The 228,372-nt window shown below is 38.7% G+C and overlaps 4 protein-coding genes and 1 long non-coding RNA gene across 7 annotated transcripts; 1 reads left to right on the top strand and 4 right to left on the bottom strand.

Moving 5' to 3' along the window:
* Nucleotides 1-13,755: 13,755 nt before the first annotated feature.
* nbr1b (NBR1 autophagy cargo receptor b) lies at nt 13,756-24,879 on the top strand. 2 transcript variants are annotated; one of them, XM_052550833.1, is made up of 21 exons: nt 13,756-13,994; nt 14,977-15,039; nt 15,195-15,213; nt 15,308-15,330; nt 15,560-15,748; nt 16,115-16,192; nt 17,586-17,782; nt 17,979-18,104; nt 18,185-18,388; nt 18,837-18,996; nt 19,095-19,364; nt 20,113-20,241; nt 20,332-20,407; nt 20,560-20,670; nt 20,776-20,946; nt 21,331-21,528; nt 21,672-22,080; nt 22,495-22,577; nt 22,712-22,781; nt 22,874-22,970; nt 23,374-24,879. In XM_052550833.1, exons 1-21 carry the CDS (start codon nt 13,893-13,895, stop codon nt 23,545-23,547), a joined length of 2,949 nt encoding a protein of 982 aa, XP_052406793.1. In that variant the 5' UTR covers nt 13,756-13,892; the 3' UTR covers nt 23,548-24,879. The 2 variants fall into 2 exon arrangements, with proteins under 2 accessions (XP_052406793.1, XP_052406792.1); XM_052550832.1 differs by having other exon boundaries at nt 15,560-15,790.
* A 257-nt stretch (nt 24,880-25,136) lies between these two features.
* On the bottom strand, nt 25,137-30,227 carry LOC127952414 (caspase-6). The gene is made up of 8 exons (XM_052550834.1): nt 30,065-30,227; nt 29,785-29,823; nt 29,379-29,418; nt 29,146-29,295; nt 28,855-28,931; nt 27,046-27,221; nt 26,789-26,936; nt 25,137-26,638 (listed from the first exon to the last, which is right to left on the bottom strand). The coding sequence occupies exons 1-8, from the start codon at nt 30,093-30,095 to the stop codon at nt 26,403-26,405; spliced, it is 897 nt and encodes a 298-aa protein (XP_052406794.1). The 5' UTR covers nt 30,096-30,227; the 3' UTR covers nt 25,137-26,402.
* Nucleotides 30,228-38,839: 8,612 nt separating this feature from the next.
* On the bottom strand, nt 38,840-43,759 carry LOC127951869 (scavenger receptor cysteine-rich type 1 protein M130). 2 transcript variants are annotated; one of them, XM_052549954.1, is made up of 5 exons: nt 43,615-43,759; nt 43,286-43,315; nt 42,090-42,398; nt 39,935-40,060; nt 38,840-39,817 (listed from the first exon to the last, which is right to left on the bottom strand). In XM_052549954.1, exons 1-5 carry the CDS (start codon nt 43,643-43,645, stop codon nt 39,552-39,554), a joined length of 762 nt encoding a protein of 253 aa, XP_052405914.1. In that variant the 5' UTR covers nt 43,646-43,759; the 3' UTR covers nt 38,840-39,551. The 2 variants fall into 2 exon arrangements, with proteins under 2 accessions (XP_052405914.1, XP_052405915.1); XM_052549955.1 differs by having other exon boundaries at nt 42,090-42,395; nt 43,615-43,758.
* An 8,545-nt stretch (nt 43,760-52,304) lies between these two features.
* LOC127951868 (uncharacterized) lies at nt 52,305-227,388 on the bottom strand. Its single transcript, XM_052549953.1, has 12 exons — nt 227,342-227,388; nt 225,968-225,991; nt 225,521-225,820; nt 191,512-191,526; nt 190,887-191,198; nt 190,485-190,769; nt 184,320-184,640; nt 153,936-154,256; nt 142,562-142,882; nt 53,575-53,895; nt 53,360-53,497; nt 52,305-53,236 (listed from the first exon to the last, which is right to left on the bottom strand). The coding sequence occupies exons 1-12, from the start codon at nt 227,373-227,375 to the stop codon at nt 52,968-52,970; spliced, it is 2,661 nt and encodes an 886-aa protein (XP_052405913.1). The 5' UTR covers nt 227,376-227,388; the 3' UTR covers nt 52,305-52,967.
* Nucleotides 64,192-77,607, bottom strand: LOC127951870 (uncharacterized). Its single transcript, XR_008152755.1, has 2 exons — nt 74,404-77,607; nt 64,192-69,500 (listed from the first exon to the last, which is right to left on the bottom strand). It is a non-coding gene; the product is annotated as an uncharacterized LOC127951870 (long non-coding RNA).
* Nucleotides 227,389-228,372: the final 984 nt, after the last annotated feature.

Genomic DNA, 228,372 nt, shown 5'->3' with positions numbered 1-228,372 from the left:
CACAGACAACATTCTTTAAACAAAAGTTAAAACAAAAAATTCTGATAGCATTTGTACCTTTATATTTCCTTGTATATTTCCAAGATATTTTCATTATCTTTAAGTTCCCATTGTAATAGGATATTACAAAAATAGCTAATGCAAGGATCTAACCCCAATGGGTGTGTGTGTGTGGGGGGTGGATACTGGCCAAGAAATCAGATAACAAATAAGAGGGTTCCCTGAGACATTTACTTAAATTACATATTTGCAAAGTCATGCTTACATAAATGTCTACTGAACAAGATTTTCTCCCTTGTTAATTCTTCACTCTGTTGTATGATCCTATTCTTCCAATTTCTGACATACTCCATGAGCTATATATATATTTGTCTATTTCAATTTCAAATAATACCAGAGAAGTGGTATATTACATGTGGAGTGTTTGCGAATTCAGATAAAGTGCAAAGATATTAATGTAGCTATGTTGTAAAAGAATACACTATTTATATTTACAATTATACACTAACCAATTTACAAACCGATTCCAAAAAAGTTGGGACACTGTATAAATTGTGAAATTAGTAAAAAAGGAATAGAATAATTTACAAATCTCATAAACTTTAATTTTATTCACAAAAGAATATAGATAACATATCAAATGTTGAAAGTGAGACATTTTGAAATGTCATGCCAAATATTGGCTCATTTTGGATTTCATGAGAGCTACACATTCCAAAAAAGTTGGGACAGGTAGCAATAAGAGGCTGGAAAAGTTAAATGTACATATAAGGGACAGCTGGACCAATTTGCAACTTATTAGGTAAATTGGCAACATGATTGGGTAAAAAAAAAAGAGCTTCTCAGAGTGTTTGTGTCTCTCAGAAGTCAAGATGGGCAGAGGATCACCAATTCCCCCAATGCTGCTGCGAAAAATAGTGGAGCAATATCAGAAAGGATTTTCTCAGAGAAAAATTGCAAAGAGTTTGAAGTTATCATCATCAGCAGTGCATAATATCATCCAAAGATTCAGAGAATCTGGAACAATCTCTGTGCGTAAGATTAAAGGTCGGAAAACCATACTGGATTCCCGTGATCTTTAGGCCCTTAGATGGCAGTGCATCACATACAGCAGGGGTGGGGAAAGTTGATCCTGTGTCCCTGCAGAGTTTAGCTCCAACCCTGAAAGATAAAACCTACCTGTATCCTGAAGACCTTGATTAGCTTGTTCAGGTGTGTTTGATTAGGATTGGAGCTAAACTCTGGAGGGACAAAGGCCCTCCAGGATCAACGTTCCCCACTCCTGACATACAGGAATGCTACTGTAATGGAAATCACAACATGGGCTCAGAATACTTCCAGAAAACATGGTCGGTGAACATAATCCACCGTGCAAGTCGCTGTTGTCAGCTAAAACTCTATAGGTCAAAAAATAAATGGCATATCTAAACATGATCCAGAAGCACAGGTGTTTTCTCTGGGCCAAGGCTCATTTAAAATGAACTGTGGCAGAGTGAAAAACTGTTCTGTGGTCAAACAAATCAAAATTTGAAGTTCTTTTTGAAAACTGAGACGCCATGTCATCTGGACGAAAGAGGACAAGGACAACCCAAGTTGTTATCAGCGCTCAGTTCAGAAGCCTCCATCTCTGATGGTATGGGGTTGCATGAGTCCGTGTGGCTTGGGCAGCTTAGACATCTGGAAAGGTACCATCAATACTGAAAGGTATAGCCAAGTTCTAGAACAACATATGCTCCAATCCAGACGTCGTCTCTTTCAGGGAAGACCTTGGATTTTTCAACATGACAATCCCAGACCACATACTGCATCAATTACAACATACTGTCTGCGTAGAAGAAGGATCCGGGTAGTGAAATGGCCTTGAACATAAATGGTTTTATGTTGAAACATCTCTTTTGTGAAATCTATTTTGCAATGGGCTATGGTTTCCCCATCACAGGGGGAGGACAAAAGAGTAGGGAATTTTTTATGTAAAAATGTTTTATTCCTTGGCTCTGTCCTGATCTAGGATAAAGTATAGTTAAAGACAAATAGGAAGTAAAATAGCTAAGCAAAAACACCTAAATTAAATTCACATAATAAATGTATTAATCTAAAAACACAATACTGTGCCGAAGGTGCCCTATCTGTCGGTCACTACGAGTTATGTCGACCAACAAATGAGGTCTCACTTGGGAGGCCAATCATCTCTGATTTTAAGAGAAAACGCCAATGAAATTGGCAAGTGGATTAACACACCTGAGCCACTCCCCGTGCCAACGGGTATAAATAGGGCGACAGGTGCGTCCACTCATTAGATTTTTGCTTCGGAGCCGAGTAGTTGATGAAGAAATCGCTACAAAGCCATCATCTTTGTTTTGTTTTGAAGCTGTTCCTGGTCGGTGTGACGGCGCGTTACAGCGGTGTCCCTGCGAGACGGCGGTTCCCCTGGGCGATTCGGCTAAAAGAGACAGTTTCTAAAAGAGCAAATCACGGACGATTCGGGTCTTTTTCAAGATGCCGTTTCGTCCGTGTCCTTCTGGATGCGGTCGTTTCCTGTCTTCGATTGACGGTCACGAGCGTTGTCTGCAGTGTCTGGGCGTCCAACACGCTGAGGCTGCGCTCGTGGATGATTCATGCGTCTACTGTGGGCGTATGAACATGGCAGCGCTGCGATCGCGTCTCTCACTCCTCAAGGGGAGTGCAGCAGACCCCTCTGTCGCCACCCGTCCCGGTCTCTCTGGCTTGAGCAGAGGGCCGCCGGCTGGCGCTCTGGGAGATCTGAGGATCACAGTGAGAGCTTCTCCGCCGGGCCACGCCCCACGGACCTCTCACTCCTCACGCAGCGACTGTCCCGTGCAGCTGCCGATTGATTCTGCTGGGCCGTCTCACAGCGGTCCCAGCGTGTCTTTCGGTGCGCCGCCCGAAGACCACATGTCGATTGCTGCATCGGGGATGGGTTATCGACCTCTGAGGATGAAGGTTCGGCGGGGCTGCCCCCCTCGTGTGTTGTCGCTGCTGCCGAATCGGACTTGGAGTTGTCGGCCATGCTTGCCCGGGCAGTCGTGAGTATCGGACTGGAGGTGACTACACCGCCCAGTCCCAACCCTCACGGCTGGATGATTGGTTTCTCGGCGCGGGACGCGGCTCACAACCTCGTTCTGCTCCGGTGCCTTTCTTCCCGGAGGTGTATGAAGAGGTGACGAAGTCGTGGACGGCCCCTTTCACGGCCAGAAGCCGCTCGTCTCCCTCTTCCATCCTCACCACCCTCGATGGCGGGGCAGCCAGGGGGTACGTGGAGGTTCCCAAGGTGGAGAGAGCGGTTGCGGTGCACTTGTGCCCACAAAACGCCGCCACTTGGAGGAATCGCCCGCGTCTCCCGTCCAAGGCCTGTAAGCTGACGGCCGCACTCGCTGGCAAGGCTTACAGTGCTGCGGGCCAAGCTGCCTCTGCCCTGCATGCCATGGCTATCCTGCAGGTACACCAAGCCAAGGCACTCAAAGCAATGCACGAGGGTGGTACCGACCCGGGGTTAATGCAGGAGCTGCGCACGGCGACTGACTTCGCCTTACGGGCGACGAAGGTCACGGCGCGGTCCCTCGGGAAGGCGATGTCCACGCTGGTGGTCCAGGAGCGGCATCTCTGGCTGAACCTGGCTGAGATGAGGGACATGGACAAAGCTCGCTTTTATCGATGCTCCCATCTCCCAGGCAGGCCTGTTCGGCGACACTGTCGAGGACTTTGCCCAGCAGTTCTCGGCGGTACAGAAGCAGACTGAGGCCATCCAGCACATCTTGCCCTGACGTGTCTCTCCGGTTGCCACCGTTCCCTCGCGGGTAGCGCCTCAGCCTGCTCGTTGCCGTGGGTGCCGCCCTGCGTTCTCTACACCAGCTCCGCCCCGTGCTGAGAGTTCTTCGAGGCCGGCGCGTCGAGCCCCGCGCAGGAGAGCGGCGCCCCCCGTGTCACTCCCGGCTGCGAAGTCCTCGAGGAAGTCGACTAAGCGGCCCTGACACGGGCAACTCGGAGATGCAGAGAACTGCTCTTCAGGAGATGGCGAAGACAGCGCCACTCCTTCCCCCGGAGGAGGGCCGGGTGGAGAATCTTCAGTTTCGGTTTTGTTCTGTTCCGCCAAGAGGTCACGGTTCGGAGACGCAATGCCTCTCCACGCGTCTCTGGCCAGTTCCTCTGGGAACACGGGGAGTGTGGTTGCGATGACCCAGGACGCAGTGCCTTCTGGGCCTTCCGGCACAACTCCCCATCGCTGCACCACTGCGGGTATGTCGACTGTCCCTTTGGTGCCACTTGTACAGTATCTGGGAGCGTGGCTTGCGCTGCCCAACCCATCATGCTGGCTCATCCGGACGGTCCGACTCCTTCCCTTCGGGCTCTCCCTGTCCCCCCGTGTCTTCACGAAGGTCGCGGAGGGCGCCCTTGCCCCACTCTGGGAAGTGGGCATCAGGATCCTCAACTATCTCGACGACTGGCTCATTATGGCCCGGTCCCGAGAAGAGTTGTGCGATCACAGGGACTTCGTGCTTCGGCACCACAGTCAGTTGGGGCTTCAGGTCAACCGGGAGAAGAGCAAGCTCTCCCCTGTGCAGAGAATCTCTTATCTCGGTATGGAGTTAGACTCGGTGAGTATGACGGCACGTCTCACCAGCGAGCGTGCCCAGTCAGTGCTGAACTGCCTGAGTTCCTTCAGAGGCAGGAAAGTGGCACCACTGAAACACTTTCAGAGGCTCCTGGGGCATATGGCATCCGCAGCCGCAGTCACGCCGCTCGGGTTGCTTCATATGAGACCACTTCAGCACTGGTTACACTCCCGAGTCCCGAGATGGGCATGGCGCCGCGGTACACATCGTGTCACCATCACACTGATGTGTCGCCGCCTATTCAGTCCCTGGTCGGACCTTGTTTTTCTACGGGCCGGCGTGCCCTTAGAACAAGTGTCCCAGCACGTTGTTGTCACAACAGATGCCTCCAACTCGGGCTGGGGTGCGACATGCAACGGGCAGGCAGCTTCAGGGTCCTGGACAGGACCTCGACTGCTTTGGCACATCAACTGCCTGGAGTTGCTGGCAGTGCATCTAGCTTTGCGATGGTTTCGTCCGCTAGTGCTGGACAAGCACGTGTTGGTCCGCACGGACAACACTGCGGCTGTTTCGTACATCAACCGACAGGGCGGTCTACGATCACGTCGCATGTCTCAACTCGCCCGCCATCTCCTCCTCTGGAGTCAGACATGGCTCAAGTCGCTGCGCGCTGTCCACATCCCGGGGGAGCTCAATCGTGCAGCCGACGCGCTCTCACGACAGCTCACTTTCCCCGGGGAATGGCGACTCCATCCCCAGACGGTCCAGCTGATCTGGAGTCGATTCGGGGAAGCTCAGGTAGACCTGTTTGCTTCCCACGACTCCTCCCACTGCCAGCTGTACTATTCCCTGTCCCAGGCCCCCCTGGGCACAGATGCACTGGCACACAGCTGGCCTCGGGCCTTACGCAACAGGTCTTGTTGGTTGCGCCTTACTGGCCCACCCGGACCTGGTTTTCGGAACTCATGCTCCTCGTGACAGCCCCTCCCTGGCGCATCCCCCCATTTGGCACCCGCGTCCGGATCTCTGGAACCTCCATGTGTGGCTTCTACACGGGACGTGGCAGACCTAAGTGATCTGCCCCCAGCGGTGGTAGACATTATCACTCAGGCTAGAGCCCCTTCTACGAGGCAGGCCTATGCTCTGAAGTGGAGTCTGTTCATGAATTGGTGTTCTTCTCACCGAGAGGACCCCCGGAGATGCCCGGTCAGAGTTGTGCTTTCTTTCCTGCAAGAAAGGCTGGAGCGTGGGCTGTCACCCTCCACCCTGAAGGTGTATGTGGCTGCCATTGCAGCCCATCACGATGCAGTGGACGGCCGGTCCCTGGGGAGGCATGACCTGATCGTTAGGTTCCTGAGGGGTGCCAGAAGGTTACATCCTCCTAGGACACCCCTGATTCCCTCCTGGGACCTCTCTATTGTCCTGGCGGGACTTCAGAGGGGTCCCTTTGAGCCGCTGGATTCAGTCGAGCTGAAGTTCCTGTCTCTCAAGACAGCGCTCCTGATCGCGCTCACTTCCATCAAGAGGGTCGGGGACCTCCAAGCATTTTCGGTAAGTGAAGAGTGCCTTGTGTTCGGGCCGGCCTACTCTCATGTTGTCCTGAGACCCCGGCCTGGATACGTGCCCAAGGTTCCCACCACTCCCTTCCGAGACCAGGTGGTGAACCTGCAAGTGCTGCCCCTGGAGGAGGCAGATCCAGCCTTGTCGTTGCTGTGTCCCGTAAGAGCGCTTCGCATATACGTGGACCGCACCCAGAGCTTCAGAAGCTCTGAGCAGCTCCTGGTCTGCTTTGGAGGTCAGCAGAAGGGGAAGGCTGTCTCTAAGCAGAGGTTGGCCCACTGGATAGTGGATGCCATCGCCTTGGCTTACCATTCCCAAGGCGAGCTGTGCCCCCTGGGGGTGAGGGCCCACTCCACACGGAGTGTGGCCTCCTTCCATGCTCACTGGCAGACATCTTTCGAGCTGCGGGCTGGGCGACACCTAACACCTTTGCAAGGTTTTACAACCTCCGTGTAGAGCCAGTTTCTTCCCGTGTGTTGGGTAACAGGTAATTGGCGGGAAGGGCTGGCTGGGTGTCTCGCTTGCTGCGCCATTCCCCCTAACATGGGGATGTGAGCGCCTTCTTCTCCCAGTAGAGTTCCCCGGTTGGCGTACCCTGGTCGAGCATCCTCCAGCACCCTCGGCGTCAGACTTGGCGGAGCAGTCTGTCGCCAGGCCCAGTACTGGCGTTAGCATGCCCGGAGCCGGTCAGCCCCTGTACTGGGCTAGGTGTCCATATGGCTGGGTTCCCTACAGGTAATCCCATATGTGTATTCTTCCACGGTAAGGTTTCCCTCTTGGCAAACCTGTGTCTTCCCTTGACAGATCGCTCTGTCAGTCTCTTCTGGCAGCCGTTCCATCCCTACTCCAAGGTAGGACCTGCCTCAGAGACCCCTTCCATATGTAGTTCTGCCCTCTGGGTCAGTCCATATAGGTATATCCACATGTCTCCTCCCTACGGGTAGGATGTGGTCTCCGTAGCGACCCTTTCCTAAGGCTCGCTTCCCCATTGTCTTGCTAGCTGAAAGAACAAATAGGGAAGATTTGAAGCAATCTTTCACTGAAGGTTGAAATCCCTTCCATTTACTTTATGTGGGCGGAACAGCAGCATGGCCTTCTCCAGCAGCAATGTACTCACCCTTTGGCCCCTTCGGTACCAAGGTCAGTGAATTTGCGCTGGGGCTTTGGGAAGGTTACGACCTTAAGCGTAGCTTTTGTGGCACGCCAAGGCTTGTCAACAATTGCAGCGCCTCAGGGTTGTGACGAGGTTCAGGTTATGGCGTTTTCCATAGGACCCCATTTGTCGGTCGACATAACTCGTAGTGACCGACAGATAGGGAACGTCTCGGTTACGTACGTAACCCTCGTTCCCTGATGGAGGGAACGGAGACGTTATGTTCCCATGCCACAACCTTGAACCATTCGCTGTTGCCGGGACACGTTCTCGGCTCCTCAGCGTAAAACCTAATGAGTGGACGCACCTGTCGCCCTATTTATACCCGTTGGCACGGGGAGTGGCTCAGGTGTGTTAATCCACTTGCCAATTTCATTGGCGTTTTCTCTTAAAATCAGAGATGATTGGCCTCCCAAGTGAGACCCCATTTGTCGGTCGACATAACGTCTCCCTTCCCTCCATCAGGGAACGAGGGTTACGTACGTAACCGAGACATTCCTGTGGCTCAGTGGTAGAGCATTGCATTTTTTGATTCCCAGGGAACACATGTTAGTTAAAAAATGTTAGCCTGAATGCACTGTAAGTCACTTTGGATAAAAGAGTCTTCTAAATGCATAAATTCAAAGGAAAAATCAAGCCAAAAAGCCAATGGAATTGGTTCCCCCTGTTGGTCATAACATTTTACTGCCATGGATTTTACTTAGAAAAAATTGATTGCTTTTCCCTCAGTAAACTTTAACATAAACACAAATGAAAAATGTAACCTGATTGCAATTAATAAATGCAATCATCTTTGCAGATCTACACATAAGTTAGAGAAATAAAAAATAAGCATTTTGGGAGTTTGAAACATTAATATAAACATTATGGAAATACTTAAAGGGACACTAAGTAGGAATTACTCCCATCTAGTGGTGAAATTGTATTTTGCATTCAAACTAATTTTGCTCTCCAGCGCCTTGCTTTTTCAAATGCGAAATATTGTAATTAGTAGTTATGTCTTCTTTATTCGTTATATTTTCTGAATAATGTGCATTGTTAGATATCAAAAAAATATTGTAATATAGATTGTAACACTGACTTACCTGTCGAGAAGAAAACTGGCCACTTCAGCATCTCTTTTGAAATCTTTATCCAGCATTAGCTCTTTCCACCTAGAAAAAGCTTCCCCGACATTAACTCTTGTTTTCTGTAATTTACGGTCACGTTTCCTTTTACGTTCTATTTTTGACTGTTTTGGCGACAATGTTTTCTTCTCCTGTGGCGCGGCATATGTATGGTCCATAATAAGAATGCAATCCAGACTTTTAAACTTGCCGGTGCAGTTTCAAGCGCCTCTCACTGCTCTGCACCTGCGTTTCTGGCTCTGACCGAAAACGCGTTGGCTTAGTACTCTTTGTCCCTCTCTGCTATTATAGTTTTGCAAGATGGCGGAACTACATGGAAGCCTCCGTCGACCTACCCGTCCCATGTATATAAAGATAATAAATTCTTCATTTACGAGGATTAGTTTAAACATTGGCATAGGTATTTGTACACCATTGAGGGCATATTTATGAATAAAAATATAGATTTTAGATAATAAAATACCTAAAAAGTTACTTATTGTCCCTTTAATATGTACCTCTCTGATTTTATTAGAAATGCTTAATTTTTCAGGAAGTACAGTAACTTCAGTTGACAAGTAAAATGATGTACATGTATATACAACCTGGTACTGAATAATGTAACATTGAATTTATATATCTACTTAAAAAATTTTAATCACGAAAGACAAATTACATCCGATGAAAGTTTGTTATATTAACATGTACATTTAGTCATTAAGTAGACGCTTTTATAGCCACTTACAAGTGAGGACAATGGATGCAATCAAAATCAACAAGACAGCAATGATATGAACATGCTATAACAAGTCTCAGTTAGCTTAAAACACACTTTTTAAATTATACAATAAATAAAAAAGAAAACAGACAGAATAGAAAAATAACAGAGCAAGTGAGTGTTTTTTTGCTTTTGTTCATTGTGTAATAAATAAAAAGAAAAAAAAAACAGAATACAAAAAGTTTAGAGAAGAAATAGAATAGAGAGTGCTAGAGTTAGAGGGTCATAGGTCTTCTGCCTCAATTAGCTATAGATTAAGAGTTGTTCTTTTATATCTGTTTAATCATTTATGTTGTTAAAATAACATTCTGTTCCATAAAAGCATTGTCTTACGTTACGTTATGTTCCCATGCCACAACCTTGAACCATTCGCTGTTGCCGGGACACGTTCTCTTCAGAGGGGTCCCTTTGAGCCGCTGGATTCAGTCGAGCTGAAGTTCCTGTCTCTCAAGACAGCGCTCCTGATCGCGCTCACTTCCATCAAGAGGGTCGGGGACCTCCAAGCATTTTCGGTAAGTGAAGAGTGCCTTGTGTTCGGGCCGGCCTACTCTCATGTTGTCCTGAGACCCCGGCCTGGATACGTGCCCAAGGTTCCCACCACTCCCTTCCGAGACCAGGTGGTGAACCTGCAAGTGCTGCCCCTGGAGGAGGCAGATCCAGCCTTGTCGTTGCTGTGTCCCGTAAGAGCGCTTCGCATATACGTGGACCGCACCCAGAGCTTCAGAAGCTCTGAGCAGCTCCTGGTCTGCTTTGGAGGTCAGCAGAAGGGGAAGGCTGTCTCTAAGCAGAGGTTGGCCCACTGGATAGTGGATGCCATCGCCTTGGCTTACCATTCCCAAGGCGAGCTGTGCCCCCTGGGGGTGAGGGCCCACTCCACACGGAGTGTGGCCTCCTTCCATGCTCACTGGCAGACATCTTTCGAGCTGCGGGCTGGGCGACACCTAACACCTTTGCAAGGTTTTACAACCTCCGTGTAGAGCCAGTTTCTTCCCGTGTGTTGGGTAACAGGTAATTGGCGGGAAGGGCTGGCTGGGTGTCTCGCTTGCTGCGCCATTCCCCCTAACATGGGGATGTGAGCGCCTTCTTCTCCCAGTAGAGTTCCCCGGTTGGCGTACCCTGGTCGAGCATCCTCCAGCACCCTCGGCGTCAGACTTGGCGGAGCAGTCTGTCGCCAGGCCCAGTACTGGCGTTAGCATGCCCGGAGCCGGTCAGCCCCTGTACTGGGCTAGGTGTCCATATGGCTGGGTTCCCTACAGGTAATCCCATATGTGTATTCTTCCACGGTAAGGTTTCCCTCTTGGCAAACCTGTGTCTTCCCTTGACAGATCGCTCTGTCAGTCTCTTCTGGCAGCCGTTCCATCCCTACTCCAAGGTAGGACCTGCCTCAGAGACCCCTTCCATATGTAGTTCTGCCCTCTGGGTCAGTCCATATAGGTATATCCACATGTCTCCTCCCTACGGGTAGGATGTGGTCTCCGTAGCGACCCTTTCCTAAGGCTCGCTTCCCCATTGTCTTGCTAGCTGAAAGAACAAATAGGGAAGATTTGAAGCAATCTTTCACTGAAGGTTGAAATCCCTTCCATTTACTTTATGTGGGCGGAACAGCAGCATGGCCTTCTCCAGCAGCAATGTACTCACCCTTTGGCCCCTTCGGTACCAAGGTCAGTGAATTTGCGCTGGGGCTTTGGGAAGGTTACGACCTTAAGCGTAGCTTTTGTGGCACGCCAAGGCTTGTCAACAATTGCAGCGCCTCAGGGTTGTGACGAGGTTCAGGTTATGGCGTTTTCCATAGGACCCCATTTGTCGGTCGACATAACTCGTAGTGACCGACAGATAGGGAACGTCTCGGTTACGTACGTAACCCTCGTTCCCTGATGGAGGGAACGGAGACGTTATGTTCCCATGCCACAACCTTGAACCATTCGCTGTTGCCGGGACACGTTCTCGGCTCCTCAGCGTAAAACCTAATGAGTGGACGCACCTGTCGCCCTATTTATACCCGTTGGCACGGGGAGTGGCTCAGGTGTGTTAATCCACTTGCCAATTTCATTGGCGTTTTCTCTTAAAATCAGAGATGATTGGCCTCCCAAGTGAGACCCCATTTGTCGGTCGACATAACGTCTCCCTTCCCTCCATCAGGGAACGAGGGTTACGTACGTAACCGAGACATTCCTGTGGCTCAGTGGTAGAGCATTGCATTTTTTGATTCCCAGGGAACACATGTTAGTTAAAAAATGTTAGCCTGAATGCACTGTAAGTCACTTTGGATAAAAGAGTCTTCTAAATGCATAAATTCAAAGGAAAAATCAAGCCAAAAAGCCAATGGAATTGGTTCCCCCTGTTGGTCATAACATTTTACTGCCATGGATTTTACTTAGAAAAAATTGATTGCTTTTCCCTCAGTAAACTTTAACATAAACACAAATGAAAAATGTAACCTGATTGCAATTAATAAATGCAATCATCTTTGCAGATCTACACATAAGTTAGAGAAATAAAAAATAAGCATTTTGGGAGTTTGAAACATTAATATAAACATTATGGAAATACTTAAAGGGACACTAAGTAGGAATTACTCCCATCTAGTGGTGAAATTGTATTTTGCATTCAAACTAATTTTGCTCTCCAGCGCCTTGCTTTTTCAAATGCGAAATATTGTAATTAGTAGTTATGTCTTCTTTATTCGTTATATTTTCTGAATAATGTGCATTGTTAGATATCAAAAAAATATTGTAATATAGATTGTAACACTGACTTACCTGTCGAGAAGAAAACTGGCCACTTCAGCATCTCTTTTGAAATCTTTATCCAGCATTAGCTCTTTCCACCTAGAAAAAGCTTCCCCGACATTAACTCTTGTTTTCTGTAATTTACGGTCACGTTTCCTTTTACGTTCTATTTTTGACTGTTTTGGCGACAATGTTTTCTTCTCCTGTGGCGCGGCATATGTATGGTCCATAATAAGAATGCAATCCAGACTTTTAAACTTGCCGGTGCAGTTTCAAGCGCCTCTCACTGCTCTGCACCTGCGTTTCTGGCTCTGACCGAAAACGCGTTGGCTTAGTACTCTTTGTCCCTCTCTGCTATTATAGTTTTGCAAGATGGCGGAACTACATGGAAGCCTCCGTCGACCTACCCGTCCCATGTATATAAAGATAATAAATTCTTCATTTACGAGGATTAGTTTAAACATTGGCATAGGTATTTGTACACCATTGAGGGCATATTTATGAATAAAAATATAGATTTTAGATAATAAAATACCTAAAAAGTTACTTATTGTCCCTTTAATATGTACCTCTCTGATTTTATTAGAAATGCTTAATTTTTCAGGAAGTACAGTAACTTCAGTTGACAAGTAAAATGATGTACATGTATATACAACCTGGTACTGAATAATGTAACATTGAATTTATATATCTACTTAAAAAATTTTAATCACGAAAGACAAATTACATCCGATGAAAGTTTGTTATATTAACATGTACATTTAGTCATTAAGTAGACGCTTTTATAGCCACTTACAAGTGAGGACAATGGATGCAATCAAAATCAACAAGACAGCAATGATATGAACATGCTATAACAAGTCTCAGTTAGCTTAAAACACACTTTTTAAATTATACAATAAATAAAAAAGAAAACAGACAGAATAGAAAAATAACAGAGCAAGTGAGTGTTTTTTTGCTTTTGTTCATTGTGTAATAAATAAAAAGAAAAAAAAAACAGAATACAAAAAGTTTAGAGAAGAAATAGAATAGAGAGTGCTAGAGTTAGAGGGTCATAGGTCTTCTGCCTCAATTAGCTATAGATTAAGAGTTGTTCTTTTATATCTGTTTAATCATTTATGTTGTTAAAATAACATTCTGTTCCATAAAAGCATTGTCTGCTGGTTTATTTAGCTACTTTTCAGTACACCAGATTAAGAATTTCACTTAGTACTGTAAGACTTTGAATGTTATTGTGCAGATTAACATCTGACCACTCTTGCTGGTTTGTAAAAGTAAGCAACACAGCTACAACAAATAAATTGATAATGGCTGTGTAAGATTTATAGTGTGCAAATAATCAAGCATTACCATTACCAAAACCATTACCTCTGTAATGCAAATCAAATTTATTAAGAAACATTATAGTATTTTACGTAACAGAACGTTGCTATGCAACAAAAACAAAAATCTACAATGGGTGTTGCGCAGTGATGTTTCACGTCATAGCTGTTATTACATATCGACGACTGGTAAACTTTTGACCAATCAGAAGCCAGGACCGGCTTTTTAATTATTTTTTATAATCAACTAACTACCTACAGCTTCGGGAAAGTAAAGGTAGTTCGTTTTAAATATACAGTTCATTTGCTGGATAGATATAGGCTATTTATCCCTTCACCACACACTAACCAACTTTATTCTTTATTATCATTATTTCTGGATCAAACTTATTAACAGTATTTTGTAAATAGTGTCCCAAGTAAATATTTACGTTAACATTCACAGGTTTCCCTTTGAACCGAGTACAAATGAAGCAGCTCTGTCCATTAGATTGTTTCGCTTTGAATGACGTCAGGCATTTTCCTGTCAGCTGACGTAGAGGGGTGTGTGTTTACGTCGCTGATGTAAACAGAGAGGACCATTTTGATCAGAGAAATCTAGAAGCCAGGGCACAGTAACTCATCAAAGCTGTTCAGTTTTCACCTATGCAACGCCTTAAATAGTACTCTCGCCATGGACTTCTTTATCAATGTGAAGGTGAATTTCCGAGGGAACGCGAAGAGTTTCTTGCTGTCTGGCTCGGAGACGAAGAGCTGGGAGTCTATGGAGGCCACGGTAAGCAAAAGATGGTGAGGTGAGGTCAGTCTGACCACTCACCTTGATGAAGTCATCCGATGTCTGCCTCATGCGATTAGAGTAACGTTAATATTACTAGACATCTCTTGTGACGAACACTACTCAGTGTGCCGCTTCGGCGAGCGGAATGGCCTAAAGGCGTAATCATTTAGAAAGAATGGGCCAAGCGACCATTTTACCGAGAGCCTACGAATTTAAATAGCAGCCGTATTAAACGTTACATCTAAGAAAGTGTGTTATATCTGACGGGCGCAGATGTCCGTCGATTAGACCATAATCACAAAGAGGTTTGGCACACTGTGAGGAGAGTGAACACCTGTCACGGCTGTAGATCCTAGTGCTAAGCTCTTCATGTTGACTCACTCAAAACATACCAATCTCGCTTACTAACTGTACACTGCATGATAGATGAGTAGATACCCGAGTGCTGTTCATGTATGTAACGTTAGCTAACTAGGTTTTGGAACACTGACTGCAAATCTGTTTCAAGCTAATGTACGTTAATTTGCTGGTCTGCTTCAAAGCGTCGTGTAATCGTGTCTGTTTGGAATAACGTACAGTCAGCAGTTCTTCATAGTCATAGGCCAGACAGGGTCTAAATATCACCCCAAATGGGTTTATTTTGTAAAACGACTCTAGTACAAAGCTACTTACCACATAAGCATATTAATAAAATGGTAATCTGAGGTGAAAGTTGCTCATTTAACGTTACCTTACTTGGTAGAGACCGCTGAAAAACAGGTTGCCCGGATGAGAGGTCGGTTTCGGTTGTTATGGTTGTTATAGTAACTGTAGTAAACAGTCATTATTCAAAATTTAGAATCATGTATTTTATTTTTATTTTTATACATTTCATAAAACAGGTTTTTCGTCACAGAGTTACTAAGCTTGTCAAAATCCCTTTTTAGGTTTTCTATTGTTTTTGGTATTGTGTTGACTTTTGCTATCTTTTGTTCTTCAGGTGAAGAGGTCTTTTGGCCTGTGTAATTTACAACTGACATATTTCGATGAGGAAAATGAAGAGGTGAGGATGAAGAATTAAATATTTGTGACGTTTCTTGCATCGCACTGTTAGTAACATGCTTTTTTCCCAATGAAAACATGAGACCTACATAATACAACATTATTATTATTATTAGTAGTAGTTAATAATTCCAGTAATAATTGTGTTTGTTTCAGGTATCAATCAACAGCCAATGTAAGTAAAATGTCTTAATCTGTGTATAATAAAAACACAATATATTTACATCCATCCAGAATATGTTATAACATTGATTTGATTTTTTTTTCAGTGGAATATGAAGAAGCCCTGAAGGTATTATTATTATTATTATTATTTTTGCTTGCTTACTGTTTACTGCATTTAACTCACTTAGAGCAAAAGTAAAATGTTGTTGTAAACAAAGGGGTCCAAAGGGTTGAGAACCAATAATTTGGAGTGCTCAGCCTGTTATTGTGACTGTATTAAACCCATTGTTTTGCAATCAAATGTCCAAAAGGACATGCACTACATTGATGTACTGTGCTGTTGATTGTAATTGTAGAGTGCTGCACGACAGGGGAACAGACTACAAATGAATGTGTATGAGACGAGGGGCAGTAGAGCCACAGTGCCAGGACCGGGCCCACCACCAGGATCAGGGGTGGGCTTGGGACAGCTAAAACCTGGTACTGCTGGAGAACCCAAGAAGGGATTCAGGCCTCCTCAGCACTGCCCTACTTTGGCACAAGTGGTGAGTCGCAAAGTTCAGGCTGCAGTCCCAGAGGAAGGATTGGTAAGATCTTATAACCCAACGATTTTGCACAGAAGTAGCCACAGTTGTTCACTAACGTTGTATCAATTTCTAGCCTGCAATTTATTTGGAATGATGCATTATAATATTTTGAATAATCTTAATGATAAAACCTTAATGTTCTGATTCTTAAACCAAATAATGTAACCTAATTTTGATTACATTTTTATTGTAGTTTGCATGAAATGTGATGTACATTTGATAAAGGTTTCCAGATTGATGATTATTACAATTTCCACCATTGTAAGTTAATGACTGGTATGTCACATTTTTGACACATTTTCATATCCTACTTTTCTATTAAAGGTAATTGTAAATGAAGTCAAAGGTGGGAAGGCAGAAGATAAGACCCCTCCTGCTTGGTTTACTTCATACATGGAAAAGGTATGAGAAAAAAGACATTAAAATCAATATGAAATGAAAATCCACCCTATCTTTATTAAAAGCATGTTATTGAACATATTTCGGACAAACCATTATTAATGTTTCACTCTAATGTATATCATTCTGGAAAAGGAAAGATCAAAGAAAAAAAAAATTCTGTCATCATTTACTCACCCTCAAGTTGTTCCAAACCTGTATGTGTTTTTTTTTCTTCTGTTGAACATAAAAGAAGATATTTTAAAGAACTGGGTAACCAAACAGTTGCTTGTCCTCACTCACTTCCATAGTATGGAAAATAAATACTATGGAAGTCACTGGGGACCAGAAATTCATAGATGTTTGAAACAACATGACGGTGAGTAAATAATGACAGAATTTTCTTTTTTGGGTAAACTAAGCCTAAAAGGTGTCATCGGACGCCCATTTTCCACAAGTTGATATGATTCTTTAGGGTCTTAATGAAAAGTCTATAACATACTTTGGTTAACATTTCTCAATGGTAGTGTAAAACAACACCCTTTTTACCCTGTCAAAGTTAACCAGTTCTCCCTTAAAATGCTAATGAGCTCTGCTCACCTCCCCCTCTCTTCTGTGGGGTTTGTGCCATTCTCATGAAACATGTACTTTAGCCATGGAACTTGTTAACTAGCATGTTATTATTAAAGGATATTTGCAAAGATTCATAAAATAACCTTATACTAACTTCTTCTGTATGTGAGGCTGGATCATGAATCATTAATGCAAACTTGCTCAAACAAGACCAAGTCCTATCTAAATGAATGGGGGCAGGGCCGTCCTTGGGGGGGTGCAGCTGGTGCAGACACACCGGGCCCCGTGCTTGATGGGCTAGACCAGCCAATGCATATGTATTTCGGTTGGTCCAGTCTCACGTTTCTATGGGAACTGGAGCCTCTAATGGCTGCTAAAGTGATGCAATGACTTAACCAATCAACTGGCTCTTTCATTAAGAAGGCAGGACTATCCCGCCATGTTGCACAATGCAGTGTCTCCCATTCATAACTATAGGAGTGAACTGCTTTTGTATTTTTTATACTGCTCACTCAGGGCAGGTCTAACGTAAAACGCTAGAGTCAATCAAAAATTGTGGGAGGGGCCTGGGTCTGTATAACATCACGCAGACAGGCATCTGAGATTGGCACGATTTGAGAAAGGGGAAATTATTTAATGAGATTTCCAAAAAAAAAAAAACACTGAATGGATCTTTATCTATATAAGGTGGTTGTGTACACACACTTATAAAAGTGCATGTCACAACCGATGACCTCTTTAAGTTTCATTCTGATATTTTTAGCAGTGGAGATAAACCCTAATATTGCTAAGAAAACACGTTTGTCTCTATTTCTCTCTCTTCCAAATATGAAAACTGCCACAGTTTAAGGACCAGGTGGTTAGGGAGGCAGTAGAGAAGATTTGTAGGGAGTTCTCTGGACAATGCTGTATCCATAAACCAGTGGGAGCAGAGGCTCAGGTTCCCGAGGTCACCTCATCCACTCTCCCTGGGGCCCCAAATCCAGCTCCAGCCTGCAGCAGCTGTCGGGGCCAGACCGCGGGCGGCGGATACCAATGCAGGTTAGGGCGATCTCTGTGAGGTGGATGTCTGTATCTGGATCTTATGATAAAATAATTGCTCCTTTGGTACATTTCAAATGGAAACGCATGTTATGATCGTATGAGAAATATAATGTATAACAGGATGCTCAAAAGAGGTGCCTTTAATAATGTTTCCATTTTTGTATTTCATTGTGTGTGGTTTCTTTCTGCACAGTGTGTGTACTTCCTGCACGCTGTGTGAGCCTTGCAGCTTCTCACATGATCCGAGCCACAACCTTGTGAGGGCCAGAACTCCCCTGTCTATTCCTGAGCACGGCTCCCCAGCACCAGACCACAGCAGGTAGGCTTTTGTCCTCTGCTTTGGCATGTCTTGGTGTTGAAGTTCAGAATAGTTAGACATATTTTGCTCTCCGTCTGAAGGTTCTACAGAAGGGGTGACCGTAGCTTTCGTAAGGCCGAGAAGCAGCGTCTTAAAGCGGAGAAGCGCCAGCTCAAGGCGGAGGTGAAGGAGATCAGGAAGCAGCTGAGGATGGAGAGGAGAGGGCTACAGTGGAGCACTGCTGGAGAAGGGAACTCTTCACCCGTCCTGCTCCAGCCACGCGCTGCACAGGCAAACAGCCCAGAGTAAGAGCCCCTTACACCCCTTTTCCTCCTGAAGAAGAGAATATTAAAGGGATAGTCCACCCAAAATTGAAATTTCTCTCATTTACTCAACCTCATGATGTTCCAAACTCATATGAGGTTATTTTTTAGAATTATTTTTCCACAAACAAAGAACTGATGCCTTCTAGGCAGCTTTTCCCATCATGTTATTCTTACAATTGAATTTCAACGTCATAATATGTTTTCTGGTGTTTGAGAACAGTAGTATTTATTTGATTACTCCATTTTTACTGGCTGAGCCATGTTAACGTGTAATATAGAAGGTCATAATCATGTTAATGTAGCAATTTAGCTAGCTGACACCAGAAAATTTTTCTTTTTTATTTATAGCCTAATATACTGAATACAACACTTTAAATGTAGTTAAGGATAATAAGATGCCATTTAATTTATACTGTCTTGGTTGCAGTCGTCCTAAACGTCCATGCCCACTGGCTGTGCCAGCTATGACAGCTCTACTCCTGGATGAAAACCTGCCTGATGGATCTCGTCTGCGTCCTGGGACCAAGTTCATCAAATACTGGAAGATGAAGAACAGTGGCAGAGTGTGCTGGGACTCTGACACCAAGGTGCACTTTGACTCTTAAACAGACATACACAAATCTGTATATACACACACACACACAATAAGAAATCTGAACCTGATTGTGTCCCATTTTTGCTTCAGTTAAAGTTCATGTGGGGGAACTTGGCAGTGGGCTCCGGTGAAAGATGGCGGGAGGTTGCAGTGCCCACACTACAGCCAGGTCAGGTTGGTGTCATCAGTGTGGCACTTTGTGCTCCGACGTTAGAGGGCACTTATACATCACATTGGCGCCTGGCACACAGAGGAGAGCAGTTTGGACCGCGTGTTTGGTGCAGCATCGTCGTGGATCCACATGCTCCGACAGCCATCTGTGCTGATGGGTTACTGGTGTCTCCCTGTGTCACCCCACAGGTAAGACAACCGGATCATACACCGAAACAAAAGAAATTCAAAATTCAGAAAAATCGTTCGTGAAAGTGCTGTCCTAATTAGGTGGCCTGTCGATGAGCGCACAGAACATTGCGGAAGAGGTAGACTGTTATGCCACACACTGTACCTCAAAGGATGAGAAAGTCTGAACAGACACTGTCTGTATTTTAAGTGATTGTTTAAAAACTAAAGCAACGTCACTTCCCCTTCCAGCAGACCTTGGGGGTACTAATAAAACAACAGTTAGACAGACAGAGTGCAAAGTTCTGGAGGAACACACAAACTGCAATAAAACACATTCATTATTACAAAACTAAAAACAGGCACAATTTATTTTTAGTTTATTATTTGTAGCTTTTGATGGGTACATTATACCACAACTTACACAATTTTTTGCAAGCTTTACAGCCCATTTGCATTAAACATGGAAAAAAAAATTCTGGTTAACATTTTTAAATGATACCAGTTAGTGCATTAACTTTCACAGCCCTGAAATTACTAAAACTAAAATAAAACGTAAACGTAAACTTGAAAACTATATATATATAATGCAGATTGAACTCATTTGAAAAGACAAATTCTAAATGTAAAGGGAAAAAAAGAATTATGAGGCCAACATATAATATATTTTAGGGTTTTGGCCAGTATAGATTTTACAGACTATTGTTAGTTTTGTTAAGTCATTGTATTTTTTATCTGTGGCCATTTTCACTCTGTGTGGCACTTTCAGGAGAAGTCTTCGCGCACTCTTGAGAGGGAAGGGAAATGCCGGGCCTCAAGGGAACAGCTACCTTTGTCAGTAAACCAGGACTGTGATCAGGAATTCTACATTCCTTCTGTGGACTTACTCACAGCTCAGGTATGGCCAAATCCATCATGTTTGTCATGTTTCATGAAGAAAGTTTGACTCCATTGTCAATTCCACACTCTCTGTTTTGTATTCACTCAGGACTTACTGTCTTTTGAACTGCTGGACATCAACATTGTACAAGAGTTGGAGAGCGTGCCCAACAACACTCCTGCAGGTCATTTCAAATCAAGATTCTAAACATCAGAATAAACTACTTTTATGGACTATGCATGTTCATTTTAAACCGTAACATTTTGATATAAATTGTAAAGATTTCAGCCTTTACTAATATTGTCTCTTTCCTCATCTCTATATGTATTTATGAAGATGTTACTCCATGCATATCGCCTCTGCCCCATGATGGACCTCTTCAGGAGAAACCAACACTGGGACTCATCCAAGAGGAAACAGAAGCCCAAGGGGTCAGCAGAATCCTGGGTAAAAATTAAAGCACAACTTTTCTGCACTTTTTGTCTTCGTATTGCTGTCAGTGTTTGTGTAGCTTTTTATATTTGTGAACCTTTTTTGATGTCGTACTCACAGACGTGGCCCAGGGCACAGAGTTAGAGGGGATCCCAGCACAAGAGAAAGGGGAGGAGAGCATCATTGGGCTTCAGTCTTTGTTTAGTCCGTCTGTTATCCGCTCTCTCACTCTTGAAGTGACCCGTGAAGTAGCTGAGCATGGGGTGCTTTGTGGAAGATGCCCAGCTAAAGGTTTGTGATGGCAGTGGTGCGAAGAAGCACCTTTCTGCTCTTCCTGTAAATTACAGTCATTTTTATAATAGGTGTAGCCAGATTGTGAATAAATTTGATTTTAGTGTTGACTTGATATAAAGTGGACCAGGAAGATTTAGAAAAATTAATCCTTTAATTAATCAAGGATGTATTAAATTGATCAAAAGTTACAATAAAGTAATTTTTAATGTTACAAAGGATTTCTCTTACAAATAAATTCTGTTATTATAATCATTCTATTACTTTCTATCAAAATTCTGTTTTTAACCTTAACATCTGTACAACAGTTATACACATTGTTAGCAGTTTTTGTGTAGAATGTAGGTAAAGAGTGTTTCTAACATCTATTTTTCCCATTTTAAGTGGTGCGTCCGGCCCCTCAAGGTTCAATGTCACTCTGTGAGAGGAAATCAGAAAAGGTTTCAGAAACAGGGCTAATATCTGCTCCAGCCCCGCTGAAAGTAGAAACGGCCCAAATCTCCAGCCCTGCTTCAGCACAGACCGAGAGCTCTGATGTAGCTGCTCCTCTGCTGATGCTTCCAGCTGAGCTCATCAGCACAGGTAACAGGGCTTTGACAATATTTAATTCTGACCAGTGTCATTTCGTACATTGCACATTTTGTAATTGTCTAAAGGTGATTCAAACAGCTTCTAACCAAGGACAGTACATTTCTAGCCATTAAAGTGATTGTTCTTATGTTTAGATGAGGGTCACGAGTCTGACATCGAGCCGATCCTGGTGGAACCTGCAGGTGGAGATCCGGTAGAAGAGGGAGAGGAGGAAGTGGAGAAGAAAGAGCAAGTGAAGGACACAGAAGCAGCTAAGGAAACCCGCAGCAGAACCTCATCTGCGTCATCCGAAGACTACATCATCATCCTCCCTGATTGCTTTGACACCAGCCGTCCACTAGGAGAGTCCATGTACAGCTCAGCCCTGTCGCAGCCTGGAGAAGAGCTTGCAGAGGGGGACAAACTAGAATCAGTGGACATGGCGGAGCTCCAGAGCCCCATTGCTGCGGATGCTAATGACATGCTCTGTGCCTCCCAGACTCTGGATGCTGTGCCGCTCACCCCTGTGATTGTAGTGGCACCACGACCCTCGGCCAAATCCTGGTAAGTTTATACAGAGGACATATCAGCAGTAATAGATTGGGCTCAGAGGTCAGTTAAAAGCCAAACTTTTGCCAACAGAAACAGCAAAACGTAGTTTTACAGGGTCGAAATCATTGGCTGAAACAGTGATGTATAATTAACATGTCTGCAGAGAAACAATTTGACAGTGCTAAAAAGGTGCTAAGGTAGCAAAACATTTCTTGGTCACTGATAAGTTTGTGACATCGGTCATCTGAGAATGTTCTTGATCCATTTGGAGCATGCAGACTTACAGTAGATTGACCGCTCACAATATCCTGGCTTAAGTCTCTGTACGCACACATTCCTACACCACATTACAACCTAGATTTCTGTAACGGCATCCTCATAACTTGATGTTTCTGACATGTTAAATTGAGCAATCTCTTTATTCAGCACAGAGATACAAGAGCAAGTGGAAGATGCAGCAGAGGAGCAGGAGAAGAGTAACCCTGCAGAGTCAGGAGATAAGGAGAAGGGTGAGTGAAATTAAAATAATAAACCATCACAGGTTGTGAATTAGTGCATACAAAGTGGACAGTATGATAAAAGACACAAACAGCTCAGTTTGAAAGGTGACCGGTTTTTATTATTATTATTTTAATGTATATAGATTCTGAGCCAAATCAACCTGACCCTGAGAACCCAACAGCATCTGCCAAGTCTGAAACAGAAGATCTTAGGTGAGTTACACTGCACACAAGCACTCGTTCTGCCTCATGGAAGTGCACCGAGGACATTCACTCTATTATGTTTGTTTGTTGTCTTTCCTCAGGGCTAATAGCATCACCGGTGGATTGGTGAAGGGTGCCCTGTCCGTGGCAGCGTCTGCCTACAAAGCTCTTTTCACTGGGCAGACTGGGTCTGAGAAGGTGAGTTTGGGAGCTGTTCACACAGGTTGCAGAATGGATAAAACACTTTGAAATAAGCTTCCTTTAAACTTTCAAACTTCTTTTATATTTACAAAGTATATTTTGAATGAATTTTTTTTGTCCTATATTAAAAAAGGAAGATCCTATTATATAGTTCATTACTTTCATTATAATTGAAAAAATGAATTGTTTTATTTGATGTAATTTTAATACATTAAGTTTATAAAAAAAAATCATGCTTCACAAGACTGAATTTGATTTAATTATGATCAAAATGTATTTTGCCACTCTGTGACAAAATAGCCTTATAAAAATAACTCTAGACAGTAAAGGGCATGTATGAGTGCCTAGTGTATGGTGCAACATAGATCAGTAGTAGTAAGAAATATTTTGTGTTGTGCAGCTCCCAGAAGATGCAGCTTCTCATGACGCCATGATGGCCGTGCTGGTAGAGATGGGCTTTGGTGACCGAGCACTAAATCAGCGTCTGCTACAGAAACACAACCGCAATCTGCTGGATGTGGTAAACGAACTGGTGCAGATGACTGATAACAACTGGTACACGACGCGCTACTGAGATGCTGGTTTCCCTTACATGTGATTTTCTTTTTTAATTCTGTTTCTGTTTCTCTGTGCAATCAGCAGCCCATTCCATGATACAGACTCTTTCGTTTCATTTGGGTTGTAAAGATGGTGTGTGTGAATCTGTCTGCTCCAATGTGTAAGAGATAATCATTAGACAAGCAGTTCATCACCTTTCTAGTTGTGCTTGTTAAAGTTTGTTGTTAGTGGGCATTAATGTTTTCACAGAGATGATCATGGGTAGCTATTGAACACTAAAAGGTACAGTAATTATAAAAAAACCCTTGAATTTAAAGAATTAATATGAAAATATGAAAAGTTCTGCAATCTGACTTTTTTTAATATTTAGAGTGTTTTGTGTTCCCAGGTTAAGAATAGATTTTGGGAAAGTGCAATAGATCTGGTTTTGTGTGGACTCTTAATCATCAGCCGAGACCAAATAGACTGATAACTTTTGTCATCTTTACATGGACTCGAGATGACAAATTAATCAATTCCATACAAGAGAGGTCAATATGAAGTTTTGTGTGTGATTTTTTTTTTTTTTTTTAACTGTTATTGCTTATAGTACATCTGGGAATTATTATTATTATTATTATTATTATTATTATATTGAAGACCAATGATTTGTTTCTAAAAAGTCCACGAAATAGGACACATGCTGCACTTTGTGAATGTGTTGCCATTTAAATATCTGAAAAAATGTCATGGCTTGAAGCAGCAATGCATTTGAATAGTTAAATGGACTGATATGTAGAATATTTGAATTCATGCTTTAAACGGTTAAAGTGGCAAGGCAATCATGACAGATTTAACTCCAGTTAAATGGTAAGACACATCAAAGTGAGAGACAAAATAAAATAAAATCATGCAAATGATAGCGTATATATTTTGATAATTAAATTGCTCTTGTATTTAGTGTAATGAAGAATGCATCTCAGCACTTTTCTTCAATGAGAGATTTTGAAACTACCTGCTGTGTAGAAAACATTCCCTGTAAATCATTTAACGTCTCCTGATTTGCTTTTATCCATGAAGCTCTTGCAAGTGGCATATCCATCATTTAACTGACCAATCACACACTTGTTTTTCCAGAGATAGGGCTTAAATATGTTTTAGCACACATTCCTTAGGAAAGCCGTAAGTTGCTCTTGTTGCTTGCAGCGATCAGTAGCGGTTCTGGGTGAAACTGTTTGGATCATGTGATTGTAAAGCATAATCTGTGGAGACATGCGCCTTGCTTTGTGTTTGATGCCTGAATGAGGTATTCAGTGTCTCTGCATCTAATGTACACATCTGTCTGTAATAAATATGCTAATAAGTCTTCCTTTTGCTCTCAGTCTTTGATAACAATGCACCGCAAAATACAAAGTATAGGGTTCTTTAAACAAGACTATTACACATTACTTTCACGTTACACTTAACCTACATGTTAGAAACATACAAAACCTGGAAGTTCAGCACGCTGTACACTAAAAGTGCTTTTCTAGCAAACATTTTCTAAAAAAGGGGTAATCTTTTTTTACAGACATTGACAAATGAAGTTATTTACACATTTGTTGAAAACTAAACACTACACAGTGATTTAGTGTATATTAGTGTATCTCTTTATTTTTAGTAGAAGTGCATGGTTGTGATACAAAAAAAAAAATTTTTTTAGTGTATTAAAACACTCACCACAATAACATTATGATTTCTTTGCAAAGCATTCTTAATACAAATAATCAATTTAGTTGAAGCACCCTCTAAGATTTTATATAATTTATATATATATATTCTTTTTTTTTTTAATCAACTCGTTTTAACAGCTTAGGGAAACCTGCACTATAACCCTAGCTTTGGTATATAGCAAATATAGAGCAAGCCTTCACTGCAGAGGAATGTTATTTGAATATAGAGGCAAGCCTACTCAATTCTGACAACTGCACATGCAACAAAGGTTAATGTTGCGCAACACAAAGTTTCCCAATAATCCATGTTCAAACAGAACAGAAAGCAGTCACATTACGAGGGAAATTAATACCTCATTCTAAAATAAACACCTACATTATCAAAGAGATGAATATAATGAGGCTTGCAACAACATTAAAATGGTCATACTATAAATTTCACTCCCAAAATAACGGATCGGAGTAAAGAATGTATAAAAACATTCAGTTCTTATCATGTAGTTTTAACTATGTGATAAACACCAAAACGCCAAAAGTCAAGTTGTGAAAAATATTTGATGTCAGAAACATGTTAAAAGTGTAGTGTATCTCTGTGGCCGGATCTCTAAAAGTCACGCTTTTCAACAGTTAAGACACAACATGTACGATAAAATATTTAAACCAAAACCATAATTCCCCTTTAGCTCCATGTAGTTTCTATGCAAAGCTGGTAGATAAGTATCTTTTTTAAAACCGTTTAACTGGAGTTTCTTGTATGGTTCCTCCCAGTTTCAAACTAAAGTAAGTTCTCAACAGACCCTGACATGTCTCAGAGATGAAGAGATCATGCTTTAGTGCTACGAATGACAGACCATGATCATGAATGTAGTATGCAGGATAGAATTTTTTTTCTTTAGTCCAGTTTTATAAGTAGTTTTCATTGCACTAAAAACTCTTCATCTTGGCCTGCAGGTAATTCAAAGTATTTTTTCTATTTCTAGTGTAAACAGTGAAACCTAATTATCTATCATCATTAATGGGTTTATAGAAATAAAAAAAATTGCACTTTGTAACCCTGAGCTCGTCAAACCTGCATGATTTCCATTTTGAAAATGATTTATATGTAGGAGCACAGCCTAAAGTCAAATAAAATAAAATAATCCCATGCATTTTTACCAACAAAAAGTCCCTAACACTAATATTATTTCTTTGGCCTGAAAAACAGCTTCTTCGTAAGCATGGACGCAAAACAAGGCACTTGTTTTTTGCCTAACGCAGAGCGATCCTTGCAGTTCTCTACACTGCGAATGGAAACCTTCCTGTTAACAAGTGTCAGGATGTCGGTGAACTCCAGTTTAGATCCATAACACCTCAGGATTTCACACAGATCCTGGATGTACCACGAGCCTCTCACCGTCTCACGATGAGAGTAATATCCTTTACAAGAAGAAAACAATCTCAGTGACTGCTTAAAGTGACATAATTAAAATCAAGGATGTAAATAGCATTTAATCCAGTATTTAAAGTACACCGTCAACAAATATTGGTAAAAATAAAATAGCAGACAAACTAAAGTAAAGCACTGACCTTCAGCAACAGAATAGCACATAAGGAAATCTGCTCCTGCTGGAAGGGTGCAGAGCGCCCCCACATCCACAACCACTTCATTGACCGGCTCACTGTCCACCACATCCATTGGAGTCACAGGCTCATCATGTTTGTCACCGCGACAAGCCTTGAGTTCAAATAAATTCATGCATTTGCAAGAGGTGTGAAATGTGTATTCATATTGCATTAATGTAAATACACTGCAAAGGATATTTTGTGGAAGAAGGACAAATTACCTGCAAGATGAAGATCTTGGGTTTCCCTACAAGGCTACGGCATTCATTCCCCTTGAACAAATCAGTGACTTCTTGAATTTGGATCTGCCCATCATTGGCATAGATGTGACCATTTTCCCCATGACTTAAGAAGACACAGACAAAACAGTCTGCATCTACATGGCTAGCAGCAGCAGCTGAAATCAAAGGAACACTCTGGATTAAACAGAACCTACACTTGATTCAGAGCATGATGTGCCATGCTGTTTTGACTTTTCCCTCAAGTTATAATTTACACTAATGATTAAGTTGATTCTAGCACACCAATCAGTGCTATAGCAATCATTTAGAAACAGTGTGATTCATTTCACACTTTTTAATATTTATTCCAGTGCTGGCTTCAGTTGTAAGTATATTAATATAAATATTTTTTTTAATTGAGAGTGGAATTCAATTATTATTATTATTATTCTTTTTTTGTGGTAATCAAGAGTAGAGCTTTTAAAAAACTTTTTAAGCTACAGTAGTCAACATCTAAAGTAGATCAAAAAAGTTCATCCTCAAGTCCATTACACGAGCACTGCCATATCAGCAAACATCCATATCACATTTCGTTTTTAGTAGTATTAAGTTTCAAAGCATTTTAAATTGTTTCTTCTTATTGTTTACATTCATAATGGTAGAGACAAGGCATACAAAACAAAGATGGAAAAAAACTAAGTTTACACAGTTTCAATGACTATTTCAAAGAACAGGTTTTCTCTAAACTCACTGGGGGGTTATTGTCCTGCAGAATAAAAACTCAACTGCAACTCTGAAAACCTTGATTAGCTTGTCGTTTGTAAACTATTGCTAGGGTTTAACAAGATTACATCTTTAATATGAATGCATACATTTTATGCATAGAAGTTGCATATTTTTGTTTTGGTTAAATTGTAAATATTTACTTTATTTTTATTATTAATTGGTGCTAAATTATGAATGCATACATTTTATGCATAGAAGTTGCATATTTTTGTTTTGGTTCAATTGTAAATATTTACTTTATTTTTTATTATTAATTGGTGCTAAAATTAAATGTCTTGATTTGGTCTACACTAGAAGTGTTCCATTAAAGCAGGACGGGCTTAAAACACGGTTTGAAAAATTGATGCATGGTGTACTTGCTTATTATATACATTTTGTAAATTTTGAACACACACACAAAAAGTTACAGACCACAGCTTTGATTGTTTTTTTTTCTTACTGGGCGTGGTTTATTTCTGCAAATGGCAATAGGAGCACTGGGAGCAGCAAGAGGAGCTAGATTTTTTCACAGATTATCTGTCTCATATTCTACTGTCAGGACACAATGACAGGTTTAACAAATATGTAAAAAATATATTTTTACAAAAGTTGCAGCTTTAACTCTGCTAAACTATAATTACTGAAACATACAAAAACTAAATAGCAATGTGTTTACAAAATAAAAACTAAACCAAAACCATTAATGAATCTAACTAAAACTAAACTGAAATTATAGGAAATTTTGAAACAATATTAAAATAAAAACGAATTAAAATATTTTAAACTGTAAAATCCTTGGTCATAACCATCAGAATAATAATACAAATGCAATGAATCTAGAATATAAAAAAGTGTGCCATTTTTTTAATAAAATAACTTTTCCATGATATAATTTTTTTTGAGATGCACCTGTATATGTTTGACCAAATTGTATTTCTAAATTTAAACCATGCCAAAGATGTTGTTGATAAGCTGATGTGTTTAACCTGGATCATTTTAGTCGGGCTCCCATTTCTCAAAACAAGAGAAAATATTGAGGTTTACCTCCTCTGATAATGGTTAAAACTTCTTCCCGTTTGTAATCATTAAAAGTCTTCACTTCAAACCCCAGATCCTGAAATCTGACAACAGATACGAAAGAAAATTGACATATTAGTTATTGTTTTGTTAATTTAATAAATAATAATAATAATAATAATAACAACTGTTATCAACCAACACAGTGACAGTCACACAGATCTCAGTGACAGCGGTCATGTGATACTGTTACTGTCTGGTGTCCATATAACAATTTGAGCACTATCATTATGTCTTTTTGATTACGTTGCCAAATACCTTCTAGCAAGATTCTGCTTGTCTGCTTCTGTACCAGAGCGGCTGTTCAACCTGAGCTGCCAGTAAAAATTTTCATGGTTGAAGATCAGAGCCATTCCTCGCTTCTTGTGATCCATCTTATACTCCTCATTGGGATCCAGACGGACCAGACTGACAAACAAGATATAAAACATCCTAAATATGCTTGAACTCCAAACTGTACAATTTCGACATGGTTACAATGAGGTTTTCACCTTTGATTAATGCTATCGGTTTCAGTTTCGTCTTCTCTGACTGAAAGAAAAGGCATAATCAACACACATCACTTAAATTTGACTTGCAAAGCAATAATATGAAATATGTAAATGTTCAGCTGCTTTATTAAAGCCACATGGATTCAAACCACAGATAGATATTGGAGTGATTGTGGTTTAAAAAAGAAGAAGTGGTGTAATAAAATGAAGACCTAAAGTTTACTGAAAACACACCAAGGTCAAGCATGTTTGTTGAGCACCTGGTCAGGCTGAATTTCAAAGGCTTCACTACTGGTTTGTCAAGCATTGCAGAGTTTACATAGGCAAATTAATTTTTTTACACCACGTTTTCTCTTAATTTTTCTACTCAGGTCACAAACGAGTTATAAACGGGATTCAATTCTACCTGTCTGTCCCGCTAAAGCGCTGTCCTTCTCCACAGACCCTAAGGAGAGAGAAAATAAAACATATTCGTGACTTAAACACCATATGAATTGATTTATTGAGCTAGAGGACTCATATTTGATGTGTATGATCGCGATTACTTTTGACTCATGTTTAGACAGACACCACCTACTACTTCAGGTGCAGGAATAAGGAAATGAAGCCTGCAGCGTTTCGTGAACATTAACTGTGTCCAAACATTTAGTTACTTTTCTTACAGGATGACTTGATAAACAGCTTACCGGATTCATCGCTTTTGACCTGACTTGCCATCGCCGCTTCAGCGGAGAGAATCGGTGCGATCCCGAGGAAGGGTTTAACTACAAAGCAAGAACAGAAACAAGCACAAAACTGACTAGGCAACAAACGCAACAGTTAACGTATGTAATGGGACTGAAACGTTAACCAATCACAGGCCACTACAACCTTAACCAATCACAATTCGGTATGTCAACCAATCAGAGGCGGCCTGTCGCTGTCGAACCTTTGGTCGAACTGGTCGGACTCGGTGAAGCTGGTTTCAACTTCCGCGTTGATTTCTTCTTTTTTTTTCCTTCTATCTTTCTTTCCGTCTTTCTTTGTAACAACTACATTTCTGCATAACATGAGACGTGGACAAACAAAAAACTTCATTCGCTATTATATTATATTATATTATATTATATTATATTATATTATATTATATTATATTATATTATATTATATTATATTATATTATATTATATATGCTAATTATGTTTGATGCCTTACTATTTAGGTCTGTAAGCCTTTTCTCTATGGAGTTAAGAAAGGAAGTTTATTAAAATAAACGAATAAACAGGGTAATTCAAGAAACTCGATTTTTAAAATAATTTTCTAGTTAAAAAATATAAATATTAAAATAAGATTATATTATTTAAAACATTCTAATAGCATTTAAAGGTTTTTGAGAGATTCAAATTAGGATTTAATGGGGTAAAAAAGAGAAAACTAGTTATCACATAATTGCTGAACGTTGCTAATAGTGTGTACGCAATGTATGCAATGAAAGTTAAGTATTTTTGCACTCTTAAGATGATTTTCAAGTTTATCTGCCATTTAACTTTGCTGTTTCTTCCTATTTTAAACTAAAGTAAGTTCCCAACAGCCCAGTAGGCACTAAAGCACGTCACACATAGGAAGAAGAGATCATGCTTTAGCTGTTAATAACAAATAATGATCATCAATGTAGTGTGCAGGATTGATATACATTACTATAAAATATTTTTTTTTAATGAATTAAATTTTTTTTTTTTTTCATAGGTCCCCTTTAATTTATCTTTTAATTACACCACAGAGAGCTTTTCTTGCACTAATAAATGTGATGTATTCACCTGGCCTGTAGGTAATTCAAAATATTTTTGCATTGCTACTGCCTGATACATTGCCGTAAATTAAAAAGTAAACTGAATATCATCAGAGTTAAAAATTAAACTAAAACTGAAATAACTTGGACTTTGTAACCTTGAGCTTGTCAAACCTTCAGGCTAAAACATGCAAACTTAAATGATTTCCGTTTCTGAAATTAAATATATAGGAGTTTAAAATAAATAAAATAATAAAATAAAACAATCCCTGATTTTTGCACCTTCAATAGGGCCCTAGCACTACTGTTCCTTCTTGAAAATATATATTATGCATATTTTTTATATAAACAGTAAAACAGCTACAGTTTATGTAAAATAATGCATTTGAACAACAGTGACTAAAGTGTTAATAGTTTATTGACTCTAAGTAAAATCATTTCTCTGGCCACAAAAATTATTTTACTACTAATACATTGCTCAGCATGTAGCGAAACCGGAACTTTAAAGTGACCACGTCCTGTGAGCAGCAAACTCAGACAATCAAATGTGAATACATATGGATGTTTGTTAAACTACACTACAGGGGAACTTGAAACATCTGACTAAACACAAACATACACACATTAAACATAGATGCCAAAGCAAGGAAGGCATGGATAGAGAGAGAGAGAGAGAGAGAGAATGCTCACAAAGAATCAACGAAGTTGCAAGCATTCAAATGTGAGGGGAGTGTTAACGGAACCGCAAGTTAAGAGAAGCCTACTTTTTGGGTGTGGAAGAGGTTTTATCTGGTTTCCCGGTAACACCCCTTTTGGTTGGATTGACCAGTAACAAGGCATATAGTTTCAGCAGGAAAGTGTTTCTTTGTCCCAGTGACACCTCAATTGCATGGCGTGATTAACTGGTTAACTGGTAACCCAAACTATGGTACAAATAGTATGATGCATTTTAGGATCACATAGTGTACATATTTGATTGAGGAATAAAAAGCAGATCATTTTGATACCAAGGATGAAGATCTTAAAGCAGGGATACATTCATATGTAAGGATGGGTGGAGGGAGACTTGCTCTTTTTACCTGGCGGATAAAGTGTAGGTGCTGTTGTGCCTTCTTGGACAGTGACATGGTGTTGGTGGTCCAGGTGAGATCCTGTGTTGAACACCCTCAGGAATTTAGTGCTGCTGACTCTCTCCACAGTCAAGCTGACGATGGTCAGTGGGGGGTGGTATACAGCATCTCTCCTGAAGTCCATCACAACCTCTTTTGTCTTCTCCTCAGTGAGGCACAGATTGTTAGTTGCCACACCATTCAGCCAGCTTTGCCACTTCCTCTCTGTAGTGCGTTTCATCAGTGTCACTGATGAGACCTACCACAATTTTGTCATCTGCAAACGTGATGATGTGGTTGGAGCTGAACTTGGGAGTGCAGTTGTGGGTCAGCAGTGTGAAGAGCAGTGGACTGAGAACACAGTCTTGTGGAGTGACACGGACTTACTGGGGTCTTCCAGTTAGAAAGTCCAGGATCCTTTTAGAGAGGAAATTGTTAAGGCACAGCAGGTTTAGTTTTATTAATGAGCTGTTGTGGTGTTATTGTGTTGAATGCTGAGCTGAAGTCTGTGAACAGGATTCTGACTCAAGTCAAGTCAAGTCACATTTATATATATAGCGCTTTAAACAAAAAAGATTGTGTCAAAGTAACTGAACAACATTAATTAGGAAAACAGTGTGTCAATAATGCAAAATGAAAGCTAAAGGAAGTTCATCACTGAAATCAGTGATGCCATCATCTCAGTTCAGTTTAAATAGTGTTTGTGCATTCATTTCCAATCAAGTTGACGATATCTCTGTGAATGAAGTGTCCCCAACTAAGCAAGCCAGAGGCGACAGCGGCAAGGAACCGAAACTCCATCGGTGACAGAATGGAGAAAAAAACCTTGGGAGAAACCAGGCTCAGTTGGGGGCCAGTTCTCCTCTGACCAGACGAAACCAGTAGTTCAATTCCAGGCTGCAGCAAAGTCAGATTGTGCAGAAGAATCATCTGTTTCCTGTGGTCTTGTCCTTGTGGTCGTCTGAGACTTTTCTATTTTACTCGCTGTATTTATAAATAATATTAAAATTTTTCTGAAAGACTTCAATGAAAGCCAGGTAACTATATTCATTACACTGATTCACAAAACACACATTCATTCTCAAATGTGTGCCTACACTGAAAACAGTTAATATTTCTTATTTTAACAAAGAATTACAGTACATGAATATTGAAAGTTATTATTTTTTTAATTAAAAAATCCCATGTTGGGTTTGCATATTTTGTGAGGACATTACACAGACGTAATGATTTTTATACTGTACAGACTGTATTTTCTATCCCCTTACCTTAAACCTACCCATCACAAAAAAATATTATGTATCATTTAAAAGCTGTATCATTTATAAAAGCGTGTTTTCTCATGGGGACCAAAATAATTTTGAATATTGCCATTTTTGTGGGAACCTGCAGCGCACACACACACACACACACACACAAATTGGGGTGGGAATCAACATACACTTGTAGTCCTAATATGCAATGCATATAGCAAAATTAAAAATAGTAACTTTATTAAAATATATTCTATATAAACAGATATATTCTATTAAACAGCTTGTACCTATAATTGTTGATCAGATAGGCACACCGTGAGAAAAAAGTATGTAAAATAAAAATCAGAAGATAATTTTCTGCCAGGGCTTTATCAGTCTTTATTTATCTTCCATACTCTTAAAATTAAGGTTGCTCAAAGGTTTTCCCCACTCAGTCAAAGACTCTTAAGAGAAGTGGTTGCTGTGGCTCAGTGGTAAAGCGTTGTGTTAGCAGTGCAAGAGGTTGTGGGTTCAATTCTCAGGGGACACACATACTAGTCAAAAAAAAGAAAAAGAAATGTGCAGCCTGAATGCCCTGAATGTCACTTTGGGTAAAAGTGTCTGCTAAATGTAAGAATCATTTCTTAATTTTTTTATAATCTGAAGACACGTAGACTTTCTCCACAAAGAAGCTTTGTGAAACTGAAAGGTTCTCTAGATGTTAAAGGATCTTCATGGAACCATTTAGATAAAAAGGTCCTAATGTGGAATCATGAATCACCTTTATATTTAAGAGCATAATCCTAAAACACAAAAGGCAATGTGCAATTTAAAATCAAGCAGTTAAATCATCTGTGAAAAATCCAGAAATTATGGAAATTTAGAAGTGAGGTTTGAGTAATCTTGTTATTCTAGACAATGATTCAGTTTTGCGTCATGATTACATAATGTTGTTAAGCAACTTTAAGCAAAATAGTGACCTGCCTTTAGCAACTTCCAACCAAAATTACTGCGTGAATGACCAAAACCCCACACGAAGCCTGCAATCTGCGCAGCTGACAACTGTCCCATTTACACAACATGGCTTGCTGAAAATACAGTTGTGAGTCTTGAAAATGTAAGGGTGTGAGTTTGTTTAGAGAATGTGATAATGTGAGAATATGATAAGACCATGATTTATTTTTGTAAGGGTTGTGATGTCCACATGTTTTTTTTTTATTGTTGTTGAAAACATTATGGTGACTGTGTCATTTATAACAAAAAGGTGGCCAAAAAGTGAATTTTTGAATTAAATGTTTGGCCAATAGCCTAAACAAGGATTTGATTGTCCTGTACAGCAATTACCCTTTGGCTCGCTTTGCAGGTATTTGTAATAACATGTTATGTACATAAATTATTTATTTTGTATTAGCCTACATTATGTATTTTTAACAGTGTTATTAACCATTCGTTATTGCATCATTTTTATATAATGCATTTTAAGTTTTTAGTTTTTATAACAACAACAGTGTATTAATACTTTGTAAATTATAACTTTAATACAGTGTATTAATACTTCGTAAATTTTTATTTGAAGTAACAAAACCATGGTTAATTTGCAGTTACAAAAGAAAGATGATTTTTGGTGTTATTCTTGTTAAAACCATGGCTAATTTTCATAAGGGAACCTGGGAAGTCATTAGATTTACAGTTTATTTTAGTAAATATAAAAAATGTAGTTGACACCTAGATGAACAATTGCAGTTGTTTTTTGACTGTAAGTCATTCTCCTCAAATGCTATTGACTTTATAAAAGTGTATAACAATATTGCATGCAACTTTAGAGACAGTCCAAATGTCAAGCCAAGTTTATGCCTGTTTTTTTTTTTTACTTTCTTCCATTTTCTTTTCTTTGCGCCGGATTGCTCATGTCTTTAAACAGGGCATAGATGCCCATCCATCAATTATGAACATTCAGCAGCAAAGATGAAGTGCTCATCAGAATACGTTATAGCTTACATAATAAGGGACAAAAACTGCAGTTCTGAGTGGAGTGGCCAAAGATGTGGCCAAGCTTAGGTCAGTGACCAATCAATAGTATCCCTGGCCAATGGCCACCCCCCTGGCTCCGCCCCTGCCCAGAGTGTGTTGTGCACATAGACAGTAAAAGAAATGGACACAGAGACCCCATTGGAACTCAATTGAGACAAGTGAAGCCCATTTTTAGCGTTTTTTAGCACTTCCGTTTCTGACGCGCAGACTCAAACGAAGCTTGACGACGTCAGCAACCTGTCTGACAGATGTAAATCTTCTAGTGGCTGTGCGTGCAAACTGCCATCATTAATCTTGCAGAGACGGCGAGCTTGAGCAGGGAGTTCTTTGTCGTGAATGAGCAGGAGTAAGTATTCTGATTAATTATTTTGTATAGTATTTTAAAATGTTACGCCAGTACGCCATATTAAGTTTATTGCCTGCGAGCTTCTCCTCCTGTCTGTACGGTAATGCGACAGAGAGTCGAGTGGTTATGAGCAATCCTTAGCCTATTTTTTACAAAAACTGTTTATACGGGGCCATAATGTAACATAGAAGGTAATGGAGCCCTTTATACATTGTCGTGTAGCTTTAGAAATAAATAATGGACAAACGGAGTCTTTAAACGCCTCAGATGTAAAGTTATTTGCTGTCAAAGTGACGCCAAAATGAATGGGAGTCAATGGGATGCTAACGCAAGTGAAGTTCTGCTACAAGATGGCGGCACCGGCCGACTTCAACTTCTGGTCGACTTCCTTGCCGCCTGGTTGTGCTCTGGTGAATGTGATTTCACCAAGTACAACATGTTCCTGGATCAACATTCTAATCAACCAATCAGAATCGAGGGATACATTTTCAAGATATTTCAGATTTAGGCTTAAAATCAGTGATAGATGCTTCTTCACCCTTGTTATTCACCTATCATTTCCCTCTGATTTTAGGAATAAATTATGAGTAGGGTGAGGTTTAGGTGCAGGGATTGGGTTAGGTTTATATTTTTAGACGGTAATGTTGATCCAGGAACATGTCTTACTTGGCAAAATTGCGGTGACCGTTGTGAACTTTAGTAGACTCAGATAGTTGCAGGGAAAGGCTATGGTCTGTGGCCCGATGTTGCATAGTTCTTTGACGTAGTTCTTCACATTCCTTTTTTTTTTTTAAAGCTGTGTGAGCCCCATTAAATCATTTTAGTCATCATTTAGACCATTTTCAGAGCAGTCAAGATCAAATCAAGGCAACACAAACATCCCTGAAGGATAATTAGACTTCAGTTCAGTTTTAGAAAGAACAAATGGTGGAAAACTAAAACCTGAAAGCTGGACCTAAACATGAGAGAGAACATACTTATTAAATAGTGTAATAAAGATATTGTACCACCACTAACTTACACAGTTCATGAACATTTATAATACTGTATTGAGAATGAAATATTATTGTAGTATTAATATTGTGACATATTGTGTCACCTTTTTTATTATAGCAAATCACAAGAGAAATATTAAGGGAATAGTTTAAGACAGTTATGTACATTTGTCAAAATATGTTTGAAGTAGTTTAGACTCTCGTTGTCTGTCTCAGAGAACATGTGGCATTAATGCAGCATTAGAAAGCTCCGTCAGTTTTTTACTTTCACTTAATAATGGACGGACGTTCACTCTCATAACTCTTGTGCACAGTTTGCATGTTGCTTACTTGAGTTGCTTGACCCTTCCCATAATATCAAATGTTTATAGGCCACATGATATGCACTTTAATCTTTGATAGGTCTTTAATCTTAAGTGACACCAAAAAACAGGAACATCTTTAGGAAATCCTTGGGGGGATGTGCTGGAGCTAAGCAAGTTTCTGTCTAAAGCCCTGTCAAGCCCCGCCCTAGCACTGCCACTGCTGCACTGCACAGTTATTATGAGTATGTGCCCATTCATTTCACTAAACTAAGGTTGTGTCCTTTTACAGGGCCATTTACACCACTAATTATTGTTTGAATATGTGAATAAAACAAGTTCTATTTATTTATTTTAATTTACTGTGGATGAACATTCATGCTGCCCTTACCCATTAAACAGTCTGTATGAAGAAGCACCTTTTATGATATATTAAGGCCAAAACTGCTAAGTGCTAAATACCAGTAAAATGTGGGTTTTTCAAAGAGCATCTGACCTTCACTGCTGTCATGTGGGGGACACGAATGGTTTGTTTGACATCAAACCCCTGCTGCCATGCTGTATTTCTTCACTAACAGCAAATGTGGTAAGCCAATATTTCAAGCAAAATTTTAGAGTTTATGTTTCATTTGCTTCTATAAACGAAAGAGAGACGAAAGGACTTAATATGCAAAATATCAAATGATCTCTGAAAAGAAGTTAAACAGACTGTTCACATGTGATAGGAATAACTAAAGAGAATTAAGAAACCACATCAGATATGGTGTACTCTAAAATGAAGTTAAAGAGAAGCATTCAGTGGGATTTCCTAATAATGTTCCTGGTTTAGCCGGATGCATTTTTAAACACATTTGAAGAATATTTTTTTATCTTTTTTTTTTTTTTTTTTGCCAAACACTAAACACACTTCTCTACATTAGACCCAGAAATCTAACATTATAAAAAGTTAACAGGTGAATTTATGTCTTCAACAAAAAAAGAAAGTCAGTGGTTCAGGAAGAGGAATAGGGAGAAACATCTTTGCTCAGAGGGCTGTTTTGAGTATCTGGTTCATCGTGGTGGTAACATCACAATATATGCTATAATCACGCAGAATGGGGTCCTCCACTGGCATGCCAGAATAGGTCCTTTTCAAGGGAGGACCTTGACTGTGATATGGATGAAGTGGCCATGCCCAGCTATATGAAGAGATGATGCTAAGGTGTTGTTTATTCATCTCCACAAAAGTGTATGTACTACTGTATTTTGTATTTGGAATACATTGTGATTTTCAGATTTTGATTTTTCAGATGCAGCCTAATTGCATTGATGTACTGAAAGATTTTACAGTGTGGTGAGAAATAAATATTTTCATGAATGTGCAGTACTTGCCTCATGAGTTGTGTTTTGGTCAATATGTGTATGTACTTTAACAATAAAAAAAAAAAAAAAAACCTTAAAAATAGAAATGTAAAAAAGTGTTTAAGATTGTGCCCGAGTCTAAGTGATTCAAACAGAATCCAGCTGTGTGCCATATGGTACCAAAACTGGGTTTTGTTAAATTATGGTAAAGTTTACATTACATTCAGTTTCATTTTGCAAAAGATCTGAAATGTTCTGATACTTGTGTGTGGGGGTGTGTCAATTGTTTTTAGCGTTTTGACAAAATGAGTCTTGTTAAAATTGTGTCTAGGCAGTCGTAAAAAACTGTAAACTGTTGTTTAAACATTTTAATTTAAATGTAATTTTTTTTGTTGTCCAGTGAGCAGTCATAATAAAAGGCGGACATCACACAGTAACAGTGAGCGGGTGTCTAACATTAACAACAATGAGAGGAAGACACACAGCAGAGGGGTTGTATCACACTGTGAACGGATACAGCTACTGCTTCCTCTCTTCGACGTTCCTTGTTTGCTTCTTTATAGAACACACCTTGAAAAACTGTCAAAAACACTTCATCGCTACTAATAAATGTTCATACTTGCTGCTAAAGCTCTGTTAACAACTGCTAATTTGCTAGTGCCACCATTTTTCAGTGAAGTAGACAAATACTGATACTTTGCTACAGGAAAAGGGAATCCACACTCACAATACTAGCTCACATTACTCACATTCTAGAGAAATCATAATTATATTATTTACTATTAGTGCTTAATAATGACCAAAGCATCTTTGTTCTCTTCATATACAAAGAATTATTCATACTTGGACACTGATTATTGGATATAATGAATACTTCACTGCTGACTTTGTTCCTTGTCTGGAAATTCTGGCTCCGCTTTTATGTGGCACTTTTGTTTGTTAATGGACTGTTTTGTGGGATTTAGTGCTGTTATCCATTCAGAAGGTCCTAAGTCCTTTATTCTGCGAAAAATTGAAAATCTGTAATATTTTCCATCAAAAAACGTTCAAAGATCTTCATAGTTATTCCCCGGTGTACTTCTGTGTTCTGTAACATCGACATTGACATAGTCTTGTTCTGAATCGTCTGTTTCCACATTGACGTAGTCTGGATCAGAATCTTCCTTATCTACATTAACATAATCCTGATCAGACTCAGCATCAGAGTTTGCATCTTTACGATCACCATCATCCATGTCTACAACCTCGTAGTCACCCTCAGCGTTCTCTTCATTCTGGTTATTTTGGAGCACATCCTGCATATTAATTGCATCTTGGGATACAAAGCACATTGAAAAAAAAAGTTTTATTATTGTGGTAAGATGTTTCAGGATTGATATTTGCAGGCATCCAAAGTAAAGGTAAAGTACATTATTGAAATAATTCTCACCTTTTGAACTGGAGAATCGGATTTTCTTTTGTTTTTGTCTCTTCCTCACCAGGAAAATGATTATAAGTATACACAATATGAACAGTACAGCTGCTACCACAGCAGCAATGATAATAACTGAAGAACCTGAATGAGAGATTTGAATGCATTAGCAAAAGTACACCCTATCTTCAAAATGGCCAAATTATTCCATATTTTTCAGCTAATTGTTTTAACTTATTATACAGCTCGCTTATGAATCAAGGTGCGGTCACATTTATTGTTGCTTTGCAAAGTTTTTGCACAATCCGTGCTGTCAGGATTTTCACATGAGGGAATATTTCCCTATAGGGTTGGGTCGACAGACGAAGCCACCATCCATCGCCGATGGCTGATAGACATCACAATGTTATGCTTGCATCGTGATGATCCCCCCGCACTTTTTTGAATGCACGATTGTTTTTTTGTTTCACTATTACTTTGGAGATTGACGATCGCGCGCGTACTCTGTTTATAATATGGAGCAGCAGTAGCCTACTTACCACACAGTTTACAAGATTATATGTGGTACTGAGGATCTGCAAATCATTCCCTATCGTTCTCAGTCATGTCTAATTACACAGTGTCTACACCGGACACGAAAGTTGTCATGTGGCACTGAGCCACATCAGCTAAAGTTTGTCTGAATTTGTGTCAGCACATCATAAATAGAATGCGGCAGGTGGTGTCATGCCGCACTGCATCCAGTGTAGACAGCTTCACTGATTATACTGAGTTTTATTGAATGATCTATACATAATAAATCTCTAATATAGATCAGTGGTTCTATAGTATTTTGTCACGTCGCACCGCTCGCATCCAGTTTAGACACGGTGTTAGGAATTGTTAGTTATTTTCCCTTCACCCTTCGGGTACACCTCCACCCATCACCCGCCGATGACATCATCCATCGCGATGTTTCACTGTAGACATCGTCTGATGCCACTTTTGAAGACATTGCCCAACCCCAGTTCCCTATGTACAATAAAGGTTTGCTCATAGAAATGTAATTTTGCTGACTTGAGCAGGAGAAAGCTGTTTAGTTTGAAAGAGATTTCTGTGTGAGCTGTGCTTCATTCATCACTATTGCTGACAATGAACAATGGACAATTGCCCAGAAAAATCTCACTGAAATTTCATAAATATGACTGCACATCACCTTACTGGCGTACTGTAACCTGCTAAAAGAATCACTACCCCCCCCCCCCCCCCCCACACACACACTTAATACATAGACTAACAGTCTGTCAAACCCAATGCTGTTAAACTACACTGTAAAACATGGTCATAATTTTAACAGTAAAATGCTACAGTAAAAGCTGTTAATAGTAAGTTTCTGTACTATGTACCCTGAATAAATGTGATAACATTTAATGTAATTTTAGTGTAAAATAAGGTTAAAAATACAGTCTTGGAAGTGAAAAACAACAAGTTATTTTATAACTTACAGTAAAAACATAAATTGTCATGCCCAGAATTCTCTTTACATTATATGTTTCTTTTTACTTTTTTCTTATCAGTTGTGCATTATGGTTTTATTTTACATCTAATGTTGATAAATTAATGTTTTCTGCATTATTTTAGTATCATGTTCGTTACAACAATGGTTCCCAACCATGTTCCTGTGGAGGCCCTCAACACTGCATGTTTTCCAATGTCTCCTTAATCAAACACACTTGATTCAGATCATCAGCTCATTAGTACAGACTCCAAGACCTGAAATGGGTGTTTCAGACAAATGAGAGATGCAAAATGTGCAGTGTTGGGGGGCCTCCAGGGACATGGTTGGGAACCACAGTGTTACCATGATGGTGTTTAGTGTTTGTGTTTACATTAATTTAGTGGTCATCAGTTGATTACAATGGTATAAAACAGATATTAGTATTTTATAATGTTGTTATTATTTTATTATCATTATATTAGTTATGTACAATTAAAATAGTCTTTTTTTTTTTTTTTTTTTTTTTTTACTGTGAATTTAAGTTGAGTCTATAAAACCTAAAATGTTGCTACCATATTTTTAATGATAAGGTCTTGCAACCACTTTTTTTTTTACTGTAAATGTCACAGATTACAGTGTACACAAACACTCTTGAAAATGAACATTTTAATTTAGGGAAAAACTAAATCCTCTTACCTGAACATATGACTCCAGCAAAATTACTCGGAGGACAAGGATTTTCTTTCTTTTGTTGAGTGCACTGTGTGAAGGATGACTCAGTTCCCTTACAGCTGATATTAATCGAGAAGAGACTACTCCCTACCCCAAAAAGAGCCTGGACATCTGCAATAACGGCTCTTCCACATTCTAACTGTCTACACAGCACAGCAGCAACATTAATGTCCCAGGAGCCACCACACACATCCAACTGTTGTGTGCCATAAATCTGAACTCTTCCCGAGCAGGCATCTAAACCACCGACCAGTTTGATGTTTTGATCTCCTGCTAAACAGAGAAAATTAAGCAAATATTCAACTCACATATTTTCAAATAAAACAACCTGCTGTCTGCTTTAAAGGGATAGTTAACCTTAATATTAACTTTCTTTTACACTAACATTTACACACCCTCATTTCAATGCAAACCTGTACAACTTATTTTCTTCTGTAGAACAATAGAATTGAAACAACAGTTTGTTCCATTTGAATAAATAGCTGAATTCACAAAAAAAATCTTTCACAAGTTTGTATATAATCTTCACGCTCTTAAGGTTAAATGTATTTGGCTTGCTGTCCACAGTGAAGGGGTTCAAGGAAGCAGCCTCAACTCGAGCTGAGATATACGCCCTAGTGGGACTAATGCTTGGGAGATGAGTATGGGTAAAGTTTGGGATGTTAAGGAATGCCAAAACAACTGCTGTAGCAAAGCGTGCAGCTGCTTACATTCCCCGGAAATTATTTGAAATACTAGATTAGTTCTCTCCTCCCGAAATGACGTTTAGGAAATTCTCTTGGACGATTTACTCAGGAATCTGACTGACGCGGTTTTCAAGTTCTGACTCAGTAATCTTGGCAATTAACAGCTTATTCAGTTTATAATGAATTAAATTTCAGTTCGATCCTCACAGAAAGATACTGAATGGTTTCTGAAGACCTGGAATACATGTATGGACAGCTTATGTACTTAAAAGCTTAAAATGTCAACTTTCATTGTAATTGCATGGAAAAAAAAGCCTAGCACAGTCTTGACCATTTCTCCTTTTTCTCATTTCTCTTTTTGTATTCCAAAAAAGAAAAAAAAAAGTCATTCAGATTTGCTCAAACTTGTGTTAACTATCCCTTTATCAACAATATAGAGATCAAAGCTTTTGTGACATTGAGAGGATCACTCACCAGTAACCACGTAAAGATTCAAAACCATGACTGTAAAGGAGAAAACATACGTTCTTTCATTAGAAAACAATTTATCACAAAGATTTTATGTAGATGATTAAAGTTTTTTTGCTAGTGATAACACAATTATGACAAATTTGTTTGCAACAAAAATCTGCTTTTTATGCAGGACAACAATGCTACCCCCCCTCCCCCCAACTAATAGTTCACTTATTTGTAAAAAGCCAAATTAGGAACCTTCTAATTTATATGCATGATTATTTAATAATTAAATGAATATAATTTTATATAATGATCAATTAAATGATATTGATATAAAAGCTGTTTACCAAGTGTAAACTCAAGCAGTGGTCTCAGCATTTCTGTTCTTTCATTGATCGTTGTACGTGATGACTTTCTCTGTAGCTCTTCACATGTTCTCTGCGTCAGAGAGACACTAACTTGGTGCGAACAGAACTAAGACAGTTCCGCATTTCACTGATCCTTCCCCTCTCACTAAACACTTCAGCTTCTCAGAGAGTTAATTAGGAGAAATGACTCAATATTTTTGTTCATGTAGAAACTAACCAACCACTGAGGACTTTAAAATACCCGCTACCCTCTATAATAAATATTGTCTGTAATACATATTTACCACTTGTTTTTAAGCATTTTGCCAACTGATGTGCACTGTAACATGCTAGTCATTTTTTTTGCACTACACTTTACAAATTCATTGTCAGCTTATTGTAAAATCAAGTAAATAAGTTGCTTTTTTTAAATGAGACTTTTAAAATTTCTTTGAGAGCTTGTGCTCTAAATGTGCTGCATGCTGCACATCCTTACTTTGTTCACACATTTGAAGGTTTCTGAAACTTGTGGTTAAATGTGCGTATTTAAAGACAGACCACACTGGCCAGTAACAGACTATTAGTACAGCCTACTTCCACCCTTTTTTCTTAGCAGAGCTGTCAGTCCAAGGCAGTTTACATTTTTAAGTTTGTGACTCAGAGCAGAAACCATTAAGCCACACCACCTTACATGGAGGTGCCAACTTTATTGAAGGACTTTTAAAAACCTTGTGTGCTGCATTGAAAACCTGTCCAAAAAGGGCAGATGATTTAATGCTATACTCACCACTACCTCACACACATCCTCTCATTTTAGTCTCACTTTAAACCAGAGGTGTCAAACTCAGTTCATTGAGAGCTACTAAGGCCCTGCAGAGTATAGTTCCAACCCTTCTCCAACACATGCAACAGTTTCCAAAAAAGCTTGAAGGACTTAATTAGCTGGATCAGGTGCATTAAGGGTTGAATTTGAATTTTGAGTTTGAAACCACTGCTTTAACCTCATCTAAAGGGCGTTTCACACACTGAGTGAGATACGAAAAAGCGAGGCGAATCACCGACAAATGGTGCTATCACACCATACACTGTATAAAGACAGTATTATACCGACCGCAGCCTTCTGCTATTTCACGCCTGCACGCTAGGTGGCGCCGATCATGAAAATCTCCTCAGGTATGTATCTAGTATATGGATATAACATATACACCAAATGCATGTGCATGTGTAAATATATTAGCAATGCATGATTTTTTTCCTTCAAACAAGGGGTAGCTCTGGCCTAATGGCTAAAGAGTGGGACTTGTAACCTGAAGGTTGCAGGTTTGAGTCTCGGTGCTGGCAGGAGTTGTAGGTGGTCAGGAGAGTTAATGAACAGTGCTCTCTTCCACCCTCAATAACCATGGCTGAAGTGTCCTTGAGCAAGGCACTGAACCCCCAGTTGCTTCCGCCACTGCCCCGGGTGTGTGTTCACTTCTCACTGCTGTTTGTGTCCACCTGGATGGTTAAATGCAGAGCTCCAATTCCAAGTATGGGTTACCATACTTGGCAAATGCCACGACTTTCACTTTCACTTTCAAGCTTACAAAAAATAACTGCGGTGCATTGAAGTAAAACTGTAGTATAACTGCAGGACAATGAAGTATAACTGTAGATTTTAAGTATATAACTGCAGTTTTTTTTTTTTTTTATTCAACAGCAGTAAAACTGCGGTCCAATGAAGTGCAACTTTAAGTGTGCAAGATAATGAAATACTTGTCCCATGTAACTGCAGTTCAGTGATATCCTGAAATGCATGTGAAGATTTCAGATGCAAAAACTTCTGAGTCTGTCTGATTAATTATTTTTATTAAATTTTTTTAATGATCTTTTTTTTTTTAAAAGCCCCCACGATAAGGTTTAATATTTTAACTTTAATGGCAATGAGGACCTTTTAGTCTTCATGTAGAGTACTGCAGTTATGTTGTATTTTGCAACATGTAGCAAGTGCTGTGGTTACAGTATTGGCAAGTTATATACATACATACATATACAGATCTTCCTTCACATCAACGAGTCTTGTGAGGAGCATGTGTCTCCTCTTGTCCCAAACTCTTCTTGGGTAGTTTGATTGGCCCGTACGCTTACGTTTATGGGAGCTGTCCTTGTCGACAGAACTAGAGGCAAACGGTAAGCAGTAATTATGTTCCATAAATAAGTAACACAATCCAACATAAAACATGCAAGAAGAAGTAAATAAGGAACTGCTTGAAGCAAGCTAGTGGTTTGCTGGACGCTAGACACTACTTCCGACACTGTTGTCACGTGGTTTCTACATCAGCAAAGGCGGTAACAAAGGGGAACTAACGTCATTGACAGGTGACTGCACTGCCCCATGTCACAGTTTAGAATGGGAATTTTCTCATCATTTACAAGCATAAGCGGAGTTTACTCACTTTTGTGTGTGGCGGGGAACCTACCAGCAGATGCGGTGTAACAGTCGATTCTGTTCCCCTCGGAATGAATGTGGCATAAATTTCGTCATCAAATTTTTTTTTAAATCTCGTCAACGTCTCATCTTAGTCACAGAAAACAATTGTTTGTTAACAAATATTTGTCGTCGTCTTCTTCGTTAACAAAATTAACAATGGAGTTCAGACGGCCGATCTGGAATCTTCCCTATATGTTGTCATAAGGGGAAAGGTTACTTCCCCTTTCTCTGCTTTGTACGGTAGTTCTAAACGGCCATGCATTATAATTTTTTTTTCATTTTTGTTTTCTCGTTATAACGACTTAATTTTCTCATTATCTCGACATAACGAAAGTCATTTTCTCGTTATAACGACTTATTTTTCTCGTTATCTCGACATAACGAAGTTCGTTTTCTCGTTATAACGACTTATTTTTCTCGTTATCTCGACATAACGAAAGTTTGTTTTCTCGTTATAACGACATGACAGTTTTACTGTTGCTAAAGTAAAGAAACTCAACTTTGACAGGTGTCTGATGGACAACCATGCAGGCGCTCTTACTGTAGCCTATATTTCAGCAAATTTAGCTTCGCCTAGGTAATAAGGTCTACAATACTGTATATAAATAAAGGCTGATCAATCACTGTTGATTTTTCCAGAGACAGTACAACGAACGTTTAGTTTTTGTAATTAACATGTTTAAATGGCAACACCGCGAAATTAGAGCTGCTTGGATTAAACTCACTTTTCATTTTCCCTTTATTTGAAATAAAATTATATATAATTTGTAATTTGTAGTAGTCATTATATGATGTGGCAGATATCATGTGTGTTACAAGCTTCTGTTTGAAAAGAGCGTCCATGTGTAGGACTACGTGTAGTGTGTGTGTGTGTGTGTGTGTGTGTGTGTGTGTGTGTGTGTGTGTGTGTGTAGAAAAAAACGATTACAACATTAAAGAACAAAACTGAATTAAATTAGCCTATGGATTTTACATATACATCAAATTTCTCAAGAAGCACATCAGCCTACATCGTTAAATCCTGTCCTACTGTAGATAAACAGAATACAGTGATGTCAACCTTGGTTTTGATAAGCAGTTATTTTATGACACAGAACGCGTTGGTGAAACTCATGCATCTAGCAGGAACTTAATACACAAAATATTCATATTGATACAAGCATTTGACATTTATGAATTAATTAAATGTCAGTAATGAAGACTGCACAAATTATAGCGATCACGAGGAAGGTCCGCGTACAGTAGTGGATAGTGTACAACACCTCATCAGTTATATTCAGGTCTATAGTGCCACCTGCTGGCACAGTTTTGTAACTTCTTAGAGAAAATTAATTCGTTATAACGAGAAAACGAACTTCGTTATGTCGAGAAAACGAGAAAATGAAGTCGTTATAACGAGAAAACGAACTTCGTCATGTCGAGATAACGAGAAAATTAAGTCGTTATAACGAGAAAACAAGAAGAAAAAATATTATAATGCATGGCCGCTATAGAACTTCCGTAGCTTTGCCTGCCCAAACAATTACATATAATTCAGTCGCAATGTCAGCACAGGCAACAGACTTTTACAATATGGATTCGACAGCACCCCCACAAACAGTGAGTAACAGTGTTCATTAATGCCTGATCTGTGATTAGAGATTTCTGATGTGTAGCTAATTATTCAAGTTCACACAGACTTTCTTTCTAAATCGTTAAATACTGTTTATGCATCAGAATCAAGCCAATGACTAAACGATCAAATTCACGTTGTTTCTCTTAGTAGCATGAAACTAATTTGTTCTTTAAACTGTGATTTAACTACAGAGAGCGGTCAAAGAACGCTCCCTTTATTTTTTTCGGAGCTGTCACACATCGCGAGTATCTGCACACTTGCCAAAGCTGCCGTAATAATGAATGAGGATGTTATCTTGCACAACGAAGCTCACTGTATTCATGTGGTGTGTTTGCTGTAAGTTGTGGTGAAAACATTTTGTGAGAGAAAACGAGTTGCAATAGTGACGAGATCACTGCATTCACGTGATAAACAGACTCTGTCTACTCAATGCTCATCACTGCAGCCTTTCATGTGATGGGACAAGATCGAAAAAATAATTATATAATCAACACTTCCACGATTCGTTAATCTCGACAGCTGTAATAGTAAAAATAAAAATAAAATAATAATAATTTGAGAGGGGTTCCACATGTAATACGCATTTCGAATGCAAAGATGTCAGCCAATCACAACAGTTGTCGTTTACTCTGAGACTCACAGCAGACACGCCCCTTCAAACAGAGCATTCAAGTCAGAGGGCTAAAATCGGGACATAAAAATGCCTTTTATTTCTAAATTTTAACAATACAAGTACACATCAGGAAACATAAAAAAAGCATTTAAAAAGGAAAATAATCCATGTCATGGGGACCTTTAAGAGAACAGACGGTTTCTCGGAAGAGAAGTTCATCAGTCGAGGTGGAGCGTTGACTTTGTCGAGTCATCCAGTTTAGCGGTGAGTATAAGGTCTAATGTCCTCATATATATCCTCATTAGTCATCATTTTAGAGAGATGTAAAAAGACTTCAGGGATATCTTATTCAGCCCGCTGAGATGAGAGGAAACACCGCTTCCGTGCTGATGTGTCGTGTTGCGCACGCGGGTCAACTTAAGTCTGATAGAAAGACAAAACAACTGGTTTAATGCTGTTTTTACTACACTTCTATAATAGTTAAACGAATTAAAATTATATAATAAAATCTAAACTAATAAAACATCAACATGTTCAATCCAACTAGTGACAACCCTGTTTATAGATTCATTTAATCAAGCTATGGCTCAGCAATTTGGTATACGGAGATCAGTAGAAATTAGTCATGGCATTGTCCAGCTCAGTTTACTTCTCTTTCAATAGCAGCAGTACATCATTTATAATAATGATATAAACTGTTGCACTGAGTATACTGTTTATTTGTTTGTTTATTTCTAGGAGAGCGTCAACCCTTAATTTACATGAGGGGAAAATAACTAGTGTTCAGCCTACAGTTTACCCCTCTGCAACAGAGGAAGCATTATAGAAAAGAGAAGAAGACAGTAAAAACCACTCAACAGATATTGGTTAGACTTTATTTCTGGAAATGCAGTAAAGGTCACTCACATTCTAGTTAGCCAGAAATGTATTATTGCTTGCTTATGTGTGAACACATAATATTCAGCAGTATTATTGATCTGACTCCACTGACACTATTGGAAGAGGACTGAACTGAGCCAGCTATGACACCACTGTTTTACTAGATGAGTGAACACTGATTTCTACTGAACCATGATACTTTTTACTGTTTAGAGCTGCTTCACAGCAGAAGTGAATTCTGTTTGCATCATTATCAACATTTTTTTTTTATCAATGTAAAGTTAGTAAAAATGTACCTAACAATATACTGGATATACACAAAAATAAATGTTATTTTCTTTTTCACAGCACTGTTTACCAGCATTCATGTTCAGCAGTGTGACATTAAAGTGTGGAAATGAGTTTTTTTTTCTTCCTTTTTTTAAAGTGTTGTGATTGCTATTTGCAGGAAAATTCACTGGTAACAACAACAACAAAGAAGAAAGACCAAAAATATAATTCTACAGAAGATGATGGCTGTGGTGAAACAAGTGCTCAAATAATGGTAACTTTATTTATTTGATCTTTTAATAACTACTATCTTTATAGTTTTGAATACATAATAACTGCTATTGTATTTCAGGAACTAAGACCTGTGGGAGATCTTCAGACATGAAGAGATTGAGAAGTTAAACAAAATCAAAGAAGATTTTCAATATTAGTGCCAATTCGGTATGAAAACAGATAGAGTGAAAGCTGAGTGGAAAGGTAAGGTATAAATTGTACTCCACAAGAATTAAAAGGATAGTTCACCCTAAAATTAAAATTCTGTCATTAATTACTCACCCTCATGTCATTCCAAACCCATTATACCTTTGTTAATCTTCAAAACACAAATTAAGATATTTTTGATGAAATTGAGAATTTTCGAACCCCTCTATGGGCATCAATGCAATTTACGCATTTAAGTTCCAGAACAGTAGGAAAGACATTGTGAACGTAATCCATGTAACTCTGGTGGTTCAACCTCAGTTTTGTCTTCTGTTGCATGAACACAACACTCATGCGTTGTGATGCTCTCGTGAATGCACATTACAGATCAATATTTTTGTAAATAAGTGGTAAAGTAGTGTTTTCTTTTTTTTGGACGCAAACACTCATGTTGCTTCATGAAATTAATTCAAAACAACTGGAGTCACATTAATTACTTTTACAATGTCCTTCCTATCATTCTGGAACTTAAATGAGTAAGTTGCATTGCTGTCTATGCAGGGTCAGAAAGCTCTCTGATTTCATCAAAAATATCTTGTGTACCAAAGAGGAATTAAGGTCTTATGGGTGCGAAACCACACAAAGGCAACTAGTTAATGACAGAATAGTCATTTTTGGTTAAGCTATCTCTTTAAGGACAGTTTTAACTTAAAGTGATAGTTCACCCAAAAATCTAAATGATGTCATTAATAACTCACCCTCATGTTGTTCCAAACACGTAAGACCTCGATTTATCTTGGGAACACAGTCCCTCCATTGAAACTGTGTGTATGGTCTACTGTCACTGTCCAGAAAGGTTTGAAAAACATCAGAGTAGTCCATGTGACATCAGAGGGTCAGTTAGAATTTGTTGAAGCATTGAAAATACATTTTGGTCCAAAAATAGCAAAAACTATGACTTCATTCAGCATTGTCTTCTCTTCCGTGTCTGTTGTGAGAGAGAGTTCAAAACAAAGCAGTTTGTCTTACCCGGTTCACGAACGAATCATTCGATGTAACCAGATCTTTTTGAACCAGTTCACCAAATCGAAATGAATCGTTTGAAATGGTTCGCGTCTTCAATATGCATTAATCCACAAATGACTTAAGCGGTTCACTTTTTAATGTGGCTGAGACTCCCTCTTAGTTAAAACAAACCAATATCCCGAAGTATTTTATGTACTCAAACAGTACACTGACTGAACTGCTGTGAAGAGAGAACTGAAGATGAACACTGAGCCGAGCCAAATAATGACTCTTTCAATATTCGAGTTATAGAGCACAATATAAGCAAGCATGGCTTCATTTCAGAAGAAGGCTTTCTTTTGGTCTATTTGGACCCAAGAAATAGAAGAAAAATGAGTAGAAATTAGTTTCATCTTCACTATCCCAGTCTCGCGTGAGAACTCATGTCTTGCACACGTGATATCACATTGTTTTCTTGTCACATCTCGCGTGTGTTTGGTTGTGAAATGTAGTTTGCATGCCAGACAGTGTTGTCGGAGATTCTTCCTATTGTAAAGTCATGCAGTGTGAAACCTCCTGTCACAGATCCATCATGTAGTGTGAACACAGCAGCCACTGAATGCTGGCCAAGATAGTTATGCAGTGTGAAAAGAACAGTGACCCGACTACTTTGAAAATCGTGCAGTCTGAACTTTACTTAAGGCACACCTGTGCAGTAATCATGCTGTCTAATCATTATATTGATATGCCACACCTGTGACCAAGCCTGCACTGAGGAAAGCTACACAGAAGGCTTCTATCCAACAGTCAACATGGCATATTTATTTTTTCTCATAGAGTAATCAAATATAACTTAATAATCAGAATCAGAATTAGAAAAAGCTGAAGTGTGTTTACAGGAGCTTCCAGTGCAAGGAAAAGGTACAGACATACATGAAACATAACACTAATAATAAAGAGAATATACAATAAATAAAAAAATATACATGGCAATAAAAATATAGAGGAAAAAAAAGATTTATGACTGCAAATTTGCTATTTATAGATGAACAGTTTTGAGAAGTCATGTAGAGATGTGCAGTCCTGAGATGTTACGTGTTGTTCAGGTGGAATATGGCCCGAGGGAAAAAACTGTTCTTGTGCCTGGCTGTTTTGCTGGTCAGTGCTCTGTAGCAACAACCAGAGGGCAACAGTTCAAAGATAGAGTGGGCTCAGTGTGAGGGGTCCTGAGTGTTTTATTTTTACATTTTTCAAGGTTAAGCAGGGAGCACCAGTAATCCTCTCAGCAGTCCTGACTGTCCATTGTTGTCTCTTGATGTCTGATTTGGTAGCTGAACCAAACCAGACAGTTAAAGATAAACACAGGACAGACTCAGTGATGGCCGAGTAGAACTGGGTGGCAGGTACTTAGCTGGTGAAGGAAATACAACCTCTGCTATGATTTTTTTTTTCTTTTGCAAAAGAGACGATGTGATTGTTTCACTTCAGGTGCTGAGTGATGGTGGTGCCCAGTAACCTGAATTACTCCACTGCTGTTACAATGCTGTTTATGATGGACAGTGGGGGAATTGCAGGGGGATTTCTCCTAAAGTCCACTATCATCTCCACTGTTTTGGCTCTGATTCCACCACACAGCCATTTGCTCAACCATATGCAGACTTAGCACAGTCCTGGATGGGGCCAATGACTGTAGTGACATCTGCAAACATCAGGAGCTTTACAGAGGGGTCCTTTAAAGTGCAGACATTTGTGTACAGGGACAATAGCAGTGGGGAGAGAACACATCCCTGAGGGGCACCAGTGCTGATAGTCAGGGTCCTAGATGTGAGTTTTCCCAGCCTCACTTACTAGCTGTTGCCTGTCTTTAAAGGAGCTGGTAGTCCACTGACAGATTTGGGAGGCCCCACAGAACTGGATCAGTTTGTCCGAAAGAAGATCAAACATGATGGTATTAAAGGCCGAGCTGAAGTCCACCAATAAGATCATTGCGTAATTCCCAGGTCTGTCAAGGTGTTGCAAGATGTATCAAGGGTGCAGTGATGTTCTTCAAGTTGGCCAAGATAATTCATTCAAATGACGTGGTATTAGTCAAAACAACTTTCATAAATGTTATCATCAGATTTGACCACACTTTTATTTTCAATAACATTCATATTGACATAGTCCTCTTCAGAATGATCAGAGTCCACATTGACATAGTCCTCTTCAGAATGATCAGAGTCCACATTAATATAGTCCTGTTCAGATTCATTATGATCCATGTTTTCACCAAGCTCTACATTTTCATAATCAGCCTCATCATCTTCTTCATTTTTGTTATCATGGGAGGCACCTGCATATGTATTACCTGCACCTACAGACATTGCACAGAGAGGGAGAATAACAGGACAATTATGAGGAGAAAAGTGAGGATGAAAAAGTAAAAAAAAAATAGAAGACATCATATGACTTCTTTTATAAAACTCAAGTATGTTACCTTTTGTGAAAGAGCACTTTAAATTAGTTTCCTTGTTCTTGTTCTTTTGTCTTCTCTTCAGCAGGAGGATGATTATAAGGACAGACAATAAGAGCAGCACAGCTGACACTGCAGCACCAATGACAGGAAGCAGAGAGGCTGAAAGAGACACATGTTTGAGTTAAACTTCCATTACCAGCAGTTCAACATGTTTTTAGACTCTTATACATCATTACCTGTGATAGTGATGAGCAGCAGTTCAGAGTCAGATGAACGGAAGGAGTGTGAGGAGACACTGACTTCATAAACACAACTGTAGTTTCCCTCATGTGAATAATCTGCTTCAGGAAAGAAGAAGGAGGAAGAGTGATTGACAGCTGACTCAGTCCTGGTGATGTTTGATCCTCTGAACAGGTGAAAAGATCCTCCAGGAAACTGAGAGTCAGTGTTACAGATGATAGTGAAACTGTGACCCCTGGTGATCACTGGCCCCTGAGGCCCCTCATCAAACCATCCATCAGGATCACTGTGAGAAATACTGGGCTGCTGCAAGTTCACTAGAAAATGAGAAGAATACATTTATACTGTTTATTTTATTTAAAAAAATAAAAATGGCTTCAATAACTGCATCTTGTTGGGATCAAAATTTAATCCACAGCCATTTTTCAAAATGTTTCAAATGCAAAAAAGTCATAATTTACAAAATTAGATCACTTATATGTTATTATTGCATGTAATCTAAGATGCAGACAATGAGACAAGACTGAACACACTCTCCCCTACAGTGATAAAAAGTGTTACTTAAAGGTGACTTGAGCAACCATTTTAGTATATATCTTCTAAAGGGACGATACAATATAAATGAAACTTGTATATATTTTAGAGTAATCAATGTGCTGCTTGTATAGCAGTATAGATTTACTATACTCTGAAAATAACTTAACATACAGCCATTATTGTCAATATAGCTGGCAAAAAAGTAAGTACACCGTAAGTAACAACAAAGCCACGTGTCCTATTCATCATGTTCATGTTTTTTTTTCTGCTTGACGGGACCATACAAATTTGTGTATCTTGTATTACAGCAGTTAAGATTTGGTGCTTTGAGTACACTTCTCTCAAACAGACCACTGGATGCTCAACATGGCACCTTATGGCAAAGAACTCTCCAAGGATTTGAGAACTAGAATTGTTGCTCTCCACAAAGATGACCTAAAATATAAGAAGATTAGTAACAGCCTGAAACGGAGTTGCAGTACAGATGTTAGGGTCATACAGAGTTTTTCCAAGATGGGTTCCACGTGGAACAATGGTAGTTTAAAGCAGTCAAGTCCTCATGCTGTGCATCAGGTGCAGAAGCTGGTTTCATAAAAACAGACGCATGTTGAGTTCTGCCAGCATGTCTTTAGAGGTTGCAGAAGTGGAAGGTCAGCTTGTCGGTGCTCTGACCTTAGGCCACACACTGCAACAAGTCAGTTTGCATGGCCGTCATCCCAGAAGGAACCCTCTTCTGAAGCTGGCTCACAAGAAAGCCCACAAACAGTTTGCTGAAGACAACCTTTCCATGAACATGAATAACTAGAACAATGTCCTGTGACCTGATGAGACTAAGATAAACATTTTTTGGCACAGATGGTGTCCAGCATGTGTGGTGACACCTTGGTGAGGAGTACCAAGCATGCTGGTGATATCATCATGCTCTAGGTCTGCATGAGTGCAGTTGGTGCTGGGGAGTGGCGCTTCATTGAGGGAAACATGGATTCTTGCTTGTACTGTAACAATCTTAAGCAGAACATGATGCCCTCCTTTCAGAAACAACAAGATAACGACCACAACCACAACGACCTGAACCCTATTGAGAAGGAGGTGGAATAGCACCATGTTTCTAACATCCAGCAGCTCAGTGATATCATTATGGAGGACTGGAAGAGGATCCCAGTAACAACCTGTGTTACTCTGGTGAATTCAGTGCCCAGGAGGATTAAGGCAGTGCTAGATAACAATGGTGCTCACACAACTTTGGACACCGATTTGAGATGTTCACTTAGTGTGTACTCACTTTTGTTGCAAGCTATATTGACAATAATGACTGTATTTTAAGTTATTTCCAGAGGATAGTAAATCTATACTGCAATACAAGCAGCACATTGATTACTCTAAAATATATCCACGTTTGATTTCTATAGTATTGTCCCTTGAGAAGATATATACTAAAATGGTTGCTGAAATGTGAGGGGTGTACTCACTTTTTTGAGAAACTGCATATTATAATAATTATCACTAGGGGTAATACACTAAAGAGAGATGTTGTTTTGTTGTTCTGATTCACATGGTACTATTTTCATTACAAGAAAGTGCTAAATTATCAAAACATGTTTGACTAAGGATCTGTAAATTTGGTTGATCCCTGATACAGTCGCTAGCAGCAACTTGTGTATATACACACACTGGCAATGAAAGATTCAAGTTTATAAGTACCTATAATAGTGATGAGCAGCAGTTCAGAGGGAGATGAACGGAAGGAGCGTGAAGAGACACTGACTTCATAAACACAACTGTAGTTTCCCTCGTGGGAAAAATCTGCATCAGGAAATAAGAAGGAGGCAGAGTGGCTGACAGCTGACCCAGTCCTGATGATGCTTGACCCTATGTACAGGTGAAAAGATCCTCCAGGAAACTGAGATTGAGCTGAACAGATGATAATGAAACTGTGACCCCTGATGATCACTGGCCCCTGAGGCCCCACATGAAACAATCCATCAGGATCACTGAAGAAAATTTTGGGCTGCTGCAAGTTCACTAGAAAACAAGAAGAATACATTTATATGATTATAGAAACTCAAACTATAAGGTAAAACTACTTTAAACAAATAAAACGGCTTCCGAAACCCATCCTCGAAGGATATACAGTCATTTTATAAAATGGCTCAAATAATAAAAAAGCATGGTCACACTTTATTTTAGGGTCCAATTCTCACTATTAACTAAACATTAACTATGACTTTTGCCTCAATTAACTCCTTATTTGCTGCTTATTAATAGTTTATAAGGTAGTTGTTAAGTTTAGAGTATTGGGTGGGATTATAGATGTCATGCATTATATGTACTTTATAAGCACTAATAAACAGCCAATATGTTAATAATAGACATGCTAATAAGCAACTACTTATTAGTGTGAATTGGACCCTATACTAAAGTGTTATCAAAAGCATCATTACAGACTGAGTTCACTTATACATAGTGTTGGGTTCGAGTCCACCTAAGTCCAGTACAAGTCGAGGCTGAGTCTTCAACCAATCGAGTCTGAGATGAGTCCAAAAATAGGCAGAGTCGGACTCAAGTCCATGTCCCAAACAGCCAAGTTAGAGTCCAACAAAACTCTGTTATTTATGTATGGTTTAAGAATATCATATACAACTGAGATGGTTTGAGAGTGAGTAAACCACATTTTGTTGATTGAACTATCCCTCTAACGTTGTTTTAACCTTTAAAACTAGAAAAACGCAATGTCCATTTAAATGTAACAAATGCAAACCTCTATTGCATCTTTTCATTTTGATTTTTGATTAATGGGGTCATATGATGTTGCTAAAAAGAACAATATTTTGTGTATTTGGTATAATACAATGTGTTCATGCGGTTTAAGATTCAAAATACACATTCATTTCCACACATTTTACATTGTTGCTCCTCTATGCCCCACCTTCTAAAATTTTTTTGTACCTCTAGCGTATGACTAAAATATTATGCCCTTTACCATCCTTTGATGCTGTGTCCTGGTGCATCGAGACAAACCCAGTAAAACCCATCATAAACAAGGCATTTGTTGCATCCAGTGGCGACATAATACTGATTAGAATGACTGAAACTGTCCTTTTACGTGTTGCATATCGTGCTAAGTAAACAAAACATTTCTGCATTTGTGATCGGAGAAACAACAAACCACAAGCTCTACTCTACACTGCTCAAAACTTGTGTATGAATCGTCACTGACAAATTCTTTAAATATGAAAACGTACATACAGGCTGTGAGTCAGAAGCACCAGACTGTTCTTGCAAAGTTGTTATTGCCCCACTTTATAGTGACAGACACCGGCATTGTAGGTTACTCTCACAGGAAACAGTCCTCGTCATCCATAAATCTTCCCACATCGTGACGTAGACATGATGGGGCGTGTTAGAACGAGCCATTTTAGGAAGGTGTAGATGGGTCTTTAATTTTATAAAGAATTTAGAGACTTTAGTCTTGCAACTTTGCAGATCTTCTTTATGCACCAAGAGCTTTTAACACTCCTGAGAGAAAGGAAAAATTTTAATGGCATCATGACCCCTTTAATAATTTATGTCCTGCTTTGCTAAGCAAATTTAAAGTCACATAACAGAAGTTATGGCTGAATTGATTTATATATTGTGACATATTTCAGAGTCAAACAGGTTTTAGAATGTGAAAAAATTAAAGGGCGGGTCTTGACTTTATTCATTGTTACAGTAAATGTATAAATTCAAAAGTGGGGGTAATGAGGTATCTTGCTGAATGAGATATTAAGAGCAGAAAATGTGCCTTTTATCTCAATAATAACAAGCTTTATATCATTTATATGATTTTTTTTTAATTAAATATGAGTTTTGAATGATCAAAATTAGTTTGTGTATGCTTATTCTATTCATCAGTGTTTGAACCATTAAATAAGAAAAAAAATGCAATTTAATTTCTTGGTTAAAAATAAAATAAAAAACGAATGGACGCCAGGTGTACACAGACCCCTTAGACAGGGCATTTACTTGGATGAAAATTTGTCTGTGAGGGATAAACCTATAGTCTGTATATTGGCACACACTGTGTAGAAAAGCCCTACATATACTTTGCATAAGTCACAGGGAACGTACACCTGTTTTTTTTTTATGCATTTATAGTTTCATTAATTACAATAAATGACATCATATAAGGACTAATTGATGACAGGCCATTGAATTATTTGAAATAATGCACACCCAGGGTGATTTTGGACCCATAAAAACTATTGCCACAAAAATGTTAGAAAAAAGATTTAGTGGCAGAAAGTGCCACTAACACAAAAGCAAAAAATAATAAACTAAGGGAACAAAACATTCTCAAGCTTACTGAAGGCAAGTAAATACTCCAAGTATTACTTGCAAGCCAAATGCTAAATAAATATATAACTCCAAAATACAAATTAAATAAAAAAATGTTTTCAGATAGTAGCCAAGTAAAGACTTCTAGAAATTAGTAAAAGTAAAAAGTAATTAATGTAAAAATTATCTTCGCTGTATACATTAAATATAGATGATTCTTAATAAAGTTATTACCGTAAGTGACTCAGTCGAGCAGTGAGTGATTTTCTCCTTTTCTTTTGTTTGATTAACTTTTATGACACAGTTGGCGGCTGCAGGTTTATGCTGTTGCTTTAAGATCTGATGCATAGATCAAATATTTTACCACATCTGTATTTCTCCCAACCGTTCAAGTTCACTTAAGACAAAACCAACTACATTTACACGAACAGTCTCCAAGACAGGCATTTTGACATAAGTAAGTTTTCATGTAAGTGAGTAGCAATAACAGAACTTAAGTGAAAGAAGTCAGCATTCGCACACTGACTGAGAGGCGCGTGCTTTCGGTGTGAGCATAGAAACCCGTCGACTTTCAAGTACTGGACAAGACCTAAAAACATATTTGTGATAATGCATTGAGTCAGTCACGTTTCCATCAACTGTCCCTGGATTCGGTAGGACTGTGACAGATTTCCAAGTCCAAAAGCCTCAAGTATGAGTCAAGTTCTAGTAAAAATGCATCGGAGCCCGTGACAAGTCCAAGTCCTTTAAAAACTACTTGAAACCGGACTCAAGTCCAAGTAGGTACTCCAACTCTACTTACTAATGCATGCAATCTACTGTATGAGACTAAGTTGACTGCACTCACCCACAGTGATGATAATAATGTTGCTCAAAGGTGATTTGATGTTGTTTTGGTAGGAGTAACGACAGCTGTAGTTGCCCTGATGTGAGACGTCTACATTAACAAGGTTGAAAGTCACACTAGATTCATGTGTCTGGGAGGATATAGATGGTCCGTTTCTGAAGAGCTGGAATTCAGCTTTAGCCTTGCATCTTGGTTTAGGTGTTGTGCAACTGAACTGGAGATTTTCTCCAGGAGAAACAGCTGCATGTGTGGAGGTCAGGGAAAGAGTCGGCATCCGCAGCTCACCTGCAAAATAAATATGTGTTTATTTTAAACTATTTACCCAAAAATAATGTGTGAATATGTTAAAGATTTGGCTTACCTGAACAAACAACACCAGCATCTTCACCATGATTACAGTTATGTGTTCCTAGTCCTCCGTGTGAACATTGTGTGAGGTTTCCTTCACTTCCTGAACATCCAACGTCATCCAGCCAGATCAATCCACTGCCTTGACCAAAGGCAGCTTCAGGAGGAGCACTGATGGCTGATCCACACTGTGTCTGTCTGCACACCACAGCAGCATCATTCATGTCCCAGTCATCATCACACACGGTTCCCCACTGGCCATTATACAGGATCTCCACTCTCCCACAGCATGAATCAGACCCACCGACCAACCTTATGTCTGGTAGTTGGAATTAAAAATAAAAGTACAATGTGATAAAAAATTTAGTTTTGGCATGTTGTAAGTATTTCATATGTGTTTGACATTGTTGGGAGCAAACCACCAAACATGCATTGCCTCTTTTATTTCACAAGTTTTCTTAAAGTTTATGTTGTTTTAATTGCTGTAGTATCCTATTGCTTTTTTAATTGCAAGCAAGTAGCACAATGTTGCATAAAATACCAAGGTGAACAACAAAAATGTAATTAAAAAAAATATGTATGTACTTTTACCTAAGCAGATGACCCCTGCATCTTCACTATGACTACAGTTATGTGCTCCAAAAGAAGGATAATGTGAATAATTATAATAATAATGAATAATGTGTGAATATGTTAAAGATTTGGCTTACCAGAACAAACAACACCTGCATCTTCACTATGACCACAGTCATGTGTTCCAAAAGAACGATGTGAACACTGTGTGAGCGATGATTCACTTCCTGAACATCCCACATCATCCAACCAGATCTGACCACTACCCTGGCCAAAATGAGCACTGCCATGTGCACTAACAGCTCTTCCACATCCCAGCTGTCTGCACACCACAGCAGCATCATTCATGTCCCAGGCATCATCACACACTGTTCCCCACTGGCCGTTATACAGGATCTCAACTCTTCCAGAGCAGTCATTATTACCATTCACCAGTCTGATACTAACATCTCCTAAAAAAATAAATATCTCCATTATGATACAACTCACATCTTACAACATGCTAAACTTGCAGATTAACCAACACAGTGACTGGTTATATCATGATGCAGCTAGAATACAATCTGTTGTAAAAATGAGTGACTAACAGTCTGTTACTCACCAGTTACTGAAGTCAGAGTACTGGCTGTTGAGATGAAAAAAAAAATATATATATATATATATAGTGTCATTTAAACATATTGTACACATACAGTTATATATGAATTAGCAAATAAAAAACATCCTATTATTTAGTCAGCATTGTCTCAAACCAATCTCTTGTTTTTAAGGGGACATATGATGTGATTTCAGTTTTTTTCTTTCTCGCTGGAGTGTTACAAGTTCTTGGTTCATTAAGAAGATTTGTAAAGTTGCAAAGACTAAAGTCTCAAATCAAAAAGGTTTATTCTTTATAAAAGTTAAGAGTTAACCATTTCTACCTAAAACGGCTCATTCTAACACGCCCACACATCTCTACGTCACAATAAGGAAAGGTTTGCATAACTCCCCAAATGTTCATGCAAAGAAAGGCAGCGTGAGACGTTTCTTCTCACTGTTGCTGCCACCGCTGCCATGTCATGGAGATGCTGTGTGTTTCATTGTGAAAGCAAAACTAATTTGGCCTTCCAAAAGAGGACATTACTAGAAATCAGTGGTTAAGTATTTACAACACTGTTCTGGAACAGTTCAACCCAAATATTAAGATATGTGCAAAGCATTTTATGGAGGATGAAGACTGTTTCCTGAACCAGTAGACTAAAATGTATCTGTGGCACAAAAGCTGTTTCTATAAAGTGGGCCAATTCCAGCTTTGTCAAAGTCAACCTCAGGCAGGTTATGCCTAATTTTTATCAACATGTATCCTGTCCAGAGGACTGTATACACTGGATCATTGCTACAATCAGTTTAAAAGTGCCTACAAAGCTCGCTATCTACCGACTTTCGGGAAATTGGACCATGTCGTCATTTTCCTCACACCGGAATATAAACAAAGGCTCGTTCAAGAACCCCCGGTGCAGAGGGTGGTGACGCGATGGTCCGCCCACTCAGAAGCCATGCTTTGATTTCTGTCTGTGTTTTGCGATCCTGCACTGATCAGCTCGCTGGCTTGTTTACATCTATTTTTAATGAGTCTCTAGCAACATCGGTTGTTCCCACCTCCTTCAAAAAATCTGTCATCATCCCTGTGCATAAGAGCAATAAACCCTCTTGTCTGAATGACTATTGTCAAGTTGCCCTCACATCAATAGTCATGAAGGTCTTCGAGGGACTGGTTAAAAACGTCATCTGCTTCTCCATCCCGGATACTTTGGACCCTCTTCAGTTTAACTATCGCCCAAATAGATTCACTGATGATGCCATCTCTCACATCCTGCACTCTTCTCTCACACACATTGACAGCAATAACAGGGACTATGTAAGGCTGCTATTTATCTACTATAGCTCACTTTCAATACTATAGTCCCCATAAAGCTAGCTTCCAAACTCATGGAGCTTGGCCTGAATTCTTCACTATGCAACTGGATTCTTGATTTCCTTACCGGCAGACCTTAAGTGGTGAAACTAGGCCAGTACATCTCCAACTCCATCACCCTGAACGTAGGAGCCCCAGAGGGCTGTGTCCTGAGTCCCCTGCTCTACTCTCTCTACACACATGACTGCGTGTCTTCGCACAGTTCCACATCTATAATCAAATTTGCTGATGATACTGTGGTTCTGGGCCTCTTTTACAACAATAATGAAACTGCATACTTGGATGAGATAGAGAAATGAACATCATTGTGCCAGGACAATTGTCTCTTTCTGAATGTGAGCAAAACTAAAGAACTGATTGTGGACTTCAGGAAGAGACAGCAGCAGCCCTATACCCCTCTTATCATCAGCGGGACCCCTGTGGAGAGGGTGAGCAGCTTCAAGTACCTTGGTGTAAACATCTCAGAGGACCTGACTTGGGCCCCGTCCACACGGAGACGCATTTCTGTGAATGCACACACATTTTTTATCAGATAGGCGTTTCGTCCATACGGATCCGGCATTTTCGCAAGGTGAAACCGCTATTTTTTGAAACCGGGTCCCAAAGTGGATAAATTTGAAAATGGCGTCTTTGCGTTTTCGTCTGGACAGCTAATCCGTATATTTTCTGAAACGATGACGTCATCAGCCCACGTCTCCCCCCTAGTCAGACAGCTCTACGTCACGTAACAGCAACAAAAACATGAACAAACACTGAACGTATGTCTTTTTATTAACTAACATTAACACTGATTAATAAATGTATTGTTCCATGTTCGTTTGTGTACCACGCGCAAGGTTTATGAGCATAGTCCAAGTCTTCTTCTCTGTTTTTAGTGTATCTCTGTGGCAGAATTACAGCGCCACATACTGGTCTGGCATGTATAGTACATCATTTTGCGGTTTCGTGTGGACGCGGATATTTCTTGAGACGAGGAAAAAAAAAGATTGGATTGGGGTAAGCTCCGTTTACGTGTGGACGGGGCCTTGGACTACTCACATTCAAACTCAGGTTAATAAAGCCAGACAAAGACTGTACTGAGGAAATTCAGAGTCTCACCAGCAATCCTGAAAACTTTCTATTCAGGGGCTATAGAAAGTGTATTGACTCATTGTATCTCAGTATGGTATGGGAACAGCTCCAGTCAAGACTGCAAATCCCGGCAGAGAGTTGTGCGCTTAGCTGAGTGCATCTCAGGGTCTGCTCTCCCCTCTCTGCAGGACATCTACCTCAAACGCTGCAAAAGCAGAGCTGTTAAAATCATCAAGGACTCCATCCACCCCAGTAACCATCTTTTCACTTTGCTGCCATCTGGTAAGCGCTTCCGCAGCCTGATGGCAAAAACTGAGAGACCAGGCCATCAGGCTCCTAAACTCAAAACCAGCCTATTAACATATTCATGTCTCCACTTAATATTCACCTTATCAGTAAGATATTCATCATTCACTAGCTCATATAGACAAACGGACAGTGTCAACCTGTTTGCACATTTGCCTCTTGTATATTCCTGTGTATCTTAATATTTAAGACTACAGTATAATGCACATATTCACATTGCCTCTTGTACATCCCTGTGTATCTTAATGTGTAAGACTATAGTTTACTTTCATGCACATTATTTGCCATTCTATATTTAATTCTACAGTATACATCTTTTCTATATTTTATTCTTATATTTTTATGGTTTACTTTTATTTCAAACTTTTATAGCTATATTTATGTATTTCTTCATCTGTCGGTGGAGCAGACCTGACTCACATTTCACTGTTGGTTAAAAATGCTCTATATAATCGTGTATGTGACAAATAAAAATCTTGAATCTTGAGTACTCCCTAAGAACAGGTAGTTTTTAGCATGTCTAATTAATATTCATGAGCCTCTCTTCTGATTGGCAGATCAGATACAGCTACGCAATGAGCTTAAAATATCATCTTGTAGTGATGTTGGGAGCCAGAATCAACGTAATACAGCCTCAAATTAGAAATTTTATTGCATGTCTGCTGCCACTGCCAGACAAACGAACTGATGACAGCTATGGTTGAATGTGATTAAACAAGCGGACTGCACAGAAACGATCATCAAAAATGCTTGTGTTTGCAGAAAGGTTCAATAAAGTATTGTCTTTTGTTGTTATGGACGAATCTACAGATTTCTTGCCATATGTTTCTTGCATCTCATTATGTCATTTACGAAAAAATGTCTGTGCATGTGTTTAAAACATCAAACTGACGATTTATATATAATAATTTGTAATTATGTAAACATTGTTGTGATTTATTGTGACTGGCACATTAATATAGCTATAAAAATAGTTGCCTGCTGTAATGTAAATGTTTATACGTCTTCAACATGACTTTCTAGATAGACGAGATGAGTTTGTATTTACTGTACAAGTAAGATGTGATTCTCCTCATAGTAACAATCCTGTCAGATCGTCCATCCTTTGAGTGAGAGTGTAACATTACAGGTCAGCGGATCTGGTTTCGTGGTTAATGTTCATCTTTCCGACATGTTTCAGTGCTGTTGTTGCTCAATGCACAGCAATGGCACAGACAAAATGCTGTCTGGGGGTTTGACAGAAGGAGAGTGGGACGGTGGGTGGTGCTCGGGGTTAGTGATTGAAAGAGGGGACTGTGTGTGTAGTTCTGACGTCAACTTTTTATGGAAGTCACAATGGTTCATGAAAAATCACAGCTACTTTAAGCAGGCTGTGTGCATTTTACTGTGGACTGACTGTTTTGAAATTCATATGGTAGTTAAATAGCCCCTATACCTCAGTTATCATGAAAAAAGCCAGGAAATCCAACTTTGACAATATGGGACCTTTACGTTTTCCCTATATTTGACAAAAACATTGCTCCCTAGAAACCATGTCAGTTTTGGTTGAAATTATTTTAAGTTTTAGCATAATAAATACACTGAATTAATACCAACATATGAAATTAAATGAAGGACAGAAAAACTATGAATGTTTGACAATATATAACATATAACAGCTAACTGTTTTTTGATGCCTGCTAAAGGACTGTAAACATTAGACTTTATGTAAACACACACACACACACACACACACACACACACAGGCAGTTTCTCCAGAATTATTTCATTATGACAGACAGAGCAATGCATCATGTAGATCATTTGTAGTGTGTTCAAGGGGATTAAAACGTAACTTAGAATATATATTTCAGACCTAATGTAAGTGGAGTAATAGAAATTAGCTAAATACTGTATAGTAATAGTAAATGTGTAAAGTTGCATAAACTCATTAAAACTTATAGTGTAATATCCATATAAATCATTATTAATGGTTTCTACGGCTAGGACCTGCAGTTCCTAAAAGGATTTAAGTTTATTACTAAACTAAAAAGAGTTAAAGTTAGCAGGTGCATAAGATAGCACTATGTCCAACAATACTTTTACACTTATATGAACAATTACCTTTCAGGTATTAGGGAAAACGATGATAGGCAAGATTTTTACTGTCACACTGATAGATTCTGCATGGCTTATGGTAACCCTCCTTCACAACACAATCAAATAAATCTCACTCCCTGATATTTTGTGATGTCATGATCTATTAAAACATTTATTTCAGATTATTATACACAATCCCTTATGAAAATTAGCAATGGTATTAACTATAGATTTTTTTGGCATTTTTTATTACCAATTGTAGCCTATAACCACAGTTTTACTACAAATAGCCTACCTTGGTTAAACTATGGTTAGTGTAGCAAAACACAATGCTTTTTTTACCATGGTTTAACTATAGTAAAATATAACTATGTTTTTTTGGTATTTTATATACATGTTTATATACATATTTTCATGTTTTCATTTCATTTTACAGCATGTATTTGTTAAAATGATTAGGCAGCCGCAGCACACACCACAAAGAACAACGCTGCACGTTGTTTCAAGGCACTTCAGTGGAGCTTAATTTTACTTGTTTTTTCAATGTTAAAAATATTTTTAATATATCAATAAGAAAGTATGACAGGCTTTTACTCAAGTATTTCCATGATGTGCAGTGCTGAAAATGTATTACATTATTATTATTTTTTTAAACATGCCCTATTCATTTATACAAGGAATTATAGGCTTATTATTAAAATTATTAACACTGCAGTCATAAATTAAAATTAAGAGCAGCTTTATTTCATGCACCAGTTTTCAAAAATAACCCATTTAATGCGAAAATACATTTCTTCTCATGTTTTTCCACTATACGGGCCACTAGAGAATTATTAAAGGGGGTAATATGATGTTTTTTAAAGATCATTATTTAATGTATTTGGTGTAACAGAATATGTTGACTTGCTTTAATGTTAAAAAAACTAAATTAAAAATTATTTTTCAAATACCGTACATAATTGTAGGTCCTCTGAGCACGGCCTCTCTCAAATGTGTCATTTTCTACAAAGTCCCTCAAATTTAACAGGGACTTCAATATGCTTCAATCTTTGTTAATGTTTTTTCAAAGATTCGTTTTCGTGGATTCTGAATGCATTGCCACAGATTTCGCTTTTGCTTTGCAGTTTTTCGTTTGATGCTTTGATTCTAACCTCTCGTGGGGGCGGGGGTTAACAGTGATCTACTCTGATTGGATATTGATATTGGACTCCATTTGTCCATTGATTATTTCTAAAGAAACACGAAAATGTATAAATGGCTCGATTACCTTGTATCTTACCTGTACGTTATGGCCCCGTACAAGTGTTTTTTGTAAAAAATAGGCTAACGATTGCGTCATAACCAGCGACTCTCTTGGTGCGTTCAAGTCCTCCTGGGAAGTTCGTACGCACGAGGTGGGAAGTCGTGCTTATGACTGCATGTGCGTTCAAGTCACTTTGGTGGGAGCAAGATGGTGGAGTACTTTCTCTTAAAGGGGGGGTGAAATGCTATTTCATGCATTATTTAATGTATTTGGTGTAACAGAATATGTTGACTTGCTTTAATGTTAAAAAAACTAAATTAAAAATTATTTTTCAAATACCGTACATAATTGTAGGTCCTCTGAGCACGGCCTCTCTCAAATGTGTCATTTTCTACAAAGTCCCTCAAATTTAACAGGGACTTCAATATGCTTCAATCTTTGTTAATGTTTTTTCAAAGATTCGTTTTCGTGGATTCTGAATGCATTGCCACAGATTTCGCTTTCGCTTTGCAGTTTTTCGTTTGATGCTTTGATTCTAACCTCTCGTGGGGGCGGGGGTTAACAGTGATCTACTCTGATTGGATATTGATATTGGACTCCATTTGTCCATTGATTATTTCTAAAGAAACACGAAAATGTATAAATGGCTCGATTACCTAGTATCTTACCTGTACGTTATGGCCCCGTACAAGCGTTTTTTGTAAAAAATAGGCTAACGATTGCGTCATAACCAGCGACTCTCTTGGTGCGTTCAAGTCCTCCTGGGAAGTTCGTACGCACGAGGTGGGAAGTCGTGCTTATGACTGCATGTGCGTTCAAGTCACTTTGGTGGGAGCAAGATGGTGGAGTACTTTCTCTTAAAGGGGGGGTGAAATGCTATTTCTGAGTCAAATACTGAGTTTTTTACACTGTTAAAGAGTTGGATTCCCATGGTAAACATGGACAAAGTTTCAAAAATTAAGTTGTACGTTTGACGGAGTATTTCTGTTCCAAAAATACTCCTTCCGGTTTGTCACAAGTTTCGGAAAGTTTTTTTCGAGTATGGCTCTGTGTGACGTTAGATGGAGCGGAATTTCCTTATATGGGTCCTGAGGGCACTTCTCCCGGAAGAGTGCGTGCTCCCATATAGCAGAGCAGAGAGAGGCTGTGCACTGTCTATGGCTGTGCACAGACAATCACTGATCAGAGCGAGAGCGTCGCGAAATGTCACAAAAGGAGGAGTGTTTTTGGTTGCCAGGGCAAGAAAACCTGCACAGATTACCAAAGAAAAAACAGCATTAAGGGACCAGTGGATGGAGTTTATTTTTACAGAGCATCAACGGAGTTGTGCAAGTGTTTGTTCCCTGCATTTCGAAGATGCTTGTTTTACAAACAAGGGCCAGTTTGACGACAGATTTCTTAAGGATAATGCAATCCCAACGAAAAAGGCTCACGATCGTGTGTTGGAACCGCAGGCGGTGAGTAAAACTGCTTAAAATATCTCTGCCTCCTTGTTAGTGTGTCCGCCTCCCATCGGAGACCCGGGTTCGAGCCCCGCTCGGAGTGAGTCGTTGCTGCTGCTGCTCTCGTTCAGTTTCAGCCTCGGGATCTGATTCTGGATCATAAATAAACGGCTGAATCTGACTGTTAGCCATGGTTTGTTTTGAATGATGTTTTTTCCCTCACGGTAATGTCACAGCTTCCAAACGCTCTCAACGCAAAAGCCTACTGGCGCTCGTGATTCTTTAGCTCCGCCCACACGTCACGCCTCGTGTTTTTCCGGGAAAAATCGGTACAGACTATCTTTCTCTTATGAATATAATAAAACTAAAGACTTTTTGGAGTTATGAAAGATGCATTACTACTCTATAGGTACTCAAGATAAACAGGATATTGAGTGAAAACGAGCATTTCACCCCCCCCCTTAATTAAAAACAAAAAAATACAGCAATGTTCTTAAACTCTTGTTGTAGAAAATGAAGAACAAAGAAATGTGTATTAGGTATACTTCGTTTTTTAATGTTTTAAATTATTTTATGAAGCCGCTGCCAACTTTATTGTTACAATTTGCATTGTTATATTATAATGCCATCATATTATGGGTCGTCGATTAACTTACTGCGCTGTAAATAGAAAAGCCTGACAATATCACAATTAAAATACCTTTAAGTATTGTATATTCTGCCATGTTAATCAATGACACGCCCCCAACTCATACAGATCGGGGCTTAAAGAAAATCCCCAGCTCCCCACTGGTATTTACGATATTGTAAATTGTATTTACATTATATTGTATTTACGAACTCGTAAATACAATCTATACGAGATTACTTGAACGCACCATCTGTTGAACAGTAGAGAAATTACCATATGGACAGGAGGAGAAGCTCGCAGGCTATCTTTTACTTTCTATGAGGCTATCGGAGGGACGTGGAGGCATAAAGTCAAGGGAGATAATTAATCACAATACTTACCAAAATTTGCTCCTGTTCATGGTCGCCTTCTCTGCAAGATTCGGTGGGTGATTCAGATTCACATGACATCTACTTCATCAAGCTCAGTTTGAGTCTGCGCAGTACGCCCGACCCCCAGGAAATGCATGCTTCTAATTGACTTCATTTTTCTCCGTTGAATCCAACAGGGTCGCAGTGTTCATTTCTTTTACTGTCTATGGGAGGTACAGTCGTCACTCAGTGGCGTGTGCCGTGCATAATGAAAGCTATCGCAGTGATTAAATCTGGTCTCTACCGCAAAAATTATTTTTCACAGACAATATGAAAGAAATTAATTTTAAGCTCATTCACAGGTTCTAAAGAAGTTTATACAAAGATTTAAATCTGACATTGATCACATGTTCTTTTTGTTCGAGTTCTGAAGAAACTGTACACTTATTTTAGTCATGTCACTACACTCAGAAACACGCCATAGTATGGCATGCGGCCTGGTCCAAAAATAAGGCTACTGACTTGTCACGGGAATTCACCGTATAATTGCCAGTAGCCACTGAGTTTACCACTGATGGGCCAGCGGTGCATCAGTATACACACTCACCTCACGCAGCAAATGACTCACTTTTTTATATTAATTTTTTCTGAAAAATCCTGTCATACGTGCACAAACTGACAGTCACCACTTATAAGCTATTACTAAATATTGTAGAAAGTCTCCGGCTCCGTGAGGGAAGTTCGCTGCGTGAGTCATTCGCTGAGGAAAATGAGTCGTTAGTCGTTCACTGAGGAAAGTTAGTCGTTCGTTGAGGAAAGTGAGCACCGGCGGCGCCAGGGGGGGTCTTGGGGGGTCTCAAGACAGTGGCGGCTCCAGACAATTTTGATTGGGGGGGCAATGGGGGGGTCCTGGTCTTTTCAAGGGGGGTCTCATGAAAACCAACAAAAAATACAGTGGACATGGCTAATAACTGCATATTTCTGCTACTAAACAACAAAAACACCTTTGCAATGTAAACAAATGACAGGCTACATTTGTTATTCATATCCTTCACACTGCACTTTCATGTCAGGTATATTATGCATTTTTATTGACATTGATATTTTTACATTTATTTCCAGATAGATATTATTGAGTTTACAGGCTAAAGTGGTCTTGCTGTTGTAAACACTGTTGCTTTTGTAGAAAAAATATTTGCATCACATTTAAAATATAATTTTATTTTAATTCATTTCTGAATTTTTTTATTTTTATAATGATAATTCAGAGAATGAGAAAATCTGAATAAGCCTTACCAGTGTTGTGATAATTATTTTTACGTGTTAAAAATAAATAAGTACTGTAATATAATAAAAGTTTATTCAAATAACATAAAAAAGACCAGACCCCTCGATGCCTGTGAAACTTTTCTCCCTCAAACAGCACTCTAGTGTTACTTCTACACTACAGGCTACACACAGCAATATAAACAACGTCTGCATGTTCTCACATCACATCGTTCTTGTAAAATAATAATAAGTAAATAAACATCAAAATCACTTCGCTGAGAATGAAACACCACTTACCAGCTGCCACGATGTTGAAAATATCCTCTAGCAATTAAAAAATGCGCGTGCAGCATGAGCAATCTTCCCGGTTGGATGAGGTCGTAGTCAGGTGAACTGTCATCATGTTGGTCATTTTATTTACGGCTAAATTATTATTAATAAATTGTACTAATATTATGATTGGGCGTGGGCAGGCATTCACAAAAGTTTATGTTATTACAAAAAAAAATTTAGGAAATTTTGCTTTGACAAAAGGGCACTTAAGGGGCAAAGGAGCAGGTGCTCAAGTGTACCGGTTCTTTCGGACAATTCGATCAAATAAACCAGCTGAAAAAAAAATGGTTCACCGGTTCTTTTGTGCTCGATGTAATGCCGTCATTGGCGATGATTGCCCTTCATTCAAGCCTTTGGTTTACCCGCGCTTATAACATTAGCAAAGAATCAGTTCAGAATCAATCACCAAAAGAATCAGTTCGGTTCAGATGCGCTCTGTGTCAGTCTGCTTCGCGCTGAATCACGCATGCGCAGTTATCATCAGCTCATCGGTTCTCGAATCGGACGCGTCCGACAGAAACGGTTCTCGGTTCAGTGTATGAATAAATGTCGAAATAATTATTATTTATTATTGTTCTGCGTAGTTTGAAGAGAAACATTTTTGGATCTTTATCCCGAATATATATATTTTTTTAATCAGGAAGAGGCTGGGGGGTCAAATGGGGGGTCAAGGCATTTTTTGGCAGGGTCTTGAGACACCGGCGGCGCCAGGGGGGGTCTTGGGGGGTCTCAAAGGCTTGAATGAAGGGCAATCATCGCCAATGACGGCATTACATCGAGCACAAAAGAACCGGTGAACCATTTTTTTTTCAGCTGGTTTATTTGATCGAATTGTCCGAAAGAACCGGTACACTTGAGCACCTGCTCCTTTGCCCCTTAAGTGCCCTTTTGTCAAAGCAAAATTTCCTAAATTTTTTTTTGTAATAACATAAACTTTTGTGAATGCCTGCCCACGCCCAATCATAATATTAGTACAATTTATTAATAATAATTTAGCCGTAAATAAAATGACCAACATGATGACAGTTCACCTGACTACGACCTCATCCAACCGGGAAGATTGCTCATGCTGCACGCGCATTTTTTAATTGCTAGAGGATATTTTCAACATCGTGGCAGCTGGTAAGTGGTGTTTCATTCTCAGCGAAGTGATTTTGATGTTTATTTACTTATTATTATTTTACAAGAACGATGTGATGTGAGAACATGCAGACGTTGTTTATATTGCTGTGTGTAGCCTGTAGTGTAGAAGTAACACTAGAGTGCTGTTTGAGGGAGAAAAGTTTCACAGGCATCGAGGGGTCTGGTCTTTTTTATGTTATTTGAATAAACTTTTATTATATTACAGTACTTATTTATTTTTAACACGTAAAAATAATTATCACAACACTGGTAAGGCTTATTCAGATTTTCTCATTCTCTGAATTATCATTATAAAAATAAAAAAATTCAGAAATGAATTAAAATAAAATTATATTTTAAATGTGATGCAAATATTTTTTCTACAAAAGCAACAGTGTTTACAACAGCAAGACCACTTTAGCCTGTAAACTCAATAATATCTATCTGGAAATAAATGTAAAAATATCAATGTCAATAAAAATGCATAATATACCTGACATGAAAGTGCAGTGTGAAGGATATGAATAACAAATGTAGCCTGTCATTTGTTTACATTGCAAAGGTGTTTTTGTTGTTTAGTAGCAGAAATATGCAGTTATTAGCCATGTCCACTGTATTTTTTGTTGGTTTTCATGAGACCCCCCTTGAAAAGACCAGGACCCCCCCATTGCCCCCCCAATCAAAATTGTCTGGAGCCGCCACTGAAAGTGAGTCGTTTGCTGCGTGAGTCGTTCGCTGCGTGAGGAAAGTGATTCGTTCACTGAGGAAAGTGAGTCGTTCACTGCGTGAGTGAGTCATTCGCTGAGGAAAGTGAGTCGTTCGCTGCGTGAGGAAAGTGATTCGTTCGCTGAGGAAAGTGAGTCGTTTGCTGCGTGAAGCTTCTCAGTACATATGAAAAAACATTATGTTTGGGTATTATGACTCTAACTCCACAAACGAAAATATCAGTTTTGTTATTAATTACATTTTTTTCCTAAACAAAGTTCACATTCACAAATGTAAATTCATCTGTAAACCTGTCTTCTCTGTTTTTCTAAAAGAAATGGAAAACTATTTGAATGTAATCTCAGTATCTACTAATAAGAAAGCTATAAAGACATTTGTTATGCCCTTAATCATGTGTAATTTTGTTTAGATTTTGGCCTTCTTTTCTTTAGTTCTATTTTATTCTTTATTCCTTTTTTCTGGCTGATATTATGTGATGTATGTTTATACTTTTGTATGTTTTTGTTCTATACATTAAGATAAAAAAGAAAAAGAAAAAAAGCTTTTGCGGTGATTTGTATGCAACACTTTCCTTGTATTACTAAATATGTAAATAATATTTGACCTTCGATCATCTCAGTCTGTAAAGATGAGCTCTCAGGAGACCAGTGGCTCCTGAAGAGTATAGTGACTTTGGGGTGGCACAAAAAACATAATTTTGCAAACAAACAAGTTTACCAAAATCCTGAGCATCATAATCTTACTCAGTCTCAAGTTATTTAATAAGGACAAGAAATTATTTACTGAAGTGAATTTTATTTCAAGTGCAAACTATGAAAATTCAGCAAACTTACAAGCTGTAAAATATGATGAGAGCGCAACGGTTATTCACATCCATCTAACGTTAGCGTGTTTACATGGAAAAGTAATGTTACTGTATATAAAATCAACTTAGAAGCTAGTTATTATATTGGTATGTTGAATCACATTAAATGTTTCATGATTAAAACATACATTTATATATTCAGAGATAAATAAACACAGTTTTGAGCATCTTAGTCAGCTAATATGAAGCTAGCTAAGTTAACTGCTCCCTACGTTACCTGTTTGTTACACAGGACAATGATAAAACTTCAGACACAAATAGTTTAACGGAACTAAGATAATAATTGATTTAACCCTCTGGAGTCTATTAACGCGTATTCTTGTTATAAATCATTTTCTCCTGATGACCCCGAAAAGAACTTAAATTACACTTTCAGTTTTGATCGTACAGATAAGAGCAATACATCAATCGAATCTGTAAAGGGTCTACTTTTTTTGTATACAGACATAATAAGAACAAAACTTTGTGCACTTACAAAATAAACATAAACAAGGTGTGCTGTCTGCAGCCTTTGTCTGCGCTGATTTTCATTTATAAACACGTCATTAAAAGAACTGTAACTCAGTGAATACTCAACGAAGAGACGTGAGAGCTATGTCTACTTTTAAACTAAACAAATGTGTTGGCGAAAACAAATATTCTTTGCTAAAGTAATCCATATGAAAACAACGCAATGTTCGTTTTTCACGTCTCCCTTCATTATATCTAATGTGACTCTGCTCCAGCGCTGAATGCTCTATTCAGATTCTAATGTTTCACTGAAGCATGCGGCTTGAATACGCCCACACAGAAGAAAAAGCAGCGTAACTCACCTGAAAAGATGTGTTTTTGTGCTCAAACACAAGTTGAACCAGGCACAAAAGTGAAGCTTCACTCCTCGTCTCTCTCAGTCCTCGATTTTTTACAAATGCTGGAAAGAAACGTGCACTATGGTAACTCTTGCGATAGCGCATTTGCCTGTAAGTGACAAGTGATTCAACAGTCCGAATGTAATCGTTTTGCCATGATTGATCGAGGTCATTTTGATCAAAATCTAAGAAACTATTATTATTTATCTATAATAGATCGCAATTATGATCGGGGTGGCCAGTGGGGTGGCCGTGATTATTTCCATGGTGGCCATGGCCACCCCTGGCTACCCCTTAGCTCCGCCCCTGCAGGAGACACGGAGCGGCATCGTCTTCCTCTTCAGCTTGTCCTTCAAGGCAGCTTGAAGTAAGCTTGTGTTACTGAAGTAACCAATACCATTGATACAAGTTTTTCATGTTACAGTGTGCTACAGTTTGTTGCTGTTATTTCTGTCATTCAGTAACACAAGCTTACTTAAAGCTGCCTTGAAGGACAAGAGCTCATCTTTACAGACTGAGATGATCGAAGAACAAATATTATTTACATATTTAGTAATGAAAATCACCGCAAGATCTTTCCAATATGCACACCACTCTCTGGCGCCACTGAGTGACGTTTGTAGTTCCCGATCAGAGAGCACATGTCCATCAAAAGGTCAGTATCCAATCAGAGTAGATCACTGTTAACCCCGCCCCCACGAGAGGTTTGTGTCAAAACACCAATCAAAAAACTGCAAAGCAAAGGCGAAATCTGTGGCAATGCATTCAGAATCCACGATTAGCGAAATCGAATCTTTGAAAAACATTAACAAAGAATTAAGCATATTTAAAGAGCCTGTTAAATTTGTGCAAATGTGTTGCATTGTTGCATCATAGTGTTATTTAATGATATTCACATAGCCTAACCATACAAAATAAGTGAATATTACAAAAGGCAAGCAATTGCGTAATTTAAGTAATGAAAAAATGTAAAATAATGTTTAGAAACCCAAGGCAACCAATTGCATTCAGTTAAAATCTTTATTATAGTTATTCCTTAAATGTTCTTTACTGAAACTTATTCAACCTCATACAAGGAGAAAAAGATTGCAGAAAGACTAAAAACTTAAAAATATGACAACTAGCATCTGGTTATGGTTGCTATTAAAATATTTGTGTCATTATCTAACTGCAATTATAGTATAACTGTCTATTATCTAATGATAAACATCAACTATAATGCGCTTCAGAAAATACCACTACTGGCCAGATTATGAGAGGTCAACTAATGCATTAAAATGTCAAAAAATTCAGTAAATTCTTCAATTTACCAGTGAGTGTGCTTTAGAAGCAATGAATGGGCTTCAATGCTGGAACTATTGGTTGTTTGAAACTATTGGGTCCTCCATGACACGCTTTACTTCCACATTCCTCAGTTCATATGGAAGCCTATGAAAGTGTTGCAACTCTATTTCTCAACGGCTCTGGTGCTGATAACAGTCATTGCCTTGGCTACACATGTGTTTACATACAGTGTTCACATACTAGTAGCCAGACAACAAAGAAAAGTGTTGGAGAAAGTGTTGGAGAAAAGTTGGAACTGAAGTATTCAGGAAGGGAGCAGGGTTTAGCACTGCTGCTAGAATTTACATTAAACAGCTCTTAATTGCTGTAAAATAAATAAATAAAAGAAATATCTTGTTACAAATGACAAAATGAAAAAAAGAAAAGAAAAAAAACTCAAATGAATTCTGCAACAGAAGTGAAACTGTATGGAAATGCAGTTAAGTGTGAAATGCTGAATTTGTGGTATTGCTTCTTCTGAGAATAGTTTTTTTTTTTTTTTTTTAAGAACATGCTAGTGCGGATAAAGCTGTGAGATAGTTTTGAGGAAGTGTCATTTTGTTGAAGCAAAGATGAAACCGCTCATCTACAGAGTGCAAGAAGACGTTAAGCTGTTTGTTTAAACTTAAAATAAATGTAGGTACTGTGGCACTTTTAGCTATAAACTGGTGTGCAGTCATGATAGAAGGCAGGTGACAGTCTACAATAATAGTGAAAACTGCTTAGTGGGTTAATTTATCATAATAATTAAATAGCTTTATAGTCCAGCGTACTTCTGTGATCTGTAGTATCAAGATTGACACTGTTCTGAATTGTCTGTTTCCACACTGTCATCATCCGGTTTAGAATCAAACTGATCTACATAGTTTATATCTTTATGACCACCATCATCCATATTTACAAGCTCATAGTCATCATCAGCGTTCTCTTCATTTTGGCTATTATGGAGCACTTCTTGCATAATTTCTTCATATTGGGATTCAAAGTACATTAAATTTTTGTTAATAAGATGTTTCAGCATGACTAACCAAAATGCAGGGAACCAAAATATTTTTACATTATATAAATCATTCTCACATTATAAACAGGTGTATATTTGGATTTCCCTTTATTTTCTCATCTTCAATAAGAGAATTAAATACTGTAGATAATGTTATTTATTTCACTATGCCTTTATCAGTCTCAGCTGTCTGTAACACGTGCTAGTTGTTTTTATTTAATTAACCTTAAAAAGTAATCTTAAGTAATCTTAACAAGCTTACACACAGACTTGACACACAGGAAAGAATTAAGATGTATAATGACTACTGATTTGTTGATTGTGTGAGGAATTATATAAATATTTTATTGTTAGAACTATTTATATCATTATAGTTGAACAGATCATTTTCATAAAGAAAATAAAATTGAAAAGAACAATTGCTTAGAGCAGTCAACTTGTTGGTGAATTACTTTTCAAAATCAGCCAAAAATACAGATACATCAATTTGTACTTCATCAGTATCAGTATTTATGAGGAGAACTAATACCAAAACTAACATTGCTAATAACAGAAAAGATAAGTTATTTTCTGGTATTAGCAAATACTTTTAAGTTCAGTTTCAGAAAAAAAGGAAAAGCTCAAGATTGCACAATCAATCATTCGGTTCATAATCTTTAACTAAACTGTTTTAAGGACGAAATATTAATATGATATCAACATTGAGATATGCGATTCTATAGGAAGACTATTCTTATTATATTGTAATCTTTAATTTCCATCTATCATGAACAATAAAAAGTGCAATAATTAAAAATTTAATTTACCCAATATCAAAGTGAGAAGAGAAGGTCTTGGCATCCTGATGGTTGCGTTGTTTTAAAATGAGGTTACTTCCTCATTTTTGAGAAAAGCTGATGATGCTTTGCTTAACTGAAACCTAAACTATGTGTATGTTGGGAACTGATCTGTCCATCAGTCTATTCTTTGCCCTAAACATAATCTTGATCAGTTACATCCTCATGATCACCATAATCCATATCTATAAGTTCATAGTCATCCTCAATGTACATTTTGCATATTAAAGTATGTTTTCTTTTTTTTTAATTGCTTTAACTAGCCTCTTTTTCACTTTACACACAAGTTCAAGAATTGCAAACAGAAAATGCAATAGGCCTCACATCACATACATCATCATATATGCACAGTTATTCAAAACCTAAAGCTCTTCTTTCATGCGCTCCTATGTACATTTCTGTAAAAGATTGAAGGAAATTGTCAGAGAGATGATGGATAATTTACAGTAAACTCAAAAGCAAGATTGAAACCAAACAATTTTTTTTTTTCTGTAAGCATTTGTGGTTGTGAGTACAGTATTCCAAAGTACGAAAGAAAAGAAATACATCGATCATGTGTAGTTGGACAGAAACCAAACATAATTTTGAAAAAGGTGATTATTCAAACGGAATGGTGTGTGTGTATGTGTGTGTGTGAGTGTGTTTGTTGGTGGGCAAGATCTAGGCTATGTTTTCTCTTGCCAGACACCATGGAAAGAACCAAGGACCTCCTTGTATGGTGTAGTTGATCACATGATCAATGACAGTATCTTTAATCTCATCAGAGGCCACTCTTCTTGTTCTCCTACCCATCTGACTCCTCCTCTTCCTCTCTTTGCTCCCCTTCCAAATCATTCTCTTGCTCCTCTTTGAACTCCTCCTCTTCTTGTCCTCTAGCTCTTTTTGAAAACTCAAAGGCTGAAAATGTGTTTTTGCAGATTTGGTGTGAGGTTCTGGGGTTTGAGTGTCAGCTTTCAGCAATTGTATGAGAAGTGCAGATTTTGTGTGTAAGCAGTTTAATACTGTAACTACAAAGTACAAAGTAGCTACACTGAAAAATTAAGGTTCTACAATGAAAATTTGCAAGGACCTAAAATACAATTAAAGTACATTAAGTAAATCCTTCTCACATTAGGAGTACATTTGATTTTCTTTATTTTTTTGTCCTCTTCAGTAAGAAAATTTTGGGTTGCACTTTATTTTACAGTACGTGTACTATAATGTACTTATAGTTTACTTACAGTGTATTTATCTAAGAAAGTTCTGGTAATACAAGGTAACTACATGGGGTAGGGTTGGTTTAGGGTTAGTACCTAGTTATTACATAGTTATTGTAATTACTATAATAAGTACATAGTATGTACATGAGGAATAGGACTGTAAAATAAAGTGCTACCAAATTTTGTAATGCTCTAAATTACAACCCGTACAGCATAAGTAAACAGAATTTACAGCTCAACTTTTTTTGTAATTGAAGGGGTCAAAAGATGCTTTTTTAAGGATCATTATTTTCTGTATTTGGTGTAACAGAATATGTTGACATGTTTAATGTACAAAAAACATAATTTTTTCAAATACTTTACATTATTGTAGGTCTGGTTTGTCCCGCTTCTCACAAATGCGTCATTTTCTACAAAGAGCTTGAGGGCCCTGCATAACGACTGGCCAGAAAACCTCGGCAGCCAACCTCAATGGGGAGGCAGCTGGTCTTCCATCCCCTGTTATGGCATTCACCTGGCAACTCCTCGTACTTGGCCCTCTTCCCTTCAAACGCCTCTTCCATCCGGTCTTCCCAGGGCACAATTAATTCCAGTAAATCTTCCTGCCTCAACCTAAGCTCTGCCCATGGAAAAACGTCACAATGTTTAGTAACAGAAAAAAGGTCTATGTGTAGGCTTTTAAAAGTACACAGTGTATGTCTTTTTTCTAAATCACTTGCAAATATAAGATTTTTTTTAGGTCATACATACCATGTAATATTAGGTATCCCTTAGTTTCAAAATACTTACAGTATAATTTTACAGGTTATTACCACTTTATTCCCCAAACTTAGAATATTATTCCCTTATTCAGTACCTACATGGAGGTACACTATACACAGAATAGGTACACTATAATTAAAAAAAAGTTATGCTGTAAATTCTGTTTACATAAACTGTACTTTGTAGGTTGTAATCTAAAGTGTTATTTATAGATTGTTCTTGTAATTCATTATTCTCTCTCAGTCTCAACACAGGTAAGAAGTAATGGCTCAGTGTTATTTTATGTTCATAGGGTTTCAGTGGTGCTTCTATTTTGACATAGAATTGCTTTTATGCTGTTCTTTCTAAATCAAAAAAGAAAGGTTGATGACTTTTTAGAAATTTGGTCAGTGTGCGACTTCTAAAAGAACTGAAACAAATATTTGTTACCCATGCCCGGTTCAGGCAATTACAAGGATGCAGAGCATCAGGTTCATAGTGTTGGCAGTATTATGGTGTGCAGATAAGATATGTGAAAGATGTACTGTAGTCACATTTACTAAAAAAAAAAAAAAAAAAAACACCCAGTGACTTATGTGCTAAACAACATTCCAGTGGTGGTGACAACGCCCTTCAGTGTCAGAGAGGAAGAAGAAGGTGTTGTTGAGTAGGAGGAAGCCATGTGGCCATGCTCTGAGAATGTTATTAAGATTACCAATATTCAAACAAACAAAGAAACTTCAGCTTTGTAACTCACCACTGAAAAAATAAAGGTCACAAATAAAAACCCAGCATGATCAGAAACATACAAAACAGAAGTCTTTATTAGGGGTGCTCCGATCACCATTGGCAGATCGTTAATGCGCATCTCATCAGTAAAGCCGGATCTCTAATCAGCGGTTAATTCCATCAAGTGCGTGATTTCAAATAGAGCAGCTGTTAATACACAGAGCCGTTGTTAACTGAGAAGATGCGCCAAAAACACTGAAAATGAAGTGGATTTGCGCATCTTCTCTATTAACAACGGCTCTGTGTAGTAACAGCTGCTCTATGTGAAATCACGCACCTGATGGAATTAACCGCTGATTAGAGAACCGGCTTTTCTGACGAGATGCGCATAACGATCAGCCGATCGGAGCACCCCTAGTCTTTATAAAACATTACTCTTATCATCCAGAGACCTGACACAATATGAAAATTTTGTGCATTTGACTCTATGACTGTTACTGGGTTTGTTGCAGGGTAATGGCTCAAAAGCAATGAACATTTAAGCAGTGATTCATTGCAGAAATCAACAGTACTGAGTGACTGGAAAAGGCTTGTGATTTTCACAAGTAGATAGAAGTGAATAGACTCGAGCTCTCTGCAGTCATATGCATACTGTAGTTTTAGTATAATGGTTCACACTGCACCCTCGGAGGAACATGTTAAAGAGGAATTAATTTCGTTCTTACCGCACTATTCAAAGGTTCGTGGACACGGGTTTAGCAGACCTAATTAAAGGGATAGTTCACCAACAAAAAATAAATTATGTCATTAATAACTCACCCTCATGTCTACCAAACCAGTAAGACCTCAGTTCATCTTCGGGACACAGTTTAAGATATTTTAGATTTAGTCTGAGAGCTCTCAGTCCCTCAATTGAAACTGTGTACGGTCTACTGTCAATGTCCAGAAAGGTAAGAAAAACATCATCAAAGTAGTCGATGTGACATCAGAGGGTCAGTTAGAATTTGTTGAAGCATCAAAAATACATTTTGGTCCAAAAATAGCAAAAACTACGACTTTATTCAGCATTGTCTTTTCTTCCGTGTCTGTTGTGAGAGAGTTCAAAACAAAGCATTTTGTGATATCCGGTTTATTCCATTCCCACAACTGAAGAAGTTTGCAGCAATTTGTCGGGGAAGTCTATTTTCACCATTCTTGATGAGAAAGCCGGTTACTGGCAAATCAAATTAGATGAACCATCCTCAAAGCTCTTTTACTCTTTTGTACTTTTAACACACCCTGTGGAAGATATAGAATCTGGAGATTAACGTTTGGCATCAAGTTTGCAAGTGAGGTGTTTCAACAGAAAAACTGAGAGACCCTTGGCGACATACAGGGAGTCCACGTCATTGCAGATGACATGATAATAGCAGCCACGTCACAACAGGAACATGATGACATCCTCGCTAAAGTGATGGAGAGAGCAAAAGCAGGCAACGTGAGATTCAATGGTGATAAGACCCAGTTAAGATAAGTACTGTGAAATACATGGGGCACATCATTTCACCTGAAGGCCTGCGACCAGACGATATAGACATGCCTCCTCCAGAGGATAAACAAAGTCTTCAACGTCCACTGGGTATGACTAAGTACTTAGCGCAGTACATCCCAAATGAAGCTTCAATCACAGCACCCCTGAGACAGTTGCTGAGGAAGGATGCTGTATGGCAATGGAACCCACACAATGATGCTGCTTTAGAGAGACTCAAGTCAGCTCTCACACAGGCACCTGTCTTGAGGTTTTACGACCACAAGAAGCCACTAATGATACAGGCAGATTCGTCAAAAAACGTCTTAAGAGAGTGTCTCTTGCAAGAAGGCCACCCTGTGTGTTATGCATCACGGGTATTCACTGACACTGAGAAAAGATATGCTCAAATTGAGAAAGAGTTGCTCACCATACTCTTTTCAGCAAGGAAGTTTCATCAGTACATATACGACAAGCCAGTGATGGTACAATCAGATCATAAGCCCCTGGAAAACATCATGAAGAAACAACTGTGCAAAGCCCCTGCAAGTTCGCAACGAATGCTACTACAACTGCAGAAATAGGATCTGAACATAGCATACACACCAGGGAAGCACATGTATATAGCTTATACGCTATCACATGCGACTGCGAGCTAAGAAGTTGTTGAGGCTGGAGATCTCTATGATGAGAAAGTTGAGCATGGCTTGGAAGCCACTGATGAACTGAGTCCACAAACTTTGCAGCAACTGAAAGAGGCCACTGCAGCGGACCAAGTCCTGCAGGATCTGTGTGAAAAGGTTAAGTCAGGCTGGCCACAGAAACGACGCAGTGTAAACATCAATTTACATAATTACTGGCCTCTGCGACAAGATCAGCATACAGAATAACATTGTGATGGTAGGAGACAAGATAGTTATACCTCATACATTCAAAAAAGTAATCCTAGAGAAGCTGCACATAGCTCATCAAGGTGTCCAGAGAACAAAAGCCAAAGCAAGAAAATCCCTCTACTGGCCTGGGATGGCACGGGACATCGAATTGATGGTGGAGAAATGTGCGCCGTGCCAACATCTCCAGCCAAAACAGCAAATAGAGACACTCATCATGCACGATGTTCCAGAGCTACCATGGATGAAAGTTGGTGTGGACATTTTTGAATTGAGAGGCCAGTCTTACAGTATCTATTGCTGGTGGACTATTTGTCAAAATATCCTGAGGTCCTCAACCTGTCAAACAAGTCAGCCCACACAGTAATACTGAAAATGAAATCTGTTTTTTCCAGACACGGTATCCCAAAAGAAATAGAGAGTGACCATGTTCCATTTGCAAGTTACGAAATGAAGTAATTTGCAGCATCATGGGATTTCAAGCTCACACATTTCAGCCCAGGATACCCTCAATCAAATGGACTTGCAGAAAGGGCAATAAAGACTGTCAAACATGCACGAAAGAAAGCATTACAAACAGGCACAGACCCACATCCAGTGCTGCTGTTGCTAAGAAAGAAGGTCAGACAGTCATTCAGCAACACTGAATTCCTGCAGAGTGAAACCGACCGAGGAAGAGGGCAGTCCTCCACCTTATATACCTCTGCTGCTTCAAGGTTACAGAGTCTCAGCAGCTGTAAATTTCCACACATAACAAGGAACACTCTCTATGGGCTGTTTCTCACACATTTAGGACTTTGGTGACCCACTCAGGTCATTCTCAGGCATTGTCCCCCCACTATATGGCCCAATGACCCTCTCAGATCATTCTCAGACATCTGTTTCCCCCCCAGGTGTGATCCTTCTGAACCACACAGCAATTCTAAGGAAACACATGCATTCATAGGCATACAGAAGTAATGTTAATTGAATGTAAAAATCATATCTTTTTTGATTTGGATAAAGGTGATGTGGTGGATTTGAGTGAGACACTGTGTAGATGAAATGGATTTGTGTGTTTGACGTGTGATGGATTGATTGCTCTGGCCTGAGAGGCGCATGTGAGTTGATGTAGAAGTAAGACAGTAAAGAGAACACTGGTTCAGGGCATAAGGTCTCATAGTATGATTATTGGACATACGCCAAAGACATAAAACTTCCTGACAAACATATAGAACAAACACAAAACTACAACAGGCTACAGTACACTTGAATTATGGTTGCATTTTATTTTACAGTACGTGTGCTTACATGTACTTATAGTGTACTTACAGTGTATTTATCTAAGAAAGTTCTGGTAATACAAGGTAACTACATGGGGTAGGGTTAGGTTTAGGGGTAGGTTCAGTGTTAGTACCTATTTATTACATAGTTATTGTAATTACTATAATATGTACATAGTATGTACATGGGGGACAGGACTGTAAAATAAAGTGCTACCTGAATTATTATTCATTTTTTCTTATAGAATAATTCAATATGGAGAATTTAATCTTTTACCTGCACTGCCGGTTTACTGCAAGCTTCCTAATTCATCCAACCGAGAGCAGAAAGTACATTACCCAATTCCCCATTCACCCTCAAGTTATACAAGAGAATAGCGCATGTGTTGCTTTTCCCACTGTTAAGTGTCAACAATTCAACGTGGCCGGAGAATGTGTCTGAATCTCGCTAACTGACACCTCACAAGGTCTGAATGATAACACTGCAGGTCAGACTCAAGCTAATGAAGTAATGCAGCTCTTTCAGGTAGGGTGACCAGACGTCCCGAAAAATTCGGGACAGCCCCGAAATCTAAACTGTTGTCCCGACTCCCGAATCTGGCCCTAATTGTCCCGAAAATTATACTAAAGCAAAATCTTGAGTATTTATTGTCTGATAAACATTAAAAACTGTCTGCGGAGGTTGAGTCGTCCTGCAGCCCCCGCTGGCTGCTCATTGGCTGCAGCATCTTTTTTCTAAGTTCTAAAAAAATACCGTAGGCGGCTAGGCACAAATGTAGATATTCATTTATCTAATTAATCTATAACCTATGCACAAAGACAATACGATCTTTTTGTCCCCTTTTTGTTTTAAAGCTTGATGAAGAGAGCGCAAGTTGCTGCAGCTGCGAGGAGGACAGTGATGCACGCGTACAGGAGTGATTGACAGTTCGCGGCACTGTGTACAAAAAATACTCCGCTACACAATTATTTCGTTATTTTCGTTTAAGCTTATTAACGTTAAGTGTTACAGAAAGGTCTGATTTACGCACTGTTACAACAGTCATTGTTTTTTTTTTTTTTTTTTTTTTACAATGACATTTGAGTTCATGATTTTAATGTTGCACCCCATCCCGTCACCCAAGACCACTGCGCTATAATTCAGAGCTTTTTTTTCTTTCTGATTAATAAGAAAAACAGACGAAGTTTTGGTTTAAACGGAAATGTTTAGCCGCTTTTCCGACGTCGGCAGATCCGTTCTCGTTGCGTAACCGTTATATGCCGTGCCAAACCCATCCCAGGCGGGAATATGGTTTCGTTTTGTTTCGTCTGAGAATGTCTTCCAGTAGTAAGCAAAGGTATCAGGATGAAGTCAACCGTTCATTTAATTTTCCAAATTCCCAGTTAGTTTAGTATACAACGGTTCAAATTACTGAGCCGCAGGAGGATCTGCGCCCTGGCCAGTTGACAATTTTCTGTACACACACGTGCTCGCATGCACGCATTGGAAGGGCATCGCGTTAGCAGCACAAAATTGTGGGTTCGATTACAGGGAACACATGTTAGGTAAAATATGTTAGCCTGAATGCACTGTAAGTCACTTTGGATAAAAGAGTTTCATAAATGTAAATGTAATGAATTAACAGTACATCGTTAATCCTGCGGTGCAGAGATATAAAATACTTTTCTAGATATTGGAATATACATGTTCTTATGGAGATTTCTCTGCGTATTTTTTTCCTTAACAGAGGGGTTACCAGGATGTCATGTTTGGGGGGGCATTTGGCTTGTTTGGGGGGGCAACATAGACAATTGAAAATATTGGCACAAAATTAAGCTATATTACACACAATCTTTTTTAATGCATATCTTTTTCTAAGCCAGGAACCCAGAGATAGGCACAGGGCCCCTATTAGACTATAGGGCTTGTTTAATTTAGGATTTATAGCTGGATCGATCTGCACTGACCGCTACAGTATTCTTGTCAGAGAACTCAGAGTCTTGTCTCAATGATAGCCTTTTAATGATTGCTCTGGCATCAATATAGATGGACATGTACAAGGTTTTTTGTCCGTTACTCATATAATGTCCTTTTAATGCGAGCAATCCAGAGAACTTCCCGATCAGATCGGCTGATGCAACTCTCTGGCATTATGCTTATTCTCAGTCTATTAATCAGCGTAGGATCCGCAACTGTGCCAGTTGTGCACTATACCATTACGGGCAGCGCCAATTCTGTATGCATCTTTGTCACTACGCAAAACATGGAGAATTCGGAACAGGGCTATCACATAAAAGTTAAACCAGGTCAACAGATATGACAGATTCATATATATAACAGATCACGGTGTTTGCCTGATAATGAGTGACAGGTGTTTGCTTGTGAGAAGACGTGTTACACAAGTAGGTTACCAAGAAGGACAAGAGAGTTCTTTAAATGAATCTTCACATTTGTATAGACAGGAGGTTAATTAATTTGTTTCTTCTTTTAAGCTAGTCCAGAAGTAGATGCTACTTTTAGGGCTGAAATGCTTCGTGAATTACTCTTAGTAAAACACATTAGCAGTCATTATTTGTAGGAGTTTCTCTTAAATTCGCCTGTTAGGAGCTACTTGTAGCCTCTTATAAGTTTCTTTGTGAATGCGGCCCCAGGTAAAAATTTTTTTTTGATATGCTCATTTGAACAGTATGAGAACATTATTTGAATGTTATTCTGTGGTTGTAAGTGGCTTTGGATAAAAGTGTCTGCTAAATGAATAAATGTAAATACGTAGGCCTAGGAATATATTCGGCTACAGGGTGTCAGGAGATTTAGAGAGTTGAAATAAAAGCTATTTTTGTAAAACTATAACAATTTCAAGAATTATATGATTAGCAGAGGCAACATAACTTTTTTTAAATATAGTTTTATTTTTTTATTTATTATTAGTGGTGCTTGCCATAGGCAAATATTTTTATTATTTTATGGGGGGTTGGAGTCTGTATGGGTTTGGTCTCCCTCAGGGGTGGGTGATATAATAAAAATCGAACAATTTTTTAAGAAATACCATGATTTTATCATGATATTTGTCATGTTGGTTTTTCTATTTTGCAAGCTGTTTGAGCATCACAGCCAAACTAATTTCCCTATTTAAAGCCTTTTAAGGTAACAAAATATGAAAGAGTGTGGCCGATATTTAGGCCAAAGTGCATGGATTAAAATCTTTGTCATTATTTTATCTTTGTTATTAAAAAATCAGAACAAAGATAAACATTACAAATACAGATATTATACAAATAAAGTACTTAATTTTCAGGTACAAGGGGTGTATTTAGCAGGAGCATTAAAAAATTTTAATGAACAAATATAAAAATAAAAACTATATACACTGATTCCTATTAAAGCAACTGAATTAAAGTTTTTCAGTCACGAGTATAGAGTATTGATTTTTCTCTGTGTGTTTGTTGTTTCATTAACATATAATTCACCCAAAAATGTAAATAGTGAAGAAAAAAATCTGAATGAGTTTCCTTCTTCTACTAAACATAAACTCTATTTTGACGAAGGTGGAAAATCAAACAGTTGCTGGTTCACAGTGACTTCCACAGTAATTTCCCCCTACTATAAAAGTCAATGTGGACCAGCAACTGTTTGGTTATCCTAATTTTTCAAAATATCTTCTTTTGCTTTCAGCACAAGAAAGAAGTTAATATAGGTTTTGGACAACATGTGAGTGTATAAACAATGACAGAAATAAAATTTTAGGGTGATCTATCCCTTTAATACACACGGCAGCATGAAGCCTACTGTCCCTTTAAGACCTGCGCGCCTCTAATATTCAGATATGCATCTGTTTCTTTCAGTGGTTTACTTTCATTTTAAACATATGAGTCTATACATAAACCTTGTGTGTTTTGACAGTATTAGCACAAAACATAACTTAGTAATCAGGCACAGTTCGAAGGGCTTTTTCGTTTTCGGGCCGCGCGTTGTGCTCAGAAAACACACGTCAGAAAAGGACACGAATTAAACGTTTAAATAACCAGTAAGGATTTAAACAGATGCAAAAAAATGTGAATGAGTTAACTGTGATGTTAATATATGTTGCAGTATATTAATCCCGCTGGGCCAGAACTGCAGCTGATAGAATGTGCGCAGCACACAATGCAACGATATTTCTTCGAAAGCAGATTGTGGAGACATTTTTATCACCCACAACCAAAACTATCAACATCCTACCCTCGGCAGAAATCGAGGACAAAATCAGGCTGTTCAGCTGTCAATGCACTTCGATCCCATACGCTGTTTTGGGTTGGCAAATCTAATTTTTTGCCACACTTCTGGACACGCCACTGCTTTAAAGCTCTGCCAGGTAAACATTTCAATTAGCGTTCTGTTAACATGATGCACTTTTTCTGAGCGCGTACCCCCGAAGCGCGCGCAATGTCAAACAGCGCCAAATTGGATTTTTGTTGGATCAGACCCATCTGCAAGCTATGAAAAAAATATGCACAAAACAATCCACTTTAAAGTTTTAATTTATCATCAGAGGGACAGATCATTTCTCAGGGGAGGCAGGGCTTATCCTAGGGGAAGCATTGCCTCCCCCAGCCTCCCCCTAGACACGCCCCTGTTCCTTAATGTTTTTTTTATTTTTTTTTATTTTTTTTATTGGCTATATTGTAGTTGGTATGCATAAAGTATGGTATTTTTACACCTACATTTCATTACAAAGTGACCTGCCCCAGATTATAAACGATTTTATTTTTGGCACAAAAACACTAATAGGTAGGCCTATGGCATATGGTATGGTCTCCTTGTCATGATTCTGACCTCGTGTCCTTGATTTTTCCTAGTCTTGAGGCAGGATCATGGCAGACCCGTGTTTTGTGTACAAGCACATGGCCTTGCCTTTGGGCCATGTGCTTGTGTTGTCTCGTTCCCTTGCCCCGCCCCCCTTGTTATCCTAGTCTTGTCGTGATTGTCCTATCTGTGTCACCTGTCGTGTCTTAATTGTTCCCCCTATTTAGATCTCCTAGTGTGCTCTGTCTTGCGTCGGTTCATTGTGATTGTACCTCATATGTGATTGTTCCACTGAGATTGTTCCACATTTGTGATTGTGCTGTACCTCTGAAGTCCTTGTATTACCGTGAGTGTTTGTTTGTAGTTAGTGTTAAGAGTTTGTTTGTCATGTCATTCCTGTCCTGTTAAGTTGTTTAGTTTCTGGCCTAGCCGTTGTTTTCCCCCTCGTGGGGTTTGTTTTCCCCTTTTGTATTTAATAAACCCTGTGTGTTGTGATCCCTGTCTGCACTTGAGTTCCTCCCTTGCCAACCCTGACAGAATGAACCGGCCTAAAAGGAACTCAGCAGGCAGGAGGGCCTCCGAGCTCCAACACCTGTTGGAGTTCCGCCAGCAATGCTGGATGTCATCCCCCACCGACAGGAAGGGGGTCACCCTCCCATACTCGCCCGAGGGGGAGTGGATCCTCCAAAATTATGCCCGGCTGTGGGAGAGCCTCTCCCAGGAGGAGCCACAGAGGTCCCCTCCACCTACCCAGCTGCCAACGATTCCAGAGGGTCGTGTCCTGGCTGTGGCAACCCTGGGGGATCTGGCAAGTCCCTCCCAGAATCCTGAGGCACCTCCCACTACCTTCAGTCTCCCCAACAAGCGAGGGAGACTGTTTTCGTGGGAGTCAGCATCGGAATCGTCGGCGTCAGAAACCCTGCCTGAGACCGAACTTCCCCAACCCGTCTCTGTCCCAGCTGTGACCTCTGCACCGCGGCCTAGGAGGAAGAGGAGGAAGAAGGGGTCTCCCGGTTCTCCGACTCTGTCTCCTCCTGCAGCGGAGAGCGTGCCCGAGCCAGCAGCGGAGAGCGTGCCTGAGCCAGCAGCGGAGAGCGCTGGCGTGCCTGAGCCAGCAGCGGTGACCCTTGAACCCGAACCGGCAAATAAGAGAACTGTTTTCAAGTCTGCAGTCGTGAGGGCGGAGGAGAGAGCCGCGGCCGACTCTGCAGCAGAAACTTTAATACAGTCTGTCTCATCTCGTAAGGAGATGCCGGTTATCATAGCTGCTAAAGCCTTGTCTGATTATTTGTCACGTCTTGTCCAAATCCTAGAAGTCCCCGCCAGTCCTGTCTTGTCCCCAGACCCTGTCCCCAGAAATCCCGAGTGTCCAGCCGTTGTCTCCCCGTGTCCTGTTATCCCCCCGTGCCCAGCTGTTGTCGTCTCCCCGTGCCCAGCTGTTGTCGTCTCCCCGTGCCCAGCTGTTGTCGTCTCCCCGTGCCCAGCTGTTGTCGTCTCCCCGCGCCCAGCTGTTGTCGTCTCCCCGCGCCCAGCTGTTGTCGTCTCCCCGCGTCCTGTTGTTCCCCCGTGTCCAGTAGATGTTGTCACCCCGCGTCCAGCTGTTGTCACCCCGCGTCCCGTAAGTGTTTCCCCGCCTCCTGTGTCTGCTCCTGTCATGTCCTCTGTCAGTTGTCCCGAGACCCCTCACCACCCAGACCTGCCCGGACCCCTCGTCGTCAGCCTTCGTCCCGTTCTCCTAAGACTCCTGCCCCACCCACCCACCCTGGTCTGTCCCCCATGAACTTTGTAGTCCCGCCTCCTCCCCTTCCCTGTTTGTTTTTTTTGATTTGTCACCCTAACCCTGCCATTGTGTATTCATGTTTGCCGTTGTTATTATTTGTCATGTCTTGTTGGTTTGTGTCGGTGTCCCAGTCTGTCATGTCCCGTGTTTGATGTTCCCTTGAGGAGCGTCTGGAAGCCCCTCCTTAAGGGAGGGGTTCTGTCATGATTCTGACCTCGTGTCCTTGATTTTATTTTATTTTTTTTCCTAGTCTTGAGGCAGGATCATGGCAGACCCGTGTTTTGTGTACAAGCACATGGCCTTGCCTTTGGGCCATGAGCTTGTGTTGTCTCGTTCCCTTGCCCCGCCCCCCTTGTTATCCTAGTCTTGTCGTGATTGTCCTATCTGTGTCACCTGTCGTGTCTTAATTGTTCCCCCTATTTAGATCTCCTAGTGTGCTCTGTCTTGCGTCGGTTCATTGTGATTGTACCTCATATGTGATTGTTCCACTGAGATTGTTCCACATTTGTGATTGTGCTGTACCTCTGAAGTCCTTGTATTACCGTGAGTGTTTGTTTGTAGTTAGTGTTAAGAGTTTGTCATGTCAATCCTGTTAAGTTGTTTAGTTTCTGGCCTAGCCGTTGTTTTCCCCCTCGTGGGTTGTTTTCCCCTTTTGTATTTAATAAACCCTGTGTGTTGTGATCCCTGTCTGCACTTGAGTTCCTCCCTTACCAAACCCTGACACTCCTATGGGTATAATATCTACATTCTTTCTTCTGGCGTGGTTAGAAAACATCTTAGGGATTTCAGAAAAGTTTGATAGATATCGAAAAATAAATTGCAAAAGTTAAAATGGCGAACAATGTCCCCGAATTCACCCTATGTTATCATAGCCAAATACCTTAAATGTAACTTAATCAATTAAATAATTGTTTTATATTTTAGTGGTTCTATTTAGTTAATATTTTGAGATTTTTTTTTTTTGGAACTAGATAAATTATGAAATAATTATGATCCATAATCATTTAAATTACATTTTCTAATATGCTTAGTATTTAAATTGCAAATATTGTAGTAGCCTATTTAGGGTTAAAATAGTTTTTTTTCCCCCCGTTGCAAACAGGCAAATTACACTGAAAAATAAAAAGCTAACAGTTCAGGGGGATTGCTGAATGACAATTAAAAATTAATACAATTTATGAATGCACATAGAAAAGAGAAAGTAGGGAATTGTTTTTTTTTTTTTCATTATTTTCTTTTATTTTTATGTTATCTATTTAGTCTTTTTTTCTGACCATCAAGTGTCTGTCACTCTCAATGCCAATGGGCAGGAAAACATGGTACATTCTAACCATATTTAAAACTAGATAAAGTGCCTACAATTCATACAACTATTTCCACACAGTGATAGGCACACACTGCGGAGGGGCCACGCATTAACACCACATGCTGTGATGCGTCCAATCGTGTGTCCACGATATCCAGAGATATTGTAAAAAGCATTAAAAAAATTGGCGATATTAAGAGGATTAAGCATTGCCAATTAATGTAGGCATGCTACATTAGGCCTGTGGACTTGTTCGGCATCACTGGGAATACCCACAAAAATGTCAAAACCGTTCATGCTATGGGGGAAAACAAACCATTACAATTAACGTGCGGAGACCTTGTTAGGTGCCTGCTCTTTACTTCTTGTGATGATTTCGTGTAATGATCTGTCATTAGTCCCGTCCCCCTGCACGGTTTATGGTAACCCTCCTTCACATCACAATAAAATAACTTTATACGATAGTTCATCAGCAACAGAATACACTCATCTTCAGTTGCCATTGTGATCTGAATATCACGCGACACGACTCTACTAATATAACCCGACTCTACTACCCCTTGTTGCGTGAGCGGTCTACTCTCCTCTCAGTGTGATTTATAAGTTTGCACATGTCAGCTATACAGGTGTTAATACTGAATGTTTAACATTATATTCATTGCATAGCTATCCTACGTAAACAATCTTAATCTCTGATAACTCAATTCTGCTGTCTGTTGTTCTAGTATCGGTATCGGTGCATCCCTATTTAAAATGATACTAATTAATTCAAGTCCCCAAAAATGAAGGGGTCGTCCACATAGACAAAGGCACAAGAAAACAGGATAATGCAGAGACTATTAATAGGGAACTGGTTCAACACTGCAGCAGGAATTGCTCTTCAATTTAGTGAAGAACAGAGTAAGGATCTATCTTGGCAATTGGCACGCTTGAAAAAAGACTGAAATCTGACAAATTTCAGTGTTGAATACTCTCTTCAGCAGAAAAAATGTAAATGCTAGACTCACCTTTGATAAGGAGCATGTTGTGTGGAGAGATGAGAAATGGTCCAAAGCTCACTTTAGTGGTGAGAGCATGGTTAATTTATTTGGGTCAGATGGGAAACATTATGTTCAACATCAAACTGAGGATAGACTGAAACCTGAGTGCGTAAAGAAGTCAGTGAAAGGTGGAGGAGGAAGTTTCATGGCTTGGGGGGGGGGGGGGGGGGGGTCATGTAGTTATATAAAAGGCCCAACTCTGCAGCAGGAGTTGGGCCTTTTATATAACTACATGGATGAAAATGTTTATCAGAACCTCCTGTGGCAGGGTGATGGAGTTAGAGGTGATCTGGCCTAATTTCACCACTTGAGGTCTGTCAGTGAGGAAGTCTTGAATCCAGCTGCAGAGTGAAGAATTCAGGCCGAGGTCCTTGAGTTTAGAAGCTAGCTTTATGGGGACTATAGTATTGAAAGCTGAGCCATAGTTAATAAATAGTAGCCTTACATAGTTCCCGTTATTGCTGTCAGTGTGTGTGAGAGAAGAGTGTAGGATGTGAGAGATGGATTCTTCAGTGGCTCATTGCGGCGATAAGCCCCTAAGGGTCCAAAGTATCCGGGATGGATGAGCAGATGTAGTTTTTAACCAGTCCCTCAAAGACATTCATGGCTATTGATGTGAGGGCAACTGGACGATAGTCATTCAGACAAGAGGGTTTAATGTTCTTAGGCACAGTAATTATGACAGATTTTTTTCAAAGGAGGTGGGAACCACCGAGGTAGCAAGAAACTGGAATAGTTTGTAAACAAACCACCGAGCTGATCAGCGCAGGACCTCAGAACACGCCCAGAAATCTCATCAGGTCCGGCTGCTTTCCTGATGTTCACTAACTTTAGAGCCCTCTTAACCTCATTCTCCGACTGTCACGTTTATGAACTTTCTGTTTCCTTTTTTGGTCACCTTCCTCCTAGTTTTGGTTAATTGATTCTTCCCACCTGTTTCCAGTTCCCTCATCTCCTCCTGATTGTTTAAATACCCGTTCTGTTGAGTTCTCCCTCGTCCGTGATTGTTTGTATGTTTGAATGTAGATGTTTCTAACCTAACCTAAATGTGTAAATGCTGAATGTAATCTAGTCTATTGTCTTTATTCTCCTTCGTTGTCAGTAAACTCCTCATTTATTCCAGATCCTCCTCTTGCACTTTATTTTACGTTTAGCACTACCTTAGTTTGTAACACCGACATGGTCATTACATGATTATTGCTGCTATAACTGCTGCTTCAAGACATGCTGATCGGCAGACACGCGCTGCTTAGATTGGTTTCAGAGCAGCCATAGAAAGAGTTTAGGCCATAAAATACATAAAGAACATTGGTTTCTGGGACTTTTGAGAACTGCAGCTTGTAGCCTAGGATTTTTATTCTGTGAAAATCATCTTGTTTACTCACTTACAGAAAGCAATATGTTGATTTAAATTTAAATTAAAGACACTTTTAAAAGTGATATGCGAGTAGGGGTCAACTATCATGAATATCATTGTGAAGGAAGAATGTGAGGACAAAATAAATGTACAATTTTATGTTTGTAGTTTATTTAGAATATATTTAATTATCCAACAACATAATTTAATATTCCTTGGGAGTTCAGTTAAACAGTTTACTAGGAACAATCAAAACTGATTTTTAAACTGAATATTTTGCATCATTCAGGCAGTTGGAGGCCCCTCTGATAGCGTTAACCTCCACCAAATTAAATTTCAGTTGGCCAGCAGCTGCTCAGGCAGTGTTCAGTGAATTAAAACACAGATTAAGCTCAGTCCCTATCCTGGTGACTCCGGATCCTTCCTGGCAGTTCATGGTGGAGGTGGATGCATCAGAGGTTGGTGTTGGTGCCATGCTGTTCCAGGTATTCCCTTTTGGGACAATTAGGCCATTGCCTGTTTCTCGTTAATAAAATAATATTTATATAATATAATGAGAGTGAGGAAGCTGTGCGTCGCTCATTGTCAACCCACGAGCCTTGCAACTCGGAGGAAGGAGAATTTGCTGTTCGGCCAGTGGCGGAACAGAACAAAACAGAAACTGAAGATTCTCCACCCGGCCCTCCTCCGGGGGAAGGAGTGGCGCTGTCTTCGCCATCTCCTGAAGAGCAGTTCTCCGCATCTCCGAGTTGCCCGTGTCAGGGCCGCTTGGTCGACTTCTTCGAGGACTTCGCAGCCGGGAGTGACACGGGGGGCGCCGCTCTCCTGCGCGGGGCTCGACGCGCCGGCCTTGAAGAACTCTCAGCACGGGGCGGAGCTGGCGTAGAGGACGCAGGGGGGCGCCCACGGCGACGAGCAGGCTGAGGCGCTACCCGCGACGGAACGGTGGCAGCCGGAGAGACACGTCGGGGCAGGATGTGCTGGATGGCCTCAGTCTGCTTCTGTACCGCCGAGAACTGCTGGGCAAAGTCCTCAACAGTGTCGCCGAACAGGCCTGCCTGGGAGATGGGGGCGTCGAGAAAGCGCGCTTTGTCCATGTCCCTCATCTCAGCCAGGTTCAGCCAGAGATGCCGCTCCTGGACCACCAGCGTGGACATCGCCTTCCCGAGGGACCGCGCCGTGAACTTCGTTGCCCGTAAGGCGAAGCTCAGTCACTGTGCGCAGCTCCTGCATCAACCCCGGGTCGGTACCACCCTCGTGCATGGCTTTGAGTGCCTTGGCTTGGTGTACCTGCAGGATAGCCATGGCATGCAGGGCAGAGGCAGCTTGGCCCGCAGCACTGTAAGCCTTGTCAGCGAGTGCGGCCGTCAGCTTACAGGCCTTGGACGGGAGACGCGGACGATTCCTCCAAGTGGCGGCGGTTTGTGGGCACAAGTGCACCGCAACCGCCCTCTCCACCTGGGGAACCTCTACGTACCCCCTGGCTGCCCCGCCATCGAGGGTGGTGAGGATGGAAGAGGGAGAAGAGCGGCTTCTGGCCGTGAAAGGGGCCATCCACGACTTCGTCACCTCTTCATGCACCTCCGGGAAGAAAGGCACCGGAGCAGAACGAGGTTGTGAGCCGCGTCCCGCGCCGAGAAACCAATCATCCAGCCGTGAGGGCTCGGGACTGGGCGGTGTAGTCACCTCCAGTCCGATACTCACGGCTGCCCGGGCAAGTATGGCCGACAAATCCAAGTCCGATTCGGCAGCAGCGACAACACCCGAGGGGGGCAGCCCCGCCGAACCTTCATCCTCAGAGGTCGATAACCCATCCCCCGATGCAGCAATCGACATCTGGTCTTCGGGCGGCGCACCGAAAGACACGCTGGGACCGCTGTGAGACGGCCCAGCAGAATCAATCGGCAGCTGCACGGGACAGTCGCTGCGTGAGGAGTGAGAGGTCCGTGGGGCGTGGCCCGGCGGAGAAGCTCTCACTGTGATCCTCAATTCTCCCAGAGCGCCAGCCGGCGGCCCTCTGCTCGAGCCAGAGAGACCGGGTGGCGACAGAGGGGTCTGCTGCACTCCCCTTGAGGAGTGAGAGACGCGATCGCAGCGCTGCCATGTTCATACGCCCACAGTAGACGCATGAATCATCCACGAGCGCAGCCTCAGCGTGTTGGACGCCCAGACACTGCAGACAACGCTCGTGACCGTCAACCGAAGACAGGAAACGACCGCATCCAGAAGGACACGGACGAAACGGCATCTTGAAAAAGACGTGAATCGTCCGTGATTTGCTCTTTTACAACTGTCTCTTTTAGCCGAAGCGCCCAGGGGAATCGCCGACTCGCAGGGACACCGCTGTAATGCGCCGTCACACCGACCAGGAACAGTTTTAAAACAAAACAAAGATGATGGCTTTGTAGCGATTTCTTCATCCACTACTCGGCTCCGAAGCAAAAATCTAATGAGTGGATGCACCTGTCGCCCTATTTATACCCGTTGGCACGGGGAGTGGCTCAGGTGTGTTAATCCACTTGCCAATTTCATTGGCGTTTTCTCTTAAAATCAGAGATGATTGGCCTCCCAAGTGAGACCCCATTTGTCGGTCGACATAACTCGTAGTGACCGACAGATAGGGAACGAGCAGTTTCGTTCCGCTTGAATTATGTTTGCCATTTGATGTTGGCCACTGTTGTGGTCGCGTCGGCGTCTCTTTTACATTATGAGCGTGCTTGCCACGCGCAACGGGCCTACATTTGAAATAACGAAATTGTAATTGTTAGCATATGATTTTTTTTAAAACTTTAAAAAATATTTTTTATATAAAATTATTAGTTGAACATTTTATGCATCTTTATTCCCCTCAAAGCATATCCGCTCCCGCGCCCCCCCTGTGAACTCTGGCGCCCCCCTGAGGGGGGAATATTTTTTATTTATTATAACTGGTTATAATAAATAATGAATATTAAGATTAGATTTTAGAATTAACTGTAGTAGAATTGATATTACAATTATTTGATCTGTCCATCCACCGAGCTGACACTATAATAATTTATCATTTCTAGGAATGGTTATTTTGATTTGATTTGATTAGATTTTTTATCTTTATTTTTATATAGGAAAAGATTAAAGACAATCGGGCCTGACTCAGTATAAAACTGATTTTCAGCAGGTTCCTGCTCTGCAGAACATAAATACCACATACCCAACAAAACTCCGAGACAAGACAGCAACAAACCAAGAAAGTGAGCATCAGGGGGAGGCCATAGTCTCAGTGGTCACAGACATACCGGTCCATTAGATGGCGAGCAAATGTTATTTTAAATAGTCTTATTGATGTTATAGTTCTGATGTACTGTAGAATCTCATTCCAGGCTTTAGTGAGCACATAAAAAAAAGATATCTGTCCATAACAGTTCCTGAAAGCCGGTAAAGGCAGAAGTCCATTTGTAACATATCTTGTAGTCCGCTCGAACCTTGAGCTGAGTTTTGGTACCAACGCAGTCAGAGCTGCTGGAGTGCGTCCATTTAAGATTTGATAATACAAGTTTATCCCATGGCTTATTTTATAGCTCTGAAATGTCAAGGCATTACACAAAGAGAGTGCAGTACAGTGGTGAGTCCAGCCTGGAAGCCTGTTATGGATCTTATAGGCTCTATTATAGAGTCTTGTTACTGGTTCAAGAATTTCATTTGTTGCGAGTGACCAAACAGGTAAACAATATGACAGAGTGGACATAATGATAGCATTAAGATATGTTTTAGAGACAGAAAGCAACAAATATGGTCTAATTTTACTATAAACAAATAACTTTTGGTTTAACTTTCTGGTTAAGGTTTGGACATGCTCAAGATAAGTGAGATGTGAGTCAAGAGAGACTCACAGATACTTATACGTGGACACAATTGAGAGCTTTTGATTAGAAAAGGTGATGGGATTGGACATAGATAACGGTCTCCTAGATGAATAAAAATACATACATTCTGTTTTCTTAATGTTAAGTGTTAAGTGGTTATCTTGCAGCCAGTTATGTAAATGCTGCAGATCTATATTAAGTTCATAATTAATTGTGTCAATGTTTGAACCAGAAAGAAAGATAACAGTGTCATCAGCAACTAGAAAATTAAGCACATAAGGAAGATCATTAAAGTACATAAGGAAAAGTAAAGGACCTAAAATGCTGCCCTGTGGAACTCCCATAGAACACACTCTTGGCTGTGATGTTACTGAGCCGATTCTTACAGTCTGAGCTCTATCACTTAAATATGATGTAAACATATCTATTGTGGAAGAGGACAAATTTAAAAGAAAGAAGTTTATTTAACAATATTTGATGATTAACTGTATCGAAGGCTTTTCGAAAATCTATGTATATAACTCCAGTAACCTGACCCTTATTTAAAGACGCACTTATCTGCTCGGTAAAAAGCAGCAAAGCCGACATGGTTGACCGCAAGGGTCAAAAGCCATGCTGGCAATCACTGAGCAGGTTATTGTCTTCAAGGTAACTGATTAGTTGATTATATAATGTTTTTTCAAGTAGCTTAGAAACAGTTGGGAGAATTGCTATTGGGCGGTAATTGGAGACATTGGTAGGATCATCAGATTTAAAAATCGGGGTGATCTGGGCCGTTTTTCCACATGGCAGGAAATATTGATTGCCTAATACACAGATTTATTAAATGATAAAAAAGTGGTATAAGAGTACTTGCATGAGTTTTAAGAAAAATCATGTTTAAATTATTCACATCACAAGCATAGGAAGCGTTCAAAGAACACAAAATATTAGTTATATCATTTTGTGTAATTTCAGAAAAAGAGAATTGCTGCGAAGCTGCTGGTACTGATGTGAGAAACAGAGGAACAGTAAATCCAGAAGATAATTCTTGTACAGATGCAATAAAATACTCATTGAAAGAACTAGCAATTTTATCATGATCAGTGAGAAGAGTACCATTTATGGATATTTGTAAACTATTGTTATTTTTTATTTTGTTTTCACCAGTTAAAGATTTAATTGTTTGCCATAATGTTCTTGGGTTGGAGACTGTTAGATTAATTTGTTTTTCAAAATAGATCTGTTTTACTTTGTACAATTCAAAATAACATTTATTTCTAGGCTGTATGAAAATAAGCTTAGCCTCAAGTGTTTTTAGTGATCTGTAGGCTTTCAAAGAGGAGGCCTTCTTTTTTAAAAGCTGCAAAATGTCAGAAGTTACCCAAGGTACTGTATTTTGCCTAATATATATTTTACAAGTAGTAATACATTTTTTACGTATCGTCTCCACTCTTCTATGGAAATTTGACAAAATGTGATCAGGATTTAGCAAAGACATCTCATTACTCCAATCAGTATCAGCAAATTCAGCATTAAACTGAGACAATTTTGAATTTGGTACTTTTTTAATATAATTATTTTTATGACATTTTGGCTGTTTAAAACATTTCCTAATGACATATATGAGTGAATGATCTGAAACGGCTGTGTTTATCACTCCAGATATATCATACTTGGAGGGTTGATTAGTAAAAATAAGGTCCAAAATAGAATTTTGGTGTTTTACCAAATCTGGTGGGATCTTTGATTAATTGGTAAAGACCATATTTTATGGCAGTTGTTTTCAAAAGCTTAGATGAGTTATCAATCCAATTCAAATTAATGTCACCAAGAACAACAAGCTCCTTAGTTTTGACAGATTTTATTAAGTCAGACAACTGTAATAAATATGCAGTTGGACTGACATTTGGAGGTTTGTATGTGACAATAATAGTAACTGAGAATTGATTTGTAAAGTGAACAACTAGTTGAATTGACTCTGAAACAGTTGAAAGTTTTACTATAGAATGTGCATATTTTTTATTCACATAAAGAGCAACACCACCAACAATTTTATCAGTCCTGTCTCTGCGATATAATGAATTATTTTAAATCGCAAGAAAGGAATCTGATATAACAGGGGTCAGCCATGATTCAGATATTGCCATGACATGAGCCTTAGTTTGGGCAAGCATGATTAGCTTCTCATGACAAGGCTTCTCATGTTTAGATGACAAATTTTGAAACCTCTCATTCTACCAAGCTGGCATAATGTAACTGTTTTTTCCCTTAGACATGATGGTCTTTTTTGTGCTTTAACAGGTTTAGAATTAAAGCCTGGAATAACAAGATCAGAATTAAATAGCAACTGAGGTATAGTCGTTATGCCTACAGGTTGTTGAGTGCCCATAAGTGGGACACCTGCATGTAAACCCAGGCCCAGAGTGTTATTTAAAACATAAGTATAAAATCCCAGGAAATATAAAAAAGGTGGACATAAAGGCATTTTTTGCCAGGACCAGGGTTAAGTTCAATATTTCCATTAAATAAAAGAACAGCGAGCAAGAGTCTTAATGAGGACTGTCAGCGCTTATTTACAGTAGTGACTCTCGTGCCCATAGGTTTAAACTAGGGCTGTCAAATGATTAAAATTTTTAATCAAATTAATCAGAATTTTCAGTGGATTAACCAGGATTAATCACTATTTGCAATTACACCTGAATCCTAACCATTTTTTTTTCTGAAATGCATACCAAAAGATAAATAACAGGACACAGATACATAATTTTCATGTATTGATTCATCAATATGTGGTTCTTTTTTTCGGAATTTCAAAAGTTTAACATTTACTTAATCAAATTTACCTGAGCACTATATCAAACCATGCCATTTAACTACAGATAGTGTAAGAGTTTTAGGTGAACCAGTGGTTAAATATAGCCACATATCTATGAAATTATGCATAGAGAAACTCAAAAGAATAAACTCAGAAACACAAACATGCGCCCTCTGCACTCTGGGCACTCTTGTTTTTGGGAGGTGTTCATAACCCGCCTGGACCCGGTCGCACACCCTCCGCAATCCACAGAAGCAACAGGACAGAGCGCACCTGACACAGCCCTGGACATACAATAACATGACTGCCATACCACGTGCACCGGAACATCAGCCTCCCAGGCCGAGTCCACCTCTCCGCCGTGGCCACATCTCCAGGGCAGGTACCCCCACTCAGGCTCATCTACTCTCTCGAGGCAAGTGAGATGACTAGGGACTTGGGACAAATTTTCCTGGCCAAGGAAGAATAACATTAATAACTTATGCAGTATAAGACATAGTTTTGCATATAACAATAAATCAAACATTCAGTGAATTTGAATTGTGAGCAACACACAGAGGCAAATCAATGGTGAATGTAATCGATTTAATAAATGAACCTATAGCTAACATATAACTAAACATACTGTATAAACATATAACTAACCAAGCAAAACACATATATACAGAATTAAAGAAAGTAAAGAAAAGAGAGGGAAGAGCAAAAAAAGGGCAGTATTTCATGTTAACCTTTCAGTGGTGAGTGAAAAATATTTTAACTTTCTCCCCACAAACTTGCATACATGTCATGAACAATCTGATATTCCGATTCATAAATTTGTGTAAATGATTTGTTTTGGTGTTTAAAATCCTTTCTAAACGATCTTGATCATAATCTGTAATGTGAGATGGGCACCGTCATGTTTGTTTGCGCTGCAGTTCCTGTGAGTCGGCTTTACAGCATGTGAATTCATCAATCTCTCATGAATTAAAAGTAAGAAGTGGCGGGTGAACTGGGTGATGAATAGAGTGAACTTTACAGGAACTTCCTCGATGTGTATCTGATATAAATAAAACACATCTGCAAATTAAATTTGAATGGATTGTTTTTGTTGCTTCCATAGACATATGCATGTACTTTTCAAACTCTAAATGTATTGTTTTACTAGTATTTATGTGTATTTTATCTGAAACTTAAAATATGCATTATGTGGTTAATAACACTGCGTATTTGTGATAATATGACAAGAGCTGTGCATGTCTGTCTCTTGCGCAGCGCCAGCCAAAGCGCGAAAACGTCTCTGGTTACTCACGTAACCTTGAACCCTGAGAGGAGGGAACGAGACATTGCGTATGGGGAAATCCATTTCCTCTAAATTATTAAGGCTGATTGAATAACTCTTTTGCCCCCACCCTCACCTGATTGGCTGACAGCCCTCAATATAGGTGATGGCGGGTGCCAAAAAAACTCTGAATCTTTGACTGAACGAGAGCTACAAAACTGATGTCCTGAATAGACATGCCTTTCGCCCAAGCCAATGACGACAGCAAACTCCTTGTGGATTGGGCATGCAGCCCAATTGGGCAAGTGATTCCCTGGGAAGCATAAGCCAGTCGCAAAGCCTCCACTATCCAGTGTGATAGCCTCTGCTTCGACAGCTTGCTGCCCTTCTTGGCACCCGCGTAGCAGATGAAAAGCTGAATAGCCATCTAACAAGTAATGAAAAACAGCGATAGCAGCCACGTAGACTTTAACTGTAGATGGAGAACTGCCAGCATCCAGACGTTCCTGTAGGAAGGTCAAAATAATGGAGATATCGCAACTCCTGGGGTCCTCCTTTTTGTCAACAAACCAGTTAGCAAATACTTTTCACTTCAGAGTGTATAAGTGCCTCGTGGAAGGGGCTCTAGCCTCTGCTATTGTCTATTGTCTTCTCACATGCAGGTCCCAAACCTCTGGGTTGGGGTGCCATATGGTGCCCCTTGCCTGGAACAAGAGGTCCCTTCTGGGTGGGATCTGCCACAGAAGAAGCTGCAGCATGTTCACCAGTGCCCGGGAACCACGGCTGGTTGGGCCATTTGGGTGCTACCAGGATAAACTCACATCTCTCCTCACTGATCTTTTGCAGCACCAGTGGCATTAACTTGACCGGGGGAAAACCATACTTCCGTCCCTTGGGCCAGCGGCTCGACAGCGCGTCTCTCCCCAGAGGGGAACCTCCCTGGTGACTGATGTACGCCACCATCGCATTTTGTCCGTTCTGATGAGAACATAACGGTCTTTCACGAATGGAAGGAAACTATGCAGCGGTAGATGAACCGCTTCCATCTCCAAGCAGTTTATATGCGAACGCTTCTGGTCCCCTGCCCACGTACCGAATGCTGGTCTGCCATTGCATAGGGCTCCCCAGCCTGATAGTGATGCATCCGTAGTTACCACTACACGTCTGACCACTCTGCCCATAGCAGCACCCTGCTCGAATATGGTTGTGCCGAACCAAAGCGACAGAGCCTCGAGACATGAACGCGTTCAGGATGCGCCTGTCATGTGGGGCTATCTGGATGTGGAAGTATGCAACCTTCAGATTCACTGCAATGAAGTCATAGTTGGGCTTAATATGCTCAAGGATCTGCTCGACAGTTATTATATTGAACGTGCATTTTGCGAGCACTTTGTTCAGTAATCTCAGGTCTAAGATGGGGCGTATACCTCCGTCTTTTTTCGGAACTAGAAAATAACAGCTGTAGAAACTGGAATTTCTCTGCTCATCTCTACTGCTTGTTTGGCCAGGAGAGAGGAGATTTCTACCCATAGCAGCGAGGTGCTCTGTTCTGCTCATATTGCAGCCGATTCCCTGTGCGACCTTCTTCTACGTGCGTGAGAGCGAGATCCACCGCTGTGCACAGCTTCCTAAGCGACTCTAGGTCCGGGCTTCCCTCGTCCAGGGACCCCAGGAGTTGAGTTTGGAAGATCTGTAGGATTGCTATAGTGTGGAGGGCAGATGCTATATGTCCAGCCAAAATGTACGCCTTCTCGGCGATGTGAGCAGTAGCTTGACATGGCCTAGAATGCAATGAGGCGGTCTTCCAGCCAGGAGAAGAAGCCAGGTGGGCCACGATAGCATCTTCAATGGGAGGTGGTCGTGCGTTCCCCAATTTCTCCACCCCTTCCACTGTCTTCAGCAGCTGGGTACCCTGTGCATGGGCTCAGGCTGAGTAAGGGGAGTACCATGACCAGGTGAGTTCCTCGTGGACCTAAGAGAAAAAGGCCGCTGCGGGGCTTCAGCCTGACGACCCGAGCAGAGGAAGGAACTGTCCATCCATCTCTTAGACGGCAGCTCCTTGGAGGCTGTCCACTCCACTTCCATATCTGCCACTGCCTCCGTGAGGATAGCCATAAGTTCTGCATCCAGCGAGGCTGGGGTGGCTTCAGACGGGGCCACGGACCATGCTCCGGAGCTCCACTCGTAGACATGACGTCGTCCTTCTCATATCCAAACATAATGCGTGGATGCATGGCGAACCCAGACACAAGTGAAGAAAAAAGATTCTGAGTTTTTTTGGCACCATTGGCTATTTGCAAGCAAAAGAGTTATTGAATCAGACTTTATAATTTTGGGGAAATGTATTTCCCCATACGTAATGTAGAGAGGCCGACTCAATAAGTGAACGCAGTTTGAATTAGTGATGTGTCATTCTTGAATGATTCATTCATTTTGAAAGAATATTTAATGTGACTCGGGAAGAACGAGTCATCTCGGGGGGTGATTCGTTCAGCGCATGTGCAATACGTTTATTTCATTTGTATAACGCTTTTTACAATACAAATCGTTACAAAGCAACTTTACAGAAAATTATGTTTCTACAATATTTAGTAGTAGCTTATGGTGGTGACTGTCAGTTTGTGCAAGTTTGACAGGATTTTTAGAAAAAATTAATACAAGACGTGGTCAGCTAGACGATGAACATTATTAATATTATTAATTAATAATTATTATATGATGCAGTCACACATGTAGCAATAATTGTTAGTTCTGTTTGTTGATTCAGGGTTAGCATCATCTAAGGTCCTCTGATGGTCAGCATCATCTCTTCTCAGGTGTTCTGGATCCAGAATGGATATTAACTACATTCATCTTCAGGAATTACTTGTAGCATTAGAGCATTAATAGTACAATAAAATGATTTGTTAATCCGCAGGGCGGATTATTTAAAAAAAAATTTTTTTACTACTAATACAGAGCATCCCAGAGCATGTAACGAAACTGGAACGTTAAAGTTACCTCGTCCTGTGAGCAGCGAACATAGACAACCAAGTGTGAATTCATATGGATGTTTATTGAACTCCACTACCAGGGAACATGAAACGTTTGACTAAACACAAGCTCACACGCAAGACAGTGGAGAGTCATGGCAGTATTTACTCATTAACCAAATCACAACCTGTTAAGAACCATTAAATAATCTCATCACCTTAATTAAAAGGGGTCAAAGCCTAGAAGTGCATCTTAGTAGTTAACAAGAAGGTACTTGCATTGGTTCTGTAAAGTGTCTGGTCTGTAAAAGTAAAGTGTCCCGGTGCATGTATAATGTTAGGAGGGAAACCTTTGTCATTTCATTCATGGGTGGACTGCTTCGAAGGGAATCAACAAAGTTACTGAAAACTACCAGAAGAACGGACTCCCCCTCCCCCGAAGGGAGGTATACAGGGTGATGGGTGTCTCTGGAGAACCACAAGTTAAGAGAAGCTTTTTGGGTGTGAAAGAGATTTTATCTGGTTTCCTGGTAACACCCCTTTTGGTTGGATTGACCAATAACATATATATAGCATATAGTTTCAGTGGGAAAGTGTTTCTTTGTCTCAAGGACACATGATTTGCATATTTATGGATGGCGTGATAAACTGGACATCTGGTAACCCAAACTATACACTTACAGTCATAAAAACAACAGAAATTAAAAGTAAAAATTTGAAACCAGAAATGCATCATGTAACTGTAAGAGTAAATAATAATTATAATTTACTCTTACAGTTACGCGATGCATTTCTGGTTTCAAATTTTTACTTTTAATTTCTGTCATAATGGTACTTTTCCATAACACTGAATGTGGAAATAAAGAGTTGGTAATGCTTTAAATTTTGTCCATATGATGGCGAAATCACTTTGATTTTGTTTGTTTATGTTTTTTTTTTACAGTGGATTCTAATCTTTAAAAATTATCTTGTTTTATCTTTGAGTTCACCCTTCAGATTAGACTATAGAACTGTATTGTTAATTGTTTAGGATTCAAAATGTTATTTGATTTTAATTTATGTCATTATGTCCCTTTTGAGCAATCATCTTATACATATATTAAACCAATATGTCAAGTCTGCCTAGGAAAAGCAATTATTATACCAGCAAACATATAATATTATAAAAAATATCATATTATAAAAATGAACAAACTAGGCTATAAATACTTTGTATTGTAGGCTTGAATTATTATATTATTATATAGCCTAGTGTTTATTTACTGATAAACAGTCAGAAAGACAAATTAATCAATATTTTATTTATAACAGGGTTTTATTTATTTATAAAATAATAACACATCACAGATCCTCAAGAAACAGTAACAAAAACACAGTGACAAAAATGTCAGAAAAAGCGCATGGGTCTGACACGTGATTTAAGAACGAGTCAAACTCGAATAGAAGACCCAAAAGATGAACTAATCATTTCTCTTTCTGCCTCAGACTGCAATGGTTTAGCATATGGGTTTGTCACGTGATTAAGGAATGATTCGACCCGAAGACTCATGAGATGAACTTATCAATTCTCTTTTTGGCTCAGACTGCAATTGTTTAGCGTATGGGTCTGAATGACTTAAACCCGAAGACTTGGCAGATAAGAGATGAGGTGAGCTAATCAGAGAAGACCCGGGTAAAGAATGAATTAATCTTTTCTGTATCTTATAGCATTTTAGTTTTGTATTGTTTGCAGTGGTGGACGAAGTACACAAATCAAGTACTTGAGTAAAAGTACAGATATGTATAGTAAAATATTACTCCAGTAAAAGTAAAAGTACTCCTTTTTCAATTTTACTCAAGTGAAAGTACAAAAGTACTAAATTTTTTATGTACTTAAGTAAAAAAGTACTAACAGATAGATGTTTGCAATTTTATATAGGCTACTTAATTTAATTTTATATTAGCACATATATTTTTTTTAACAATCCTACTGCTCAAAATACCTGGGATTTTTTACAAAATAACCACTATATGGAGTCAAGATATATTTTTGTTGTTTATATGGAATACGTTGATGTATTGATATGGAATACGTTGAATACGTAGTAATGTTAACTGTGAAGCTTACACTGTGATTTACCTGAGAGAAAACAGAGTTGACCATCTGATTTTCACCGGTAAGAAAAAAGTATTTTAAAGTTTGTTGTTTTACAGAACATATGACATGATAATATGGCCTGAAGTTAGGAAGAACATTTTAAGGAAATATAATTATATTTTAATAATGATTTTTTCCTTCTCAAATCTTGTCTGTGGTGTAAAAACACCCATGGCCAAACGGGGTGCATCTCTTCCCCTCTTTGATAATTACTGTAGTAGTTACCATGTTCTGAACATCACATCCTTACTTTTGTCCCTAGATGTAATCTATCTATCTATCTATCTATCTATCTATCTATCTATCTATCTATCTATCTATCTATCTATCTATCTATATATATATATATATATATATATATATATATATATATATATATATATATATAGGTAGCTGAATAAAAATGTTTGGACATTATTTATAAAAATTACCTCAAATTAGCACCAGCAAGCTTGTTAGCTAGACAGTTAGCATCAGCTAACAATATTTCCTTATTTTCAGTACGGTTATGAATAAATATTCATGTCTGTCTACTCATCTAGTTAAACCAAACAATATAACGTTACTGTTGATAAACAACATAAAAACAGACGTCACATAGGACATGGTAGCATTTTGATAAAACTGTTATTATTACGGCAGCAGGGAATTTGAACATGCACGAGTTATTTTATTTAATCTGTGTTAGTTTAATGTTTTTTTTTTGTTTGTTTTTTTAACTAAAACACAGAGACGCTGATTGATGTGTCTGCATCGTCTGCACTCGAGCATTTCAGTGGGCTTATAAACAGATCACTCTTTACAGCGGATTTACTTCCCAAACAACTGACAATTTTGACCTAAATATGATTTTCAGTTACAAAAATGAATCGTAAATTTCAACATTAGTAACTTAATTTTAAAAACATCAGACACACGGGCGCTCACAAGATCTCCCGGTTCTTACTCATGGAGACACTAAACAGTTCATTTGAATCAGTGAGTGGTCGACTCCAGTACAGCTGCAATTGGATAATTCTAATTCGTAAACGGATGGTTTGGTGCGATTTGCGAACAGATTTAAAAGTTTATTTTGAAAAGACTCAGTTCGTTCAGTTAAAACCACTAAATCCTAATGTAATATGTCCCAAAACCAGTGCTTAATTTGTGCCGGAACAATCCGAAATCCGATCCAGGACCTCATTTTGGCGGATCCCCCTCCTCCAGGGGTGGCGATAATTTGTTATTATTATTCTAAATCAGATAGTTTTACAAATATTCAACCAATGATACGTATTTAAAAGAGCTTGTCAGTAAACCTTTATAACTCCGCTGGATCCTCAAGCTCTCGCAAAACCTCGTCACTTCACGCACCTCAGATCTCCACTTATTCCCAAAGCAAGGGTAAACAAATAACTGTTTGAATAGTACAGTATTTTCTTTAATCAAACACTATGTCTGTAAAGGCTATTGTTTGTGTGTGTTTGAAGACATGAAGTAGGTGCCATCTAGCCAATCTTAATTTGTACGTTTTAAATATCCTGGGCATAAGCACTGTATCGTTTATATCATGAGATTTTGGCCAAGTGTATTAAACAGCAAACTATAAAAAAAAAAAAAAAACTATAAGCGCCCATATAGCAACACTACATAGACCTTGCAGCAGGTCTTTGTAGTACAGATCAGATATGCACTGATGAGAAGCGCTATCTGCTCCGAGATAGTTCATGGATTCGAAAGGCTGGTTTTGAATGACTTTAATCTAATAGTTTGTGTTGCTTTATTTTATTATTCAGACCTAAGCTATGTTGAATAAATGCAGGAATTTCCCTCATTATAAACTTGATGTCACGGTTTATGAATGCACCGTCTCCTGCTCGTCTCTTGTTACGTCATGTTGATTGTTTCATGTGGTTCCAGCCGGAACCACGTCTCCCCATTCCGGAGTCCTACTCGGGTGGGCCTAACTTTTGTAGCGCTTTCTTAACCCGATGCGATATCCATTTCTCTCTCCAACCTAGAACCTTCTCCAGTGAATGAGCCAAGGTGGCTTTTGTTCTTACCCTGCTCACTGGGAGGGCAGCATTATGGGGAACGGTGGTGTGGGAGAACCAAGATCCATGCTGCGCCTCATTCCAGACACTCTCCACCGAGATGAGGCGGGTCTTTGATTGGGCCGTCGCCGGGAGGGAGGCAGCGAGGATGCTAGCCGAATTACGTCAGGGTGAAAGAATCCATCTCTGACTATTCCATCGAGTTCCATACTCTGGCGGGTGGAGTGTCATTGGAATAAGGAGGCGCAGTGGGACATGTTCCTGCATGGGCTGGCTGACCGCTTCCAGAAGGAAATCTACGCCCTGGACCTTGCCACTTCACTCAATGGGCTCATCGAACTGACGCTGAGGGTAGATGCATGTCTGAAGCGAGTTGAGCGACGGAACCTACCCAACTCCACACCTAAGGCCCAGACAGACATGCGAGTCAGCGGCGGGGACGTGGCCAGCCCCTCCTACTATCACAAACCCATGCAGGTAGGGCGAGCTCGGCTTTCCCGGGAGGAGAAGGAGAGGCGGAGGTCCCTTGGCCTGTGCCTCTACTGCGGGGGGGACCGGTCATCACGCCTACATCTACACCTCTTTTATGTCTGTGTTTCAGGAGGAGGCAGTGGATTTGTCTAACGTGCCCGCGGAGTACCTCCACCTGAAGGAAGTGTTCAGTAAGTTTTGTGCTGCTTCTCTACCTCCGCATTGTCCCTATGACTGTGCCATAGATTTAATGTCAGGTAAGTCTCCGCCTAAAGGCAAATTATATTCACTTTCTGTTCCAGAAAGGGAGGCTATGGAGAAATATATTTCTTATTCTCTAGCTTCTATGTTCATCCGCCCTTCCTCTTCTCCAGCGGGGGCGGGGTTCTTTATTGTGGGGAAGAAAGATGGATCTCTGAGACCTTGCATTGTTTACCGGGGACTGAACAACATCACGGTAAAGAATACTTATCCTTTGCCGTTGATGTCTTCAGCCTTCGAGAGGTTGCAGGGAGCGTCGATTTTCACGAAAACCTACAGAGGTTTCTGGGGTTTGCCAACTTCTGCAGGTGTTTTATTCACAACTTGAGCCAACTAGCCGCGCCTCTGAACGCCTTGACCTCCCCCAAAACTATGTTCAGGTGGTCAGACACATCCGAGGCTGTGTTTGCCAAACTGAAGAGCTGCTTCGTTTCGGCCCTTATCCTGATCACCCCTGATACATCACGTCAGTTTAAGGTGGAGGTCGACGCGTTGGAGGTGGGGGTAGGGGCTGTGTTATCTCAACGGTCTCCCTCAGACGACAAGGTGCACCCATGCACGTTTTTCTCTTATCAGTTATCCCCTGCCGAACGCAACTATGATATTGGTAACCGAGAGTTGTTGGCAGTCAAGATGGCATTGGAGGAGTGGCGCCACTGGTTAGAAGGATCGGGGGTTCCATTTATAGTATGGACCGACCACAAGAATTTAGAATATATTAGTACTGCCAAAAGATTGAACTCCAGGCAGGCTCGGTGGGCACTTTTTTTTCGGACATTTTGACTTTACTCTCTCGTACCGCCTGGGTTCCAAAAATATTAAACCCGATTCTTTGTCACGTATTTTTGACCGTTCCGAATGCCCGTCCACTCCTGAGTGCTTTTTTCCCGAGACATTAGTGGTCTCCACACTCACATGGGAGATTTAATCGGAGGTCAAGACAGCCTTAGAAGGGGTAACGCTTCCGCCCGGGTGCCCACCAAATCAATTATTTGTGCCGGAGGGATTATGGTACAAAGTCATCCAGTGGGGGCATTGCTCTAATGTGGCTTGTCACCCAGGAGTTAACCGTACTAAATTCTTAGTCAACTTATGGCTCGCAACATTCACAGTTTTGTTTTGGCTTGCTCGGTTTGTGCCACTGGTAAGACTTCCAATCGACCCCCTGATGGGTTACTTCAACCGCTGCCAGTTCCTTCGAGACCCTGGTCCCACATCGCACTAGATTTTATTACCGCCCTCCCGCCCTCCCAGGGCAACACGGTAGTTTTGACCGTGGTGGAACGGTTCTCAAAGGCTGCCCACTTTATACCCTTGCCCAAATTACCCTCAGCCAAGGAGACAGCATTGACCATTGTAGATCACGTCTTTCGTTTACATGGCCTCCCGATAGACATGGTTTCCGACAGCGGACATCATCACGGATTTACCACCACCACCACCTCCACCAGCGCACTCAAACACCTCCTCACTTGTCTGTGCTGCCGTCGAGGTCCCCGAATCACCCACCATCATCTCCTCATCATTACTCATCTTAAATAAATCTTCAGTACTCGCATTTGCCTCCTGTGCTTTATCGCTCACGTGACACTTGAAAGCTGCAAGAATTATTATAGCCATGCGATATAGCTAAACATAGTCCACCACATAAATTTAGGACCTGATTAAATATAACTATTACACAGAGAACTTTTTCTAAAAGTTTTTAGGCCTGGAAATTGTTGTTTTAAAATAGCATGGTATTTCCATGTTATTCATGACCTTACAGACTAAATGCAACTGGTGCACGCTGTCAGGGTTTTGGTAAGGGAGGAACTCAAGTACAGACAGGATTCTTAACACAAAGGGTTTATTACAAAAGGGGAAAAACAAAACCCACGAGGGGGAAAACAATAGCTAGGGTAAAGACTAAATAACCAAACAAGACTGGGCAGACAAGATCAAGACACAAAACACTAACTATAAACAAACACTCACGGTATACAAAGACTTCTTCAAGGATGACAATACGTGGAACAGTTTGAGGAAACAATCACATCAGAGGTACAATGAACCGACGAAAGACAACGCACACTAGGAGATCTAAATAGGGGAACTAATCAAGACACGACAGGTGTTACAGATAGGACAATCACGACAAGACTAGGATAACAAAGGGGGCGGGGCAAGGGAACGAGACAACACAAGCACATGGCCCAAAGACAAAGCCATGTGCTTGTACACAAAACACGGGTCTGTCATGATCCTGCCTCAAGACTAGGGAAAATCAAGGACACGAGGGCAGAATCATGACACACGCTCTTAAAATCACTTAAACTGGTCCAGCAATGTGTTTGCGCCAATGTTCCGTTACCCTTCCCTCCTGTAATCACATGCTGTAATATTGTAAAAATATTAGCGACGGTTTGTGGTTGTGGTGGGCCTATTTGGGAGAAAATCCAAGGCCATTTTTCACTTCCTGTCTGTCCCTGCATATATATGTATGTTTATGTGTGTGTGTGTGTTTATGTGTGTGTCTTTAATTACAATTGCCCTCCCCTTCAGTTCTGATCAGGGCTACAGTTGTCGTTTTCCTCTTGTTAAGCCACTCCTAAACAACAGACAATATCAGACACATCTTACATGGGCCAAGTAAGGAGATATTCCAAAATTAATATTCACTTACATTCAACTTTCAAAAGTACATTTATCTTTGCCATGTTACATGTTCATTTAGTTGACCAGTGCTATGTGCTCTATTAAAAAAAACATAAATGGCATTAACAATAACAATGATAAGCTACACTATATTGTGTTCATAATGTGATTCATCTAATGAACGTGATATAGCGTAGCTTTTCAATGATCTGTGGCTCTGTGTATTAAATGCATCTCAATAATTTCCATCTGAAAGGACATGGAGATTTACCTGGACTATTAATCACAGAACCGGCTTTACTGATGAGATGTGCATGACAATTACATGCGATTTATCGTGAAGCCCTTGTTTGTTGATCACAAAGTACAAAGTAGATGAGGAAAACTAGGATGCTAGTTGTATTCAAAACACCGGCATAACTGTCCAGAATGTGTGGAATGGTGTGTAATGATTGGTTGAGTGGATATATCGCATTCTGCAAAAAAGGGAGACTAGTGTTTCTTGGTTTTGAAAAAAAGGACAAAACATAACCTAATAACTCAGCGATTATCGCATTTGGCATAAAATAATAATAATAATAATTTTCTATACCAACCAGATAAAATACTGATTTTGGTGGAAACTCATTTTTTTTATTATTTTTTTTAAAGCCATTTATCACGTTTAGGAAACAAACTCTTGAAATATACAAGAAGAACAACAAATAAAAACATTCTGTTTGACAAAGAAAACTCTCTCTCTGTTTCATTTTTTACTTAATGTGATCAAAAACGTGCAGCAGGCTGTGATAAACTGCAGAGCCCAGAATGAATGCACTGTATTAGGGGTCACCCATAATCATCACAATAATTTTGAAAAATTTTAATCATCTGTTGTATGTCTGTTCATCACACTGTCAACTGAACTTTTTTGTTGATTCAGATCAAGGCTGCCATATTACATTTTTGCAGTACTTTGGGTTCACTCAGTACTAATCATAAAAGCTTTCATAAATGTTATCATCATTCATCTACCAAACTTTTCTCTGTAATAATTACATTGACACAGTCATCTTAAGAATCATTTGAGTGCACACTGACATAATCCTGTTCAGAATGATCAGAGTCCACATTAATATAGTCCTGTTCAGAACGATCAGAGTCCACATTAATATAGTCCTGTTCAGAACAATCAGAGTCCACATTAATATAGTCCTGTTCAGAATGATCAGAGTCCACATTAATATAGTCCTGTTCAGATTCATCATGGTCCATGTTTTCATCAAGTTCAAAATTTTCATAATCAGCCTCATCATCCTCTTCATTTTTGCTTCTATGTGATGCAGCTTGACCTAGATGAAGGACATTTAAAGGGGGAAATATATATACAGTTAGGTCCATACATATTTGGACACAGGCTCAGTTTGTATTATTTTTGCTGTTGACCAAAACATACAAGCTACAAGCTATAGTGCAGACTATGAGCTTTAATTTGAGGGGATTTTCATCACAACCGGAGAAAAGGTTAAGGAATTACAGTTCTTTAATATGTACCCCCCCCCCCCCCCCCATTTTTTTTCAAGGGACTGTAAGTAATTGTACAGTTGACTCAAAAGCAATATCATGGACATATGTGGACTATTCCTTCCTTATTTCTACATCAATTAAGTAGGTATCATTTGTTATTTTGATCTACAAGCAAAAAAAAAAAAAAAAGTAATCATTTTTTATTTTGGTCGAATTTGAGCTTTTTTTTTTTTTTTTTTTTTACAAAAACAAGTTCATTAAGCACTCGTCTAGCAATCCCAATGCTTCAAATATTCATTTAGTACCTTTTGCCCTTTCGCTTCTCGCGCTGACTATCAGCCAAAGCATCTGCATAAAGATGACACTGACTACACTCAACATCGATACAAATATACTATAGTGGCATACACTTAAAGATGTGACAGAATCCACATAAGAGTTGTTATTATGTTTCGCCTTAAAGAGTGTTTAGTTGCTGGTGGCAGGGTGTTTCCCCTTTAAAGGGCCAGACCACCCAAAAATGAAAATTAGTCTATGTTTTACTCGGCCTTGAGGCATCTTATGCATACATGACTTTCTTCTTTCAGATGAATCTGTAATACTATAAACTTCCTAATCACCCGGAAGAAGGAGGCAGGAACCGGCGCACAATCAAAACGAAACTTTAATGACAAAAATAAACACAAAACAGCGCATCAGCCCCTCACGGACGACTGATGCGCGAAAATAAAAGCAAACACAACTAAAATCCCAGGCCTGGTCCTCTCTCATCCTTCACGGTCGTCGCTCCAGTTTTATATCCTTCCATCTCCTATGTGGGACTCGAGACCGGCGGTGGGTCGCAGGTGTAGCTCATCTCCAATCACTATACCTGGCCTCACTCCTCGTTCCTACGTCTCTCGGCCCCACCCCACTCGTCACAGAATCCAATCAAAGTTAAATTAAAAATGGTCCTGGCTATTTCAAGCTCTATTATTGCAGTCAGCGGGTGTTGCAGTTTAAAATTCCACAAGTTGTCAAATAAAGTGCATGCATCAATAATAAAACTAGCCTCACATGGCTTCGGGGGTTGAATAAAGACCTCCTGTAGCAAATCTATTTGTTTTTGTGAGAAAAATATTCATATTTCAAATGTTATAAACCCTTTTCTCTCACTTCCAGTATTTATAATATGCCGAAGCCATTCCGGCAGATGATGTAATACATCGCCGTTGCATGATTAGTGATGAATGCAGAGAGAATCTCGGTAGAGATATGCTTGTCATCCAACGGAACACCTTCCGCATACAACAGATACCAGAAGTTATAGAAAAGTGTTTATTACATTTGAAATATTGATATTTTTCAATATCCTCAATGCTCTTGGATGTTTTTTGTCATTGTGTTTTGAGAAGATGGCCAACACAGTCGCTCTCAAGTTACCGTAGTTTTGGGAACAGCAAGCTGCAGCATGGTTTGCACAGACAGAGGCACAGTTTGCACTGCAAGACATCACTACCGTTAACACGAAGTATTACTATGTCGTGCTTCACTGCGGTGAGCCTGTTAAATGAGCCGCTAAAGAGAGACAAGTATGGCGTTCTTAAAATAGAATTGTCGGGCACTTTCGGATTGACTGAATCAAAGCATGCAAGTCAACTTCTTTCATTACCAGGACTGGACAATGCAAAGCTTTTTGAGCTTGTGGACCATATGCTGACATTGTTAGGTGACCATAAGCCCTGCTTTATATTCAAAGAGCGGTTCATTTGGTAAATGACAGAACAAGGACTTCCGAGAATTTGCTAAGATAGTGAACAGTCTACAAAACCACTGAGTTTTGATTTATCAGCATCTTTTAGTGCCTCCATCAACCCACTGGTGGGTACAACCAGTGTTGAAACAATTCTGGGTTATGCTTTTATCACTTGCCATGTAGTTTCCGTGGTAAGATTACCATGCGGGGTCTGCAGTCTGTGAATGCTGTGGACAATGGCCATGCTGGTTGCCTCCTTTTCATTAATGATGATACATCAGGGCAAAATTTCCTTTGTGACACTGGGGCCAAGGTGAGCATTCTGCCATCGACTGCACTCGACATGTGTTCTAAACATCAGAACCTGGAAACTGCTAATCGCACCAAAATCTCAACATACGGTAAGCGTCAGGTTAAGTTGTGTTTTAATGGACAGTGTCAAGGGTTTGGCGAGGAGGAACTCAGGTGCAGACAGGAATCGGGTTACACAGAGGATTTATTATATGCAAAAAGGGGAAAAACAAAACCCACGAGGGGGAAAACAAAGGCTAGGGTAGACACTAAATAATTTAACAAAAACTGAGTAGACAAGGTAAACAAGGACTCTAAACAGGAGAACACGAACTACAAATAAACACTCACTGCTAGACAAAAGACTTCTTTGAGGGGTTTCAAGGACAAGATATCTCAGGAGGCTGACAGGTAGGAACACATAAGTTGAACATTCACAAATCTCAATCACAGCGACAATGAACCGACGCAAGACAGAGCACACTAGGAGATCTAAATAGGGGAACAATTAAGACACGACAGGTGGCACAGATAGGACAATCATGACAAGACTAGGATAACAAGGGGGGCAGGGCAAGGGAACGAGACAACACAAGCACATGGCCCAAAGACAAGGCCATGTGCTTGTACACAAAACACGGGTCTGCCATGATCCTGCCTCAAGACTAGGAAAAATCAAGGACACGAGGGCAGAATCATGACAGACAGGGTTTCACTTGGGATTTTGTTATGGCTAAGGTGGCTCGTCTTTTGCCGGGTGCTGATTTCCTTTGTGTAAACGATTTGTTGGTCAATATGCTAAACTGTCGGTTAGGCAATGCAAAAGATTTGAATTCTTTTCCGTGTATGCTCAGTGTCTTTTCAATTACAACCTTGTTAGGTATCATACAATGCTCAAATAGTCCTTGGGCATATCCCTTGCACGTGGTGTCTAAGTCGTATGGCAGTTACTGTCCATAATTATCACAAACTCAATCAATTTGGCCTGAAAAATGCTGCTCAAACTTTTCAATGGTTCATTTCTATCACAGATTTATTCCCAAGGTAGCTGAGCTGAAGGGCTACAAGGCAAGTATTATAAGTAACTTATAAGCAATGTTACATTATTATACTACTTATAAGCCTCGTCACATACTCAGTTGCTCTGACAAGATGATTTGTGATTTTGAAAGCACTAAATAGACATTCCAATCACTCTTACTACAGATGCTTTTGATTTTGTGGTTGGAGCTGTCCAGGAACAGTTGGTCCATGGGCATTGACAGCCACTTACATTCTTTAGTCACCAACTTCTTCCTAATGAACACAAATACGGTGTGTTCGATCAGGAGTTACTTGGCCTTCAACTTGCCATTCGTCATTTTAATTTTTAGCTTGAAGGCCAGCCATTCACAGCTTTTGTTGATCACAAGCCATTGACTTTTGGTATGTCAAAGGAGGTCTGCCCCCCAACAGCGGCATCTGGCATACATTTCCAAACATTCTAAAGATTTACAACTGTCTTTCATGAACAAGTTCTAGTGTGGAACACTTGGGAGTGAATTAATCCAGTGTGGCTGCAGACAGGAGTTCCGATCCAGAAGTCCAGTCACCTGACAGGGGCCACAGGCCTTACATTGGTTAATGTTATGAGGTATACACTTAATGATGTGACAGAATTCACATATAATTCTTGTTATGTTTTATGTACTTGGTGGGGTGTTTCCCTTTTAAGACTTTGTCTTCTTGTGAGTTCATTAAATCAATGACAGGTTCACAGCTTTTCATCCAATTTTGATGTCTTCTGTGTTAATTTGTTTGCACGGACATCTAAAATGCACTGATTTACAGTTGGCTAAATGTATTTATGTATTCATGCAAACATAATCTGTTATAAGTAACGTTATATTATATCCATGCATTACACTATAGGCCATCTATCACATTAATGTTAATCAAATGATAAAAAGTCAATCACTTGGTTCTCGATTTAACTGCTTTTGTAGTTTCAATAGTCATTTTATTTGTAATAAACACACTAAAATGATTTTTACATTTTATCATTTGTTTTCTTTCTTGAATGCTTGTTTAGATGTAAAATTAAAAATGTAATACACTAGCCTACTTGTTTATTTCTTATATTTGTCCTTTTAACAACAAAAATACAAACAAATGCCTATGATTATTAATCTAGTAATGATTATTAAGAAAAGAAGAGGGGGAAAAGATGTAATATTGCTAGGTGAATTTGCTTTTTCTCTAAATTTAGTTTGCCGACTCCACATTCATACAGGTGTGGCTCAGTAATTTTTTTTGTCAGATTCGAACAAATCATACACAGTTTTGTAAGTTTTTTAATGGATTATTATTATTATTATTATTATATATTTTTTGCTCATTGTGACACATTTTGCCAGCACAGGTCACAAATACAGAGGGTTCACCACGAGGTGCAAACAAGGTCTGATTAGACCTCTAAAAAAATCTGAACAATTTTGGAAACATATTCTTATGATGGCTGAAATTCATATCAACCTGTACCAAAAAGACAGGAAGAAAAAAGTATGGAGAAGGCTGTCATGATCCGGTCACTGCACATCCGTTTATTCACCACACTAGACTTTCACACTACACAGTACACCCTGGACTTCATTTCCCATAAAACCCTGCCTAGGAACTCATTATTTAACCACACCTGTTTCCTATCAGTGACACTATAGCTGTGTCCAAATTCAGGGTCTACATCCTTCGGAGGACTCATTTGAAGGATGTTACGTCACAGCGCCGCGACGAAGGCTGTCCAAATTCGTAGGATCCTTCAAATGCGGCCCACAAATGCATCCTCCTTTTCCCCGAATTGGAAGGATGGGTGTGGTGGATCCTTTCGCGTCCTACCTATCCCATAATTCTTTTCGGCAGGACGAAGCGAGCGGTAGCGGAGTGGGGGAGGAGTATTATTTTCAATGTTTTTTCGTAAACTAGCTTCTTCCTTACTGCCTGTGTGAATATCCCCTTACACACAGCTTATTTGTTAGTGATTGAAGCTGTTTTTAACGCTTCTAAGGACGAAAGAGCAGACAGAAGTGTTTATAAAGCTCCGGGGAGAGAACGATGAGCTCTTCACCCGTGTCTTGCTTTGCGCTGTCACGGTTGCTAGGCGACAGGATATGAGCAACGGGTAAGGGAGGGAACTGAAAGAAGGGTAGGCTGTCCAAATTCACAAACACCGACTTCCGGTTTTTGCGGTCGTCGGAGGACCCATCCTCCTTCAACCGGGTAGGAAGGATCCAAAGGAGGATGCAGACCCTGAATTTGGACACAGCTTATAAAGGTTGCGTTCATCCACACTCACATTGCAAGTCTTGTTTAGTTCTGTCTGGCATTTCCAAGCGGTTTCCTACTGTTTGTTCCTTCCGTATTTGACTTTGGATTGTTTATACCGATTCTCTGCTGCCTGCTCTGACCTCTGCTTGTTACTGTTTCTGATTTTGGATATCCCCTGACATCCTCTGCTTGTTTGACCATTCTCTATAATAAACTACTGCATATGGGTCCGAACGTCTCTGACTGTTACAAAGGCTTGGAACAGCTCATGATCCAAAGCATCTTCCATGAAACATGTGGAGCAGTGTGATGGCATAAGCATTGCTTCCAGTGGCACTGGGTTACTGCTGTTTATTGATGACGTGACAGAAGACAGAAGCAGCTGGATGAATTATGAAGTCTTTAGGGATGTACTGTCTGCCCAGATTCAGCCAAATGGAGCAAAGTTGATTGTGTGACACTTCATAGTACAAATGGATCATGACCCAAAACATACAGTAAAAGCAACCCAGGAATTTTTCATGTAAAGAAAGTGGAATATTATGCAATGGCCAAGTCAATCTCCTGATCTCATTCTGATCATTTCAGAATTTCACTTGCTGAAGACAAAACTAAAAGGCAGAAAGACACATAAACAAACAACAACTGAAGTCAGCTGCAGAAAAGGCCTGGATAAGCATCACAAAGTTCAAGGTTTAATGCAGTCATTGCCTTCAAAGGATTCTCAATAAAATATTAAAAATGAACCTTTTATTTATGATTGTATGATTGTATTTACTTGTACAAATACAATTGAGCCCCTGAAAATGGAGGGACAATGTGAGTAAAAATTGTTGTAAAAAATTGGTTATAGATGGTTGTAAAAACTGATTTTCATGTTATATTTTTGTTCAACCCCTTGAATTGAAGCTTAAAGTCTACACTTCGGTTTCATCTTGATTGTTTCATTTGAATTATATTCTGGTGGCACAGAGTTTAAACTATTAAAATTGTGTCAGTGTCCAAATAAATATGGAAATATGTTTGTGTGTGTATTATATATACAGTATTGTTCAAAATAATAGCAGTACAATGTGACTAACCAGAATAATCAAGGTTTTTAGTATATTTTTTATTGCTACGTGGCAAACAAGTTACCAGTAGGTTCAGTAGATTGTCAGAAAACAAACAAGACCCAGCATTCATGATATGCACGCTCTTAAGGCTGTGCAATTGGGCAATTAGTTGAAAGGGGTGTGTTCAAAAAAATAGCAGTGTCTACCTTTGACTGTACAAACTCAAAACTATTTTGTACAAACATTTTTTTTTTCTGGGATTTAGCAATCCTGTGAATCACTAAACTAATATTTAGTTGTATGACCACAGTTTTTTAAAACTGCTTGACATCTGTGTGGCATGGAGTCAACCAACTTGTGGCACCTCTCAGCTGTTATTCCACTCCATGATTCTTTAACAACATTCCACAATTCATTCACATTTCTTGGTTTTGCTTCAGAAACAGCATTTTTGATATCACCCCACAAGTTCTCAATTGGATTAAGGTCTGGAGATTGGGCTGGCCACTCCATAACATTAATTTTGTTGGTTTGGAACCAAGACTTTGCCCGTTTACTAGTGTGTTTTGGGTCATTGTCTTGTTGAAACAACCATTTCAAGGGCATGTCCTCTTCAGCATAGGGCAACATGACCTCTTCAAGTATTTTAACATATGCAAACTGATCCATGATCCCTGGTATGCGACAAATAGGCCCAACACCATAGTAGGAGAAACATGCCCATATCATGATGCTTGCACCTCCATGCTTCACTGTCTTCACTGTGTACTGTGGCTTGAACTCAGAGTTTGGGGGTCGTCTCACAAACTGCCTGTGGCCCTTGGACCCAAAAAGAACAATTTTACTCTCATCAGTCCACAAAATGTTCCTCCATTTCTCTTTAGGCCAGTTGATGTGTTCTTTGGCAAATTGTAACCTCTTCTGCACATGCCTTTTTTTTAACAGAGGGACTTTGCGGGGGATTCTTGAAAATAGATTAGCTTCACACAGACGTCTTCTAACTGTCACAGTACTTACAGGTAACTCCAGACTGTCTTTGATCATCCTGGAGGTGATCATTGGCTGAGCCTTTGCCATTCTGGTTATTCTTCTATCCATTTTGATGGTTGTCTTCCGTTTTCTTCCACGTCTCTCTGGTTTTGCTCTCCATTTTAAGGCATTGGAGATCATTTTAGCTGAACAGCCTATCATTTTTTGCACCTCTTTATAGGTTTTCCCCTCTCTAATCAACTTTTTAATCAAAGTACGCTGTTCTTCTGAACAATGTCTTGAACAACCCATTTTCCTCAGCTTTCAAATGCATGTTCAACAAGTGTTGGCTTCATCCTTAAATAGGGGCCACCTGATTCACACCTGTTTCTTCACAAAATTGATGACCTCAGTGATTGAATGCCACACTGCTATTTTTTTGAACACACCCCTTTCAACTAATTCAACTAATTGCCCAATTGCACAGCCTTAAGAGCGTGCATATCATGAATGCTGGGTCTCATTTGTTTTCTGAGAATCTACTGAACCTACTGGTAACTTGTTTGCCACGTAGCAATAAAAAAATATACGAAAAACCTTGATTATTCTGGTTAGTCACATTGTACTGCTATTATTTTGAACAATACTGTATATATATATATATATATATATATATATATATATATATATATATATATATATATATATATATTACACTATTGAAGAAACAGTTTTATAAGACTTCATCTGAATTCTTTTATAGAATGAAAACCATTACTTTTTGCAAAAGCGCACTTTGAATGCGATTCCTTGTTCTTTTTCTTTTGTCTTCTCTTCAGCAGGAAGATGATTATAAGGACAGCCAATAAGAGCAGCACAGCTGACACTGCAGCACCAATGACAGGAAGCAGAGAGGCTGAGAGAAACAAGTGTTTGAGTTAAACTTTCATTACCAGCAGTTCAGATTGTTTTTAGACTCTTATACATCATTACCTGTGATAGTGATGAACAGCAGTTCAGAGGCAGATGAACGGAAGGAGCGTGAAGAGATATTGACTTCATAAACACAACTGTAGTTTCCCTCGTGTGAATAATCTGCTTCAGGAAAGAAGAAGGAGGCAGAGAGACTGACAGCTGACTCAGTCCTGGTGATGCTTGATCCTCTGAACAGGTGAAAAGATCCTCCAGGAAACTGAGAGTCAGTGTTACAGATGATAATGAAACTGTGACCCCTGGTGATCACTGGCCCCTGAAGCCCTACATGAAACAGTCCATCAGGATCACTGAGGGAAATACTGGGCTGCTGCAAATTCACTAGAAAACAAGAAAAATACATTTATATGATTACAGAGACTCAAACAATAAAGCTAACTTCTTTAAATAAATGAAAATAACTTCAAGAACTGCATCTCGTCAGGATGAAAATTTATTCCACAGCTATTTTACAAACGGGCTCAAATGCAAAAAAAAAAAAAAAAATACATAATGAGTTGACTTGCATGTTCAATTCAATTCAATTCAAGTTTATTTGTGTAGCGCTTTTTACAAAACAAATCGTTACAAAGCAACTTTACAGAAAATTATGTTTCTAAAATATTTAGTGGTAGCTAGTAGTTTGTGCACATTTGACAGGATTTTAGAAAAAAATAAAATAATAATAATAATAATAATAATACAAGACGTAGTCAGCTAGACGATGAACTATCAATATTATTAATTAAGTTATTATATGATTCAGTCACACATTTAGCAATAATTGTTAGTTCTGTTTGTTGAATTCAAGGTTAGCATCATCTGGGGTCATCTGAGGGTCAGCATTATCTCTTCTCAGGTGTTCTGGATCCAGACTGGAGCTTGTGTAAATCCTAGTTACCACGGGATATAAATCCCGTGGCGAAACATAGAAACAAAATACAGACATCATTAGCATAGCTGCTGATCCAACAAAGTAAAATTAGTTTAACCCAAGCTAATGAATAAAAATGCATCTTTGATCAGATGCAACTACACTCACAATTAAAAAGATACATTATTCGAATGCTTGGCGAAAGAGATGTGTTTTTAATCTAGATTTAAACCGAGAGTGTGTGTCTGAACCCCGAACATTATCAGGAAGGCTATTCCAGAGTTTGGGAGCCAAATGTGAGAAAGCTCTACCTCCTTTAGTGGACTTTGCTATCCTAGGAACGACCAAAAGTCCAGCGTTTTGTGACCCTAGGGTGCGTGATGGGTTGTAACGTGGTAGAAGGCTAGTTAGGTACGCTGGAGCTAAACCATTTAGGGCCTTATAGGTAAGTAGTGATAATTTGTAACTGATACGGAACTTAATAGGTAGCCAGTGCAGAGACTGTAAAATTGGGGTAATATGATCATATTTTCTTGACCTCGTAAGGACTCTAGCTGCTGCATTTTGGACTACCTGTAGCTTGTTTATTGACGAAGCAGGACAACCACCTAGAAGTGCATTACAATAGTCCAGTCTAGAGGTCATGAATGCATGAACTAGCTTTTCTGCATCAGAAACAGATAACATGTTTCGTAGCTTGGCAATGTTTCTAAGATGGAAGAATGCAGTTTTTGTAACATTGGAATTATGATTTTCAAAAGACAAATTGCTGTCTAATATAACACCAAGATTTCTGACTGTAGAGGAAGTAACAGTAAATCCGTCTAGCTGCAGATTGTAATCTACAAGATTCTGTGTAGTGTTTTTTGGTCCAATAATTAGTATCTCTGTCTTATCCGAATTTAATTGGAGAAAATTATTTGTCATCCAATCTTTTACATTTTTAACACACTCTGTTAGCTTAGATAATTGGGAAGTTTCATCTGGTCTCGTTGAGATATATAGCGTATCATCAGCATAACAGTGAAAGCTAATTCCGTATTTTCTAATAATATTACCAAGGGGAAACATGTATATTGAAAATAGAAGGGGACCTAGGACGGATCCTTGTGGCACTCCATATTTTACTGATGATAAATGAGATGACTCCCCATTTAAGTAAACAAAATGGTAGCGATCGGACAGGTAGGATCTAAACCATCTTAGAGCCTGCCCTTGAATACCTGTATAGTTTTGTAATCGATCTATGAGTATGTCATGATCTATGGTGTCGAACGCAGCACTAAGATCAAGTAAGACTAGAAATGAGATGCAGCCTTGGTCTGACACAAGGAGCAGGTCATTTGTAATTGAAATTCTTCATACAGATCATTTTTATGCAGGAAGGTGCTCAATTGAGCAGACACAACTTTTTCAAAATTTTTTGACATAAATGGAAGATTTGAAATAGGCCTATAATTTGCCAGTACACTAGGATCTAGTTTTGGTTTTTTAATAAGAGGCTTGATAACCGCCAACTTGAATGGTTTTGGGACGTGTCCTAAAGATAACGACGAGTTTATGATATTGAGAAGCGGTTCTTCGGCTACAGGTAACAGCTCTTTCAGTAATTTAGTGGGTACAGGATCTAATAAACATGCTGTTGGTTTAGATACAGTGATAAGTTTATTAAGCTCCTCCTGTCCTATGGTTGTAAAGCACTGCAGTTTATCTTTGGGTGCGATGGATGAAACTGAAGTGTTAGACGCTGTAGAATCTACATTCGCTATTGTATTTCTAATGTTATCTATTTTATCAGTGAAGAAATTCATAAAGTCATTACTATTTAACGTTGGTGGAATATTTGAATCAGGTGGCGTCTGGTAATTTGTTAACTTAGCCACTGTGCTAAATAAAAACCTTGGATTGTTTTGGTTATTTTCAATGAGTTTGTGTATATGCTCTGCCCTAGCAGTTTTTAGAGCCTGTCTATAGCTGGACATACTGTTTTTCCATGCAATTCTAAAAACTTCTAAGTTTTTCTCCATTTGCGTTCAAGACTACGAGTTACTTTCTTGAGAGAGTGAGTATTACTGTTATACCATGGTACAGTACGTTTTTCTCTAACTTTTTTCAATTTGATTGGGGCAACAGCTTCTAATGTATTAGAGAAAATAGTGCCCATGTTGTCAGTAATTTTGTCTAATTCATGTGTATTTTTGGGTACAAATAGCAGTTGAGATAAATCAGGCAGGTTATTTGCGAATCTTTCTTTGGTGGCTGGAACAATAGTTCTGCCCAGACGGTATCGCTGCGACATATAGTTAATATCAGTTATACGCAGCATGCACGATACGAGGAAATGGTCTGTAATATCATCACTTTGAGCTACAATATCTATAGCAGTAAGATCGATTCCATGCGATATAATTAAATCTAGTGTATGATTAAAACGATGAGTGGGCCCGGTGACATTTTGCTTGACTCCAAAGGAGTTTATTAGGTCAGTAAACGCAAGTCCTAATGTATCATTTGTATTATCAACGTGAATATTAAAATCTCCCATGATTAGCGCCTTATCAACTGTAACTAGAAGGTCTGAGAGGAAATCTGCAAATTCTTTTAGGAATTCTGTATACGGCCCTGGTGGTCTATACACAGTAGCCAGAGCAAGAGATACATTAGATTTCTTTTGCATGTCTGACAGAGTAACATTTAGCAGAAGTATTTCAAAAGAGTTAAACCTGTATCCTGTTTTCTGGGTAACATTGAGAATATCACTATATATTGTTGCAACACCCCCGCCACGACCAGTCTGACGGGGCTCATGCATTATGTTACTAATGCATATTATTTATAATGCAGGCAATGGGACTAATGTGATTGCACTCACCCACAGTGATGATAACAGTGTTGCTCAAAGGTGATATGATAGTGTTGTTTTGGTAGGAGTAACGACAGCTGTAGTTGCCCTGATGTGAGACGTCTACATTAACAAGGTTGAAAGTCACACTAGATTCATTTGTCTTGGAGGATATAGATGGTCCGTTTCTGAAGAGCTGGAATTCAGCTTTAGCCTCGCATCTTGGTTTAGGTGTTGTGCAACTGAACTGGAGATTTTCTCCAGGAGAAACAGCTGCATGTGTGGAGGTCAGGGAAAGAGTCGGCATCTGCAGCTCACCTGCAAAATAAAGTAGTTTTTGTAAATTGTAGTTTTTGCTATTTTTGGACCAAAATGTATTTCGAGGCTTAAAAAAATTCTAACTGACCCTCTGATGTCACATGGACTACTTTGATGATGTTTTTCAAACCTTTCTGGACAGTGACAGTAGACCGTACACACAGCTTCAATTGAGGGACTGAGAGCTCTCGGACTAAATCTAAAATATCTTAAACTGTGTTCTGACAATTGCTGTGAGTGCTTGAGAGCGCTTTTAGTGTTGCAGCTTTTTTTCAGTTGAGACGCTTTGGTTGCTATGATATGGAATATCTGCTAAACTGTTTACCTGTATCTAATATGTTAGATAATTTGTTTCTGACTAAAATGCACTGGATGCTCAGAAACCCATAGACAGTAAAAGAAATGGACACAGCGACTCCATTGAATTCAACAGAGACAAGTGAATTCAATAAGAAACACGCACTTCCTGGGGGTCGAGCGTGCTGCACAGACTCAAACTGAGTCTTCTAATAGCTGTGCCTAGAGAAATCTGAATCACCCACCAAATCTTCCAGACGTTGTTGAATGATTGATTACGATTTCCTCATAGACAGTAAAAGATTGCCTGCGAGCTTCTCCTCCTGTCCATACAGTAAGTTCTTTACTATACGACAGAGAGTCACTGGTTATAATGCAATCATTAGCCTATTTTTACAAAAACTGCTTCTACAGGGCCACAATGTAAGATACAAGGTAATGGAGCTTTTTATACATTTTCGTCTTTCTTTAGAAATAATGAATGGACAAATGGAGTCTTTAAATGCCTCAGATGTAAAGTTATTCGCTGTCAAAGTGACGCCAAAATGAATGGGAGTCAATAAAATGCTAACAACGGGTGGGGGTCCGCTAGCCAATGGCTAGAATTCATAGAGCAGGAGCTGTTGATGAAAATTTCAACAATTCAACGCTTTATTGGAGTATGCTGTATAAAAAAGTGTATTGAAGTTTATTTGTATTAATTGTATTAATGCACATAGTATATATTATAGACTAAATAGAAATCCATTTAAAATACATGTTAATACATGTATGTATGTTAAGACCTATTGTGATTAAAGTGTAATATCTTTAAGTACACTTAAGTGGCCTTTAATTTAAATTATATGATATTATCTGCAAATGCACTTTTAAAAAAGTATACTTTTAAGATTGGAAGTAAACAACAATTACACTTTTAATATTGTAATTTTAACAGTAACTTTTAATGGGAATCAGCAAGAAAGGCTTTCATTCTTACTTGTCTTCCCTGTATTTTTCCAAAAATATTAATATGACATGGTGTGATGTGGTTGAAGTCTGTAACTCATCTGAATGGATACTTTGCCTTCAATTAAAATTTTCAGTTTTGTTTCTCACTCATATTATGTCCTTCTTTCTGGCTTAACATATCTGCATGGCCAACATTGTCATCGCAATTTCTGATGAATAATACTTGTCAAAGTTAAAAATAACATTAAAAAAAATATATTTATAACAAAAATATGAGTTATCATGATTTTGCTAAGTATATATTTACTGAAACCATGATTATTTTATACTTTTTTATTATAAAAAAATGAAGTAAATAACCCTGTCATAAGTTTACAACTATGTAACAATAAAAAATACATATACTTGTGACAGGGTTGTGGTTTTTCACTCAAAATAGCCACAGCTCCTCATGTAGTTAGGAGACCATATATGGAAGCAATAAAATAACACTGTTTATACTCATGAATTAAAATAAAATGTTGAAAAATAATAATTTTCCATTTTAATTTTATGTGACAGTTTTGAGTTGTTAAGCTTGACAGTGCAATCCTTGATTATAATATACCGAAAAAGTATGATGCTAACCATTTTCTGCACCACTATTGAAGAGACCGGAATGATGTCATTTCTGGTAAATTATGTCACATACTAGCAGAGTCTAAATTATTCTGGGCGTAGAATGATTAGTGCGACGGGGTTGAGTTCAGACTGAGAGACATAACTGTTAAAGTCTTTTTTATAAAATATCTTGCAGTTTTTTAGAAAAATATTCTTCACAAGAAGGGGACAAAATAAATGCTTACATTATTGATAAATAATGTAATAATTTCCTAAGTACAAACTAAGTGAAGTACCTCAGTGGCATGACAAAATGTTTAAGATGGATATAGCAATTATGTCATGCTAAAAAAGTAAAATGCAACAATTATTTAATTCTTTATAACGGTCATACCAAAGTATTGTGAAAAGCTTCTAACAATTAATTTTTGTGAACTATCACTTTAATAACTCCCACTCCCTAATAATCCCAGCAATGGCCCGCAGGCAAGCACTGCATTTTCAAAGTGCTTAGGTGTTTTGGTGTTGAAAACAGCAGAATAATACTTTGAAAATAGATGTACTTTTACCTAAGCAGACGACACCTGCATCTTCACTATGACGACAGTCATGTGTTCCAAAAGAAGGATGTGAGCACTGTGTGAGCGATGATTCACTTCCTGAACAGTCCACATCATCCAACCAGATCTGACCACTACCCTGGCCAAAACGAGCCTCCTTATGTGCACTAACAGCTCTTCCACATCCCAGCTGTCTGCACACCACAGCAGCATCATTCATGTCCCAGTAATCATCACACACTGTCCCCCACTGGCCGTTATACAGGATCTCAACTCTTCCAGACCAGTCATTTGTTCCATTCACCAGTCTGATACTAACATCTCCTAAAAAATAAAATAACTCCATTATGATACAACTCACATCTTACAACATACTAAGCTTCAGATTAGCCAACACAGTGACTGGTTATGTCATGATGCAGCTAGAATAATATCTGTTGTAAAAATGAGTGACTAACAGTCTGTTACTCACCAGTTACTGAAGTCAGAGCACTGGCTGTTGAGATGAAAAAAAATAAAAAATACAGTGACATTTAAACATTTTACTCTTACAATTACATATTAATCACCAAATAAAATATTAAAAAAAACTTGTCTCAAACCGATCTCATGTAAATGAGTAGTTATTTATCCTAGTACTGCCCTGAGTAAAATATTTTATGTAACAGATGCTTATATAGTCCACAAGCCCAATATTATCTGAATTTAAAAATGAACCAGTTCAAGTTTTCAACTGCTTTTTTTCTTAATATTGCATTATTACCTGCTTGTATGTGATGCACACCAGAGAAATACACGGCACAATCTGACTGATTCAGTGTCTTGACCTCTTCTAAATATAGCTTAATTATGGGGCCTAGCACTACAGAAGCAAGCTTCAGAACAAACTGCAGGAATGGGTTATTAAAACCATTATTAGTAGAATATTGTAGGCAAACTTGCTGAAAAATCATAAATACAATCACTAGTAATATGATTTCTTGGCTTATCACTTTTGACCAATAGGTGGTGCTGTTACCAAATTGATGTGAGATGGTCAGTGTGAGGTCACGATGTCACATACAAAGTTTTGTGTCAATATGTCAAATATTGGCAGAAATACAGCCTCAGATGCATTTTGGCACTATGCCTAAGATGTTTATCTACATGAAATCCATAACTTTTAATCTTTTGCCTCTGTTTTGGTAAAAATCTAAATCAACGGTTGATGAGAAGTTAAAAAAGTAGGTTTTTAACATAAATCAAAATAGCAGACAGGAAGTTCGTCTGACTATGTCAAAATTGGTTTCTATATTGTCGGCATAAACCAAGGAATATTTTCATACCAGTTCCATTAAAATAGGCAGATCTGGGTAGTAACGGATTACATGTAATCTGGATTACGTAATCAGATTCCAAAACTCAAGTACTTGTAATTAGAGTAAACTACTTTTTAAAATACTCGTAATCAGACTACAGTTCCTTTTTTATGGATTACATGATTGCATATTATTTACACAATGGTAATAAGTCATTCACAATTCATTGATTCTCCCAAATATCTTTTTTTTTTTACGTTTATATTTTTTCCCAATAAACCTGCCGCTTATATACGCTTTTCAAGTTTTTCCGGCGGAGAGGGGGAGGGGTATCAGAATCACGCTCAGAATAAATCAGCGACAAGATAATGGAAAATGGAGGGGAACACAGCCTTTAATCACTGGATGTTCAGACATCATTTAATTTTTAAAGAAAGACATGGGGAAAATGTCACTATTCAGTGAAAACTCTGCCTACCATGGATTAATTTGCTGTCCATGGAATTCTTTGACCTATCATTATTGATGGGAATTTATTGCTGGGAATTTCATGTCCTTTTATATATTTTTTTGTAATGTTTATTTTTCTTCATTGTTACTAACGTTACCTTATGCAGTTCAAGTGTTTTGAGATTGAATATTTGACCTGGAAGTGGTCTCTATATATTAGCCAGGGCTCGAAATTTAACGGGACAAGGGGATTTTGTGAAGGGGCAAGTAAAAGAGAATTGTACTTGCCCGAACGGACAAGTAACCTGATCAAACTTTTAATAACAAACAATAACTAGGGGATCACCGAAACTTTGAAGAGAATGATTCAGAAGAAGAAGATCACGCTAACAGTGCATGGCCCCTCATGAATTCAGCTCATTACAATTCTGTCTGAAGCAGTAACACTGAATCATTTCAGTGTGTACAATAGCAGACATGGGCAGCATTTTCCTAAAGAATCATAAGTGTAGATACCAATGAGCCTATCAGGGATAGTCAGCCCTGTGCTGTGATGCTGAGAAAGGCCAGCACTGTGATTGTGATAGTGATACTCTCTGACTGTGGTTCTGTGGTCAGCTGTAGCTCAGTTATAGTTCTTCCTCCAAACTTCTAGATGAGCATGAGAAAGTTTATAGGTACTGAATTATGTGTAAACATAATGACTATACATCTGCAATCAGGTGTGAGAAGTTACAGAATATTATTGTTAAAACTATTTTAAATCTTTTTAGTTTACTAAACAGGTCATTTTCATGAAGCAGCTTAAAGTTGTTCAGACCAATAAACCTGTTGGTGAATGTCTTTTAAAAATTCTAAATTATATAAACCCAGACATAACATTTATCAGTTTACTCTCTGGTATTAGCAAATAGTTTCAGTTCAGTTTCAGAAAAAAAAAAAAACATGTGTAAAAGCTCAGTGAAAGTCTAAAAAATTACGAAAATGATACAAAAGATTGCACAACTAAACATTCACGTTCACAGTCTTTAATTAACTGTTTTATGGATGAAATATTATTGTGATATTAACATTGCAGTGATATAGGAAGATTATAATCAATTATATTTTCATCTATAACCTCCATCTGTTATGCAAAACAGAAATAATAGTTAATTAATTAAATTAAAAATAATAATTCAAAATTGAGTTTACCCAATATCAAAGTGAGAAGAGAAGGTCTTGGCATGGTGATGCTTGGCTTGCGTTTCTTCAAAATGTGGACGAATTAAGATGTTACTTCCTGATTAGTGAGAAGAGCTGATGACACTTTGGTAAGAACAGAAACCATGTGTATGTTAGGAACTGATCTGTACATCAGTCTATTTCCCCTAAACTAAACAAAAAATGTATAGTTTTATATAAGTGATAATAATGATGTGACCCTCACTGTTTTTCTCAGGAATGGTTTTGGTTCAGTTCTTGTCTGGTTCAGTTGTAGCCACCCCTGCTCCTGGAGGACTCCCATCCTGTGGTTCAGATCCAACTCTAATCAAACCATTGGATTGCATGAAAACAGCAGACGTGTGCTGGAGAAGTGCTGGAACTGAAGTCTTCAGGAAGGGAGCAGGGTTTAGCACTGCTGCTATAACTGACATCAATCAGCTCTTTCCAGACGATACTACTCCACCATTATTTTTTGGGTAAAATAGATGTTTCTTCATTGAGAAAAAAATTGATAAAACTATTGTGCCACACAAAATGTTGCCTTGTTTTAATCTGCAAAACAAATGACACTTCTGTATAAATATAACTACTGCATATCAAGTGGTTTCTGCAACAAACGTGATACTGTTCAACTGTTTGAGAGTTAACCATATATGCTCACATGCATAGTATGTATAGATTGGGTCTAAGTTTAGCATTCAATGTGAAATCATGCTGAATTTGTGAGAAGAATTTGAGGAAGTGTTATTTTGTAGAAGCAAAGATGTCTCATGCAGATGTGAAGCTGTTTGTTTAAACTTAAAATGAATTATTTTACAGCACATTAAAAAAAAAACATTTTGTTTATTGTGGTAATATTTTTAAGCATAAATATTTGCAGGCACACCAAACATAAGTAATGCACATTAAGTAAATTATTCTCACAGTATTAATAAGGAGCATATTTCATTTTTTTCTCCTCCTCAGTTAGAAAATGATATAAATAATGTATGTATTTCACTATTGTTTTTCAGTGAGTATGGCTCAGTATTATTTTATATTCATAGGGTTTCAGTTGTGCTTCTGTACTGAAATTACATGCAGGGAGCTGTATGACTTTTTTTTTTTTTTTTTTTTTTAATGATGCTAGGTGTGAGATTACTAAAAGCTCTAAAAATACCTCATGTACCAATCACACAGCCCTTCTTTAGTTTAACCTTTCAGCATTCTGCACACTTAAATAAACTTTAACATGCAAGTCAGTTAACACTAAACTTTTATTTGTGCAAAAAAAGAAAAAAGAAAAAAAGCACTGTCTGTCAGCTGACTTTGGCCATCTTTATACAAGTTGTTCCTTCAAATAAGACTGCTTGAAATGTCCTCAAGGTCTTGTGCTCAAAATTAGTTGCTGTACATTTTTGCTTATCTGGTTGCAATTTGCAATGTTTCCTTTTCTTAAATTTACGTGGGAATGGAAAAATGCTTTCAGTATCAAGAGACAAATGGAGACAGCAGTCATCCACTGACCTGTCCAGGCAATGACAAGGATACAAAGCAACAGTTGCCAGTATTATGGTGAGCACATTAGAGAAGTGAAAGATGCACTATAGTCACATTTACCAATGAAGCATTGGTCTGCACTTTACTTCCCAAAATAGTTACACTTCAGTGCTGATCAACACAAGAGTGCGGGTGATCTTACACTTGGGTGTCAGAAAGGAAGGCAGCATACAGGAAGATGTCATGCATGTTTTAGTGAACCAAGACATATTATATGGCCACTTTTTCATTCATGGCAGCAATTTAGTAACGTTTCCCTCATTTTCTATCTGCCCACAAAGCCATTGGAAATTTTCCACCTTATGTTCATGTATCAAATTAACAATCAAGCCACAAATTGGTCTGTACCAGACTACTACCACACAAATTAGCGTTTTAAATTATTAATCAGTTGTGGAGCTGTTCATTATTATTAATTTTATGCATTTATTTAATCTAGGTTTAGGAATTTATTGCAAAAAAGGTCTATCCTATAATATTACTCATAACCAGGGCTGTGCACAGTGGGGGTGGCCCGGTAGCTAGAGCCACTGACCCTTTGCTCTCACCGGCTCTCTGGGGAGTGGATACCACAGCCCCCAAAGTTTGTCGCATTAACCGTTGCATTACAATCCATGTATTGTGTATTGTGTAATGTATTTATGTTGGTAATGATTTGCTCTTGGTCTTCTAAAAGTGATAACAAAGAGGAACTCACCTGCATGTAAGTTTTGGTCAGAAAACACAAAACAGAAATCTTTATGAAACATTACTCTTATCATCCAAATACCTGACACATCAGAAACCTTTTTGTGCATTTGATTGTATAACAACTGTTAAAGCAGATTTGTGCTGTACATCTTTCAGGTGGGAGAAAAGACCTGTTGAGGTTTGTAATGCAATGTGGCTCAAAAGCGGTGAAACTTTGAATGCAGAATGGTAATGGTACTGGTAGAGAAAATATTTGCAGTGCCAGATGTGTGATGCATGAAGATCACAAGATCACAATACCATATATATGTTCAGTGAGGAACTTTTTGTGGTACTTTGCATTTGTGGTTTGATTAAAAAAATTAAAATAAATAATAATAAAGAAGTTGATAACAGAATTATTTTCAGTGCGTGTAAATCTTTGAAAACCTTTATTTTTCCTTGTGCACTTCGAGAACTTTTCATCCCAAAACCACACATTTTGCTCTCTTTTCTGAGAGAGTCTTTTTTGCGGGTCAAAATATTTTGCTTGCGAGGTGAATAGGTTTGCAAGCTGAAAAGTTTTTCAAGTTGAAAAGTTTTGCAAATTGAAAAGTTTAGTTTGCATGTGAAGCTGTAGCTCAGTAAGCGGTCTCTACCAACCAGAATGAAAGGGATTTTTCTATTGGTCACCCTCGATTGAAGTGACAAGTTGGCCACGCCCACTACAGTTTCCCACCGCTGCTGCTGCCACCGAGAAGATAAGAGAAGAAGCAAAGCGAGAATGGCGAGCAACAGGTCGTTTACTGGGTAAGATAACTAATTTATGATTTATTGTTTGTTTACATTTATCACATTGTACATAGCTCACATTATTAGTAATTTTGTTTTCAAATATTGTTTGTCATGTTCTTCCACCTCACTTCACATCCAGCAGCATAGTAATATAAAAATGTTACGTTACATTCCTTACTTTTAAAGTTCGTAACAGTATATGAAAAAAGGGCTCCTGTTGTATGGTTTGTCTTAAATGTAATATATTAAGTTGATTTTAATTTAAGTATTTTGCCTTAAAGAGAAAAAAAACCCAACAAAAATAAGTTATGCAATAAGGAACTTATAGAATATATATATAGAATATAGAACAATATAGAACTTGTTTGTGGCTCCCACAAGAAATTGGCTGATATGACTTTTTTAAATGTACACCAAATACAAACTTATATTATTTCCCCTTACATGCACTTAAAGGGATAGTTCACCCAAAAATGTAAATTCTGTTGTTGATTACTCACTCTTGTTTTTCCAAACTTGAAATTTTTTTTTTCCACTTCAGAACACAAATGAATAGGTTTTTATTGAAGTCTGAGATATTTCTGTCCCTCCATTGACAGCAACATAGCTACCACTTTGACGTTTCAGAAAGACTGCAAAATATCCATATTCAAAATAAATATCCAAAATTTCATATCTCAAATTGAATAGTTTACTCCAAATTCACATGGATTAGTTTTTATCTCTTTATTAACTTTTTGAAGCGTTCAAAGTGGTAGTTGTGTAGCGGTCAATGGAGGGAAAGAAATCTCTCAGATTTCAATAAAAACATATTCATTTGTGTTCCGAAGATGAACGAAGTCTTGCAGGTTTGAAAAAACATGAAGTTGAGTAATCAATGACAGACAATGGTCAAATTTAAACACTATATTAAACTTCTCCCTTTCTGAAACAAGCAGATGCCTGTGAGCTTGCCCAGTCATCCACTGCATTATCTTTAAGTTTTCTCCTGCTGATGCATCTTCTGGTTTAAAGAGATGTAATGAGAATTAATGTTTTAGTTTATTTATACTCTTTTACATTGGGAACAACAGTAGCAGATTTACACCTGGTTATCAAATAACATAGCACATTATAAAAACATTTTAAGTCCATACCTTCAAGTTCAAGTAGGAAATCTTGAAAGAATTCCATGATTTTTGACTCTTTCACTTGTTTAATCGAACCAATTGGGCTCATCTCTGGGGCCAGGTGGGATAAAATGTAATGGGAGTCAACCTAAACACCAAAAAGAAATAACCTATGACAAAGAGATTTGTAGTAATATGTACAGCAAGAGCTCTGGCAAAACAATAATAAATACACAAATAAAACATTAAAATGCTTCAAATTTAAAAACAGGGCATTCAAAACAACAAAACAAATTATAAAATTTATTTGATTAATTTAAATGAATTCCTTTTTGTTTAAAGAACAATTATAATGTATGAGTCTGTATATATAGAAAGACTTATGAGAAAGACTCATAGCTCCGATCAAACAAGTCTAGAATTGCGAGTGTGATATGCAAGTAATAAGGTACGAGAGGATGTGCTGTATCGTGAATAGGGCGTTGTTAAGTGCCTGCAACCCCTTCAGCCATGACTTATTCCTGATACAGCACAGCCTCTCGTTTCCACACAATACAAATATTAAAGCAGAAAAATATTTATCTATGCAATTATCATGAAGTAAAATCACTAAAAGTAAGGAAAGTCGAATCTGAACTAAAATATAAGCATTCTGAAAGTACTTACAATTTGCTCAGCAGACTTCCCTGTGGTCAGTTCTTGCTTATGGATCTTAAATTACTACTCTGGTAGACAATAACTTGTCAATAATATAATATAAGTTTTATTAAAGTGAACAAAAGTTATATCAAAGTACGATACTAAAGTTACAAAATCAAGGTACAATCAGCTGGTATCAGGAGTTGAGGGATACTGCACAATTCAGTATCCGTCCGTCAAATCTCCGTCAAGTCTTTTATATGTAGACGTTGAATGCTGGTTCCAAGCTCTCTTCTGACGTCATCACCTGGAGTGCTGCCAAATCCTCCGCCGAGGCTTTCAGTTGTGTACTGAACTTCCCTTTTCAAGTATCTTCCAGACTTTTTTCCTTTTCTGCTTCTCTTAACTATCCGTAACACACACCTTACTACTACATTTTCCATTTATCATTAAAACTATTTCTAATACATAAGAGTTTCTACTCTAAATCAGTCAATACATACATTTCATGCAAGCAATCAGTTTTCTTAATGTTAGTGAATGTTAGTGAAGTCACACAATATTTTCCCATACAGCATTAATCACAGGGTTACGTATTTGTACTTAAGCAAAAGCATTATTAATACATAGGTTACAGTACATCAGTTTAGAGCAAATCAAGCATTAATCAAGACAGCACAATTGCAAAATCATCATCTCCATTATAAATATTCAGCCTCATTAATCCAGTCTTCAGTGTCATATGATCCTTCAGAAATCATTATAGTATGCTGATTTGCTGCTTAAGAAAATTTCTGATATCAATATCAAAATAAGAAACAGATGTGATGATACATTTGTAAACTGATCCCCCCCCCCCCCCCATAATTCATTGTTAAATAGAATCCAGGCCTTTAAATGGTAATGTACAATATTGTTCAAAAGTTTGCAGCGAGATTGTTTTTATTCAACTAGGATGCATTAAATTGATGAGAAGTGAAAGTAAACATTTTTGCTTCAAATAAGCACTGTTCATTGTAATCAATGTAATATATATTTTTTTATTATTCTTTATGGTTTTGAGTTAATTTTGTGATATTATATATATATATATATATATATATATATATATATATATATATATATATATATATATATATATATATATATATATATATATATTAGGGGTGTAACGGTTCACAAATTTCACGGTTCGGTTCGATACGATACACTGATGTCACGGTTCGGTTCGGTTCGGTTCGATACGTTTTAGATACAGCAAAATGCAAAAACATCTCAACTTTTCAGAATGCCGCAAGCGCACCGCGGGTCATGTGACAAGAACCAACCAATCAGCTTCATCCTTTCCCGTAACAACGTTCGTGAGAGCTCAGCCAAGATGAAGGAACAGCTGATCATAGTTGTATATGGATTGCAATTTTGAAATAAATTTAGTAGCAGAGCTACTGCAAGCGATTTTTAGAGCTGCAAATCCATTTATCCTTCGCTGAAATTTCCGTGTCTCATGGAGAGAGCACGTCATTGTTGCTTAGCAAAGACAGACGCCTCATGAGCGCTTCTGCCCGAGCGCTTTGGAAAGAAGGAGAAAGACGTGCTTAGCGTTTTCCATGCGTTTTTAGGCACGATATGTGAACCAGACCTGTTGGTTATTGGAGGATCTTCTCATTTCTAGTCTGTTCAACGCATTGGCTATTTTGCAACGAGCCTGCAGCGCGTACTGAGTGAGCGAGCGCCTGATGAGTAGCCTAACATAAACATATAAGATGGTGTTTTTTTCTTCTTCGGGAGTGTCAGGGGCTTTGCCTGTTACGTTGTTTGGGTTATTGGGCTACCTTGTTGAACGCATATCATTATATTTCTCTCTCTCTCTCTCTCTCTTTTTTTTTTTTTTCAAATATAATTAATTACTCCAACGAACCGTTCGGTATACGTAATGCGTACCGCGTACCGAACCGAAAGCGTCGTACCGAACGGTTCAATACGAATACGCGTATCCTTACACCCCTAATATATATATATATATATATATATATATATATATATATATATATATATATATATATATATATATAGACCAGACGGCAGAAAGCACATCATGTTTGAAAAAAAGTAGACCCTTTCCAGTTACAAATGATGAATTACTCTTACCTTTTGGGCAAAAATGATGGCGTATCCACTGAAAACATGTAAGTGATTGTGCTGGTGCCTCCATGTCAAAAAGTGCTTTAGCATCCTCTCCACAGAAACTATTGGATATAGCACACATTTTTCTGGGTTTTATGTTTAAACATTGTTACATGCTTGAATTGTTTTAGTAGGGCTGTGCAAAAAATCGAACGCAATTTACATGCACATCTCGTCAGTAAATGCTCTCCTGTGATAAGAAATATCCAGCACATGTGTTCAGATCAGGGTTGCCAGGTTTTCAAAACAAAACCTGCCCAATTGCTTCTCAAAACTAGCCCAATCGCGTTTCGTTCCGGGCGATAAAATAAAAGGTTTTTTTGGTGGGGTTCCCGTGGTTAAATTAGCATTTTAAGAGCTAACAGCTCTTGAACTACAGCTTTCTGTAAATGCCGCTCCACCTGAACCAGTGTTTCCAAGTGTGTGATTGTTTTTCATGTCCGTGGGTTGACCCCCCCCCAATCCCAATAGTATGATATTTAGCCCCTAAAATGCTAATTTTACAAAGGCAACCCTGCCAAAAAACATGTATTTTATCCCCAGGAATCCCCCTGGAAATGTGATTGGGCTAGTTTTGGACTAGTTTTGAGAAGCAACTAAGCAGGCATTGTTGTGAAACCCTTGCAACCCTGATCTGAATGCACGTGCTGGAAATAATTACAGGAGCGCCTTTACTGACAAGATGCACATGAAAATCGCATTGGATCTTTTGCAAAGCCCTATGTTTTAGTATATGTAGGCTATAGATTTTATTTTAGGCAAGTCATGATGATTTGAGAAGGTTAAATTGATCAAACATATATGATCAGCTCACTGTCTGTATCTATAAATCTATATGTATATATATATATATATATATATATATATATATATAAGCAAGATAAATTATATTTGCCTTTTGTCTTTTGGATAATTAGCTGTAAATTCGAGGCACAGCTTAGTCTGTTGTTCATCACCACTCACCTCCACACCAAGACAAACACAGTGGAAAGGGAGGGAGGGCTTCACATCTGTGGCTTTCTGTCTTTCAGTGATGTGCATGTGCCAATTAATGTGCGTTATACACTGCTGTGCTGCTGAGAGGAGAAGGGGAGAAAGCCTCATAATTTCCTAACCCGACCTGATATTTTTATTTTTTATTTGTTTGACAGGGAAAGCTGTGTGCAGACAGGCACACACACATATATATTCCCAAGAAAAAAGTGCACTTTCTCTCGAGAAATAAAAAGGGCAGGTCCTCAAGCCCCCTTTGATGTCTATGTGTGCACGTACCTGCATACACATATGACAGATTGATAAAAGGACATGTTATTTATGGCTGGATGTAACGTTTTATACTTTGTTGTAACAGTAGCTCTGCAAATGACTTTGCCATATCAGTGCAGCTCCCATTAAAATATTTTTGAAGACCACTGATTTACATTGACACAGTCCTCTTAAGAATCATCTGAGTGCACATTGACATAATCCTGTTCAGAACGATCAGAGTCCACATTAATATAGTCCTGTTCAGAACAATCAGAGTCCACATTAATATAGTCCTGTTCAAATTCATCATGATCCATGCTTTCATCAAGTTCAACATTTTCATAAACAGCCTCATCATCCTCTTCATTTTTGCTTCTATGTGATGTAGCTTGACCTAGTGATATTGCAAAGAGATGAAGGACAATTAAAGGGAAAAATATATATACAGTTAGGTCCATATATATCTGGACACACACTTTTTATTTTAGCTTTTGACCAAAACATGTTCAAGTTACAGTTCTATAATGAATATGGTCTTAAAGTGCACACTCAGCTTTAATTTGAGAGCATTCCCATCTCAACACCCACTTTTTTTCAAGGCAACATAAGTGACTGTACATTTGACTCAAAAGCAATTTCAAGGCCAGATGATGGCTTTTCCTTCAATATTTCTACATCATTTAAGCAGGTAAAATTTGCGTTTGGAAGCTGTTGCTGTGAACTCATATCATGCAGTCAAAGGATCTCTTCATGCAAGTGAAACAGAGAATTGTTAGGCTTCAAAAACTTAAGCAAAAATTTAAAGTTTAAAATCAACTCTGGCTTGAATGGGTAACCAACCCAAAGAGGCCAAAATTGGGGAGATGTGATAATGTTTGCGGGTCCCATACAAAAGTCTGGCTGCAGCATTTTGTACTATTTGCAGCCGACTCAAAGATGTTTGGGAGTCGCCAATATAGAATTACTATAGTCGAGTCTTGAGAACACAAAATCATAAATCAACATCTCCAGAGGTCTCATTTATAAATGTTGCGTACGCACAAAATAGGTATAGAAATTGCATATGCATTTTTTTACGCACATATAGGGATTTATACAAAATAAAATAAGATATGGGGTAAATATGTATGCACCTACAGACATTATAAACCACGCGTACACAGTAAAATCAGCAGTGTTAATCAAGCAGTGTTATTCTATCTTTACTCTTAAGGAGTTAACTCAAAAACACTTGGTGAAAGATATCCCCTAGTGTTGGTGAAAATTATCAGTTAAATTCTGCGTCAGGCATCTCAATTTGAACCATCCAACACATAAAAATTTTGATGCCTCATTGTGATGTTAGATAATTGTGACGAGTGGGGCGGGGCCGAGAGAGGGGGGAACAGGAGCGAGGCCGGTGGAGTGATTGGGGAATGAGCGACACCTGCTCGACTCACCGGTCTCGAGTCCCACGGAGGAGATGGAGGGATATAAAACCAGAGCGACTACAGTGACGGATGAGAGAGGACCAGGCCTGGATGTGCGTGTGACGTCACATGGGGTGGGGCAACGCGATACTCCACCTGAGTTTGTTTCGTCTGATGCCTAATTGTATGAGACCTGACACCTGACGTAGTTTTTCCTAAGACCTGAAGCTTTTCAGTCCGAGGTGCAATGCCGTTTTGTTCGATTACTGAAGCCTTTTAGTCTGAGGCATGACGCCTTTGCATTTAGACTGAGGTCTGAGGATGTCCTAAAATGTACACCGTACACATAGTAACGACAAAGGGACACGACGCATAGTAACGATGCATAGCATAGACATGGAAGACGACACAAAGTAACGACAGAGGGAAACGACGCATAGTCATGACACATGCAGCATTGACACGCAAGACGACACAGTCAAACGATAAGGAAAGGTGAGTAAGTTGAGACGACACATAGCATAGACAGACAACATGTCGACATAATTTTGGCACAAATGGAACCTTATATGAATTTACTTGTCCAATTACAATTGAGCCCCTGAAAATGGGGGGACTGTGTATAAAAATGGTTGTAATTGGTTATTGATGGTTGTAAGTAAACTGTTGCAAAAATGGCTTTTAATGTTATATTTTTGTTCAACCCCTTGAATTAAAGCTTAAAGTCTGCACTTCAATTTCATCTTGATTGTATCATTTTATAGCATACAGAACTAAAACTATGAAAATTGTGACAATGTCCAAATATATATGGATGTGTTTGTGTGTGTGTGTGTGTGTGTATATAAATATATATATAAGACCTGTGTGCCTTTGGATGAAACAGTTTTGTAAGACTGAATTCCTGAATTCCCCTGAATTCTTTTATAAAATGAAAACCATTACCTTTCTTAAAAGAGCACTTTGAATGCGTTTCCTTGTTCCTTTTATTTTGTCTTCTCTTCAGCAGGAGGATGATTATAAGGACAGACAATAAGAGCAGCACAGCTGACACTGCAGCACCAATGACAGGAAGCAGAGAGGCTGAAAGAGACACGTGTTTGAGTTAAACTTTCATTACCAGCAGTTCAGATTGTTTTTAGACTCTTATACATCATTACCTGTGATAGTGATGAGCAGCAGTTCAGAGGCAGATGAACAGAAGGAGCGTGAGGAGATATTGACTTCATAAACACAACTGTAGTTTCCCTCGTGTGAATAATCTGCTTCAGGAAAGAAGAAGGAGGCAGAGAGACTGACAGCTGACTCAGTCCTGGTGATGTTTGATCCTCTGAACAGGTGAAAAGATCCTCCAGGAAACTGAGAGTCAGTGTAACAGATGATAGTGAAACTGTGACCCCTGGTGATCACTGGCCCCTGAGGCCCCACATGAAACCATCCATCAGGATCACTGTGGGAAATACTGGGCTGCTGCAAGATCACTAGAAAACAAGAAGAATACATTTATATGGTTACAGAGACTCATTGAATTGAAACAATAAATTCAAACAGTTGTAAACAAATAAAAATAACTTCAAGAACTGCACTTTTTCAAGATCAAGATTTAATCCATAGCCCCTTTTCTGCATACATGCTGTATTTGTATTTGTACTGGATGTAAACGTCCCTTTTAAGCTCACCAAAAACTACACTGAGACATTTTAATTACAAGAAGTTATGTTAAAATAAAATATTAATCTCTCACAAAAAATATTTTATTTTATTTTAAATGACAAAAGCATTTTAATTAAGATGTACATCATTAAAGGTAACTTATGCTCTTTTACAAAGTCTTGATTTTGTTTTGGGGGTGTACTGGAACAGGCTTTCATAATAGGTAATTCGAAAAACACCAAATTTTTCCACATATATTATTATGTCACATTATTACAACACCTCTCTCCCCATGTAAAGTGTATTGCATGGCTTGTGTCAAATGAAGGCCCACCTTCTGAAATATGAAATGTGCAGTGATTGGTTGACTGGGCCAGAGTGCTGAAAGGAATTAAATTATTTCCTTACGAAATTAACTCCCCTAGCCAAAACTCAGGAGCTCACAGAAAACAGATACCATTATGCCATGCAATAAAACAATAAAACTGATCTGAAAAAGAGATCTTCAAGGAGTGCAAACAACACCTATTTACGACCTCCTTCCTCCCTTTCCTTTCCCCTCCTTGCCTCTGACTCTCACTCTTCTCCTCCAAGATCAAGAATATCCATATGCCATGTTATATCTTGTGAAAATGTTGTTTTTTCCACTTCATGTTTAGTATCATTTTAAAGGTCTCTGTGCGATTGGTAAAATGGTCTCTATTTCACAATAGTCATTTATATTATGAGAAAGATCAATAACTTTTTTGTAGAATTGTGTTCTGCTGAGAAGGAGGTGTGTTCACCTTTAGGGGTCTTTGAGAATGTTTTACTCCAACCAGGTTTGACCCTTATGTGACCGCGGGAACCTACTGAACCAAAATGACCGTTATGTTTTTACAACTGATTTGAAGATTTCTTTGTTGTCTGGTCTGAGTATTTAAGGGGAGTGACAAAACAGTACAGGGCGATTCTGTAGTCAGATAAGCCCATAGTGTGGAGTATATCTCATATGCTCCATACTATGTCTCTTTCTGAAGTCAGGTATATTATTATTTACTCAAAACTGTAATTGTGTTGAACACATTGTGCCCATAGAGCACATTGCATAGTTGTTTGTGTTACTACCTGTGCACATTGTCTAGTTAAGTTTATTCTCTAAAACACCTGAGTGCTTTGCTATACATTTTAGAACATGTGTCTTAAATTAGAATAACTGTTACATTTGTGACTATGTTAAATTTGTTTGTCTCCTGCGTGGATCAAGTGGTTGTTGCCCATATGGCTACAGTGTCTGTGCAGGAGCAAAGTTGCCACAAGGTTACAATGCAATTGCAATATCTTTTCTAAATTGGCTTCTAATTGTTTTCATTATGTAATCGACATGATACAATTATACCTGACTAATAATAAATTGTTATATCTGATTTATCCTAAACTTGTCTGAAATCATTATGACTAGTAAACTGTGAGGAGGCTTTTGTTACTGCAAAGTTACGGCCAGGGTAGGTCAAACTGAAGGCTCGAGAATGATAGGAGCAGTAGGCACATCATCGGAGACCTGATTTCTGTCTATCTCTGCCGTTAGCAAGTTGTATGGGAAAAAACTAAATAAACTACACTTTTCTTATAAGCAAGCAGTAGGCGGCAGGCAAAACATGTATTAGTCTACCTACACCCTCTGACTAACATCAGACTGGAGAGTTTGTGATCGTAAGATCCACATGAAGCTTGCGTGAGACTTAAAAGAGACATTAGGTCCCCAGTGAACGGATAATTGAAAGTATAGTGAGTCCAGAATAATCAAATATCAAAATTGATACATAATCAACCTTTGTGATCAGTGTTTAAATAGAAACATTGTCTAAATTAAATGATCACATGAAATTGGAGTCAGATTGAGCATGAAGCTAGACTAGGATTTAAACTAAATCCTGATATATTCAGAAGCGCAAGTAAAACACAGAATACGCATTAAACCTTCGACCAGGCCGCTGGATTCTGTTATTTGGGCTGGCGGGTGGATCCTTACAGTGTGTTGTGATTGGCAGCACTTGGCACCTGGTTGGGAAATTTAATTCCCTTACCATAGCTGCCTGCAAGCTTCAGTGTAAAAATGACATCAAATTCAAATCAATTTGAGCACGTTTTAAACCGGGATTATTGTAATGACTGCCTGCCTTGGAAAAGCTTGCGCGTCTTCCACATAGTGATAACACTTGTTTCCTTCTCTATTGCAGCACAACCAGGGGCCTGTACCATGATGGTAGCTGAACAAATTCAGAGTAACAGGATTAGTTTTGAGTTGACAAAACCAAACCTCTCCAATCCGGTTTTGTTGGTACCATGATGCTGTTCATCAACTTTCTTTGTCAATTCAGGCTTTGATCCTGAGTTTGTGGAGCGCGTGCACATGAATGTGTGACATGACTGGCGAACAGCCAATCACGAGCCTTGCAACAAAAAGCAAGTTTGATTTACTTCTCGTGAGAGACCCAGTGAGATTCAAAACTAAAGGTTAAAGGTTTTGCTAAAGGTTAAGAGATTGAAGAATATGACAAATTTAAATGTCATATGAAAAATGAAGGACGACTAAATGATCTTGCTCCATCAGTGTAGTCACAAGTGGAACTTTTTTAACTTAGTTTATACATTTTAAAATATATAGTGATAGAGACTTGAACATGTAAATTCAGATTTGTAATTTTTATAATAGTGCAATCTTTTGATACTACAGCTTATTTATATAACATGATCTGTATACATTAATATTTATTTAAAATAATTTATAATAACTGTTAAACTAAAATTGCTTGTGTGTAAGAGATAAATAATAATATGAATCACAATAATTATATAAATCATAAAATGACTCAGTTATTATAATTAAAGCCAGACTTTTTTTTTTTTTTTAAGCATAAGGTGACCTTTAATTTGGAGCAAGATAAACTGGAGTGACTTTGTGTCAGACATGTGTCACTTCTCTCACATCTGATTGGTTCACCTTCAGTTTGAGATCTCTAACCCAGAACATAACCTGCCCCGGAGCAGGTTAGCCGTGCAGCGTAAGATACCATGGCAACGAACACCGATTAAAGCCGAGCTACTTTCATAGTACCTAAAACCCAGGGTTTGCGGAAACTAAGGCCTGGTTCACACGGGACGATTTTAAAATTGTCGGCCGATTTTCCAAATATGAGATACCCCACACACAGCGATAAAAAATCACAGATCTAACAGTTTTGGTCGTTTCGTGTGTGGTGTGCAGCCACACGGCAATATCAACACATCACACACGAACCGATTTGACTCCCGTGCATTCCCAGGTCAGACGGAAAATCTCGCAAAATCCCCCGAGATCAAACGTGACTTTAGAGTAAACAATCATGGCGGACGAAGAGGATGCAGTGGCCATAGTTTGTGCTTTGTTTTTAACGGAATAAAAAAACATAAGAAAAACAAAAAAAGGCGATGGTCAAAGAGGTGGAGACAACGCGAGCATTGACTATACTTGCTATATCATAATATGGAGATAAGTTGATGTTTTATCTCATAGAAATGTTCTTACGTACTACACAGATTAATAACCGGACACCCATGAAAGTTATACAGAATGCAGTCTGTCCCCTATTCGCAGTCATATACCATATGACTACCAGACCATGCAAATAACAAATTCTTAACTGAAAAATAATTATTTGTTTTGAATAAATCACCGTTTCATTTGTTAACACATTCGAGGAAGGCTTTAAGAATCCTCTGCTGCCTGGTCGTTCCCGGTTCACAGCTAGCCGGTTCATGCTGCCTTCCCTTCACCAACCGCATTTTGATTTTAGCAAATCAGTTGGAGTGAATGCAAGCAACATGATTATCATGAACACAACATCCAGCTAGGCAAGAAAATCTAAAATTTTCATTAAAATTCCCTTTAGAATATTTGTAAATAAATATGTTAAGCAAAGAAATTATATATATATATATATATATATATATATATATATATATATATATATATATATATATACATTTGCCTTATACAACATTAGGAAGATCAGACCCTTCCTGTCAGAGCAAGCCACACAACTTCTTGTCCAAGCTCTTGTTCTCTCCAGACTGGACTATTGTAATGCTTCCTGCATGTACTGTCAAGCCTCTGCAAATGATCCAGAATGCAGCAGCGAGGGTTGTCTTCAATGAGCCAAAAAAAGCTCATGTTACTCCTCTCCTCATCAGGTTTCACTGGCTACCAGTAGCCGCTCGCATCAAATTCAAGGTACTGATGATTGCCTACAAGACGACCACTGGCACGGCACCAACATACCTAAACTCACTGTTTAAATCTTATGTGCCCTCCAGAAGTTTGTGCTCTGCAAGTGAACGACACCTTGTGGTGCCATCCCAAAGAAGTTCAAAATCACTGTCACAGACCTTTTCCTGGACTGTGCCCAGCTGGTGGAATGACCTCCCAATCTCAATTCGTACAGCTGAGTCTTAACTCATTTTCAAGAAACATCTAAAGACTCATCTTTTTCACCAGCACTTAATCAACTAATACTAGCAGTTTCCTTTTTTTCTTGTCTTTTCATTTAAAAAAAAATCAAATGCGTTCTGTACTAGACTAACTGAGACTTTTCATGGCACTTGTATACTGTTGTTGTTCTCTTGTTGACCTGACTGTTTCTGTTGTTCTCATTTGTAAGTCGCTTTGTATAAAAGCGTAAATGTAAATATATATTATGTTATTTTTTTTTCTGAGAAAACTTTTTACACCTTTTATATACTTAAATGCGGACATGGACGTGGTACAGTAAAAATATTTTGAGCATCCCTTATTCTGCCCCTTATTTTCCTATAGAGAATCACAACTATCCCTTATTTTCCTTTATCCCTAATTATATTTATATAGTTTAAATTATGTGAATTTTAACTACTTGGTCTGTAATTAATTACTTTTTAAATAAAATAAGCAAAACTTACACCTTTTTGGTAAAAGGATCACTGCGATAAGATGATCTTGAGGCTTACTACATAGTAATTTTAACATATGCAAACACCAATAAAACTATTATAGGTTATAAAAACAATCAACATGTAGTAAGTAACACATAAAGAATGCTGGATGAACTGGTTTTTTTTTTTATCTGATTTTGTTTGTATATATTGCACTTTGCTTTTGCAATAGTGTTTAATTATGTAAGGTCATCCAAAGGCAGAGTGTAGTATAAGTGGTCAAAGGTCACATCAATGTTCATGGTTTTATCTATAAAAAATGTCATCCTAAAAAGGCTTTAAATGAACGCACTGCCACTAATCTACCCACAACATGCTTGACTGGCTGATGTAAAAACTTTAAAGGCATTTTTCTCAGTTTCAGTGTTAGCGTAGTTACTGCACTTTGCCATTGTAGGGCAGCATATCTGAGTGTGCAATAATCTGACTGACTTGGAATTACAGGATGGGATGTATGTAATGCTTGCTGAAAATTACCAGTAGAATGAAGTTGCCTATTCGACAGCAGGTTTTTATCAAAGGGATTTAAATAATTATTTATCTTATATAGAATACGCTTGGTTATTTAAACATCATAACGTTAATATCACAACGTATAGGCTATTTACACAAAATGCCCCGAATGTCTGTGCGGCTCTGAATGAACTAATTTTGTCTATGTGTTTTTCATGCAACAACATGCAGAAACATGGCAACTCAACTATAAAAATTCACAGCATTTTATTATAACAGTGTTCTTATGTTATGTATATGACAGTCATAGTTATTAATATTACTCACACTGTGTGCTGAAGAGAATCACTGTACAATTAAGTGCTGCTGCGCAACTCAACCATATGCATCTTACACGAGATAAATAATATATACATACACAATATATATATAAACCGGCTGAAATGTTTTAAAACTCACTATCATCTACACGATCTAAAAATCTAGTCTTTCAATTTGAGTCTTGTTAAAGTTTTAAATCCCTGCCGCCAAAATGCATCTCTGTCAGTTACAGCTTATAGTGAAACTTAAAAACACAATATGTAAGATTTTTTTAACATATCCAACCACTAGAACAGTGCTATATATTTCACTGACTTGTGTACTTACATTATCCCAAAAGTTTCAAAGAATGTTTAAATAAGCATTTTAGCTAGTGACAGGACAGTGTCCATATCATTGTTTTGCCTGCCAACCAGGGCTGTAGCTGGAGTATCCAGACCAGGGCCCAGTGCAGGTTGTTGCTATTGGCCCCCTTGAAAATGTGTTCTGGCCCAGGGCCCCTAGAAATGTCACAGCCTTTTGCACTGCTAGCAACTGCCTTGTGTAGAACAATTGTCTATCCCATCCTGTTTCAAATTATAATTTATATGAACCACTCTTTGAGCTTCTTTCTTTGTGTAAAGTGAACAGGAAAAAGTACTATTTGCCAGAATCAGAAATATATTTATTGCCATTGCACACAATTTGTTTTGGTGATGTAAAAAGCTTATAGTGTAGACTCTTGAGACAACAACATAAAAAATAAAGATATGTGAATAAGGAGGGCATAGAGAGAGCAAATGAGTCTGTTTTAGCATGGTAAAGGTTTTATATTTTGGCTAAACTCGCTTGGAGGCCACAGAATGTATTTCTCCATTTCAATGCGCTACTTTTACATTGTTTTTCTATGTAAAAAAGCACTAGACATACGTGTATACCCATTGTGCCTGCATCTTGCAGTCCTTCATAGTGTCTCGCGCAAACTTAAAAACACGTCTCTAGGCTTCTGTGTGAATGTGTCATCAAGTATTTCCTGATTAATTTAGTTAATCTCAACAAATTAGGATATGGTGACATGCCAATCAGCTAATCAATTCAAAACACCTGCAAAGGTTTCCTGAGCTTTCAAAATGGTCTCTCAGTGTGGTTCACTCGGCTACACAATCATGGGGAAGACTGCTGATCTGACAGTTGTCCAGAATACAATCATTGAAACCCTTCACAAAGAGTGTAAATCACAAACATTCACTGCCAAAGAAGTTGGCTATTCACAGAGTGCTGTATTCAAGCATGTTTACAGATAGTTGAGTGGAAGGAAAAAGTGGGGAAGAAAAAGATGCACAACCTACCGAGAGAACCGCAGTCTTATGAGGACTGGCAAGCAAAATCGATTGAAGAATTTGAGTGAACTTCAAAAGGAATGGACTTAGGTCAAGGCATCAAGAGCCAACACACACAGACATGTCAGCGAACTGAACCACAGAAACATCAGAGGCATCTTACCTGGGCTAATGAGAAGAAGAACTGGACTGCTGCCCAGTGGTAGAAAAGTCCTCTTTTCAGATGAGAACAAGTTTTGTATTTCATTTGGTGAACCAAGAAACCAAGGTCCTAGAGTCTGGAGGAAGGGTGGAGAAGCTCATAGCCCAAGTTGCTTCAAGTCCAGTGTTAAGTTTCCACAGTCTGTAATGATTTGGGGTGCAATGTCATCTGTCGGTGTTGGTCCATTGTGTTTTTTTGAAAACCAAAGTCATTGCACCCATTTACCAAGAAATCATTGAGCAATGCTTCCTTCTGCTGACCAGCAGTGCCACAAACTGATCACCTCCATGTCACGTCGAATTGAGGCAGTAATTAAAGCAAAAGGAGCCCCTACAAAGTATTGAGAACATGTACAGTAAATGAACATACTTATGAAGTATTCTAATTTATTTAGATGAATTGGTGGGTTTTTGTTAAATGTGAGTCAAATCACCATAATTAAAAGAACCAAAGACTTAAACTACTTCAGTCTGTGTGCACTGAGTTGAATTACTGAAATACATTTTTATTAAATGAATTATTTTTTTAATTAAATTTTTACTTTATAATTGCCTATTTCAGCTTTTATTGTTTTATTGTATTTTTTTTTCTTTCGTAAATGTATTTTAATTAGTCAACTTAGAGGGTTTAAATATGTTTATTTAAAATGTTAAATATTAAAATGTGTAAATTACAAAAAAAAAAAAAGAAAAAAAAAAATTCAGTATTCTTTAATTTTATTTCAGTTTTCTTGCTTAGTTTAATCTTATAATATCCTTGCTACAGACCACCAGGTGGAGCAGGCTGAAAACCATTCCTGCAGTGAGGAGGGCGATGATCTCAATTCATGGTGCGACACAGTTACAGACCCCGCTTTATAGAAAAACATGTCTAGTGATAAAGTGAAGTCTATTCTTATCAGAAAAGGAGCAGCTCCTTGTAATAATAAAATCTTCCTAATCAACGGGAAGAAGGAGGCGGGAACCGGCGGACAATCCAAATTAAACTTTAATAATTCAAAATAAACACAAAACAGCGCAACAGCCCCTAACGGACGACTGATGCACACAAATAAAAAGCAAAACATAAAATAAAGCCCAGGCCTGGTCCTCTCTCATCCTTCACTGTCGTCGCTCCAGTTTTATATCCTTCCATCTCCTACGTGGGACTCGAGACCGGTGGTGGGTCGCAGGTGTAGCTCATCTCCAATCACTCCACCGGCCTCACTCCTCATTCTCATGTCCCTCGGCCCCGCCCCACTCATCACATACCCCCATCGTCCCTCGGGGGGGGTACCCTCGAGACTGCGCTCTACTCCCCGGTGGACGGCGACGGCTCCTCCGGTTTTGGGCAGCCGGCAGGAGTCCCCCGTTCCCTGTTCTCTGCTCCCTCATGGACGGTAGCCGCCCCTCCACATCGCGGGCGGCCGGCAGCGAGCTAGACCCGTCCCCGGCAACTCACTCCAGCCTACCGCCTCGAGCGTCCATGGCGGCACACTCCTCGCCAGCTCGATGGCACCGCGGATTCACCACAGCGGCGAAGGATCTTCAGCAGCGTGTCCCTCCTTCTCCCGGGTTTCGGCACCACTGTAATAATATAAACTTCCTAATCATCGGGAAGAAGGAGGCGGGAACTGGCGGACAATCAAAATTAACCTTTAATTACAAAAATAAACACCAAACAGCGCACCAGCCCCTCACGGACGACTGATGCACACAAATAAAAAGCAAAACATAAAATAAAGCCCAGGCCTGGTCCTCTCTCGTCCTTCACTGTCGTCGCTCCAGTTTTATATCCTTCCATCTCCTATGTGGGACTCGAGACCGGCGGTGGGTCGCAGGTGTAGCTCATCTCCAATCACTACACCTGGCCTCACTCCTCGTTCCCACGTCTCTCGGCCCCACCCCACTCGTCACACTCCTTTCCAAAATTAAAGCAGCAAATACTCCACATCTGTGAGTGATAGGGCAATCGGTGGGAACGCTAGGAGTTTTACCAGTGCATTACTCAGCCTTTCATATTGCCAAATGGCCCAACTGTTTCTGGTCAGTGGTTACTGTACTCCCTGTCAAATGGATGTATTTACTGTTACTCGTGCAAACTATTTTCCACTAAGCATAATGCCTTCGTTGACGGATTTTGCGACTGGAAATATTCGGAGAGGGTTGGGGAACTTGAGAGAAGCGTGGAGCACAGGGCTTGTATGTCACAATGTCACATAGGTGCTCAAAGGGCACAGAAACCATTGATTGAATTCAATAAATGGACTCAGAGAAGGAATACTGGAAACAAGTATTACGGCGTAGTTGTATCAGTCAAGTTTTTAGGGGAGAGAGGACTGGCATTCAGAGGAAATTATGAGTTGTTGAGTTCAGCTCATAATGGAAATATTCTAGGCATCCTCGAACTTTTGGCAGAGTATGATCCATTTTGAGCTGAAAATATCCTAAGTTTGGGTGGAATGGAAAGGGCACTGTATCCTATTTATCATTGACAATGTTTGAAGAGTTTATTTAGCTAATGGGGGAGAAAATCAAGCAAACCATCGCTAAGGAAATTCAAAACCTAAAATACTGTCTTGTAATTGTGGAGTCAACCACAGACCTCTCTCATGTTGATTAACCAACTTTTATTTTTCATTTTGTTGATCCTGATGGGCATGTGGTGGAGTGTTTTTTGGCATTTGAACAATTAAAAAATCACACCGTGGAGATCTTGGCTGACTGCATTTTGGCCATGGTTGACAGTCTGGGGCTTGACCTCTCCAATTGTAGGGGGAAGTCATTCGACAACACAAGTAACGTAGGGGAAGTATTTTTAGTATTTTTTTAGTTCAGTCAATTTATTAATTTTGCGCATCATCCACACACCGCTGGGGAAAGGTCTTTTGTGATACTAATGTCATACCTAAATAGAGCTGTGTACAAAGGAAAATAAGAATGTATATATTTTTTTGGCCTACTTGTGCATTAAACTATATAAAAAAAAACACACATAGTCTATCGTCATGCGCCCTAGTGTGTTCTCGAATTGCTCGCACTTAGTGCGGTTTATTTATGAAGTGAGAGTGCGCATCATAGAACGGCTGACAGGACATGAAAGTTTGGCTTCCTGAAATGACAATATCTCATCAGACCGCAGTTCACTGTTGTTCTACTGAAGCTCATTTGGCACCTGTACCTTTTCCACGCGCGTGACTTGCGCCTGGTGCTGAAGGCAAGCTAAAGTGCTCATCTGAAAAGTCTCCCGTTTGTTGTGGTCGCAAAAAGATACACCATTCCGCATCTTAAGTTTTTAATAAATACATTTTTTGAACTCCGTTAACTCCATAACTAAGATTTTGATTATTTATAATGTTTTATTAAAGATTTTCACAGGTTGAGTATGGTACAATGACCTCCCTAAGTGTGGCGCTCCTATGCACTGCATATACGACTGTATATATATACTGCATACCCCGTTTTTAAGCCACTGATTATAAGGACAGACAATAAGAGCTGAACAGCTGACACTGCAGCACCAATGACAGGAAGCAGGGAGGCTGAGAGAGACACGTGTTTGAGTTAAACTTTCATTACCAGCAGTTCAGATTGTTTTTAGACTCTTATACATCATTACCTGTGATAGTGATGAACAGCAGTTCAGAGTCAGATGAATGAAAGGAGCGTGAGGAGACACTGACTTCATAAACACAACTGTAGTTTCCCTCCAGTGAAAAATCTGCCTTAGGAAAGAAGAAGGAGGCATAGTGACTGACAGCTGACTCAGTCCTGGTGAGGTTTGATCCTCTGAACAGGTGAAAAGATCCTCCAGGAAACTGAGAGTCAGTGTAACAGATGATAGTGAAATTGTGACCCCTGGTGATCACTGGCCCCTGAGGCCCCACGTGAAACAGTCCATCAGGATCACTGAGGGAAATACTGGGCTGCTGCAAGTTCACTAGAAAACAATAATACATTTATATGATTACAGAGACTCAAACAATAAAGCTAACTTCTTTAAATAAATAAAAAAATGACTTCAAGAACTACATCTTGTCAAGATCCCAATTAATCCCAAGGCATTTTACAAAGGCAAAAAAAAAAAAAAATACATATTTACATAATGAGTTCACTTGCATGTTACTAATGCATATTATTTGTAATGGTACTAAAATGACTGCACTCACCCACAGTGATGAAAGTAATGTTGCTCAAAGGTGATTTGATGTTGTTTTGGTAGGAGTAACGACAGCTGTAGTTGCCCTGATGTGAGACGTCTACATTAACAAGGTTGAAAGTCACACTAGATTCATGTGTCTGGGAGGGTACAGATGGTCCGTTTCTGAAGAGCTGGAATTCAGCTTTAGCCTTGCATCTTGGTTTAGGTGTTGTGCAACTGAACTGGATACTTTCTCCAGGAGAAACAGCTGCATGTGTGGAGGTCAGGGAAAGAGTCGGCATCCGCAGCTCACCTGCAAAATAAATGTATGTTTATTTTAAACTGTTTGTTAAGAAATAATAAAAATTAAAAAAAAAAAAAAAATTAATATAATTTCTGTTGCTCATGTCCTCCAAAATAAAAATAAAAAACAATAAAAAAAGATTTAACACACCTGAGCAAACAACACCAGCATCTTTATTATGATTACAGGTATGATTTCTTAGTCCTCTGTGTGAACATTGTGTGAGGTTTCCTTCACTTCCTGAACATTCAACGTCATCCAGCCAGATCAATCCACTGCCTTGACCAAAGGCAGCGCTAGGAGAAGCACTGATGGCTGATCCACACTGTAACTGTCTGCACACCACAGCAGTATCATTCATGTCCCAGTGATCATCACACACGGTTTCCCATGTGCCATTATACAGGATCTCCACTCTCCCACAGCATGAATCAGACCCACCGACCAACCTTATGTCTGGTAGTTGCCCTTAAAAATAAAAGTACAATGTGTTAAAAAAGTTACTTTTTGGCAGTCTGTATGGATTTTATATGTGTTTAACATATTTTGAAGCCAATCACCGACCATTCAAAGTCCCTATTATACTAATTCTTTTAATACTATTTTTTTATTACAAGGGTCATTCCTGGGATTTGGTAACATTTAAACTTGGAATATACAGTCATTTTGTCAACTACATATGATTTATAAATACCGCATCTTTAATTTTGTTTTGTTTTTTAGACACCTTTTTTTCTCAACCCCCTTATGGGCAAATGTGGATTGGTTTAAACAGGATTTTACACAGGACGTCTACAAAAACATCTACCTATTGCTCATGTGTCCCTGATAATAAATTGATGATAACAAATGGTAACATTTAGCATAATTGTCACAATTTAAAGGACTGAGGGTACACAAACTTTGTGTTTATGGTGTCTTTATAAAAAAAAATATATATATATATATATATATATATATATATATATATATATATATATATATATATATATATATATATATATATATATATATATATATATATATATATATATATAGGGCTCTCCACTCAGGACTCAGGACTCATTCAGAACTCTGTTTCCCATCCTGCCTCATTTCTGGTACTGATTGCACACACACACACACCTGCATCTGCACTCACACCTGCACCTCATTTCAGCTAATACAAACACACCCTTATAAGTAGCACACATTCCTTATTTCTTCCTGTCTGACCATTCTCTAAATAAATACTGCATTTGGATCCGAACGCCTCTGACTCTCTTCATAACAACATATATACAGTACACACACACACACACACACACATATATATTGTTATTTAGAAGTTTAATTAAAAACCACAATTTTATTGCATTAGTCCTTAACATGTTACATGGTAATCAGCAAGAAAGGCTTTCATTCTTACTTGTCTTCCCTGTATTTTTCCAAAAATATTAATATAACGTGGTGTGATGTGGTTGAAGTCTGTAACACATTTGAAGGGATACTTTGTCTTCAATTTTAATTTTCAGTTTGGTTTCTCACTCATATTATGCCCTTCTTTGCTTAACATATCTGCATGGCCAACATTGTCATTCTGCTGAAAATGAATATATATATATATATATATATATATATATATATATATATATATATATATATATATATATATATATATATATATATATATATAAATCATAACAAAATTATGAGGTGTCATGATTTTGCTAAGTATATATTTACTGAAACCCTGATTATTTTATCCTTTTTTTTTTTTTTTTTACAATTTTATTTTTATTAATAAACGAAGTATATAACTCAACCCTGTCATAAGTTTATAAAAAATATATTTGTGAAGGGGTTGTGGTTTTTCACAAAAAATAGCCACAGCTCCTCGTTTAGTCAGGAGACCATATATGGCAGCAATAAAATAAGTAGACTATTTATAATTATGAATTACAATAAAATGTTGAAAAATAATAATTTTCAATCTTAATTTAATGTGACAGGTTTGAGTTGTTGAGCTTGACAGTGCAATCCTTGATTATGATATGACCAAAAAGTATGATGCTAACCATTTTCTGCACCACTATTGAAGAGACCGGAATGATGTCATTTCTTGTAAATCACATATGAGCAGAGTCTAAATTATTCTGGGCGTAAAATGATTAGTGTGACGGGGTTGAGTTCGGACTGAGAGACATAACTTTCAAGTTTTTTTTAAATAAAATATCTTGCAGTTTTTTTGAAAAATATACTTCACGAGAAGGAGACAAAATAAATGCACTAAGAGCTGATAACACCTAAGCTCTCTTAAATTTTGTCTTTCTTTGCCACAAAAACAGCGTTGTAAAATAAACCGATACAGCAGAAAGAGACAAGCTAACAGAAGTAACTGGACCAAGATCCCAACTAAACCAAACACTTTCCACCACAATGGTGACTTCATATGAATCAAGTATCAACATTTAAACCTCTGTTAATTCTCAATAAGAGCTTATCTAGATGTCTGACAGAAATAAAGTCACAGAACCTTTTAAGGAGGATCTGTGAACATCTATATCGGACGTACAGAAGACATAAAAAACATTTTAAAAAAAGACGTCATAAAAACAATCGGTCTCCTCAGTGGACGTCTTTTCAACGTCTGCAAAGACATAAAAAGATCCACTGGACGTAACTTTGCCCAGTGGATTAGGTTGATGTTAAAATACGCAATATAGTAATTTTCACGTATTGGTTCCTTTAAAAACAAACAAAAATGTTAAATACATGTGACTTCATGCCACAAGACTGCTAACGTGTGAAGGTATAATTAACACTGGATTTATTTAACATGTTTTATGTACCATGTGTTGAGTTCAGAGTAAAATGCATTGAGTAAAGAAGTTAAAGAGCCACACAGATGGGAAATCAAAAATTACCTGTATTACAGTGTATGATGTAGCTGTCCATCAGTGTAAACAATGTGCAAAGTAATTAAACCAAAAAGTACACGATTTATAAAGTTATTGGCTTCTAAAGTAAGGAGTCGACTCTGAATCGCTGAAACGAGTCGTTATAGATTTCAAATCTTTTGCCCATCTCTATGTATGTTACTAGGAGCACTTTGCATAATAATCTCTGCCTACTGTCTTGGGAGAAACGGAACTCTGACCTGCCCCACCCCCTACACAGATGCTCTTGTTGGTGTGAGAGCATCATGTCGAGGAGACAGTGTGTTTTATTTTCACTGCCAAAGAATGAAGATCAGAAGAACCAATGGCTAAAATTCATTTTTACCACAATACCAGAGCAGTACAACAAATCCCTTTTGTTGTGTTCACTACATTTCACTGATGACTGCTTTTCTAATCTCGGTGAGTACAGCGGGATTTTCAAAATGTTTGGCCATAAAAGATGGTTCATTACCAACTTTATTTAGAACAACGAGCATCTCCGAATCACAACGCGAAGTATAATTATCAAGTTATGTGTTTATTTTCTCATATTTATCAGTATGTGTGCTGTCTGCAGCCTGTCTGCACTGATCGTCATGTACAAACACTTTATTAAAATGAAGTGTAACTCCGTGAATTCTCAACGAAGAGACATGAGAGAGATATCTATAGAAAGCTTGACATGTCTTCTTTAAAACTAAACAAGTGCTGCCAAAAATATTCTGTGATAAAGTAATCCATATGAAAACAACGTGATGTCCGTTTTTCATGTCTCCCTTCACTATATCTAATGTGACCACGCCCCCGCGCTGAACACGCTATTCAGATTCAAACTGAAGCGCGCGGCTTGAATACGCCGACACAGAAGAAAAAGCAGCGAGACTGTTCAAGTTTTTTATTTTACTGTTTGCTTCGCGGTGAGAGGAATAAGACATAATTCACCCCAAACAGATGCTAACGCATAGTTTACCGTGGAGGTGTGTGCGGAACAACCAATCAAACCTGACTGTGTTAGTTGACCAATCAGAACACAGTATGCTACCGAAAGGTGGGGTTTAAGGAAACTGAATCTTTTGAACAGCTTCACGCGAACCGTTTGGGGATCTCTGAGAATTGAGGTAATATTAAAATGATATTTTGACAAAATGACAATGTTTTTTAACCTTGGATGGATTTAAACCTAATGTACAGGACTTATAAACTGATAGGAAGCTTAGAATTTTCATCTTACTGGCTCTTTAATATACAAGACTTGGTATGTCCTTGTGCTTTGGACTCAAACTTTCAATAATAAAAATAGTTATTTGACCCATGTTATGGTCTTTTATTTATTTAGACGACTTGAACAGTATAAAGTTTTGGCCTAGTGGTTAGAGAGTTTGACTTCTAATCCTTGGGTTGTGGGTTCGAAACTTGGGCCGGCAATACCATGACTTAGGTGCCTTTGAGCAAGGCACCGAACCCCCAACTGCTCCCTGGGCGCCGCAGCGTAAATGATGGTGTGCGTGTGTGTACACGATGGGTTAAATGTAGAGCATGAATTCTGAGTATAAATCACCATACTTGGCTGAATGTCAAGTCACTTTTCACACTTTAAAATTGTGTATGCTTATAGATAATAGGCCTTGTGTTCAGTAAACAAAAAATATTTTGTTCTGATATTTTTGAGGTTAACATGACTATTTATGTTGTGACAACTTGTGATATTAAGTTATTCTAAGTTTGGTGGACTTTAGTCCCCATTTGTTAAGTTTACTCAAAAAAGCGCTTGCGATAAGTTGCCTTATTTTTTTAAGTTGACGGAACTTTATTTTTTTTTTACAGTGTCTGAACAATGTGCGAATGATGATTCACTTCCTGAACATCCCACATCATCCAACCAGATCTGACCACTACCCTGGCCAAAACGAGCCTCCTGATGTGCACTAACAGATTACTTTTTTTTAAGCAGCATTTTCCATGTCTCAGACATCATCACACACTGTCCCCCACTGGCCATTATACAGGATCTCAACTCTTCCAGAGCAGTCATTATTACCATTCACCATGTCTCATGTTTTAAAATTAATAACTGTTCTGATCACTTTATTTCAAAAGTAATTAGTAATTATTTCGGTTACTTTTTTTCTCCATTAAATTTATGAAATCCCAGCATGCACACTCCGATAAATATTTGTTATTAAAGCATCAATATTCACAGAACAATGTTATTTTTAACTAAAGTAAGCGGCTGCTGTGTGCATGCTTTGGCAGAATGACAGCAAAGAGAGCTGCATTTATAATCTCTAAAAGACATCTCAATTCATCGCAATCTCACAAAACTCTGTTATAACACAATAAATATATGCATAATGAATATTTCATAATGTCTTCAATTTGTGTGTTATAATGAGAGGATTCGTGAGAACACACATTTCAGCACTGCATTGCTCAACGCGTGTTATAGCCTAAACAGAAACACTCCATATACTTACACCTGTTTATCATTTATATTTTATATTAGTCCATGTTTCTTTTGTGCAATAGATGAAGAATAACAATAATTTTAGATATTTTATGTTTAGATATTTCTATTTTACGGGAGTCCCGTGAATCTTTTTTTTCTCCAGAATCCTGCACACACACGAGTCTCTGCACTCGACTATCAAGTCTTATCCCACGCGCTGCACTCTGTTGCATTAGGAATCACATCCGCTGAATGCACTTGACTCAACAGTGCATGTGATACATGCTTTTACAATCTCTAGATTATAAAACACTGCATTCTGTCAGCAATATAAAGTGGCGGTAACGTATAGAGATTTTACAACATGCTAAACTTGCAGATTAGCCAACACAGTGAATGGTTATGTCATGATGCAGTTGGAATAAAATCTGTTGTAAAAATGAGTGACGAACAGTCTGTTACTCACCAGTTACTGAAGTCAGAGCACTGGCTGTTGAGATGAAAACAAAAACAATGACATTTAAACATTTTGCTCTTACATATGAATTACTAAATACAATATTTTAAAAACTTTACTCAAACCTATCTCATGTAAATGCAGATGTTTAGTCCACAACACCCAATAATATCTGAATTTAAAAAATGAACCAGATCAAGATTTCAATGGGTTTAAGCGTGTGTTTATTTCACATCTTCTGAACTGTTGACAACAAATACCTGCTTACATTGAAAGGAACTCTGATTCGATTATTCTGAAAGAAGAAAGTCACATAATTTCTTCTGAGTAGAAGATGGACAACTTTTCATTCTCGTGTGAACTAACCCTTTAACACAGTGTGTTCTCGCTTGTATGAAATGCACACCAGATAAATACACTGCACAGTCTCTAATTTGCACATATAACTATATATATATACACATACAGGGGCTTCTCAATGAATTAGAATGTTGTGGAAAAGTTCATTTATTTCTGTAATTCAACTCAAATTGTAAAACTTGTGTATTAAATAAATGAAATGCACACAGACTGAAATAGTTTAAGTCTTTGATTATTTAATTTTTATTACATTTTTTTGGTTCACATTTTTGTTAAATAATTTGTTTTTATGTTTAATGATACTTGTGTAAACCTACACACAAGTGAATATTAATGAAAACAAGAAAACACTGAATTTAACCCAAGAAAAGTTTAAAATGGTGCTAAATAACACATTCAACTGCATTCAACAACAACAACAAAAATCTCACTCCAAGCTGTTTGTATAGTTTAGTTAATCTTTTATTATAAACTACCATAGTTTATAATAATATATATATGTTTCAGTTCACAGTCAACAATGATAAAAAATGATAAAAAAAAGATTGCACAACTAAACACTCAGTTCAGTCTTTAACTAAACTATTTTATGGATGAAATATGATTGTGATATTAACATTGCAATGTGCAGTGATATAGGAAGACTATAATCAATTATATTTTCATCTATAACCTCCATCTGTTATGCGAAATAGAAATAATTAAAAATTTAGTTTACCCAATATCAAAGTGAGAAGAGAAGGTCTTGGCATCGTGATGCTTGCCTTGCGTTCCTTCAAAATGTGGACGAATTAAGATGTTACTTCCTGATAAGTGAGAAGAGCTGATGACGCTTTGGTAAGAACAGAAACACACACACCATATGTATGCTAGAAACTGATCTGTACATCAGTCTATTTCCCCTAAACTAGACACACCATAAATATTTTTTTATATATGATAAAATTTATAATGATGTGACCCTCACTGTTTTTCTCAGGAATGTTTTTGGTTCAGTTCTGGTTTGGTTCAGTTGTAGCCACCCCTGCTCCTGGAGGACTCCCATCCTGTGGTTTAGATCCAACTCTAATCAAACCAGCTAATCTAGATGTTCATGAATTATGTGGATTGCATGAAAACAGCAGACGTGTGTGCTGGAGAAGAGCTGGAACTGAAGTCTTCAGGAAGGGAGCAGGGTTTAGCACTGCTGCTATAACTGACATTAATCAGCTCTTTCCAGACGATACTACTCCACCATTATTGTGGGGTAAAATGCATGTTTGTTCATTCAGAAAAATTTGATAAAACTAATGTGTCACACAAAATGTTGCCTTGTTTTAATCTGCAAAACAAATGACACTTCTGTATAAATATAACTACTGCATATCAAGTGGTTTCTGCAAAAAACGTGATACTGTTCAACTGTTTGAGAGTTAACCATATATGCTCACATGCATAGTACTTGGAGATGGGGTTTAATTGAAATCATTCTGAATTTGTGGTGTTGACTCTGAGAATTGCAGTTTTTCTTTTTTAACTGATAAAACTGCGAGAAAGATTTGAGGAAGTTTCATGTTGTAGAAGCAAAGATGTTTCATGCAGACGTGAAGCTGTTTGTTTAAACTTAAAATTAATTATTTTACATCACATTTAAAAAAAAAAAGTGTTTTGTCTATTGTGGTAATATTTTTAAGCATAAATATTTGCAGGCACACCAAACATAGGTAATACACATCAAGTAAATCATTCTCACAGTATCAATAAGGAGCATATTTATTCATTTTCTCCTTCTCAGTTATAAAATGTAAATAATTTATGTATTTCACTATTCTCTTTCAGTGAGAATGACTCAGTATTATTAGTAGTATTAGGGTTTCAGTGGTGCTTCTATACTGAAATTAAATTGCTATTTATAAATAATAACAGGGAGTTTTATTTTATTTTTATTTTAGACTATTTGTTTTTAGAAATGAAGAAATGATGCTCAGTGTGTGACAACTTAAAGCTCTAAAAATACCTCCTTTACCAATAACACAGCCCTTTTTTAGTTTAACCTTTCAGCATTCTGCACACTGAAATAAACTTTAACATGCAAGTCAGTTAGCACTAAACTTTTATTTGTGCAAAAATAACAAAATAAATTAAATTAAATTAAAAAAAGTGCTGTCTGTTAGCTGACTTTGGCCTTGTTTACACAAGTCGTTTCTTAAAATACACTTGAAATGTCCTCAAGGTCTTGTGCTCATAATGTGTTGCTGCACATTTTTGCTTATCTGGTTGCAATTTGCAATGTTTCCTTTTCTTAAATTTACGTGGGAATGGAAAAATGCATTCAGTATCAAGAGACACATGGATAATGACCTGTCCAGGTAATGACAAGGATACAAAGCAACAGACTGACAGTGTTGCCAGTATTATGGTGAGCACATTAGAGAATTTGAAAGATGCACCATAGTCACATTTACCAATGAAGCATTGGTCTGCTCTTTCCTTCCAAAATAGTTATACTTCAATGCTGAACAACACAAGACTGCAGGTGATCTTACACTTGGGTGTCAGAAAGGAAGGCAGCAGACAGGAAGAACAGGAAGATGTTATCATTAGAAGATATTTTTAGTGTACCATGATATGTTATATGACCTATTTATTCACGTTTCCCCCATTTTTTTAAATGCCCACAAAGCCACTGGAAATTTTCCACCTTATGTTCATGAACTAGATTATCAATCAAGCCACAAATGTGTTTGAACCAGACTACTACCACACAAAAGAAATAACAGTCTATCTTATAATATTACTCATAACTGTACTAGTTGTAACATTACTTTCTCTTTCTATTGGTCTCTGGAATTGCCAGTCTGCTGTAAACAAAGGCGATTTCATTACTTCTATTATTAGTCATTCAAAGCTTAATCTCATGGCCCTGACAGAGACCTGGATCAAACCAAAGGACACTGGTACAACGGCAGCACTCTCCAATCATTTCTCATTTTACCACTCCCCCCGTTTGACTGGAAGAGGTACTGGTCTGCTCATCTCTAATGATTGTAAATGTAATCATTTACCATCTTTGGGTATCAACAGCTCCTTTGAATCTCATTCAGTTACGTTTACTTGCCCTCTTAAAATACATTTTGTATTTGTCTAACGATTTGTATCTTTGGATGCTAACAGTGCTACTGATTCTTTCTGCTCCACTCTTAAATCTTGTTTAGACACTGTTTGCCCCTTGTCTTCCAGGCCAGCCCGTACCACCCCTTTTGCACCTTGGTTATTTGATGTTCCATGCGAACACCGTTCTAAGCTTAGAGCTGCTGAAAGGGTGTGGTGCAAATCCAAAAATACTACTGACCTTATTGTGTATCAGTCACTCCTCTCTTCCTTCTCTGCTAGTCTCTCCACTGCTAAAATGACATACTACCACATCAAAGTTAACAATTCGTCTAACTCTTGCATGCTTTATAAAACATTTTCCTCATTCGTCCTCCTCCTCCCCCTCCTGCTACATCTCTAATAGTTGACGACTTTGCCACATTTTTCATTAATAAAATTAAAAACATCAGTGCATAATTTTCCACACCACAATCCGTCAAACTCATATCACCAGCAAACATACACTCATTCACATCCTTCTCTTCACTCTCTGAGGCAGAAGTCTCCAAACTCATCCTTTCTAATCACCCTTCTACTTGCCCACTTGATCCTATTCCATCTCATCTCCTTCAAGCCATTTCTCCTGCAGTTGTACCTGCACTCACTCACATCATTAACACTTCCCTCCACACTGGTGTTTTTCCCTCATCCTATAACACCACTACTTAAGAAACCCACCCTCAAACAATCTCTTTTAGAGAACTACTGAGCAGTTTCCCTTCTTCCTTTCATTGCAAAAACACTTCAACGAGCTGTGTTCAACCCAGTCTCTACATTTCTCACACAGAACAACCTCCTTGACAACAACCAGTCTGGCTTCAGAAGTGGACATTCAACTGAGACTGCCTTGCTCTCAGTTGTTGAAGCCCTAAGACTGGCAAGAGCGGAATCAAAATCTTCAGTACTTGTTCTAAAATAGAAATACTTCAGTACCTGCTTGATCTGTCCGCTGCTCTTGACATGGTTAACCACCAGATCCTCCTATCAACCCTACTGGCAAAGGGCATCTCATGAACCGCACTTCAGTGGTTTGAGTCTCACCTATCAGATAAGTCATTCAAAGTAACTTGGGGAGGTGAGGTGTCCAACATCTGAGAACTGGGGTGCCTCTGGGCTCAGTTCTTGGACCACTTCTCTTCGCTGTCTGCATGGCATCATTCTTTCATTCAGAAACATGGCTTTTCATACCACTGCTATGGTGATGACACTCAACTCTACTTCTCATTCCATCCTGATGATCCGTCAGTAGCTATTCACATCTCAGCTTGTCTAAAAGACCTTTCTTGCTCAATGAAGAACCATCATTTTCAACTCAACCTTGCCAAGACAGAACTGCTCATGGTTCCAGCAAATCAATCGTTTCATCACAATTTCACAGTCAAGTTTGGCACACCAACCATGACTCCTTCAAAAACAGCCAGAAACCTTATGATTGATGATCAGCTGACATTCTCAGACCACATTGCTAAAACTGTCCAGTCCTGCAGATTTGCTTTATTCAACATCAAGAAGATCAGGCCCTTTCTTTCGCAACATGCTGCACAAACTCCTTGTTCAAGCTCTTGTTCTGTACAGAATGGACTATTGCAATGCTCTCTTGGCAGGTCTTCCTGACAGTTCTATTAAACCATTACAATTAATCCAGAAAGAAGCAGCAAGATAAATTTTTAATGAACCAAAAAGAATACAAGTCACACATCTGTTTATCAATTTGCACTGGCTACCAATAAATGCTCGCATAAAATTCAAAACATTGATGTTTGCCTACAAAACCACCACTGGCTCTGCACCCCTTTACCTAAATGTATTATTTTTAGACTTATGTGCCCTCTAGGAGCTTGCATTCTCCAAGTGAACGTTGCTTGATTGTGCCATCTCAAAGATGCACAGTCACTTTTACATAATATTAAATTAAATGTTCCCTCCTGGTGGAAAGACAAGAATTTTAATTTTTAATTTTAAGACAAGCATTGGCTTGAAACCACTGATCTATATATAAAACTGGATCGCTCATCGCGTTCTAAACTGCCAACAGGCAGTGAAGCCACCGGAAGTGTTCCATCCGCCATTTTACTAATCCCTACCAGCAGAGAGCACCATTGAGTTACATTCAATCCGCTGTCCTAAAATAACTCGATTTGAAGCTGATCAGTCAATCGGGACTCGTTTTTATGTAATGTGTAATAAAGTAATGTTTACTTCAGATGTTATCTGCAGTGTTTACGGTCTTTTGGGACAGGATAAGCGATATTTAAATCGTGTAGGTGGGTGTGTCTGCTGCGCACTGAAGACGTAACTGATCAAACTCAAAAATGGCTTGTTTCTTTATGAACAAAATTATTCAGGAATTATTTAACGAACATATTAGTATCAGAAATGGATTTTAATATATTACAATGAATAATACAATTATGTTGTTTATATTGCTCTATAATGATTTTTTTTTTTATTTACTATCAGGGAAATAAAGCTTTTTATTTATTTCTTAAATCCATACTGTATATAGTCAGTTATTTCTCTGAATAAATTCAGATTTCAGAAAGAACACTTTGTAGTTTGTTATATGTGTTGAGGCCGTGTCCCTCTGATATTTATCATGTTCATGATGCTCACTACTGTAATGAACGTAGCTTTTTAATAAGTAGGGGAAATTCCCGACATTTAAAAAATAACCGATTACATGTTTGCCTTGTAATAATGTACACAGATACTTCATGTTTATAAACGATGACTTGTTAGCGATGATTGTATATCGTATTGAAACTTCATAATATTTCACTTGATTTAGTCAGGAATTAGGCTATAGTTTGGAAAAAGTCTTTGGAAATAGTCTAATTAGCAAAATGTTTACACGTTATGTGAAAACTAGTACAAGTATATATATTAATATAGGCCTACTCATGTTTAAGATCTCTGCTGAATAAAGAGCTTCATTCTTTTTTTCTGAGGAAATCCATTTCTCAAATCCTCAACCACATCGCATCTTTTTGGGGTGAGTTATGTCTTATTCCTCTCATCACGAAGCAAACAGTAAAATAAAAGAACTTGAAGAACAGTCTCGCTTCTTTTTTCTTCTGTGTGGGCGTATTCAAGCCGCGCGCTTCAGTTTAAATCTGAATAGCGTGTTCAGCGTGGGGGCGTGGTAATATTAGATATAATGAAGGGAGACATGAAAAACGGACATTGCGTTGTTTTCATATGGATTACTTTATCACAGAATATTTGTTTTCGGCAACACTTGTTTAGTTTAAAAGTAGACATGTCAAGCTTTCTATAGACATCTCTCTCATGTCTCTTCGTTGAGTATTCACTCGTTGAGTTACAGTTCATTTTAAGGACGCGTTTGTAAATGAAGATCAGCGCAGACAAAGGCTGCAGACAGCACACCTTGTTTGTTATCTTTATTTTATAAGTGCAAAAAAAGTTTTTTTGTTATTATGTCTGTATACAAAAAAAGTAGACCCTTTACAGATTCGATTGATTTATTTCTCTTATCTGTACGATCAAAACTGAAAGTGTAAATTAAGTTCATTTCGGGGTTATCAGGAGAAAACACCTCATAATGCGTATATGCTTTAATCGACCAGGGTTAAGCCACATTGTTTCAGTTACCTTCTGTGTCGTTTCAGTGACAGGAACGTGAAATAGCAAACGGGAAAAAATAAAAGGCATGACTTTATTTGCATCCAGCTAGCCAACTCTATTACAGATCTTCCACAGCCAAGACTTTTATTGGAATAGAAAATAGCAAGGGTTCATAGAAAAATACTGTTGTACATTTTTTCAGCGGGGCAGCTCAAGAACCTTGGGCACACAAGAACTCTGTCCCTTTTGTCCCAAGGCCAGCCAAGCCAAGCCAACATCAAAGTTCGAACCTCAAATTTTAGGTTTAGGTTTAGTCTTTTTATGTACAGTTGTAACGGCCACCTAATGTTATAATGTTCATGACATGAATGTTGTATGCCTTTAAGATGACACGTTATTGTGTGCGCGCTGTTCCAGTGTACGCGTGCGCAGTGAGAGAACAGTTTTGCTCGCGAGAGGAGAGAGGTGACCGCTCTACCGACTGCTCCTTTGATTTATTGTGTTTACTTTCTACTCTTATTTGTAGCGTGTTTTCAGAGTGTTTTCCCCCAAATTTGCGCCCGAACAACTGGATTCACCGGTCACCTCTTGTTCTTTATCTACAAGGAGGTTCGATTGTTTTTTTTTGGAAGGGGTTTTCATTACTGGAGTTTTTCCATTCCACTGTGCTGACTAGCTTGCTAACTATGGACACCATGCGGTCAGTGTGAGACTGATTTTCAGGTGATGTTTTTATGCTGATTTTGAATGATTTCATATACTATTTTCGTGGATCGCCCGAATATTGACTGTTTTCATAGTATAAAACCGATTGGAGGAATTTTTTTTTTCTCTCTCTCTCAACGTTTTTTCCTTGTGGAATGTGGAGCAAAAACTGAACTTGACTATATTGAAAGAAACAAAAACAATCGTTTTTTTTTGTGTGTTGATCGGACATTCATTAATGGATGTCAAAAAGGGAACATTGAAGTGAAGACTGTTTGAAACATTTCCGGGACATAATTTAATTTTTTTTTTTTTTTGTTGTGCCTATCTGTTCATTTCAAACCAGCACGTGCGGAACAGATTGCATTTGGAAAGGACACTTGGTTGGGTACATTTTTGTTGAGACTATTGTGCAAATCACTAATTTTTCACTGTTTTTTTTTTCTGATACTTTTTTTGTGGGTAACATTGCTGTGTTATACTGTTGTGCTGTGTGATATCTTTGTTTGCAGTTAAAGGGGAAAACCAGGGCAGAAGTTCATTTTCTGAGTTTTTACATAAACTGCTGTTTTTTCTTGTGGGTGTAGAAGAGTAACAGTACAAAGTTAGTACAGCTTTTGACTCATATATTTGTGTAAATTTACAGTATCTTGATTTATTATTTGCATTTATTAACTGATTGTGATTTCATGCAAAATGGCTACTCACCCTGACTTTCAGTTTGACTTTACTGTCTGAAGATTTACGGTCTCAAAACAAGTTGTTACAAGCAGAAGTGGCAGTGCTGCAGCGGTGCCTTCGCGAATCGATTGACCTACAAAAGGATATGATGGACCGTTTAACACATCAAGAGTGTACCGTGCCTGTGACCCCACATCCAGCTCCCAGAGCCAGCTCAACTCCTTACAGTTTGGGGCAAGCTAAGTCAACAGCTCATAGGTCAGTGCCAGTCAATGTAACTTATAGTTCTGTATCTACATTTTCTCAACCACTCGCTGTGGATATGAGTGCCACAACAAATGCTCTTACAAATGCTCGGGCCACCCGTGTTTGCTGCAGATGGTTCCCTGAATCCTGAGGAATGGTTCCAGTCTCTCAACGTGTATAGGACCTCCCTGGATCTCTCAGATGTCCAAATTCTCCTTGAGCTCCCACGTTTTCTGTCAAAAGAGCCAAAAAAATGGTTTGCTGCACTAAGCACACATTTAACCAGTTGGAATCAGTTCTGTGAATTCTTTAGGACAGTCTTTCTGCCTTCGGACAATCAGGAACGTGTCCTGAGGGGCATTTTGGACCGTATGCAGATGCCGGATGAGCCACTGCCGACCTTTGTCGCTCATATGTTGGGTGAGTTTCGTAAGCTAAGGTCCCCTCCACCTCAATTAGAGCAAATAGACTTGATAAGGAAGCATGTGCTTGAGAAATATAGAGTTGCTCTTTATGGCACACCCATACCGTCAGTCATGGACCTTCTTTTTCGGGCTCACGAGCTTCATGCAGTCATTGGTCCAAGTTTTGAGTGTCCCCCTCAAAGACAAGCTAGTAGTATGCCAAAAAGGGATGTTCACTGTTTTAAGTGCTCCTTGACAGGATTCACCACCCGTACTTGTCCAAATTGTAGTCTAGGGGAAAGACCGCGTTTGTCTCCAATGGAGCCCCCAGAACCTCCGAGAGATACAGTCAGAGTGCCGGACGTTGGAAGGATGGATGGCTCTGACCAAGCCATGGGTGAAGGAAATGTGGCCCCAGATTTTACCCAGAGGGGAAACTTCAGAGGAGGGAAAACCGTGGACTGCACCTCCAGTTCAGCTTGCGGATGGTGCATCCTGTTGCCCGCTGGGTGTCATTTGGTTGTCTTTGGGTTTCTTGGGCCAGCGTTTCTATCACCGCTTTCCTGTTGTCCATAATCTTTCTTCTTCTGTTATCTTGGGTATGGATTTTATGTTGAGATCTTCAGTATCGATTCATGTTCCGTCAAGGACGGTAGTGCTCGGCAATGAGCCGGTGCCCCTTGAGGAGTTAGAGGGTGCTGACTTAAAGATACCTAGTCCTGATCCTGATTTGTCCTGCCTGGATTTAAATTTTTCTGCCCTGTCTGAAAAGGTTGGAGAATCATCGCTGGAAAACGAGCAGCAACACAAACTAACTGAACTGCTCAAGACCTTCAGTGGGTTGTTTGATGGACATTTAGGATGCACCTCTCTAGTGGAGCATGAAATTGTTACAGCTGATGCAAAACCGGTTCAACTTGCCCCGTACCGCACTTCTCCTGCTAAAAAGGAACTCATTGAGTCTCAAATTGAAGACATGTTATCCTCTGCCAAGGATTGATGAATCTCTTGACTTCCTGGCTAGAGGGACTTTTATTTCCACCATTGACCTGGCAAGAGGCTACTGGCAGGTGGCAGTGGCAGAGACTTCCAAGCCAAAGACTGCTTTCATTTCCCACTGTGGGTTATTTCAGTTTCGGGTCTTACCTTTTGGATTGTGCAATGCGCCCGCCACATTTCAAAGGCTCATGAACACAGTCCTTGCGGGTCTCATCTATAAGTCGTGTGCCGTCTACTTAGATGATATTGTGGTGGCGTCGCCTACTTTTGAACAGCACCTTTTGGACCTGAGATAGGTTCTCACCAGGCTGGAATCTGCTGGACTGTCTATCAAGCTTGCGAAATGCCAGTTCTGCAGGAGCGAACTCACCTTTCTGGGTTACAAAATCACCCCAAATGGTATCATGCCAAATGAGGAAAAAGTGAGAGCAGTGATTGATTTTCATACTCCAGCTAATGTGAAACAAGTCCGACAGTTTCTGGGAATGACCAGCTATTATAGGCGTTTCATCTGGAAGATTTTTATTAGTAAGGTTTTAATTAATCAAGTATATAATCAATGTGAATCAAGCCATTTTTGTTGCTAGTTGTTTTTCCATTATAATCCTATAGGTAATGGATAGAAAGGAATATGCTTACGTGCTGGAATGTTCAGAACTAATGAAAAACATATGGTCAGACATACAGAAAGGGCCTTTCGTTATACCAAAACAAGTAGGGGCCTCTCCTCCCTAGGGAAGGATCAAAATTGCAAGCATAAGGAAAAGTTTGACTATTTGGAAACGCCCTGTATAGGGTATATAATGAGATGCAACCTAGCTTTTCGGGAAATCTCCTTGCAAGGACCTCTCGGCTTTGTTTTGCTTAAAATAAAGTCTTTTCTTCTGAGAGAAAAATCCCTGACTGAGTTTGATTCTTTGGAGAACCGGCAAAATACACCACACATCCAGGATTATGCCCAACATGCTGAGCCACTCTTTGCGTTGACCAGGACGGATGCTCCCTTAGTATGGTCAAATGAATGTCAGACACCCATGGATTATCTCAAGGAAAAGCTGACTTCCGCACCTATTTTAACTTTCCCGGACTTCTCTCTTCCTTTCTCGATCCATGCAGATGCGTGCGACAGTGTACTTGGCGCCGCACTCATGCAGAAGGACAAAAATAGCAGAGATGTTGTGGTGGCCTATGCAAGTCGTGCCCTCCATAAGTCTGAAAAACCTTATTCTACTCCGGAAAAGGAGTGCTTAGCGGTCATCTGGGCCCTCGAACACTTCAGGCCTTATATCGAGGGTCTACACGTGACTATTTTTTCAGACCACAACAGTTTAAGATGTCTTATGTCACGCCCAAACTGCTCGGGCCGGCTGGCTAGGTGGTCTCTCAGATTGCAGGACTTCGACTTTGACATTGTCCATAAGCCGGGGACAAGTAACAGTGTCCCTGATGCACTTTCACGTAACCCTGTTCCTTCTGGCAGTCTACCTGTGGGGCTTCTCCCTGATTATGCCATTATTGGGGGACTGGACCTGCGTGCTTTACCCCCTGTAATGTTTTCAGATCGGGAGCACATTAGGCAGCTGCAGCTCAACGACCCAGAAACTGGAAAGCTGCTGCGGATATTGGAGGCACAGGATGAGAATAGCACTGAGGAGTTTTCTCAGTATGAGATCCAGGATGGACTCCTGTACTTTGCGGATGACAAAGTGTCTTGTAATCTCCACCCTATGAAGCGCCTTAAACTGTACGTACCCACGGCTATGAAAAGGAGTTTGATGGAGTATTACCATGATCACCCGAAAGCTGGTCACTTGGGCATGACGAAGACTATAGCACAGCTGAAACTTTGGTTTTACTGGCCAAAAATGTCGTCTGACGCTAAGAAGTATGTTGCATCCTGTACAGTCTGCCAGTTCACAAAACCAAGCCAGAGGAAACCTGCTGGGTTCATGGTTCCCATCCGCCCTCAAAGACCTTGGGAGTATACTGGAGTTGACTTTGTGGGTCCTTTACCGCGTACACCCTGCGGTAATGCTTACATTCTGGTCTTTGTGGACTATTTTTCGAAGTGGGTGGAGGTTAGTGCAGTGCGAGAAGCGACTGCCCAAGTTGCTGCCAGCAAGTTGCTTAGCGAGGTGTTTGCACGTCATGGGGTGCCAAATTACCTGATCTCGGACAGAGGGTCACCATTTGTGAGTGAACTATTCAGGCATGTTCTCACCACACTGGGGTACTCTTATTTGTAGCGTGTTTTCAGAGTGTTTTTCCCCTGTTAATATTCGCTCTATGACATGTATGTGAAGAGTGCATTTACTGGAGAGGAATTATATAAAGACTCGTGAAACTACCATCCGTTGGCGTTGTCTTTCCTATTCATCCTGGGCAGACTTAAAACTCTGACAGCGTTACACAGTGTTCTCTCCACCCTCGATACCACGACTTAGATGCCCTTGAGCAAGCCACCGTACCCCCAACTGTTCCCCGGGCGCTGCAGCATAGATGGCTGCCCACTGCTCCGGGTGTGTGTTCACAGTGTGTGCGTGTGATCACTGCTCTGTGTGTGTGCACTTCGGATGGGTTGAATTCAGAGCACGAATTCTGAGAATGGGTCACCATACTTGGCTGAATGTCACTTCACTTCACTTCACTTCACTTCTTTAGCTTCTAGTTGTTAGTATTCTTCGGAGACTAAAATTTTCAACTCTAACTCCTTCTAGAGCTTTAACTCTATAGACTCCAAACACCCCAGATCTTCAGACTGATATGAAGTTAATTTCTGTATCTTTTCTAACATATTGGATTTATGATTTTCATAAAATTTAAGATTAAAAATCATAAAAATCCCATAGACTTACATTGAAAAGCCTCTGCTCATCTGAACAACTCCAACTTTCGAAACTCAAATCTAAACACACTGAAGCCCATTAGACTCAATCAGACTTCCCTTCTGTGTACTATTACTAACCCATTCAAACTCATCTTTCTATCTATTTCTATAAATTTATCATCTATTTATATCTATCTATCTATCTATCTATCTATCTTTATCTGCTTTTCAATTTAATGAGTTGGTTGTAGCTGGTTTTTAGATTTTAAAAACTAGTAAAATCACATCTTAATTAGGCTATTTCAAACGGAAAACCTATAAACTTTTAGCTTTTACAACTGCTTTAAATTTTCAGACTAGGCTTTCTCAAACCAACCTAAAGTTTGGGCAGTACACTTAAAATCATAAAGACAAAATAATAATAATAATAATAATAATAATAATAATATGCACACAGATTTGTTGCCAGGGTAACTACAGTCTATGGTCAAAGCTTATGGGTCTGTTGCGTGATAAATATACCAAAAACCCAAAATCGTTATCTCTTGAATATTTTTTAAGCTCTTTTATGTCCAAAATTCACATAAATCCACAAACAAAAGTGGCTTTAATATCATGCTTTCTTATTGAATATAACACTTTTTTTTATTCCTCAGAAAATTTGATTTACTGTTATGTTAATGCCATACTGTTATGGCATCTTACCCTTATCTTTTATGTAATAAGTTTGCCAATAATTATAAAAAAGAAGGATATGTGTACTAACACCTTATAGCATCACTAACTCAACAATCTAATACAGTCTCCCTCAGTTTCGACTCTGCAATGTCTGCACAAAGGGTACATCGATCAGCTGCTCGAAGATCTCATCTTTGGAGAAGACTGATGATTTTATACTGTAAAAATGTATGTATTACTACTTGAAAATTAAGATTACCCCATAATGAATTGCATCTTTGCCCTCCCTAACACTTACATGGAATAATAATGATAAATGCCAACCAAAAAAAATGGAATCTTATATATGTATTAATATGATTAATAATGATATAATTATTATATGAAATATATATTTAAGATTCCATTTTTTTTCTTCAAATGACATAGTAAAATAAACAAAATTTATTATTTTTTTGTCGTGACATAGCTATACATGAATATACACTCGTTGAAAAAATGCAGTTGATGTGAATATATAATTTTCAGTCAAGCAATTAATAAATGATTAAAGTATTTTATTTACTGACAACAAGAAACATGAATAAATGATTAAAAGAATGTATACATGTATGCGTACAAATCAACAACACATGGAACAAAGCTTCATTCAAACTTACTGTTCTATCAGTTATTTATTTACAGATGGTGAACCCAACATCTTACTATCATCTCAACACAGCTGTGCTCATTCTGCTGCCGCGCTATGCTTCACAATCTCACTCTTCTCAATGGGGATGTCTTTGAGCAACATGATGAGGAAAACCATGATGACAGCTCTCTGAACCACACGACCTTGAAGCAAGAGCAGTGGAAGACCTGGGGGACAATCTGACTGCTGTGTCTGCTCCAAACAATCTTGTGCCTGCTCTCCATGAGCACAACTACCAGTAAAACATTTACACCGAGTTGACAAGTAAATGCATTGATTTTTTATTTTGTAGTGGGCTAAACCACTGAACTGGTACAAAACCACCAGTATGTCCTTGAGCAAGGCTCTTTTCTCTAGGTTGATCAGGAGATTGTAGTCCCCTGTAATAAGATCATTGTCAGTCACTTCAGATAAATTGTAAAAACAGAAACCAGCAGAACAAACTTTATCAAAATCACATCCTAAGTGCCTTTGGTCTTTTTCTAGATCCTCCCGCTGGCTCTGGGGTCACTGAGAATGAAAAGATCACAGCAGCATCTGGTCCTGATGAGACAGTAAGAGTTGGAGTAAGGGAGTGTGTAATCTGTGTCTCTGGACCATTTCTAGGATGCTGCTGTGGACTTCTCCATCCTTAGTGCACACACCAGTCTGCAGACATATTCCTATCCTACAAAAATACACACACACACACACACAATACAGAAAAGCCTTTACTGTATTCTTTTGTTCAGGTTTTTGCTTTTTTTCACCTTTCCTTGCAGGTCCTTCTCCACCACAAAATATCTGCAGCAAATGCATAGAAATCAAGAAAAGTGATAAAATTTAAAATTGCACTAATTAAAATAAACTACAACTTACGATTTAAAATGTTTTATTTATTTTTGTACTGTACTTACACAAATCATTTGATGGCAGCATTCCTTCATCAATCACTCAGCACTTGATAAACACACATGTGTCTCATCTGTCCCTGTAAGATCCAGACAAGAGTTAGTCTTCTCATTGATTTATCTTCTCAAAACTACATTTACATGGTGAGTTAGTAACTGATGTAACACGCTTTTTATCCAACACAAATGTTCCTTAAATTATAAAATATTGCAAAAATGGACAAATAAAATAGATAACTTATGTTTAGTTACTCTATGTAGATTTGTTTGTTTACATGACTTACACTCATCTAAAGCAGTGTTGACAACAGTGAGTGAATTCTACATAATAGCACACAAACATCACTCAGATGCCTGTTTCATGTCTATGAGATGTGCTCATTTACATGTATTCCTTTAGTAGACGCTTTTATCCAAAGCAACTTACAAATGAGGACATTGGAAGCAATCAAAAACAACAAAAAGAGCAATGATATATAAGTGCTATAACAAGTCTCAGTTAGGTTAACAGAGTACATATAGCATGGGCTTTTAAATAATATAATAAATAAAAAGAAAACGGTAACACTTTAAAATAAGGTTCCATTAGTTAATGTTAGTTAACTACTTTCGTTAACATGAACTAAGCAAGAACAATCCTTCTACAGCATTTAAAAGTCTTAGTTCATGTTAATTTCAACATTTACTAATGCATTATTTAAATCAAAAGTTGTGCTTGTTAACATTAGTTAATGCACTTTGAATTACAATGAACTAACAATGAATAACGGTATTTTCATTAACTAACATTAACGAATATGAATAAATACAGTAATAAATGTATTATTCATTGTTTGTTCATGTTAATTAATACATTAACTAACATTAACTAATGGAACCTTATTCTAAAGTGTTACCAAGAAAACTAATAGAATAAAAAAAAAGAATAGAGCAAGCTAGTGTTAGAGGTCTTTACACACACACACACACACACACACACACACACACACACACACACAAATGCATAATAAATGGAAAGAAAATAGAATACAATTAGAAAGGTTCTTAGATTTTTTTTTTAAGAAAAGAATTTAGAATATTAAGTGTTAAAGGGTCAAATAAAGATGGAAGAGATGGGTTTTAAGCTGATTCTTGAAGATGGCTAAGGACTCAGCTGCACGGAATGAGTTGGGGAGGTCATTTCACCAGGAGGGAACATTTAATTTAAAAGTCCGTAAAAGTGACTTTTTGCTTCTTTGGGATGGCACAATCAAGCGACGTTCACTTGCAGAACGCAAGCTTCTAGAGGGCACATAAGTCTGAAGTAACAAATTTAGGTAAATGGGTGCAGAGCCAGTGGTTGTTTTTTAGGCAAACATCAATGTTTTGAATTTTATACGAGCAGCTATTGGTAGCCAGTGCAAATTGATAAAAAGAGGTGTGACGTGTATTCTTTTTGGTTCATTAAAAATGAATCTTGCTGCTTCGTTCTGGATTAATTGTAAAGGTTTGATAGAACTGGCTGGAAGACCTGCAGAGAGAGCATTGCTATAGTCCAGCCTGGACAGAACAAGAGCTTGAACAAGGAGTTTGTGCAGCATGTTGCGAAAGAAAGGGCTTGATCTTCTTGATGTTGAACAAAGCAAATCTGCAAGACTGGACAGTTTTAGCAATGTGGTCTGAGAAAGTCAGCGGATCATCAATCATAACTCCAAGGCTTCTAGCTGTTTTTGAAGGAGTTATGGATGATGTGCTTAACTTGATGGTGAAATTATGATGAAACTATGGGTTTGCTGGAATCACAAACAGTTCTGTCTTGGCAAGGTTGAGTTGAAGGTGATAGTCCATCATCCAGCATGAAATGTCTTTTAGACAAGCTGAGATGCGAATAGCTACCATCGGATCATCAGGATGGAATGAGAAGTAGAGTTGAGTGTCATCAGCATAGCAGTGGTATGAAAAGCCATGTTTCTGAATGAAAGAATGATGCCATGCAGACAGAGAAGAGAAGTGGTCAAGTCAAGTTACCTTTATTTATATAGCGCTTTAAACAAAATACATTGCATCAAAGTAACTGAACAACATTCATTAGGAAAACAGAGTGTCAAGAATGCAAAATAATAGTTAAAGGCAGTTCATCATTGAATTCAGTTCATCAGTTCATCATTGATGTCATCTCTGTTCAGTTAAATAGTGTCTGTGCATTTATTTGCAATAAAGTCAACGAAATTGCTGTAGATGAAGTGACCCCAACTAAGCAAGCCAGAGACGACAGCGGCAAGGAACCAAAACTTCATCGGTGACAGAATGAAAAAAAAAAAAAAAAACACGTCCCTGAGGCACCCCAGTAGTTAGATGTTGTGACTTGGACACCTCACCTCTCCAAGATACTTTGAAGGACCTATCTGATAGGTAAAACTCAAACCATTGAAGTGCTGTTCATGAGATGCCCTTTGCCAGTAGGGTTGACCGGAGGATCTGATAGTTTACTGTGTCAAAAGCAGCAGACAGATCAAGCAGGATAAGTACTGAAGATTTGGATTCCGCTCTTGCCAGTCTTAGAGCTTCAACAACTGAGAGCAAGGCCGTCTCAGTTGAATGTCCACTTCTAAAGCCAGACTGGTTGTTGTCAAGGAGGTTGTTCTGTGTGAGAAATGTAGAGACTGGGTTGAACACAGCTCGTTGAAGTGTTTTTGCAATGAAAGGAAGAAGAGAAACTGCTCTGTAGTTCTCTAAAAGAGATGGGTTGAGGGTGGGTTTCTTAAGTAGTGGTGTTATACGAGCCTGTCTAAATGATGAGGGAAAAACACCAGTGTGGAGGGAAGAAAGTGATCACCTCCATGTCACGGCGAATTGAGGCAGCAATTTAAAGCAAAATGAGCCCATTGAGAACATGTACAGTAAATGAACATACTTATGAAGTATTTTTATTTGTTGAGATGAATTGGTGGGTTTTTGTAGACAAAATCACCACAATTAAAAGAACCAAAGACTTAAACTACTTTAGTCTGTGTGCACAGAATTTATTTAATCAGAATCAGAATGAGCTTTATTGCCAGGTATGTTCACACATACGAGGAATTTGTTTTCGTGACAGAAGCTCCACAGTGCAACATAATGACAGTGACAGAACAAAAAACACAAAATGGAATAAAAATAAAAAATACAAATAGGTAGATAAGGAATGAAAATTTACAAACTGACAATGTATGGCAGGTATAGTATATTACAATGATCATTATGTTTGTACATGTATATTATGTTCAAAAAATTTAAGTGTATGCTAAGTATGTGTGTTAGATAAATAAGTGTATGTATATATAAATATAAGTAGTGTAGTGTGTTCCACAGGTTTTTTTTTCTTCAATTTTTCATTAGACAGATTGCCTGAGGGAAGAAACTTTTCCTGTGTCTGGTCGTTCTAGTGCTCATTGCTCTGTAGCGTCGACCAGATGGCAACAGTTCAAAGAGGGAGTGTGCTGGATGTGAGGGGTCCAGAGTGATTTTGACAGCCCTTTTGCTCACTCTGGATAAGTACAGTTCTTGAATAGATGGGAGAGTTGAACCGATGATTCGCTCAGCAGTCCGGACTACTCTCTGTAGTCTTCTGAGGTCAGATTTAGAAGCTGAGCTGAAAAAGACAGTTACTGAAGTGCAGAGGATGGATTCAATGATGGTGGAGTAGAACTGTTTCAGCAGCTCCTGTGGCAGGTTAAACTTCCTCAGCTGGCGAAGGAAGTACAACCTCTGCTGGGCCTTTTTCACAATGGAGTCAATGTGAATGTCCCACTTCAGGTCCTGAGAGATAGTGATGCCCAGGAACCTGAATGACTCCACTGCAGTTCATGATGGTGAGTGGGGGGAGTGCAGGGGGGTTTCTCCTGAAGTCCACGATCATCTCCACTGTTTTGAGTGTGTTAAGCTCCAGGTTGCTGAGAGTGCACCAGACAGCCAGCTCTTTAACCTCCTGTCTGTAAGCAGACTCGTCACCGTCCTGAATGAGGCCGATGAGTATGGTGTCATCTGCAAACTTCAGGAGCTTGACAGAGGGGTCCTTAGATGTGCAATCGTTGGTGTACAGGGAGAAGAGCAGTGGGGAGAGAACGCAGCCTTGGGGAGCTCCGGTGCTGATTGTATGGGTGCTGGATGTGTATTTTCCCAGCCTCACTAGCTGCTGCCTGTCTGTCAGGAAGCTGTTGATCCACTGACAGACGGAGGTGGGCACGGAGAGCTGAGTTAGTTTGGGCAGGAGGAGGTTTGGGATGATCGTGTTAAAGGCCAAGCTGAAGTTCACAAACAGGATCCTCACATAAGTCCCCGGTCTGTCTAGGTGTTGCAGAACATAATGCAGTCCAATGTTTACTGCATCGTCCACAGACCTGTTTGCTCTGTAGGCAAACTGAAGAGGATCCAGCAAGGGCCCAGTGATGTCCTTCAGGTAGGCCAGCACCAGTTTTTCAAATGACTTCATGACCACAGACGTTAGAGCCACAGGCCTGTAGTCATTTAGTCCTGTAATTTTTGATAAGTTTTCTTCTTCAATTATTTTATAATACTAGGGGCCAAACACTAAAGGCATAATATCACATAGTAACTATTTTCAAGTAATTTATCAAGAGAAGGTTCACAGGTCAGTAGTGTCCTGAATTTCTAAACTCTGTAAGATAATTCAGTCTGTTTTTTGAGTTTCAGTTTGTTTTTTGTTTTATTAAATTCAGTCTTCAAATTGCCCTTACAAAAAATAATTAGTCACTTGAAAATCTTAAATATGAAAATAAGCTCTCAGATCTTGCCCTCTTAGATTTAAGTGTCTAAAGATGGACATTCTAATCAATCATTTGGAAAAGTTATTTGCTCTTTCAGATTGAGTAATGGAGAAAGTTACCTGGCGTCCATTTGGCAAATCTCGGTTCTCTACCCAACAAAACAGACAAACTTCTTCTGCTCTCCTGGACAAATAACACTTTGCTGCTCTGTGTTTCACAGAAACCTGGCTGAATGACGCCATTCCAGACAGCACGCTTAATCTGCCTGGCTTTCAGCTGTTTAGTGCAGTTTGCGACGCAGAATGAACAAGAAAAATTGCTGCTACCACCGATCTGTAACTTTTTTTTTAATGATCTTAATTTTTCTCAAATGTAAATCAAACAGCCATTCACAAACAGGAAGGTGTTTTTTTTTTTTTTTTTTTTGAGCAATAGAGATACTCCGAAACGAGCTGATATTTGCCCTCTCCAGCAGTGGCAGATCCAGTCTGGGGTGGCTTAATTATTTCAATATAGAAATTGATTTGACTATAAAGTACTGGACTGTTTTAGTGCCTAAAACACAACTGAATACAATTCATTTGTATAACTGTCATTTAGATAGTTCTGAGTTACATCAAGTAATACTGAGTGAATGACAATTTTTGTATTACGTAGAATCCAGGTATATTAATAAAAGGGCTTACTATAACTGTATTACTCAGTAAGATTTGTTCTGGGTTTCAACACCCCTGAAATCTTGTTCTCTAGCATAGGCCCAGTCATGGATGAGACATGCATTTAACTATAGTCAACCTTCACTGAATTTGTAAACAATCAATGAACTCTGAAAATATCCATGTTTAACATTCTATTAGTTTTCAAATTCATTAAAGCACTTTTGTCACACCTAAACAGATCTCTGTACAAATGAAAATGTTTGTACTTTAAAACAATTAACCAAAAATTATCATATATTTTCCAGTGCAATTAACTGCACTGTGCTCACATTTGGCCTACTTGTGCATTAAACTATAAATAGAAAATAAAAAAAAATTACAGCGCCCTATTGTGATCTCTAATTGCTCGTAGTTTCTATTGTGGTTTTATATAAAGTGAAGGTGCACAGCATATTCTTGTACAATAGAACAGCTGACAGGATATGAAAGTTTGTTTTACTGAAATAATATCTCATACCACAGTTCACTGTTGTTCTACTAAAGCTCATTTGGCAACTGTATGGGATTAGAATCCCGCCAAACGTATTGCAGTCACATATCGAAAAATAATAAGCATAAATAAAATATTTAAAAACACATGTAAAATAATAACGCGCAAAACCGTTATTTTCTTTACATATCAAACAGTGCAGTCATGGATTACACAGAACTGAAACATGAATTAAAAATTTTGCAAATCACAAACAAAATCAGATTTTTTTGTCTGTGCTTATGGTCTTTTCCCCTTTGCTCTTGTTTCCACGTTCTCCACTTGCGTTTCTAAAAGTTGCAGTTTGAGTTTCATGTAAATCAGGGCAGGCTTCAGCGTCACCATTGGCCCGCAAGTTCTAGATTGACAGCTGCTCCTCAAACCAATCAGTTCAAGGGGGAGTTGACATCACTCCAATGTTACAGGTGTGTGAAGATGGATAACCAGCAACAGCAGACAATTCCCGGATGATCTCAGGTAATTAGCCATAAACATTTTGTTAGTGGGTGACAGAAACATTCAATTTTTATATTATGTATATTATAGCAAGCCCTATGTAGTCCGAGTAGGCCGATGTCTAGCCTGTTAACACGTGTCTTGTTAGTTTGGTTTAGTTACAAATCCTTTATATTTTAGGCAGTTGGGCTGCACGATAAAAATCACACGCGATATTTAATTTATCTTGTCAGTAAAGCCGGTTGTGTAATCAGCGATAAATCTCAATCACCTGCGCGCTTTCACATAGAGCAGCATTAGGCACGTTCGACTTGAAGTAGCTGCACAGAATGATTACTGTATGACATTAAAGTACCGCGCGAGCGATAAGAGAGCACACAGATCCAATGCATTCAGATAGCTCAAACTCAATTGTACTTGCCCTGTCTTTATGCTCTTCTCCTGTTTGCTTTAATGTGGCTGGTGAAGGACAGATTGTTAACGGCTGGTCTATGTGGTAATACAGTAGCCTACATCAGCTTTTCATCTTAAAGATGTATGTAGTAATAACTTTACATGTCCGCTCAATCTAATGTTAACCTACAGAAATGTGCGCTACTGAAGTGTGTGTGGAAATTGAACAGCAGCGCACTCACAGCAGGACAGATGGAGGCACCAGTGCTCTCACTTGCTCTTAAAATACTCATTTCTGGTCATACAGATAAAAGTAATAAATCTTTTGAATCCACATACGTTTATTTGTGTGCACTCAGAATATCAACAAAACACTGTGCTTCTGTAAATTAATAATAAAAAAAAAACAAGATGCGGTTTCTGTCGTCTTGGTCATGTGAACTTGAGTGAGAAACTTCATGTATGAAAAATAAATCTATTGAGAGTGCCACTCTCAGAGTGCAATGTCTACGCCCAAATTAAAAAAAAAAAAAAAAAATAGAAAACGTGTGGTAGCATGGATGATTTACATAACGTTTGTGAAATGCACAATGTGCATTGTTTAAGATGGCTTTCAGTTCACTAAAATAAAAACTACATTTTAAATTTTTATTTAACAAAAGTGGGCATGCTGTGATCTGTGCTGTATTTTTTTCACTGTAACTTACAGATTCCAACTTAAATAAATAAATAAATACAACATGGGAGTGGGAGAGAACGCGAATTCCGGGAAATGGGGCGGGATTTCCCCCCAGTTTTTTCCGTGGGAATGGGACGGGAGAGATTTGAAAATCCACTCCTGTGTCACCGTCACCCTCTACTTCACACACCTGCCACAGCAGCCACGAGTCGCACTGGACTGATTGGCTAGAGGAGCAGCTGTGTTTTAGAAACGCAAGCGCAGAACGTGTAAACAAGAGCAAAGGGGAAAAAACCACAAGCACACACAAAATAAATAACATATGAGCAGGAAACCTGATTTTGTTTGAGATTTGGAAAAATTTGAATTCATGTTTCAGTTATGTGCAATATAATTTTAAATGCATTTACATTTTTGATTTACGCTTATTATTTTTCGATCCATGACTGCACTGTTTGTTATTTAAAAAAAAAAAAGAATTTGTTTTTCGGTTTTGTGCGTTATTATTTTAGACGTGTTTTTAAATATTTGATCTTTGCTTATTATTTTTCGATCTGTGACTGCAATACATTTAGCGGGATTCTAATCCCATACACCTTTACCTTTTCCACGCTTGTGACTCGCGCCTGGTGCTGAGGGCAAGCTGAAGTGCTCATCTGAAAAGTCTCCCGTTTGTTGTGATCGCAAAAGATACGTCGTTCCGCATCTTAAGTTTTTAATATATACATTTTAACTCATTAAAATGCTAAAAACCGTTAGATTAAAATTTTGCATTAATTATTTTTAATAACTAAGATTTTGATTATTTATTACATTTTATTAAAGATTTTCACAGAATGATTTTGGTAAAATGGCACCTCCCTAATTGTGGCGGCCCTATGCACTGCATACATGTACTGTATATATACAGCATACCCAGTTTTTTAACCCCAGATTAAGGACAGACAATAAGAGCAGCACAGCTGACACTGCAGCACCAATGACAGGAAGCAGGGAGGCTGAGAGAGACACGTGTTTGAGTTAAACTTTCATTACCAGCAGTTCAGCTTGTTTTTAGACTCTTATACATCATTACCTGTGATAGTGATGAGCAGCAGTTCAGAGGCAGATGAACGAAAGGAGCGTGAGGAGACACTGACTTCATAAACACAACTGTAGTTTCCCTCGTGTGAATAATCTGCTTCAGGAAAGAAGAAGGAGGCAGAGTGACTGACAGCTGACTCAGTCCTGGTGAAGTTTGATCCTCTGAACAGGTGAAAAGATCCTCCAGGATACTGAGGGTCAGTGTTACAGATGATAGTGAAACTGTGACCCCTGGTGATCACTGGCCCCTGAAGCCCCACGTGAAACAGTCCATCAGGATCACTGAGGGAAATACTGGGCTGCTGCAAGATCACTAGAAAACGAGAAGAATACATTTATATTGTTTATTTTCTTTAAATAAATAAAAATGGCTTTAATAACTGCATCTTGTTGGGATCAAAATTTTATCCACAGCCATTTTTAGAAATGTTTCAAATGCAAAAAAGTCATTTACAAAATTAGATGACTTATATGTTATTATTGCATGTAATCTACGATGCAGACAATGAGACAAGTCTGAATACACTCTCCCCTACAGTGATAAAAGTGTTACTTAAAGGTGACTTTGAAGTTTTCTTTTACTAAAGTATCTCACATATCTGAGTACACCCTTCACATTTCAGCAACCATTTTAGTATATATATATATATCTTCTCAAGGAACAATAAAATATAAATGAAACCTGTATATATTTTAGAGTAATCAATGTGCTGCTTGTAAAACCTCTATTGCATCTTTTCATTTTGATTTTTGATTAATGGGGTCATATGATGTTGCTAAAAAGAACAATATTTTGTGTATTCGGTATAATGCAATGTGTTTATGCGGTTTAAGATTCAAAATACACATTCATTTCCACACATTTTACATTATTGTTGCTTCTCTCTGCCCAACTTTTCTAAAATGCATCGTTTTTTTTTTTTTACCTCTAGCGTATGACAGAAATATTGTGCCCTTTACCATATTTTGATGCTGTGTCCTGGTGCATCGAGACAAACCCAGTAAAACCCATCATAAACGAGGTATTTGTTGCATCCAGTGGGGACATAATACTGATTATAATGACTGAAACTGTCTTTTTATGTGTTACATATCGCGCCAAGTAAACAAAACATTTCTGCATTTGTGATCGGAGAAACAACACACAACAAGCTATACTCTACACTGCTTAAAACTTGTGTTTGAATCGTCACTGACAAATTCTTTAAATATGAAAACGTACTTACAAGCTTGGAGCCAGAAGTGCCAGACTGTCCTTCCAAAGTTGTTATTGCCCCACTTTATAGTGACAGACACCGGCATTGTAGGCTACTCTCACAGGAAACAGTCCTCATCATCCATAACAAAAAAGCTGCACACATTTTAATATTTGGGTTGAACTGTTGTGGAACAGTGTTGTAAATACAACTTAACCACAAACAAAGTAGTTTTGCTTTCATAACGAAACACAGCGTCTCCCAGTTCTCTAAATCATGTCTTGTCTCCCCTTGAAAGGTCTACCCACGGCCATGGAAACGGATGAGTTAATGTTCAACCACGTCTTCCTGCGTACCTTCTGCCATGGCCACTGGGACTCTTGGAACCAGTTCCTAGGGTGGGCCAAGTACCCACAGGACTCCCTACGACAACCTACCAACAGACTCACTCCATTCCAGTGCATGCTCGGCTACCAACCACCACTCTTCCCATGGTCAGGTGAACCCTCAGACGTCCCATCGATTGACTACTGGTTCCAAGAGAGCGAGAGGGTCTGGGATGCGGCCCACCACCAACTGCAACGGGCCTTACGTAGGCGCAGGCTGACAGCCGACCTATCCGACCGCTCAAATGCCATGGAATACCAACCTGTACAGAAGGTCTGGCTGTCAACCCGTGACATCCACCTGCGCCTACCATGCCGCAAACTAAGTCCCGGATTCATTGGCCCATTCACCATCACCAAGCAGATCAATCCGGTCACTTTCAAGCTCCACCTGCCACATGAGTACCGGATTCACCCCACTTTCCATGTCTCACTACTCAAACCTTACCATCCTTTTGTTTCTCCCTCCACAGAGCCTGGCATAGCCGAAGCCCCCCTTCCTCTCCTCCTTGATGACGGAGTGGCCTACGAGGTTCATGACATCCTGGACTCCCGGCAGCGTGGTGGACAACTTGAGTGGACTGGGAAGGATACGGTCCAGAGGAACGCTCATGGGTCCCATGCAATGACATCCTGGATCGGAACCTACTAGACACCTTCCACTCCAATCACCCCGAAATATTGGCTCCATGAGGAAGAGGACATCCACCACGTTGTCACTCTCCATCCCATGTCGCCCAAATTGCTCCAAACCAGCGCAGTTCGTTTGTGCCCGTTTGTGCCATTAAAACAAACACAGTATCTATTTTCCCTCCGTAGATACATCTAAAATATTTTCGGAGGCTGTGATGTCACTCTCCACCCCAGTTCATCTAAATTGCACAAAACAGGTGTCATTCGTTTGTGCTCGATTTTTGCTGCTGAAATGAACGTCAAACATATTTCTCCTTTTATATAACAAAAATAAACTTTTTACAAACAATGACGTCACTCTCCACCCAATGCAATCTAAATCGTTCCAAACCGGTTTCATTAGTTTTTGCTCGATTTGTGCTGGTGTTTGTCGTTCAAATTTACATTGTATCTATTTCCCGTCCTCAAAAAAATAAAAAAATAAAAAAACGGGTCAGTGATGTCACTCTCCACCCCATACTTTTCAAATCCCTCCAAACCAGTGCCATTCGTTTGTGCGGTTAAAATTAACATTCTATCTATATCCCCTGCTTTATAAATAACAAATATAATTCAGGACAGTGACGTCACTCTCCACCTGATCTAAATTGCACCAAACCGGTGTCTTTCGTTTGTGCTCGATTTGTGCCATTGAAAGAAACACTGCAAATAGATCCCCTCTTAAACATAAAAAAAAATTAAGTTCACTTACATATCTGTCCATCCCATATGGTCCAAATCGGTGCAAAGTGTTGACTAGTCCATATGGCAACAATAGGTATTCATAGTGGCCAGTAGGGGTGATAAAAGCTGTCTTCCACTCGTCCCCCTCACGTATCTGGATGAGGTTGTAAGCACTGCGGAGGTCCAACTTGGAATACAGTGGCACCACGGAGATGTTCCAAGGCAGCTGGGATGAAGGGAAGAGGATAACAGAATTTTACAGATATGTTGTTGAGGGCACTGTAATCAATGCAGAGCCGCAAGCCTCCGTCCTTCTTTTCCACGAAGAAGAAGCTTGATGCAGCAGGTAGAGGTTCTGGGGAGAGTTTGCCTGGAACAGGGAATCCAGTAATACAGCCCTGGAAACAGGAGTTGCCCCACTTCAGGACTTCGCCCGTTGTCCATGAGATAAATGGGTTATGCTGCTCCAACCACGGGCGCCCTAGGATGATGTCAGCGGTGAATTCCTCCAGGACCAGCAGATGGATCTCTTCTTTATGAAATAGCACGGTTTGGAGGGTTATCGGACCAACACGGTGACGAATGCATCTTCGACTCAATGGTTTACTGGTTATTGTATGGACCTGGTAGGCTGACAGCATTGCTGTGGTAGTGAGCTTGAGCTGACGGCAGAGGGCGCCGGAGATGAAGTTGCCGGCTGACCCAGAATTGATCAGGGTGGAAATTGGAAGAGAGATGTCAGCGGCAGTAAGTGTCACTATAGTGGTGAGTGGTTTCATTTGATACTTCAGAGGGAGAATGGCACTCACCATGGGACGATGAAGGTGGACGGGGCATACAGAGATGATATGCCCCAGAGATGCACAGTAGAGGCCAGGATTCTGGGCTAGCCGTCTTTGCCGTTCAGCAGCAGGGAGACGGTATGAGTTGACAAGCATGGGCTCGCTAGCTGGTTCTGGGGAGCTGACTGTCTCTGGTCGCCAGAGTGGCGAGTTGGAATACGCCTGGCCCTTGTGCTCTTCGAGGCACCACTGCATATGAGTGGCGAAGAGGATGGACAGTTGAATGAAGCGTTCGAGCTCGATGGTGTCCTCATATGCAGTGAGATGCAACCACACTCGAGGTTCCAATCCCTGATGGTAGGTGGTCAGCAAGGCCTGCTCATTCCATCCGCTAGTGGCCGCAAGAGTCCTGAACTTAAGAGCATATTCATTGACACATTTTCCCTTGTTTTAAATTATAAAGCTTCTCACCAGTAGAAGAATCCAATGCGGGTCTGCCAAAAACTTCTCGGAAATGGTAGATGAAGCTAGAATAAGACTGGATAACAGGGTTATTTTGTGTCCAAATAGAATCGGCCCACTGAAGTGCTTTACCTTGTAGTTGAGATATCAAAAAGGCCACTTTTGATCGTTCAGTGGGGTACAAGTGCGGTTGCATCTCCAGGACCAGCGAGCATTGGCGCAGGAATCCGCTGCAATCCTCCGCTGAACCAGAGAAGGGCGCCAGCTTGGCCATGGGACTGGCATGCACAGCTGTTGAGGAAGTGGTGGTGTTGTCAGCAGAAGTGCTCGCAGGTGATGGGGATGCAGTAAGAGTGGTGAGTGTTCGACGCAAAGCGTCAACAAGGTCCTGGAAGGGGTCCATGAGGCTCATGCTTGTGCCGATCGGTCTTGGTCCGGTCTTCTGTTACGGATAACCAGGACAGGAGGCTGAAAGTATAGTAAACTCAGTTTATTGAGGCACAAGCAGAGGAGCAGGTAGTGTAAGGTGAGTTAATGGTGCTGGAGGTAGTGATGAAGGGATCCGTTGGTGAAGAGTTCTAGACACTGTAGGTAGTGGACACACACACACGCACACAATGGAGACACTGGAGAGAGGTAAGTAGAGAGATCGTTAGTCCTTAGAGTAAGCATGCAGGTTATACCTTTTTGCAAACGAGACCGGACACTGACTGGGTGCGTGTGTTTGGTATTTATAGTGAACTGGCAATTGCAGGTGGATGAGGAGCAGGTGGGAGTGATTAGTACTCAGGTGAGGGAGGGCGCTGGTATTAGTTGGTGATGGAACCTGGTGTGTCTGTTACAACGCCAGTGTACACAGACCCCTTAGACAGGGTATTTACTTGGATGAAATTTGGCTGTGAGGGATAAACCTAGTCTGTACAATGGCACACACCGTGTATAAAAGCCCTACATATACTTTGCATAAGTCACAGGCAACTCACACCTGTTTTTTTATTGTTTCATTAATTACAATAAATTACATCATATAAGGACTAATTGATGACAGGCAATTGCATTTTTTTAAATAATGCACACCCAGGGTGATTTTGGACCCATAAAATCTATTGCCACAAAAATTTTAGAAAAATTATTTTTTACTTTGAAGCTAGAAAGTGCCACTAATACAAAAGCAAAAAATAATAAACTAATGTAATAAAACATTCTCAAGCTTACTGAAGGCAAGTAAACACTCCAAGTATTACTTGCAAGTCAAATAATAAATAAATATTACTCAAAAAATACAAATTAAAGGAAAGTTTATTTTCAGATAGTAGCCAAGTAAGACTTTTAGAAATTAGTAAAAGAAGTAATGTTAAAATAATCTTCACTGTAAACATTAAATATAGATGATTCTTAATAAAATTATTAAGTGATTTAGTCAAGAGCAGTGAGTGATTTTCTCCTTTTCCTTTGTTTGATTAAAATTTATGACACCTGGCGGATGCAGGTTTATGCTGTTGCTTTAAGATCTGATGCATAGATCAAATATTTTACCACATCTGTATTTCTCCCAACTGTTCAAAACCAACAGCATTTACATGAACAAGACGGGCATTTTGACATAAGTTTTAATGTAAGTGAGTAGCAATAACAGAACTTAAGTGAAAGAAGTCAGCATTCGCACACTGACTGAGAGGCGCGTGCTTTCGGTGTGTGCATAGAAACCCGTCGACTTTCAAGTACTGGACAAGACCTAAAAACACATTTGTGATAATGCAGTGACGTTTCCATCAACTGTCCCTGGATTCGGTTGGACTGTGACAGATTTCCAATTCTGAAAGTCTCAAGTACAAGTCAAGTTCAAGTAAAAATAAAGAGCCTGTGACAAGTCCAAGTCCAAAACTGTACTCGAAACCGGACTTGAGTCCAAGTAGGTACTCCAGCTCTACTTAGTAATGCATGCAATCTATGAGACTTAACTGATTGCACTCACCCACAGTGATGATAACAGTGTTGCTCAAAGATGATTTGATGTTGTTTTGGTAGGAGTAACAACAGCTGTAGCTGCCATGATGTGAGACGTCTACATTAACAAGGTTGAAAGTCACACTAGATTCATGTGTCTGGGAGGATATAGATGGTCCGTTTCTGAAGAGCTGGAATTCAGCTTTAGCCTCGCATCTTGGTTTAGGTGTTGTGCAACTGAACTGGATATTTTCTCCAGGAGAAACAGCTGCATGTGTGGAGGTCAGGGAAAGAGTCGGCATCCGCAGCTCACCTGCAAAATAAATGTGTTTTTGTTAAGACATAATGTAATGTAAGCAGGACATTCATAAAGCTTAATAATGCTATTCTCCTAAAAATAATATGTGAAGATGTTAAAGATTTGGCTTACCTGAACAAACAACACCAGCATCTTCACCATGTTTACAGTTATGTGTTCCTAGTCCTCTGTGTGAACATTGTGTGAGGTTTCCTTCACTTCCTGAACATTCAACGTCATCCAGCCAGATCGATCCACTGCCTTGACCAAAGGCAGCGCTAGGAGAAGCACTGATGGCTGATCCACACTGTGTCTGTCTGCACACCACAGCAGTATCATTCATGTCCCAGTGATCATCACACACGGTTCCCCATGTGCCATTATACAGGATCTCCACTCTCCCACAGCATGAATCAGACCCACCGACCAACCTTATGTCTGGTACTTAGAATTAAAAATAAAAGTACAATGTGATAAAAAATGTATTTTTGGCATGTTGTAAGTACTGTATTTCATATGTGTTTGTCATTGTTTATGAGCAAACCATCAAACATGTATAGCCTCTATTATTTTAACAAGTTTTCTTTGCTGTAGTATCCTTTTTTTATTGCAAGCAGCTGGCACATTTTTCAAAATACTTACCTCAAATTTATAGACAACTAAATATGCTGGTAAAAAAATTAACATAAAATATTGCATAAAATATCAAGGTGAACAGCAAAAACTTAATTAAAAAAAAATATGTATGTACTTTTACCTAAGCAGATGACGCCTGCATCTTCACTATGATCACAGTCATGTGTTCCAAAAGAAGGATGTAAACACTTTGTGAGCGATAATTCACTTCCTGAACATCCCACATCATCCAACCAGATCTGACCACTACCCTGGCCAAAATGAGCACTGCCATGTGCACTAACAGCACTTCCACATCCCAGCTGTCTGCACACCACAGCAGCATCATTCATGTCCCAGTCATCATCACACACTGTCCCCCACTGGCCATTATATAGGATCTCAACTCTTCCAGAGCAGTCATTATTACCATTCACCAGTCTGATACTAACATCTCCTAAAAAAATAAAATAACTCCATTATGATACAACTCACATCTTACAACATGCTAAACTTCAGATTAGCCAACACAGTGACTGGTTTTGTCATGATGCAGCTAGAATAATATCTGTTGTAAAAATGAGTGACTAACAGTCTGTTACTCACCAGTTACTGAAGTCAGAGCACTGGCTGTTGAGATGAAAAAAAAAAAAAAAAAAACCTGTGACATTTAAACATTTTACTCTTACAATTAAATATGAATCATCCAATAAAATAGTTCAAATTCAACTGCTTTTTTTCTTAATATTGCATTATTACCTGCTTGTATGTGATGCACACCAGAGAAATACACTGCACAATCTGACTGATTCAGTGTCTTGACCTCTTCTAAATATAGCTTAATTATGGGGCCTAGCACTACAGAAGCAAGCTTCAGACCAACTGCAGGAGTGAGTTATTAAAACCATTATTAAAAGAATATTGTAGGCAAAATTGCTGAAAAATCATAAATACAATCACTAGTAATATGATTTCTTGGCTTATCACTTTTGACCAATAGGTGGTGCTGTTACCAAATTGATGTGAGATGGTCAGTGTGAGGTCACAATGTCACATACAAAGTTTTGTGTCAATGTCAAATATTTGCAGAGATACAGCCTCAGATGCAGTTTGGCACTATGCCTAAGATGTTTATCGACATGAAATCCATAACTTAAAAAATGGTGGACAAGAAGATCAGTCAATTGTGGCAAAATTTTATATTTATGTTCTCGGCATGATCCAAGGAATCCATCAACATCAGTCAAATTACAGTCCCAATAGGCTAATTTAAGCAAATTATAAGCATTTTTATAAATTTCATTATAAGTTTTTACCACAAGTTGGCACTGAACCCAAACTTTGGGTATGCTTCTGGGAACCAAAACCATCAGGGCATGGTGTCAATGATGCTTACAGAGTTTTGTAATGATGTCAATCAATGGGTTCATAAATTATAGCATTTTATGACCAAATTCAAAATGGTCGACATTTGGATATCATTCATCTTGGCATGATGCATCATATCTAAAGAATTTGTAAACATTTTTGTGATTACTAATCACTTACATTACTATTCAAAAGTTATAATCAAAAATATGCATTTTTAAAAAAAAATTTGCGTGTTATTCAAGAACCGTTGGACAAATCAACTTGAATTCCATGATTATTCCAGATAATCTGGTTACATTTTCATGACAACCGGTGCAATGGCCTAGGATGTGTTCAGAAAAAGTAGGTTTTATGAACAATTAAAAATAGTGAAAAAAAACTACATCTTGCTTTTTTTAAATTTTATTTTGGAGTTCATTCAACTCAGCATGAGCAAAGGATTCAGAGAAAGTAATTGTCATTTACTGGTGTATGGTTCAAAAGTTATTACCATAAACATGAGTGCAAATTTGCTATGGTGACTTTTCTCACGGTCCACAATCCGTGTGCCAAATTTCACAATTTCTCTGCAAGCGGTTCTATGGGCTGCCATAGACTTGTGGCAGAAGAAGAAGATCACGCTAACAGTGCATGGCCCCTCATGATTTCAGCTCATTCCAATTCTGTCTGAAGCAGTAACACTGAATCATTTCAGTGTGTACAATAGCAGACATGGGCAGCATTTCCCTAAAGAATCATAAGCGTAGATACCAGTGAGCCTATCAGGGATAGTCAGCCCTGAGCTGTGATGCTGAGAAAGGCCAGCACTGTGATTGTGATAGTGATACTCTCTGACTGTGGTTCTGTGGTCAGCTGTAGCTCAGTTATAGTTCTTCCTCCAAACTTCTAGATGAGCATGAGAAAGTTTATAGGTACTGAATTATGTGTAAACATAATGACTATACATCTGCAATCAGGTGTGAGAAGTTACAGAATATTATTGTTAGAACTATTTTAAATCTTTTTAGTTTACTAAACAGGTCATTTTCATGAAGCAGCTTAAAGTTGTTCAGACCAATAAACCTGTTGGTGAATGTCTTTTAAAAATTCTAAATTATATAAACCCAGACATAACATTTATCAGTTTACTCTCTGGTATTAGCAAATAGTTTCAGTTCAGTTTCAAAAAAAAAAAAACCTTTTGTAAAAGCTCAGTGAAAGTCTAAAAAATATCAACAATGATAAAAAAGATTGCACAACTAAACATTCACGTTCACAGTCTTTAATTAACTGTTTTAAGGATGAAATATTATTGTGATATTAACATTGCAGTGATATAGGAAGACTATAATCAATTATATTTTCATCTATAACCTCCATCTGTTATGCAAAATAGAAATTACAATAATTAAAAATTGAGTTTACCCAATATCAAAGTGAGAAGAGAAGGTCTTGGCATGGTGATGCTTGGCTTGCTTTTCTTCAAAATGTGCACAAATTAAGATGTTACTTCCTGATAAGTGAGAAGAGCTGATGAAGCTTTGATAAGAACAGAAACACACACACTATGTGTATGTTAGGAACTGATCTGTACATCAGTCTATTTCCCCTAAACTAGACACAACATAAATAGTTTTTTATATAAGTGATAATAATGATGTGACCCTCACTTTTTTTCTCTGGAATGGTTCTGTCACGGTTCATGAGTCAGTGTGCTCATCTTGCTTCTCTGATTGTGTGCGTCTGTTAACTAGCAGCAGCTGCGTTAATGAGCACGAGCTGCAACTCATTTGCGCTGCCTTTAAGTTTGGCTGGCTTCCTGTTCGTTTTGTTGGTTCATTGATTTATCATCTGTGTTTCTTGTCTTTTTGTGCTCTGTTCCTTCAGTTGGATTATTCTCTGGACCTTATTTCTTCGCTCGCCTGAGATTCCTGCGTTGGGTTTGAGATTACTGCTGCTTGAGTGGCCTGGACGTGATTCTTCTGGGGTTATGCCATCGTTTTCCTACGTTATCATTGTTGACTATCTGAGCTACAAATAAACCATTTTTACCTCGCACTTGGATCTCGTGACTCGATCAATGACAGGTTCTGGTTCAGTTCTTAGCCTACACATCCCAGCTCTGCACACCACAGCAGCATCATTCATGTCCCAGCCATCAACACACACTGTCTGGTTCAGGTGTAGCTAACCCTGATCCTGGAGGACTCCCATCCTGTGGTTTAGATCCAACTCTAATCAAACCAGCTAATCTAGATGTTCATGAATTATGTGGATTGCATGAAAACAGCAGACGTGTGTGCTGGAGAAGAGCTGGAACTTAAGTCTTCAGGAAGGGAGCAGGGTTTAGCACTGCTGCTATAACTGACATTAATCAACTCTTTTCAGACGATACTACTCCACCATTATTGTGGGGTAAAATGCATGTTTGTTCATTGAGAAAAAAATTGATTAAACTAATGTGCCAGACTAAATGTTGACTTTTTTCTAAGACACTTCTGTATAACTACTGCATATCAAGTGGTTTCTGCAACAAAAGTGATACTCTTCAACTGTTTGAGACTTAACCATATATGCTCACATGCATAGTATGTATAGATGGGTTTTAAGTTTAGCATTCAATGTGAAATTATGCTGAATTTGTGGTTTTGATTTTTTCTTTTTTAACACAAAGCTGTAAGAAAGATTTTTTCAAAAAAAAGTGTCATTTTGTAGAAGCAAAGATGTTTCATGCAGATGGGAAGCTGTTTGTTTAAACTAAAAGTAATCATTTTACAGCACATAAAAAAATACGTTTTGTCTATTGTGGTAAGATTTTTAAGCATAAATATTTGCAGGCACCCCAATCATAGATAATGCACATTAAGTAAATAATTTGCACAGTATTAATAAGGAGCATATTTCCTTTTTTGTCATCCTTAGTTAGAAAATGATATAACGTATGTGTTTCTTTTTCAGTGAGTATGGCTCAGTATTATTTTATATTGGTAGGGTTTCAGTGGTGCTTCTATATTGACATTACATGCAGGGAGTTTTATGATTTTTTTTTTTGTTGTTGAAATGATGCTCAGTGTGTGATGACTAAAAGCTCTAAAAATACCTCCTCTACCAACCACACAGCCCTTTTTTTAGTTTTAAGAGATCTGTCACCACTCAGTTAAAGATCTGCTGATTCCGCTTATCTGCTCAGTGTTTCACACCATTACTCACAATCTGTGTACTGCTCTCTGGAGAGTGAACCCCACAGCCCCCCGAAGGTCGTCGCATTAACAGGTGCATTACAATCCACATTACAGTCAGTGGTTAATCTGCTGAATTAATTATTTGGTAGTTTGCTTTTGTATTTCTGTTGGTAATGATTTTCTCTTGGTTTCTAAAAGTGATAACAAAGGGGAAGTCATGGCCTAGTGGTTGGAGAGTATGACTCCTAACTCTAAGGCTGTGGGTTTGAGTCGCGGGCCACCAATACCACGAATTAGGTGCACTTGAGCAAGACACTGAATCCCAAAACTGCTCCCCGAGTGCCACAGCATAAATGGCTGTGTGTTCACGATGTGTGTGTTCACTGATGTGTGTGTGCACTTTGGATGGGTTAAATGCTGAGCATGAAAAGTATGGGTCAACATACTTGGCTGTATGTCACACCACTTTTAACAAAATATCCACGTTTTTAGAAATAGAATGTCTAATTAAATTATTGTACCCAATCAGGTCTAATATAAATAACAAAAAATTTACTGTTGTTGGCAGTAATCTATATCATCCTATTTTATTAAAACCATATCAAGAGTAGGCCTATAAATAGGTACAAAGAATAATATAAATGTTCTAAATTATTTGTTTCTTAGTATATAATATAGATTTATGCTGTGAAATGTTCAATTAAATATCTAATACTTATAAGAGAGAGCGGGGGGAGAGAGTATTCCTGTGATTTTAAATGATCAGAATGTATCTATGAAAAAAGGTTCTAAAACATGTCTTCTTATATCAAAAAAAGTGTTCCAATGGCTCAGTTTGCCCTGGGAGTCGAGTCAGTAGGATGGTGTAAAATTACCATCTGACCGAATCTGATTCAAACCCTTAAAGAAATTATTTAATTTTATTTTATTGTATTTCTAATTTAATAATTTCCTTTTACAAACAGTTATATTTATTTTCATAAAGTGAACCTTAACAATATAAAACAAACCAAATTAATTTTAAATTTTAGTATTTAATTGTTTCCATTTTTGAAACAATAAGTTGAACACCAAAGTTGTAGCCTTCCTGAAAACAGACTAAACAGAGAGTTTGTTGGCCATTAATGACTACAGGTGGAAAGATATATATGATTATTATGTGATGAAAAGCATTTTCTGGTTCTTATTAAGGGTTTGGTGCACTTAAACACTGTCCCTATCAAAATAAACTCAAATAATTGTAACTGCAACAAAACACAAGTTATAACACTCCCTCATAACACATGACAGTAAAATTGTACAGTTGCCAAGAAACGGGATGGGACAACTTCCCACTGGCACAACTTACCCCACTCTCCTTGACCCCTACTTCCATTGAAGATGAGGCAGAAGCAGGCTCAGAGAGTGAGGGAGAGCCCACTCTTATCAAAACATCTACAGTGAAGTCTGAAATGATTACAGAGCATGCTGCCTTCAATTATAATTTTATATTTCAGGGTTGGCAAACTCTGGTTCTGGAAAACTGCAGCCCTGCAGAGTTTAGATCCAACCCTAATTAAAACCAGAGACAGTTTATAAGAGACACCTCACTTCCTCAATCCTCAATACAACTATATAAGGAAAACCCGTAACGGCAAAGATGGCGGTTGTATGTACAAGATTCACGCTGGAAAGCCAATCATTTACTTTAAACAATCAAGCCGGGAAACATTTAAGCCTATCGTCTGGTTCAAATGTAAATGTTCACTTACTCTCATACAAATAAATAAATCACTGCATTTAAATTGACTCACGACATAGCTCTCCATTCACTCTAGTATAGTCTCTTGCCAAGTTCACTTGTGCCAGCTCTCGCTAGTCTGTTATCAATCTCGAATTACATAGGCCTTTACTACAGAACCCCAACAGTCTTTTTTAAAGACTAAACCCACAAACATTCTTTTTAAAGATTATATCAAATCTCAGCCCTAGCCAGTAATTTTTTTACCTACACTTAGCTAAAACTACCCACGCGACTAAGACACACACAGACACAGACACACACACACGAGGACTACAATCATTTAGTATTAAAATAAAATCTGAATTGTCTGCAAAATAATTATTTTGTTAATTAAAGATCGTGCCTAAGTCCCGACTGATTAGCCCCTGATACGTCTCTCAACATAGCCACACACACAGTTACATATTGCCTAAACTTTATTGAAAACACATAACAAAAATTTAGAAATTTCTTGTGAGGACCAACAAGCCAACCGACGCACCACCAGCTGCAAAAAAGCTTACGATGAAGCATACCTGCAGTTTGGGTTTACAGTCACGGATGATCTGAGACCTCAGTGTGTCGTGTGTGCTGAGGTGCTGGCAAACGACAGTATGAAGCCCTGCAAATTAAAAAGGCACCTCGAAACAAAGCATGCTGGCATTAAAAATAAACCGGACGAATATTTTAAAAGAAAGCTTGATGGCCTCCATCAGCAACAGGCAACCATTTCAGTGCACAGCACTGTGTCTAAACAGTGTTTGGAGGCATCATATGTAGTGGCCAAAAGAATTGGTAAACTGGGTAAACCGCATACAATCACCGAGACTCTCATTTTGCCGGCAGCGCAAGACGTGCAGAATAATGATAGTCGATAGTGCAGCAGCTAAACTTGGTGCAATACCCCTGTCCAATGACACAGTCGCTAGGAGAACTGTAGACACGTCCAATGATATCAGAGAGCAACTGATAGAGTTTGTAAAAAAGAGTCCTTACTATGCGCTGCAGCTGGACGAATCGACTGATATTGCTGGGCAGGCACAGCTCCTCACTATGTCAGGTATCTGCGGGACAAGGCGATTGAGGAGGATGTCCTGTTTTGCCGACCTCTTCAGTCACACACTACAGGAGAAGCCATTTTCAATGTCCTTGATATTTTTATCCGTGAAAATGGTTTGGCTAGGGACCGATGCGTTGGCCTATGCACGGATGGTGCGCAGGCAATGACGGGGCGTGAGCGTGGCCTAGCTGCTCGCGTTCAGCAAGTAGCTCCACTTGTGAAATGGACACATTGCATGGTCCATCGCGAAGCACTAGCTGCTAAAAAAATGCCAGTTCTCTTTGACTCCGTGCTGAACCAGTCCGTGAAAATGATAAATCTCATCAAATCACGGCCGCTAAACTCTCGCTTGTTTGGGGTCCTCTGCCAGGAGATGGGGTCAGGGCATGAACAGCTGCTCCTGCACACTGAAGTTCGCTGGCTCTCCAGGGGTCGGGTGTTACAGCGGTTGTATGAGCTGCGAGAGGAGGTGAAGTTTTTGACAGAAATCAAATCAGATCAAAGTGCACGCCTTCACACAAAAACTCAGCCTCGCAGACTTTATCACTGATGCAGGCACGTCACACGATTTCTCCTCCCTATTTCAATCAGCGTCTGAGCACTTGTCAGCAATGAGAAAACAATTTGTGACATACTTTAAAGAGGATTATTGCTCTTTTGCGAGGGTTCGAGATCCGTTTGTGTGCACAGCAAACGAGCTATCAATCGATATGCAGGAACAGCTTATTGAGCTGAAGAGTGACAGTAGACTGAAGGAACTCTTCAGCTCCTGCCCGCTTTCGTCATTCTGGGCAGCATTGATGCAGGAATACCCTCAACTCTGTGACGTTGCCTTGAAGATTCTCCTTCCTTTCGCGTCGACATATTTGTGTGAGGCATGATTCTCAAAAATGACTGCACTGAAAACGAAATACCGCAATTGTGCACAAATTGAGGATGATTTGAGGCTATGTTTATCAAACATTGAGCCAAGAATTGAGGATCTTTGCAAGGCAAAGCAGGCTCAGGTCTCACATTAACATCACCTACCTGCAAGCTTCTGTAAAAAATGCAGATGATGCCTACTATTAGGCCTAGTAATAATTATAATAAAGCATAAATTAATATCAGAGGTCTGGAGCAACTCCCAATTATAGCAATAGCCTAGTTATGATAATAGGCCTACTGATGATGATAATAATAATAATAATAATAATAATAATAATAACAACAGTAAACCATGTAATAATTATATATCAATAGCCTAGTAATGATAATAGGCCTACTGATGATAATAATAATAATAATTATTATAACAACAATAAAGCATGTAACTTCATATAATTATATAGCAATAGCCTAGTAATGATGATAGGCCTACTACTACTCCTAATAATAATAATAATAATAATGCCTCCTAGCTCACATTAGAAGTCTGGTGCTACTGCCAATTATAACAACAGCCTAGTAATGATAATGCACACACAATTTTTTTTTAAGCTTTCAGTGCATACATAAATACAACAACAGCAAGGCATATAATGCAAAAATAAAAATAAATGAGCATAAATGAATAAGTATAAGACAGTATAAAACAAAATAGCCAAAGCCTCAAGCATCACACTGAAATCGGTAATAAATCTGATTTTAAAAAAAATAAGAAAAAAAAAATTTGAACAACATAATAGAACCCATATTAAAGAAAAATAAATAACTGAAAGGATTAAACTGGTCCCTCTTTTTTGGCATGTTATATAGTCAGCATGAATTATCTAACTAGTTATGTTTTGTATAACTAGCATGAACACACACACACACACACACACACACTATGCTGATCATATTTTTATTTTTATTTTTATTTTATGAGAGATTTGCATTCAGAAATGCAAGTTGCCTTACTTTCGATCGAGGGGCTGATGATCATTAAAATGATTTCAAATGCGCTAATCACTCCGCCCCAAGTAGCCACTCCGCCCAAGTAACGTTAGCTGTGCTCCTACGCCTAGTGAGAATATAGTTCCCAGTATTTACACGATTAAAAATGGCCTCTGTCTCATGTAGACTTGTTATTTGTACACGCTGTGACTATACAGATCACAACATGTAAATAGGAAAATGTTTGCATTATTTTGTCACTTATTGGGATTACTATGCTAACAGTATCCATTTACATCCAGTCTTTGTGCTAAGCTAGGCTAGTGGTGGGTGCGTCAAATAACACTTACAGAACGCACAGAAATGAAAAAGGTATGTATGGACTTATCTAACTCTGGGGGATACTGTGAATAAGCTAAAGTCCCAAAAAGTCGGAGTGTTCCTTTAAACTCACTCCTGTGTTTCCCTAGGTTCCCGAACGTAACATTTACTCATCAAAACTCTATTTATTATAAATATATATATATATATATATATATATATATATATATATATATATATATATATATATTTATCGTTTTCTATGTGAATATCTGTTAAAGTTTTATTTTTTGCTGTGTTCAAAGCTGGATATAGTTTTATGGTGTCTACTTATTAGTAAGCAGTTTTCTTAATGTTAGTGAATGTTAGTGAAGTCACACAATATTTTCGATACAGCATTAATTACGTATTTGTACTTAAGCAAAAGCATTTTTAATACTTAGGTTACAGTACATCAGGTTAAAGTAAATCAAGCATTAATCAAGACAGCACAATTGAAAAATCATCATCTCCATTAACAATATTCAGCCACATTAATCCAGTCTTCAGTGTCATATGATCCCTCAGAAATCATTATAGTATGCTGATTTGCTACTTAAGAAAAATTTCTTATATCAATATCAAAATAAGAAACAGATGTGATGATAAATTTGTAAACTGATAAATTTGTGAACTAATTCATTGTTAAATAGAATCCAGACCTTTAAATGGTAATGTACAATATTGTTCAAAAGTTTGCAGCGAGATTTTTTTTATTACACTAGGATGCATTAAATTGATGAGAAGTGAGAGTAAACACTTTTGCTTCAAATAAGCACTGTTCATTGTTTTGTACATATACTATGCTTTAGTATATGTAAGCTATAGATTTTATTTTAGGCAAGTCATGATGATTTGAGAAGGCTAAATTGATCAAACATATATTATCTATATATATATATATATATATATATATATATATATAAAGGGCATGTCCTCAAGCCCCCTTTGATGTCTATGTGTGCACGTACCTGCATACACATATGACAGATTGATAAAAGGACATGTTATTTATGGCTGGATGTAACGTTTTATACTTTGTTGTAACAGTAGCTCTGCAAATGACTTTGCCATATCAGTGCGGCTCCCATTAAAAACATTTTGAAGACCACTGATTTACATTGACACAGTCCTCTTAAGAATCATCTGAGTGCACATTGACATAATCCTGTTCAGAACGATCAGAGTCCACATTAATATAGTCCTGTTCAGAACAATCAGAGTCCACATTAATATAGTCCTGTTCAAATTCATCATGATCCATGCTTTCATTAAGTTCAACATTTTCATAAACAGCCTCATCATCCTCTTCATTTTTGCTTCTATGTGATGTAGCTTGACCTAGTGATATTGCAAAGAGATGAAGGACAATTAAAGGGGAAAATATATATACAGTTAGGTCCATATATATCTGGACACACACACTTTTTATTTTAGCTGTTGACCAAAACATGTTCAAGTTACAGTTCTATAATGAATATGGTCTTAAAGTGCACACTCAGCTTTAATTTGAGAGCATTCCCATCTCAACACCCACTTTTTTTCAAGGCAACATAAGTGACTGTACAGTTGACTCAAAAGCATTTTCATGGCCAGATGTTGGCCTTTCCTTCAGTATTTCTACATCAGTTAAGCAGGTAAAATTTGTGTTTGGAAGCTGTTGCTGTAAACTCATATCATGCAGTCAAAGGATCTCTCCATGCAAGTGAAACAGAGAATTGTTCGGCTTCAAAAACAAAACAAATCCATCAGAGAGAAAGCAGGAGCACTCAGAAATTCAAGATCAACAGTTTGGTACATTCTGAGAAGAAAAGAGCAGGCTTGCGAGCTCAGCAACATAAAAAGGCCTGGACGTCCATGGAGGACAACATTGGTGTGTGTGATCAGAAATTAAAGCAAAATTAGCCCCTAGCAAGTATTGAGTACATACAGTAAATTAAAATATTTTCCAGAATGCCAACAATTCACTATTTTTTTTATTTTTATTTTTCTTAATGAAGTATTCTAATTTGTTGAGATTGTTAAATGTGAGCCAAAATCATCACAATTAAAATAAACAAAGACTTAAACTACTTCAGTCTGTGTGCACTGAATTTTTTTAATACATGAGTTTCACAATTTGAGTTGAATTACTGAAATAAACTTTTCCACGACATTCTAATTTATTGAGATGCACCTGTACTGTGGTGGATTACATTTAAATATGTGACAGAATTCACATACAGTTCTTGTTATGTTTCCTCTTTTAGGGTATTAAGTTGCTGGTGGCGGGGTGTTTTCTCTTTAAGAGTTTGTTTTCTTGCGAGTTCATTAGAGCGATGGCTGGTTCACAGCTTTTCATCTAATTTTGATGTCCTCTGTTTTCACACGAACATCAGTTCAGTTCATTTATTTCTAAAGCACTATACAAACAACAATGAGTTGCACCAAAGTGCTATACAGACATTGACAAAACAATTTAGTAAGGGAAAAATCACATCATAAAACAACAACACAAAACCATAAGAACATTAATTAACTCAACCTTCTACACTCGCAAAGGCTATAGAGAGGAAGTGGAATTCTAAGCGACTTTTAAAAATCCCTAATGTAGAAGCAGATCTGATTTGAAGTGGTAGGTTGTTCCATAACTTAAGCAAAAATTTAAAGTTTAAAATCAACTTTGGTTTAAAATCAACAATGGGTAACCAACACAAAGAGGCCAAAATGGGGGAGATGTGATCATTTTTGCGGGTTCCATACAAGCATGTATTACAACATTTGATAAAGTCCGAATAGATATGATAATAATATATAAACTGTTTTAATTTTATAAAAACTATTTTTACAAATGTTCAGCACTAAAATTAAATGTGTCCAACAACATTTAACAATTTTTGTGAGGACATTTATTCAATCACCACCATCGCATTTTTTAAGTCACATAACGTTAGATGGCACTATGGTCGTAGCGATGGTGTTGATGCAATGCTGCTCAACGAAGGGAGAAAAAAACCACATGATATATTGTTTCTCAAACCTTCTTTAAAGGACAGTATACCGCATACAACTTAAATTGAGGGACTGAGAGCTCTCTGACTAAATCTAAAATATCTTAAACTGTGTCCCGAAGATGAACGGAGGTTCACGGGTTTGGAACGACATGAGGGTGAGTTATTAATGACATCATTTAGATTTTTGGGTGAACTAACCCTTTAATGCAAAAATGTAAAGGCTTGTGTGAATTCGTGACATTTACAGATAAGATTATGAATGTGAACTAAAAGTTTTTTGCACCGAGGATGCAAATGCATCAGCTTGAAGCTTAAAATAACGATTTATCATGTCTTGGGCAGCTTGGATCAAGTACTTTTCCTGCGAGAGCTCATTCTGTTTCCTCCAATATGCATAAATGCTCTTTGTCCATAGAAATGCGTTATTCAGTGCTGTAATTTGATGTGACTGGCTGCAGTTGTAGGCCTATGTGCACTATGGGCAGACCTGATTAATTGATAGTGAGAATTATGAAAGTGAAAAGTGAAAGTGAAATTGAAAGTGACATTCAGCCAAGTATGGTGACCCATACTCAGAATTCATGCTCTGCATTTAACCCATCCAAAGTGCACACACACACACACACGCACACACACACACACTGTGAACACACACACACACACTGTGAACAGCCATTTATGCTGCGGCACACGGGGATAAGGTGGGGGTTCAGTGCCTTGCTCAAGGGCACCTCAGTCATGATATTGCCTGCCTTATCGATTAGTTGTTGTAGCCCTAAACATGTTATTTATGATTGAATTTACATGTCCAATTACAATTGAGCCCCTGAAAATGGGGGGACTGTGTAAAAAATGGTTGTAATTGGTTATTGATGGATGGATGTAAACCGTTGCAAAAATGGCTTTTAATGTTATATTTTTGTTCAACCCCTTGAATTAAAGCTTAAAGTCTGCACTTCAATTTCATCTTGATTGTATCATTTTAAATATATTCTGGTGGCATACAGAGCTAAAACTATGAAAATTGTGACAATGTCCAAATGTGTTTGTGTGTGTGTGTATATATATATATATAAGACCTGTGTGCCTTTGGATGAAACAGTTTTATAAGATTGAATTCTTGAATTCCCCTGAATTCTTTTATAAAATGAAAACCATTACCTTTCTTAAAAGAGCACTTTGAATGCGTTTCCTTGTTCCTTTTATTTTGTCTTCTCTTCAGCAGGAAGATGATTATAAGGACAGCCAATAAAAGCAGCAAAGCTGACACTGCAGCACCAATGACAGGAAGCAGAGAGGCTGAGAGAAACACGTGTTTGAGTTAAACTTTCATTACCAGCAGTTCAGATTGTTTTTAGACTCTTATACATCATTACCTGTGATAGTGATGAGCAGCAGTTCAGAGGCAGATGAACGAAAGGAGCGTGAGGAGACACTGACTTCATAAACACAACTGTAGTTTCCCTTGTGTGAATAATCTGCTTCAGGAAAGAAGAAGGAGGCAGAGTGATTGACAGCTGACTCAGTCCTGGTGAAGTTTGATCCTCTGAACAGGTGAAAAGATCCTCCAGGAAACTGAGGGTCAGTGTTACAGATGATAGTGAAACTGTGACCCCAGGTGATCACTGGTCCCTGAGGCCCCACATGAAACAATCCATCAGCGTCACTGAGGGAAATACTGGGCTGCTGCAAGATCACTAGAAAACAAGAAGAATACATTTATATGGTTACAGAGACTCAAACAATAAATTAAAACAGTTGTAAACAAATAAAAATGGCTTCAAGAACTGCATTTTTTCAAGACCTTTTTTGCATACATGCTGTAAAAACATTCTCAAAACGTGATTTCTGTTAAATAAATTATCTCCTGTAGTGGCGTTCACAACGCTGCTGACGTATGACATTGCCGTATGAATCTTTAGACACCTTTCAAATTTGCCGTTGGACAGAGACCCATACTGCCATCCAAATTAAAAGTGCAGTAACTACACATGTGGTCAAAATGTAGCTAAGTCCTAAAATGGGCTTTGTGACAACTGTTCTGTCTTGTGACAAAATCTCCTGGTTCAATTTCAGCTTTATTTTCCTGTTGGATACCACAGATATCCATTCTGACAATTTAATAGTAATCTGACTTGTAATTGTATTGATGTTTGTTGCTTCGGACATCTCTCCACATTTCTGGTAGCTAATCCAATTTTAATAACAAGTTAGCTGACTCTGGTAAAGTTATATAATTCATCAAAGCATTCTGTATGAAAGTTATACAGAATGCAGTCTGTCCCCTATTCGCAGTCATATACCATATGACTACCAGACCATGCAAATAACAAATTCATAACTGAAAAATAATTATTTGTTTTGCATAAATCATCATTTCATTTGTTAACACATTCGAGGAAGGCTTTAAGAATCCTCTGCCGCCTTCAAAGTACTGATGATTGCCTACAAGACGACCACTGGCACAGCACCAACATACCTAAACTCACTAGTTCAATCTTATGTGCCCTCCAGAAGTTTGTGCCATCCCAAAGAAGTTCAAAATCACTCTCACGGACCTTTTCCTGGACATCTAAAGACTCATCTTTTTCACCAGCACTTAATCAACTAATACTAGCACTTTTCCTTCTTTTCTTGTCTTTTCATTTAAAAAAAAAATCAAATGCGTTCTGTACTAGACTAACTGAGACTTTTCATGGCACTTGTATACTGTTGTTGTTCTCTTGTTGACATGACTGTTTCTATTGTTCTCATTTGTAAGTCGCTTTGGATAAAAGCGTAAATTTAAATGTAAATATATATTATGTTATTTTTTTTCTGAGAAAATTTTATACACCTTTTATATACTTAACTGCAGACATGGATGTGGTACAGTACAAATATTTTGAGCATCCCTTATTCTGCCCCTTATTTTCCTATAGAGAATCACAACTATCCCTTATTTTCCTTTATCCCTAATTATATTTATATAGTTTAAATTATGTGAATTTTAACTACTTGGTCTGTAATTAATTACTTTTTAAATAAAATAAGCAAAACATACACCTTTTTTGGTAAAAGGAGCACTGCGATAAGATGATCTTGAGGCTTACTACGTAGTAATTTTAACATATGCAAACACCAATAAAACTATTATAGGTTATAAAAACAATCAACATGTATTAAGAAACACATAACGAATGCTGGATAAACTAGTTTTTTTTTTTTATCTGATTTTGTTTGTATATATTGCACTTTGCTTTTGCAATAGTGTTTAATTATGTAAGGTCATCCAAAGGCAGAGTGTAGTATAAGTGGTCAAAGGTCACATCAATGTTCATGGTTTTATCTATAAAAAAATGTCATCCTAAGAAGGCTTTAAATGAACGCACTGCCACTAATCTACCCACAACATGTTTGACTGGCTGATGTAAAAACTTTAAAGGCATTTTCCTCAGTTTCAGTGTTAGCGTAATTACTGCACTTTGCCATTGTAGGGCAGCATATCTCAGTGTGTAATAATCTGACTGACTTGGAATTACAGGAGGTATGTAATGCTTGCTGAAGATGACCAGTAGAATGGTTTTTAATCAAAGGGATTTAAATAATAAATTATCTTATATAGAATACACTTGGTTATTTAAACATCATAACGTTAATATCACAACGTATAGGCTATCTACACAAAATGCCCCGAATGTCTGTGCAGCTCTGAATGAACTTATTTCGTGTACAAGGCCGGTGGAGTGATTGGAGATGAGATACCTGCGACACTCACCAGTCTTGAGTCCCACGGAGGACATATAAAACAGGAGCGACAACAGTGAAGGACGAGAGAGGACCAGGCCTGGTGTTCTTATGTTATGTATATGACAGTCATAGTTATTAATATTACTCACACTGTTTGCTAAAGAGAATCACTGTACAATTAAGTGCTGCTGCGCAACTCAACCATATGCATCTTACACGAGATAAATAATATATACATACACTATATATATATATATATAAACCGGCTGAAATGTTTTAAAGCTCACTATTATCTACATGATCGAAAAAATCTAGTCTTTCAATTTGAGTGTTAAGTTAACTTGTTAAAGTTTTAAATCCCTGTCGCAAAAATGCATCTCTGTCACTTAGAGCTTATAGTGAAACTTAAAGGCACAATATGTAAGATTTTTTGACTTGTGTACTTACATTATCCCAAAAGTTTCAAAGAATGTTTAAATAAGCATTTTTAACTAGTTACAACCAGGGCTGTAGCTGGAGTATCCAGTGCCCAGTGCAGGGCCCAGTTGTTGCTATGGGCCCCCTTGAAAATGTGTTCTGGAAGGGGGGACCCTTCAAGCCCAGGGCCCCTAGAAATGTCACAGCCTTTTGCCCTGCTAGCAACTGCCTTGTGTAGAACAATTGTCTGTACCATCCTGTTTCAAATTATATTTATATGAACCACTATTTGAGCTTCTTTCTTTGTGTAAAGTGAACAGGAAAAAGTACTATTTGCCAGAATCAGAAAGATATTTATTGCCATTGCACACAATTTGTTTTGTTTTGGTGATGTAAAAATCTTATAGTGTAGACTCTTGAGACGGCAACATAAAAAATAAAGATATGTGAATAAGGAGGGCACAGAGAGAGCAAATGAGTCTGTTTTAGCATGGTAAAGATTTTACATTTTGGCTAAACTCACTTGGAGGCCACAGAACGTATTTTTCCATTACAATGCGCTACTTTTACATTGTCCTTCTTTGTAAAAAAGCACTTGACATACGTGAATACCCGTTGTGCCTGCATCTTGCAGTTTTTCATAGTGTCTCATGCTAACTTAACGTGCCTCTAGACTTAAAATGCGGTTTACATTCATTCCACCCCTTGCATCAAAGCCAAGCAAGAATGTTCTGTGTGAATGTGTCATTAAGCATTTCCTGATTAATCTAGTTAATCTCAACAAATTAGGATATGGTGACATGCCAATCAGCTAATCAACTCAAAACACCTGCAAAGGTTTCCTGAGCTTTCAAAATGGTCTCTCAGTTTGGTTCACTCGGCTACACAATCATGGGGAAGACTGCTGATCTGACAGTTGTCCAGAAGACAATCATTGAAACCCTTCACAAAGAGTGTAAATCACAAACATTCATTGCCAAAGAAGCTGGCTATTCACAGAGTGCTGTATCCAAGCATGTTTACAGATAGTTGAGTGGAAGGAAAAAGTGGGGAAGAAAAGGATGCACAGTGAACCGAGAGAACCGCAGTCTTATGAGGACTGGCAAGCAAAATCGATTGAAGAATTTGAGTGAACTTGACAAGGAATGGACTTAGGTCAAGGCATCAAGAGCCAACACACACAGACGTGTCAAGGAATTTGCTGAACCACAGAAACATAAGAGGCATCTAACCTGGGCTAATGAGAAGAAGAACTGGACTGCTGCACAGTGGTAGAAAAGTCCAAGTTTTGTAATTCATTTGGTGAACCAAGAAACCAAGGTCCTAGAGTCTGGAGGAAGGGTGGAGAAGCTCATAGCCCACGTTGCTTGATGTCCAAGTGTTAAGTTTCCACAGTTTGTGATGATTTGGGGTGCAATGTCATCTGCTGGTGTTGTTCCATTGTGTTTTTTTGAAAACCAAAGTCATTGCACCCATTTACCAAGAAATCATGTAGCGATGCTTCCTTCTGCTGACCAGCTCATACCACCTCAGCAGTGCCACAAACTGATCACCTCCATGTCACGGCGAATCGAAGCATTAATTAAAGCAAAAGGAGCCCCTACCAAGTATTGAGAACATGTACAGTAAATGAATATACTTATGAAGTATTCTTATTTATTTAGATGAATTGGTGGGTTTTTGTTAAATGTGAGCCAAAATCATCACAATTAAAAGTACCAAAGACTTAAACTATTTCAGTCTGTGTGCACTGAATTTATTTAATACATGAGTTTCACAATTTGAGTTGAATTACTGAAATACATTTTTATTAAATTTTTTTTTTAATTTTCACTTTATAATTGCCTATTTCAGCTTTTATTGTTTTATCTTATCATTTATATATATATATATATATATATATATATATATATATAGATAGATAGATAGATAGATAGATAGATAGATAGATAGATAGATAGATAGACAATTATTTAATTATTTTTTTAACTTTTTAAGACTATCCCGCCGGTCAACAACCTTGTCAGTTGTCTTTTAATTTCCTTTTTTTCAGTATTCTTTACTTTTATTTCAGTTTTCTTGCTTAGTTTAATCTTACTATAATATACTTGTTACAGACCACCAGGTGGAGCAGGCCGAAAACCATTCCTGCGGTGAGGAGGGCGATGATCCCAATTCATAGTGCGACACAGTTACAGACCCCGCTTTATAGAAAAACATGTCTAGGAATAATGTGAAGTATATACTCCGCGTATGTGAGTGATAGGGCAATCAGTGGGAACGCTAGGAGTTTTACCAATGCATTACTCAGCCTTTCATATAGCCAAATGTCACATAGGTGCTCAAAGAGCACAGAAACCATTGATTGAATTCAATAAATGGACTCAGAGAAGGAATACTGGAAACAAGTATTATGGCGTAGTTGTATCAGTCAAGTTTTTAGGGGAGAGAGAGGACTGGCATTCGGAGGAAATTATGAGTTGTTGAGTTCAGCTGATAATGGAAATTTTCTAGGCATCCTCGAACTTTTGGCAGAGTATGCATAGCATTTTTCCTGTGTTTGTTCTTCCCGTGTGTGATCTTGGATTGTTTTTACCGATTCTCTGCTGCCTGCCCTGACCTCTGCTTGTTACTGTTAATGATTCTGGTTATCCCTGACATACCTGATGCCGTTCCTGATTACTGCCTGTCCGACCATTCTCTTAAATAAAGTTCTGCAAATGGATCTGAATGTATCTGACTCATCGTTACACTAAGAGGCATTGGCTAAAACATCCAATGACATGCAGGAGAAATGAGAAACTCAAAGCGAAGCTTCTGCGCTGTGCACCAAGCTTGGACACTATAGAGATGGCCTTCATGGCACATTTTTGGAACACAAAAAAGAGTTCATGCTTACATATAATTAGTTGAGGTATGGTATGTGTATTTGGCGTGCTGAACCTAGAATACCCCCCCTGTCTATTTTTAAAGTGAACTCAAAGTGAGGATATGGGGTGGAGGAGGGATGCTGATAAACTGTCAATGGATAGAGGGAAGTCAGCGATATTTATACTGTGGTATTGATTACTAAATTGTGATTAGGCTAAGAATCTGACGCACTCCTCCCGAATCTTGTTACTAGAACATCATATAGCGTTGATTGGATTTATTTACGCACGTTAAAATTTTATTTAAATCTCCTTTCTTATTTACAGCATTATCTTAATAGGCTGTGAATTAACTTTGGGAGAAAACCAGTTGTTCTATGTGAAATGGCATGATCATAACACCCCTCGAATATTCGACTGTGAGATTGGTAGTCGAATCTGGCTCCTCCTATCGAAGCAACGAATTGTTGACTATTTGGGTCACCCCTAAGTAGGATAATACATAATTTTTTCTTGTTATAATCTGAGTTTTTAAAAAATGGAATTGTGCTTAATGGGTACGTGAGCCTAATAGGTACATTTGCCCTATATTGTAAGTGTTTGATATTGTTAGGAGGTAAGGAGAAAAGTGCACAGCCCTTATTGTTTTTTTACAAGTTTTTCTTCTTCAGTTATTATTTTATAATACTAGGGGCCAAACACTAAAGGTATAATATCATATAGTTTGTAGTAATGAAGAGATAGGATCCAAAAATGCAATGAAAGAGTTTGAGAGAGTGAAGACAAAAGTCTCTTCAAACGGGAACTTAGGAGGTTGCAGGTTATGCAGAAATAAATACAGATACGGATACAGCAGGGTTTGTAGATGGCTACCAGCATCATACACTGACGAAATAATCGGGCAACTGGCAAGAAAGCAGAGAACATTAAATAGCAAGCGGGTTAGAGGGGGGGAACAGGTGAAACGGAGGTAACAGCGAGAAGGTAACTAATGAGGCCCAGCTGAATAGGGGAAGGGAAAGAATGAGGTAGTAATCAGAGGGGGGAGGAAAAAGGAAAGGAAAAGCCAGAGAGAAGAACCAGACTCATAACATAGTTACTATTTTCAAGTAATTTATCAAGAGACGGTTCACAGGTTAAGTAGTGTCTTGGCCAGATTTCTAAACTCTGTAAGATACTCAAAAGGGAATTTGCAGCACAAATAAACTCCTTTCTTCAAGATAATTTTATTAGTTAGGAGATTCAGTCTGGTTTTATTTTTTGTTTTGTTTAATGCAGTACAGAAATTGCCCTTATAAAAAATAATTAGTCACTTCAGAATAAATTCTGATGAAAATAAGCTCTCAGATCTTGCCCTCTTAGAATTAAGTGTCTAATGATGGACATTCTAATCAATCATTTGGAAAAGTTAATTGATCTCTCAGATTGTGTAATGGAGAAAGTTACCTGGCGTCCATCTGGCAAATCTCGGTTCTCTACCCAACAAAACAGACAAACTTCTTTGGCTCTCCTGGACAAATAAGGATTTCTCACACTCTGCTGCTCTGTGTTTCACAGAAATCTGGCTGAATGACGCCCTTCCGGACAGCACGCTTCATCTGCCTGGCTTTTGCTGCTACCACCGATCTGTAACCTTTTTTACAATCTTAATTTATCTCAAATGTAAATCAAACAGCCATTCAATAGAGATACTCCGAAATGAACTGATATTTGCCCTCTCCAGCAGTGGCAGATCCAGGATGTTTTCATGGTAGACAGGAAGGGGGCAGCAACCAGTCTGGGGTGGCACAAAAATCTTAATTATTTCAATATCGAGATGGACTTAACTATAAAGTACTGGACTGTTTTAGTGCCTAAAACACAAATGAATACAATTAATTTGTATAACTGTCATTTAGATAGATAGATAAAAGTAATACTGAGTGAATGACAATTATTATTATTATTTTTTGGTATTACCTAGACTCCAAGTATATTAATAAAAGGGCTCACTATAACTTTATTGCTCAGTAAGCTTTGTTCTGGGTTTTAACACCCCCAAAATCTTGGATGAGACATGAAGATAACTATAGTCAACCTTCACTGAATTTGTAAACAATCAATGAACTCTGAAAATATCAGTCCGTGTTTAACTTTCAGTTAGTTTTCAAAATGAATTCATTGCAGCACTTTTGTCATACCTAAATAGAGCTCTGTACAAAGGAAAATAATGTAAGAATGTATTTTTTCCCATTAATTTAAATATGGTTTCATTTTATTTTCATTTTCGTACTTTAAAAATTAATGAATAATTAGCACATATTTTCCAGTACAATTAAGTGCACTGTGCTCACATTTGGCCTAATTGTGCATTAAACTATAAATAAAAAATAAAAAACATAGTCTATTGTCTTGCGCCCTAGTGTGGTCTCGAATTGCTCGCAGTCAGTGCGGTTTATTTATGAAGTGAGAGTGCGCATCATAGAACAGCTGACAGGACATGAAAGTTTGTCTTCCTGAAATGACAATATCTCATCAGACCGCAGTTTACTGTTGTTCTACTGAAGCTCATTTGGCACCTGTACCTTTTCCACGCGTGTGACTCGTGCCTGGTGCCTTGCTGAGGGCAAGCTGAAGTGCAAACTGAAGTTTTTAATAAATAAATTTTTTGAACTCCGTTAACCGTTAGATAAAACGTTCCATTAATTCCTTTTTATAACTAAGATTTTGATTATTTATTACGTTTTATTAAAGATTTTCAGAGAATGAGTTTGGCTTCCGGCTTTGCTATCGTTCGGACGTTCTAGCTTACTGCTCGGCACTTTGCATCTTATTTCTGTACTTTTCTATGATTTTTCTAAGATTTCTACATCACCAGATCAGCACAGTGCTCAAACAACAGATTTTTGGCACCAACACTAAAACTAAAAACTCTTTGGGACTGGAATAATACTACAAAAAGAACAGCTTACATTCCAGAGATGGGAAAACAACTGCCTACATTCAAACAGAAGAGAGAGAAAATGCCTCCTGTTGGATCTACTTGTTGCATGAACTGCTGCAAACTTCTACTAAGGATTGTGATTCTTGAAACAAAGTTGCTTGCTGGACTTCCAAAACAGACGGAACACTTAGCATACCGTCATCATGGACCCCCTCAGCATACAGCCGGTGAGTCCCATGAATCTTCTGAATCTCAACAGTTTATACCAAGTGTAGAGGAACAAGCCGAAACTGATCGCCACACTAATCGATGGCACAAACAGGGAGTGTGACCCAAAGGAACACGAGACATCAGATTGTCACAAGTTTCTCGTATTGCTGCCGTAGCTTTCTCTACCCCAGATTGGACTATGACAAGGCTTGTGAATACTGGAATTCAACCACCCCCTATACATCTTGAGAACAGATTTGAAGCATTAGTGAATGTGGGTGAGGAATCCCCAAATGTGATTAAATATCTATTGGATCAGCCTACTAACAGCGCTACTAACAGGCGCTCAAGGTCAAGCAGACAGCGGCATTCAGCTCAGAGCGCAGCCGAGCCAAGGACTCTGACAGTGGGTGACTCTGTTATCAGAAACATCCGTAGCAGGACTACAACAACATGCTGCCTTCCTCAAGCAATGGTCTCTGATGTGGAAAAAGGAACTTCAGAATATTCTGATGAAGCACAAGACTACAAATCTAATTATCATCCATGTGGGGAAGAATGATATTCGGAAAGCGCAGTGATAACTCCTTAAGAAGGACTTCAGTGAACTCTTTGAAACAGTCGTTCATCAGTGGGCCACTCCCAGCAAGGGGAACAAATGTGTTTTCACGGTTGCTTGGGCTGAACACATGGCTACAAAGATCTTGTAATATAAAAGGAGTGAATTTCATTGACAACTTCAATCTTTTCTGGGGCCATAGACAATTGTTTAAACCAGATGGCCTCCACCCAAACAAACTTGGTGCTTGAGTGTTTAAGGACAATATCTACTTTTCCCTCAGTCATCCTTCAGCAGAGTGTGTCAATCCATTCAGCACACACACACCGGGTCCGAGTCATCATGTGGTTGACATATCCCACAAGGAACTGATAACACCATGCAGCCAAAACAAGCACTGCTGATAGACACTACTGCCCACAGAGCTCCTCACAGACAGACTGTGATGTATCAAAACAGCTACAAGATTCACCACCCAAGGACGACTTTCTGGAAAACAGCCAGGGAAGCCAGGACAACATATCACAGCCCCCGGAAACACCAGAGACACAGCCCATCTCACCAGACACATTATCCCTTTCTCCAGCATCTCCACTTCTGTGCTTTTCACAGAAAATGGAGGAATTGGTGTATGCTGGGACTAAACTCTCTCACTCATTTGCTGCAAGCCCGCAGATATCAACAAAAAAATGGTGGGCCTCCCAACCACCAAAGCCTGGTCCCTGCTCATGCAAGAGCTCTTCGACCGCTGCCACAACGGCAGGGCCCAAACCCTCTATCTGCTGAAGGTGAACCAAAAACAACTGATAGCAGCCCTCAGTAATATGTGTTGGGTCCCACGCTATAATAACAGCAACATTCACAAATGCCTACAGAACAAGCGGGAACCCAGTGTGCCTGTAGCTTTCTCTATTTCAGTTTTATCACGTGATAAAAAATTTAAGGCCATCTCAAACCGAAGGGCAAACTCATCTAATCTGCGGCCTATTATGCATCAAACTAAGATTGATGTAAAGACACAAAACACTGCCATCAAGTTAGCATCTTTAAACATTTGTTCACTAAAAAAATAATAATTTCTAATCAGTGACTTTATAACCAAAAACAATCTGGATTGCCCCAATCAAGCAGCCCCTCCTAACTTCACTTACATGAGTGTTTGCAGGACTGTTAGGAGAGGTGGGGGTGTAGCTGCTCTATTTAAAGATGTCTATCAATGCAAGCAAGCAAGCGTCATTTGGTCAGTACTTGTCTTTTGAATATCTAGGGATTGTGCTGAAAGGTGCTCCACGCATTCTGTTTATTAGTATTTACAGGCCTCCAAAATACTCTCCAGCCTTTGTTGAAGAGGTCACAGAAATGTTATCAATGATTTCTTCAGAGCTTGACTGTTTTGCTATTGCAGGGTATTTTAATATTCACATAGATAATGCAGAAAACAAAACTACAAAAGAAATGATAACAGTTTTAAACTCTTTTGACCTGATTCAGCATGTGCATGGACCCACACACAAAGGTGGACACACTCTAGACTTAATCATCATTAGGGGTCTAAACATTTCATAGCACTATCTGATCACTTCTGTATATTCTTTGATATATTGATCTCTGCTACCACTGAATCTAGATCTGTCTCTGTCAGAAGGAGATGCATAAACGAGAACACAAGTGTACTATTTATGGAGGCTATATCTTTTACACCAAGCATTTCTGCAGACTCTGTTGATATTTTCCTTGATTCCTTTAACTCAAAAGTAAAGAATGTTATTGATGATATTGCTCCAATAATAATCATAAAGACAGACTTCATGATTTTAATGTGAACCTAGCCACAGCTAGACAGAATTTCTTCTCAATCCTTATAAACAGTAACTTAAATAACAATCATACTCTTTTTGCCACTGTTGAGAGACTGACAACCCCCCCCCCCCAAGTCAGATTCCCAGTGAAATGCTCTCAGACAGCAAATGCAATGAGCTTGTATCCTTCTTTTCTGAGAAGATCATCAATATCAGGAAGGCGATTAGCACATCCTCAAGTAATGCAGAGGTCAGACAGATTAGGCCACAATATCAAAAAGATACTATGTCTATTTTTGAAGCAATTGATAGCAAAATTCTGGAAGACATAGTGCAGCACCTAAAATCGTCAACCTGCAATCTTTACACACTTCCCACATCTTTTTTCAAAAGTGTGCTTAACTGCTTAGAAGCAGATCTTTTAGAAGTGGTGAACACCTCACTTCTTTCTGGGACATTTCCAAACTCCTTAAAAACTGCAGTTGTTAAGCCCCTACTAAAAAAGAGCAATCACAATTTTGAGCAATTTTAGACCAATATCTAATCTTTTATAGGCAAAATTATAGAAAAGGTAGTTTTTAATCAGCTGAACAAATACTTAAACTCAAATGGATACCTGGACAATTTTCAATCTGGATTCCGACCACATCACAGCACAGAGACAGCACTCATTAAGATAATAGATGATATTCGCTTAAATTGTAACTCTGGAAAAATATCGGTGCTGGTATTGCTAGATCTCAGTGCTGTGTTTGACACTGTCGATCATAACATACTACTAGAGAGACTGGAAAACTGGGTCGGGCTTTCTGGGATGGTACTCAAATGGTTCAGGTTATACTTAGAAGGGAGAGGCTATTAGGCTATTATCCTATAGGCTAGTATAGGAGATCATAAGTCTAAGTGGACGTCCATGACATGCGGAGTCCCACAAGGGTCAATTCTTGCACCGCTCTTGTTTAGCCTGTATATACTCCCACTAAGTCAAATAATGAGAAAGAATTCCAGTTACATTTAGGATTTATTTTAAAGTACCTTTACTCGTATATAAGAAACTAAATGACCTAGGACCGAAATATATTTCAGATATGCTCACTGAATATAAGCCTAACAGACCACTCAGATCGAGGATCGAGTCAGTTAGAAATGCCAAGGTTCACACAAAACAAGGGGAGTCCTCCTTTATTTACTATGCCGCCCACAACTGCAATCAGCTTCCAGAAGAGATCAGATGTTCTAAAACATTAGCCACTTTTAAATCTAGACTTAAAACTCATCTGTTTAGCTGTGCATTTATTGAATGAGTACTGTGCAATGTCCTAACTGATTGCACTATATTTTCACTTTTTTTTTTTTTTTTTTTTTATGTAAAATCATTTTCTAATTGTTTTAAATTAATTTTAAATAAGTAATTTTTTTAATAATTTAAAAAGTTTTAAAATTGCTTGTTTTATTCTTTTTATTATTTTTCTTCATTATTATTTTACTTTCCTTTATGTAAAGCACTTTGAATTACCATTGTGTATAAAATGTGCTATATAAATAAACTTGTCTTGCCTTGCCTTGTCTTGTCTTGTCTCCCTAAGTGTGGCGCTCCTATGCAGTGCATATATGTATAAATACTGTATACCCCATTTTTAAGCCACTGATTATAAGGACGGACAATAATAGCAGAACAGCTGACAGTGCAGCACCAATGACAGGAAGCAGGGAGGCTGGGAGAGACACGTGTTTGAGTTAAACTTCCATTACCTGCAGTTCAGATTTGTTTTTAGACTCTTATACATCATTACCTGTGATAGTGATGAGCAGCAGTTCAGAGGCAGATGAATGGAAGGAGCGTGAGGAGACATTGACTTCATAAACACAACTGTAGTTTCCCTCCAGTGAAAAATCTGCCTTAGGAAATAAGAAGGAGGCAGAGTGACTGACAGCTGACTCAGTCCTGGTGATGTTTGATCCTCTGAACAGGTGAAAAGATCCTCCAGGAAACTGAGAGTCAGTGTTACAGATGATAGTGAAATTGTGACCCCAGGTGATCACTGGCCCCTGAAGCCCCACGTGAAACCATCCATCAGGATCACTGTGGGAAATACTGGGCTGCTGCAAGATCACTAGAAAACAAGAATAATACATTTATATGGTTACAGAGACTCAAACAATAAAGCTAACTTCGTTAAATAAAAAAAAAAAAATTACAGAATGAGTTCACTTGCATGTTACTAATGCATATTATTTATAATGATACTAAACTGACTGCACTCACCCACAGTGATGATAACAGTGTTGCTCAAAGATGATTTGATGTTGTTTTGGTAGGAGTAACGACAGCTGTAGCTGCCCTGATGTGAGACGTCTACATTAACAAGGTTGAAAGTCACACTAGATTCATGTGTCTGGGAGGGTACAGATGGTCCATTTCTGAAGAGCTGGAATTCAGCTTTAGCCTTGCATCTTGGTTTAGGTGTTGTGCAACTGAACTGGATACTTTCTCCAGGAGAAACAGCTGCATGTGTGGAGGTCAGGGAAAGAGTCGGCATCTGCAGCTCACCTGCAAAATAAATATGTGTTTATTTTAAACAATTTGTTAAGACATAATAAAAATTTAAAAATTAAAATTAATCTAATTTCTGTTGCTCATGTCCTCCAAATTAAATAAAAAACAATAAAAAAAGATTTAACACACCTGAGCAAACAACACCAGCATCTTTATTATGATTACAGGTATGATTTCCTAGTCCTCTGTGTGGACATTGTGTGAGGGCTCCTTCACTTCCTGAACATTTAACGTCATCCAGCCAGATCGATCCACTGCCTTGACCAAAGGCAGCTCCATGAGGAGCACTGATGGCTGATCCACACTGTGTCTGTCTGCACACCACAGCAGCATCATTCATGTCCCAGTGATCATCACACACGGTTTCCCATGTGCCATTATACAGGATCTCCACTCTCCCACAGCATGAATCAGACCCACCGACCAACCTCATGTCTGGTACTTGGAATTAAAAAAAATTAAAATACAATGTGTTTAAAAAGTTATTTTTTGGCATTCTGTATGTATTTTATATGTGTTTAACATATTTGGAAGCCAATCACCGACCATTCATAGCCCCGTATTATACTAATTCCTTTAAAGGGGGGGGTGAAATGCTATTTCATGCATACTGAGTTTTTTACACTGTTAAAGAGTTGGATTCCCATGCTAAACATGGACAAAGTTTAAAAAATTAAGTTGTACGTTTGAAGGAGTATTTTTGTTCCCAAAATACTCCTTCCGGTTTGTCACAAGTTTCGGAAAGTTTTTTTCGATTATGGCTCTGTGTGACGTTAGATGGAGCAGAATTTACTTATATGGGTCCTAAGGGCACTTCTCCCGGAAGAGCGCGCACTCCCGTATAGCAGAGCAGAGACGAGACATTCACTGATCAGAGCGATTCACTGATCAGAGCGAGAGCGAAATGTCACAAAAGAAGTGTGTTTTTGGTTGCCAGGGCAAGACAACCCTGCACAGATTACCAAAAAAAAAAACATCAAGGGACCAGTGGTTGGAGTCTATTTTTACAGAGCATCAACGGAGTTGTGCAAGTGTTTTTGTTTGTTCCTTGCATTTCGAAGATGCTTGTTTTACAAACAAGGCCCAGTTTGACGCCGGATTTTCATATCGTTTATTTCTTAAGGATAATGCAGTCCCAACGAAAAAGGGTCACGATCGTGTGTTGGAACCGCATGCGGTGAGTAAAACTGCTTCAAATATCTCTGTGTTGTTAACTTAGCTACCGGCGCTTAAGCACATCAAGTAAACAACATGCGATGTTGGCATCAAACGGCACTTTCCACATGTACACCTTAAAAAAAAAAAAAAACGACATACAGTGGAACTTAGTCATTTTCCAAAACCGCTAAGCAAATATATACAGTTTCAATACATACTACATAGAGACGTCGTTGCTGCTGCTCTTGTTAAATTTCAGCCTCTGGATCTGATTCTGGATCATAAATATACGCTGAATCTGACTGTTAGCCATGGTTTGTTTTGGATGATGGTTTTTTCCTCACGGTAATGTCACAGCTTCCAAACGCTCTCAAAGCATAAGCTTACTCGGGCTCGTGATTCTTTAGCTCCGCACGTCATGCCTCCAGCCGGTCATGTTTTTCCGGGAAAAAATCGGTAGAGACTATCTTTCTCTTATGAATATAATAAAACTAAAGACTTTTTGGAGTTATGAAGGATGCAGTACTACTCTATAGGTACTCAAGATTAACAGGATATTGAGTGAAAACGAGCATTTCACCCCCCCTTTAATACTTTTTGTTATTACAAGGGTCATTCCTGGGATTGGGTAACATTTCAACTTGGAATATAAAGTCATTTTGTCAACTACACGCGATTTATAAATACCCCACATCTTTAATTTGTTTTTTATTATTTTTTTTTTTTTAAGACACCTTTTTTTCTCAACCCCCTGATGGCCAAATGTGGATTGGTTTAAACAGGATTTTACACAGGACGTCTACAAAAACATCTACCTATTGCTCATGTGTCCCTGATAACAAATTGATGATAACAAATGGTAACATTTAGCATAATTGTCACAATTCATAGGAGTGAGGCTACACAAATTTTGTGTTTATGGTGTCTTTATTTAAAAAAAAATAATTATATATATATATATATATATATATATATATATATATATATATATATATATATATACATATATATATATATATATATATATATATACATATATATATATATATATATATATACATATATATATATATATATATATATATATATACATATATATATATATATATATATATATATATATATATATATATATATATATATACAGTCAGGTCCATAAATATTGGGACATCGACACAATTCTAATCTTTTTGGCTCTATACACCACCACAATGGATTTGAAATGAAACGAACAAGATGTGCTTTAACTGCAGACATTCAGCTTTAATTTGAGGGTATTTACATCTAAATCAGGTGAACGGTGTAGGAATTACAACAGTTTGTATATGTACATCCCACTTTTTAAGGGACCAAAAGTAATGGGACAGATTAACAATCATAAATCAAACTTTCATTTTTTAATACTTGGTTGCAAATCCTTTGCAGTCAATTACAGCCTGAAGTCTGGAGATCAATTAGACATCAGCGTACGCTGGGTTTCATCCCCGGTGATGCTCTGCCAGGCCTCTACTGCAACTGTCTTCAGTTCCTGCTTGTTCTTGGGGCATTTTCCCTTCAGTTTTGTCTTCAGCAAGTGAAATGCATGCTCAATTGGATTTAGGTCAGGTGATTGACTTGGCCATTGCATAACATTCCACTTCTTTCCCTTAAAAATCTCTTTTGGTTGCTTTCGCAGTATGCTTCGGGTCATTGTCCATCTGCACTGTGAAGCGCTGACCAATGATTTCTGAAGCATTTGGCTGAAAATGAGCAGATAATATTGCCCGAAACACTTCAGAATTCATCCTAATGCTTTTGTCAGCAGCCACATCATCAATAAATACAAGATAACCAGTTCCATTGGCAGCCATACATGCCCACGCCATAACACTACCACCACCATGCTTCACTGATGAGGTGGTATGCTTTGGATCATGAGCAGTTCCTTTCCTTCTCCATACTCTTCTCTTCCCATCACTCTGGTACAAGTTGATCTTGGTCTCATCTGTCCATAGGATGTTCTTCCAGAACTGTGAAGGCTTATTTAGATGTTGTTTGGCAAACTCTAATCTGGCCTTCCTGTTTTAGAGACTCACCAATGGTTTACATCTTGTGGTGAACCCTCTGTATTCACATGGTGAAGTCTTCTCTTGATTGTTGACTTTGACACACACATACACCTACCTCTTGGAGAGTGTTCTTGATCTGGCCAACTGTTGTGAAGGGTTTCTTCACCAGGGAAAGAATTCTTCGATCATCCACCACAGTTGTTTTCCATGGTCTTCCGGGTAGTTTGGTGTTTGGAAAGCAACCAAAGAGATTTTTAAGGGAAAGAAGTGGAATGTTATGCAATGGCCAAATCAATCACCTGACCTAAATCCGATTGAGCATGCATTTCACTTGCTGAAGACAAAACTGAAGGGAAAATGCCCCAAGAACAAGCAGGAACTGAAGACAGTTGCAGTAGAGGCCTGGCAGAGCATCACCGGGGATGAAACCCAGCGTACGCTGATGTCTAATTGATCTCCAGACTTCAGGCTGTAATTGACTGCAAAGGATTTGCAACCAAGTATTAAAAAATGAAAGTTTGATTTATGATTGTTAATCTGTCCCATTACTTTTGGTCCCTTAAAAAGTGGGATGTACTTATACAAACTGTTGTAATTCCTACACCGTTCACCTGATTTGGATATAAATACCCTCAAATTAAAGCTGAATGTCTGCAGTTAAAGCACATCTTGTTCATTTCATTTCAAATCCATTGTGGTGGTGTATAGAGCCAAAAAGATTAGAATTGTGTCGATGTCCCAATATTTATGGACCTGACTGTATATATAGAGGGCACTCCACTCAGAACTCCATTTCCCATCCTGCCTCATTCCTGGTACTGATTGTACACACACACACCTGCATCTGCACTCACACCTGCACCTCATTTCAGCTAATACAGACACACCCATATAAACAGTACTGTGAAGTTTTGTTTAGCTTGTCTGACATTTCAGAGCGTTTTTCCCCTGTGTTTGTTTTTCCCGTGTTTTACCTTTTGGACTGTGTATTCGACTCTGATTTCTCTGCTGCCTGACCCTGATCTCTGCTTGTTTCTGGTTATCCCTGACACACCTGATGCCATTCCTGATTTCTGCCTGTCTGACCATTCTCTAAATACTGCATTTGGATCCGAACGCCTCTGACTCTCTTCATAACAATATATATATATATATATTTTCTTTTTTTTTTTTTTTTGTTATTTAGAAGTTTAACTAAAACCACTATTTTATTGTTTTAGTCCTTAACATGTCACATGGTGATCAGCAAGAAAGGCTTTCAATCTTACTTGTATTCCCTGTATTTTTCCAAAACTATTAATATGACATGGTGTGATGTGGTTGAAGTCTGTAACACATTTGAAGGGATACTTTGCCTTCAGTTTAATAAATACGTTTATGAAAAATATATTTGTGATGGGGTTGTGGTTTTTCACTCAAAATGGCCACAGCTCCGAGAAGGGTCTGGCTGCAGATTTGCACTTGCACTCTCAGACACTTGTGCTTCCGCTAGTGACGTCACTTGCAGTCTTTATTTATTTATTTATTTTTTGTTCTATTTACTTATTACTTTTTGTTTGAATCTATCAACATTTTACAACAGTAACCAGGTGGTGAAGACAAGAAAAAAGAAACTAAATTACAATGTCACTTGCAATCGCCACTTGCACTCTCCGCTACCTGTGACGTCACTTGCAATTAACACAAATCGTGCTTGTTGCCAATGGAGACAAGACAATGTGGTTGTGAATAAACGATTAAAACCAAATTAGTAGGCCTACTAGTATAATGTACAGGGTCCTTCAAGAAAAAGACAAGACCGGCAAATCCGTGGCCACAGAACAGCAGAATATGAACACACAAAGTCTTTCGTTAAGCGTTTTCCTTTCCCTAATACGTTAAGTTCAATTAAAAGACCAAATTCGATATATAGTTATTATTTAATGTACTACAAGGCAAGCAGATGGCTATGAACACATGCGAACGCTTAATGTGGCCTAATAACTGACTAAGATGATAAAGACAATTCAGTAGGCCTAGCCTATATGTCTTGTTGACTCAACGTATATACAGACCAGCAAATATATGAAATACATTAAGTGATTTTAAAAGGATCAGCTCTATACAGGCAAGCAGACGAGTACAGAACCCAGTGCGTTAAATAATACATTAAATGTTTTCCTCCTATAGAAAATCATTATAAATAAAACACATAATGTATCTTAATGGACAAAGACAATGATATAAACAAGTTGTAGACAGTTTATTCTATATGGAAAAATGCTTAACGCGAAACTTTGCGCGTTCCGTTTATTCACCACCACATCGTCTTGTCTCCATTGGCAACAAGCACGATTTGTGTCGATTGCAAGTGTCGCAGGTAGCAGAGAGTGAAAGTAGCGATTGCAAGTGACATTGTAATTTAGTTTATTTTTTCTTGTCTTCGCCACCTGGCTACTGTTATAAAATGTTGGAAAATTCAAACAAAAAGTAAAAATATATCTATATAAAATAAAAAATAAAGACTGCAAGTGATGTCACTAGCGGAAGTTCAAGTGTCTGAGAGTGCAAGTCTGAAAATGCAAGTCTGAGAGTGCAAGTGCAAGTCTGCAGCCAGACCCTCTTGCTCCCCATGTAGTTAGGAGACCTTATGTGATAGCAATAAAATAAGTACACTGTTTATACTCGTGAATTAAAATAAAATGTTGAAAAATAATAATTTTCCATCTTAATTTTATGTGACAGTTTTGAGTAAAAAAAAAAAAAGTACAATGCTAACCATTTTCTGCACCTCTATTGAAGAGACCGGAATGATGTCATTTCTGGTAAATGATGAGTCTAAATTATTCTGGGTGAAGAATGATTAGTGCGACAGGGTTGAGTTTAAATGGAGAGACATAACTTTTAAAGTCTTTTGTATAAAATATCTTGCAGTTTTTCTAAAAATATTTCTCACAAGAAAGGAACAAAAATAAATGCTGACATTATTGATAAAAATCACAGACACTATGCACCTTTTGTTAATCATTTCCTAAGTGAAGTACCTCAGTGGCATGACAAAATGCTTGGTTTAAGATTGTTATAGCAATTATGTCATGCTAAAGAAAAGTAAAATGTAACAATTATTTTATTATTTATAATGGTCATACCAAAGTATTGTGAAAAGCTTCTAACAATTATTTTTTGTGAACTACCACATTAAAAACTCTAGGGGACTGAAATATTACAGAATCCCAGCAAGCAAGCACTGCATTTTCAAAGTGCTTAGGTGTTTTGGTGTTGAAAACAGCAGATTAATACTTTGAAAAGAGATGTACTTTTACCTAAGCAGACGACACCTGCATCTTCACTATGACGACAGTCATGTTTTCCAAAAGAAGGATGTGAGCACTGTGTGAGCGATGATTCACTTCCTGAACAGTCCACATCATCCAACCAGATCTGACCACTACCCTGGCCAAAACGAGCCTCCTTATGTGCACTAACAGCTCTTCCACATCCCAGCTGTCTGCACACCACAGCAGCATCATTCATGTCCCAGTCATCATCACACACTGTTCCCCACTGGCCGTTATACAGGATCTCAACTCTTCCAGAGCAGTCATTATTACCATTCACCAGTCTGATACTAACATCTCCTAAAAAATAAATATCTCCATTATGATACAACTCACATCTAACAACATACTAAACTTCAGATTAGCCAACACAGTGACTGGTTTTGTCATGATGCATCTAGAATAATATCTGTTGTAAAAATGAGTGACTAACAGTCTGTTACTCACCAGTTACTGAAGTCAGAGCACTGGCTGTTGAGATGAAAAAAAAAAAAAAAAAAAACCTGTGACATTTCAACATTTTACTCTTACAATTAGATATGAATCACCAAATAAAATCTTTTAAAAACTTGTTGTCTCAAACTGATCTCATGTAAATGAGTAATGTAGCCCAGTACTGCCCTGATTAATCTATTTTACGAAACAGATGTTTAGTCCACAACACCCAATAATATCTGAATTAAAAAAATGAACCAGATCAAATTTTCAATGGGTTTAAGCGTGTGCATCTTCTGAACTGTTGACAACAAATACCTGCTTACATTGAAAGGAACTCTGATTGGATTATTCTGAAAGAAGAAAGTCAAATACTTTCTTCTGAGTAGAAGATGGACAACTTTTCATTCTCGGGTGAACTAACCCTTTAACACTGTGTGTTCTTGATTGTATGAAATGCACAACAAATAAATACACTGCACAGTCTCTCTCTCTCTCTCTCTCTCTCTCTCTCTCTCTATATATATATATATATATGATATGATATAGGAAGACTATAATCAATTATATCTTCATCTACAGTGGGGCTCGAAAGTTTTGGCACCCTTAGCAGAATCTGTGAAAATGCGAGTAATTTTCAAAACATAAGAGAGATCATACTAAATGCATGTTATATTTTATTTAGTACTGTCCTGAGTAAGATATTGTACATAAAAGATATTAATATTTAGTCCACAAGACAAAAAAATTGCTGAAATTATTAAAATAACCCCCTCAAAAGTTTGGGAACCCTTGGTTCTTAATACTGTGTGCTGTTACCTGATGATCCTCGACTGTATTTCTGTTTTGTGATGGTTGTGCATGAGTCCCTTGTTTGTTCTGAACAGTTAAACTGAGCAGCGTTCTTCAGAAAAATCTTTAAGGTCCTGCAGATTCTTCAGTTTTCCAGCATCTTTGCATATTTGAACCCTTTCAAGCAGTGACTTTATGATTTTGAGTTACATCTTATCACTCTGAGGACATTTGAGGGACTCAAACACAACAAAGATGCTGGAAAACTGAAGAATCTGCAGTAGCTTAAAGATTTTTCTGAAGAACGCTGCTCAGTTTACCAAGGTTCCCAAACTTTTGAGGGGGTTATTTTAATAATTTCAGCATTTTTTTTTTTTCTTGTGGACTAAATGTTAATATCTTTTATGTACAATATCTTACTCAGGACAGCACTAAATAAAATATAACATGCATTTAGTATGATCTCTCTTATTTTTTGAAAATTACTCGCATTTTCACAGATTTTGCTAAGGGTGCCCAAACTTTCGAGCCCCATTGTATAACCTCCATCTGCTATGCAAAATAGAAATTACAATAATTCAAAATAGAGTTTACCCAATATCAAAGTGAGAAGAGAAGGTCTTGGCATGGTGATGCTTGGCTTGCGTTCCTTCAAAATGTGCACAAATTAAGATGTTACTTCCTGATAAGTGAGAAGAGCTGATGACGCTTTGATAAGAACAGAAACACACACACTATGTGTATGTTAGGAACTGATCTGTACATCAGTCTATTTCCCCTAAACTGTACACAACATAAATATTTTTTTTTATATAAGTGATAATAATGATGTGACCCTCACTGTTTTTCTCAGGAATGGTTTTGGTTCAGTTCTGGTCTGGTCCAGGTGTAGCTAACCCTGATCCTGGAGGACTCCCATCCTGTGGTTCAGATCCAACTCTAATCAAACCAGCTAACCTAGATGTTCATGAATTATGTGGATTGCATGAAAACAGCAGGCGTGTGTGCTGGAGAAGAGCTGGAACTGAAGTCTTCAGGAAGGGAGCAGGGTTTAGCACTGCTGCTATAACTGACATTAATCAGCTCTTTCCAGACGATACTACTCCACCATTATTGTGGGGTAAAATGCATGTTTGTTCATTCAGAAAAATTTGATAAAACTAATGTGTCACACAAAATGTTGCCATTTTTTTAATCTGTAAAACAAATGACACTTCTGTATAAATATAACTACTGCATATCAAGTGGTTTCTGCAACAAACGTGATACTGTTCAACTGTTTGAGAGTTAACCATATATGCTCACATGCATAGTACTTGGAGATGGGGTTTAATTGAAATCATTCTGAATTTGTGGTATTGACTCTGAGAATTGCAGTTTTCTTTTTTAACTGATAAAACTGTGAGAAAGATTTGAGGAAGTGTCATGTTGTAGAAGCAAAGATGTTTCATGCAGACGTGAAGCCGTTTGTTTAAACTTAAAATGAATAATTTTACAGCACATAAAAAAAGAAGTGTTTTGTCTATTGTGGTAAGATTTTTAAGCATGAATATTTACAGGCACACCAAACATAGGTAATGCATTTTGTCTGACAGTAAATCATTCTCAAAAAAATCCAAAAATAC

Source organism: Carassius gibelio, chromosome B3 (genome assembly GCF_023724105.1).
Source record: "Carassius gibelio isolate Cgi1373 ecotype wild population from Czech Republic chromosome B3, carGib1.2-hapl.c, whole genome shotgun sequence".
Lineage (NCBI taxonomy): Eukaryota > Metazoa > Chordata > Actinopteri > Cypriniformes > Cyprinidae > Carassius > Carassius gibelio.
Note: the sequence above shows the minus strand (reverse complement) of the source record. Positions and strands in the feature narration are given on the sequence as shown.

Excerpts from the sequence above, each read along its gene's own strand:
- nbr1b (XM_052550832.1), top strand. The coding sequence starts at position 13,893 with ATGGACTTCTTTATCAATGTGAAGGTGAATTTCCGAGGGAACGCGAAG. Across the intron at positions 20,671-20,775 it reads AGGGGTCAGCAGAATCCTGG|ACGTGGCCCAGGGCACAGAG; the intron begins GTAAAAATTAAA and ends TCGTACTCACAG. Across the intron at positions 22,782-22,873 it reads TCTGAAACAGAAGATCTTAG|GGCTAATAGCATCACCGGTG; the intron begins GTGAGTTACACT and ends GTCTTTCCTCAG.
- LOC127952414 (XM_052550834.1), bottom strand. The coding sequence starts at position 30,095 with ATGGCAAGTCAGGTCAAAAGCGATGAATCCG. Across the intron at positions 29,419-29,784 it reads CGCTTTAGCGGGACAGACAG|TCAGAGAAGACGAAACTGAA; the intron begins GTAGAATTGAAT and ends CTTTTCTTTCAG. Across the intron at positions 26,937-27,045 it reads CCAAGATCTTCATCTTGCAG|GCTTGTCGCGGTGACAAACA; the intron begins GTAATTTGTCCT and ends TTTGAACTCAAG.
- LOC127951869 (XM_052549954.1), bottom strand. The coding sequence starts at position 43,645 with ATGCTGAGACCACTGCTTGAGTTTACACTTG. Across the intron at positions 43,316-43,614 it reads ACTGCTTGAGTTTACACTTG|TCATGGTTTTGAATCTTTAC; the intron begins GTAAACAGCTTT and ends TCTCCTTTACAG. Across the intron at positions 39,818-39,934 it reads CCGATTCTCCAGTTCAAAAG|ATGCAATTAATATGCAGGAT; the intron begins GTGAGAATTATT and ends TTGTATCCCAAG.
- LOC127951868 (XM_052549953.1), bottom strand. The coding sequence starts at position 227,375 with ATGCCAAGACCTTCTCTTCTCACTTTGATATTGG. Across the intron at positions 190,770-190,886 it reads TGCTGGTGTTGTTTGTTCAG|GTGAGCTGCGGATGCCGACT; the intron begins GTAAGCCAAATC and ends TTTATTTTGCAG. Across the intron at positions 53,237-53,359 it reads AAAGTGCTCTTTCACAAAAG|GTGCAGGTAATACATATGCA; the intron begins GTAACATACTTG and ends CAATGTCTGTAG.